General features: G+C 40.9%; 4 protein-coding genes across 11 annotated transcripts; 3 read left to right on the top strand and 1 right to left on the bottom strand.

Moving 5' to 3' along the window:
- Nucleotides 1–45,423: 45,423 nt before the first annotated feature.
- FAM135A (family with sequence similarity 135 member A) lies at nt 45,424–122,735 on the top strand. Of its 7 annotated transcripts, XM_086461489.1 has the most exons (21): nt 45,424–45,500; nt 69,620–69,699; nt 73,798–73,937; nt 74,054–74,124; nt 74,432–74,605; nt 77,246–77,372; nt 77,731–77,884; nt 80,333–80,410; nt 82,604–82,653; nt 84,407–84,562; nt 90,905–90,978; nt 91,280–91,450; nt 92,250–92,501; nt 93,183–94,001; nt 96,989–97,149; nt 99,485–99,576; nt 101,596–101,693; nt 107,280–107,431; nt 109,738–109,848; nt 121,637–121,750; nt 122,483–122,735. In XM_086461489.1, exons 1-21 carry the CDS (start codon nt 45,424–45,426, stop codon nt 122,686–122,688), a joined length of 3,357 nt encoding a protein of 1,118 aa, XP_086317615.1. In that variant the 3' UTR covers nt 122,689–122,735. The 7 variants fall into 7 exon arrangements, with proteins under 7 accessions (XP_086317615.1, XP_086317616.1, XP_086317610.1 ...); XM_086461490.1 differs by lacking the exon at nt 80,333–80,410; XM_086461484.1 differs by having other exon boundaries at nt 91,280–91,434; nt 91,685–94,001.
- Nucleotides 122,736–126,402: 3,667 nt separating this feature from the next.
- On the top strand, nt 126,403–131,929 carry SDHAF4 (succinate dehydrogenase complex assembly factor 4). The gene is made up of 3 exons (XM_086461483.1): nt 126,403–126,444; nt 128,977–129,129; nt 131,748–131,929. The coding sequence occupies exons 1-3, from the start codon at nt 126,405–126,407 to the stop codon at nt 131,855–131,857; spliced, it is 303 nt and encodes a 100-aa protein (XP_086317609.1). The 5' UTR covers nt 126,403–126,404; the 3' UTR covers nt 131,858–131,929.
- Nucleotides 131,930–160,764: 28,835 nt separating this feature from the next.
- Nucleotides 160,765–258,506, top strand: SMAP1 (small ArfGAP 1). Of its 2 annotated transcripts, XM_086461481.1 has the most exons (11): nt 160,765–160,882; nt 187,210–187,343; nt 188,030–188,115; nt 192,081–192,156; nt 207,101–207,178; nt 210,947–211,027; nt 232,058–232,142; nt 243,109–243,236; nt 254,834–255,002; nt 255,646–255,974; nt 258,343–258,506. In XM_086461481.1, exons 1-11 carry the CDS (start codon nt 160,765–160,767, stop codon nt 258,475–258,477), a joined length of 1,419 nt encoding a protein of 472 aa, XP_086317607.1. In that variant the 3' UTR covers nt 258,478–258,506. The 2 variants fall into 2 exon arrangements, with proteins under 2 accessions (XP_086317607.1, XP_086317608.1); XM_086461482.1 differs by lacking the exon at nt 207,101–207,178.
- Nucleotides 258,507–259,840: 1,334 nt separating this feature from the next.
- Nucleotides 259,841–279,232, bottom strand: B3GAT2 (beta-1,3-glucuronyltransferase 2). The gene is made up of 4 exons (XM_086461480.1): nt 278,684–279,232; nt 266,885–267,029; nt 260,007–260,155; nt 259,841–259,927 (listed from the first exon to the last, which is right to left on the bottom strand). The coding sequence occupies exons 1-4, from the start codon at nt 279,230–279,232 to the stop codon at nt 259,841–259,843; spliced, it is 930 nt and encodes a 309-aa protein (XP_086317606.1).
- Nucleotides 279,233–288,358: the final 9,126 nt, after the last annotated feature.

Here is a 288,358-nt window from a genome sequence, read left to right as displayed (position 1 = left end):
AAAAATCCTGAAGAAGGTTACAGAAAAAAAAAAAATTGAAATTGCGAAGAATTTACTTACAAGTGTTGGAAAAATCCTTAGAGACCAAATCATACAAATCATGGGATAACACAGAATTATCTTTCAGCTTTGCTATTGTCTGTGTTTATGGCATGAAGGTTATTTACCCTATGAACTGTAAAATTTTTTAACCATGCATTCTGCCTTCCATTATCTCCTCACATCTCACAGACTGAGCAGGAGGAGGATGTGTCACTGTGCAAGCTACCCAAGTAGTATTTAGGTAAGGACAGCAACTGGGAGGATTAATTGTTCGTATGTGATGCATGGTGACTCAGTGCCTCTGGTTGGAAGCACTCCACCTTTGAGATGAGAGAATGACAGAGAAATCGTCTGTCCCATCTGAGTGCCCATGGCATGTAGCTTCATAATCATGGTCAGACTTGCATTCTGCTTTTGGTTCTGCTGTGTCACAGTGGCCCCTAATCCTGACAGTCCTGGAGGAGTAAAGGTAGCTATTTAGCCTAACGACCCTGTTCCCAAGACTGACACCAATTTCTTAATGTCTCATGTGTAATTTCTTTAAAAGGTACTTATGATATGTGGGTTGCAAAGTGTTACAAAACCCAGATACTTTCACAAATTTCATGAATGTTACAAAACCCAGATACTTTAAGCTTGTAGCTGCAAGTCAACTCAATGTGTGAGCAATAGTCAGCCTTTTGAATCCCCTCTACTTACATCAAGGGAGAGTCATTTCCAGTCAGCCTAAAGATGCCTCATTTGGATTCCCATTGCAGGTCTTGAGGCACTAACGTAAACTGTTCAGTAAATGAATATTAGTAGATCCAGTCTTTCACCCCTGGATGTGCTTTGGTAAGGATCAAAGATACATAAAACACAGACAGAAATGGATTCGTATCAGATGTATTAATGGCTGACTTGTTGAAATTAAAATTTTTTAAAAAATAATAAAGAAAATGTGTGTGTTCGTAAGCTGCAGTGAGGATGTGAGACCCACCAGTAAGGACAATATTTTTCATATGCATTCTTAAGAAATTTATGAAAAAAAATATTTCTAGAGTGTTAGTTATGGGTTTGTTATATATTTGTATTTATGATTATAGTTGAATCACTCTGAAATGTATTCACATATTTTCCAGATCATACACCAGAAAATCGTATATATTAGGATAAACCCTGATAAGAAAACAGACAAAATTATTGAGGCCACCAAAAGTGTAGGCTATGTTCACTCACATCTTCACTGTACTTGCTCACAGTGATGCACCCCAGATCTCATCACCCACTATGCACACAGCTAGGGTACATTGGCTGAAGCTGTGGATTCTCCTGGACTAGTCAAGGACCTGAAGGTTCAATGTTACAATTACTTCCCAGAAATCATGATCCTAAACAGTGCCAAAGTGCATGTATTCCTTTTGGGAGCAGAAGGCAGATCTGTATTCATGTCATGAAATCTCAGAGGGAATATGTATATATATACGTTCCAGCAGTAAGGTGGATTTCTTGAAGATACATGAGGTAAAAGTAAGGCAGAGTTCAAGCCAGGCTCCTCCTTGTAGGATGAATACTGTATTTTTTCTTCCAAATACAGAAGTAGGATAAAATGTTGATAAAATTGATAAAAACTTGAGCCCTTTAGCAGTAACTTCAGAGGGTTTGATCTGCAGAGCTTACTCTGGTGTAGTTCATTGCAGGTTGACAATGCGACATTGGCACCTTGTCTGTGTCACCTGAGAAGGAGCTGGTGCAGACGGGGAGCAGCTGCCAAGGTGGCACGTGGAGCCCAAATGCATGGAGCCTCAACCTGCACCAGCACATGCTGGGCATTTGGTCCTGGTACTACTCTGCAACGGGACAATCCTAGCTTCCTAAAATTGGCATCTGATTTCCACCCTGGACTCAGTGGTGCTCCACATTGCTCAGAGCACCTGACGCTTCCACAGAAAGCTGATCCTGCTGTGTCTGTGCAGGACCAAGAACATGCATGAACAGTAAAGCTGCTGATCCCAGAAAGCGCCAGAATGACGACATGTGCACAATTGCTTGTCTGGCTGAAAGAGTGATGATAGTGTGAAGCGTTTTGGGTGGGATGGTGCTGTGCCCTGTGGCAGCAGGGCCAGGGGCCAAGTTTACCCTGCAGACTGACTTGCACAGTGGCTGAATACCCCCAGGGACATAATCTTGATGCCTATCAAGTACTCATCAGGAAATACATTTAGAAAGAATTCCATAATTCTCTCAATTCTGATACTAACTTAGTTTTAAGGGTAAGTCCTGTGAAAATAAAAATACTTCATTGTAGAAACAGAGAAGATAGAAAGTTGCTGATATGGTTCCATAATTTTCTAGAACTATCATCGCTTTTGGTCTCTCCTATGAACAAGTCCCTCTTTAAATTGTTCATATGCTTATACTCACCTCCAATGCTCCCTGTGCTTATTTCATGCTTGTGGTGGTCGTTTCCATCTATGCCATACTTTCAGAGATTACTGGGGTTTGACTTGCTGTTCAGATATGGTTAATGATAACAAACAGCATGTGGTAACCTCCAAAAAATACCTTGGTGCCTGAGAAGAATACCTTAGATTTTTCTGGGTGTCCTCAGAAATTCTATGTATTTCTTCCATTAGGCAATGACAGTCTTCATGTCAAATGCAGATACTTCTTTGATGGGTGTTATATGCACTCTTTTAAAAGAAATTGAATACATAATTTCCAAGAGGAGAAATAAACTGAACAATTCATCTTTCGTAATCAGAATGCATCTTTTAAGCTGACAAATTAAAAAAAAAACAAGGCACAAGTGATCTTGAAAATTGCACCTGAAACATTTTTACACATCATTGTTATAACTACTATGCAGGATTTCTGACAGTGAACAAGATGAGAGAAAGATGGCCCTTGTTTTTTGCATTTACTTCGTGCTGTTGTCAGTATTTAGCTGACTGCTTTTCCCTAGAGAGGCCAGATCAAGCAGATACTTGCTTAATTTTACAGACATGAGTAACTAACTTCACTTGTTTCAGCACCCCCCGGCATTACAAAACCAGGGTTCTCACCAGCTCATGGATCACTTTTGCAGCAGGTCATGAATCACAGTGTAAAATCGGAGAACTGCTTAAGCAGACAGCATGTATTTTTTACACGAGTTTAAGTGACCATCAGCCACAGCTGCTCAGAGCTTTCCTCCCAGCCCACGGACCCTCCACTGCACTGGCAACCCCTCATTGGACATGGGCAGCTTGTATAAAGAACCAGTAGAAAACTATTTGCTTTCTATTTTTAGTAAGAGCCGTTCTCTGATCATTTATTTCCTGGGACGAGCTGCCCATGGAAGCAGGAGGAGCCAACACTTGGGATGATGTGGGGTGAGGGGTGTTTATGGCTTTGCGACAGAAGAATTTGAATGTAACAGCAACACCTGAGGCCAGTTTAAGTCACTATATTACCACACCTGATAGGCAAAAATATTAACTGAAATTATTTTCAAATATTAATTAAACTTTATTAACTTTCATACTGGCAGCTTCTCTGAAATACCAACTGACCTCTTTCTTTTTTCCCTGTCTATATAAATGGTTCTGAGATGTTAATACGATGAAACCAAACATGCTGAGGGGAACACTAATGGGCTCATGAATACAACAAAAACCCTCCTCATTTAAAAGCTCCGGGCTGTTCTAGTGGTAGTGCATAAGTGGTTTGGGTTTCGGTTTGTTGCTTTTTCAAGGCAGACTACAATATTAAAATAAGCAAATCCATCAGGGGACATGTGTCATAATGTATCTCTGGGGTTTAAAGCATGCAAACAAGTAAAGCAGTTGCTTGACCTAACAGTGTTCTTTCAATTTTATACCAACTTTGATTTATAAGAACCAGCTGTTTTGGCTTCAAGGCACTGCTAGAAATTATTAAGCCATTTAGCAAAACTTGAAATGACTACATGCAACACAAAGCAGTAAAGGATCAGCATTTTGGATCTGAAACCTGAAAGGTTTTGATTTAGGCATCTGAAACCTGAAAGGGTTTCAGTTGCCTAAATCAAAACTCAGTCAACAGTACCCTCCAACCCCCCACTTTGCTTCAGTGTGTTTCCTGCCCAAAAGAGTATTTATTCTACTAGAATCCATGAGTGCCTAAATTTCTGTCCTAAAGACCTTCGTACAACCCCCTGTGCTCCGCCACACTAAAAACTCAGTATTAAGGCTCACAAAATAGGCTGTCCTCTCTCTGTCCTAGTGCATGACCCATCTGAAAGCCACTCTCAAAGCAGTGTCAGTGGGTTTTCTAAGTCTTAGTACTTGCGCTGCCTAGCCTGGATGATCTCTTTCTTCTCTTGCTGGGTTCTTTCATCCTGTTTTTAGGATCTACATAAGCACCTACAGGCTGAAAGTGGGGCTAATGCAGAATTTGGAGACCTAGAGTCAAGGAGTAGGTAAACCCCACCAATCTTTTTATTTGTCCAGAGGTCTTTGGGCATGTCTGTTTTCAGCAGAACAGTTCCTGAGGCACGTATAGTTGTTACTTTTGTGGACTAAAGTGGGCTTCTCACTACCTAAAACTGTTTGGATCCAACTGCTAGCAGTCTTTCCATCTAAGTCCCAGTCCAGTAGGCAGGTGCAGAAGATGTTTTCTAGAATCACTTCAAACGTTATTAAAAGTTGCATGATGAAAAGTCCTTCTGTGACTCTGGCCTCTGATCTCTCAGACATCAGTAGTTTTCTTTTCCAGACTAGGTGTTGGGTTTTTTAAATGTTACAACGTGTGGTTTTGTCATGGTCTTAGTCTTGGTTTTCCTGAATCATTTGCCTTTCAGAGAACAACTGGCAACTAGAAGACAGTGCTTTCAGTACAAATATTTCTGATAAAATTATGTCCTTTCTTCATTGTTTATTTCCCTTTTACACCCTTCAGGTACATTATTTTCCCCCTTCTTGATTTTCCTTTAAATGCATCTTCCTTAAAACGTGGCAATACTGCCAAGAGTCAGGGTTCCCTTGCTTTCCTTCACACTGCATTGTACCTACGATTTTAGGTGTTCTCATAAAACAGATTATTTGTGCTGAAGCATAAAGACTGACAGAAACATGGACATCAGAACTGGGAACAGAAATATCATGAGGAATAAATTCTTCCTTTAAATGCTTTCGGAATGAGGTACAAGACAGTAAATGAGGGGGACAATACTTGTTGTCTAACCATGCTGTAGGCTTTCATGAAGGTTTTAATAAGCCTTTTCTTGCCTCGAAATCCAAGCTATTTCAGTTCAGCTTTCAAAACCAAATATGGTTTCTCATGTATTTATGTGACTTTGCAGTGCTTGGTTTAGTTCTCAGCTACAAGCAGATTAGCAATTCTAACGCTACAAGGACAAAAAACACATATGCAGGCAGAGAAGGTTAAAATTAGACAGGTTATTTGTTACTTGTCACATGATGTTGTAGATTGCATCAGCTCCATGCATGTTATACTATAAAAAGATTAATCAAAACCGATGAAAGGAAAATAATGAAATTTTAATACACTGGAAAGGAAAAAGAAAAATAACTGTGTACCATTAACAGCCCAAGCCTTACCCTGCAGCACAAATCTGTGTATATTTTTATAAATAGATAAAGTTATAGCATGTCTTTAGAGAAAACAACTAGTTTACAAGACTACAGCACTTAATCATATGCCAAAAAAGAAAAAAATAAGTAAATATAGTAGAGCAAAATGTTCCATGGAAAGGATAAATGGTTAAAATGAGTACACACGATCATCCAGGAAAACCTATGTTTGAATCACAGATTCTATTAATAAAAGAGATGTGTACAACAAGACCAAAACATCATGACTTATGATTACATTAAACAATACAGTACATCTTTCACAGCAGCTGTAGTTTATAATGCTCGGGAGAAGTGGCCTTTTTAGTAAAGACTTTTCAGAGGATAACTCCATCTTTCTCTGTTTCCCTTTCTATAGCCGGTGAGTGAAATGGCAGTGAAAGAATCCTGAAAAGAGCCGTGATTAACTACCAGACCCAGGTTTGCTCAGAGCATTGGCAGTGATTGGGGCAGAATCTTGACTTGGCAGAATTCCGGCTGCTTGATAGGGTTGATTTAGGTAGAAAATAATTCTCAAACATTAGAGAAGATTGTTCACATTCCCACCCTATATGTAAAAAATGCAAAGGGGATTGACATGACAGTATCGTCTAATTTTCTGTCTTTCCTGAATTAAAAATACTGGCATTATATTTTAACTCTTGCAATATAGGGATTTTATTAGCATTTGATCCACACACAAAAAACGAAGAATAATTTCTGTGATTATTGGATATTTCAGAAATCAAGTGTTAAAGTATCTTTGATAGGTAGCTACAAGGTGTTTTTTTCATATCAATAACAATTTTCACTTCAGCAGAAAAAGTGTTGAGCCAAATGTTTTAATGAACATTTCACTTGTCAAAAAAATGAGTTTTGGCCAAAAGAAAAGAGTGTTTTCTAATGTAAAAAATGAATAGTTAACTTCAGAAATACAGAAACACTTTATGAAAACATTTTTAAATTCTTTTGTATCTTGTTACTCTTCATTTCCAAAACCAGTCTTTCTTTAAGAATGTATCAAAATTTACCAACAAAAAAAATTAATAGTGGGAAATGATCCACAACTAAAAGTACCATTTCATATTCAGTCAAAAGATTAATTTTGAAGTGAATTTTAAAAAAAAATTAAGGATTTTTTTTTCAAATCGAAACCAGATAAGTATTTCTGTTTCACTTGACATAAACCAAAAATGTCCAGTTTCTCTGGTTAGTTGAACAAAAAACTACTCAGGAATTTCTACTACGTACTTCGCATTCAACTGTTACAAAAGAAGTTTTCTTAAGTCTTACATTGGTGATTCACTGGTAAGCTTTTAAGAAAAAACATAGACAATATACTATAGCTAAAAACCAAATACAGTTTACCAACATAAGGATTAAGGATGTAAGAACAGTGTAAAAATACAAATGCAATTTTTCTTAGAGTTCTTAGAAAGATATTCATTCATGAGCAAAACAGAAGTTGCAGTGCAGTTGGAATGTGATAAACATAATGGAAATAATTGGAGAAGTCATTGATGACAGTTTGCAGTGTTTGTCAGAATAAAGGCAATAATGTTGCTAAATCATATGTTTATTCATATTATAATAAATTAATTTAAAAATGCAAAAAACCCCCGATATTATTCCAAGGACCAGCAAACACATTCTCTAAAATTTACATTTTATGTTTGTGGTCATATGGATGGGAGTGAAAGCAAGATGGAACTTTCAAATCAAATAATTACCCTTCCAATGCTTGGCAAAAGCATTAGAAAACTCTGTATTTTTCTTTTCACAAGAATGAATCATTTGTTTGCAAAAATATTTTTTGTTACATTTATAAATGGGCTACAAGTAAACTTTATTTGTGCGTTTACCTCTGGCTTTTTCTAATAGGTGGAAATAGGTGGATATTTCTGTCCAAAGTCCACATTTAATCAGAATGTAGAGAAGAAGGGCTCTCTGTGTTCAGTGTAGTGAAAATTCAACTTTGACACTGAAGTTCAGTTTCCGGTGAGTGAACAGATGAATAAACTAGTTTCATGTAAAAACAAAACAAAATTAATAAGGCTGACTGGGCATCCAGAGAAACCCATTTGTCCCATTACAGGCTGCACTTTATAAACCCCTTTATAAAGAGTTTTCCCTGAGTAAAAGTTGTGGGTCTTGCCTAAACAGCTAGAGATTTTAAGGAAAAGACTGAAAAGGATCGATAGTGAGAGGAAGAAATTGGAAAGGGTCAGATTTGTCTTGTTTTGAAGAAAAAGAGGGTTATTTGATTTGCATCATCTGACAGAAGAAATCTGCAATGTCCAGAACAGTGCACGGAAATGATAGAGGATATTACAGATTATTCCCACTGCCCATTTTATACAATATGCAGATAGATCCTTACTCACGTGGACTCTTCCAAGGCTCAGGAGGAAGGTGGGATATAAAGATGAGTAATGATACTTGACATAGACTTCAAATAAACACCTCACGTGCTGACTGGTTACCATCCAAAACCACCACTTACATAGAACAAGAGGGAACAGACTCAAGCTGCACCAGGGTAGGTATAGACTAGACATTGGGAAAAAATTTTTCGCTGAAAGGGTTGTCAGGCATTGGAATAGTCTGCCCAGGGAGATGTTTGAGTCACCTTCCCTTAATGTGTTTAAAGGTTGTTTAGATGTGGTGCTTGGAGATATGGTTTAGGGGTGTACTTGGTAGAGTAGGGTTGATGGTTGGACTTGATGATCTCAAAGGTCTTTTTGAACCTGAATGACTCTATGATTCTATGTTTCTATGTGTAACGAAAATAATGTGATAATATACTTTTCTCCATAAATACACATAGTGATTTTTAAACTGAAAATGGGAAACTGCTACAGGGATTGGATTAATAAAATGAGGAAATCTTGCTGTCCTTTACCAGACTACGGTAAACTCTTCCTAAAGTATCCTGTCTTGAATAGTAAACAGTTTCGGAAGCTTCAAAAATGTCTGAATGAGAAATGGGAAATTTCAGAGATTTAGAAAGGGAAAATAATGGTCAGGAATTAAATACTTATTGATCAAAAAACTGATAACAAAGTCTTCAACTGCATATATCATGTTCCCTATTTCCAATTCCATTATATAATCAAGTCAACAAATCTTAAAATATATGTGCATGGTCAAGATTAGCAGATGGTCATCTTTCTCTGCTTAGAAAATGCCATAAAAAGCTGGTCTCTGAATAGCAGTTGGCAGGAAAAATATGCAGATGGCAGATGTAACTTCAATATACATCCATTACTGATATTAAATTAAATGGGATAGATAATTACACGGCATAATTACTGATGATTAATTGCAAACAACAGACATAAAATGCATATATTTCATATGCTAGCTCTTTAAAGTGGACTGCTGAGGCGGCTAGGCATTGAATAAAAAGATTAAATCACAAATTAGGCAAAACCAAAACTGTTGGCAAAAACAAAATTAAAGAAAAAATCCATAACTAGTCAATCAGCTGCTCAATAAAATAGGCGTCTCTTGCACCATGCCCTGAAGGTCAGTAGTCTGTGTCTCCAATGGCATGTCAAGAAGAGCGATTTGTTTCAGATTAAAAGATGTCTGGATGTCTGTGCTGGTCATGCAGCACTCAAGCTTAGGAACTAGTCAGAAGAGTATCTAAACAAGTCTGAATTGCCTTTTCCAGGGTAAATGTTATCATCCTTGAAACACGGCCAGTCTGCTCTATATTTAGATCCCTTTTTCCTGCAGACAAACAGGAGACAATCTGTATTGTTTACCTTACAGGCACAAGAACTTGATGATCAAGGATATATTAGGGAGCTGAAGTAGCTTTAGGCTACCTTTGTGTCCTTCTCAGCTTGGACTACAGAGGTCCATATCTATACAGATTCCTAACACCATTCAAAATGGACATGGAGGCCACTAAGTTACAAGTTGCATTCTGGGTTGTTCTATCATCTATAGCACATTGTCTGCAGTGCAAAGCAAAGAGACTTCCATCCTTTACCTCAAACTACTGGCCTCCACACCAGTGCTACCTCATGCCAACATCACACACTCCTTTAGGATCCTCAGTGTCCTCCTCCACGCTGCTATTAGCAGTCTCAGAGCTTGTCTGGCCCTCTGGCCCTTTAATGTGATGGAGTTTTTCCCAGGAATACTGGATCTACACATAGATTAAACACAGTGTCAGTATCTAGGTGATGCTTCAGCTAAAATAATTTGCTTTTCTGATGAGAGGCTCCTAAACATAGAGGGATGATAGTTAGAACCCAGGGGTCACATATGCACAAGATGTTAGAAGGGAAAAAGACAGTAAAACTAGAAGTTAAAAAAAAAGAGATAGCCTTGTAAAGAGCGGCCATAACCATTCCTGTGCATTATTGTTAACCAGTTTCCTATAATTTTGGTTAAAAGCATTGAGAACAGAGGCAATAACAGATTCTGTACGATGTATTTTAATCTTTTTATTTATCATCAGTCCTAAGTATTATTGCAATCCCAATTCCATGCCATATTCTCTATACTCTTACTGAAATACATGTTAATAGAGAACAAGGGAAAACATTGGGGGAAAAAACAATGTCTTTCACTAACCTTTTGGTAGAGGAAGGTCCAAAACAACATGCTGAACAATGCTACATTTTCTTTTTCTGTAAGGAAGTTCAGCTTTCCCTTTAATAAGCAAATGTTAACTATATTCATCAAAAAGGGAACTAATGTGTCTTCACTGCTTCATCTATTCTATCAAACGACTTATCTGTGGCACAGTAATTACTGCAGTATCTGAGCACAGGATAAGCACTGGCAGCTTTACCCTAGCATGATGAACACATTGATCAGTGATATGTACCTCAGCCCAAGTCCATTTCAAATGTTTACTCACAGCTTTCTGATCACCAGCCTCAATTACTAGTTCTGTTGTTGTAGCTACAGCAGTTACATATAGCAGTCCCTGAATATTTATCAACAAATATTCCTATCCTGGTCCCATAGGACTCATGAGTCTGAGTTTAGGATTCTTATTTCAAATAAAACTCTAAAAAGGCAGAGGTATGGATGAAGACAGCGCACATGTGAGCTGCCAGCAGAAAAAGATAGTTCAGATGCAAAGAGCCACAGTACTTACCTGTCTGCTGATGATGTATTCTTCCTACGGGAAAATCAGGTTTCAGTCATTGTAACACTAACAATCAAAACTTTCTAAATAGTAATGAAGGCAAAGACATGGTTTTGGTTTTGGTTTTGTTTAATTGTAGTTTCTAGGCCTACTCATTTCGAAACAATGGCTTTCCAAAACATTTTAAATATTTGGGAAACAGTGAAATATCTTGCCTTTCTCAAATTACCATGTCTCATAGCCACTTTGTCTATTATTGTTTTCCATTCCCCGTAAGTCTGCTCAGATTTACGACAAAAAGTTTCCTTGAGAAAATTCACTTGAGAAATATAAGGAAGATTGAATGTATCCAGACTAATCATAGAAGTCATTGAGGAGAATCAGGAGAGTAAGATTAAACCATCTCCATGAGGTTGGCAAGACTCTAGTTTTGAAGGAAGGTACCAGCTCAGAATTTCAAAACCAGCTGGCTGACTGAACAATTTTATTCTGAAACGATGGATTGACAAGTTTAATATGTGATTTCAGTGGATTTCAGCTGGCCAACAGGACTTGTGGTTTATAGCAGTGCTGCCTAAGTGTAATTGTACACAAATTACATATTTTTCTGACGTACTTTTGTAGTATGACAATTTCTTTAACCACCAGATAATAGGAAAATAAAATTGAGGATAGGGAGAGGGGAAACAGAAATGGGTATTGAAATCCCTTGAACTGTATTATCTTTCTGACATTTTAAGACAACATATATCTGTGAAATCTGAATTTCATGAAAGTTCAGCAGCTTTGCAATTTAATTTAATCTTTGTGATTGGTGAGGACAAAGCATGTTACTAAATGTATTTATTTCTCAAACAGTGATTTTTTTTTTTTCCTGACTTCTCAGCATAAAAGAGAGATACAATTTGTGCCTATGGACCTGAAAAAAAAAAGTGTATGTTTGTCTTGAGAATAAAATGTATTTGAGGGTATTCAACATCTAGACTTATTTAACCTGGGTCTGTACATTATCTCTATGACACATTTATATAATTTTGCCTCTGAACTTTCTAATACATACAAATTTCCATTACAAGTTTTATTAATAAGATAGGACAATCTTTGTGTCAGATAACCCGTTTCACTAAAAAGCACTAAAGATTTTCTGCAGAAACAGACAACAGGGATGAAGTGTAATTTTAAAAATTATTAATTAAATCATTATGAGTTAACCTTAGCCATGCAGAATTTTGATTTAAGACTCTATTAGGGAAGTGCATTCATTTAATTGTACTTTTTATACTTTTAATCAAAATGTCAAAGGTACACTCTGAATTGTGTATTATCTGAGGACTTGATTACTAGCTTGTTAATAATTGTATCACTCATCTGGAAGCAAACTCTTCTGACATTTAGCTTTACTCTGTTTGCTTTTTAAAGTAAGACATAATTTAGCTAAGGCAAAGAAAAGTAGGAAACGTATGGAATTAATTATTTATTGTGTAAAACCACATTTACATTAAACTGTCTCAGACCAGATCAGCTGGGGTTTTTAAATGCTTACTGGCTATGGCTGTGGATGACGCCCTTTTTGGATTCATCTGCAGTGGTGGATGAGATTGCTCTGCTCTGCCCTCTGCTCCGCCTGCCCTCTGTGCTTGATCCCACCCTTGCCGATCTGCCAAGAGAGTTCCTCACATTTCACTCAGAAGCACCAGTTCTGAAACTATGGTCATATGACTATGACTGAATAGTTTAAGCTAACAGTTTATGCCCACACAGTGTTTGGACTAATAAAAAGATGCAATGCTAATAATATGTTACTTAAGCTAATACATGTCACTGCAAATGAAATGGATTGAGAAGTCCTCACAAGAGCTATTGCTGCTGAGCATAGCAACTTCTTACGCAGAGAGGTTTTGGAAAGGATACATATCCACAGCTAAGCTTTGATGTAGTTTTGAGGGTTCGGTGTGGATAGGTCATACTCTGGCTAAATCTCATCTTTCAATGATGATGTTCCCATCTAGACAAAAAATGCTTTGATCATACAAACCCTGACAACGTCACGCAAGAGCTGGGTCTGAGCTGGCTCCCAACACCAAGAGCAGAGCACAAATCCTAACATGCTCTGGGTTCCTCTGCACCGGCTGTCTAGCCATGCTGAATGCAGGCTAGTTTCTGCTGCTTTGACCTGCCTAGGCTTGTTCAGCAAATGGAGACTGAATACAGGAGAAACTGGGCTGAAGGCCTGCTGACAGCACAGATAAAATTTCATCACTAGATTTGGTTGCAACACATACTTTGTTTGGGGTAGTATCTTCATCATAATAGAATTCTACTACAGAGTAGACTGTCAGTAGTTATCATTGGGCCTGGATAAACAATTTTCTGAAATAATTCCCTATCAGGTTACAAACAGGCTGTATTCTATTAATTTCACTTTTTATTGGTTAATATTAGCAAATAGTTTCTATTCCCTGGACAATTAGGGGAAAAAAAGTGATCATAACATACAATTTTTCCTGTCACTGTTAAGTTGTCCCTGTATGGACAGACATGATAGATAGGAAATACTGCACTTGTGTCACTTCTAATATTTTATGTAGCAAATTATAAACAATACAAAATTGTCTCAACTAAGTAAATTGAGTGTCTTCCAACCGTTTCAGTCTTGCCTTACTTCCCACAAGAGCTCACTCGATTAAGGATCTTTAAGTTTCATTGTGATGCATGCCGTCCAAGTTTGAGGCGGAGTATGCCTCATGCCTGATTGTAGTGCTGAGCTTCTCATCACAGTGCTGTGCCTCATGGCCTGAGAGGTGCAGAACTAATGACTTGTTTTCCAGCAATGTTTAGACACCTCATAGCAAATTATTGCAATTTAAATATTTCCTATTGTTATGCTGACCACTATGGACGTGCAGAGCGTCAAACAGACAACGGATGTGCTGATTCTCCTGTTCCAAAGTGCTGATACCCACATTCAGCCCTCTCAGCAAGAGGCTAGTGCTGAACTACCACAGTCTATTTGAACACTGACAATAATTTAAGTGCAGTCAGAGCCCAGATAAGATAAGAAAAGGGGCAGAGTCATGTTTCTGGTTGCTGGTTTGCAAATCACAAAGCAGAGTCTGTTGTTCAAAAGGGGGAAAAAACCCCAACACAGCAATGAAAACAAAAAGGAAAAACTAGAACACATATCGCCAGGTCCCAGAATTACTGTGTCTCTCTGAGCTCAAGTGCCAAACTTATTACTTGGATGTGGTCTCAAAGGGGCTGTATGTCACCCAGCAGTTTCTGCACTGCTTCCTCCTGCCACCATTCACCTTCTCCCAAGATCATGTGGGTCAGAAAATCAGGCCCAAGGTTTTACTTAGAGAAATACAGCAGGACATATATTAGAACAGACCAACGACACACGTTGAAATATATTGTTGTGGGTTTTCACCTGTACTCAATGCTTCAAAGCTGTCGTTAAAGAACTCGGACTACACCTCTCCAACTTAGCAATACTATGGCATGGGTGAAATTTGTTCCTGACACTGTGAAATTTGGGGATTTTAAAATATATTCTAGTTGCTGAAAATCTATGCACTTTCTGTATTCACAAAAATAAACTCTTTTCCTGTTAATGAAGATCAACCTCCATAGCAGAAGTAATTCAAAATACACTGCGATTATGAACCCTAAGAAAACAAATACAATAACAAAAATAACCCATAAAGAGTGAGAAGAGGAATTTAGTGGACACAGTAATTTCTGTATGTTTTATATTACGGTTTAATGTACGCTTCCATAAGAAATGACACAAAACATTCAGAGGCTCTTTATCTTATATTAAAAACAAAGTACAAAGCTGGATAATGCCATGTGATGAAAATGATTGCTGGATCTTGGGCATGCTAAGAAAAATGTAATTTATAATGGAAAAGCTTATTATTCCCAATAGTTTGGGTTTATTATTACAAGCTGCCAAACAGAGTAGTCCAGCAGAGGCAAGGCTGCCTCAGCCCCAGGTCCCCGGGGCTGCCAGTAGCAGGACTGAGCACATACACCCAACAGGCTCGTGCCAGCGCACTAATGTGCCTGATTGTCCCTGCTCAGCCCACCCCCCCACCCCCCCGCAGAGTGCCCCCCACCTGCCCATGGCCCAGGACCTTATGACAGCCCACAGAGGTGGACGATGTCCGGGACTGGGGCTGCCCCAGTCCCCCTGGCTGCCCTGCTCCTGGCTGGGGCAGTGGGATGGGCCCTGGCTGCCAGGCCCTGCCCTGCCAGACCCCTGGGACCCCCGCTGCTCCTGAGGAGAGCCCTCATGGGGAGGCCGGGGCAGGAGCTCCATTTCCATGACAAGATTACGGGGACCCCACCCACTGCGGTTCCTCTGTGCTCACTTTGCGAAGATGAGCCTTTAACCTGACACTCGCAGCCAACAAACCCCACAAAGCAGGAGTGGCGCTGGGGAACCGCAGTGAGACGTGACCTGCCATAGACACCTCTGGGGGGGTTTGTTCAGGCAGTGCTGCAACCCCACAAGTATGGTGACAAACCTATTAGGGCTGATAAAAATTCTGTTAATTCCAGGTATTCATGCGTCATTCATATTTTCATAGTACTATTTTGGGGAATATTTGGATTACATCATTTTACCTACAGCACAGTCTTCTTTCCTTTTTCCAGTAAGCATTAAACCTTGAGCCTTCTACAGTTCAAAGGCCAGATTTTTTTGAAAGGCCACTGAAATCCTTGCTGCACGCTGCAGGTGTGCGTGCACGTTTAAACATGATGACACGGCGTCAGAGGTCAAGAATTAAGTAACTGGTACTTGTGCATGTATTTCAGTGTCTTGACTTAGCTAAGTGAAATGCCAAAGTGCTATACCTGGCACTACTGCTGTTGCTCACTCTCACAGGGTTCTTGCAGTACTATTTCTGATCTTTTTAACCTGTCTTACCTGGTGGTTTTGCTCATGACGTCATGGCAATCTCACCTTCTACTTGCAATATATCATGTTTTTGCCTTTTGTGTTACCAACATAAGCTGGAAGAAGCAATTCCTAAAGGTTCAAAACCTGGGTGAAAAGGTTAAAGAGGCACAGGATCCATCAGGCAAATTTTTCATAGGCATAGAACAAACTGTAGTACTTGGTCCATTTGCAAGGACCAAATACCAAAAGATGAATTGAGCAGGAAAGAGGCAGAAGAAAAGAAACACCTTACAGAAGAATGAAATCTCTGCTCCCTGAATGATTGCTGGCCATATATATTTGAGTCTGTGTTCTCCTTTCTTTTGTAAACCTTGTCTTCTCGACCACCTCACGGAAAAGTGAAGAGGACCTTACACAGTAGGACTGAAGGGAGCATCAGCTCTGAAAAGAAAGTAACTGAAAACCTTCTCCCATTCCCTCCCTCCCTTCCTTCCTTCCTCCCTTCCTTCCTCCCTTCCTCCCTCCCTCCCTCCCTCGCTCCCTCCCTCCCTCCCTCCCTTCCTTCCTTCTTCAGAAGACTCTGACAACTGGCCTCTCCCTCAGAGTTCAACTGAAAATGCACGCTAAGAGTCATTTAATACTAATTGCAGATTATTTAAGGCATGGTGGCCTGATCCACTGCGGAAGGATCACATCATTAATGTAAGATCGATATCAGCACTCTGTATCTGCATTTGGCTGTTAACAAGCAATTCATCTAAGAGAGGGCATATTCTCTAATCCGTGATATCATCGTTCATTGCCTTGCTCTAGGTTAACACTTGTGGAGTGCTCTCAGCCAATGTATCATGAGCAAGAAAACATGAAAATAGTGTAAGTCTTGGAAACATGCCCTGGAACAACTCAAGCCGATGTGGCACGGAAGGCACACTGATGCCTGCATTTTTCTCCCTTTCACTCCTTTCTTTCAGAAATATCACAGTGAAAATGGGATACGAGCAGCAGTGGGGTCCTGAAATTTCTGCAATGCTGAAACTTTTGGGGGGTTTAACCATTGTGCCAACCACTGCTCTGAAATGTGTTGCTTACACTCTGGAAGCCTGGCAAAACAGAAAGAAATGAATTGGCCATGAATTGAGTGTTGGCAATTCAATCGTTGGCCCAGCAGTCACAGCTGTTTTCAAGGCAGCTCGTGCTGTGCTGTTCATGAGCATAGTCAAAACCTGAAATATTCCCCAAACAGTTGTCTTTAATTGGGTTTAAATACATGGGTTATGGACTGCATGCATATGTATCACCAGATATGAAACAAGCAAGAGCATTAATAGAAAAAACATTATTCAGAAACCTGGGGACTACTGTTCTGTGTGAATGGATTAACAGGATACAGGATGCCTTCATTATCCAGAGATCTGTTATTATGTGCATGCCAATATCTTGTTCCCTCTTAGCAGCGTCATAAATGATGTGTCCATGCCAACTCTAGTTTTAGGCAACCCAAAGAACCATCTGCTGCCTTGATCGCAGACGCCTTGTCCTGACATGTGCCAGCAGGACAAGTGACAATGTAATGATGCTCAGAGCACCATGGTGGAATGCGATCCTGGCCAACTGACAACAAAAGGGGCTGTTTGCTTTCTTGTTTGGATATTGGGCATGTTTTCCTCTTCACTATATCTTTGTGAACAAAGAAACAGCTTTGCAGCCACCAAATACTTAAGGCTGTCAAAGGTGCATTGTCTATCTCAGCGAAGACGATAAGAAACACCTGTATGTATTTAAATTCTCAGGCTTAAAAGTAACATGTTGAAATCCAGTCAATGAGATTGTAATTCACTGGTGCACTTGGCTTGTATTTAAATTCAGCATTTTTGCATGCATTCAATGTGAGAGAAATAGCTGTCAGACTGTGGTGAAAAATTATGAGAACATTGCATATAACTCTGTCTCATCATGGTTTTCCATTATTTTGACCTCACTCTTCAAAGCATGTTGCACGTGAACCTGATAGAGGAAGATACATTTTGGAAAGGTATAATGTAATTCCCTACTTGCAGTACACAGCCATAACTGAGAAGTAATGACTTTTATCTAAAAAAGAATCCATCGTGCTAGCCAAATCACTAAGACCATAAATTTCTGCATATGGTGAAACTTTAATAGAATTGTTTTACCCAGGAAAGCAACAGGAAAGTTAATTACTAATTATCTGTAAATTATCTTTCAAAAATATAAATTAGTGTAATGGTAGGGCCTAGATCTCAGCAAGAAGAGCAGTAAGTAACAGTTTTAAATCCTTTTCAATATGCTGCAACTTCATAAATACTGAGCTGTTCGGATGTGAGCATGGAGGAAAGATCTTACATAAGAAAAGAAGGCAGGCAAAACCTTCCCATGTCCTGTCATGTAACTAGCTATAGAGTTGCAGCGACAGCAAGACACTTTCTGTATCAAAGAAACTCAGAAATGCATTGGAATTTTTGATGATTCAAGAGCTATTTTATTAATCTCCAGGAATAGGATGAGTAAGAGCAGCAGTTAGGGGATAATGTCTTAACATCTCAAGTATGGAAATGTCTCTAAGGACTGTTACAGTAAGTCATGCTTTGCTGCGGTATGCTCCATGAAGCTTTTGATTTTTGCATTAATGCTTTCCATTAAAAGATACTATTGCATTCAACCACTGTCTGCTGCCAGTTTGCAGGAAGGTTTTTCCCATCACCACTGTAAGCAGAATAATAGCATTAGCAGGAAATAAAGGCCAAGCGGAGCTGGCCTGTAGCATGGGGAAAACATCCTCTGACCATTGCTACAGCAGCAAGAGGTTGCAGGCCAAAACCCATCCACAATTTCATGTTCTTTGCAGAAAACAAATATAGTGAGCCTATCACCCCATGGTGACAATCATTTTCCCTTTCTTTTCTCCCCCAAGCACACTTAACATTCTTCCTTGTCCAAACCAAGGAAAAGATCATTTGGACTGCGAGGGATCAGATCAGCCTTTATGGGGACGGCTGCATGGAAGGAGAGGTTGTAACATATCTTCGCAGACATCCCAGCTCTGAACATGTATCCTTCATTAACTGAGGCCCGTTGCTTACAGCATGGCCAAGCCTGTGTCCAGGTTCAAATTGCTGAGGCTGTATTGGGTTTCTAAAGGTGTATTGACTAGCAGCAGTCCTGAGGGTGACACATTCATGTTAACTCAGTGCACACCCCAGACAATTATTCCCATCAGTGCTAGCTCATAGATCTCACACCACACATCTGTACGTAGTATAGCTGTATCTGTATATTATAACTACTGATCTTCTAATACTTTTCATCCTCTTTACCTAATTCTTGCACTCATGTCTAGTTGCCTCGACACCATTATAAGCCCCTAGGTGAACAGACCTAACACTGGACAATTCAATGTTGCACTTCGGAGAATTAAAACCATGCTTTCTTTCTCCCTTTGGTCCAAAGTTGTATCTTGTGGTCATTTTCCAGATTAGTATTTGCACGGTATTATCCCTGGGTCCCTGTACCAGTGCACAGGATGGATGTACAACAACTTGCAAAAAGGCCACCATTTCGACCTGATTTTAGCAACAGTTAATTTGATTTAGCAGTGGTAATTTTTTTTTTTTAGTGTCTGGCTCCTGTATGCAATGGTAGGGTAGCTTTGCAAGCATTCGGAAAAAGATCTGTTAATGCAGACTATACTGTCCAGAAGACTAACTGCATGATGTCTGCAAAGAAATGAACACATCTAGAAACACCTGGATGTGATGTGCTCTGTGTGTAACCTGCATCTTACGTTGAGGTACTATAATTTGCAGAAACCTTTCCGGTTCATTTATCTCTGTCCACATATTCTCCGAGAGGTTAATGGCAGCCTGCTTTGGATCTGTACCAGCAGTAAAGACAGACACCTGCTGCTGGCTCTGTTGTTCTGGGTAGGATGGGGAGAGCCAAGGTACTGCCCATTTCAGCTCCACCTGCTATGATGAAAACAAAGAAATGCTTAGACCTAATGTCTGGGAAACCACAAACAGGCTGAAAACCAATTACGCTTACTGTCTTGCCTAGACAATAGTAAAAGCCATAATCTTGCCTGGAACTCTTTTGCCTACCTGCAAAAAAAATTTTTTTTTTTTCCATAGCACCACTTCAATCAGCCAAAAGATCTGGCAATTTAAGAAAAATTAAATTAATGGATGAGTTTCATTTGCTTTGTGGCTTTCTCAGCTTTTGGGCCCCATGTTTTCCAGCCTATTTTCATACGTCTAAAAGCAGAGACATTTGGTTTACTGAGAACTGACACTACCTAAGACTGTGAGTCTACATTTGTATTTCTGGGAAATGTAGCATTTAAAATCCCATATAATGTGAGACTTATAATAAAATAATGAGGAAAAAAATATTTTGTAGCAGACATAGTAAAGGACAAGGACCTTTTCTCCTTTTTATTAGTTAGTTGCAAAATTAACTTTGTGTCAGAATTGTCTAAAGCAATACAGTAGTATAAATTTGAACAATAACCTTCAAAACACTTTTTCTTCCATATTTGTAAGTAGCAGTATGTGTACGACTTTTGGTCGTGAGTAGAATATTTGATGTTCTTACTCATCCTTCTTTATAAAATGAGTCTTACAGCTTTCCACTTCAGCAGACACCTGAACCAGCTCATATGTGAGGTAGCTGAAGAGAAAAATGAATAAATGCTCTTCTGTTGGAAGCACAAGGTGGCTCATTCCGACACAGCATCATCTTTTTTCCCAAACCTTATACTCCATTTTCTCCAGGGCAATTAAAACCTAAACCACTTTCAAAGTCACAGTGGAGAGAAGACTTCAACAGTTAGAGAAATTTGGAAGTAGACCATCTGTAGTAATAATGAAAGTATTTGCCCTCAGATGCAACTTCTCTTTCATCTCGTAATGACATTTAATGCTATGCAAAGGCCAGAGACCTTCAGAATATTTTTTGTCACATAGTAATCCTGAAAAAGACAGAAATTTGTTGCAAAACCTCTTTATTTGCACTGAGTCCATTCAAATGCTTGCCCAATATCAGAAAAAAAAAAAAAGATATGTGTCTTTTGACTCAGCTGTTTCAGGACGGCATTTCAGCTATGAATTGCCCTTTTCATACCTTTCAAATTGTTGTGATCACTAGGATCTTAAAACTCCAGCATTTCAGATGTTCCTATTTAGGCAATTGTTTCTCTCTCAATACATGATTTTTTAAAATCCAAAATACAGGTACAGCTGTGGAAGATTTAAATAAGTGACTTGACAGTCCTGAAATTGTGCGACATGATTTAAGTTGTCCAATGATGCATTTCTTTTTTTAACAGTTGAGGTTGTAAACTTTACAGTAGCGTCGCAAAAATCAATGAAAGACCATCAGGATGCCTTAGTGAATTTTATATTCTAACTAAATAGAAAATACAACAATTTAAATAAATTTGCACGGCTATTTGTATACAAAACCTTATATTAACACATTTTAAAATCAACAGTATCATAGATTTGAGATTATCTACAATCTTTCTACTCCCATGCTTTAGAAACTTCATTGTTAAGTTAGACACCAAAAAGGTACACAAAGCTCTTAACACAGTTCAACTCAGAGCTGCATTTTCAGGAAATCAGGTAGCTAACTGAGGCATGTGCTGTACTTTACCTTCAAGTCTCAGTAAAGTCTTTTTTTTCTGTGATTGCAATCACAACGGTGGGGATCTCTTGTACCAGTACTATTACAAACCAGTACGGGACTCAAGTTCTTTAAGCCCTGGCCTCAGGGCATACATGACTGTTTTAAGTCCTTGACAAACACAGAGCAAAGAACTGAGCAAAACATGGTTGAGTCTCAAAAGGTTTTTCTTCTCTTTTTGTCATGCTTGTTACACCATACCTCTCTCTCTCTCTCCTCTTTTCAAGCTTATTGTAAGAGCTGGGAGCTCATTTCACCCATCAATCACATGCTGTAGAATAAATCCATATGGATTTATTGTATTGCTGGGCTCCCCAGCTCTCAGAAGTATGCACTCTCATTTTAAAAAGAGCAACAGTAAATCATATACTACATAGTCAGACAGAAGTTTGGGAAAGATACTGTACACAGAAGACAATGATAAATAGCAAATAGAAAGGCGGGGAAAAGCATCTACTTCAGTATTTTAACCATTGTTTTTAGGTTTGGTCTTATTTAATGATTCTGATTTGTATTTCAGAAGCAAAATCAAGCAATACATTAATCAATCTTAGAAATTATAGCCAGATTAAGAAAAACAATGAAAGAACAGCACCAGAGAAACCAGGTATACAATTGGCAAAAATAAACTCACACTGAGCTCAGAAAAATGCAAGCAAATACAACAAGAGAGAAAATACTCCAAAATATTGTGGAGTTGGTAATGGACAGAAAATTGTTCATGAGGATCTCATTTGATATTGTCGAAACGCAACACAAAAAGTTGTGTGGCATTTGACTTCCATATGCAGACTGATGCATCAGTAGACACAGTAGTCTCTCTGGCACCAGCAGCCATTCGTACCCCGAATACTGTGTTTTCCTCCATTTGAATACCACAGAAAATTGCCAAGAATTCAGAGACCATCCATTACCGAGTGAAGTCATCTTATCGGAAAAGCTCGTAGTCCTAAACTTGTGCAGCTCAACAAGATAAGCAGTGATTTCTGGTGGGAACATCAGTATTACAGTACTCACTGCACTGTAATAAGAGAACCATTAACGCTAAGTGCAACCTAGAACAAAGCAAAATGTGATTTGAGTATGAGGAAACACTTGGTATTAAGGTGGGACATGCTAGGCTATGGCATATCCTTCCAACAGCCAGCTCAGTAGGCTCCAGGGCAGGAATCATTTGACATGTGACCTGACAAGTGAGAGCTGGGTGTTAGCAGGACCCAGCTCCAGGTGTCACCGAGCCAGAGGGGGAAATTTCAGCATAGTGCAGCCGCAGCCAGAGACACGATAGCCACGTCCCTCCCGCGACAGGGCCAGGGAACAACCTGGCGAACGCTGTTTTCAGAGGCTCCACAGAAGAGTGTACGCATACCCTGCAAACAGGGCACTTACGGTCTCATCACTGGGAGAACTTGCTCTGAAAATACTGCTGTTGCACTCTGGAAGGTGTAATTAGTTCCTATTGCTGCCAATAGCAGCTCCTACTGCTCCAAAAAAGATGAGAAATTAAATTGTTAGATGTCAATATGATTATTAAGTATTAATGCATTGAGATATTTAGGTTTGATACACGATAACTTGCTAAATAGCAGTGACAGTTAATGCAAATCTATTTTCTGTAGCTTCTCTTGGCACTAGAGTAAAAACTCTAGTTTTTACTAGAAAAATCTTCAAGTAGATTACTTTCGTAAGTCCTAGCTAAGAGATTCAGAATTACTTTTTTACATCTCCTTCCCTCATTGGCTTTCATTTGATGAACACTAATACAACATATGCTGTGCCCTTCTTGCAGTTCGTTCTTACCACACTTGTAAAGAAAAGCAAAATGCAGTGTACTCTGTAGAATCCATCTTTGCCAGCATTTCTGACTGACTATAGGTATTTTGCTCCAACATTCAATGGATTATATTTCTTCCATATCCTTGTTTCTCCTGGTTTTGAAGGATAATTAACATGATGTATTTAGAATCTTATTTTTCTGCAAGTCTTGCATTGATGTCTTCTAGTGGTTTTTCTCCTTCCCTTTTCGCTTTTGAATACACTTCCACTTTTGGATTATTTCCTCTCCCTTTCCAACTTCAGCTTCTTATTAGTTGATCTCCTTGCATTAATTCTGTTCCCATCTTTACTTGCACATTTCCAACACCTAACCTGTGTCCATTCGTCTAATGCTGTATCTAGCCACTTTGGCACCTCCTGAAGGTCCCTTATTTAAAGCCAGTGCATCTAAACCTACATGGCTGTTGCCTCCTCTGAAACCTCTGACTATAGCAGTGGTCTGAAGGGTTCTCTGTATCACCATTAGCATGCTGTGTGTTAAAAAAGCAAGTTCCTTATTTTTTGCATCAACCTAAGAGCATGCAAGCTGAAGGCAGCTACAGCACAGAGTTCCCCATTTTGCACAGCCTTTAGAGAGCCTCTAAGGTGGAGGCTGACCCTCTAAATCCTAGCCATATTTTTATATCACTAGTTTGTTCTCTAGACGTGATTTGTGATTCTTCACCCCTTTTGCCCTGCGATTTCCAAATGACCAAAACCCTCCTGTTATTTGTCATATAAGGAAACAATCACAATTGTTAAAAAGTAGCTTTTAAGCAATGCTCTGTGAATCCTATAAATATCTATTGCATCTATTTATGTTATAAAGTTTAAAAGCTAATTTTAGTACTGATCAAATTCTTCACAGTAAAAAATAAACGCTGCAATTGTAATGTTTTCTATTTTAGTAGCATACTTGTTTAATTATGATTTTGTAATTATATATTCTAATGAGAACTTTGCAATCCCTTGCCATACACAAAAGTATCTCTTCATTCACTGTTTTCAATACACAGTTATCAAAATGTTCTCAAGATGTAATTAGTTTCTATGTTTTCTTACGATTAAAGCCATTGCAGAGGATGTTTCACACAAATCTGTTATCCGAAAATGAACGTGCTCAGTGCTGTGTATCCTATATCTGGATATTCATTTGGGGCACACAGCCAAATCTGGCAGTTGTCTAGAATTTTATTTTCATTGAGCAATCAGTTGAACGTTCATTCAGCATTTCTCCATGTTTTGACAGCAAAGAAGCACAATCAACAGCTGCTTCTCTGACAGGAATCATCCCTCCACTCATACCCCATTTTAAATCCTGGACACAGTAACACATGAACCATCCCTGCGCTATAACGTTGACTCAAAATCTGGCAATCTTTATCATCCTATTCTACGTCCAATTTTTTCTTCTTTGGCAATTTTTCTCAGATTCAAGCTTTCTTTTTGTCTACCTGTACAGATTTCTCAGAAAAACTCGTTTCCCTCAGTTGATTTACTCCAGACTCTTCTTGAATGGCCTTCTGATACACCAACCACTTGTGCACGCTGTTACCAAGCTTCTTGCCAGAATATCCATTCCTGTTCTGCCAGGAATCAAGATTATGCTTCATCCAATTTTCCAAGACTTATGTGGCTCCTCTCTGCCTCACTGGCCCTTTACCACATTATCTTCTCCCACAGCGTGCTCACTATACTAAACATTGGAGCAGCATGGGGAGGTCCGCAGGTTATCGCTGGTCAGAGCTGCTCTGAAACTGGAGGCAGTGCGCTTGCTTTCCTCTGATATCACATCTGGGTTCCCAGTCCTGCTTCTCAGTTCAGCTGCTGGTGGCTACACGGCTTTTGTTCCCTAGTCTGCACAAGTTTGGCGCCAGCCGGAGGATGCAGACCAACGTCAGTGCTGTATTGAGCCATGCAGACATACCTGTAACTCAGTGAACTATTCTTTTAACAAAATCCTGGAGAAGTAAAAATGCTCAGCAATATGAGCTAAGGATTTAACTTCCCACAGGAAAGACACCTTCAGCAGAACTCAAATTGCAGAGGTGGGCTTCTAGGGTCTCCTGCATCACACCTAAGCAACGAATTACGTCTAGGCCTCTCTTTGCTAGTTATTAGTGAGGATAATCCAAAACTTTCCAATAGGCACATCTCTAAACTGTAATGCTTACCAGTGTATCCAGTCTTGAACAGGGTACCCATTTTGTGGCAGTTTTTATGTACAGCACCCAAACTTTAAAAATCTCCTGGAAACAAGGGCAGCTTTGGATAGACTGAGTGAGCTGCTGTTTCAGAAGGTTATCTTCATTCAGAGGGGCTGTCAGACCACCCGTCTTTACATGAAACAGGGAGGCTCTGGGAAGACATGGAGAGGGGTCAATGTACCCCATCCCATAAGACAGCATGCAAAAGAAGGGCATGGTCAGCAGCTGGGCTGATTGATGATAGGTCTTCACAAGTGGATTTTGGTGAGGGAGCAAATTAGATTTCTCTAATGGGAGCTCTGCCATTTATGGGAACAAGCTGCCAGTTTTCTGCTCATGTCAGGGGAAAAGACTGTTGCCAAGAAATGCTTCCTCCATTTAATGGGAAAGAAGCCTGCAAGAGAACAGTAGAAGTCCAGGAAAGGTTCGGGAGAGCTAAAAAAACAAAAATAACAAGCCATATAAGTATTTATCTGTGCAAAAACGTAAAGCCCATCCAAACTGTCAGCCTGGCCTTTGGATTATTCAGAAACCGGAATATCTTCAACAAAATCTGGCTCTTGAGAGCCACAGTCACAATCTGGTGCTGAGCACCTTTTAGTACAAAACTGCTGCATTTCTGAGACAAGATTGAGGTGTGTTGTGTTTAGGCCTGGTGGGTCCTTTTGTCAGCCATGCACACACTGCTCCAGTATTTTTTGGGTATGTCAGAACTGAACCTGAGGGACCATGAAGCAGTTACTCAAGCCTATCCTGAAATAACCAAGGGTAAAAAAGTGAAACAGCAGCCATGTGGTTTCAGGTCCAAGGATCAATACCAATGCTTCAAAAGTGCCTTTTTAAAAAGCCTTGAGACGCTCGCATGGTCATGACAAATCAGATGCAAATTTCATTTAAATCATTAATCTCCCATGAACTGAGATTTCCTTTACGAAAATTAAATTCCCAGATAGCCATCAGTTCAGCCTGCAGAATGTTTCTGCTGGCAATGATCAGTACAATCTCAATCAGATTTTACAGAAACAGGCACTGAGAACTCACAAGGATGTCTCACAACGCTGGCCTTGGCGATCAGCTTCTAATCCGTCATTTACCCAAACCCAGCATCACTCAGGCTTCCTGCTTTCACACAATTTTCTGTCTGCATTTTTGGTTGCTAAATCAATCAGTGACAAAATTACTGAAAGAATCCTATCCAGAGACTAACAGATCAAATTTAACATTGCTGGCCACCTGACTGGCCTGAAAGACTCCCTAAGGTAAAAGCAAATCTACTGCTTTGTAACTCCTCTTTCTGCAAAACAGCTGCAGGCTTGGGTTTGGCTTTCAGATGGGAAGCCCACGTTTGAGTCTGAAAAACTATATTCAAGTTTTCTTCACATCCAAGATTTCTTTTTTTCAGATGAAGGCAAGCAGATAGAAGTGGATGAATAGGATTTTTTTTTTTTTTGCTAGACAGCTGATCTTTTTGTTTTCAGCGGTTCTCTGAATCAACTAATTTCTGAGCTACACATCGCACTTGTTAATGAGGATAATGTATCCAGCATCGCTCCTCCTCAAAGACTTACCAGCTTTATTAGTGCCTCTTACACCCAATTTACTTGTATTTTGCTATCACTTACTTCAGAAATGAGAACGTTTTCACCGTAAGGGCTTCAAAGCAGCTCATTACCTCCAGTCCAGCTACCGGGCAGGTGCCTCACAGCTCGCCCCACCCGCGCTGCGCCCCCACGCCGGCCCCGCGGTGCCTTTCCCCCGCGGGCTGCTCCCTGCACCGGCCTGCGGAGCCAAGACCCGGCGGCTGCTCGGGGACTCCGTGCCCCGGCCAGGACAGAGGGTGCCGGGAGGGCACCGCTGGCTGCCGCGGGGCGCCCAGGGCCGCCGGCAGGAGGGAGGCCTGCCTCCGCCTTCTAGCGTGCGCCATGAGGGGGGCTCTGGGGGCACAGGACCGCGGGTGTAACACAGCCAGAGGCAAGCCCGGGGTGGCTGACGTACCTCCCTCCCTCCCGCGGGCCGGCTCGGCCTGCCCTGTCCTGTCTTGCCCTACCCGCCGCCCCCGGGGGGGCTGCCGGCCCTTCCCCTGCGCCGCCGCCCGCCCGGGGCCGCCCCAGCCCGGCCCCGCGGAGCTGCAGGAGGAGCCCGAGTCGCGGCCCGGCCCGGCCCGGCGGGGCAGCAGGGGGAGCCCGAGCCCGAGCCGGGCGCAGCAGGAGCCGGGACTCAGCTGCCAGCAGCCGCCGCAGCCGCTGCGCGGGCGACTCCTCAGAGCCGGAGGCGGCGCGGAGAGCCCGACGCAGAAGGCGAGGATGCCGCCGCCGGCCTCTGCTTAGCCGCGGGCGCAGCCCCCCCGGCAGCAGCTGCGAGGCTGCGGCAGCTGCCAGGCTCCGGCACCCGCCGCCCCTCGGCGCCGGGGAGCAGGAAGCAGCGCTCGGCCGGCGCGGTCGGCTCCCAGCGCCCCCCCCCCCAGCCCCTCCCCGCCCAGCGCAGAGCGGGCGCCGGCGGCACGGGCCGCCGCGGGAGCAGCAGGCGCTGGCGTCGGATGCCTGCGCTACGCCATCCCGGTGCTGCCGCGGCCTGGACTCCGCGGGGAGCGCGGGCGAGGAGGCGGCGGGTGATCAGCGGGCAGCAGCGGCCGCTCCTTTGTGTCCCAGGTCGGTGCGACGGGAGCGGCGAAAGGGCGCGGGGCGGTGGAGGAGAGAGCAGCGGGGCGGGCCGGGGCGTCCGGCGGGAACGCGTCCCGGCCCCTCCCGCAGGACTGGGGCCGAACGCGCCCCTCCGTCCCCGGCCTGTGCCCACCGCGGGCATGGCGGGCGGGCGCCTTGTTTGTGTCGGGCTGACACCCGCCTCCCCGCCGCCCCCCCGCCGCGCCACCGCAGGAAAACTCCGGGAGCCTCTCCGCAGCCCGGCCTGGGGGGCTGTGAGGTGGGGCGGGGGGTTGGCGGCCGCCCCGGGGGGCTCGTCCGCCGCCCCGGGGGGCTCGTCCGCCTCCGTCGCGGGGCAGAGGACCCCGCCCCCGGCCCCTGGCCTGCCGTTGCTTCCCCCCCGCCGGGGGGCGGCTTGTGGCGGGGGGAAGTTTGTGCCCGGGCAGCCTTTCGCCGCCGCTGTTGATTGTTTATCGCTCTGAGGCGGCGCCGAAAATAGGTCAGGAATAATGTCCCCCTCGTCCCCTCCGTGAAGTTCCCGAGTACCGGCCGCGGTGCTGGGGCAGTCGGGGACGTTGCTGCCTTCCCGAGCGGTACTGGCTTCTCCCACGATTTGAAACGGTGTTTGAGGGGTTTCATTTATTTATTTTTTTTTTTAGTATCGTTTCTTCGTGCGGCGTGGAAAATTGCTGGCGAAGCGTTAGGAACAGCTCCCGGCTATTTCCTGGTGCGGGGAGGGCGGCAGTGGCGGCTGCTGCCCGGCGGGGCCGGCCGGGCTCCGCTCGCCCCGTCCGGGCGGGGAGCGGCTGCCCTGCTCCCGAGGAGCGCCGGCGGTGCCGGGCGGTGTGTGCGGCCGGGCCTTGCCGTTACCCGGTGCGTGCGCCGGGCTGCTGCCCTGCCGTCCGTTGGGGATCTGCTGGGGTGGATTAACCTTGGGACGCGAACGGCAGTGATCAGTAAGCACTCCCGTGGAAATCGTCTTTCCTCTCTGTCTTGCGATATTTTAAGCAAAATCTTCAATAGAAGATACTTGAAAACTTTATTTAGTGATTATATGTTGCAGACATAGCACTTTGGAGAAAAGTTACGTCGCATAACTGATTTTTAAAAATTACAATTGGGGGATTTACGGTCATGTTGATACTGTAATTAGAGGTGTTCATGCTGAAATGTTTAAGCCCACTTCCCCTTTCTCCTGGTTGCAGTGGATTTTTCTGATTGAAAGTACATAAACTTCTGTTTGAAGTCTTAACATTTTATCAAGTCAGTGGGCATAAATGTTTGATTTTACTGGGTTTTGCTTTTTTTTTGTTTTTTAAGGAATTCAGTCCACTAGCTTAATGTTGTCTGACACATGGGCAAAGCCTGAGCTAAAATCCACACGCATCGCTTTTTAGTTTGCTGGACTGATAACAAGTAGAGAATGCTACTGGTGTGATCTTTGTTATTCTGGAAGGGAATGTATGACATTTTCATCCATAGAATATCTCTTACTTAGCATTTTGATTGTGAAGAAAGATCTACTTGGCCCTTGCTAAAGGATAACTGCCACAGGCCAAACCTGGTTCAGTAAAGCTGTGCTTTGGTGGAACGTTACGGCTTTTGTAGGGTGAAAGAATTCTGGGTTTGTGGAGGAGAAAATTAAAAATTAAGTCCTTCAGCATAGTTTTTTGTTGTTCCATTCAACAATTCATTGCCTGTTAGAACTGAAAATACTGTTTTATAGGAAGTGAACAATAATCCAGGCTCTGTATCTTTGCAAATACCTTGAATGAATGAAACACGCAATCGTCATCTTGCTCTGTTTCTTTCACATGGTTGTGCCAGTAGTCACAGTCTGAGTACCTGCATTTGGTATGTCAGAGCACAGCTATAAATCTGTCTGCATTTTCCTTGGATGGAACAATGTTTTCCTTTTCTTGCGTCTCACTTTTTCCTCTGTAAGTAGCATAAGTCAATTCTTTGACTTTCCTTCAGTAATCAATACAAATCACAGAATGTTAATCTGAGCTTATTCTTTGGAGTGGTTTAAATTTCCTTTATGTGAAATACAGTCCTGCAAAACTGGTAAGATTTGACTGATACAATATGTGAAAATACTAGTTTTGTTCTTAAATTTACAGTTGGTTTTTTTTTTTTAAAAAAAGATAAATTACAGTCAGTACAACTGGCCTAGGTAATGTTTGGTGTGAGTAGTGATCAGTAATAGTAAGTGCACACAGCAACTGAAGTCTGTCTTCAAAACTGTGATTTTCAAATCCATTACGTTTGTTGATTCAGTTTAATTCCATTGCTATAGCATTTAGTTCTGAGTTCAGCAAAACCTCAAAAATAACATCTTGGGTTCTGTTCAAGTTTCAGAAGAACTAAACCCTGCCGTCTCTCCTGAAGCCCTGGTGATGGATGTGAAACTGCTACCTGGCACTGTGGTTTTAAACGTTTCCCTTGGAAGTACCTGGGTTCCAAAGCTCGATTCTAGGATTGCCTCTTGCATTTTTATCCCATGTAGAAGAAAGTGAATACAGTTCCCAAGCAGGGAGAGATGTGAAAATTGAGATCCATCGAGCTCTCTGGCGTTCCCTGTTGACTTCGCTAGTCAGTTTGCCACTGAGGAAGACCCCTGACAGGTTCTGGTGGACTCGATTGTTGTGGTTTTAAGATGTGAACACCCTGTGACAGGATGTCAGTATCATTCTCATCAGGTTATGATCCGGTGTTTTGCTACAAGCTTCTCTTTGAGGGCGCTGGAAGTTACTAGAATGAGGTATGTATGCCACAGCCGCCTGGCTGGCTGCGGAGATGGATAGGAAAGCAAATTCTGGCGGCAGGGTGAGGCAGATTACTGTGAGTGGCAAGGTTTCGAACTACTGCAGGTAAAGATAATGGGAGCCCTGCCTGAGCTCCAGCTCTTGTACTGTTTTTATTTCTTCGAAGAGAATCTAGCTGTCTGCACCAACCTAGGAGGCAGGTATCCTGATGTTTGTTAATGTAATGCTGAGCCTGTTGGTGCCAGTGTTTGACTCTTGGCCTGGGTGCTGACCTGAACAAATGTGAAAGTTAAACTGGTACCAAAGATGGACCTCAGTGTGAGAATTATAATAAATGGTTGTGAATTGTTGTTACTGTTGAGCTTGCTTCAGTGTTTTGAAGTTGTTATTGATACAGACCAGTGGTTCTCATCCTTGCTTGGTAAATGATTCATCTTATGCTTTGTGTCTTCTGTCTTGAAATCCTTGTGTTCTTTTTCAGCCCCCAATCCATACAGTCTACAGGATAGGCTTGGCAGAATATATCCTCTTGTTAACCAAGGTGGAAGAGTTGCATTTTTGTTGTGTGGGGTTTTCCTCCTCCTCTTTGCCTCCACATGGAAAAATACAGTCTCACTAGTGTTTTAATTGTTTTCATGGCAGGATAGAAAAGTAGCATCTGCGTATTGATGAGCAGTTGTTTGTTATGGATGTTTATTTTGCCAGCGTGCTGTTGTTCATCAGGTACCTCTGACAGGCCATCAGCTCGGAGAACTTGTAGCCAAAACAAGTATTCCTGTGAAGTACCAGCACATTCAATTTCTGTTTTGGTTAAACTGTGAGCATAGTTTAGAGTTTCTTGAATTATTGTTTAGTCTTGCATTCATTTTCCCTACTAGTGAAAAAGCTTGGAAAGTGTAGTGGGGTTTTTTTTATATTTATTTTTTGCTACAAAAAGTTTATGTAGCGGCCTTCAAATGCTTTAGATGTAGGGTATAGGATCCTATACAGGAACCTTCAAGTCACAGTCTTGCTGTTTATAGGAGCGAGAGACTGGGTTTGACTGCTTAAATCTGCTCAAAAGCTGCTTTTTCTTGCTCATGTGAGCTTGCACGATTGGACTGTTTCTGAATAAATGCTACTTCTGTGTTCTTCTGCTACAGCTGGGCAAAACAGTAAAGTATGTCCTTACATTCTGTCGATGTTCATGCACCGTGTGTTTTCTGTGTGGCAAGACACGTGCTTCTGTGTTTGTTACACATCTGCTGATTTTGGCCTGCTGTAGCATTTTACTAGGCACCTTTTGATCACATTCATTCATCGGATACGTCTCATGAAGTACTGTGTATAGAAAACTACATCACTGCAGCAGTATGAACATAGCAGTTAAATATTTATGCATTCATTTCTAGCAAAAGCAGTTCGTGTGTTGTTAATGCGGTGTCACTGGTATTTGTAGAAGTCTGTCATACAGATTGTCTTCCTCAAAGAACAATACATGGAACATCTGTGGTAATGAGAGTATACAACAAAGCGTGTACAAGAAAAAAAAGTCTGAAAGGGAGGAAATAAGTTTGCCATAGTTTGGGGTCAGGGAGAAGTCAGGTGAGCAAATTGTGTTTATTTCAAGCAGGAAATGGGTGACAGTACTATTCTTGGAAAGAGCAGGCAGAGAAATAAGGAACAGAACGAAACCTCGCAGAGTTCAACTTACAAACAGAACAAAAGTTGAAAACGCTAAAGCAGATTGAAATGATATCAGTTCTATTTTTCATTAGTGCTATGTTCTTTTTTTAAATGGATTTTCTTTAGAGGTTTTGGAATTGGGAACGTTTTCAGTGCTAAGAATCTCGAACTTCGTGTTTTGCAAGCAATTTTGTTGGAAATTATATGAAGTCTCCCTTATCACTATTTCTTACTAAAAATGAATTTAAAATTTCTTCATTTCTGAATTGCATGGCTTGTATCAGGAAAATTGAAAACATAGACTTTTTGCTGGTTTTAATTTTCAAGTAAGAAGTTATAAATTTGTTACCTCTAATACTATATAATCACAAAGCTGCACACACCACACCCCCAAATTCTTAGAATTAAGAAGAAGAAAAAATCCTCAGCATTCATCAGTTGTACAGAAAGCCTTATGCTTGACTTCTGACATTTTGAAATAATAAACTGGCTTGTTTTTCAGATCTGGCTCTGCTTACTATAATCACAACCTTGTTCACGTGTTGTAACCTCATGAATCTATCCGTGTTACTGATCATGACATAGATCATTCATTACCTGTTGCGTACAGGATGTCAAGCTAGATAAGCTTACCATGCTTTCTAGCTATAAAATCAACTGAATTATCTTTATGCTTTAGATGATTTTCTAAAATTAATAAACAAAGTTTCCCTTAAATCAGAATGGCTTGCAGTATATCTCTTATCTTCTTTCTGTTTAAACTTACAAGAGAAATGTAATAGTCTTTGCTCTTCTGCAGGTTTAAGAAGTATTATTCAAAGAATCTGTACTTTCTTCCCAGGCTGTCAGTTCAGTTGTCACTTGATGAGTTTTCTGCAAGAAATTATATCTAAATAGTGTAATTAATGATGCTGTCTTTTAGTAGTAGAGGTAATTGCATATCTAGTACTCTTAAACTACAGTATAAATTGCTTGCCTGCCTATTTATGTGTAGCTTTCTATAAATGCATATATATATATATATATATATATATAAAAGATATTCTGAATTTTCTGGGTAAACTCTGAGATTATACCAGCTATCAGATAATTCTAGGGCCTATGGTTTCATGCACATCTGACCTTAAACCCCTCACCTCAGTGAAATAATTCAGATCAAAATGTGCCAAGGTATCGAGGATATTTGAGGCGCCAAAACAATGACACATAGATAGTAGAAAACATACATTTTACTGCTCTGCATGTAAAACAGCGTAGAGAAAAAAAAACCTTGTAAGAGTTGAAGTCAATACTAGACCTAAAGGTGGAAGTCAAGACTTACATCTCCAAGTTTGTGGCCATTCTGTCAGGTTGGACTTGTTTTTCTAATGAAAGCCTTTGCTGCTGGGACAGAAGCTCTGAGCCATTGGGTTTTACCTGCTGCTAATTTTACTTCACATATTCTTAAAATACTAACTCTTTGTGTACAAAGTACATTGTATGGCTCTGAAGTTAATTTGAATGCCAGCTAATGATGCAAACGTTTGAGCTGAGTTTGGGTTGGTGACTAGAAACTCTAACAGATGTGTCCCTGCATTCTGACTTGTGAAAGGTGTAAAAGCTGACAGGGTTTAGATAGAAAGATGAATTTTCATGGCCGGTCAGTATGGTCAGCTGTTGGTTTGTACTTCTTCGGCAGGACAGGAAGGAACAAGGACCTGTTTGAAAACAAACCAGCTATGCTATAGGCAGGCTAGGAGAAGCCTCTGATGACTTTGGTTCCTGGTTGTTGGGCCTTTTTCCCATGGATGTGTTATGTTGTATTTAATAGCTATTTTTGCTTGTTCTAGTTGTAGCAAATTTGAAAGCAGCCTATAAGGGATTTAATGATTACGAAACGATAGTACAAGAATTTCTGACTAAATATGACAAGTAAATGGTAGGAGTGAACAAAAAATGTTCCATATAAAGCATTGTCAAAAATTGTTTAAATAGCTTTGGTGACAGTTCAAGCTAAATCAAAAATCAGTTTACTGCTTTGTTTTGATGTAACCCTTCAAGTCTATGCATTGAAGCTACTGAAGGTGATCATTAGACTTGTTTTATTTTGAATGTGTTATTTCGGAAGCAGAGCTATGTCATTTTAGGTTCGTGTCAGTTTTTATAGCGGCTTCTCACATGTCAGCGTTGTTCTGTCAGTTAAATGCCACACGGGGACAGGGAGGTAAGAGGGCCATGAAGCCTTCAAGCCAGGAAATAAACAAAAGCAAAACTTGAATTTCATAAGGCTGCTACATTTGTCTGTTGAATAAGGACTCTGTAAGTACTTTTATTTTGGCACTGTGGTGATGGGGGAAGCAATGCCAGCGCTGTCAGGGTTGCAGCCCGTGGAGCTTGAGTGGGCGCAGGGGTGTAGCAGGCTGTGGTGACCAGGGTGGCCCTGTCTACTTTCTCTGTGACGAGGAGTAGAAGAGTCCTTCAGCAAAAATTTTTCCTGTCCCCTGACGCGAGATCTGTTGGTCGGTAACTCTGCAAGCAGAGCGTGTTGCTGGGCCTGTTGGGTCAAAGAGCTGCTGGAAACGGCTTGGCTTTCCAGCCTCCTGTCCTCTTTCAGCTTTGGAAGTGAATATTGGGAAGGAGTGGAGGGAATTTTACCTCGGGAATGGCTGTGAGAAGGGGCAGTTTCTCTCACCCTGCCACTTAAATTGCTTTGCTTTGCAGCACTGGGGCTGTGGCTTACAGACGGGCATGCTGAGGGGACAGCTAGCCAGAGGAACCGCTATGTCAGGCTGCCGCTCACCGTGCCTTCCCCATTGCTGCACTGGCACTGCTATTTGTGGAGCTGTGCTTTGAAACAGGATAAGGAAGTGATCTGATCAAGCCCTGCAAAAATAGATTATTCCAAAATGGTAACTAATTCATTTTAAAATGCTGTCCCACGAGCACTGTGTTGGCAGTGTTGCGGGGGCGATGTACTGATGCTGTGAAGATGAGTATGAGCACCTGGGGCAGAAACTTCTGAAGCTGTTGCTGGTGTGGAAAACTTTGTGTAGTTTCACGGGCAAAGTTGGCTTAAATTCTTGCCGTGTCCTTGGTCACTTCTTCAGGGTTAGATGTTAATATTGGCGTACTCTTTCAGATGTATCAGTGCAGCTGTTTGTGGAGCCGTGCTGTATTTAAATCAGAGAAAATGTTGCAGTTCAAATTAAAAAACAGAACAAGACAAAAAACTTAGAGTAACCTTCAAAATACCTATAAACTTTTGTTTTGGTGGTGGTGGGTTTTCTGCCCCTCACAACTGCCAGTGCAATTGCAGAGATGGCTGTTTGTAGGGTGGGTCGGAGCCAGTCTCCGAGGGTAGCAGAGGGAAATCCGTTAAAGACTTTGCTGTTGGTAATATATAATGTGCTATTTTCTCATGGTGCTTACTGACATCCATTCTTCCCAGAGCGTGTATACTGAACTCTGCTCAGTTTATTCAAGCTGCCGTCAAAGTTGTCCACCACTGCTGATCAGTGTCTTTACCTGACACTTGTTTCTTCTGAAACTTCTTTTGCTGAGTATTTGTCAATCAAAAAGCACACACAGTACTCTGCTTAATGTGTTTTGTCCCTTCTCTTCTAAAGCAGATACAGAAAAGCAGGGAATGATTTAATTTTATTCTGGGTTTTTATGGGGTATTGTTTGTTTGTTTGTTTGTTTGTTTGTTTGTTTTCCTGCTAGTAGCTGTTGGGTCAAGATCTGGTTTGCTCCTGGCTTCAACGGTAGGAAAGAAAGTGGCGGACATCAAAGATAGAGCATTAAAATCTGGTGCTTAGCTGGTTTTGGTAATAGCTAAGTAAACTTACAAGGTTAGATTGTTTCAACTTGGTGCTCTTAGATTTGGAGGCAAGCAGGAAATAATTTTCTGTGAGGTTGCAGAGAAAAGTGTGGCTCTTCCTCACCTGCTCAGTATGAAGATAAGCAAGCAGCCAGAGCTTGAAGTCTTATGCCAAACTGACATGTAGATGTTTGCTTGCTACAGTACATTTTTTAAAAGCTTTAATGCACCTTCTGAAATACTTTCCCATGGCCACATTAGGTTGTTGCTTCAATGGCAGTCTGCTTAATTTTCCTTCAACTTTGCATGTGTATCGTACAACCATAACTCAATTGCACTTTGTACTAAAATAATATGAATTTGACTGCAAAATTAATGCATGTTTTTTGTAACAGCAGAGTTGCAGGGAAGGTCTTAGAAGACTTGTGGTCAGAAAATCATTAACAAAGGAAGAATAAAATAAGAACCTATGACGTTTGTCTGGCAGATATTTAATAAAGGCAGTGGACAGAAATTATGAGAAGATGAAAACAATGTTTTGTATTTCCAGAGTTTTTAGATTTTTTTTTTTTTTGCACTGAAAATCAAAGAATCAAACTTCTAGCCTAAATTTATGCGCTATAATGATTGTCTCTATTTGTTTTGTTAAAATGGTAGGAAACCAAAAGCCAAAACACAAGGAAAAAAAGTTAAATCAAGGATTATGTTTTTAAAGATTAGTACAGTAAAGACAGCCCCAGATCAGCTGACTTTATATTAGGTTATTAACATTAGGTGTTGAAAAATAAAATAGGCTTTGATACGGTATTCCCATGGGTTTCTGAAATAACTTGTATCTGTATGAAAGTGCTAGTGGAGTCACTGTTTTTCCATGTTGGCCCATGCAGCCTATCGCCGCAGATGATACTGGTGTAGGAACTACCAAGGAGGTGGCTTAGTGACCACTGATCCTGGATCAGATTTACTATCAGATTATCTCCTAATGTAATTTTGATCAGGCAGGCAAACTATCACATTTCTTAATTAATAAGAGAACACAATATCATTTGTGCTGACTTAATGCCTACTGTGGGAGGAAGGAGAGTAACCATTTGGCATAAAGCCTTCCAATACAAAATCAACCTGTCAGATCTACACTGTATTTACTGTCTTGTCAAACTATGACCTCAGAGCAGATATTGGAACAATGACTCAACTCTGTAAATTGTTCTCTGTTTTGTTTACAAAGGACAATAATATGGAATTATTACCTATTAAAAATAGTTTATTGAGCATGAGTTAGGTTTAATTTTAGTTTCTCTTGAAATGGAAGCTTTTTTTTTTTTTACAATAAGTTTGCTTGGGGTGGGAGAGAAATTGCAACAACTTTCTTTTGGACACTGTTCTGATTCATAAAACATGGTAGAATAATGACATTAACAGTCACTGCAGACATTTTAATATCAAATTCATCCATCCATGTGAGAGTTATTTTTCATTTAATGGCATTGCTTGGGACATGGAATTCAAAGAGATACCGCTTTCTTCCTTTGTATAAGTAGGAAAATTAAATATGTTTAAGTACACCAAATTAGACCCTTAATATTTTATGAAGACTATTTGGTTGGTCAGGATGAAATTATTTTAGTAAGCTTCCATCTCCTACTTTCTTAATTCTTACCTAGTGCATCCCTTATAAATTTTTGAGATTATGAGGTGAATGTATCAAGCTATGCAGTTTGTTCTTTAAGCCAAAATGCTACAGCTTGCAATTTACATTCTTTTTTAGTTTACTATAAGATGATTATATGATTTTTATGTAAAGTTCCAGAAGATTTTAAATTAAATTGTAGAGTAAGCACTTCATTTTTCTTTTTTCCCTGTATTGCTCTTCTGAACACATTATTAGGAAAAGATATATTGATTACATTAATTGAAAATTATAACCAAAATAAGTAATTAATTGATTTACAGTTGTATTTCTAGATACATTACTTCTGCTTTAGTTAGAGGTATTTATCTTTATTTTCATCACTGTAGTTAAGGTAGCTTGATGGTGGATGGACAGCTTAACTGCTGATTTACACTGTCCACTCTCCTTGGCTCTTAGCATGAGAGTGTAGTAGTATTTGGTTCATTTTTCTCACTCAACTAGTATGTGGGACCAAAGTGGGACAAAGGGCTGGCTTAATGTGGTAGCACATTGAACTGCCACTGCTTTTCATCAAAATGCTGCATTTTGCTGGTTTTGACTCAAAGGCAGTCACATTTGTGCCAGTTATTTCATACCCTTTTAATAATAACTTCTAAAATGTGGGTTTTCTTTTTAGGGGAAGTCTTTGTAAAAGGCAAATAAAACTCTCAGTTTGGTTTGCTCGTGTTCTGTTTCCTCTTTCTTTGCAAATTACTGTTGAAACTGTTGCTCAATTCAGCCTAATGTGGAAGAGGAGAAGGGATCTCGGAGATGATGAAGTTTTTGTTTAGTGTAAAGTGGCAGCTGAAGAGAGAAGACACTGAAGTTAGTGCCCATATTGGGAGGAAAACCACAGAAGTCAGCTAGCATGGTGTGCATTCTGCAGCAGCTGGCCAGTTGCTGTGGATATAACTTCATCATACCTGGAGGATGTGCAATCTTTTGCCTAGTCAAGCAGCCCTAAAAGGTAGGGGGTTATTGTGGAGGGAGAAGGGCATATCAGTAGGAAAGCAAGCTTTTAACTCTGCTTCTCACAGAACTTTTCATGTTAAACTCTTTAATGAGGAAGCTTAGAAATAACATGTCATTTCTCAGACAGACAAAGACCAGTGCTAGGATAGAAGGGAATAAGCCTAATAAATGTTCAGAATGAATTATTGTATCACATACACGATCTATTAATAGGGGGGCAGAAAAATAAATGCCACATATTAATGACTTCCATCCTCAGTGGGAATTATCAAGTTGTCAGCTCAAAGTAGTGAGTATGTTGTTTTTATCAATGTGCTGCATAGGGGACCAGATATTGCTAAATTTAAAGCAAAAAGTAGGAAAATTTGAATTTTAATGCTTGATGAAGCTGGTTGTTTAGCTGGCCCATTAAAATGTCATAGATATCTTTCATTAGCTTTGTTAGAAATGGTGAATCAAACCTTATAATGGTTGTCTGGGAAGTAATCTATGCTTGGAGAACCAGGCAAGAAGAAAATGGGAATAGTTGAGTTTTGCCCTGAGCCCATGAAATTAGGTCATTGTTTAACTATGTTTAAGTAACTGGGGCTATTTACATTCATATAAATATTTATTACTGTTAACATTTAAAAAGAATTTAGTGAATAAATCCTGATATAAAGCAGCCTATTCTGTTGCCTTTTTCTGAGTGGTGGTCAGGCTGCCTTTTTAAAATTGAGAGAACGAATTGGTTAAGGTATCTCCACTTAAGGGATTTGTTCGACAACATGATGATTATGCAATCCAAAATTCAATTAGCATTTTTTTTCCATACCCTCACCTTTTTAATTGTGGAGAACCAGGCTTATTTGTAGTACTAGGAAGCTCTAGTCTTCAACTAGAACACTATGATCCTGGGTGCTGCACAGCTGTGAAAGGATTTCAAAGGAGGACAAGAGGGTTATGCTTGATGCAGTAGTCCAGACTCTCTGCAGGGGATGCAGAGAGAAAGGTGAAATGATCAAAATAACAGGCTGGTTCTTTGCAGCACCATGCTGAACTAATACATAGACTGAATTACGCTTTTTCAGCCTTAGAGTAATTAAAACAAAAGAGGATATTAGCTTGGATAAGTTTTGGCTGTATGGATAGATGGGACATATTTCTAATCACATGCAGAAAAATTTGGCAGATATTGTGCATAGTCTTGCCAAAGTCTATGAGAACCCAGAGAAAACTAAATGAAAAATACTGTCTAGGTTTACAGTCAGGTTGTGCTATTGTGCACGCTCAGAAAATAGGTATTAGGAATAGCCTTGCAGGTCAGGTCAAGAGCTCTGTTTTCACCACATTGAGTTTCAGCTGAAGGCTGTGCCCAAGAAACAGCTAAAATTGGAACTGAAGGCAGTTCTCAGGTGGGGGGACAAACCTGTGAGTCATCAGTGCAGAGATAGATGGTGGCTGAATTTGTGTTGGCAGGTGCTGGATCTCTGAGCATAAAGGAGAAGAGGACAGGGAAAAAAAAGGTCAGGGATGGAGGGGTACAAAGCTCCTACAGAAACTTAGAAGAAAAAATTTATCTGAAGATTGTGTTAAATGAGCAGCTGGAAGAAAACTGGAGAAAAAGAAACATTTTGTTGTATTTTCATTTGTAGGATTCTGTATGTTTGCTTTTGACTTCCACTGAATGCAAAACATTACATCTAAGGATAGAACAGGTTCAGCTACTCAGAATTGTGTGTGTTTTTTCTCTCTCTCTCTCTCTCTTTTAAGAAATAACTTAGTCCTCTTTAAAAGAGAACTGGTATGACACAGGCTGTATTGCATTTTTAAACAAATGGAATAAATGTCAGTGCCATTTTGGTGTGGCATTATGGTATCAGGATTTTACCAGGGCATTATCGATAATTCATGGTGTCAGAGATATAGTATCACACATGACAGGCACAAGTGATTTCTATTTTTAAAAATCACAGATAATGGGGTTTTTTCTGCTCCACTTTCCCTGTTTTCTCCTCTCTGAAGCTAAGGCAAAACCAGTTTAGATTCATGGCTTGCCTGCACAAGCTATGATAGATTTTGTGTTTGTATTTCTCTGAAACATACGTACAGAAGGGACACAAAGTTCCTCTAAGGGATAACTAAGCATTCTCTTTTGTTGGTGTCCAAAATCTAAAGGTCATCAAATAAAAGGAAGAAGTTGGTATTTTTTTAAAGACTCTAATGGTTTAAGAATATGGGGAAGATAGACTGATTCTTAACAGTTTCAAGGTAGTAGTTCAGCAGGAGCTTCAAGGAGAGTTTCAGAATGTTAGGTGGCGTTGAGCCTACCTGTGACGTTTGCTTTAAGAAAATGAGTTCTGAGTCTTAGGGCTCTCCCCCTTGTCCCCTGAATTTTGTCTCCTGAGGAGAAGGGACATGAGATATACCAGGAGAATTTCATTTGACCTATTCTTGTAAGTTGTCTCCTCCCTGGTAGCTATGTAGGACTGTGTGGGGGCATGAGCTGTATTTGGTGACTCAGGCCAGAATGTCCTCCTACCTCCTCATCGCTACGTTGCTGGTGGTGAGCTGAGAGTCTCTCTGGAGATCGGGGAGGCTGTGGGGCAGCTGGGGGCGTACCAGCATCCTCTGGGAGCTGGATTTGAGTTCCGTGGTGAAGGCAGGGATAGTTTGGCTGAACATAACATCGGCTTTGCCAGACCATGGGCTTCGTGAAAAGTTGGGTTTTTTTTTACTTTATTTTGGGAAAATAGGTATCAGACTGCTACACTTACAGAAGCCAAAAACTGCAGTGCAGGAACCAAGGGCAGATTGGAGAACGCTGGTAGGCAGTACATGGTATGATTGTTGGAGAGGACATGATAGGGGCTGTTATTAGAACACAGGAACAAAAGAGTTATGAACCATGAGTACTGAAAAGTTCTAGATATTGCTCTTAGTAAAACATTTTTTTGTTTGTTTGTTTTTGTAGTTCAAGCAGTATGTTTTTGACAGCAAGAGCGAAGAACTGGAAGACTGGTTGATTAACATACTAAAATGGGGTGTTTATCAGTGGAGGTAAGACATTCTTTGAACATACTGCTGTTTTGTTTCTTAGCATTATCTTGCAGTTCCCAGTACAAGTAGCTAGATTAATTGCACTGTTACATAAGCATTTCTCTGAGAACAAAGCTGGTTTAGGAGGTTTCTGTACACCTCCATCTGTCTTTTCATTGCACTCAGGTGCTCTGATGCGCTGCTGTAAAGTGTCACTAAGTTTAGAAGAAAATGGTCTTTTAAAATCTGAAATCCTGTAATCCATTTTGTATTGTGGCCTCAGAAAAGGTAAGTTTGGGTAACAAAAGAAACTGTAAGCTAATGTGGGAACAGCATGGACTGGCCAAGATACATAGAAGGTTTTCCAACTTGAGAAAATAAGTAAACCCCGAGAAGTGTGAAGGAAAGCAAAGTTTTGGCCCACAGTGTAGGATCAAGTGGCTTTTAGACTACTGGAGATGTTCAGTCTCAGTGCTTAAATATTTTTGAATATTGAAATGCTGTTTTGATTGTAAGTGTTAAGTTATGAAACCCTCTGTTTGTTTTAACCTGTGTATTAGGGTATTCTTCTCATTTATTATCAGATCTGATACATGTTTATATGCTGCATTAACCTCTATTGCTCATACATACAGAGCTCCTACTGAAGGATTCTTCTGCTTCTTACAGGCAGACAGAACAAATGTGTAGTTCAGTAAGTCTTAAAATTAGTTGTGGACATTTAATGTCACTTGAAGTTAGTGAAGTTTAGCAGTAAATTTGAATACTTCTGAATAAATACTTTTACATGAGTTTAACTTTTTTGTTGATTCTTGTGTGATTAGCATACAAAGATTAAAGACATTGTCCAAGTTTGAGGGTCTCCTTTAAAATATTTAGTCACTGTGTAACACTTTCTATTATACAGTTCAAAGAATGCTCTTTTCCTTTGCACTGATATGAAAGACTTTGACAGAAAAGTAGTGATTTTGTTTATGTCAGCCCAGGGCAGTGAATGTTCCCCTTCACCCAGGTTAAGGTGCATGTGGAACAAGCTGATGCTTGGCAAAGAAAAAGCCATCCTCGAAGGTCAGCTGATAGACTGCAGTCCTGGCTACCTGCAGTGGCATGCAGCATTGCTTTCTGGATGCAGTTTTGTGAACTGTGGCTCCATGTTTCTTACTGGTTTTGCAGTTGATACAGGAGCAAGGCATGGGTGCCACTTTTCCAAATACTGTTGGTAGTTGAGCAAGGGCTGTGTTACTGGGTTAAAACACATGGTGCTGTGTTGTGCAGGCCTGTGTTTGCTGGACCCTGTGTTTGGTCTGCAGGGATTGCCTGCCCAGGCGATTCTTAGCTGGCTGGCTGGGGATGCTGAGTCAGCTTGACAGAGGAGGGAGGGAGTGGCCCCAGCTAGAGCTGCGTTAGACACAATAGAAATACCACAAGTCCACTGGACAGCCCTTTTGGCAGTAAAGCAAGATGTGGCTCTCCTGGCTTTTTTTTTTTTGAATTAACTCATTCATAAAATGGACCTTCAAACTTGTCTAATTGCAGTTTTCCTGCTGGAGAGTTGAGGGACCCTGACGCATTTGGGTGTGACTGCTTGGCCCAACAACTCCTGCAGGGAAGTTTTCCCTTCTCTTAGTGGAGGCAAACAGTTCAGGGACACAGACAGTGCCACTCATTGTGCTGGCTAATCAGAGGTGTGTGATGTCTTCCTCCCTTGAAAATGTAGTTTCGTCAAAATGCAAGCTGGATGAGACTGCCCCATGCCATCCCTTCTCTGTTTAAGTCCTTTCGCTTTTTTCTGAGTGTTTTGAAGGCGGCTGCTTTCTGAGGTATTGGACAGTTTCATCACAGATTTTATGCACAGCCCACAAGGTTTGTTGCCCAGTGACCAAGGGTCACAGCGGGTCTAGGATCTCTTGATCTCTGCTCAGTGGCAGGTCAGGTTTCATTTGAAGAAGATACGCTTGCATTTTGGTAGGCGATGCACATGTAATAATGCAGTATGGCAACCCCAGAGAATTAAGAGTGCAAAACTTTAAGCTTTAAAGACCACTGCATACATCCCTACACAGTCCTATGGACAAAGCAGTGGAAGAGAGTATTATTGCAAAACCCAGTAGATTATCAGTGGCAGTCCTAACATTGAATGCTGTAGCAAAACTTGTGGCATCATTCAATCTGTTGAAGTCCCTCAATTGAAATTTGAATGACCACAGGATTTTTAGACAAGCTGGCTTAACAGTGTCATCTGGATACTGTAGTTTTGATCTTGCAGTAAGGGCCCTTCATCTGAGTTCTTCATATTGTCATAACTCAGCTTCAGAAGCAAAATTCCTCTTACCCTGTCCCCTGTGACTTCAGTAACATACTGCTTCTGTGTTTTTGTAAAGTGCATGCAGAGTCCTTGTATTGGCTGTTAAACCAAGGTCACTTGGTTTAACTCACTCTAGAGTGAGTACAGAAAGGTAAGTCTTATCTTGAGTCATATGCCAAGATAATTTAGTCGGTAGGCTAGAGGTAGTCCCTAAAGGTAACTACTTTCAGGTAACTGGTACTTGCTGTGGCGGTGACTTTTTTGACAGCTACTCTGTTTCAGTCTCAGTAGTACTGCCTGCTGCTTCACAAACACCCAAATGCATGTTCAAAATTTTCAAAACAAAAAAACCCTCCATAATCCAGTCAAGCTCCAGCCAGGCTGGCTTTTTTACGTTCACTGCTTCTGCATTAGGCCCAGAAGATAGACTAATGTGAAGGATAGTCTCATTTAGGTTTTTTGGTTTGCTTATTCCTCAAACTAGACAGTGCTTGCAGGAACTGGGAAGTTGTTGAAGGAAAAACATCCGAACTCGGTAAAGTTTGTAGGATTTTAATTTAAGTATCAGCAGGCAGTTGTAAATTAGCAGGAAGGTGCCAGTCTGTGGCTGTGAAGACGATGACGATGATGAGAATTAACACTTTACTGCTAACAAAGATTGACTAAAAATGGGCATGTTGCCCTCCTTAACTCCTGCCTTCCCTCTAGAATCTCTCTATCTAAATCCTTACATGACCCGGTCAAGCACTTTCTCTGCACTGTTTGGCCACACAGTAATTCAGCTGTCCCTGTCCTCATGTCAGAGTTGAGGCACTGCTGCCTGGACAGTCATTTTGCTCCAACAAAGGCTGGAAGCAGACCATGCTCTTTTTCTCCTTGTCAGCAGTATTTTTTCCCTCCAGCCAAGTACCAGAGCAGAGCTGCAGTGTGTAGGTATCAATAAGTGCCAGGATTGTCTTATGCTGATGCTGTGTTGTGATACTTCTCTGATAACATTTGATTCCTTCACAACAAGTTATTGTGGGCAGGATTTGGTACATCCTATATACTTGTTTACCCCAGGGCCTATATATTTAGGGAAGCTGTGCAAAATTGTGTTTAGCGTTGTCCTTTTTAAGGACCAGATAGGCATTATCCCCAGCTTCTGTTCTAAAAAGTTTGTTTTCTCTTTGTTTTCAGTAACTAAGGTGCTGGCAAGTTTTGACTTCTTCATCCTCATAAACATGAGTGAAGTTCAGGCTATGGTAGAATTCTCCGTGGAGCTCCACAAATTCTTCAATGTGGATTTGTTTCAAAGAGGGTAGGTAGTGCGTTCTTTCAAAATTTACTGTGGTTGATGGCTCATATTGGAAAGACCTTAATGGGTACTGTCATGTAGCCTTGCTTCACATATTATTGACTGTTTTTATAGTGATTTGAAAAATTTTTATTCCCTATTGGAAAGGCATATACTTTCTTGGAATTAAAATTAAGTACTGAAATAATTTGGCCTAAGAATTAAGTTGTAATGAAATGTCTTTTGACTAATTGGAGAATAGGGAAGCTCTGTAGATTTGGAGGGTAGATTATATTCTTATCCAGGCCTTTACCCTTTCATATCTTAATGTCTTGTTTGAAATATGATAGGTATTTCTCTTGAATCTTTTAAAAATGTTGCTGCCCTAGTTAACTTATTCATTTATCAGTTTGGCAGTGGAGAACTTCACTGGCTTCTCTGCTTCTCACACTGTGCTGTGCCTCCACAGTTATAGAAGACTCCATACTGCCTCATTAGACTCTTCTGACCTCCTCTATTCCACCTGGTCTTTGTAGAAGCCTTTTTCACATTCCTTTCATTTGATTTTTATATGATTGTACCCAGATTACTTTCTAAGGTCCTCCTTTGGATTTATGGGATTTTATTTTTGGGTTTATGAAAGGCAGGTCCTGCTTAATGAACCTGATCTCCTTCTGTGACAAGATGACCTGCCTGATGGATGAGGGAAAGGCTGTGGATGTTGTTTACCTCGATCTCTGTAAAGCCTTCGACACTGTTTCCCATGGAAATCTAGTAAAGAAACTGGCTGCTCATGGCTTGGCTGAGCACACGCTCTGCTGGGTAAAACACTGGCTGGGCGGCCGGGCCCAGAGAGTGGTGATCAGTGGAGTGAAATCCAGCTGGTGACTGGTCACAAGTGGTGTTCCACAGGGGTCAGTACTAGGGCCACTTCTGTTTAACATACTCATCAGTGATCTTGATGAAGGGATAAAATGCACCTTAGTAAGTTTGCAGACGACACCAAGTTAAGTGGGAGTGTTGATCTGCTTGTAGATAGGGAGGCTCTACAAGAGGGACTTGGGCAGGCTGGATCAATGGGCCAAGGCCAACTGTATGAGCTTCAACAAAGCCAAGTGCCAGGTCCTGCACTTGGGCCACAGCAACCCCATGCAGCACTACAGGCTTGGAGGACGAGTGGCTGGAAAGCTGCCAGGCTGTAGAGGACCTGGGGGTGCTGATTGACAGGCGTCTGAATATGAGCCAGCAGTGTGCCCAGGTGGACAAAAAAGCCAACGGCGTCCTGGCTTGTTTTAGGAATAGTGTGGCCAGCAGGAATAGGGAGGTGATCATCCCCTTCTACTCGACATTGGTCAGGCCACCCCTCAAGTACTGTGTTCAGTTTTGGGCACCTCAATACAAGAAGGACATTGAGGTGCTGGAGAGAGTGCAGAGAGGGGCAACAAAGCTGGTGAAAGGCCTAGAGAGTAAGTCTTATGAAGGGCATCTGAGGGAACTGAGGCTATTTAGTCTTAAGAAAAGGAGGCTGAGGGGAGACCTTATTGCTCTCTACAACGACTTGAGAGGACACTGTAGAGAAGTAGGTGCTGGTCTCTTCTCACAGGTAATTAGTGATAGAACAAGAGGGAACGGACTCGAGCTGCACCAGGGTAGGTATAGACTAGACATTGGGAAATTTTTTTTCACTGAAAGGGTTGTCAGGCATTGGAATAGGCTGCCCAGGGAGGTGTTTGAGTCACCTTCCCTTAATGTGTTTAAAGGTCATTTCGATGTTGTGCTTGGAGATATGGTTTAGGGGTGTACTTGGTAGAGCAGGGTTGATGGTTGGACTCGATGATCTTAAAGGTCTTTTCCAACCTGAATAATTCTATATCCTATTCTATTCTTTCCTATGGCTGCATAGGAATTAATCCTTTGTAGCTTATTTTCGAGTATTAAAGTTTATTGGTCACCTAGTGTTGTGGTACATTGCCCTGCTGTCAGTCTCTAACAGGCTACAGTAAAAATGCATGGCAGTGTTGTAGTTCTTATGATGTTTGTTTTAGATAAATCTGGTGGAGGCTGTGTCCGTGTGTACAGACAGGGAATAGTACATATCAGTGTTGATTTATGATAGCTCCTTTTTCCAAAACATTGTAGAATAACTTTCCTTAGAAACATTTTAGTAGTAAGAAACACATTCTTGTTTTTAACCTTTTCATAATTCAAGGCAGATGGCAGGGGTTATTGGTTTTGGTGGGGTGGGAAGTTTTTTGTTTGGTTGGGTTTTTGGGGCTTTTTTTGACAGCATGAGTTGATGGAGGTAAAGTAACAGGAAAATTTCATTGCTTTGGGATGCATATAATTCTTCCACCTTGTATTAACCCTCTGAGGTGCATATTTTGGGTAACAGTGATAAAAAAAAAAAGATAGGATTGGGGAGGAGCTGAGGAGAAAGAGTCATAAAATACTGTAATAAAACATATCTTGGCTACCTAGCCTCTCTCTTTGCCATGTTACTGTTAGTTTTCATCTATATTTTATTAAAGATAGCTTTTCTTTAAATTTGACCTGAAGCTGTTACTGACAGAGGTGATTACCCATTATGCTTGCTACCATTTGCAGTCAAAGTATATGCAACAAACTGTCTATGTCCCCTTTTTAGGGAAAATTGTAATTTCACTCTTCATTGGAAGAGGAGAATTAAGGAAGGCTTAAGAGGTCTGGGAAAACACTGAGAATACTCTTAATTACTTCAACAAAAAAGCACAGTCTGTTGAACTGTAGCCTTTTTTAATCTCTGAAATTGGTGGCGAAGGAGAGGGTAGAATATGGTGGCATGTTAACTCTAATAGAGAAGAGCCTGAAAAGAAGAAAGTCTTTTGGTTGTCTTAACCTTACAATTCAAATGATTCCTCAGAAAGGTAGTTGAGAAGCAAAGCACAGCAGTATAATTACCAGTGCTCTACTTGGCATGTTTGTTTTTAGCTTACCTTTTAAAAAGCAGTAAATTCACAGGGCAAGTTCAGAGAGGTGGAATGCTGACATAATGAGAAAAGTGACATGAGTAGATACCACCTCTCTGGTTTCAAGCTGAAACTTTAACTCTGGGCACGTTCCCTTCAAAAGCAGTGTCGGGAAGGAGCAGAAGCTTCCAGAGTAATTCGAAAGACTGAGTAATGTGACTATTGTAATAATTTCTGTCAGTTTGGGTAAGTTCTAGTATTTTTTCTAGGGAACTGTCTTTGTATTTATTGGAGACAGGATGTAATATTTACAGTGCCAGAGGAGCTCTTGGGTGATGGATTGAATTAGCAGAAAAGGAGATCCTTAGTTTCATTGTTAACCTCCTGTTTTTGAGCTACTGCTGTATTTAGCATGGTTTCTCTCACCAAAAGTCAGGTATAGAATTGATTGTATTCTGGGTTTGTTTGGGATTGTGTGCATTCAAGCCTACCCAGCTTAGCATGCCTGTCTCATGGCGTTAGAAGCATAGTGACCTTCTGAATTACGTATAATAAAATGTTGGCTATTGCAAGTAATCACATCAAGCTAATCAAGCTCCTTCTTAAAACCTAGCATATTTTTATCCGAACTGTTTGCTTGGAGACTGAGTCCAGATTCTCACTCTTTTGATTATTGGAGATGTCATAATTTCCAGCCTAGATTTCCTTCTGGTCAGTTTTCAGTTGTTTTTATTAACAGCATTGTCTTATGCTTTGAATGACTTTATGACTCTTTGAACTCAAGTGTTCATCCTGATCTATTTTTAGATGTCAGTCTTTTGTCTCTTTATTAAACTTGAACTGAATCGGTTTGGTCTTTTGAATTTGTGGCACATTCCCTACCCCTTTTCCCCTTTCTGTAGAGTCCACATATGCCAATATCCAGTTAAAACCATTATTATCTCTTCCTGGTTTTACAACTGTTTGAAGAAATCTGCCAACTATCTCATCCAACTGTACCACTTTTTCTTGGATACGTATCTGTAGTGACAATATTGCCAGAAGCATTTATGTCTGTGTTTACACTTAACAATTAATTTGGTACTTTAGGAAGTAACTGCTAGAAGCACTGTTGACATCCCTGTATCTATGTAGTTCCAGGGTTACTTCAGACTAGATCTAATCTTGTCTTCTGGACCAGATGTTTTGCATCTTGAGTATATTTAGAAGTTGTTCATACTTGTAATTGGTTCAGACCTTTTTTGTCCCCCTGGGGGCTGAAGTGCATTTTGTGACATGTAGATCAGAGCCTGTGGTTTAGCTTTCTCCAGGAGACACCTAGGTTATATATGTGGAAAGCTCTCGGTGAACTAAAGAAGCATGCAGCAAACTGGGATCATTGGGGAAAGTGACTCAAAACCACTCTGCTGATCTAAACCAATCAGCAGTGCAGACTCAGCCAATATAGTATTTCACTCAGGACTGAATTTACCTGGAGGGTCCTCTAACGGACTTGCTATTATGACCATGTTATTCTCCTAACTGACCCTTTAAAGCAGACTCTTTATTTTCCTTACTTTTAGATAACTGTTATTACTCTAAGTGGAGGAGAAATACACAGAGCATTCTAATACATGAGTTATCTGTATGCATGCCGCCCTGCTTCTCATCTAGCTCAAGAAAGTTTGTTCTTATGTCTGTGGTGATTCTGGTGGTTAGCTGCTTCTGAAAGTCATGCTGTAGCTGTAAGTCACAGATGTAGTATGGTTAAATAATAGTTAAGTAGTATCCTTATCTGATACAGCTATTTCATTATATTTTCTTTATAAGTCTGTGCCGCTTGCTTAAAACCCAACTTGCTCCAGGTAGCTCTGTTGGTTTATTTTAATCTGTTGTTACATTTAAATAAGGCTTCACATAATTTTTCTTCCTGAACTAGCGGGGTGTGATGATGGGAATTTTTGCCCAAACGGTGGTTGATATGTGACTATTGTGTGAGAAAATGAATAAAAGAAGTGTAATTGTTTGGGACCTGTGAGAATGATGGTCTGAGACAGTGAGGCTTCAGGTTATTTTGCCACCTTAGCTCATAAAAGCTCCAGTTAGATTTGGGCTCTGTAGTGCTGACCTTTTATAAATACAAAGGGAAACCTAACATAGCCTGGGTGAGATGTGGACTGCGGAAGTGGAGAGCGAGTTGAGGGGAACACTGGTTGGATGATTGGGCTCAAAGAGTTGCTGTCAGTGGTGCAAAGTCCAGCTTGCAGCTGATGACTAATGGCACCCCTCATGGATTGATACTGGGTCAGCAGTTTAGTGTTTTGATCAACAACCTAGACAGAGTGCCTTCTCAGAGTGCCTTCTCAGCAAGCTTTTTAATCATAACAGCTTGCAGGGAATGGTTAGGTATCCTGGAGAACAGAGCTGCTCTTTGGAGGGATGTAGCCAAACTGGAGAAATGGTCTGATAGGAATCTCATCAAGTTAAGGGCAAATGCAAAGTCCTCCAGATGTGGTTGAATAACCCCGTATGTTGGTTCAGGCTGGGGGCCAGCTGGCTAGAAAGCACCTTTGCAAACAAAGCACCTGGGGATCCTGTTGGACAGTGGGTTAAACATGAGCCAGCAGGATGTTGTGCGGAAGAAGGCTAATTTCATACTGAGGAGCTGTAATAGCAAGACACTAGCAGCAAGCATAGTTTGGAAAAGCAAGGGCTCCGTCCTTCCTGGCTTATGCTACCTGACTCCTACCAGCAGCTTAGCAGTGCTGTCAGGCTGTGTTTCCCACTTACTCAGTTTTCAAACCAGGATACTTGTCTTTCCATTGATTTTCCTCTTTGAAAAATCTGCAAAATAGATGCTCAATACATTTATATTTATGTAAAAATATTGTCTCATACACTTGAGAACTATTAGAGATACTGGGTTTCTCTGTCATGAGAGTTACTGACCAGAGTCTGGGATTTCTTGACGTGTATGATCAGTTTAGTATTAGTTTCTGTGCTGGAGATAGGGAAAAGTTTGTGGTTGGATTTTTTTTGGTTGTTGTTTGGCCAATATCTTTGGACAAAAGCTGTTTCCTGAAATCATTTTTTGCCACGCTGACAAATAATGTGTCTGTGTCACTGTGCTTCCCTATCTATATTTCCATTCACATGCTGTCTCTTATTTCTATAAGTCCTTTAGCATAAGGACTCTTCTCTGCTTGCCTACAGACAGCTAGTTAATTTATTAGGCTTATTACTGAAAGGCCTATTCTGCCTAATTACAATAATCATTAACAATAAACTTTTAATACTTTGTCAACAAGCTTGTTCCAGGGAACTGAAATGAAAATCAGTTTTGGATGTAGAACAGATGACAATATTCTCTTGAAACATTTTCATATGCATTTAGAGCACTGCATGCTTGTTTTTTCTAGTGGCGATGTTATCAGCTCTAGATGGACAGTTAGAATATATGATGGTAATGTGATTTTGACTTATCTTTTCCCAAGAAGTTTCAAAGTTTCTGCGGGTAGGAGGTTGGGAGCCACCAGTGGCAATTTTAGCGCTGTTTGTAACAGCCGTTTGGGAAGTTTACTTATAACGCTTTCTGCTCTACCTCCTGCCACTGCCTCCTGATGATTATGAATGTTATTTACAATGCTGTTCCTTAAAGACGTTGTTAGTGTAAAAGCAAGTTGTCTCTTACTCATTTTTCTACTGTGGATGCTTACCCTCCGCATATACATAGATGTTTTGTGTGTGTCACACACATTGCTGCAAGATCTGCTTTGAAAATAGCTTTAGTCTACGTTTTCCCTATCTCTGTGCATTCTTAAAATCCCAAAGTAAATTCTTAATTTGCTGCTAATAGTTTTTTTATTTTGTGAGTAATATGCATGCACACACAACTGGCCAAAGCTGGATTTAGACTTTTAAATAGTAATATCTCTATGTATGTGCTTTGTCCTTTTTTTTGTAGCAGTTTTCTTTGTGAAGTAGAATATCTGCTGTTTCATTGTGGATTTCATAAACAGAACTTGGTAATGGTTATTTCAGCTAAGTGTAAATTTTTTGTTAACCCAAGTGGACTATGAATGCTGCAAGTGAAATGAAGTATTGACAGTGGCTCTTTTTTATAGCTGCAGGTTTATGTTTATGTTCAGTGTGTCTAGTTATCTGTTACTTGACTTTGTTTTGGGTTAAAAGACTCTTGCAAAAGCACATCAAGAGTTTACATTAGTAATGCAAGTCTGCCACACTTTTTGAAGTGTTTTTGCTTTATAAATACAGGTTAACAGATGGAAGAAGAATATTAAATACCTTCCACAGAAGAGACTTTAGAGGATTCTGACATAAAACATTTTTGGAGATGTATCATGTCTGAAATTAGGTTATTAGTAAGATTTCAGTAGCACTAAGTTGCTTGTGAACCTAAGTCCTGTTGAAAGTGAAAGGGATTTAAGCTTCAGAAACTGCTGGAAATTTGGCATTATGGTATTCTTCTCTTCCATAGATCAACGTTTTTTCCATGTGCAGATACTTACTGATGTGTCTGAACAGCATTGACATTGCTGTTCAGATACATGCTTCTGTGTGTGATTGTGTAATGTAGCGTAAAAGAAAATACACTGAATCAGAGTATGAATTTGTATGGATCTTACTATGATTATACACTAATTTCATGAGAAATAATGCAGTATATGAACAGTTGTATTTTTTTCTGGATCCAGTGAGTTGTTTACATTAGTTTTATAATTTGTTAACAGGAAATTAAAATTTGAAGAGTACACTTTTAGTAGGACCACTTTTCTTTCTTCTGGCTACATCAGGAATGAAAAGGTTTTGTCCTTCAATAAAGAAGTCGTCTCTGCTAACATTTTGTATTGTTAGCATATGACCAAATAACAAACTCTTAATGGACAAGGAACATCCGTGCTCACCTGTTTGGTTTTCTTTTTAGTGCGTACAGCTCCGTCATACTTTCAAACTACGTTTCTGTATGACGTGGTTTTATGGAAATAAGTGTTGTGAATTGCCTTCTGACATGTAGCTTATCTTCTGAAGTATTGTACTGTGATCTTTACTTAGTGTTATATAGTCTTTACAAAGGGAGAAGAAAGCTGTCAAATTTGTCTAACAGTTGCAAGATGAACCCTGTTCTTCAGCTTATGGTTTTACAGTACTACAAATAGCAGTAATACGGGTTTAAGATTTGGAGGGCTGGGCTGTAAACTCAAGTGAATAATCTGTGTAGGAAAAATAACGAAATACTTTTCTTTGGGTTTTAGTTTTATTTTTTAAAATAAAAAAGTTTCTGATTCTAGTTCAGCAGTGGATGCACACACAGGTCCAACTTGCTCTGAGGCAAGGATGGGTAGGACTGGGAATGAGCGGTGGGAACGTCCTATTTTAAGTTGGTATTACTTCAGAAGATTAAAAGTTTGTATCATGCAGTATCCCATTAGGCCTTCTGATGCAGGATGTCGGACAGACCAATGACATGGTCTAGTCCCAAAGAGCAATAACAGTTTGAAGTACCATATGATGGTACTTCAGAACCTTGTCTTTTAAAATAAAAAGCCTTGTATTTGTTGAGAATAGGAGTTGGAAAAGTAAGTGGAAAATGGAGCACTGTTTCCTTTGAGTTAGCTGAGAAATTAAGGCTTTTGAAGTATATTCTGCCTTAGCTATGTGAGTGGAACTGAAGACCTGAGGAGATTGTAATGCTTCAAGTATCTGAGTACAATGCTTGTATTAGGAGACTTCTAGCCACACAGGGAAGCTTATCTAGGGGTAACCTAGAGCCACTGTACATTGGGCTTCTACTCTGAAGCCTAAAGAATCCCCTCCTCCTGTATTAATTCCTAAACGAGCCTCCAACTTAAGAAACTAAGTCAGATCCTGAAGCTACCTGTTTTAGCTATGTATTCTGATGTGTAAAGATGATGATTCAGGTGAATACTTCTTCAGTCATTGTTGATAGAGGTGTAGCTATCAGTTCGTAATTGTAGTTGTCCTGGAGGTGTGTTTTATAAAAGCCTAGGTGTTGTATTTGGTTTGCATGGCAAGGTTTTGGTAGTAGTGGAGCTACAGAGGTGGCTTCTGTGAGAAGCTGCTAGAAGATTCCCCCGTGTCCCATAGAAGCAATGCCAGCCGGCTCCAAGACAGACCCACCGCTGGCCAAGGCTGAGCCCATCAGTGACGGTGGCAGCGCCTCTGGGACAACATATGTGAGAAAGGGAAAAAGTTGCTGCACAACTGCAATTGCAGCGAGAGAGAGGAGTGAGAGTATGTGAGAGAAACAGCTCTGCAGACACCAAGGGCAGTGAAGAAGGAGGGGGAGGAGGTGCGCCAGGTGCTGGAGCAGCGATTCCCCTGCAGCCCCTGGTGAAGCCCATGATGAGGCAGGCCGTCCCCCTGCAGCCCATGGAGGTTAATGGTGGAGCAGATATCCACCTGCAGCCCTTGGAGGACGCCACATTGGGGGCAGGTGGATGCCTGAAGGAAGCCGTGACCCTGTGGGAAGCCCGTGCTGGAGCAGGCTCCTGACAGGAGTTGTGGACCATGGAGACAGAGGAGTCTGTGCTGGAGCAGGTTTGCTGGCAGGGTTTGTGACCAATGGGAGGACCCAAGCTGGAGCAGTCTGTTCCTGAAGGACTGCACCCCGTGGGAGGGACCACGCTGGAGCAGTGCATGAAGGACTGTAGCCCGTTGGGAAGGACTCATGTTGGAGAAAGTCATGGAGGACTGTCTGCCGTGGGAGGGAACCCACGTTGGAGCAGGGGAAGAGTGTGGGGGGCCCTCCCCCTGAGGAGGAAGGAGTGGCAGAGACAATGTGTGATGAACTGACCCCAACCCCCATTCCCTGTCCCCCTGTGCTGCTCAGGGGGAGGAGGTAGAAAAATTGGGAGCAGTTAAGCACAGGAAGAAGGAAGGGATGGGAGGAAGGTGTCTTTAAGATTTGGTTTTATTTCTCACTACCTTTCTCTGATTTGATTTGTAATAAATTAAATTAATTCCTCCAAGTCGAGTCTATTTTGCCCATGACGGTAATTGGTGACTGATCTCCCTGCCCTTATCTTGACCTATGAGCCTTTCATTATATTTTCTCTCCGCTGTCCAGCTGAGAAGGGGGAGTGACAGAATGGCTTTGGTGGGAACCTGGCATCCAGCCAGGGTCAACCCGCCACAGGTGTGTTGGGTTTTTTCCTGCATCCTCTGCATACTGGTTCAAAAAATAACCATAAATTTGGTCAGGTGTTGATGGGTACTCATCGCACATTGTAGACTTCTCAGATATTGGGTACAAACTTCAAATTGCCTGAATTTTGTTCAGATTTTAGCTCTTAGACCCATGTAGTACTTTTGAAAAATTTAAACATCATAACTTTTGCAATTGAAATTGTGATTTTGCAATTGAAAATATTTTGTCAACTTAGAATTAAAGCTGTTCAATGGCATCACATATCCTCCAGGCAATGAATTTGGCAAAATTCCATTATTAAGAACAAAAAAATAAAGAGCTCAGCTGTGTACTTAATGCCATCTTAATGTCTTCCTGGAGCTGACAGCACTGTGCTATCACATTGCAGCTATTTTGTGTGACAGCAAGGTTATATGTAATTGTGATACGGCTTATGTCATTTGTCCTCCTTTGAGGACTGTGTTTGGAGCAGTCTATGTAATTCCTTCTTTCTTTAGGCGATCAAAGAAAGATGCGTCCTGTGTATGTAAGACCAGGTACCATTTCACATTGCAAAGTAAAGGTTGTGTGTCAGCATGTCTTGCCATGAAGACTGTCAGCAGAAACATTATCAGTGAGTTTAGTTTAGCAAGGGAATAAATAACAGTGTAAGACAGTATTGGAGTATAAAAGGATTTTCTCTGGAGAAGGCCCATTTTTTTTAATCTGTAGAACAATATAGCTAGCTTCTGTGTGTAGTGTGAAGGTAGAATGGGAGTAGGTGTTAGTTGAAGACAAAAGAATAATGGTTTCTTGAGTATGTACTTTCTCTTTCTAAATCTGAGTTTTATTGAGTTCAGTATTCTGGAATGACATGTGACAGCAGTAGCCATCTTATCTTTGCATGAAATGCCTGTTTAGTCATTAAAATTGCTAATTTTTAGGCTCTTTCATGAGTTAGCCCTCTTTTGTGCAGAAGCATGTAGCTTCTGCATAGGCTTACTGTTCAGACCTGTCCCTGTGTGATGGCAGCAAAAACCAGAGAAAAAGTCCATCATTTGTAAGTGTTCTGTACTATTTATGTGTGCTTGGTTAATACACGTAATAGTTACAGCAGAAAGGTGATTATGTTGGTCCTTTAAGTTAGTTTGCCATCTGCGGCTATCTGAAGGAAGGGGGAGAGAGGGAGAAAGAGAGATGCTCATTCTGTTTTCCAGAGTCCTCACTGCCTCATGATAGGACAGAAGTTCCTGGTGTGGTGTCTTTTTGTGTCTCTTTTGCTGCACATACATCTAATCATACTTTTATGTATACCTGTACCTGTAATCACAAACAGCAGTTTACTGGCTCATCACATACTTCAGCAAGCTCAGACTTACTGCCTCCGCTTCAGTCAGGTGCTCTATCCAAAACATGTTCCTCTTTCACTCCTTAAACTTCCTGCCAATTACTGTGCTCCATATAAAGTAACTTCATAGATTTTGGGGGTTTTTTTAACCTTATTTCATGCCCCTCCACTTGTTCTCCCTTTCCCAGATTCTGACTCATGTTGGCAGTAAGCAAAGAAGCTCAAGACACCTCCAAAGACTTAGAGACCCTCCATACTGGATCATTATGTTTGTGCTTATCCATAAATAACTTCATTTATTTCTTTGTAAACTTTTATAATTGCTGTAAAAATGTGTCCTGTTTCTCCAAAAAGTTGACAAATACCGTACAGTGAATGATCAAGACCTCTGCTGCTACTCCTGTGTGTTTTCATGTGTTTTTAATGCAAGAAGTAACTTCCAGGCTATTGGAGGTGATCAGATGGAGGAGGAAAAAAAAAGCGTCTTTTTCACCTGTGCCTGTTTTTTTTATATGGATGGTTGTGTAACTGCCTGAGCACTGGTTTTGGTAGAGGGAGAAGGTGAGAAAGTGCACCCAGCATGGCCCGCTGTTAGCACCATGAACCTGAATCTTCTGTGAAACAGCACTGTCATCTATGGATTTGTAGTTGGCTCGAGCCAGTACAACTGCATGTTTCTGTCAAAAGGTGTGATGTACATGGTCTTAGAATGATAGAGTCATAGAATCTCAAGTTGGAAGGGACCCATAAGGATGACCAAGTCCAAGTCCCTGCTCCTTGCAGGACTACTTCAAACTAAACCGTGTGACTAAGAACGCCTCCCAGATGCTTCTTGAACTCTGACAGGCTTGGTGCCATGATCGCTTTCCTTGAGACCCTCTCCTGTTTTGTTTGCTCTTGCAGCCATGAGGTTCTGTGGTCCATAAGACAGACTGCTTTTGGCAGCAGTGTAGTCAGAGAGTGGGTTAAGCTGGCAGGAACACTGGGCTAAGGGTGTAGATGTTACAGGTAGGGAGAGTAGCAGCTGCCTGAACAGAATGGTGCTGCTTCTGGTGCTCCCTGCGTGCCTGCAGTAATGCTTTTGTACCTTATGGTTGGTCAGTTTAAAATGGTAGGCCAGCAGAAGAATCACAACACAGAATGTGGTTCTGGTTTTGACATTTTATCTCCCTGGCCCACATCAGAATCAGCTATTCTGTCAGTGCTGGTGCAGAAGGAGTATAAAATACACAGGAGGAATGGGATCCCTACTTCTGTCACCAACTAGCTTTTGGGTTGGTTTAACTGTAATGCTGGACCACATCCTGACAGAAATCTTGGTGAAAGTTCCAACCTCCATGTCAGGAAGATGTCTGTTGAACAGGAGAGGCCATTATGTCAGTATGATCTGCTGAGTGAGAGCATCCCAGAGATTAGTACGTTTTGAAATAAAACCTCTGTTTGAACTTCTACGTTCATCTCAGTTGGCATCCCTGCCCTCAGGATACAGAGTTATGACAGACGTCAGGTATGTCAATTCAAATTTCCCTAAGCTCTCACATAAGATACAGAGCTTGCCTGGCAATGCCAGTTTGCAGAGTTTCCACCTTCCTTGCTGCTGGCTGCTTCATGCCACCGCAGTGCACTGCCGTATCGATTGTGCTGGCTGAGCTCCTGAATCCTCCATTTTGCAGAATTGCTCTGCAAGTATCGCGCTGGTGTAATTGAGGGAGGTGGCAATGTATTGCAGTAGAGGGGCAAGAGCGAGTGCCTGGGAGGACAGGGCAGAGGAAGAGGGGAAAACAGAACTCCTTAAGCTTGATTTCTTGCAAAAGTCCTTGTGTTGTAAAAGTGTAGTCTCATTTTCAAGGCATTATTCTTGGTATTTCCTTATTATGAGAAAGGGTAGGATTTCCCAGATGCCAGCTTGTATGAGTGACAAAGAGAAGGACTTGCACAACTGCGGAAGACAGAGGGACCCACCCCTGATACTCGCTGAGGAAATGGCCCTAATCACCCCCAGAATGCCAAGTCCCTTTCTGTAGGTCGGCTCTGAAAAGAGGAGGGAGGAGATCGTAGAAAGGCAAGTTTGAAAACATCCAGAGCAGCAGAGGCCCCCCGTGTCCAACTTCCCAAGGAGAGCCTGGGTTATTCTTCAGTGGGTTTTGCAGATCCCAGCTTCCAGGGAGCAGTGGTGGGAGGTCAGCCTCATAAGGGCAACACAACGATTCAGATACCGATGCCCATGGCAAGATTGAGGCTTCTCAGTTTACGTATACAGTAAATCATGCTGTCACCTTGATGATCATCTCTATGCTTGAATCTTTTACTATGGTTGGTGCTTCTTCTGTGGACTTTTTCCCTTTTCCCCATCATACTGTTCTGCCCTTCTCAATTTTCATGTCCGTAGTATTTTTGCATGCCTTGCCTTCAGCAGTTTGTTTCATACCTTTCCTGACCACATTCCTACATACAATTTATTTCAAATTATTTTGGATACCATCTGAAGTTTTCTGCAATGCTCATTAGTGTTCTCAAAACAAAAGCCTTTGACATTAGAAAAAGAATGTGTTTTGTTTTGTTTGCTAGTTTAATTTTTTAGACTTGTGGAACAGGTTCAGTGGGCACTGTCTGTGTTTGGGGTATCCAGCTTGTGGAACCTGGCAGGAGAAAAAGGAGTTTGGCTGCTTAGTCTGTTTGTGCCCGTGTAATTGTTTAGTTTATTTAAACTGGCATCAGAAGGCTTGTGAGTTTGGATTTTTAACTTTGTTCTTCTAAGGGTGTATTTGCTGCTGTGTACTAGATGGGGTAGGTGTTAGGAGACTGAAGATATTTTTGCTGTAGGAAGTGGCTCTAATGTGGCAAAAATAAACAGTCTATTCAAGAACAGCAACTTTTTACTTTTCATGAAGGGATAAGAAGTGGAGTGTTTGGGAGTCTTTTGCTTTCAAGTCTTGAATGCTCACCTTAGTCTGACATTCAGGAGCTTTTAGGATCATCTTAATAAGAATGTGAATTTTGGAATTTGGAGAAGCAGATCTTGACTTCTGCTGCTAACTTTTCATAGCTTGTTTGTAACATTGTTCCGGTAGTATTCTCTGAGATTATTCCTTAAGAATTATGTCAGTAATGGTTGCATAAATACAGTACACAGCAGATCTGCTTCTCACAGTCTTTTTTAGAGTTGAAACTCTTGAAGTTGAGGAAAAAAATAATTTACAGGAAGTGGCAGTACAGTTTCACATTATTTCTGAGCATGGAGTCCCACCAGTAGCTCAACCTGACCTAAGCCCACGTCATGTCACATCACTGAAGGGAACGGTCCCTCTTTTTCCCCTATCTGTGAGGTCCAGCCTTCCGTGATAGCCCCTACTGGATTCTTTTTTTCCCTTTCCAGGTGAATGAGCATTTTGGTCTGATTTACCATACAGTTGCAGAAACATCAAAACTTGTTTGAAGAGGGGCAAAAACATGTAAAAGGGGTTTTGGACTACAAATGGCTCCTACTGGTAGCAACACTGTCATAAGCTGACTTACATAAATCACGAAACTGAACCTGGCTTGAAGGAAAAAAGATAGATGCTTCTGATTCTGAATGACTATTTTTCTTTCTTGGTGTCCTAATGGCATCTCAGAACAGTATGTTATATTTGAAACTATAGTGATTCAGTTTAAAAAATTGAACTAGAGGAGCTAATGTGTCTTCCTTGAATGATGTAGATTTCTACAGGGGAAAAGATGAAGATGTTGGTAAGGGATAAGAGCGATGACCTTTACTTGATGTATCTTACATAAGACGCAACAGTTCACATGGGCTTTTTTGTCGTGATTTTTTGCAGCAGTTTTCCTTGCGGTACCTGAATTTCCATCTCCGGTTAAATAATGATGTATTTGCTATTAAAACAGAGATTGTCTTTCATTAAAATAAGCTGCAAAGTGAATTGTAAGGCTTCTGTACTTGATTACTGACAGATGAGAGGAACAGAATTGCACAGCTGCAAAATGTAAAAAATTTGAAAGACCAGTAAATTCCAGAAAATGAGTTGTCAAACTTGTATTCTGGTCTCCCATCTGTTGTGTTTGCTAAACCTTGATTTCAGAATTAACGTGTTATGATGTATGTGAGTAAAAAGTGCTGCCTGTTTGCAAGGGGTGCAACTGAAAAATTGTGACCCTGGTTACGAGGAAAACCCAACGTCCCATACCTTTGTCCCAGAAAACCAAAACATGCAAGCCATTCAGTGGTTAAACACTTGTCATGCATCATTTGCTGAATGAAAAAGTCAAATGAAAAATACTTTCAAGCTGAATAGGGTTTAAAAGTTGTCATATAAGAGAATATGGGAAATCATTAACCTTGAAGATCAGCTTCACGAAACTGTCATAATTTAAAGATGCAAGGTAATTTAGTATGATTTCTTTCTTGTTCCCCTCAGTAATAATAGGAAATAAAAGAGGAACTAAAATTATAAACATAGATCAATATAAGATATATTTAATTAAATAAGAGCTGATCTAGTATTGTATGTTTATATGGCTCTCTAAAAAAAGCAATACTTATTTGAGAGTATTCCCCTTTCAAGTTTTAAAACAAATGTTCGTAACCACTAGGGAATTCTGCTTGAGTGTGCCTGTGGTAAGAACATGGAGAAAAGGCTTTTGTAATAATAAAGCAAAATCCCCAGCTGCATTTACTTTCCCCTCTCTCCTGTCTTACGTACTTAATCCTGTTTCATAACAAGCTGCTGTGACTTATTTGAGGTCTCTGAAATAATTCTCATCAAACTTTTGGTCCAATAACTGCTTTGTTTATATATATATATATCATATATATAATCTCTTTAATTGTCAGAAGTAATGTGTGCAGAGGACATGTGAGGTACTTTTAAAAAGTAATTACCTTTCAAGGAAACTTGCTTTCAAATAAATGGGAACCTTTTATCTATTTCCTGCAAGTTTGCCCTTTGTTTTATTTATCTTAATATAAATATGTTAGCCAGCTGGGAAATACCTGGATTTTTCGAAGAAGGGATTGATAAAAGATTTTAAACAAAGTATTTCGGGCACAATAATTTTCCTGCCGCTCAAGTATCTGAATTAGAATTTGTTAAATGAGATAAAGCCCATAATTATAGCAGAGTGTAATCTCCTGTTGGTCCATATTAGAAGTACTTCCTACACAGTGATTGCAAGAATCTTTTTGTGTGTTCTATACCTGTATTAAATACGTCCCTCTCTAGCGAAGCCCTGTAACTATTTTGGTGGCCATTTGGTAGTCTGTGCGCCCCAGACAGGCTTGGTAGGATTAAATGTTTATAGATGACTGTGCATTTCTGGTGGGGAAAATTAAGGAACAAGTCTAACCAATTCTCTTCTCTTTTATACATTTGTCACTTCAAAATCAGCATTTCATTGCTAGTACTTTATTCTGTGCCTTTTTGTATTCTCTTATTTTTGTTCCCTTATGCCTTGTTTTACTCCCTTTCTGATTTTCCTCTTTGCCCCTTGTTCCTGCGCCTTTTGCCTGGATTGCCTTTTTGCAGAATACTTATGAGGTTACCAGAAAATACTGCTGAGTTTGTGGTACCGTTTAAAATAGAGTTTTTGTGCTCTACGACCATTTGAAATGCTTTAAACATCAAAAGCATGCTCAGATTGCCTTGAAAAGTGCATGTGTCCTGGCATTTGTTGGTACAGGCTTGTGTTGTGTGAAATGCTAAATATCTTTACTGCTTTTGAGATGGATTTTTATAAATCCATGAATGAATTAGTACTGTAGGGTCTCTGCAGTAGCAAGGGGCTTAGCTTGTAGGACAGAGGGATGTTGAATAGAAATAAAAGAACGTTTTCTCTTGTTAGATTCTTTCAATGTTTTGCTGACTCAACCTCTCACCGCAGCAGGAGTTTCTGTTAGCATAGGTTTGCTTCTGTGGGAAGAGGTGTGATCTGTAGAAGACACAGCTCTGCCAGGGTCAGCCTGACAGAGCCATTATAACAGCATCACTGCCTCCAGAGCTGCCTGTTCCTCAGGAGACTCACTTCTCTGTCCATTTTTCTCACAGTTTCTCATTTCATTGCCACATTCCATATATACAAAACAGTGCTGCATCCCCAGCTCCCTTTCCCCGTGCGCCAAATGAAGCCTGCTTGCCTGAGCCACTGCTCACCTCGGAAAAAGGAGAGAAGTCTCAGTGGTGGTCTGCAGCAGAGGGTGTGTTTTCAAGGGGGCCTTGCATTCAAGGGGGCCTTGCATTCAGTAGATCCCAAGAGCTCTTGTGAGGTTTGGCGTATGCAGGGTCACAGCTGTCCCTTCACGTGGTGAACTGACAAATTCAGAAGCTGCCCTGCAGGTGACCCAATGTGCATGTGAATCTTGCAGTCCACAATGTTCAATGCTTGCTCTTGTTACTGTGACTGAGCGCATTGAAGCGTGCAGTGAATGCACTGGGATTCAGGGAAGAGGAAAGGCTGTACTCTGCCGTGTGCGCTTCTGCCTGGTGAGAGGAACTGCAAAAAAGTTTCACCTCAGTGCTGAATTGTATTATAAAGCGTACATTTCCCTTGGAATGTACTTTAGCTGGCAAAGTAAGTGGTTTTTCAAGTAAATGCTCGTGCAGCTATCTCTGTAAAAGCACATATGCTTTTTTAATGCATGATTATTATTTTTTTTAGTAATGGTTGACCTTTATGACTACATTTGCACACATTACTGCCTGTGGTTCTGTGTGAGAGCATTAAAAAGTCAAATAACCATTACTTCCTACATTTCCTTTTTTGTTGGTAGCAAAATACATTCTGGTTACTGATAAACCTACTTCTTGCTCGGATTATGTTTTTTGGTAAATGTACTGAAAAAAACTTACTTATGCCCATCTAAATGATGATCCCAGTGAAAAAAGAAACATGTCAAATTTCCTGTGTGGGAAAGCACATGTGAGATTTTGAATCTTCAAGATTTTAATGCAGCTTGATGGAAAAGATTTAATGCTTCGTACAGGATGGACAGTAGAGGCCTCCTCTGCCTACAGGAGAGCAGTCATTCTAACTACCTTTTTCAGAAGACCTTTTCCTATAAGGTCTGTAGTAACGACACTAAGCTCCAGGTATCCTTGAACCTTTTAACAGTCTGGTTATGGATTTGCATCTCATTATATTGACGACCAAATGAGATAAATGGACATCAGCAAGTGCCCGTCTTTATTTACTGAAGAAAGAGTGCATAGACTAGATTGGCAGAAATCTCCTGGATATTTATAAGCTCTCCACTGGTGAGTTTGGCTTTGCTTGTGTATGCTGTCTCAGTAAACATCTCGAATATTTAGGCTATCTCACACATTGTAAAGCAAATGCAGAGGTACCTTTTGAGGGATGGATGTGGAACTGTTTCAGGACAAAGCTTTTAAGCAGTGCAACCAGAGCAAGAGATCTGGTGTTCATCCTCAACCTCACGTCTATGGCTAGGATAAGTAGAGGTAAATGCTGGAAGCATTTAGAGAAGGAGAGGTTGGCAAATTTTCAGAGGTGGTGTTGCAGATTGTCTTTCTTTTTTCCTCAAGTCTATGACATTGGAAATTTAATAGGAACTGAAAGATGCTGCCTTTCAGAGAAATAAGCAAATAAGCTGTTGAGAAGCATCTTGCCTGTGTACCCACAGGAATGTGTTCCTGAGTTTAGACTTAGGAAAGCCAGGAGCTGCAATATGCTTTGTTCACAGATGTGTCTCCAACTTGTTTTGTGTACCAGCTCTCAACCATACACACTTCTTGCTATGTTGCCTTTCTCTCATCATGTTGTAAATTGCTGAACCCTGTTGTATAGGTTTCCTTTAACCTCTGGAATCATAGACTGATTCAGGGTGAAAGGGATAGTAGGATGTCATACAGTCCACCCTCATGCTGAGAGCAGGGTCAGCACTCGATCCAAACCACGTTGCTTGGAGCTCTGTCCCTTCAAGTCTGGAAAGCGTCCATGGATGGAGATTCCACAGCTTATCTGGACAACCTGTTGCAGTGCTGAAATATCCTTAAGGCTGTTTCAAGTCCCAGTTTACTCAGTCTCCCTTTGGAGACTGTCCTTCAAATCACTCCTACATCAGCAACATGAGGGTCAAGCAGTTGCAACCTGCTCATTGTCTTGACAAAGTGATGCTAAAGACTCACTCAGAATTTGTGGGATGTCAGACCTTCATCCTGCTGTCAGTCTGCTGTTCATTCCAGATCTGTTTCCTGCACTGCCTGTACTGCAGTGACTCATGTTAAGATTCTAATTCATTAGCTGCCATTGTAGCCTAGGCTTTTAAAATGCCAAACTATAGTTGTGTCATCAAAGATGATCCAAATGCATCCAAATTGCTGAATTATCAGGTGATGATTCTAAACATCACAGTGTAATCTATCAGGATAATGTAGCAACTACTGCATGTCAGGTTCTTGTTTCTGATTCATTTTTTAGTGCATTTTTTCATCATATTGCAAATTACAGTTCTTGATATTTCTGTTGGTTTAGTCTCTGTTTAGTGAAATACTCAGCTATCCTGCTTCAGCTACTGAAGCAAAAGCTGGCAAATGGTCCTTACGCTGATGGATGCTGCTGTTTTCACGGATGATTAATGTGTGTTCTTACAATTCTTACCACCTTTCTCAATACCGTTAATTCTTTTCTTCAAAACAGGCAGAGTAGCTTTAAAATATCTTATTGATATTATGAAAATATTTCTGACTTCTTTGTTCTCTGAAAATTGCAGCCCTTAATAATCTGAAAATGCTGGTTTCGTCATTTCATGCATTCAAAGGAGAGATTAAGGGACAGGTTATAACACAGATTTTTTCAAATTACTCTTCAAAAATCTTCACAAAAAAATCACGACTAGTCTAAGCTTTAAGAACAGCAGCACTTTTCTGGAATCTTAATGCTAATTGCAAAGCTTGACCTGTTTTCTTTTTTTAATATTTCTGTTCTGGAAAACAGTTCTACATAAATCTCAAAATGACCATACAGCCCCTGTCTCCATTATCAGTAAGGCATTTTTCCAGGTTGCCATCAGAGTCAGGACTTGAGAAGGAACCAGACTGGTGCAGGGTCAGTTCTAGTATTCCTCTGTCACATGTCTGGGACTTACAGGTGTGTGTCAGAGAAAATGTGCCATACCAAGGTTGGACGTATGAATCTTACTGACTTTGCTTTAGTACAGGCTGTGCCACTGAAATGTTTGTACTGTCTTCTCCATTCCTGTGGGCTTCAGGAACACATTTTAGTATAGACACACTGAGGACCCAAACTGTTACACCCTCTGAAAAGCTGTAGTACTAAGCCTGTGACTGCCTGATTAGGTCTGCACATACCATATCTTGGAGGATGCTGAAGTGGGATTTGAAAGCCTTGGTAGACCCAAGCTACTTCATGTATTTGGGCACATTTGCTGTACTGTTGGTGGCATGTTCTGTGGCATTGTTATTGTGTGGGATTTTCCGCTACCCAGCATACCTTCATTCTCTCGTTACATAAGATAATGGATAGTTCAGATCTTATGTATGGAATACTTAAAGGATATTTGGGCTAATTGTGACTGGTGAGTAACAAGTCCTTGATGCTGAATTGTTACATGGAGGCCCAAGCAGATACGATAGAATAAATGAGGTTTATGTATATGAGAACTAAACTGTGTTTAGGGTATAGCTGGGAAATAGTTGAAAGTGACTTGGTTTTGTTTAGGGGTTTTTTTAGTGGAAAGAGAAGCATTGTGACACAAATTGATTAATGAGTTGAACCAGAGATGGAAGGAAGATGGGGAAGGCAGTGCATGGGGGAAAGACAGTGACAAGGCTTGATGCCTTTTTTTTTTTTTAATTTACATTTCTTTTAAAATTTGCTGTTAAATGAGGAATGTGTATCTTAACTTTAGAAAGCATTTCTTTAAATTATGTGTTAGAAATGTAATTCCTTTGTAAATAAATTACCCTGTTTCAGTATCATAGCTCTTCATTTGCAGATAGATCTTTAATATATACAGCTTTTAAAGATGAGTGACTGAATAATTTGGGTAAATACTGTAAATAGGAGGTTGTTTTTCTTATTTAAGTATCTTGATGCAGTTAAATAATTGTTTCAAAGATCTAGGCAGAAGATTTTGAATTAATGGTTACATATTTGCCCCGAGCTGAACTCCTACAGGATTTTATTCAGATTAACAGGTGAACGTTTTGTGTTATAAACTGCTTAAAGTATAAATCTGCTGAAAATCAAAGCCACCTGTCTCAAACAAGCCAACAATACACCTTCATCTCCCCATTAACCCAAATCAAAATATATTGGGCAGGTAAAGAGTTTACTGGATAAGGAGTAGAATAGTCTGCTTTCGATCAATTGCTAGCAAGAAATAATAGGAAAACAAAGGACTTCTTAGCAGCATTTTGGTTTCACAAATTACATTCTAAGCATGAACAATTCTATTGATGAGGCCCAGATTGTAAACAGTTACTTAACAGCATCTTTGGGGCAAACGAGTCTTACTGCATTAAGTAATAGATGTATCACATTGCACCTTTTATCTGTTTGGTGCTCAGTTTTTATTTTGCCTTTGTCTTTCATTTTACGTTCTTACAGTCCTAATTTATTCTCTTTCCACATTTGGCAAAATTGTTAAGCCTTAGTTAAATTTATGGTCTGTAGAGCTGTCACGTGGTTCTAAATATGAACTGAGAATGATGCAGATTTTGGATATTTTAAAGTCTAATAAAGTGACTCTATTTGGTAGGTTAGAGTGAGATGAAGTAAAATATCTGGCATGTCTCTGAACTACGGAGACATAATATTTAATACAAATCATACCAATGGTTTTGCATTTGTTTCTTAATACCTGAAATAACAAGCAGTATACTCTGCCATGACAGGGTAATCATTTGGATCATGGGAAGATGCAGCCTGTAGTGATAGGGTGTCAGGCTCTTGAAAAATGTTTGCTGCGGATCCAGAAATGACACCATAAAGCTGGGGCTGGTAGGAAGTATCTCCTTGCTGAGGCTGTTATACATTATAATGTATCATGTGTCCTCAGTATAGGTGGGATGGGTAACTGAGTGATGGAAGTCGTATCTGACCCAGAGAAAAGGGGTACATCAGTGTACTAGATTGCATCCTCCTGGATTAAGATTGAGAAGGCTCTCTTAATCTCCTCAATTCCTTATACTCTTGGAGAAGATGACAGTGAAAGCTTAATGTTAATAAGTTTTTATGGAATCATGTTTGACCTGTGGGTTTCTAAAAACAAAGTGTATAATTATTAGTTTGCAATAGGTTAAGTTTTATTCAATTTTTAAAAGATATTTTGCTGTCATCTCTTATCTCTAGCATCTCACTGGTCCATTGAGTATCTTCTATTATAAAGCGTTCTTTGATACATGGATTTGACCAGACTAAAGTTGACCTTTTAATTGTGTGGAAGGATTAAATTAAGATTTTTTTTTTTTTTTTATTGGTTGATTGTTTGGCTAATACACAGTTGCATCAGTTGTTAGTGAAGTCCTGGATGGTCAGCTTGAGTTGAAGTGTTAGAAGCCAAAATCAGAACAACACAATAGATTAGAGTAGACTGAACTTGGATAGTGGGGATGATGAAAATGAACCATAAGACTGTGAGTGTGTGAAGTGGAATATAAAGGGTAAATTGCATACTCATAAGGGCATTTAGGACTATGCTTCTGCCTAAAAGGGCGTTTTTGCCTTCCTACTCACTCCTTGTGAATGTTCTTCCTCCCTCCCTTTCATTGATGTTAGTGTTTGTGGAGCTGTGTGGTAGGTCACCTCAGCTTACTGAGGAGCTGAAGCTAACCCCTTCAAACCAAAGTAAATGATCTGAAACAGGGTGAGGTAGATAGAACATGTCATCTAAGTGTATTTATGGGTGCTTGTGTTATGAAAAGATATCCATAAAATTAGTATGGGTGACAATTTGGGATTTCATAGATTAAAATCAAAATTGGAAACAGCGTGGAGCTGAGCATGATTAAAAACTGTTCAAAGATGGGGGCAGAGACCCAAAAGACTTTTGTGTTGTGGTTTTTTGTATGTTTGTTTTAGGCTTTCAGCTTGTGGTTCCTGCCTTTGATAAGCATAAAGGCAACAGTACTATGTCTTAACACAGCACGTACTGTCATATTTTGCCTAGTGTGACCCTTTACATACACTTTTCAATATCTAGTAGCCACAAGCAATGTAGAGGGTGTCTGGTAAGCAGTGTGTTTTCTGGGGATCCGGGCACGGGACAGGATGTGGCGGGGCAGCATGTTGCAGTTTCACAAATAGCTCCTTCAGTGACAGAACTGGCTATAGCAGCCCTGTGTAGATGTGCTACATGGTAGATTGTTCTGAGATGGTTGTAGTGTAGCTGACAATCCTGATTTTTCATTCATATCAGGTCTCCAGTGTAGTTTACCGTGTATGTCCATAAATATTTGCCCCAACACTGTGAGGTGCAGAAAGACTAGCTCTGTGTTGAGGCTTACTTCTTTTATTCATGTGTTTGGCTGCTGCTCTGTTCAATGATGAAGGAAAAAACCCAACAGGATGAAGAGTCAAAATAAGACAGTTTTAAGCTTCGTAGACTTCCTTGCCCTTTTCCTGCTTCCAGCTCTCCATTCCTGCCTTTATCATTGTACATATCTGTATATGGTAAATGAGATGTACTGTATGTACCACATGCGTTGCAAACCACTGTCTTTTGCTTTAGCTTTTACCAGATTCGTGCATCTATGAAAATTCCTCCAAGAATTCCACACAAGTTAGAAGCTAGCTTGTTACATGCAACTGGTAAGTGCAAAAACTTTTAGTAGATGAGGTCATTATCTTGCCCTGTTAATTAAGGGAGCATGCTTTATGTCTTGTATTGTTATAACTAATACAAAAGTGTTTTTAATTTTGTTATTAAAACAATAGAAATACAAGTTGTTTCATGATAACCTGCTTAAAAACTAGTTTGTTCATAGCAATGAGACTTAAAAGTTGATTACAGAATGTGTTACTGTTTTCCCTCTTGTTAGTTCCCTTTGCTGGTAGCAAAACAAGGTGATTCCTTTATATTCATGTCTTCTGTTTTTTCCAATGATCTGATCAGTCTTTTCCGTGTTTCAGGCTAAGGTGACTAAGGGCAGATCTCATTTAAGTAGATACCTCAGAGCAGTGAACTTCAGATACAGGCTCTTATACAGATTGCTAAGCCTGTTTTTTTGCAAAAAGAAGACTCTGTAAGGATCCAGTCTTGCTGTTTTCAAACTTGCTCTCTTGCTGTCTGGTGGCAAAGTTGAAAATGGGTTTAACCTCCTGGACAGAATTGCCCACTGCCTCATCTTTTTTGTTTTTTTTTTTTTTTAACCTGGCATTCACTTTTGGTGTCTTTGTCCAGGCAAACTGAACCCAGAGAAACCTGTTACTGCACTGTGAAGCACACACCTCAGCATGCTGTAAAAATGTGAAAAGCAAAAAGTGAATTAATTTTTCAAATGTCAGGTGGAATTCTTGGAATTGCAAGAAAGAAAAACCTACTAGTCTGAGAAAATGTAATATGAGATTACTGAAACCTGAATTTTTGAGGCTATTTTAGAAGTAACTCTGAGTAGAGCAACAATGTAGATGCTGAATTTTAGTCAGGCTTCCCAAATATTTCTTGGATTTATGTTAAATAAATAAAAAGTTCTTAAGAACCAATGTTACTCCACTTCAAAGGTAAAGTTAGTGTGGTTTAGGGAATTTAGCTCTGCTAAACTGATCCTTCAGTAAAACATAGTTTTTTAGTAGTGTTACACAAGGATATGCTTAATATTGCTGAAAAAAAAATTTTCCATTTGATGGTGTATTGTAGAGTGATCTTCAGTTATTTTTTCAGAAAGCTGCAATCTTGTTAGTAAACTGTGACATATGTGTTAGCTCTTTTGTCTCTTGTTACTAGGCATAAAGGATGTAAACATTAAGACTGCAATTTGACATGAGTTTAGATCAGCAGTGCTGTCAAAAAAAAAAAAATCAGCCCTTGATTCCCCCTGGCCACTCCTCCTTTCCTTCACATTGCTCTGTGCTCTGTTGATACAAGTGTCTGATTTGGCACAGGAACTCAACTGGGGAACTCAGTCAGTGACGAAACCATTTTACAAAAAGCTGAACCCTTCCAAACCCAAAAAACTAGGTTTGTTTTTAGATCAGCCTCTCAGTTTGGTTTATCAGGTAGTTAAGTGATACTGCTTGTGCCACCACAAAGCAGAGAGAAGGGTGCAAGCTGCTCAGTGAAGGGACATTAGCTTGTCCTTGTGGATATGACAGTGCTTGGTCTTGCAGAGGACTTCTGCCTTCTGTTTGTTTCAGCTGCTTGGGTAATTTAGCAGAGCTGGACGCTGTAGCTCTAACTCACAGCTGTCCTGCTCAAGGTGGTGGAATAGCTGATGCCAGTTACTGAGACTGCTGTTATTTGTAGAAAATAGCTGCTATTAGGCTACATGTGGGCGAGCACTAAGAGGTTTGACCCACTGTCTGAAAGTGACCGTTGCTTGTTGAGCATAGAGGAGGCTGGACAGGAGCCCACAACTCTGTCTTGAGAATGATGTCCTGTGTTGTCAGGTTCTTCTTCCTATACTTTTCTGCCTCTCTTCTGTCTTCCTCACACTTATCTGTTCTACATCCTATTCCTTTTGGCTGTGTCACGGTTTTCCTACTCCAGTCGAAGTCATTTGGCCTACTACTAGCTTTCCCTGGCCTCTGCACAAGTCACCTGCAGTTTCTTTACCTTAGCTGTGTGTTTTCCTCTCTCCCACAGACTGTGTGTTTGAGCTCTCTCTTCTTTTTATTCCCCAAGTCAAATGCACAGTCTGTTTTTCCCTTCTTCCTGGTCCTTTGCGTCTCCTTTCACCCTTTGCCCAGCCCTTCCCAGCTCTTCATGATGTCCTGTGACAATTTAAATCCAGTTTTCTTCCATTTCTCTTTCCCACATCCTTTAGGAGTTCATTAGAAATGCTTGGGACCCAGAACAAGTGTCATTACAGATGTAATAGGACAAGTCACTTGCTTTAGCTCCAGCCTTGTGAAGGTCTCCTGGTGTTCTTGTAATTTGAAGGGACATGTGGTCATGCTCTAGAAAGTTAAAAGAAAACCGTATGTAATTCTAGCCTGTATGAGGTTGTTTCAGATTTGAGGCTGTTCTGGATTCCTTCTTCTATCAGAAACTTGTGGCTGGTTTTCAGAAAAAAAAAAAAAAAAAGTATCCAGTTTTAAGATGCAAGAATAAATTAATTCCCCACTATTTTTTCCCCTCCATTGCTGAGATGGCTTTTTGTGTGGATGGAAGACTATTTCTAGTCTTGACCAGTCAGTGCATACTTGACTTAAAAAATAGTAGTTCTGCCTTGTTGACTTCACATTTGTGATACCTTGCTTCCCACATAGATGTGGCTCAGCCTATTTCTGGCATCAGCTTTTCCTCTTTGGCTCCTCTCTCTCACTTCTGAGGGTGCTGTTTCATGTTACACTGAAGTCAGCAGAACTGAGGGCTGTAACTCGGAGTTGGACGCTGCATAGGAAGTGGGACCTCGGCCACGTGTCTCCGTTACTTCTTTTGTATCAGACTGGAGTGGGAGATCCCTTTTCCTGATGCTGTGCTGTTATATCAGATTGCATGTCATGTGAAAGCATACCCACTCTGCCCTTCACCTGTAACAGATGACACAGATGGATATAAGCTGCAAGTGGCATTGTATGTAGGGAATTAGACTTTAATGATTCAGCCTTTGTAAGCATTTTGTCCAGGACGCATGAATCGATGATGTGTATGAAAGCACTTCGGCAAAACCCAGTGTATTTACTTGTTTCTAGTTTCTGAAGGGAAGTTGAACTAAGATGTTATGAAGATTATAGAGTAGAAATGTTTGCCAGATGCAGTGATTTTCTATCAGAGGCCTGTAGACCCCCAAATCTATAAAGCATAAACTTTGCAGATTTTTTTTTTTTTCCTTTTGTGGATTCCTTTGAAGTAATCTATTAAGAAGAATCAAAAGAATTCTAAAAAATGTTTTGCACCCCCATTTATATGATTTCTAAGACTTGGTCTTCTGGAAGAGGCTAATTGTTAGAGCCTGCTTGTAGAGGAGCGATAAGAAAGTGTTGGTATTTCTGCTACTTCTGTTCTTCCAAGTTCCATCTTCTTTTATGTGTTGTTTGACAGGATAGTGCTCGTCATGGTATCGCCTGTGTGATAACCCCTTGCTATTATGCTAAATACTTCCTCGTAACTGTTTTAAACCATTCCCTTTCTCATTTCTTGTACAAGTCTTTTAACCTTCTTTTGGCAAAGGATTCCCCAACCATTTATTACACTTTTCTGAACAGCCTCTGGACTGAAAGCAGAAGTGTCATGGTGAATGAGAAATGTAAGGTTCAGGTGATACACTTGGAACTGGTTGGGCCAGAGTAGCATGCAAAGATCTGGAAGGACCTCTGTTTTTGATTGAGTGGTGTACGTCATTTAACATCTTTGCCTCATCTGTAGGTAATTACGAGTTCTCAGTGTAGTTAAACCTTGCAAATAAACAGGAATGCTGGATGAAACAAGACAGATTTCAGGATTTTTATTAGAATTGTTAATGCTTAGAATGTCTTACTCCAATTTGGAAGAAAGCAAAAATTCTTCAGTCCAGAACTTATATTAAAAGCAAATTACATTAAAAATATTGATACAGTATTTCTTTGAAACAAAATGCACTCCTTCGAACTCAGCTGTTGCTGACTGAAATGGAAGCTGCTGATACTGTTGGTGTTACAGTTTTAATAGCAGTCATGAAACTGATAGGAATGATACTTCCACTTATTAGCTGCTCTGGGGTTTGCAGATTCTAGACCAATGAAATTAATACTTGTTTTTCTTTTCAGGTGCAGATCTTGCATTTCCTGCTTCAATCCATGACAATATAGTTTGCAGTAAAACGTTTCAGATTCTTTACAAAAATGAGGAAGTTTCTGTGAACGATGTGATGATTTTCAAAGTAAAAATGCTGTTAGATGAGAGGAAGGTAATCTGCCATTTAGCTTTACTAGTTTAAGATAATTAAGTCTTTGTTATGTGCAATTTGGATTAGTATAAATAAAAGACCTGAAAAGATTTCACTCTTCTACGTTTTCTTTTTAGATTGAGGAGTCTCTTAATGAAATGAATTTTCTGCTAACGTTAGATCTACATTTCACTGATACAGACTATTCGTAAGTTTAAATGTAGAACATTTTATTAACATAACAATATATGTTAACTTTTAAACTGATTAAATCTGTATTATTTATAGATGTAGTGTGTTCATATTGGATATATACGAGGGTGAAAAAGAAATCCAGTGCTGAAGTCTGTTAAGATTTCATAACTGGTTTGTCTCATTCTGATTTTTTTTTTATTTTTTTTTTCCTGGGAGTGATACCATTGCCCTATGCTAAACTGCTATCTGTGTCAGTTATTAACTTGCACTTTAAATACGGTTGTTCTAATTCTATGTTGTTTTCTTTTGATTTCTTTTAGACCAGATGACCTGAGCACACTACAGCCAATTAGTAGCCGAACTTTAAAGTTGCACTTTAACTTACACCGGGGCCTTCATCATTACGTCAATGTTATGTTTGATTACTTCCACCTTTCTGTCATATCGGTTATAGTCCATGCTTCTTTGGTTGCTCTGCATCAGCCATTGATAAGGTAATCTCTTGTTAATAAAATGCGAATAAATTACTGAGTGTCCTAATGGAGATGTTATAAAAATGGAATACTTAGGAAGGAGTTAAATGTATGGCAAATATAGTTTTCTTTATGATTATTTTGGAATTCGGGGCCCAGGGGGATGAGAAACTTTTTGTTTTCAAAGTTACCTGGAACAAATTTTGACTCTGTTTTTGTTAGAAATAGGAGTATGTAGTGTAGAAGAGAGATAATACCAAAGAACAGAGAAGAAGAGGAATGTTTAAATACCTGTATTTAGATGTGCATTTTTATATGTATAAATATTTATACGTTTTCTTAATAGGAAAGATCTGCTGCTTGCTCTAGTTAGTGACTGAAGTAGGTGCCATTAATACAAATAGGGTGTCTTCTGTTAGCTATCTTCACAGTTTTCAGTTACTACTGTAATGGCAATGATTGCTGCAAATGATGCATTTACTATTTTCTAAAGTAAATGGAACTGGAGAATTTAATTTTCTATTTAAAAAAGCTTTTTTCCTAATTTTTACTGAAGCCTTTTTACTTCCTTGACTTGAGTCACCTGTTGCAATCTCTATTTACCTCACTTCTCTCTCTCAGAGGCTAAGTGTGAAAAAGGGCCATGCAGTGAGTCACACATATGAAGTGTTCTTTGCACATCTTTTTCTTTAGCATATCTCTCTTTTCCTTCCTTCATGGTCTTCAAATACCCCATGCTACTTCCTCCAAGTTTCTTCATATTCAAATTCAGTAAATATCCAAAACTTTAGCTTAAGGTATTCCCACTGCTTGTCCCTGTCTTCACATCATGGAAAGCTATGTCTCTGTGTATGTTAGACAGCTGTTCTGTGCGGTAGGACTGTGGTGGTTTGGAGGATTCAAATGGCTCTTTTTCTTTTTTTGTCTTTTTTTTCCCTTCCAAGTTGGATTGTTTTGGTGATGTGTTTTAGGCGTGGTTATATAGTAACTGAACCGGCACATCTGAAGGGATGGCGCAGCATTATTTGGGAGAGGAACAAGTACTGAGGAGGTGGGAATTATCTTAAGCTAGTATTGTTGTTGAAGACTTCATCTGATAAAATAATGCACTTAAAGTAGCAGCATGTATGTGAAGTGTAAGTTGTCACACTTGTACCACAAGTGAAATTCAGGTGTTTCACCTGTATGCATCCCGTAGCTGTAGGGTTGAACTTCACTTCATTGTCAGAAAATGAGAAACAGGGTTTGTTACTGCTTTTCAGTCAGAAATGTATTTGTCCCTGCTGACTTTTTGAAAAGGTTGCAGAAAATCTGAGGGGTTTCATGCATTTTTTTCCTCTGTTTCAGGCTTTTCAAGTGATGATACAATAATGCCGTTTAATTTTAAACCTCAACTTGATACAGCTTGTGTAAGGAGGTACTGAAACAAAACAGCAACCTCCATGCCGCTTCCAGTGTCTTTAGGGTAGAATGTGACTGGTGTCCACAAAATTATTTTAAGGATCCCAGTTGTCCTTTGAATCAGTTTGGGGTAGGAAGAGGAAGAAACCTTCGAATTCACATTGTTTTATTTCAGCTGGGCTACCCTTGTTGAAATATTTAGCAAATAACTTTATAGTTGCTGTATCCATATTCAGCTTCCTCTTTTGGAGCACCTCTTTCTGAGAAACCTGAACATTGCAGACTTCACTCCCCTTCATCCTTTTGGCTTTCCTGGGTGACAGTTTGCTCCTCTGTTTGCGTCACGCTTACTTTATTGGCACCTGTTCCTTTCCTAGGGGATCACTTTTTGAGTGTGTTTGTTTTCAGGGTTGCATCCAGGTTCGCCTTCTCTTGGGAACAACCAGTTTTAACACTTCCCTTGAAAGAGAGGAGATAATTCCACTTGATTTGCAGCCTAGAGTCCTGTACAATCTACTCTTTTTATTAACCTGTCATTACTTATTTCTGCCATTATCTAAAAGTCCTCACTTTCTGTGTTTGTTCATCTTTCATTCAATTTTCCTAGTTCTCTGTTCTTACAAGGCTACCTTTGCAGGATGCTCTGTTCTCCCAAGGGTTCAGGATTGGCTCTCCTCCTCAGTAGGCAGAGGTCAGGCATCCCTTCGTAAAACAGCAATGGCAATTCGCGTGATAGCTTTCCAGCTGCTTGTTACTGCTTCACTTTTAGGAGGTAAAGTCCCCACAGCAAAGTTGGCAGCGAATGAATGCTTTTTCCCTGTTACGGTTCAGAATTTATCTCCATGGGTTACGCTTTCAGGAATATTGTTTAACTTAGTTGAGATTTTCGTTGGAAATAATGAGGTACAAGCTTCCACAATCTCCTGGCGCAGAGTCTGCTGATCTTCATGGTGAAAGGTGGCAACAGAACAGTTGAGGGTAATGATTTCTTTAATTTGCCCAACTAGCTGGAGATGTGCTTTGAAGAGAACTTCTTTAGAAGCACTGCTCCCCTAGCACAGCACCAGAGACTTAACTAAGGTATCTGAGCCATCCTGAGGGGTTTTAAAAGGGCAGCCCACCCTGCTAGGAACTTGCAGATTTTTACTGAGGGTCCTTGTTTCCACTACTTTTCAAGAATAATCAAGACTTTGTTTTAACTATGATAATTTTGTGACACGGAGTATGTTCAAATTATCAGTTAATTTGTGCTTTTTGCAGTTTTCCTCGCCCAGTGAAGAGTACGTGGTTGAACAGGAATGCACCAGCACAAAACAGGGACTCTGTGATTCCTTCTCTTGAAAGTGTGGTCTTTGGCAATAACTACACAAAACAGTTATCAGCAGATGTAAGAATATATCAGTTTAGTATTTTATTTGTATTTTGTTGAGCAGTGTGAATTTTATCTTTTCTGCAACAACATGATAAAGAATGAACTTTGTTCCTTTGGTGTGCCACATGCTATAGGAAATGAGAAAAGTTGTTCCAAAAGGCTGTGTTACATGCTTCAGGAACAGGTGGATGGAAAGCTTATATTATTAAGTGTTTAACCTTCTTTTAATATATTCAATCCATTGAAAATAGCAAAAATATCTGAGATTTGTGAAAAGTGGCAATTTGCTTATCTGTCTTTTTAGTTATTCTGTCCCACACTTCATTTATTGTGCAAAAGTAGTATGTGCCTCATGCTTTTTCCTTTTTTTTAGGGTTGCAGTTTTGTTGTTTCCGAGTCTTTCCTCAGCCATGCCTATAATTTCCACTATACGCTTTGTGCCAGTTTGCTGCTTGCTTTCAAAGGGTTACATAGCTATTTCATTATGATAACAAAGGAGCTCCCATCTTCTCATCGAATTGAACTGGGTATGTTGAATTTAATAAAATGCATCACTTCCCTGTTGATGTTTATTAAGAAAACCCTTCTAGACTAAGCTAGCATTAATTTCATACATCATATATATCTAAAATCCTTTTGCTTGAACTGAGCTGGAATTTAATAACTCAAGAAAAAAATAAAAAAGAAACAAGTACTGTCACGTTACTAATAAAATGAGCAGATAACAGCCCGAATTTATGCAAATACATTTTTTCTTGTTGGTCTTGATTTCAGATTTTCAAATCACTGTGTTTAGTGGTGAGAAAATTAGAGAAAGTCTCAATCGAAGTAGCATGCTGCGCTTGTTTGTTTGTTGTGAGGAACATGGTGTATTTGTATAAAAATTGGAACTCTGTAAGCTTTCATTTGAGGAGAATATTACAATGGAACCTTACCTGAAAAAAGACCTACAAGAAGAAATTCCTGCTGGCTCAGATTGTAGTGTAACTTTTTTAAAAGTTACCTAAGAATTAGGAAAAGATCTGAATAGACAGGAACTGTTTCTATAGACGTGAGTGGTTAAAATATGCTTTCAGAGAAGCTGTTTCTTTAATAAAGTGAAAATTAAACTCTTACAGGACAGATTTCTAGAAAGAAATTTAAGTTCTTTAGCAATGAAGACTTCCAGTAACTACACTGCAAAAATATTACGTGAAATGTGATGTATGAAAATGTACGTTACGTTTCTGTAGAATGCAGGTGTATTAGAGAGGTGAGCCTCAACTTGTGGACTAGGAGAGTGGTGGAAGTAAAGAAGGAAACCACGTTGACTTGATAAATGATTTAGACTTTTTCCTCAACAAGCATATACCTTTTTAGTCATGTAAAGTTCTATTTAAATCTGAAAAATAGATCTTTTGGAATTTACATTGGTTGTGGACAGCATTTATTGATTTTTGTATTGTTTAATTTTACCAATGTCAAAACTAAGCATTATGAAAGAATAAGGTTGGAAATTGAGGTATGAAAGCTATTTTAGAAATGTGATGTGGTGAATTAGTGATTCGAACAAAGAGTGTTTCGCTTGTATATTACAAAATACAAAGCTATTTATTGAAAATTCTTATTTTTGAGGGAGAGAGTGCGTTACAAATCTGTGCATATAAAAATACCAGAATCTGAGGCTTTTTCTTCGTAGAAGCAAAAATAATGCTACAGTTATGGTACAAAGAATATTTCTGTGTCAGTTATCTTAATCTTGATATGTAGGGGAACACCCTATTAAAGGAATGACTCAACTCTTAGTCTTCCTTTTAAGGACAGAATGTGCTTTTTCCCAAACAGAATCTGTTGTTACTATTGTTGTTGTAAGAATAGGCTTAGACTAAATCTTGATACTTGAATGTTTCAGATAGGACCTCCAATTCTCCTAAAACATTCCTACGAAATATATGTGTAATAGAAAAAAGCCAGCCACGGAGTTGCCTAGTTGGGTTGTATCTTTCAAACCTCACTGAAGTCACCAAAAACATTTTCATAAGCTTCGGTGGAACTTGAGTCAGACCTTTTGTCATTTCTGTTGGGTAATTTAACTTACCTTTCAGAATGCAAGCCTGAACAGAATTGCTAAAAATGAATATATAAAGAGAAAATTACTGCTTATATTTAACATTCATTGTACATATTCTGCTGATGGTTTTCCTGTGGGGGTTTCTTTTTTGTTTTCTAAGTCTCTGCTACTATTACTTTGTTTTCTTATTTGTAAATCTTGTTTTCATTTATTTCAGTTATTTTGTATATACATTGGTTGGGACAATTAATATAACAAAAAGAACTAATAATATAAATATAATTTATGCTACTGTTACTCACCTTTTGCTCATGAAAAATAACTAATGCCTACCATTAACGCTGATTTCTAAAATGCATCAACAATTTAAAAACAAAACAAAACAAAAACCAGCCGTGTTTCTGTGATATCTATAAAGAAATTGAAGCGCTCTGGACTTCACAAAGTACACAATTGTCATTTGCACTTATTTTTAATTTATAGTGGAGATTTTATGTGTGAAGTTTAAATGGGCATTGCAGAAGAGAATCTCAAGTCCTGTTTAAATCCCAGAATCATCACTTTTTTGTTTTAAATTAAATTAATTTTGATTCTTCTGTTTGCTTTGCTATTGCTCTGTCATATAATTTTAACACAAGACAGTGATTTTGCAGAAGCATGTGCAGACAACTGCTGGACTCAATAAGTGTAATTGAGCATTTAAGTATTACTGGTTTTAGGAAATAAATAATGCTAGCTTTATGTATATCACAAATGATATCTAATCTAGAAACTACACTAAAATTATATGCTTTCATGTACTGATCTAACTGCACTAATTGCTAGGCTAGCAATAAGCTTTTTTACTAACTGTAAGGCAAATAATAAATCACAGATGAAAAAAGGAGTGTAGTAACTAGTCGTGTGTGTGCAATCCCTAAACTAGCCAAGGCCAGCATGCAGGTCCTTTATGAACGCCTTCTCAGAAGAAAATATCCACGAACCCAGAGAGACGCCTACCTAGGTATGTTTTCAAAGCAGGTGATATAACCCCTCAGATTTTCATTAATAATATAAAATATTATATTCTTATTAATAATATAAAATATTACATTCATTTGTAAGCAGGAACACTGTTTCACTCTTCAGCCATAGTGAACGTATGTTGAACTCTAATGAAGTCTACAGAATTGAGCTACATATTTCTAGGCTGAACATAGATAATAAAATGAGAAATTATTACTGGTTTTTTGTTTAGTGTTGTTCTAATTTACTAAACAATAATGATTGAAGAGTTCAGTCAGTTGTCACCATATAAATAAAATATCTAAAAATCATAGTTTCGTTTAATGCATTGCAGACTCAGTTTTTTAGATAATTAAAGACTAATAGCTTTTCTTCCTGAGAAATTTTTCTGTTTGCTTCTGGTATCTCAAGGCTTGATTCTTCCAGACACTAAGCAAGACATTCTCAAAGCTTAAGGTGCATTTGTCCATATCTAAATGGCCAGTTCTCCCTTTGGAGAGTATCAGTGTTGGCCTGATGCTGGACAAAAGACAACAGTGCTGTTTAAGCACAAGGAAGCTTGTGATGGGAAAAAAATAAAATGGTAGTTCAGTAGGTCACCAGCTTAATCATCTATAACTGTGTTTAGGTTTTGTTTTAAAAAGAAAACAAAACTTTCTTAACAAAGCCAGCAAAATTGCATCAGATGTTTGCTGGGTGAACATTACTGCCGTAGAATGTTAGTATTCAATTTCCTTTTGTCTGTATTGTGTCTGGTTTGTCTTTTTTTTTTTTTTTTTTTTTTTTTTTTTAATACAACGTTGTCGTTCAGGATTTTCCACAGTAATTTTAGACTTCAGAGTTTTAAATGTTGTTCAAAGCCTATTCTCAATTGCAGTGTGACAAACAAGATAAATAATCAGTATTTTGTCTCATAAGTAAATCATCCATTTAATTTTGTCACTAATGACAAAACTTGTATGGCCACAAACACCAAAAGTAGTATCATATCTTAAACTGTTTTCATAAATTTTCAGAGTAATCATCATCAAGTACTGTTTAATATAGGTGTATGTAGTTTCTTTCAATAACATTTCTAAACTCATTTCTGAGAACTTCATGCATTTCTGCAATTTGCATATACTTTCAGAACTTAAGTTCAAACCTAAGTGTAATGGATGCAATTAGTTGAAAATCAGTACATGCTTACCGAATCTAGGTGGTATCGTTCAAGGACAAATTGATTGAATTTTTGCTGTTCTGTAAACCTAGTTCATTATCCATATCCTGAAGTTACTATTGTGGGTTTCAAGGCATGTTTTGTTGGTGTATATTTTCAAGAAACATTGAATATTTTTTCCTTAATACTGTATTTCAAAAATGAGTTTAAATATAATTATTTGTTAGAGACAATTTTAGGGTTTAGAAATTGTTCTCTTGTTACTGATACCTCAGAAGTAGACAAAAATCAAAACATAGTACTAAATTTTTATTTAATTGATCAGATTCCCTTAAGTAGACTAGGAATGATTAACAAGGAGAAATACGTGAAGGAATAAATCTGTTTTCTTTGTAAGTCATTCATTCAAGGTTCAGATCCAGTTTAAGCTGCCATCCTATGGAAGATTGATTTGGTCTTAACATTGAGCTATTGAGAGAAAGTTCAATTAAAGAACAGATTTATTTGACTAAAATATAGTTCCTCAGACAACTGAAGATGTAGCTTGCAAATCAGGTAAATAATATACCTGTAGAAAAATGGTATTGAAATAAGGTGTCTCTGGAAAATCTGAGGTAGAAGAGGAATTGTATTACCTTGGTTGTGAACGATGACATTGCTGCTGAATAGCTAAGTGTCCTTCAATGGATAATCTGCAAACTGTATCATATAAATTACAATATTTTCAAGTATAATTTTGAATGGAAAATTGGTATCCTTGACAAGGTATCATGATAAGTGATCATGACACTCAGTTGCACACCTTTTTTTTAATTAATCGTGATCTGTCCTCAATCTCAGAAATTACTAAGAAATTACTTTAATGGGAGTTTATAATTTATTTGCTTTAAAGTTGACTGTGCACTTAATAGGGCTTCAGGTTTTATTTGATGGGTTCTTTTTCGTGTTTTAAAATTGTTTTGAGAGATAATTGGTTTTACTCTGCAACTTGGAAAGTACATTTTTCATGGATATATCCTCTCATCTTTCCAGAAAACATAGATGTAGAAGTTCGTCTTACAGAGTTGTGTGAAGAAGTAAAGGTACAATTTTTTTTTCATGTATTAAATAAGTGAAATAATTATAAAAGTAGAGTATGCTGATTTCCTATGCTGCTTGGGAGTAAACTGTTTGTTTCAGTGATAACAACCTGTATGGTTTTTACCAACACTCATTTCGACTCTTCATTCAAAGAGAAATTACTCAACTGACTCCAAAACTTAAGTATTGATCTGGTGGCTTGTCATGTCAATAGTAGCCATTGTAACTGTTGTATATCGTGAAACTGAAGATTATAGAAATGTGGATTACTTGTATTAAAATCATATTTTAATTTTCTGCATCTATAATTTGAATTCTTTGTTTTTGATGGTGTCAAATAACAGCGTTAGAAGATCAAGCAATGGTAGTAGGTTGTACAAAAGCAGATTGTCCAAGTCATCCACCTATCTGGAAGGACTTGTCCTGATACTGTCTCCTTCTGCATTCTCAAGGGGACACTGTCTACTTCAGATTAGTTAGGTTTGTTTCCCCAACTCTCTCCTTAGTCAGAACTAGCCTCGTCTGAATAGCTGATTTCCTTGTCGCAGTGAAGTTTAAAGCACAGGTTTTAAAACATTTTTGAAAGATTGTCCCTGCTTTGCTGCTGAGTGGGCCATCTGCCCAGCTTTTGAAGAACCTTTTGTTACTCTAGTAGTGATATAACTGCAAGGAAATGTCATACTGGCTTTAAAAGGGTTTCGTTTGTATAACTGGAGACAAAGCCAGCACAGTTAGCTCTCTATGGACAACTAATGATCTTATTTATGTGTTAAAAGGTCTTTTTACATTTGCGTAGCTTCTATAAATTCTTTCAGTACCTGTGACATTTTGATTTGTTAGTTTCTCCCTTGGTTCAATAAAGTATGTTTGTATTTTTCCCTTTTTCTCCTTTCTGTTCTTTTGTGCAGTTCTCTTCAAAAGTTCTTCCTCCTCTTACTTCCACTCTCACCTACTAAGCTGGTGTTCCAGTATTTGCAATGTTTTTTTCTACTTGCTCTTTATATTGCTGGAGTTGGGTCTTTAGTGTCTTTACTTTTTAAACACTTTGCCTCAGTGCCTTATGTGCCTGCAATGAGTTTCTGAAAAACTCTATGGTTTTTACTAAAACAGCAGGAATAAGCCTAGTAGTCTACAAGTGACTGGTGTGGGACTGTATCACATGATTACAGTACATTGTTATGAAAGAAAATCGTGTTTTATGCTGAATTTGTCTTGGTATGATCCGGTTCTAGGAAGCTTGTACTGTAGCACTTGTTCCTGAGCGTGTTTAAAGTGTATGTAGATATATAGCACAGTGTAAATGTTATTGTGAGTTGTGACTATTCTGGAATGGAGATGTCTTTATTAAATTTTTACAGTTTTATCAAATTTGGACTAACAGCAGGTATTGATTTTCTGTTTTCTGATTGCCCGTTCTTCTTCCTTTCAGGCCCACTGTATTTTTGCATGTTAGAAAATACAACAGTTACAACTCACTTATGATTCCCATAAATGGAATTGTTGCTTTAATTTAAGATCAGGAATCCTAATTCTAAAAGACAACTGGATGATATTTAAAGCAACATAAAATAGTCTGATAGTGTTCAATTCTGATACTTAGATGAAACAGGTGTCATTTGGAAGTTGCTTTTTAAATTAAAATCCTCACTAAGATAAAGTAGTACACTTTTTTGGATTCTTGTCTGTATATTATGGTCTCATCTGTACATTATGGTCTCATCTGTTAATCATGTAAATATGTTTTCCTAATTTCAGAAAATGGAAAATCCTGATGAACTGGCAGAACTTATAAATATGAATCTTGCTCAGCTTTGCTCGCTTCTAATGGCTCTCTGGGGGCAATTTCTGGAGGTCATTACCTTACAAGAGGAGGTCACAGCATTGTTAGCACAGGAGCATCACACATTAAGAGTAAGTATTGACTCTGGCTTTAGGAACTCTTGACATATTCATACTCTTCCTGGGACACATTGTTATAGAAAGGTGTATTGAAATGAGAGTCCAGATTCTAATTTTTCTAGTTTTATTTGGGAAAGTTAGTTGGAATCGTAATAGGAGCTGTTGTATTGTATTTGTTACGTTGTGTATCATGTTGTTAGAGCCTGTTCTTGAAATATAATACATAAAATACATTATTTATGTTTACGAACCAACTAATTCATTGATCTTTTGAATAAGATATGAAGTTCAGAAGGCAAATTGCAGTCTGTGGAATAAGATGTATTTGTGGGGGATGATGTAGTATTCTGCAGAAGCCATGCCTAGTGCCCACCCTGCGTTTTACTTCCCTGCTACATTTATGCTGCCTGCTTACCTCATGAAACAGAGTGACTTTCCTTAAGAATTACAAATTTATAATGTTCATAAGCTTTGAAAATCCTCTTAAGTGGGATTTTTAAAAAAATAGATGTATCAGAGATGGTCTGGCATGTGAGTTGTGTATGTATGTATAAAAATATACGTAGTGAGTACCTACACGCACAGTTGATCTGTATATGTGTATATGCAGATGCTGTGGGCCTTCTTTAGGCAAAACCACAGTCATCCTTGTTCCAATAGTGAAATATTTTCAAGTATGAACTAAAGCATTACCCTCACTTTCTAATTTTCCCTCACATCTTTTGTGGCTATGGATTTGAAGAAACCTAATGTTTTAAACTTCTCAGAGATTTAAGATTCGTTAAAAGAAAAACAAGTAAACGATGACACCCATCACCCCTACTCGGCAAAGACACAGCTTGATCTTGAGCTGGCCTGGCAGCTGTGCTGTCTGACATCACAATCTATGCATTTGTCTCACACACATTATAGAACAGGTCATTTTAAGAGATTATATGGAGGTGCTTCTTGTACAGCCATTTGCAGAGAGCTTCTTAGAAGTTCTGGTTAATGAGAATACACGTGTTATCAGTGCTTTGTAATAGCCACAATCCAAAACAAAGTCTATTTTAGGGCTTTATATCTCAGAGATTTGATTTGTCTCACCAGTGTTTCTGTCACGTGCATCAGAACCCTTCCTGATTTGGTTCTGGAGGGGAAACTGATTTTTAAGGGTACTTGGGACTCTCGTCTTATGTACAGACTTGATAAATCACGTTGTTTAATGAGGGAATCATGGTTGTGGAAATGGCCTGTTCTGGAGAATAAATGGAATCTTTCAGAAAGAGTGAAAGGCTTATTCGTTAGATGCGCTAGCTGTAGGAAGGTGTGATTATTTTACTGGCTATCTGTGAACCTTACTTACCTTTCTGTGCTTGTCGTACAAATTCTGGAATCCTTCAAGTTAACTAGTGGAAGATAGGAGACGAGAATACTGTTTCACTTAATGATGAATGCACTTGCATTCAACTGCTGGTATGTTAATGTTTGTATAAAAATATGTTTAATAAAACCAAAAGAAGTATTAATTTATTTTTTTTAACTGCTTCAGCATTTTAGAAGAAAGATACTACTGATGATTATATATTTAGCTTTTTTAATGTGTTTTTTTTAATGAATCTCTGATGTAAGTCGTTCTCTCTTGCTCTCAAATACCTTAATTATTGAATTTTTCTGCAGTTATTTTAGGGTATATAAATCATAGTAGTTAATTATACTCTGCAAATTGAGATACTATGCATATTAAAGGCAGTTCGGTGATGCTTTCCAGTTTTCACAAAATTTGAATAGGAGTTCCTTTCCTCTCTTTTTTTTTTTTTTTTAAATAACATTTGATTTTACACCAATCTTTCCAGCTGCTGTTAAGCCTACTTGTTTTATTATCTGTCACTACATATAAATAAACTTGTTTCAAGCACCAGATCATATTTAATTTTTGCGCTTTTTTAATAAGAAAAAGGCAAATTGTTCTTTAATAAAGGCTGTAGAAATATTCTTTCTGCAGGTGTGAATCCACATTCCAGCGTAGTGGTGTGGGGATGAAGAGGCTTACATAGTGCTCACTGTAGCTTGCTAGTGAGGGACACCCAGTCTCTGAAACTTAGAAGCTTTCTTAGTTGAGCTCAGAGGTGATCCTGGTTATAACTGAAAAAGGTTGAGCTTATTTTATTATTTTAAAGAAGCGGCTGATTGCTATTTCTTACTGAGTTTCTCAGTTACCGAGTACTACATTATCTACCCAAATATCAAAGACTGAAAAAGAAATGCAGAACACTGGTAAACTTAAACTTATGTTTTTATTTAGAGCCTGAGAGCAAAGAGCAAGCAGGCTGACTCTCAAATTTGAATAATACGGCATCAAGAAGGAAATTCTACCTGAGCAAATTTACAGAGATCCAGCAGTGTGTTGTTACTTAATTTTACACATGCTAATTTGCAAATGTGACACTTGTTTTCTGTACTCCAAGATGTGAAGACCTTGTGTGAATACTTGCAAATATAGGTGATTAAAATATATATAAAAAGAAGTAACTCCACTGGGAGTCCTTTGTGGTAGTAGAGCAGGAGCCAGCAATCCATAAGTGCAGTAAACCTTTAAATTAAAGAGAGATGGTAAATGTAAGCCTTGACATGTTTAAGAACGTGTTTGGTTGTTGATTTTGGATCCTGTTTTGCAGTGCTTAGTATAATAATTTGTAATTTGTATTAATAATGTCTTGAGAGTTTATATTCTGAGGGTTTGTATAAAACTTCTTTTGAGAAGTCTGCAATGATCATGTTTCACTAGAGACATTATCTGCACATGTCAATTGATGCAGGCTTTCTGGTCAGTGAATTTAGTTGAGATTAGAGATGACCTTCTAGTTCTTCTCTTGAGAGAATAGCTGTCCTTTCTGGAACAAGGTTTTTTTACTGTACAAAATTCTATCCTTCTAAATAATCCCTTTTATTTTGGAAATCATTACTTTCTTGTGTTCTCTACTGAATGCTAAACCTCTTTTAATTTTACCTTTTCTTCTTGCAATATTTACAGACTATACCCTCCACAGGAAATTTCTCCCTAGGAAAGTTTAGTTTTGAGCTAAGATGAATGAACCCTTTTAGGGAATCATTCACCTGACTGGTTTAGATATTTGTATTAAAATACACCCTAGAAATGCCTGTCATTTGTACTTGGTCAAATGACTTCCACCCTGTCTGTATAGATGCTTATGAAACAGATACTTCTGTTCTGAAGTGTTGTTAGAAAATAAGATTCTAATTAAATAATGTATTTTAAGTATTTACAATTGTTATATTAATTATTTTACTTAAGTATTTAAATACTTAACTATTTTCAAATACTTTGAATATTAAATGCTACATAAAAAAATCAGGAACACTTTAGGTATACTAGAACATCCATCAGTTACCTTATCACACTGATAAGGTTTATAACTGCCTTTTATTTGGAATACAACTGCTTAGAGTATGTTATTTAATATTACAAAAAGTTTGCACACTAACCTAGTTTACCTGTTTGTTCCATAGTGACATCTTCTGGTAGGTCTGAATATGCTCTTCCAAAATTATTTCTTTCCATTTCATTAGTCCTAAAATGATGAGAACTAAGAGCTCAGACTGCTGCTCATAAATGTCCAGGGACTCAGTAGATCTTCCACAGCAGTTTTTCTGTCTGATTTTTCCTCCTTTACATGGGGAGAACCACAGAAAAAGTACTTTTGGGAAGGCTGTAGGGGCTAGGAGTAGCAGATAGAACTTCCTTCTGCAAAGTCGTTGTGTAGTCAGCCCAAGTCAGTAGTGCCTGAGTCACCAGCACCAGCTGGTAGTTGTTCTGGTGCTGCAGAGCCTGTTTAACAGCATCCTAGCAAATTCCTTGGTCCTTCCATAAGTAGAGCCCTGATTAAACATTAATAAACTACTGTTGGTTTGGGGTTTTTTCTCTCCTTAGTATTTTATTTATGTGGGCTTTCAGAGCTTGCTTTCAACTAGTTTTGTACTGTTGCTGTTGTATTAAGAGCTGTCAGGAGCTGGTAATCAGATTTTCTTCAAAAGCACTGGAATTACTCAAACAATTACAAATGGGATTTATTGCAAACAAAAAAGCCTTTGTTTTCTATTAGAGAGAGTTGCAGAATTCTGAAGATCTGGTCTCCATATAACTCAAATTACTTTATGTGGTAAAGCAATTGCTCACATCTAAAGTCAAAACCACCTTGAGTGCCTCCTGGGAAACAGCTTTATACTCTTCTTGGCTTGAACCACAGACACCAACTAATTGGGCAATATTCCTGTTACTATTTTATTTCCTGTTACCTGCTTGTTTAGGATCTTTAATTAATTTTTAATTGTTTAGTATAGAACGCTAATCAGCCTGCTCTTCATGATCGGTTGTTCTAAAATCTAGTTTTTAACCTAGAAAATTGTCTTTAAGTCTATCGTATAACAGTCTTCTCCCTTTCTGGGGGGAAGGTTGGGAATTAGCTCTGAGAAAATCATGAGTTTGAAAGGTAGATGTCTGTTTATAAAAAACAGCTGGGAAAACGCAGAGGAGTGCTTAGGAACACTGATTCTAATCCTACATGTGTATGCATAAACTCCTAACAATTTCTGAAGGAAAGCAGATACGTCTTTTGTATGTGTCTGGTCACTGCTGGGAGTGGAAGTTGCACTTACAAGAAAGTATCGAATTTAGTGTTTTCACTTTACTTCAAAAGATTTTCCATTAGTATTCACAAATGATGTTATGACTGAGATTCATTTCATATAATACAATACATTGACTTCTGGGAGATTGGGACAGGGCTTTCAGCTTCTAGTGCAGGTTGGAGATTAGGAGTTTAATGTTTGTGGTTTGGGGTTTTGTGGGTTTTTTTAAGCACCTTGGAGCAATTTTTTTCCAGTTTTTGCTTTATTAAAAGAAAAAAAGAGGAAAAAGTGGAAGCTACAGAACATAAAACTACATCCAAACAGTGCTCTCTAGAAGTATACTGGGCAATCTGTCAGGAGGGAAAACTAACTCCCCTGCAAATGCTTACCTCTTAACAAAAGTTAATCTGGTCCTGAAAGTCTGGTGTTTGCCAGTTAATGCACAGGATTTTCCTAGTGCCATGCCTGTGCTCAGGGTGGATGGGGATGCTGGCAGCAGCTCTGAGGGAACTGAACTAGGTCTGGTGCCTGCTGCACCAGATACACGGCAAACTCTCGTGGTCTGTTTGGGAGATTAAGTAATTTAAGAAGACGACCCAGAATATGCTGAAGAAATAAAGGAGTAGGGGGCCAGGAAGTGGCTGGTAAATAAATGGTTGATTAAGTAGCCGAGCTACGTGTGTGGTTCTCTAAGTGGGATAGAAATTTCGTTTTAATTGATACAACCAAATTGATGTTTATGCCCAAGTTAATGCACAAACAGTTGCCAACAGGCACTGTACAGCACATTCTCTTTCTTTGTAAGTCTTTTACAGCAAAACAGGTACTGTCATACTGCACTGAATTGCGTTTGTTTTTTTTTTTTTTTTTAATGCAAGTGATGAGGCACTTGCAAAAATAAAGGTTCTAGAAAATGCATCTAGATTGAATTAATATTTTTATGTAATGTTGGAAATGTGAGAAATCTCATCTTGCAAAACTTTATGTCTGGGATTTCTAGATACACATTTTCAATATGTTGATTATGTTTTTATTTGTAGTAAATTGCTGTATAATTCACGCTATTTCCACACTATCTATTTGGTAATAGAAAAATATGCTCCCTTATGTTACAAAATAGCATTTTAGTTTATTGACTTCAGGCGTGCAATTAAGTCATGAATACAGTGCTTGTAATTAGCATACATTTTGTTATTGTCTTTGTCATTTGCGGCTGAAATCTTCACAAATGAGATTTTTTCGCACAATAGTTTACTGTGGACTAGAGGGTATTCATGGAAAGTTTGAAACACATACTCCTGTATTTTGAGACTGCAGAATATCTAATGGGTTTATACTTCTGAAGGTGATCCTCAAGCACATTCAGAAGTGTCCATCAAACAGTCGTTTCCTTTCTTCCCACTGAAATTTCTCATAATATTTTTGTGTGTTATTGTTTCAGGTGAGCCTGGTTTGCATGATTGATTTCTTGGTAATCAAGTTTTCAGCAAGCAGTTGAATCTAATTCCTCTCAGTCATCCAGTACACAAATCAAAATTCTCATTTCAGTTGCTAGTCTTGTCTGTGGCATCCTCTTCCCTCCCACTCAGACTGAATGTTTAGAATGAAGTAACTGTCTATATAATAACATACAAGTTAATAACATTGCTGTGTAGGAATGCTGGTGTATTTTCAAAAATTGTATGTAAATATAAGATAAGCTCTAATTTTATTTGAATCTTGCAGGTGCGCAGATTTGCAGAAGCTTTCTTTTGTCTTGAGCATCCTAGGCAAGCTGCCCTTGCCTATCAGGAACTACAGTGAGTAGCCTTTTGAAGTGGACAGTATGTAGCATGTAGTACTATTATTCTGTAGCTTATGTTGTGTAGGAATAGTTTCACAAAAATACTTACATAACAAGTGCAAGAGAAACTTATGTTCCAAGTATAGATTTGAAGTTTTTTAGTGAAAGTTATATAAGAAGTATTAAATAACTATTAAAGCTATTAAATAACTAATTAGTAGAAAAGCTTCTATGGAAGTGAACTACTGCTAATTTCTGTTAATGTAAACATAAATAGTTCTGGTTTTTTCACGTAAGACTGCTTCCTTTTTTTTCAGTGCTCAAAGTCATCTACAGATGTGTGCAGCTATCAAAAACACTTCCTTCTGCAGTTCTCTTCCACCCCTCCCTATTGAATGCAGTGAACTAGATGGAGATATGAACTCCTTGCCTATAATCTTTGAAGACCGTTATTTAGATTCCATTACTGAAGGTAAACACACCTCACAGTGCAGTTTTCTTCTTTGAAGAAATGAGCAAAAATTATGTAAAACCTGAGTATTTTTCTTTACATGTCTTGCTAGTTTTAAAGGAGTTACAGTTATTTGATAGGAAATATTTCTTTAGTTTGATTTTTGTGGCTGTGTAAAGTTCTATAATTACCAGTGGTTTATAGCTTCAGTTACCTGTTGTAAACAATCCTTTTTCTTACTTCTTTTTCCCCTCGCTTTTTTTGGTGAAAGATCTCGATGTACCCTGGTTGGTAGTTCAGAGTCTTCCAAGGTCAGAGTCCAATAAACTGGATAAATTTGAAGCTGAAGAAGGTTTTGTAGCTGGTTTTACTAGCCCAGAACTGAAAATAAGACCTGCAGGTGCCTCCAACCTTTGGCATTCAGAAAGTGAAAAGATGCTAACAAAAACTTTGAAAGGGAAAAATGAAGATGCAAATAAATCCAAAGTTAAGGTTACTAAGCTTATGAAAACAATGAAACCTGAAAACACGAAAAAAGTCGTGAAACAGAACTCTAAGGACTCTGTGGTCTTAGTAGGCTACAAATGTTTGAAAAGTGCAGCACTGGAAGATGCCTCTAGAAGCTCAGAAGGCAGGCCTTCGTACAATGCTAACGAAGGCCTGGACCCTACATTGGGTGGATTTCCTTGTGATACGAAGACCTGCACCAGGCAAATAAGTCAAAGAGAACTTCCATTTTTGCCATCTGGAACTGAGGAAAAGATTGCCAAGATTGAAGGTGTCCAGCCAGGTCTGGGTAGCCCCGTGCACTGTGAAAATGTGGCTATTTTTGGTAGACTTTCTATCTCCCAGACGGGTTCTGGAACTATACAAGCAGATAGTGCTCTGCAACCCAGAGGTACACTTGAAGGTTGTCATGGAGGTCAACCAATTTCCTCAGGAGTCAGGACAATTGAGGTCAAACCAAGTAACAACAATCCCTATGAAGGGGAGAAAGTAACTGTTCACATTGGATCATGGACTGAGTTTCCGCAGGATGGAGTGCAAGGAGAGAATTTACAGACACCCAATATTCAGTCTTCAGAATCTGGAAATAAATTGAATTCAGGAGGACAGGAACTAGTGCTTGAAAAGGAAGATGTCCACGAAAGAAACTTCCAACATACCAGTGACATCTTGACAAAACTGAAAGGTAATCAGCCTACTCTTTCTACAAAAGAAAATCAACTTTCTGCAAGTGGAGACGTGACTAAATTACCAGACGTTAGCGTGACGTGTGCCTCTTCTAGATTTTCAGATTCAGGTGTAGAAAGCGAACCAAGTTCTTTTGCAACTCACCCCAACCCTGATCAGGTTTTTGAAAATGTTCAAGGGCAAAGTGCGTACGCTGGTGAGAGAGTGTTTCCTCAGCTTTTACTAAAACCAGACTGTGCTGTAAAAAACACAATAGAAAGCCATTGCACTGAGAGTACCAGCGCTGTAAGTGAAATACAGTCATCCCTGACATCCATAAATTCTCTGCCTTCAGATGACGATGAGCTGTCACCTGATGAGAATTCAAAGATATCTGTTGTACCCGAGTGCCAGCTAAGTGACAGTAAAACAGTATTGGATCTTGGAGCAATTGACTTGCCAAAACGTGATGACGGTAACAAATCAAACACCAATTTGCAGCAACAGTGTGTTGTATTTTCAGGGCACTCGGATAACAAAACTCTGTCTATACATTCCTCGCTCTCAGGAACTAAAGATCTTTTACACTTAGTTGTTTCGGATGAGGATGCGTCTCCTGATGTGAAAAGTTACAGCCCACAGGCAGACCTTGGCAGAACCTGCAGGGACTCTCAGGACCTTGAAAGGCATCTTAGCGCTGCAGAAGAAACAGTTAAATTGCATTTGGAAACTGCTTGTATAGGTGAGCCATCTCTTGTTTCAGGTTCTTCATCTGTAAATGCAGTGTATGAGGTTGAAAAAACAAATGAAGGAAAACATAATGAGCCTTTAGAACTAAAGGAGACAACTGAAGAACTGTCAGTAGGTAAAAGTGAAACTGGCACGGATAATCCTTCTCCAACCAGTAGTACTGACCTGGTAAAGCAAGGACTTGTCGAAAACTATTTTGGTTCTCGAAGCAGCACAGATATTTCAGATATTTGGCCTACGGACAACAGCAATCCTGTTAGCCCTCAAAAGGAACCATATGAAAAACAAGTTATTTGCTCTTCCCAACAAGATGAAGAAGAAGAGGAGGATCAAGAAATGATTGAAAACGGGTATTACGAAGAAGCAGACTATAGTATATTAGATGGAGCTTCCAGCACTGACCAGGATCATGGCTTAGCGGAAGAGAGAGCCCTGAGATCTGAAAGGATTGATAGTGGGCATCTGCGAGACGGAATGACTGTGCCTCCTGTCTGTACTCCTGGTTGTCTGTCTTTTCCTTCTTCTCTGAGAGACTCTCCTTGCAATGTTATCTGTTCTTCAAGGAATAAATCTGATGCAATTACACAACAGCCAGGGAGCACATCCTACAGCTCATCTTCATCTGTTTCCTGGTATGAAAGCTCCCCAAAACCTCAAATGTTAGCGTAAGTGATTGTTTTAAAACAAAGTTTTTTATTTTTAGAAATTATGTTAATGTAGTATAGAGGGAGAAATGAAGTGTGATTAGGCTCTAAAATGCCCCCAGGACTGTGGCTTGTGGATTCTGCACACTCAAGTAACATCACATTTTAGATGTTCAGATAGAAAGTGTTAGCACTGAATTCCTTCTATCAGTTATCTTGTAATTTCATGTGGTTTGACAAACTTCAAGCAAAACATTAAAATTGCAAGCATAGAAATATATGCTTTGAGTTTAAAAACATTCTGTAACTGGTTGTCCATCTAATTAGTTAAGTGAAGCAAATGTGCAGTGCAAGCCAAAATGACAGCCTTATTTTTCGATCTTTGAGTTCAGATATCCAAAATGGAACACCTCAGAGACTGCAGTGCTCTAAATTAAACTGCAATTTGGATACCAGAAAAGCCAAATTTAGAGGAACATCAGGGATCTGAGGTTGTACCTCGTCTTGCTGTAAACACAGGAGTTTCCCTGATAACACCCTGTTGCTAACTGAACATGGGAATCAGAATGGTAGGAGTTGGAAGTGACCTCTGGAGATCACCTAGTCCAACCCCTCTGCCAAAGCAGGTTCACCTAGAGCAGGTCACACAGGACTGCATCCAGGTGAGTTTTGAATATTTCCGGAGTAGGAGACTCCACAACCTCCCTGGGCAGCCTGTTCCAGTGCTCTGTCACCCTTAATGTGAAGAAGTTCCTCCTCATGTTGAGACAGAACTTCCTGTGCTCCAGTTTGTGCCCATTGCCCCTTGTGCTGTCGCTGAGCACCACTGAAAAGAGCCTGGCCCCATCCTCTTGACACCCACCCTTTAGATAAGTGTTGATAAGGTCCCCTCTCAGTCTTCTCCAGGCTAAAGAGCCCCAGGTCTCTCAGCTTTTCCTCATAGGAGAGATGCTCCAGTCCCCTAACCATCTTCATTGCCCTCCACTGGACTCCCTCCAGTAGTTCCCTGTCCCTCTTGAACTGAGGAGCCCAAAACTGGAGCCCAGTACTCCAGATGTGGCCTTACTAGGGCAGACCAGAGGGGGAAGATCACCTCCCTTGACCTGCTGGCCACACTCTTCTTAATGCAGCCCAGGATGCCATTGGCCTTCTTGGCCACAAGGGCCCATTGCCGGCTCATGGTCAACGTGCTGTCCACCAGGACTCCCAGGTCCTTCTCTGCAGAGCTGCTTTCCAGCAGGTTGACACCCAGCCTGTACTGGTGTGTGGGGTTATTCCTCCCCAGGTGCAGGACCCTACACTTGCCCTTGTTGAACCTCATCAGGTTCCTCTCTGCCCTGCTCTCCAGCCTGTCCAGGTCTCACTGAATGGCAGCACAGCCTTCTGGCCTGTCAGCCACTCCTCCCAGTTTTGTGTCATCAGCAAACTTGCTGAGGGTGCACTCTGTCCCTTCATCCAGGTCATTGATGAATATGTTGAATAAGACTGGACCCAGTACTGACCCCTGGGGAACACCACTAGCCACAGGCCTCCAGCTGGACTTAGCACCACTGATCACAACCCTCTGAGCTCTGTCCTTCAGCCAGTTGTCAGTCCACCTTGCTGTCCGTTCATCTATCCCACACTTACATGTGTGTCCCTTAATGTATTGTATTGGAAGTAAAACATTGCCAGGAGAAAGAGGAAAGCTTAGGAGAGACGTAGAACCAAGGAGAATACTAAGCAGGCAGAAGAAACAAAACACCAGGTAGTTTGTGCTAAGCAGCTAAGAACAGGAGGAAGGATTGAGCAGTGGTGGAGGAAAACAACTTAGAAGTGGACAAAAAAAGTAGCTTCTGAAATACTAAGGAATGGATAGTGGCATGGGATGGGACGGATGAAAAGCAGAGACTATTTAGGGTGCTCTGTAATAGTACACGAAAGAGGGAACTTGGATTAAAATCAAGGACTTGGCCTTGGGGAAAGCAGTCTCCCGGAGTGTGGGATAACAGATTCCAGGGGGCACGATCTGCTCAGTAGAGAACCAACCTTGGTACGTTCAGTTCAGAAAACATGCCTTGAGAACAAACTAAGTAACTTCTGCTGCAGAGTGATAAGACCAGCTGCCTGCAGTGGTTTCTGTTTAGGCTGACTTCATTGAGGCTTGCTCTTGCCAGTTGGTGAGGAATGAGCTGAAGATAAAGGTGGGAAAACAGAGAACAAAAAGTAGAATGAGAGGAAAACAGTGAGCCGGCAGAAGACGTGATACAGCGTGAGGCTGTGAGGGATGATGCAGAAAAGACAGATTAAGGAGGGAAAGAACATAAGGAAGCATGAAGCTTGAACTGCTGCAGGGAAACCGGTATGCAATTAATTAGTTAGGAAGGTCATACACTAAAAAACTACGGGAAGGGGCAGAAAGGGAGGAATGCAAGGAACTCATAGCATGTGGGAAGCTCAGCTATTAGAAACCGTATAACGTATGCCTTCATATAATATGTAAAAGATCTGGCTTCTTCTGAAGCAAGTATCAGTTATTCTGCCTACCAGAGGGACTTTCTGGTGAGCAACGACAGCACTGGCTCCAGCTCTCTGCTGACGTAGGAAATAGGTTTTAAGTTTGGCAAGAATTATCAAAAGTCAGTGTAAATCTTTACCTTGACTTCTGATTGGTTATAATTCCTGTAATTATGTTGTTGCATTTAAACAAAGTTGTTGCTTGCTCAAGACCAGAACTAACCCGGAATCTTCAGTGGTTTCAGAAATTCTTCAGAGTTCACAGAGGTGTTTGCAGGACGGATGAGAGTAGAGCTTGGGATATGGAAAAGGGGCTCTAGGAAGGTGCAATAAAAAATATTTTGAGGAACTGGCTTGTTTTGTGAAGACAGTAATTTGATAAATATATTTTCCTCCGTATCAATTACATAGAAGACAAAGTAAAAAGGCAGTAGAAAACTGTATCCTAGGAGACCCTGCATTTGTCTGGCAATAGTAAATGTTGTTTTATCATAAATATGGTTTTGTTCCAGTTTCCTACAGGCTAAAGAAGAATTGAAGCAACTTAAACTTCCTGGATTTATGTATAGTGATGTTTTCAAACTGGCTTCTTCAATACCTTATTTCAGTATGGAAGAGGATGACTGTTCAGAAGAAGGAATACATCTTATAGTCTGCGTCCATGGCCTAGATGGTATGCTGGGAAATGTGATACTGAATGAGATGGCAGTTCAGGTTTAGCTTTTGTCGTTTGGACTCTGAATTGAATGCTTCTGAAATAGGTTCACTGGAGGGAAATGGGAATCTGACATTGTACTGCTACATTTGACAATGTGTTCCACGGGATTGTTTAAATTAAGAATTTCATGTATGTTGTGGTTTAACCCCAGCTAGCAACTAAGGCCCACACATCCGCTCGCTCATTTCCACACAGTGGAATGGGGGAGAGAATCAGCAGGGTAAAAGTGAGAAAACTCGTGGTTGAGAAAGGCAGTTTAATAGGCAAAGCAAAAGCTACGCGCTCAAGCAAAGCAAAGAGAGGAATTCATTCACCACTTCCCATCGGCAGGCTGGTGTTCAGCCATCTCCAGGAAAGCAGGGCTCCATCACATATAGCGGTGACTTGGGAGGGCAAATGCCGTCACTCTAAACATCCCCCTGCCTCCTCCTTCTTCCTCCACCTTTAGATGCTGAGTATGATGCCATATGGTGTGGAATATCCCTTTGGTCGGTTTGGGTCAGCTGTCCCAGCTCTGTCACCTCCCAATCTCTCGTGCTGCACCCCAAACCTACTCACTGGTGGGGTGGTGTGAGAAGCAGAAAAGGCCTTGACTCTGTGTGAGCACTGCTTGCTGAGCAGCAAGGAAGTCATCTCTGCATTAGCAACACTGTTTTCAGCACAAATCCAAAACAGCCTCGTTCAAACTACTATGAAGAAAATTAACTCTATCCCTGCCAAAACCAGCACAGTGTAACATTTGTCTTTAGTAAAATTCATGCACATAAACCCGTTTTATGCCGTAGTTCACATTAGATACATCTCCCAGGTTTTTATGTCCTATAGGTATTTGTCTGTATCATGGTAATAGAGTGGAGTTATTAACAGAACAGTTTTTTTAGAATTTGTGATTTTACGTTGTCAAGGAAAATAAAATATGTTTATCTTGTTGGGAAGAAAATAGTATATGTAAAATGCAGTCAAGTGTTCATAAGGTTTTAAAAGGTTAGATTACTGAATCGCGGAATGGTTGAGGTTGGAAGGAATCTTCAGAGATTGCCTAGTCCAACTCACCTGCTCAGAGCAGGGTCACCTGCAGTAGGTTGCCCAGGACCCAGCCCAGTTGGGTTTGTCATTATTTCCGAGGACAGAGATGCTACTGTATAGAAATGAGAAAATCTCTTGTAAATCGAAAGGATTGGAAAGTTTGAATATCTTGCATATTTTCACCTGCTTTTAGTTCAAAGCACATGTGCGTTGTAAGAAATAATATCCCCTCTACTTAAGCTACTCGTAGCTTTCTGCCATCAACATTTTTGTCTTTTTTTTTGGAGAAGCTTCTTAAATTAACAATATAAGGAAACACAACAAGGCAGTAGGATAGAATATTGGACTGGACTGACACTGCACAGCTGCCTTGTTCATTTTTCAAATTCCTAAGTTAAAAAAAAAAAAAAAAAGTTAAAATAATAGAATAGCTTTTCTTTCTTCCTCTGGGCAGAAAGCAGCCTTTGATAAGTGCTTTTAAAACAGAACTCAGAAGTTTTCCTTCTTACTAGTGTAGATGTTCAAGTGCTACTGCGTGCCTAGAATCGATGCAAAAGTTAACTTGGCCAAAAAAACTGTTACTAAAAAAGGTCTTTGAAGCCTTAGAAAAAGCCGTATAGTTAAAATTTTCTTATGAAATGGGCAGTTCATACAAGTTCTTCCCTATTAATAACAGATTTAATTAAAAATCTTGTTCTCTAATTGAGGCAGAAAGGGTACTCTTTCTTCAAAAGCATACGTGATTATTGGTGTAGAGAAATCTTCAGGATGCTAGTTAAACTAGTGTTTGTTGTCTTGGCTACCAGTCTAAATGTATCTTTATCTCCTGACAGTCCGCTCTGCCTTTTTATTCTGTGAAAATGTTTACAATTTACCCTTATTCCTTGCTCCTTCATTGAATTCTTTAAGCAAGCTCTGAGTTCTTTAATTGACTTTTATCAAAATTAATTAGGTTTCCAAGAATGTAGTGTTCACAGTGGTATATATCTGTCAGATGCGAAGACAAAATCGAACATGACTTCCTAATTCCTTGCTTTATTTAAAACTATGTCTGCATTGAATGTCATTTTTATAGACCATTTTGTCACTGCATTTGGCATTGGATTTTATCTTCCCGAGTTTTACTGAACTTTAATGAGGGCTGAGAATATCATTAGCTATATTTAAATGTAAAGTTGTGCTGCAGGTTCATTTCAGTATTGTAAGTGCTTTTATTGCACGTTAACGTCACAGTATCTAACTCTTGATTGTTTTTCCTTTTAAGGTAACAGCGCAGATTTAAGATTAGTGAAGACTTACATTGAGCTAGGGCTGCCTGGAGGGAGAGTAGATTTTCTTATGTCCGAAAGGAATCAGGTATTTGCCAACAAAAAAAGGATTTTTGTAAAGCAATAAACTGTGTATGTCTTCAGACATGTTTATTTAATGGCACTATCGTTTACCACATTCTGTATATTTTTATTGTATTCTCATGGAATCCATGATTTGATTTGTAGCTTGCATTAAAGTAATTACAAAATCTAGTATGACGTTGAAGGTAAATATATAAGGGGTTCGTTGGTTGCTGCCATTTTGTTGTGTGTACTAATGTCTCCTAAGTTCTCAGCATAATCAGTTAGGATTGTAAGTAAAATACCCTCAGTATTGATGGTAAGAGTGAGAACTGGTGTGGCAAGAAAGGAGATGTGTTATTTCACAGGATCTGAGAAATACAAAATACCTGTCTCGTGTTCTTTTGTCAGTGCACTGTGAGATCCGCATCATGACGCTGAACCAGTCTTGTGTTTAATAAGTTTTATTATTTTCAGATGAAGTAAACTTGACAAAGCACAGAAAACCATTTTTTACTTTTGTGTGTCTGTGTGTTACATATTTTATTAGACATACTTCAGGGATGAATTAGAGCAAAGAGTCTCTTCAGTGGCTCAAACAAAAAAGGTTCATTTGGTGCAGTAGCGTTTTTCTGGTGATAGCTGCTGGGATGCTTTGCGAAACAGGCTGGACAGGCACCAAGCCATGCTTTCTCTTCTCTAGCCCTATGGTGTGTAGCAGTCAGCAGTTCTGACTTGGAAAGTCCACTGAGACCGTTGAGCCTAATCACTACTGACGGACTTTTCTCCTTGGATCTCGGCTGAATCTTTTTGAGTGTCTTTACTTCCAGTTTCCATAGAATGCAGCCGAGATTAATTCCATGGTTCATATACATTACTAATTAGGTTGCAAAAAGGAAATTTAAACAAAACCCCCTACAGCTTGTTTTGGGAAAAAAATAGCCAATAATCATTCCCCATTTTCTGACTCAGTCAATTAAGTATTTTGTAAACAAATACGGTTTCTCCCTCAGGAGGCAACTGAAGAGACTTAGTCCATTCTGTGTTTCTCAGGATGACGCGTGAAACAGTTTCTGGTCATCCATGATATCCTTCCCTGCCCACTTTCAAACATCTCATCATTTAAAATGGAATGATCAGAACTAGACAGGGCATTTAAGATGCTTGTGCACTATGGACTTAGAAAATGCTATATTGATATTTTCTGTTCTTTCTTTGCTTTCCTGATATAGGGGATTATAGAGAATGCAGATGTGTAGATTATTGCTTGCATGTATGTTTAGGGCTGGTTTTCCCCTATGTTACATTGTTTTGCGTTTCTTGCATTTTATCACTCGGGCATGCAATACTATAAGATTCTTCTGAAATTCTGTTCGGTTCAATATTTGACTATTCTGGATATTTGATTTTGTCTACAAACTCTGACATTTCAGCTCCTTCTTCCCTTTCCCAGATCATTCACATCAGTATGTTGAACGATACAGATTTTAGCACAGATCCTTTGGAACTTGTATTGAAAAGTTTTAGGCAGCCTTTGCTTACTGTTTTTATATTTCTTACTGCTAATCATTGTAGAGAATCAGATATGAACTGGGAATAAGGCTTTAAGGACTTGTTTTATTTTGAATAAACAGTGCTAATGTAGACTCTTTTCTGCTATTGCGGCAATTGTCTCATTTCTATTTCATGGGCAGTGTGATTTAGTTCTGAATATGTGGTTTGGTCTTCTGTTTCACTACAGATAAGATTATGAATAGGGCAAGGCTTAGAAGTAAGGCTGGCTGTGTAACGTTCAGATTTGTTTTGGTGTATTAGAAGAAAGTAGTCTTGCAGCAAAATGTGTATCACTTTATTCTGTGTTACAAGAAAAAAAACCTTGAAAAATTATAATAACTAGCTGTAGAGTTTGTACTCAAAGTTAATATGGATGGGTTTTTGTGTGCTGTTGATCAAAACACTGGGGAATAAGAATTCAGACTGAATGCAGAATGTGTATTGCTGCATTAGAAAATAGTTATTATTTTTTATTTCTTTTATTTTACAGAATGATACCTTTGCTGATTTTGATTCCATGACAGATCGCCTTTTAGATGAAATTATACAGTATATACAAATTTATAATCTAACCCTTTCAAAAATCAGGTAATATCTGTTCTATACTATTTATAGAAATAAACTTAAAACTAGAGCCCTTTGTTGTTCTGAACTGTGATGCTCAGGAGCAAGCCAAAAGAGAGATGGGAAGGAGAAATTCAAGGAGGGGGAGGAGTAGGGGAAAGAAGGACAAAGGTGAGAGAGGGAATTCCCAGCAGAAAGAAGACTGAACAGTGTTGTAAGCTCACCTAGTCCTGTTGGTGGTTTTAGGGCAGAGTTAAGCATTACGTTTAAGGAGTTACTGTCCTGTGCTTCCTCAGATCCCACATGGTAGGGTTCTGTAGAAAAACAGATCATATTTTGAGAAAACCAAAGGAAACTATAATAGCACTATGTCAAGACAAAGTTAGCTTTCTTCTGATTTTTACAGTCTCTTCACCAAGTATGACATAGCAGACTGTCTCTCTTGTCATTCCTACAGGAAAATTCCATCTTATCCGTGACGCTGAAGGACAGGTGCATGAAAAAAATATTTCATCATTTTGATGTTCTCTGATCGTTTCCTCTGCTAAAAAGCATGTTTTACATCTTAACAGAAGGCTCACCACATCTATGCATTCCTGTTTCCTTTTTCAGTTACTTCCAGGGACTACCTGTTCCATTTATTTTCTGAAAGTAGGGTAAACCATTTGGGCAGACGACCTTACTAACTCAGCTGTGTTGCTGGAATTAGCTCATCAATAGATAAAAGGAGGAAATTCAAGCCTGACTTCATCCATTTGTTTAGGCTTCCTCAAATTGTACATCTGGAAGGTTTTTTGACTTGCTAGTCACATGCATCTCCTACAAGTTTCTGCATACTCATGTGTTTGGTAGGCCTTATTCAACTAGAGAAAACATCTAACAGGTGTAGACACAATCTCACTTCTTAAACAAATTCTTTCTGTTTTGAGATAGGCAAGATTTGACATGGTTAATTGTGTCTAAATTGATGATTTTAAAAAGGAAAAACAAAAAGCACTGTGTGGTCGTATTTGTGTTACGCAGAATGCATGTTAGCAGCCTTGATGTGGGAGAGTTCTGTAACCCACCAGCACACGCTGGTATCTTCTCTACCATGCTCTGAAGGCTATAATGAGCAAACCCACCCAGCTACCTTCTCATTGTTCATACCTGAGAATTGAATTCTCGTTTGCTTCTCTCATAAGGCTTTCAATTTGTAAATATTTTTTCACTTTTATTCGTTACTTGTCACTTGAAAGAAAATAGAAATTATCGGTTTTCTTTTAGTTTCCTTTTCGAAGTGTGTACTTGTCTTTGGCCTTGCCGAATCAGAAGTCTCCCTCTCTCAACTTTAGCTTTTCTCATGAGCAAGTTGAACATATGAAGTCCTGCAGCTGTTTCCTGGTAGCTACATGAGAGAGCTTTCAGGAAGAGATGTGCTTATGTACAAGTCCTTGAAGGGATGACCCAGAAAGCCCAGGAAAGTACTTTTGAGAAATCCTCCGTTCAAATAGCCGATGGGTTCCTACCTCATTTTGGCTGTCACACTGTAAAGAAAGCAGACTTTCTGCTAGTTAGCCATGCTCTCCTGAACAATGCTAGTTTTTCCTCATAAAATCTCCCTGTCTACTAAAGGAAGTGTTCTCTGTACAAGCGCTGCTCAGTCACGCTGCTCAATAGCTGAGTCAAATTAGAAATCAGTCTCCAGATTTTGTATGGCAAAAGAGCAGACAGCATTGTGTGTCAAAAATACCTGTTCAGTCCCTCTTTACACTCAAAGTCTTTTTACAGGCAAAAGGGAACACACTTCATAAGCAGAGCTAAGAATTTAATGTTAATCCAATTAGTGTTTCAATAATCTCATTAAAAAATGCAGGAAAAAAAGACTATTGGTCTAGGTACAGTACTACTAAAATTCATAGTTCATATTAATGCAGAAAAGTCCCATTACTAATATGGCTGAAGTTGTTACACAGGAACTTTCTAGTACCTTTTCTCAGGCAGTAGGGTCCCCTCCCAGCAGCTGTCTGAGTCCCAAGATTGGTGCTTTCTGTCTTCCATAAGCAGTGAGACATCAGCATGCTGGGGCTTCAGCGTAAGGAGAATGATGTTCGCGGTGGGGATTTCTGCCTCTTTGGCCTTGGGTCCGCCTGGATTTATTTTCATTCTTTCACATTTTCAGTCTGTCCACACACTCTTTCTTTTGTTTCCCATTTACTCATTTTTTTTTCCGTTCACTGTTATCCCTAGCACTGTCTTTTTTTCCTGACTTGTAAGATTGTGCTTCTGCAGTGACCATTATTAATAGACCATTGGGGACCTCTGGCATATGATGCCTGCATCTGTACCCTTCCACACCACACTTTATTCTAGTGGTACACAGTTCAAGCCCCACAGAGTAACTTATTAATAGAAACTATAGTGAAACTAAAGCAACTTTAGGCCTGACTTGTTACTTCACTGCCAGACGATTGTTGTCACAGCTAAAACAAACTAAAATCGGCTCAGGTGAAGGCAAGTCAAGAGAAGTTCTGAGATTCTGCACTGCCGGGTCAATGCAAAGCCTCGTGCCTTCACGTAATGGCAAAATCCTATTTATTATGCTACATTCTTGTACTGAGGTAAGAAGAGACACTCCCCGTACCGTCAGAACCCAGAGCCGTACTATAGTGTCAGCTTCAGTGAACCAACATTTTTGGTACTGCCAAAGCTGATACCAGTTATTGCACCAGTACGCTACCCGACACGTGCATTGATCTCCTCTGAACAAAGTCTTTGTGCTTACTGCAAGTGCGTAGCAAGCATGAACTGGGAGCTTTATTCAAACCAATGCAATTTGTCTGACAAAAAAACTGTTTGATAAAGAATCACAGAATGCTTTAGGTTGAGGGGACCTCTAGAGGTCATCTGGACCAGTTACTCACTGATACCAGTGCCACCTTCAAAGTTAATACAGCTTTGAAGCAAGTCAAATTGCTCAGTCATACCTGCTCAAGTTTTGAGTGTCAGTGAGGATGGAAACCTTTCCAGGTCATCGCGTAGCTAGGAGATAAAACACATGCTGTTACAGTGTTGTTTCAGAAACTCTTTCCCTCATGTCAGGTCTTACATAAATTTCTGATGACCTGTTTTAGGCTTTAACCTCAATTGGATTATTCAGCTTGTCATCCTCTTCCTGAGGTAAAATTGGCTCACAAAAAAAAGAAAGCCATTTTTGATGCTATGCATATATTAAAACATCTGTTCATTGTTTCAACACCTTTTTGATTATGGCTTTTGATGGAATTTTTTTTCTTCCATGAAGTTTTATAGTTGGACAGGACCTTTTGTTTGTTAGCACAGAAAAATGAGGTTTTACTGTGTCTTAATTTTCCAGTATGATCTGAATTGGTAGGCTTGTGCCAGAAAGCGCATATAAATACTGCAGTATAATTCTGTTACTTCAGTGTGTTAATGATATCTTATATTCAGAAGATGGGAGTATTGCCACCTGCTGTTCAGAAATACATGGGATTTGCAGAGCATCCCACAGTTGCAGGTATCTGAAAAAATGAGTAGGATGGGTTATGTTTTTATCTTAGGCTTTCAAAACCCTTTTTGAAGGGTTTTCCTTTTCCTCCCCTTTTTAGCTTGAGCAAATCCTTAAACCTTTCTTTATTAGAAAATAATACTAAAGGCTTATGTGTTCACCTAAACATCTGAATTTGAACACAAAATATTATTGTAACTGTTGTTATTTTTCAAAGTCTTTCCAAGTTAAGAACAAGGGTTTAATCTTGGAGGTACATTCACATAGCTAATTGTGAGCACCTTTTTTTTTCCTCAAATGGATCTTGCATGTTGCTGGAGTTTTGGTTCACATATGCTCATATTCTTGGGGATGATAGGCTTCATTGATGGATCACTGTTTTTTTCCAGTGATTAAGTTGTCCTTTGTTGTAGTACAATATAAGAGGTTCTCATCTCTTTATGACATTCAGCAAATACTGGATGAACTGTCAGAGAACTGTCAAGAGAATATCTCTGCTAGTGTTCAGATCTTCTTTAGAAAATAATCTCTTTTACTCAAGAGCAATTATCATGCAGATCATCTTCAGGATAAACTCACTCAATTTCTGTGGACAATTTATTGTTCCTAAAAAATGTACAGTTTTGTTTTTCTTGTGTGGACTTTTATGATGTACTCTGAGAGAAGGGTTGTACATTTTAGTGTTTGAGACAGTCAGCTCAGTATTTTGTTTTGCAAATGCACTGCTGTCGTGCTGACAGCGCAGAGGATACATACATTTCATTTCTAAATTAGTTAGGCAAGCATAGCAAGCTGTGGCAAAGAATTTCTGATATTGCAGCAATTTTGAAAATCTAGTAGTAAAAGTGAACAGGAAGAGTATACATATATGCTTGAACTGTGTATTGGTAAGGAGCAAATAGCTTGTTCTGTCATAGAAATGTATAATTATTTCAAAGTTTAGGAGTTCAGGGGTGGCCCTGCCATTCTATAATCTGATGTTTGTTGGTTGGGTTTTTTTATTATTATTGCTGGTAGCTTTGTTTTAGCTGGTTTTGTTGATGAATGTAGTGATACAGAACAAATGGGAAGGATGTTCTTATAGGTATAATATTGTGGCACATATATGATCCGGCCACAATAGTTCTACTATATGTTTTTGGATGGTTATCTGTTGTCTCTGTGTCCCGAGATTACATTTGTAAAACGGGAAGGCACATTTTCCTTCTGATTTTGTGAGTTCTGTCTCTACCATATCCTCTTTAAGCCAGTGCCTAGGATGGTGTGGTCCTTACCTCAGCAGGGATCTATAAGCATAACTACATAGTAACTAGAATTGCTTTATTTTGTGGTGTCCCTATTAAAGAAATGCTTTATACAGGCTTGTGGATATGGCAGTAAGCACCTCAGATTAAGTAGTAATTATTCTTCATTACATGAAGCTAAAGAGTCCTGCCCATCTTTCCCCTAACTTGCTTAACTAGGGAAACAACTAAACGTAATATTCTCCTGGCAGACAGATACTCCTCAGTTGCCTCGCTCAGGCTGATAATCCTTGGTCAACTGGTCCAACTGCTAAGCAGATTTGAGATGTTGCTTCTATTTTAAAACGATCAGATTCAGTTAGGTAATGGTGTTCTCCTTACGGGAGTACTTTGGGAATCCTTCTCCGCTAGGCTGTTTCAGTAACTCTCACACATTTATCATACTGAATGCCATCACGTGCCAAAGTAGTGATGTGTTCAGTCTTGCACAGCTCATAAAGTATTTTCTGAATACTTGGTGCTAAGGGACGTACACCCAGAAATAATCTTGGGTTTGGGTGGGAGATGCTGGTGGAAGGATAGTTTGGTTTTGGTAGCTTTTCAAAAACAATGTACAAAATAATTCTCCTGGAGGAGCTTGGAACATGTTTATAGTGAGTTTGTGCAGCTTGGGAGATAAGGACAAGCAATGTTTTCTGTGTGCCCTAAAATACAGGCTTCTGAATGGAAACTTGTCATTAATTTTTTTCCTATATTCTTTCAGCATTTTATTACACCAGTTTTATTTTTGTCTGTTTTAAAAAAAAAAAAAAAATTGCAATCAAATTCTGTGTTATACTGTTTTTTCTTTTTAAACAGCTTTATTGGACACTCACTGGGTAATTTAATAATCCGTTCAGTGCTCACAAGACCTCGATTTAAATATTACCTCAACAAACTTCATACCTTCCTGTCCCTGTCTGGACCACATCTTGGTACCCTCTACAACAGCAGTGCTCTTGTTAATACAGGTAAAGTAGTATTTTCAGTAGTATGAGTTTAGGGGACATTTTATCTTTGAAATGCATGTAGCAGTTTCATCTGGGGTGCACATTTCTGCATTACTTTGAGATGAGAAAGTGCATATTTCACTGTCAGAAGAAGAGAGAAGGGTTATAAAAATAAAAGTATCAATAGAAGGTTGTGCAAGAGAGGGTTGACTTAAGTGCTTTCCAGTATGTTTTAAATTCTCTATTACACCAGAAATGAACTCCAGTTTCATGTGTTGAGCTCAATTTATTATAAACTGAATTTTAATATTCTTAAGCTGCGAAACAAGTAGATAAATGCATTAAATTAATTCTGAACTACTAGTAGTGTCTCTTCTCGCTCAGAAATGTCTTACAGCCTTACATCCTGCAGCGTGTTTCTGCAGATGTGTTTGTACCTTATGAATATCTGTTTTTCTAAAGATTAAATGTAGCTCTAGGAGAACTTGTAGAAACTGATGGCTTTTGAAATGTTAGAAAATACTTCCAGGTAGCATCAAATTTTTAGATGAAAACTTGTTTCTGAGATTACCACCTACCTTGGAGAGCCCAAACCCAAAATGAGTAACATTTTCACTGAACAGAAACATGGTTGTTCAACTCAATGAATAACTTTGTTTAGTGACAGTTAGTTTATTGATTGCTTTCAAACAAAAATGTGGAGGAATAAAATTAACTCAACATGTATTCGTAGAATTGTAGAACAGTTTGGGCTGGAAGGGACCTTTGAAGGCCATGCAGTCCAACCCCACTGCAGTGAGCAGGGACACCTTTAGCTGGGTCAGGCTGCTCAGAGCCCCGTCCAACCTGACCTGGAATGTTCCCAGGGATGGGGCTTCTGCCACCTCTCTGGGAACCCTGGGCCAGTGTTTGACCACCCTTATTGTGAAAAATTTCTTCCTCATATCTAGTCTAAATCTGCCCTCTTTTGGTTTAAAGCCATTACACCTTGTTCTATCGCAGCAGGTCCTGCTAAAAAGATTGCCCCCATCTTTCTTGTAGGCCCCCTTGAAGTAATGAGAGGCCACGGTAAGGTCTCCCTGGAGACCATAGGAGTTGAGCTTAAGAGAAGTGGACAGGAATTGGTGGCTAACTGGAGTTACTGTTGGAATATGTAGAAGCAGGGGGAATGTGAGAGCTCTTTGAATTTGGTTGAAACTGTACCATTTATAGCCCTTAATACACTACCAGTGAGATTTGCTTCAAGATTCAGACATCTGCATTATAATTCATTATGAGCACCTACTGGGCATTTAATCTACTCTATCTGTGGACAGTGTCTTTCAAGTATTTTAATCTGTAACTTGAATCTCACTCAAATCACCCAAAAGTGTTAGCATTACTTTGCTTTTAGAATTGCAGTTTTCCAGGATACAAAGAGGCAGGGCTGTTTGCTTGTTTGTATAATCACCAGCAAATGCCTTTCAGTTAACTTAAGGTTAAAGCTGTCAAAGTATAATCCAGAGTGTTTTCACTGAAAAAAATAAAGATTTCTGGAATATTTAATCTCTTTCACAGTTGAAGACTGTACAAAATGTCCCTTTCATATGATAGTCTTGCTCTACATTTCAGACTCTCTAAGATTTTGGAAAATATCAAGATAATAATGACTATATGTATCCATTAATAACTGCCAATAAATTGCTATTTAAAGGACAACTTATTTTTTTGAGAGTTGAATCAACACATAAGACATTCTTGAGGCTATAAGGGCTTGGTTGCCTACTTTTGTTTTGCTTGGCGAGGGAAGTAAGATTTTCTGAAAAGCCAGTTAGCCAGCTGGCTCATTGACTAATAAAGAGGGTACAGCGTCACAGAAAATGTAGCAAGGTATTCCTCTGAAAAAATTCTGCTTCTTTTTTTCGAGTTATATTTAATGAATTTGGTAGTTCTATGAAGTTATTTTTAGAAGTCTGAGAGGTAATGCTTGTTTTTTAGTGCTACATATTTGAAAATCTAAATGTTCTAATATTCTGAAAATTATTAAAATAGAGTTTATATGTTACCTTATGGCTAACATAGTCATGTATTTTCACTTTTTACAAGTACGGTTATTTTTTGTAGACAGGCATGTACATTAGTGGAAATAACAGCCTTTGCACTTTATTATAGACAGGAAAGAATAATGAACAAAAATTCAAAATATTTCTAGGCTTGACAATGCTGATATGAAAAACAAAATTAGCATCTGAGAGGCTAAATATATGGACTTTACATATTATGCTTACGTTTAATTATTTTTCATATTTTATTGTGGCTCTATACTCATGTTGTACCTAACAATGCAGGACTGTGGTTTATGCAGAAATGGAAGAAGTCTGGTTCTTTATTGCAATTGACATGTCGAGACCATTCGGATCCACGACAAACGTTCTTATACAAACTTAGTAAAAAAGCAGGTAAGCTCTGTTAATGCTTATTATCTGTTAAAGGCCACTATGTAAATGTGAATAGGAAACCTAAAAAAAAAATTGTTTCAAACAAGCTCCTGTTTCAGTTTATTTGAGAGTTTACTTTGGCTTTAGTACTGTATTCTTCAAGTAAAGTAAACGGTAAACCATTTTTGTTGCAGAGGTGGACCATTACTTCCTAACTAACGAGCAGAAGTTCTGAGTGCAGCCATTATGCTTCTGTATTTTTATATATATGTGTGTGTGTGTGTGTATATATATATTCACTTCCTCCTGAGTGACTGAAGCTAGTGATTTCAGTATGATGAGTCAAGTACATATACATTCATTTAGGATTACCTCTTTCTGTATCTGTCTTTCTTATCTAGTCTATAAATGTAAAATTCTGCTTTAAATTTTTCGCTAACTAGTCTTTTATTACCCCATTAAGGTGGTCTGGGAAAACAAAAACTCATTTTGATAAAGGAATGAGAAGTTATACTGAGCATGATAGCTAAAAAACAGATTAGAATATTCATACGATAACATTCATACAATTTTCTCTGGTTTAAATATTCTTATTTCAGCTGTTGGCTGAGACCCAGTTTTGCCAGCGCATAACATACCGGTTAGGGGGTAGTTTCCATTAAGCATTATAAAGTTACTGAGGATTCATCTGAAGGTATTTCTAAATGTATGTCAGCCAAGCAGTTGTGGAGCCAGAGATGCTCGTGGTATTTTGTGAAAAATCCGGGCGCGTTTCTGTATATGTAATATTTGTAGGTTGTCACAGATGAAATTTTGTTGAGAGCAAAGCAATACAAAAGTATGGGCAGGAAAAGACTGACATCTAGCTCTCGAGATGTTTATAAAATGCATGGGACTTGAAAGAAGCAGAAAATAGTAAGGCGCAAGAAGAAAAATCATGGATAAGATATAACTGTTGATCAAAACCTGATTTTAGAAAATCTTGGGATTTTTTTCCCCTTCTGTTCAAAATCTGCTGTCACAAAGTGGTTTTGTTGGTGATAAGGTAATATTTAAGGCTGAACTGGTATTTAAAGGTGAACTGCGAAGTTAAAAATTATTGGAACAACTGGACCACCGTCAGCTAAAGTGCTCTCAATCTAGCTTTGCAGTCTTTTGAAAATTCATATTTGATCCTAAAGAGAAGTTGGGAGCTTCTGAGAAGTTACATAGTGGATGCTGGGTAAGACTGTGGGACCTGTATTACAGAGATAATAAGATAAATTAATCAGTTGACTTTAAAGAATTGGGAATTCCTTGGTTTTATTTGTGTCTAGCTCAACGTGACCGGAGACACTGTTCAAATTTGAGTAGTGTTGTCTGTTCTAGAAATACAACATACTTTCTTATGGCAGACCTCTCTCTATATGACAGGCTTTTTGAAAGACTTGATAGCATTATCTTTAGAGTCATGACGTGTGCTTCAGACTTAGTTCCCATAAACTGTAGAAGGAGCCTGAAAGCCTTAGGGCTCAGTTTCCTCTTTCTACCTTCTTACTGAAGAAATGGAAAAAGCTGTATCTTGGGCCACAGCCTCATACACCGTCTTGTTTCCAGGTTCTTCAATGAGCTTTGTGTGAGGGAGAAGGAAAGTTTGGGGGAGGAGGAGAGAGAGAGGTGAAAGTTTGGTGGTTTTATTTGAGGAGAAAAGCAAGCAAGGTTTGTGCTTCCCTAAAAGAGAAGGAAGAATGTTTTTCCTTTGAGGGGGGAGTTAATATACCGTATGTACACCGTAGGTGTTGGTGTCTTTAACTCTTGCTATCTGTACAAGGCATGCTTCTGTCCTGCCATCTCTTCGTTCGTTCAGTGGGCATAGAGTATGGGCTGTGCTCATCTCTCAGACGCCAGATGAGAAGAGTTTGGGATTCCCCTAACGGTACAGTTTTCTGTTTTCAGGTTTTCGATCCAGAGAATTTGCATACTGTTCTCTGTAAGGGATTCTAAACATAGGTGTTTCCAGAAATCACTTTACCCCAGGCTACATGCAGGAGGTTGACAACATTGTTGAGAAGTATAGCCCTGATGTTGCAACTTCCGTTGATTTTTGTAATCCTGTAGGTTAGAAGGAGTCTAAGATGCAGAAACATCTGTTGCTGCTTAATGTGGTGTCTTCTTCAGATGTTGGCTTTGCAGCTGGGAAGATCGCTAAGGTAGCAAAATTTGCTGCTGTTTCAACTCTTCTGAGGTCTAGTTGATTTCCAGATCATCCCTAAAACTCGCTATGGATCTAGCAGGTGATGTTTTGAGGGTCTGTGTCTCAGCTGCATTGTTGTCTGGTGGTTTGTGGCGCTAGTTCTTAGATTTGCCAGAGAACATGCCTGTTAAACACTTCATCTTGTTGCTTAACCCCAAAATGGATGAAGTTCCTGCTTTCTGTAGATCGTTGTAGGTGGAAGTACAGTGGAGCATCTCGTCTTCCGCACTTTAGAAGAAGCTCCAGTAAGTACTGATGCTGAGCGCCATTCAGAAATGAGATTTTTGGTCAGTAGTCTTGTTCTCTGTTCAGAATCCTGGAGCAGTACCAGTTATCTTTTTTTATTAACACCAGAAATTTTGCAGTCATGATCACATTTCTGGTAACTCCTTTTCAGTGCTGCTTCTATCACAACAACACGTCTAGGAGGATCTATGACAAACATTTTTACCAGTCTTGCTTTTTCCTTGAAGTTTGGGGCCAAGTTGGGCTTCATGGCTGGACATCACCTCAGGCTCTTAGATCTCATAGTCAGAAGCAGCACCAGTAAGCTTCTCTGCCACTCCCAAAATTTTTTGAGTCCTTCTCTTCCCAGAGATCTCTCTTAAAAGAATCTGTTCTGGAAGGAGTTTCAATGCCTTGACGCTGAGGGCTTACAAAATACTCTTATCAGGAGAAGCAGGTTTTGTGTGTGACACTGCAAAAAGAAGAATTTTCAGTCTTCTGAGCCTGTGCAAATTTCTCACCTAACAGTAGTTTAAGACTTCCAAAGAACCTTTGCAACTGAAAAATGAAACCAAAAAATTATATCAAGAATAAATCCCTCCCATCTATATCATGCAACTCTTCCTTTGTACAGTATAAGTCAGTCTGTCATTGCTTGCTGAAAGAACAATTACCCAGAACCTGCTCTTTTCAGTTTCTTTAAGTTCTCTACCTCCGTTTTCCTTTACTGTAAAAATCTTCTGATAGGATTTCTTTTAAAGCAGATGTTAAGAAACAAACAGGTTTTCCTAACAGTTAACAGTTGTTACAGTGCTGCTCTTTGTGTGCTGTAGTTAATCCTTTGATACGAGTGAATGATAATTATCCAGTTCTGAGATAAAAGCTGAAATAGTGACGTGAACATGGTTTGTACTCAAGCAGTAGATGCTTTTTATCATTAGCTGTGATCTGGATATTGTTTGTTTGTTTGTTTTAAAAATAGCCGGTACCAGCTAGAGTTTGTTTTTTGCCAGAAAACTTGTTGTAAATTAGTTAACGAGTTGTGTTGTATCTGGTAAATACAACTATATGCTGGGATAGTGATTCATCTGGATGGCAAAACTTGCATTACAAAGTTGTTGCTGTTGTCATTAATGTTGTTAGTATCGTTAAATTAACAGGGAGTGCGTTCACTGCAACATAGGCATCTCTGATTTAGAATGTGTTCAGTGGCTTGTTTCAGGAGTATAGAGGTTTGTTTGCAGATTTTCCTCAGATCTGGTGCTGGAGATACAGTCAGCTCTCATTTAGCAAGTGAACTCCTGAACATTTCAGTGCCGTTTTCAATTAATTTGTCAAGGCAGAATGACAGATAATTTATTGTAACAATTCTCTTTATCTGTTTCTGGTGTATAAATAGGAATTGATTCTTAAAATTGTAAGTGCCTTTTGAAATTATTGATAAATTACAGCAAATCACAAGTGATGATGATGGTTAACTGTCTGCATTTCCAAGTCTCTGTTTTTCTACAGCATTGTTACGTACTTTGTCTGTCAACTAGTATTGCTTTTGTGCACTTAACGGGGTGTTACAATTGTAGAATATTTTTAAAAGTCAAGTACAAGTCTTTTATTGTCCTGCTATCAAGTTTGTTAAAGCAGAAAGAGGGACCTTGAAAAGTTAACTTGTTAAAGCAACCTTAAAAATCCCACTTATATATTGTCTTCAAGTTTAAAAATTAGGAAAACAAAATAATTTTTCAGGCCGTGTAATAGGTTACCCTGTGAAAGTAAATCTTTTATTTCAGAGAATAACAGCAGTAGTGGAAAGAAATTGAGACTTAAATATTTGCCATTTCTGATTGGATTGTTGTTTAAAAAAAAAAAAAACTGGGTGTTTTCTGGACTTGACCGTTCCAAATTCTAGTAAGTCAGAGCTATTTTCTGTCTTACAATTATTGTCATTGCTAATTGCTGATAAGGAGCAAAACCTGACCTTATTTGTTTATAAGGAGCAAAAGATAATAGGATTGTTTATTCAAAATGAAGACAGTTAAAGTTTATGCTGTTTCTTGAATTTTAAATTACTTTAAGCACTGGTCACTCTTATGTTGGAAGTTGAGGTATTTATACTGTGTTTAGCCCAATGGAAAGTTTAGTTTTCTGGTGCTGCTTCTTCATAATCTTTAGAATTATGTTCTTTTACAATAATCTCCTTGAAATCTGCTTGTTGTGTCTTCAGCAGCTGCAATCTGTCTGGTAATTTCTGGGGGTCTTGGAAATGATTGTTAATTTCATACCGTGACAAGAAATTACACCAGGTTGCCAGCTGTGGGACATGTGTTCAATACAAATACTGTTGTAGTTGCACGGGTGAAAGAATACATTAAAATGTCTGTGTTATGTGTAAATAGTGTTTCATGTAGTGTTATGGATTCAACAAAAAATAAGAGCTTAATGTTTTCAAATTTACTTGATAAGAAGAAGGTTTTTAGACAGAAAAACAAAAACCTCCATTTTTTAATTGATTGGCTTTTAGACATTAGTATGGTCTAGCCACTTAGTGGAAATGAGTACTTTTTGTAACTGAACAGTTGACATTTGCCATAAAACTTACAAAATGTTAATCATGCAGACTTGTCCTTAAAGGGATAACAGGGAATGAGTTAAGTATTATTTGAAAGCACTGCATTGTGCAGCACAGCACCATGGAGGGATTCAGTGACAAGTTCTGGAATTTGCACGGCTCCTGATTTATGTTTCCACTTAATCTGTTGGTTATGCTTAAATATTTTCTACAAGCAATAACTGCACCTTCTACATAAAATGCAGAAATCAGCTAGCTCATGAAATGCCAACTGATTTTTTGGCACATCACCAAAATAATAATAACAATAGTAATCAGAAGGTTTTTTTCCTTGTAAGAGATGAAGGAAGGCTATGCATTTGATCAGTGTATTCAAATACGTAATTGATTCCAGTTGGAGCACACTGGAATTTTTGTCTGTGGAAGCGGGAAGGCAGTAGCTCCAGTGAAACTGAAGATGCTTTCAGGTATAACTTGAACACTGTTCCAAGCACTTCTCCCAGCTTCTCTAATTCACTTTGTTTTGTGCAAGATAGACAAGAGCAGTTCTGCTCTTCTTTTTTTTTTATTTCTTTTAAATTGGAATATCTTGGTTCTTACCTTATTTACATTTTATCAGCTAGTTAAATTTTTTGTAAAAATTAACAAATTCCAGGGAGTCCAGGAAAATTAAATTGTAAATTCTTGATTGGTATCCATTGCTACCCAGTTTCACTGACATGTAGGCTGGTTTTGATGTTCTAATTGTCTAAGAAAAATCGGTGACATGTGACATTTGGCTTTAATTTGGTTTTGTGATGGACTGGAGCTGGGCTGGCCACTAACAAGTGGCAGATGCTCGCTGTTAACCCCTCTCCCCTCCAGAAGGGGAAGGCAGAGAGAACAAGGGAGAGAGACTGACAGCTTGGAAAAGAAAACTAAAACAGCTTTAATGAAACAGTAACAATAAAAAAAAAATAATGATACTAGTAAGAAAATTATAAAATATATACAAAAATACTCAAAACCAATACTGAATCCAACCACCCACACCGCTCCCCCCACCCTGATGACGATACGATACGTCACCACCACACTGCAGAGCTGGCACTGGGGCAGTCCCAGGCTGGACGCAGCAGCAGACAGGGACAGGATGCAGGAGCTGGACTCAGGCACTGGATTCAGGGATGCACGGATCGGGATCACAGACAGAAGAACAGACAGACTCCTCCTCAGATGTCAGCCATCAAAGAAGAGAGATTGTGATCCCTCAGCTTTATACTGAATATGACGTCCGTGGGATGGAATTGGTCAGTATATTGGTCAGTCTGGGTCACCTGTCCGGCTCGCTCCTCCCTGCAGGTGCGACCTTTTACGTCGTTACAACCCCTTTCGCTTACAGCACCCCAACATGGGGTACAGGATTTAGCAGTGACCTTGGTTGCTAGAGGAGCAAGTGTAAGTCAGAGCCTCTCTGCACACCACTCCTTGGTATTAACTATAAACGCCAAGCACTATCACTACTAGAGGCAGACATTGTCTGGAAAAACATGCTGTTGATTTCAGAAAGTGCAGTTACTTAGAAGAGGCTTAACTGAAAAGTAAAATCGCTGAACAGATTTAGTTCTGGTTTAGCTCAAACCAGGGCAGGTTTCAGACGAGACTTTTGTGTGTAAATACCTTGTTTGGAATGCCAGTACACTGGTCAGTACAAGTATTAAAACCGGAGTCCAGTTCCATCAGTTGCTCTTTGCCTGCAGAAACTTGAGCTTGTCAGTCACCTGAAAAAATGTTAACTGAAGACTCTGGAGGTAGATCCCAATTTGATATAAATTGTGATTGATCATTTGCAATTAAGGACCTGGTAACTAGACTGACTCTAAAACTTTGGATAGATCTTGTTCTCCTATAATGAATAATGTCGTGTGTCAGAAGCATGGCTTGCTGAGCCTGGCTTCCATAAAGCAAACCTCAAAATGCTGTTTTCTGTCCCAGTAATGAATTGTTCGCTCACTGGCAGCAGTGCTTCCTGCAACAAACTTTGGACCTGCAAGTTTTTCTGCCTCAGCTTTAGTTCTGAACCATAAGTTCCCTTTCTCAGCTGTAGAGTATGCCCGCGTTAGCACCCAGGAATGCATTCAGAAGCAAATCTCTTCATGATCCCTGTTTACTTCAGAAAGCAATGAATTAGCTTTAGCAGCCAGTGCACGTTGCATCCAACAAACCAGCTGGTCCAAAGTAAACTGTCCTGAAATTGGGCATTAGGAGGGGTTTGCTCTACAGTTCTGTTCGTCTTGTGCCCCAGAGTTCACCAATGTGACTGTATAGCCGTAATCTCTTCCAGGATGTTTTTGCACTTGCAGAGGTAGGCTTAGAGTCATATGTCTTAGTATTTCCACAGGTCTTGGTTAGCAGAATTCTGATGTGCTTGTTTATTGCCTTATCTCCCTGCTTTAAAAATGTGCATTTTCCTTATCTCTGGAAGGAGGAAAAGAAGTTTGTTCTGGTTTTCGGTTACATCCATGTTAACACAGATCAGCAGTGAATAGTCATGGTTGACACATTTTCTTCTTTTGAGGCGTCTGTTATGTACAGGATGTCAGCCTAGCTCACTTGGTGCTACTTGGCTTTGTGGAGGGAAAAAGCATTTCATCTCTTGACCTGAGGAACTGCCTCAAGTTGTCATGAGGATGAGACTAGAATTGAAATAGCATCCCTATTGACAACACGGCATGGAGAGTAACCTAATCATTTCTGCTCAGAGGGAGGACCTCCCAGTGCGCAGTAGCTCTGTTGCAACAATGTTGGAAGAAGCTGGTAGGTTCTATAGCATCTGGAGCCAAGTTCTTTCAAGTCAAATCTTCGAGGCAGAGTTTGAGCTGACACGAAACTCTTGAGTTGATGTAACTCTGGCTCCCTAATCAGTCTTCTTTTGGGGCTGCAGCTGAAAGTCTGAGCTTCCTTGCATCCATAACTGTGGCATCTTAATCTGAGACCTCAGTTGGCTCAGGATCTGAATGCTTGAATTTTGGGGGCACAATTCTAGCTTTGTGTGTGATGTGTTAACTTCACAAAGCAGTGTGGAAGACCAGCTGCAGGAGATGACTACCTTCCAGGGCATAATTTTGAAGTCCTTATTCCCAGACTGCAGTTTTGGCAAAGCTTCCAGATTCCTATTTCCAAACAAGTGTGTAAATGGACAGAATTGTAGAAAACGTTGGGAGTATTGTACCTTGACAAAACCGAGGTGTTGCCTTCAAGTCAAAGCAACCAGGTATGACCCTGAGCTACCTGATCTAACATCAACGTTGGCCTTGCTTTGAGCAGGTGGGTAGGATCAGATGACCTCCAAAGGTCCCTTCCAACAGAAATGACTCTGTTCTAGGATTCTGTGATCAATATGTTCCTAAGGAAAATGGCAGCTTACTTAATGGAATCAGGTTGTTGTACTTTTGTTTTCTTATTTTTTTCTTTTTTTTTAAGCTTATCATAAGTAATTTTGATTTGATTATGCTCAAGAACTCTGTGGTATCCACAGTGAATATTACCCATTGCAAATACTTGAAGCCTCGTTTTGAATTAAAGGACAGTGGTATGGAATTTTGTCATGCTTTTTGTTACACAAGTCTTGGAGAGTATCAGCAGCCTGTTGTTCCAGTGGTTCCATCTCCCATTCCCTACTTGGATGTTGGCTGTAGCTAGAGAGCAGACTTAACATCTGATTCTGGTACCTGAGCATATATAAAAAATGATTCCTCTGTGATTTCAGTTAGTTGTGGATTATCATGTCTCTATACCTGCTGTTCCAGACAGATTCCTCCACTTGACATATTATTGGGAAAAATTGTCCATGAATTTATAGGTATCATTACTTCAATAATGACTAATTCACTGACGGAGAATGGTACATTGGTTAAATGATGGAAATTGTGTTCTCTGCGTATGCTTAAATTCACTTGGACTGAGGTTGAAGTTCCATTAGGTGATAAGGATCATCATAAAAATTTGCAAAGCCCATTAAAGGTTCATACTACAGGAAGGAACATTCTGTTACATGGGACAAAGCTTGTTATTTCAGCAGTGATCTTTCACTTGGACTGTTCTTTTCCAAGCTATCTCAAATCTTGCTGAAAAATTCAGTCAATACTTTCTAATTAATGACAACCTCAGTGCTTTTTATAGTACTCTGCAAAAATGTGTGATCTATTCAGTAGATGATGGGATGTGATGAGTTCAAATGTATTTTGTTCTGATAGAATTAGGTTTTAATCTTCCAGTGTTTTTGCCTAACTACAGCAATCTGGAAATGTTGGCCTAATTAGATTTTGGGGTTGGTTTCTTAATTCAGCAGCTGAAAATTTTGCTGCACAAGAAAAAATGGTACATTAATTGCTTAGAATAAGTTATGGGATTTTTTTTAATACTTATATGTGCGTGACATTGTATTATGTGTGGTGTGGGAAAATAAAGATGTGGATCATAGGAATTAACTGAGCTGTATTCTTGTTCACAATTTATTCCTGAATTTTTAATTCAATTAAAGGTAGAATATATTTAAAGTCTAGGAAATAAGTGGAAGAACACCATGTAAAGATGACTGGTGGGACCGTTTTTACTGCTACATAAGTGAAAGGTTGTGATAAGTTGCTTCTTCGTCCACAAATACACTTAATTTAGGTACAGTTTAGCACTGCACTCTTCCGTGTTAGAGATCATTCTGTGCCTATGTCCTGAGTGGTCCCATAGCCTGTCTGGAGAGCAGAGGGGGATGCTGTTGAACACTGTGCAATTCCTTCTCGTTGACAAACGGTGTGAGTTATCTCATGTTTTAGAAATCCAAGGGGTTTAGGGGTTTAGGCCCTGTACATTTACATACTCCACTTTGACTCCTCTCTTTCCCATCCATATAGTCATGTGCCATCTACAGATAGCGCATGAACCATGTCAGAATAAACAACTTCAAGATATAAGACTGGGACTTTTTTCTTCAAAACAGGCACAAAGAGCCGTCCAAGAAAAAACACCCAAGAATAATTAAACAATAAAACTCATGCTTCTGAAATGCCCTAGATGCCTTCTTTGCTCCTACTGAAAGTTCCCTCAAACACTTTTTTGTAATGAAAGATTCCAGATACTTGACATGCCCAAAATAAAGGGAAGTCCAAGACATTATTTTTATGAACCAGAACATAAGGCATAAAAATGAGTTACTGTGACCAAAAGAGGATGCCTAATTTATTTGACTGTAACGTCCTAAGCGTGTTTTGGGGGTTATTTTTTTGTTTGTATTATATTGCAATTGAGGATGAAGAGAGTCTATTTAAATGTTGGTTTTTGTAGACTGATGTTCCTCTAAAGATTCCCCAAGATACCTCTTCCTTCTTGAAGTTGATTAAAAGATCTAGGCAGTCCGCTTCTTTGTACCTTTTACATGGGGAGATTTCTCTAGAGACAGCACATATCAAAAAAACTTAATACAAGATAGATAGGCTCCCAAGGAATTTACAAAGCTATTACAGATTAGCCTGCAGAAAATTCCTATCCTTGATTTATTCCAACTGCATTCTTTTCAACTCAGTACAAGGTTTTGGAACTGGCATCTGCATCTTCGTGTAAGATTTGCTGCAGTCATTTTTCATCAGATGTTAAATAAAAGACTCCAGTGATTTAGCTGATCTTTGGAGACAGTGTTGTTTTTCAGTGGGCACAGGCAAAACAAACCAAACAAACAAAAACCCAAACATTTTCTATTTGAAGAGGGCTGGAACTAGGATCTGGTTTGGATGCATCTTTCTGTATGTTTTTATAGAAATACAGAAATATTATTTATTTCAATTTTCTGTGGAATCTGGGAGGATACATTTACTTTTTCATATGCTAAAGTTGTTCAGCATTGTTTCTGTAACTGACTTGGTTTGGAGATGTAGTCTTCATGACATGGAGTGTACAAAACACTGGAAATTAGGAAAATTAGGAAAAATTACCTCTGAAAAAAAGGAAAGATTTTTCACTTTGGGCTCCATTGACAGCTTTAGAAACAGATATGTTTTAATGCTTAGTATATATTCAGTCTGAACTAAACAGGGAAACTCGAATCCAGAACTTCATCCTGGCAGTATAACTTCTGAAAAGCAGATAGCTAATTTATTTTTCCTGCACAATCAGATCTCCCTTTTTAATGAAAGAAAAGTTTGGTTTGTGCAGGTTGACACAGAAAATGTTTGCCACAGATTCCAAGAAGCACCTTTGAAGAATGGCTTTATTTGCAGTATTTCTGTGTTGGGTGCACCCTGCACATGTGTTTGACCTGGCCGGACCTTACAGTCGGCCAAAACTGACAGTGCCTGATAGAGGCACCTCCAGTCGGTGGGCTACGCGGTGTACGTGGTGATGCTGGGCCTTAGTCCTGATGCAGCTACACTATTGACTGAAACGTCAGTGAAGACAAGGCACCATCCATCTTCAGGTTTCTTTAAGCAATGCAGAGGCTTTACTCCCTTCTGTCAGCCAGGAACTGACCACTTTATTCCTAAGCAGCAAGGCGAAAGTTTGAACCATGCTCTGTTTAAAATGGGAAAAAGCACAACTGGGTCACGCCTGTGTGTATTAAAATGCGTACAGAGGAAAAGCCGGTAGCCAACATCTCGATATTCTGTAGCTCTACCTATTGTAATTGATATTTCTGCCTTTTTGTGCAAGATCTTGTAATAAATTGGTGCCAAATGTCAGTTGTAAAATGTTTAATTATTCTGTAGTAAATGTCAAGGGGTTTGTTTTAACAGATACCTTTTCGTCGTTTCCTGTAGGTCTCCATTACTTCAAAAACATCGTGTTAGTAGGATCTCTGCAGGATCGTTATGTTCCTTATCACTCCGCTCGCATTGAGATGTGTAAGACGGCATTAAAGGATAAACAGTCAGGTAATAAATATCCTGCAAAATAAACAGACCACTTGGGTTAAACCTCATCGGGCTCAGATTCGTCCCATTTAATTTTGCCTGCATAACTGAGGCACCTCTGTTATGTGTTTAGACATTCTGGGCTGACTTTGTAATGAGAAAATCTATGCGGGAGCTGAATTGCTTTCTAGATGTGTCCAGTTGTATTATACGCAGAAGGAGATGAGACTGAATAAATCTCTCGCTTACAGACTTTGCTGAAAGTTGGGTGGAATGAACACAGCCTCTGATGTTTTACTCCATGAATAGGGAGGACAAACAGCTTTGATTTTTGAGGACATTAAGTTGTAGCGTCAAGCATGTGGGCTGTGCTTAGTTGAGGCTTAGTATTAGCACGGAAAGAAAAGGTAGTTTTCCTTTTTTCGGTGATGGTTGTTGTATTTGCTGTTGAGACATCCTAGCACAACTGCATTCTAGCATTATGTATTGACCAGTAAATACCTTTAGTGTAATAAATACTGATGAGCACATTCTCACTGTAAATGTACAAATACTAAAAAGCATAGCTTAAAATTGTATTTCCAACATTTCTGGGGAAAGTAAACTTCCTGTATGTTCTGTCTTAACAGAACAACAGCATAACACGTATCATGACCTCTGTTACTCTGGAATGTGTTCATTTGGAGTTCATGGTCAAAGAACTGTACTCGTTTCTGGTGATTCACACAGTACAACTTTTCTTTTCCTCTACAGGACCAATTTATGCTGAAATGATCCAGAACCTGCTTCTGCCAGTTCTTCAAAATAAGGAATGTAATTTGGTTCGTTATAATGTAATTAATGCATTACCCAACACAGCAGATTCTCTCATAGGGAGAGCTGCACACATCGCTGTTCTTGATTCAGAAATATTTTTGGAAAAATTCTTTCTTGTTGCTGCCCTAAAATATTTTCAGTAGGAAAAAGCATTATAAGAGACTTGGTTATTACCTCATTAACAGATGAATCAAATATTGTGTGGTATTAAAGTATAGCTGCAGCTGTATTTTAAGAGATATTTATACTTTTTATATGGAAGATAATTTATATCATCCACACTTAGGGCTTTTTAACATCAACTTTACTTTCTAGGTAATGTGGCTGTGCAATATTTTTTTATTTTGTTCTTTTTACTTTTCTATTATTTTTTCTTAATTTTGGGTACCTAATTATTTGGCGATTAAAGCACAGTGTGTACTTTCGGTTGGTTTATTATTGGCTCTTAGACTACAAAAGTCAATGTTACTTGGCTACATTTTACAAGAGGCTCTAGATGCCAAAATAAATTGAATTTTAAAATTCTAGTGAGGTCTTACGCATTCAGTTGTCGTATTTTAGCATTGTAGGACGTTTTAACTGGAAACACAATGAGCTGCTAAAATACTGGATATTTGAAAATTACAGCATCTGTGGGTCTTGCAAAGACCGTTACTGAGTTGTCTGTTCATATATCACTACAGCGTAACACTTTTCTATAAAATCATTATCATCAATGTTAAGTATGTTATGCGTGTGGGAATATTTTTTCTACTGATCTCAAAAACATGTTAGTTTACATACTCAATTTTATTACTGGAACTTTAGTTTTCAGAAGCAAACGGCAACTAAGGATTTTTGAATGTTTAATGATAGCTGCCTTCAAATAATTGGGGTTTTGCAAACTGTATTAAAATTGCTCCTTTGTCATTTCTTCAGATCAACATGGACAGTTTTACACAGACTTCCTTGTATGTACGTAAAATAAGTAAATGTTATAAATTTCTGCAATACTTTTATGAATTTAAGCAATTTTTAAATATTGTTAAAATGTTTTATTGACTACAAAGTATTGTAAATATAAATCAATACAGCTTCAAATGGGACAATATTGTAAACTTTACCTGTTTAGTGATACAGATAAAATGTTTTTGATATACAGGAATGTTAAAGGTCTATTGACTTTCTACTGGTGCTGAGCAGCATTAAGTTTGGTTTCTCCTTCCTTCCCTTTTCTCTGTTTCAAACAATAAGTCACTAAACATGGGGGGAAAGTTACATGTGCATTCACTAATTGTAATGAACATTTTTTGAGAAATACAAATTTGTTGTATAATGCATGTTTATTTTTAGCATTGTGTTATTGCATCTGGTGTTAATAAAATGAACAAATGACTCTAATAGAAGCAATTAAAGAAACTGAAATGTTCTGCTAATTACCAAAATTATGGGGAGGCTTTTTTGTATATAATTAATACTGTTGTATTATTTGAAATGAATATAGCAATAATAGTTTATAATGAAGCGATTTTGCATTTGATATGGTTTGTTGTATAATACAGTCTCTGTAATGTAATCTTTTTCTCTAGAGCTTACGAGATGCTCAAATGAGCATCGACAGTTTGGCAATGTATACACTTAAAATAGGGTTGTGTTAGGCAAGTCCCTATGACACAAAGGTATCTTAAATACATTCCAGCTCTAACAACGTCTGCTTTTAGTGATAATCCTTTATTACGATGGTGCTACCATGTTCTAAGTATTTAAATCATGTTCTGACATCTCAACTGCCTTTTATTTAACAGTATTGTGGTAGTTGGCTAGTGGCTAAATTTTAAACGTCCATTTAGGGACATCTACAAAAATCTAGTTGATTCACAATGAGGAAGTTAAACTGCTCTTAGTACATAAGTATTTAGATGTTTCTGTTACTACTGAAAAATGTCTGCCTTGCTGCATCTCTCTGGAAATCCGGAGGTGTAAAGCATGCTTTTGTGATTAGCAAAGCAGAAATATCCTGGCACAAATAGGCACTTACGTATTTTATATATATATATAAAAAATTATATATATGTATTAGATCCCATAAGGAAACTTGAATTTGGTTTGTTCTTTGAGGGAAACTGGTGGTGCAGGAAATCCTATGATATTTGCATGTAAGTATATCAAGGAACAGGGTAAATTAAGAGAACCTTAAACTCATTTTCTCTCCCCTGATTTGTATTGCCCAGTGCAGTCCATATGCAGCCCTCTCAGTACGGTCGCTTTTGTGAGGGGTGTTGGACATCTCGAAGTCCCCAAGGATTGTGCCGTAGGACAGCCATGAGTGGCATGGTGACCCCAACATGTCCTTGAAGCGTGTGAAGTTCCTATTTGCACTCATGGACCATATGGTACACTGGCAGTTGCTCTCTGAACACCACATGCAATCTTGAATGTTTGGGACAACTGTGCATGTGTGCACGGCAGACTCCCCCTACTCCCCTGTATTTCTGCCTTCTGTTCACTAGATAGAAATTCGGACTCTTACATACATAGTTCAGTGTCATCTGATGCAGTGGCAGCTATGAAGTGCTCCATCTCACTCCTTTTCAGTTTGAGTCAGGGCTTCGTCTTCCTGTAGCGACAGTGACCCTGGCAGTGACAGGCCCAGCATCTTGCTGTTAGAATAAAGAAAAGGGTATCCCATTATTTTCAGTTTCTAATGTCCAATTAACCATGTTATAAAAAGCTGATTGAGAAAATGTCACGTGTAAGGCAGTCAGTTAAATTTAATCACTTTCAGTGTGTAGGCATTGGCAGGTGTAGTGCAATAAACAGGGCATTGCTGCTGTTAATTTACCAAGAAGATTTAACCTCTTCAGATGTGAACACAAAATGCTATTTTAGACTCCCATCTCCAAGAATAGCTGAGTGAAAGTTACCTTCTACAGCTTAATATCTGTAGACAGTGTTCTGTTTTATGGAAGAACAAGGTTAGCTGGAGAGAAGTTTGAAGAGTGACAACAAAAAGCAGATGTTGCCATATTCAAAACATTAACTGGAGCTCCACCCATGATATTTACCCCAGGGTTAGGTTTATACCGGGAGAGATACAAGGATCTTCACTGGGTAAACAGGGGAACGGAAAAGATGTGGTCTGAAGTCCTCTGGTTCAGCACTTGGGGTTGGTTGCTCAGTTTCTTGCTGCTTTCTTCCTAGGAGGGGAATAATGCGTGTTTGAGTGCAGAAAGGGCACCAGCAGCGGTATAGGATGGAGGGAGATAAAGTTTATTATTAAAGTAATAGAATAATGATGATAGTTAAGTAATTTTCTGGTAACTGTGAAGTTAGCCTGTAGTTTGCAAGGACAGACACGGGGTCTGTACATCACTATAGTATCAGCCTCAATTCTTTCATGTCCTAAGTAGCCTTTGTGTATTATTTCAATAATTTAATTATTTTCATTAGTAAAAAAAAAAAACAACAAAAAAGCTAGGAGAGCTGCATTACACATCGAAGGGGAAAAACGGGTCCAGGAGCAAACTCTTCATTGCACAGCACAAAATGAGACGCCTTTGCTCCAGGTTGGAGGGGGAGGGGGGAAAGAGGAGAGTTACATTTTATTTCTCGACCGCCTCTAAGAGCCCGGAGGTACCTTCGTCAAGAACTTGGCTCCCAAGGCGCCGTTCGCCTGCGTCCATCGGGGGAACGGGGTTGGTTTTAGGGCCGGTGGAAGCGGCGCCGCCCTGACTTGGGACCGCGTTTCCCGCCTCTCCCCTTCAGGCAGGCGAGCGGGGGCGGGGCTCGCGCGGCGTCACGCCGCCCGAGCCCAGCCCCCGCTCGCCCGCCGGTTGCGCATGCGCCGCGCCTCCCTCATGCGTCCCGGCTCGTCGCGGGCATGGCTCTGCGGCTGCTGAGCGGCGCGCCGAGGGCAGCGAGTAAGAGGCGGGCGGAGGGCGAGAGGGGCCTGGTTTTACCTCTGAGGGGCTCCTCAGCCTTTTCTCCTCTTCCTCACGCAGGGGGGTAACGAGAGAGGAGCGGTTACCGGCCGGAACTGTCGGTACTGGGGTTGCTGAAGGGTGCCCAAGATGGCGGCGGGTGATGGGGGCCGTGCGCGACCCGCAGTGTGACCCCCGCCTCTTCATCCCGCTGCATCTGTTAGGGGCAGTGGGGTGCCACAGCTTCTGTCGTCGTCGTTCCCCCTCCATTTCCTACAGGTTTCCTGCCTTTTTTTTCCCTTACAGATATTCGTATTCTCTCCCCTGTACTGCAAACCTACTGCTATCAGGGCTCACTGTCGGTTCCGGAGGTTTTTTTTCTCTGTCATTGCTGTGAACTTTTAAACTGTAGTAAAATATTAAGCCGTGGTTTAATATTTTTAGAATAGTTAGAGGAAACTTACCGTGGCCTTGGAAGTTATTGGTGTGTGCCCTTTATATGAGGAAATTCAGCTGATTTGTGTATGGAGAAATAGAGGCTGGAGGACAAGTAAAGTAGCCTGCATAACAGTGTCTGTTCCACAGGCACGCTCAGCTTAGACTGTTCTGTAGGGCTGCATGTCAGACCACTTCTCCTTCAAAAGCTGAGATTTCTGGCAATATTCCTGAAACAGACTGATACAGTGTATGTTAATAAGGGAGGTGGGGGAAAAAATGTTAGATGTTTGTGGCTCGTCCTAGGCTATATTTGGCCATTAGGTTCATGGCAAGATTTGGCTGATGCTGTCCCCCCCACATCCCAATGAGTGCTCAGCTCCCACTGCATGAATGGGTCTGTGGGACAATTGAAAAGCCTGGATATTGCTGATGTTGGCTGTGCAGCAACTTTAGAGACTTGAGATTTTCAGATTTAGTTATATAATTAATAAACTGGATGGCTTTGTGACTGTCCATAAAGGATGAGGGAGTCAAAGTTCAGTTTGGAGAATGTGGTTTACTGACAGAGTTGATTGTTCATCTCATCTTTTCCAGAGGTACTTAATGTTGAACTTCTGTCACCTCTGTGTCCAGAAGAATTTATTTTGGTCCACAGCATCAAGTGTTGCAAAGACGAAAATGGATTTTGCCCCTTTTCTGCTGACTGAGATAATCAATTTCATATCAGTGCCTTAATCTGACTTTTATTTGAACTGGGGCTGGAATATCAGCTTTGATTTAATTTTCTAGCTAGCTTCTTTTTCAGCTTGCTGAAGAATGACAAGACCCCTGGCAGGAGTAGAAAGATCCAATGTTTGCAGAAGGATTAGGTTCTTCACTGTTGATAGTCCATTATGTCATGCTTGAAGCCAAAAAAAAAAAAAAAACCAAATTACTCCTTTGGGGCATTGGCAGCAGTTGGCAGGCATAATCCAGTTTGTGACTGTGGGGTTTAATCTTAAGGCTGTGGTATTTTAAGATGAATGAATATGCTGATTCTGGGAGTACAGGTGGATTGTTGGTTGGTGTATACATGAGTCAAATCCACGCTGCTTGAGAAGGTTTCCTGATACCGGTCTCTTCAGCAAGGTAGAATAATAATTTTTCTGAGTGCCTTGCACCCAGGCTGGTACAAAGAGGATCTTCTGTTTGAATCTTCCTTCTTAAGTCAGAGCTGCTTTAGGCACGTGTCCATAGCCAAAACGTTTTTGGAGGATGGTATATGCTCACTGTGGATATTTGGCTTTTTAACCAAATGTAGAAATCTCAGTCATTTTGAAAGATCCTCATAGGAATTTTTCACATGTTTATGACTCTTGAATGATTTATGTTTTATGGTATTTGTGTACCTCCATTTTTATACTATTTGAAAGATAGAAAAGATAAGAAAATGTTAGTAGGACTTAAAAGGAAAAAAGTTTATGTTTTTAATTAAAGCGTTTGTATGCAGTTATATAATTGCACTTAAACATGCTCACGGTTTGTCCTGCTGTTGACTACCAGCTGAATTACTGTACTGTCATAAGGGAAGCCCAAATATTCTCTACCAACATTCTGGAAAACTTGTTACTAAGGAAATAACATTTTCTTATTTAAAACTTTCCTTTGGGAAAGCAGAAGCTTTTTCTGAGTCAAAAGCTACTGGAAATGAACCAAGACCTGGAAATCGACAGGCTTCTTGGAGGAGGTTAGGACTTCTCCAGGAAAACAGAATGTACTGGTCTGTGCTAGCAGAATTACTATTTAAAGTCTAAAATACAAGAAGATAACAGTGAAGATAAGTTCAAGCAGTTTAAAATACACTGTTTATGTGAACTGAGTTATACAACTAACACAGTTTTGCCTGCATATGTTTCTGGGGCCAAAAATAATTATCTGTGCTGATTTCGTAGGTGTTCATGAGTTGACTGTTAAATTAGTATTTGGAGTTTGTTTTTCTGTCCTCTGCTTCCTAGTTTCTGAAGTGAGGGTTTTTCAGAGGTGCTCTGAACAGTTCTAGAGCTGCTCGGTGTTAAACTCTCACATTTATGCTACACATGTCCGTTTGTTTGATAGAGTCATCGCTGCTTTACAGCTCTCTGAGGAGCACCAGCTGTAAGACGGGAGGAAGATCTGAACCTGCTAAGCAGTCACTTAAGAAACCGAAGTTACCAGTAGGTCGATTTGATGAACCAGAGGAGTCCAGTGTAGAGAGGGAACCCCTGGAAAGTAAGTCGTGTTTTACAACATTGAAAGCCGTCTTCTAAAGGCAAGACCCTGCGATGCAGGACTGATGTCGGTTGGAGAGGAGGGGCAGGCATTCAGCACGCTTCAGAATCGCATCCTAAGCTTGATGGTTCTGAAAAAGACAGGCAGGGCAGTGGGCATGAGTTGCTGCAAATGATGCATGAGGGAAGATGTCTTTAGAACCAGAGTGATCAAACATTGTAACAAGTCATCCGTGACCCCTCTCCTCTGGGAGGTGCTCAGAATTTGCCCGGGTGTCCTGGCCCAATACCAGCCTTGCTTTGAGCAGGGCTGGGGCCAGATGTCTGCCAAAGGTGCCTTCCACCATAAACCATAGCGTGATTCTGAGAACTAACTGGTGCTGCTCTGTTACAGTGCAGCTATAAATGGTGGTAGTAAAGTCATGAGGGCACCACCTACTTTTGTTATCCAGAAAGCCTGTTCTATTTCTTAGTCCACAAGATTTCTGAGTCACGCTGTATTTCATGGTCAGTCTTTCTGTTAGTCTTGCAGGTAGCATTTTGAAAAGCGACCACAGGTAGTGAGTGTACTGAGCCACTCGGTGGGGTGCAGGGAGACCTGCCGAACTGTGAGTCATGTTGCGTTCCAGTGACCTTAGTGGTTGCATTTAGAGAACCTGGCACGGTAGAGGCACAGATACATCGCTGCTGAAGTCACTAGAAACATACATTTTTTTATCAAGACAGGAGAAAGATAGAACCTCTTTCTTCCTGCTTTTTAATTAGCCATCTTCCCTTAACTAAAAGTGCTAGTCATGCCTTATCTTACCACAGTGTGATGTTCTGCTGCTGTTTACAGTAGTGACAACCCATGTTTATCTATTTTGAGGTCTCTAGGACAAGCTTTTTTAATAGATCAATAGATTACTATGAATATCCAGGTGACAAAATGACTGAAAAATTGTAGTATCATCTCTGAAATGGTTGCACGCAATTTCAGATTGTGACTCACTTAGAACTGACTCAGAGTTGGAGTTAAATAGTAAGCAGCTATGTCAGTCTTGTCCTTTTATTCCCAAGAAAATAAATGGCATCACTGCTTCATTTAAAACAAATGCATAATTATTATCTTTTGCTTTTTGCTTAGGTCTTCTAGGTTTAGAGTAAGACTAGAGATTTCTTTTGGCTTTAAATTTAGTTGTACCTCTCTAGTTTGTACATGTAACACCAGCAGTAGTTTGTTAGAATGCTGACTGCCCATTGCGTTATTAGGAAAAAACCCAAGAGTTTAGGCTGGCTGGCCGAACTCCCACTGCTGTGTAGCTGCCATGGAGAAATCTTCTAAGCTTCTGCATCCACTGTCAGCACATCAGTAGTGCTTGGATATTGGGATGGTGACATCCACAAAACGATAATAGATGCATTTGTGCTCATTGTCCTGCCAGAGGTGCTCAGATACCGACATCTCCTGTCCTAGTCTGCAGGAATTTTTGAACAGGCATCCCAGTACCCTTCTGTGTAGCCTGTAGTTGCGTGAGGCTCCCTCCATCACTGTCCTTTTTCTCTGCTCTCTGGGGTTTCTGTTGCTGTCTTCCTCATTCTCAGCCCTCTTTTTCATTACTTGTGCACACCAGGGCTGAGTTAGGGATAGGGCTGAGGGAGCCCTGAGCCACGTGTGCATACGGGAGGCTCTGGAGAATCTGCGTGGGGTACAGTGAGCTTCAGGGAGCCCTGCAGCCTAGTGCAGGGTGAGAAAACACTCGGCCTAGGGTAGTGCGAGGCCACAGAGTGCTTTGTGGCTTGGCTGCGCCTAGTGGGATGGCCCCTGTGCAGCGTGGGTGGCCTGCGTTGCTGCTCTCGCGAGGGCCCCGAGTAAGGGAGTACGGAGTAGCGTAAGGATGTTGACTGCGAGGTGCGCAGAGCTCCGTGGTGCTGGAGTAGGTGGCACGAGCTAGTAGGGTGCCGGGAGAACTACTAATGTGTGAGCTTAGCACTCGCTTACCAGAGAGGTCTGAAAGTCCCGACCATGCCCCAGTTATGAAGGGTCTCCCTCTCCTGAAAGGGCACCACAGTGACTTAGCAAGCTTGGGTTAAGTTTTGGAAGGTAAAGGTCTAATTTTAGCTATTTAGGATTGCACGGTACCTCCCGTGACTGTGGTGTCTAGTCTGGTGTTGATGAATATCAACACGGTATTTCCTGAAAGACACACCAGCATCCATGACCACGTGGTGTTTTAAATACAAGAATAATAGAATCTTGACTAAAATTCAAGCTAAAATTAAAACCTGAGTGCTTAAAATTAGAGACCTCAATAAACGCAGAAAGCGACCTGGTGTCTTAGATCTAGCGAACGTAGGTACAGCGTACCTGAGCGGCGCAAGGCCTCGCTATGAATTCATGACAGACTGGTGCTGTAGTGCCTTGGGACATGGAGTCGCTTTTTTATTTGCGTAACTGAGTATGATCATACATACTGCCTCTGAAATTACTTTGATATGGCTGGGAAATGTTCAGCTCAAGGTTGCCTTTAAAAATGAAAGAGAATTGATTTTGTATTTGGAAAAGAACTGAAGGTAGATGGTGACATCTTTATATTTGTCAACATTATAGGTATTTTAATGAACTTTCTGTCATTTTAGAATTCCCTGATGGAATCAATCCTGCTACAAAAGAAAGGGGTGGACCTAAAGGCCCCGAACCTACCCGTTTCGGAGACTGGGAGAGAAAAGGACGTTGTATAGATTTTTAATGTATAAATGTGTCTGTATTGCTAATAAAATATTTCTGGTTGTTGAAAAATACCATGTACAGAAAAATCTCACCTGGATTTGTTGTGAAGCTTCTTGTTTCTGTCATGCTTGTGATGAATTTTCTGAGAAGTGCTATGTAAATAAACATGATGCTGCAACTCGCGTTTCAGAGCTGTGACTTGCTCAGCGTACCCCTGATCTGTAATGCTGTTCCCACTCTGCAAGTATAAATGCAGTTACAGCGATGTGAAGTCGTTAGTCAGGATCTTACTGAGGTGGGTAAGGGCTTGGATTTCTTTATGTATGTAAACATGTATGTGGTGCCTTAGAAGCGCAGAAGGAGCTTTGCAGTCTGTGAACCTGGACCCCGTTCATCAGAGGTGCAGCCGCCTCCGAGGAGGTCGGTGCTTGGCTGGGCTTGGCGCTTAGCGCTGTGTTCACTGGCAGAACCCCGCGCCACCGGGAGCCGTCCCCTCTGTCTCCGTTAGAGCAGGCCGGGGTTCCTTCCCTGATCGTGGAGCAGGGATGGAAGCTCCTTTTGATCTCATCCCGGACCGGGGGCTGTAACTGGCGTGGTGGAAATGGAGGCTGAATTCGGAGAGGGCCAGCAGCGCGGGGGTGCTCTGGGTGCGGGTTTTGGCAGGCCGTGCTTTAGACCCGAGCTTACCCCGTGCTGTTGGTGCTCTCTTCTTCTAGATAAATGGAGGTGCCTGTTTGAAAACTGGCTAAATGCTGCTTGGGGGAAAACAACATTACTTTCTGGCACCTTGTGGTCGAAGGGCACTAATTACATTAGATGACCTGATATCACAAGTGTTAAAACTAAGTTACCTGGCATTGAACCGAGTATCTCTCGATCAGACTGAGCTCAGTTCTGCGTTCAGGAATTTGCCTCATTGTAAATACTGTAGTGGAGTGCAAGCCTACCACTTGTGTGGGTACTAATTAATAAGAATAAGCCATCATTATTAAAATGTGTGAACATGTGCTGTTTATTTCTGTGCAAGTTCTTTTTGATAGCCTAAACAAGTGGATCTTCTCTAGTCTTCAACTGTAAATGTTTTCTTCATCCCTGTGTGATTCCTTCCTGGTGTTTTGCTGATTTTTCAACCTCTTTTGATTTACTCTACATGCTCCAGTTTATATATTCACAATTCCTATTAGCTGCTTTTGCCCCAGCACCACAGTGGGCATTAAAATGGAATAAATGTTTCTTGGAGGGCCTGAGACAGTGTCACCCTTTATGGGCTACGTTTCTTTTTCCTATATGGACGTTTTTGCCTTTTGCTATGCCAAAGCAAGCTGTACCTGACTGAAAGTCAGCTGCACTTAGGCCCTTCTCTTGTTTTGCATTGCTCTGGCTGTGTATGAGCGTGCAGCTTTGCCCAGCTTTGCCTTTTGCAGGATTTTGTTAGAGCGCTGGAGGGTGTTAGTCCTGTCACAAGTCTGTGCAACCTCCCTAGAATTTGCCCGACTTGCAGCCTGTGGGGGAGCTCCTTGTTGAAATCTGCCCGTTTGTATGCCCAGCGTGTGTTCTGTTGGCAGTATCATGCTGGTTGTGCGCGAAGGTGTTTGACTCGCCATAACAGTGCCCTGCAAAAGTATTGACTGTTCCGTTTGTCAACTAAATACCTCGCTGAAGAGCAAAATGAGGTTTCCCGAAGCCTGTTTTTCATAAAAGATGTTAACTAGGGGTAATTACAATTTGAACCTTTAATTTATAAATTCTACAGCATGGTTTGGGTATTGAAAAATGGGTCTGTATTTTGGCCTGATTCCTTCTGGTTGCCCTTCTGCAGTGCAACAGTTATGTTTTCCCAAAATCTGCTGATGTTTTCAGTCACCCAAAGATACGCTGCATCAGCTATCTTCAAACTTTAATATGTGCTGTTTATTAAAATACTTATTTCTAGTAATGCTTTGCCTCTTCAGTTGCTAATGGGTTGGGAAATACTTCATCCCACAATACATCACATTTTCAAGAAGGAAGCAGAAGTTTTAACTGGAAACTTCTGTGTTTTCTCTATCATTATTAATAGGCTTAATGTCTTCATTAGCGAAGAGGCACTAACACTGCCACAGTTATTTGAATTTTGCATTCTAAATCTTATTCTCCATATCCATGGGTTGCTGCATGAGTTCATTATCTTCTCTTCCCAGGTTTTGTCCTTCCCAGCATGCGCTCCGTGAATGTTTACTTAGTTCCACTTCTTGGCATTCCTGATTTTCAGTTCTAACGGCTGCCTTCAGCACAGACTGCAGCTGCAGTCCTCCCCGGCTGCAGCATTGCGCCTTTTGGGTTTAGCGCCTAAGAACTGGTCTCGCTTCTCCGTGGTTTTCCTTCTGTTTCGGTTCCCTTCAGTCTCCCCCTGCTTTGCAATTAAGGGCTGACCCGAGGGCTGGCCAGGCCCCTGCGATGGTGCCGCTGCCGGAGCTCAGGCGGGTCCTAGGCGCTCCCTGCCCGCATCCGTGGAGCACCTGGATTTGGAAAATAGTGCTGAGAGCACCGTCAGTCCGGACAAGACAGAGTGCCTCACAAAGGCAGGGGTTTCGCTTTCTTTCCAAAAGTGAAAAGGCTCTTGCTAACCAGTGTTGTAAATAGCTGTCAAGGGGCCAGCACTCAGGAGATAGAGAGTACCACTGCAGTCCTGAGGAGCTTCAGGCCCTTTTTGCCACGTTCCAGGCCGGTGCCAGTAACTACCAAGCATTTGCTTCATTTGGTTAGGGAGTGTGTCAATAAGAGAGAAGAAACTGAACATTTGGGCAAAATAACACCCAACAGCCAAAGAGTGAATGCCAGGGGAGCTCTCTGCGTGGCCTGGCAATCTGGCGTTTGCTGAAGAAAGGAGCCCAAGGCTCCGGTAATCACTAAGTTCAAATAACATCCTGTGGGGCTGCAAGATAACTTGTGACTCCTGTCAAAACCCATCACGGTTTGAATGCAACATCCTCCCTCTCTACTCTGCCCTGGTGAGACCACATCTGGAATATTGTGTCCAGTTCTGGGCCCCTCAGTTCAAGAAGGACAGGGAACTGCTGGAGAGACTCCAGCGCAGAGCCACAAAGATGATTAAGGGAGTGGAACATCTCTCTTATGATGAAAGGCTGAGGGAGCTGGGTCTCTTTAGCTTGGAGAAGAGGAGACTGAGGGCTGACCTCATCAATGTTTATAAATACATAAAGGGCAAGTGTCAGGAGGATGGAGCCGGGCTCGGTGATGGCCAATGACAGGACAAGGGGCAATGGGTGCAAGCTGGAGCACAGAAGGTTCCACATTAACATAAGGGAAAACTTTTTCACTGTGAGGGTGACAGAGCGCTGGAACAGGCTGCCCAGAGGTTGTGGAGTCTCCTCTGGAGACACTCAAAACCCGCCTGGACACGTTCCGGTGTGACCTGCTCTGGTTGGTCCTGCTCTGGCAGGGGAGTTGGACTAGATGATCTTTCGAGGTCCCTTCCAACCCCTAATGTTCTGTGTTGTAGGGCATAAACAGCCGTTTCTGCTTTGTTTTCTTGCAGTGCCTGCAGTTAGGAAAGAAGCACTTGAGCCCTTTCTCAGTGTGTCTTCCTGCTCCTCCCAGGCGATTAGCATTAGCAGTTCACTGGGATAGAGCATTAGAGTAAAGCGATGGCTTGTGGCATTAGCCATCAGGTGAGCCACAGGTATGTTTTTATCATAAATACTGATATAATCTATTTTTTAGCTCTTTTTGTTCATGTAACAGTGTAAAGCAGCAGGGGTTGTATCCATTCTCTGTCCAATTTCTGGGAGACAAAATTGTTCTGCCTGTGTAAGGAAATTCTTGTAGGACCGAAGGATGCTTGCTGCTGCATTTTGTTTTCTTTACTACAAAGCTGTCTGTTGCATTTCTGCAGTAGGTGTTCTCTTTTAAAGCTAAACTTGTTTCTGCTAGTTTGCATAGATACATTTGGTACATTATTAAAATGATAAAGCCTTTATTGTTTGAAGGAGTTGCTCTGCAATTATGCTATTATGAAATACATGAAGTGGCACTTTACAGTTAAAGAAAATGTTTGCTCTGTATTGCCTTGTTTGGAAAGTATGTATTTCAGTAAGGATTTTAGTAGGTTAAAACGCAAGGTTTATTATATAGTTGAATCAGAGTAAAATTACCCGTTATGGTAGCAGGTGTTTGTAAAGGACCATAGAATGTTGTTATAAAACTTTACTCCTTTTTCAGTTGACTGCAATAAACAACCACAGTGATCTGTAGTGACAGGTATGTTACGTGACTTTCTATGACACTTATTTTGGTATTGTTGTTTAAAAAGGACCACAACACTCTGTTTTGAAGTGTCGGGAAAATAGCAAACCTGTGTGTTCATCTATAAGCAAAGAGGATTTGGAAGTTCTGTGGGTTTTGTGATTGTTCATCAGTCACCAACATCGCATCAAGCATATCAAAGCCTAAGGAAATGATCCGAAATGCGTTTCTGTGTGCTCGTGGTGATCAAAACCATAAAAATTTATGGTCACTTTGATGCTTTTGTAACATGCCATGTGAAAACACCTTTGCCTAGCTGGTGGTTGGTGTTCTGGCAGACCAGCTGAGATGCGCAGTTTCCATGCTCCTGTCAGGTGGGGCTGTGCTCCCTCTTGTCTCTCCATAACTGATGGTAGGGGGCAGTCACGTGTATCTTCCCAAGGACTTTTGTGGCAGAAAGGGTGCCACGGCAGAAATGGAATCATAATTACAAAATCTGGTTTTGGCAAGTCCTGAGAAAAGAGCTGTATTTAAAACAAGTGCTGTGAAGAGCAGAACTAATGAAGTCTTGTTTCCTGGGAATGTCTTACACTTCCTGTAGATCTAGCATCTTTCTCCATGTTCCCTTGTTGATTGACAAAATCTCCATCAGGCCAGAGACAGGGCAGCTTTCTGCCCATCTTTTCCCCCCTGGGGGCATGGTTTGGACCTCTTTCCCAGCCAATGATTTTCACAGAGCTTGCAGGAAGTTAATTACCTTGGAAACCCTCGTCTCCTTGACACCTTTGCAGAATAGGTTGAAGCTGCTCACTGACTTCTAAAGTCATGGGGCAGCACAGATATTAGCCTCCCATCCTTTGGTAACCAAGCTGATGAATAACTTTGACCATATATATTTTCTTCAGAAATATTCGGCATCTCTCTGCATTTTTCTGCTGTGAGAACGGATTATTTTTTTTCCCTCCAAGAACATCAGAAGTGCCAATTAAAGCTTAGAGCAGTAGGACTTCGACATGGATTTTCCAGGCATTAAGTCTCCCAGTCAGCTATAGTCTTGGGCCTGTAAAAAATCACATATTTTACTGTTGCTATTTTTAGGCTGAGAATGCTCAAAGAAGCTCTTTAAGGTCCTTACTTAAAAAATTAGTTTATAGTAAAGCTGACATACCTGGCCATCAACACATAGTCGTAATTCTCAAATGTTAGTCTCCGAGAAGATTAAGTGAGCTATGAAATGAGCTCGTGGTCAGGTTAGTTTTAGGAGCCAGATACTGAACTATTACTTACTCTGGGACTCTCATAGTCAGCTGCTTTAAAATGAAGCCGCTTACCCCGCCATCTGTGCCTGTGTCATATTAATTGCCATGGAGGGAGGTGCCTCTAAAAAGTAGCGCTGCTTAGTACAGGGAGAGGAGTTCTTCATTGCAGATGGTGAATGGGAGGAAGTTTTAAGTGTGTCCTCTCCGTTACCTTCAAAGGCTGCAGAAATAGCTGTCCTAAGCGAGATACCCGTAGACAGACGTCAGCTTTGTGGTGCTGACAGCGGAGCAGCCAGGGTGTCGGTGAACACAGGAGGTGAACCACTCGCTTCCTTCTCGGAGGGCGGGTTGTGTTGCAATGAGGCAATGGGACCTGCAGCGCTTTTGGTGCCTGTGCCCTTCCCAGTTGCTGCTAGCAGGGACGGGGACGTTCAGGGCCAGCTCTCTGGCACCTGTAAACGGGAGTTTGCTTCCTTTAAAATGAGAGGAAGGCGGCTGAAGGTAAGACTTTCGATTCCTTCTGCCTGCCCACCTCACAAACAAAGGCCTAAAGCAGCATCTAGCCAAGAGGGTAACACAGGATGTATTTGTATGCCGGTGACAGCAAGTATCTCAAACCTAGGAATTTGCGGGAGTTTCTCCGCTAACAAGGAAAGGGTGAAATGCGTCAAACTAACAACTAAGCTGTTTTCATCCAATGTGCTGCTGAAAGAGAGAGCCAATATCAAGATAAAACTGCCCGGCTGGAAAAAAAATATATATATATTTGCTCAGCAAACCTTTGGTCTGTGTGACTTCCTCATGAGAGGTTAAAGAACAAAGGATGGTGTGTTTCCAGTTTCCATTTGAAAGCTGGGAAAATTTCACCGTCTCCTAGAAGATATGTGAACAAATGTTGCTTAGCTCAGGGAACATCCTGCTTTCAGCCTATTTTTTTTCCCCAGGGCTTTCACTTGCAGGTTCCACAGTATGTATGTGTGATCTTTAGAGAGATTTTTTCCCAAATGTTTTTCTTGAAATAGGACTGCAGTATAATGACAGGTAACTGTTTGGTCTGGCAGGCATGTTGCTTCATCCTCTCTGTATATGGTGATGTCATTTTTTCTGCCTGGTAATGACAGCTACAGCTCTTATTTTTAAATTGCATGTTATTTAATCTTGCTTTTAATTTTTGCTTAATCCTTGAAGACATTTTTTGATAGATACCTTTAGTTCCTTTAGAGTAGTAACAGGATACTTCACAAAATTCGTCACAAATTGCAGATGTTTCTCCCTCTCTCCTCTTTCTCTGAAGGTAAAATTTGGATAATTTATGTTTTGTATGTGAAGATCTTGTTGACAGTCAAATAAAACAGGTAATCCCCATGGACTGGAACTCCTCCATCCCTGAGTTGCATCTGACTCTCACATTCAGGTTCATTGTTCTAGTAAAATGTAGCTCTTGTGGGAAGTCAAGGATGCAAAGAGGGAGAAAGAGATGCCTCTACAAGTAGCACCCATCTCCTTGAAAGTTTTACACATAAACCCAAACTCACTTTACGGAGTCCTTTAATTGGGCATTGATGAAGGTGGCTTAAACTGTTACAGTGACCTTATTAAAGATTTTTCAGAGCACGTGGCTGTGCCCCAGTCTGTCCAGTACGGACAGGTGACTGTGTCAGGGCAGTCCCAAAACAAGTCACTCAGGCGAGTTTTACCAGTTGATGGCTTAGCTTGCACAGAGAAACCCAGAGCTAAGGTAGTACAGATCTGGCTGGCAGGTACATTGTTGGCTCACCTGTGAGTGACTGTGGGTAGAAACATGTCTTAAATGGCACAGAACTTTGGGTAAATGGGCTTCCCAGAACATAGTGACATCATCAGTGATGCTCATGGCTGCTACACGTGATGTCAGCTCAGATGCTGGACCTGACCTTTCCATTTGAGCACTGATGCAGTTGCTCGTAACAGCATGACGTCGATCTCTGAGCCGGGCAGTTACCTTCTGGTCTGATAACGTCGCCTCCATTTTGAAGCTAAGCTGGGATTTATTCCTCCTTAAGAACAGAAATCTCAGAGGCGTCTGTACCCGCCACTGTTTCGCGAGATGTGCTGCGTCCTCTTGTCCCCTCGCTCAGGAAGGCCTCTGATGGGAGAGCACCTGGCAGGGAGCGGCTCAGTTACCCACTGAACAGGTGCAGGAGGGCAGGCGAATGCGCATTTGGGCAGCTGACGACCAGATGGTCCTTCCTGCAAAACCATTTGTGGTAAAGTGTGGATAACAGCGTCCGTGTCACAGAGGCCTGCTGTGCTCTGCGAACCCTGCGCGAGGAGAAAAAATGGAATACTCTGAGCAGGATTCACGCAATGATTGCGGTGCTTTGCAGGAAGCCAGAAAGCACAACAGTACAGGGATGCAAGGGAGAGAAAAGTATTTCATTTCCCCGTATCAGTGAAAATAAGGGGGGAGAAGGAAATATCTGGAGCATTATGGTAGCGTGCTGTGTCACTATACCTATCTGAGGCAACCCTCTGTGTGTGTATGACTAACCAGTTGCTATATATATTGCAGTACTTGAGTCTTAAAATGCCTCATTTTGCCTGTTTTCTGGCCCGCAGCCTCATATACTTCAGGGCTGAAGAGAAAAAGAATTTTTTTGATTGTTTCCACCAGTGACAGCTTAGTTGGGCCGGGGCAGACAAGCACCCGAGCAGGGAGAGGCCTGGGAAGGGGTCACAAGTGTTCACCGAAGGAGTGTTGTGGGAGCCCCTCTGCTGCCTGCCCTGGCTGCACAGTGCAGAGGCCCACCAGCGCCTTCAGCAGCGAATGGGCTAACCTTTGCCAGCGGATGCTGGCTGTGGGTGTGGAAGGGAGGGGAGGCAGCAGTAGGCTTCCCCTCCTGAACTGGCACCAGGCCTGGGCTAAATGGCTGCAGGGGCTGGACCCTGAATCCCAGGAAACAGGTCTCTTTCTGGAGTCCTTCCTTCCATTCCTGAATGGCAAGGCCACTGTAACATCTAACTGACTGTTCCTCCTAGCCTCTTCCTTGTTGCAGCAAGTCCCGCAGTTCACAAAAACCCCAGCTGACCAAGGAAGTCCCTCAGCTTGTCCACCAGCAGGTCCCTCCTCATGCACCTCCTTTAGCCTGAACTGTTCTGAGCCCTTGAACTGGCAACACGTGGAGCTGAGTGGTTGTCCTTCACTAAGCAGAATGGTCCTGACCAACAGTGCTGCATACCTTTCAAGTCTGGTCATCAGAAGAAAACGGAAAAGTTACTCATTTACTTTATACCAAAATAAAAGTTTCAATTCTTATCTCTATTTTGTGCTCTTCCATCTCTGCTTTGACATGAGCCCAGGATTTTCCCTGTCACAGCAGTGCATGTGTTTTTTCTTTCAGTTTATGGGAACAAAAAAAGGGTTATGGCCTTTCAGATTTGTTGAAACAGGGGACTAATGGCAGAGCAGCATTAATTAATGATGGTGCTGGCATTATTTTAGACCACAGTAGCACTGGAAAACATGATGTTGGTTTGTTATCCCTGAGCAGATGAAAGAACAATTGCTCCTAGTCTTTGGGAGAAAATTAATGCATGGAGCTTGCTTCGTCATCTGCTGATTGCTGGGTAAGGTATGGAATGAGATGATGAGTGGTGATGGGTATATTTGGCAAGAAATCCCTCTAACATTTTGGGCTGCCTCGTCTGTAGGGAATTCTCATACAGCCTAATTTGGGAATAGCAGCTCAAATTTCACTTTGCAGTCCACAGAACCCTTTCCATCTGCTGTATTTCAGCAGCCAGACACATATTCATAAAACTTCAGAAGTGGTCTGCGTGTCATACTGTTCCTGGACACACAACAAAGCCAGTGTTGTTGTTGGATTTTTTTTTATTTTTTTTTTTTAAGTTAGGCTGGTTTCAAGGAAGTTGCCTTATCAGAGCCAGTTTTAGCATGGATATGCTGCTTTGCCAGACTCAAGGACAAGAGGCCTGGGAAGGGTTCAGGGTACTTGAGACAGGTCACTGATGCCTTGGTAATTTATTGACTGATTGGCACACAGGGGTTGTTTTCACTTAGTACGTGAGCAGCAGAACACACTACAGTGTGTCACTGGTGGCACACATCGAGCCCAAGTTCTGTGGGAAGCCAGTCAGCGTAGTTCCCTGTGACCAGTAAGAAATGTACAGTCCAATCCAGCATGTCACTAGATGTCACAGCCCCCTCTCGCACATCCTCTATGCTGCATCCAATCCCAAATTCATCATCCTTTCCTATCACCTCGCTCCCAATACCTCCAGCTCTTCTCCCCCGTCCCTTGGCTACGGGCTGGGCAAACCCAAGCAGCTGCAGAATGTATGAGTCACTGCGCTTTCCCGCTACCCCATGGAGATGCAGGATAACTCGCAGCCTTGCCAAGCATCCCCACATCGTCCTCTCCGGGAGCAGATAGGCGCTGTCGGCTGCTAAGCCCAGACGGGCTCTCAGCTGCCGCACAGGTACCGGTCTGGACTCCCAGCAGTTCCTGCCAAGTACCAGACAGGCGGCTCTCCTCTCTGGTCCTCTTCGGCAAGACAAAATGTGTCTGTTGTTCCTCTCCATGGAAGGAAATTATTTCAATAACAGCCTCCCACGCAGAGCTGAAACTGAAAATTGTAACCGTTTCTAGAACATGGATATCTACATACATTTGCATATCCTTACTCACTTTTATATATATATATATATATATATACACCTAATACAGAAACATTTGCAGATTTCATCCCTGTGTGGGAGGCTGGCACTTCATGAAACCATTTCACAATGCATTAAAACTTGATGGATAACAATTATAATAAAATATTTTATGTAGTAAAACTAGACCTGTTTCTTCTGGAGTTTGGTTAGTTTATAAACATTTTCAATCATTTTGAAAAGTGAAAAAGTTACGGGCAAATCAAGACTGGCATAAAAAGCAAATACTAATGTCTCACCTCCACTACTGAGAAGTTGTTTAGCAAGTGCACATATTTTGTGGTCATGAAAGAGGAATCCTGATGGGATACACCAAACTGTTAAAGAACCAATAGTGTCTGCTGGAACTATACCCAAAATCCAGCTAGGCCAGGATCCTTCATCTGACAGAGGTACCACGCAGCAGTCCGCTCGTAGCAGGCACTGTGGAACAATGGTGGGACAATTTTCTGTTTCAGTCTCCCGTTATCTCTTACCATGATCTTACGGTTTTTCTTTTAAGCATATGTAGTTTTTCAGCTCAGTTTTCTTTCAGGCCCCACATTTCTCAAGCAGTCCTATGTCTTGCACACAAAATAAATTGGCAAGAGACAGAACGAATATACAAAGATATAAATAAGCTTTGGAGACAATTTATGGAGCATTTGATCAGCTTCTCCTTTGAAATTGTTTCTTGATTTTTTAATACTTTGATTAGTGAAGAGGACTTACAGTGTTTCCTAAGTGGAAAAGGATAGACAATAAAAAGTTAAATATCATTAAAACAGTAATATAGAGAATAAATTTAAGATACTAGAGGCCTGATCAACTGTAACATTTCTACTGACTTTAATGTATGTGAGACTGAATCCAATGTGAATAAAAATTGCAAATACTCAACTGAAGCCACAGGAAGGTATGTTGGGTATTTCTCATGTGTAGTAACAACGTCATTACTCTTTTAGAGTAATGGGAGAAGAAAATTTGAAATGCTGTCAGATGCAGTTATATTTCTCAGTGGAGAAATCTCTCTGCGTATATCAGTCTTTTGCTTAATTCTGTTTCCAAAGTTTACAGTCATTGGTGAATCCTTACTTTGGGCTATTCATATGGCATTCAGTCCTATTCACGTATGTTATTTTTATGACTTTTATTTCCACCTGGAATTCTAATATGAACAGCCTCTAATTTCCATGATCCGTATCCCGCCCTCTAATTGCATGTGCCAAAACAAGAGGTTGGAGGACTACGTCATTCTGGGTTTCTCCCCAGGTATGCACAGTGTGCTGTATCCCTGACATTAAAAAACAATTCCTGGCCAAAACCAGCCCATATTTCTTACTTACCCAGGTGAGGCTCGTGCAGCTTCTGTAGCTCTTGGTGTTTGCTCTTCTGCTTGTAGGCTGTATTGCTGTTGTGCAGCAGTCACAGAACTGGCACAAAACGCTTCCTTTGCATCATCAGTAAACAATGGGAAGAATTTGGAAAATACATAGAGCCTCATACTTGGTAATCGCTGTTCTCTCACTTTATGATCAACAGTGCTCAGAAGGCTGTGTCATAGGAACTAAACCACATCAGTCGTGGCTGAAGTGTGTTTAAGAACAAGAAAAACAAGGAAGAGCACAAGAACAATGAAGATTGTGTGTGTGAATGGATTTATTATAGTTGGCTGATGGTGGGGAATGCCAGTTACTGCATGGGTCTGCAGAGGACAAGAGTAACTAAAAATTTCTTTGGAAATATACTTGTACATACTTCTTGAGTAAGAATCAACTCAAATGCGATATATTCACATAGTTTACCCCTCTAAAGAAGTGTACAGATATTAATACTCTTGGACATCAATCTGAGATATTTTTAAAGGCAAAGAAACGTGGATACTGTATGCAGTGAGAAAGCATCAGAGCAAAGACAAAGTGCTGAGGTCCCGTTCTGTTCTCCAGGCTGCTGACACTGTTGCTGTGGATTCATTGTTACATTAACACATATCTGTCTTCTCCCTCAAAGAAGAAATAGGTATTGGCAGAATTTTGGAGAAATTATTGATCTAAACCCTTACAGTGAGAAGGAAGGATTATTTTCATTGCACATACAAGACAATGCAAGGTGAAAATTATTTTCATTGCACATACAAGACAATGCAAGCTGCAAACCGTGAAGAGCATCAATGATGAACACAAGCATCCTGGCCAGGACAACACAAAACACTAACAACAGTTTGCACAACTCGAGACAACTGAACAAATTCTGCGATAACACTGTTCAGGCAGGTGAAGGTCAACCTGTTTGTGAAGGAAAGGCGCTGCTTCCCAGACTCCCTAGCGGTCAACACGGGCAGGCGATTTCGTATAGCACAGGGGCACGTGTCAGAAAAAGCCACACAACTGGGCTCCACTAGAGGCCACACAGGAGGAGAGAGAAACTGGGGGAGACCGATAAGCTGCACCTATCAGTTAGGCTGAAGTGAAAACAAACACACACTGTCCTCAGGCAAGTGACCTCTTGGAAACACCACCTAAACCCCAGATTTTTACACACTGAACCACGTGTGTCACATTCAGACTGTGTACACACTTTGTCAGTTCTTACACGTCTTCCTCAGAACAAGTATGTCTGTGTGTGACTGCAATAAAACAGCTTCTCAGAAGGAGCAATCTCATCAGTGCTTGTGCAACACCTTAGTTTCTTTTAACCGCTTTAAAGCAGTTCTTTTCTGTAACATTTTTTTTTTCTCAGTTTGTACCTTTCTGGGAGATTTCTCTTTTTTTGTCAGGGTTTTGTTAACATTAAAATCAGGTTAGTTGAAGGAGGAGAAATCCCATTTCTTCTTAATTTCAATTTGCTACCAAGTTCTTCACTTTTCTAGTAACATCCAGTATTTTTTCATAGTGTTTATGCTAAAAGTACAATTTAAACAAATTTCATCTATGGAAGTTGTTCATCTTTGAAAATTTAAAGGAAAAGAGTAGGACTCCTCACAGTAATCATTCACTAATAACAAAGCTTCAAATTCTATCAATCTTGTAGATTTCATCTGACATTTCTTAAAATGTTTTCCTTCATCCACATTTGTATTAATAAAAGTAAAAATACTTTTTAAAGATTTGTTCTCTAGTTTACTAGAAAGGGGCTTTTCCGTAGCAGAAAATAGGACCTTTTGGTTCTGACCACAGATGGAAGATGGCAGCTTTAGGACTAAAACAAAAGGCTGTACCTCCGCATTTATAAGCCCCACAGCTAAAGCAAGGCATGTAGAGCACCCAGTGCCTGTATTTTCAAGCCCAAGTGGTGCTCACCAACTGGCTACCTCTCAGCTGGAGACCAGCTCTGCAGGCTCTGCCATCTTCACCCTGGTTTTCTCAGGGGCAAGAACTCAAATTGCATGAAATATTGCTAGCTGCAAACTGGCTTGAGCTGTAGCTCAGGGTCTTGGAGCCTCTTGCCAGATATTTACCTCAGAGTGTTGGGGACTCATGAAGTCTCTTGCCGTAGATCCCCTGCCTGAGCTGGCCAAACTGTCCATGCATCATCGGGCTATCAGGCTGTTTTTCTATCATCTGTTGTTTCTCATACTGATGGCTCCTGTAGTATTTCTGACAGACAAAGAAATCTGGAAACAGAGATCAGGCTGTAGTCTGATGCTCCAAATTGGTTTGTGAATTAGGTACATTAAGAGCACTAGTCTTCAACTGAAGAATGGAATCTAAGACACGTGAGGTATTTTAGCCTTAGCCAGAAATGGGATCAGAACTGGGAAAACCTTACCTTCCAATTCTGCTCCCCTGATGCACATTCTTGGGAGATGCAATTCCGGGATGAGTCATGGCAGAAACTCTCCTGTATCTGAGACAGCTTGATGCTGTAAAGGGTCAACAAAGTGAGACAGCTGCTCTCAAGTGCAGGAATCAAGTGTTTCCTTGAACTTCAAAATCCATGCCATCTTCTAAAAATAAATACAAAGCAGATAGGTATTTCAGAAAGAACAAATGAAGCAAATGCCTTCACCTTAATCCAAGCTCCAGGGATGCAGGACTTGATAATAAAATGTTCTTTAGCAGCACTTAGAATCATAGACTCATAAAATCAAAGAATAGTTTGGTTTGGAAGGGACCTTTAGAGACCATCTAGTCCAACCCCCTGCAGTGAGCAGGGACATCTTTAGCTGGACCAGGTTGCCCAGAGCCCCGTCCAACCTGACCTTGAATGTTTCCAGGGATGGGGCTTCTACCACCTCTCTGGGCAGCCTGTTCCAGGGTTTCACCACCTTCAATGTAAAAAATTTCTTCCTTCTATGTAGCCTAAATCTGCCTTCTTTTAGTTTAAAACCATTACCCCTTGTCCTATCGCAGCAGGCCCTGCTAAAAAGATTGCCCCCATCTTTCTTGTAGGCCCCCTTTAAACACTGAAAGGCCACAATGAGATCTCCCCACAGCCTTCTCTTCTCCAGATAGAAGGACCCCAACTATCTCAGCCTGTCCTCATAGGGGAGGTGCTCCAGCCCCCTGATCATCTTCATGGCCCTCCTCTGGACCCGCTCCAGCAGGTCCATGCCTTTCTCGTGTTGAGGGCTCTAGAGCTGGACACAGCACTCCAGGCAGGGTCTCACCAAAGTGGAGCAGAGGGGGAGAATCACCTCCCTTGACCAGCTGCCCACAGTTCTTTTGATGCAGCCCAGGGTACGGTTGGCCTTCTAGGCTGCTGTGAGTGCACACTGCTGGCTCATGTCCAGCTTTTTGTCCACCAGGACCCCCAAGTCCTTCTGGGCAGGGCTGCTCTCAATCCCTTCATCCCCCGGCCTGTATTGATACTGGGGGTTGCCCCAACCCAGGTGCAGGACCTTGCATTTGGCCTTGCTGAACATCATGAGGTTCACATGGTCCCAATTCTCAAGCTTGTCCAAGTCCCTCTGGATGGCCTCCTGACCCTCAGATGTGTCAACTGCACCACTCAGCTTGGTGTTGCAAACTTGCTGAAGGTGCACTCAATCCAATTGTCTGTGTCACTGATGAAGATACCAAATAGCACTGATCCCACTATGGACCCCTGAAGGACACCACTTGTCACTGATCTCCATCCGGACAGAGCTGTTGACCACTACCCTCTGGATGCCACCATTCAACCAATTCCTCACCCACCAAACAGTCCACTTGTCAAATCCATATCTCTCGAATTTAGAGAGAAGGTTGTTGTGGGGGACCGTGTCAAAGGCCTTACAGAAGTCCAGATAGATGACATCTGTAGCTCTTTCCTTGTCCACTGATGTAGTCATTCCATCGCAGAAGGCCACTTGCGTGGTCAGGCAGGACTTGCCCTTGGTGAAGCCATGCTGGCTGTCCCGAATCACCCCGTCCTCCATGTGCTTTAGCATGGCTTCTAGGAGGATCGGTTCCATGATCTTCCCAGGCACAGAGGTAAGAGTGACAGGTCAGTAGTTCCCAGGGTCCTCCTTTCTACCCTTTTTAAAAATGGGTGCAATGTTTCCCTTTTCCCACTCGCCAGGGACTTCACCTGACTGACATGACTTTTCAAATATCATGGTGAGTGGCTTGGCAACTACAATAGCCAGTTCCCCCTGGACTCGGAGATGCATCTTGTCAGATCCCGTGGACTTATGTATGTTCAGGTTCCTCAGGTGATCATGAACCTGATCTTCTCTTACAGTGGGATGGACTTTGCTCTCCCAGTCCCCACCTTGCAACCCATCCACTCAAGAGGTGTGGGAAGAGAGTATGCCAGTGAAGACCAAGGCAAAAAAGGCATTGAGTACCTCAGCCTTCTCCTTGTCCTTTGTTACCAGCTTGCCAGACTTGCTCATCAGGAGGGGTACGCTTTCTTTAACCTTAGTTTTCTGGTTGACATGCCTGTAGAAGCTCTTCTTATTATTCTTTGCATCCCTTGCAAAGTTCTGCTCCAGCTGTGCCTTGACCTTCCTGACCCCATCCCTACACAACCGGGCAGTGTCCCTATACTCTTCCCAGGATATCTGTCCTTGCCTCCACTGTGTGTGCATTTCCATCTTGCTCTTTAGTTTGACCAGCAGGTCTTGACTCAGCCATGCTGGTCTCTTGCCTTCTTTCTTACTAGCGGGAATCGACAGCTCTTGCGCTCTATGGAAAGCGTCCTTAAAGATCTGCCAGCTCTGCTCTGCTCCCTTGTCCCTGAGGGCAGTTTCCCAGGGGGTCCTACTGACTAAGTCCTTGAAGAACTGGAAGTTTGCTTTCCTAAAATTCAGGGTCCTGACTTTACTCTTTGCCTGACCCATATCCTTCAGGACTGCAAACTCCACCAGCACATGATCCCTGCAGCCCAGGCTGCCTCCAATCCTGACATCACCGATTAGTTCACTTGTGTTGGTGACCATCAGGTCCAGTATTGCATCCCCTCTCGTAGGGCTATTACCTGGCTTAGGAATTTTTCCTCAAAGCATTCCAGGAGTCTCCTGGCTTGCCTACAGCTCGCAGTACTACTTTTCCAGCAGATGTCAGGGCAGTTGAAGTCCCCCAGCAGGACAAGAGCCTGCAAGCACGTAACCTCCTGCAGCTGGAGTGAGAAGACTTTGTCGATAGGCTCCTGCGAGTGCAAAGCCTTCTGTACCTGGAGTAAGAAGGCTTCATCAACAGGCTCCACTGATTAATCACTTTAAAAGGAGGCCAGTGCATTATCTTCATCTTATAGATGGGGAAACTAGGTCCTTGGAGGTGGAATGACTTGGCCAAAACCAGACCTGGGTCTGCCTGTATTGGATTAGACCTGTTTCATCCAGGCAAAAATGCTATCTATGACTACAGCCACCAGACACATCACAGGAAAGTACAAGAAAATGCACATTACATGTGTTGACAAATCTGCCTGTTTACAATATTGTACGGTGCAGAAGTGAAGTTGATGCAATTGGTAAGTTAAATTTTCAGCCCAAAGAAAGGCCATAGGAAATTATTTTTTCTTTCCTTTTATATGATACAAATAGGTTATGGAAATGTGTGCTACAAAAAAAGATGAAGAAGCTCAGAATTGTAGTCTTAAATTACACCATCAATGTCATGCAAACCACCCTGAAATTAGCTACTTAAAAAGCTTAGTTAATCTGTCATGTCTCTGAACACAGCAACTCGAAGGACATGAAATCTTGGCTTTAACTATTGAAATGCAAAGAGAGAAAGTCACAGAGAATATAAGGGACTTGTATAAGACTTACATGGATAAATTTTCAAATACCGGTGTGACACTCAGGGAAATTTACTCCTTGGTTATCTGAGGTGCAGGCAGTGAGATTCAGCTGAAACCAGAGGAGGCTGTGAATTGCTTGCAGTGTTTTGACTTGCAGGGGACTTCAGAATCATCAGGGAGACAGAAAAACCCACTGCTGATCTTGAGAGATTTAATGGAAAACAGCCCCAAACTAGAAATGAAATGAAATATTTATTAATATCCAAGTCTAATCAAACCAAAAAACACCCTCTCCTATGGAAACAGCAGAGGAATCACCTGTCCAAGAACCCCTTTCCATCAGATGCAATTTTAATCTATTTTTATTTTGCATTTTCCATTGGTTAAAAGTCGTACTATCACTGTAAGTCTCCCAAGTGAGTTGAAGGGGTTCAGTAGTATTTCTTAGCACGCCGATTAGGATTTCTACTGAATAGTGTGTCAAAAGGATAACATTTTACATAGCTACATGATTATCAGAATTTAAGAACTGTTGCAGTTAGGCAAGATCTAGGATTTGTTAGAACTATAAATCTAAATTAATCAACAGCACTTAAAAGTAGACAATGATTTTATTTTGATCTTAATATTGTTAATTTACTTATTACGAACCTTCTGCTAAGACTGACCACTTGTACTTCATAATAAAGGGAATACCAGAAGTCTTACCTGGCATTAAAGAGCTGTCATGGGCATGACTACTCTACGTGTGGATATTAGGGACAATTCCCATCAGATCATATGATAGTAAGAATACACAGCAATATGTATTGGGTGTGTCATTTAAACTGAAGATTCAGCAATAATCTCACATCGTCAGAATTTTAAGGACAACATTGCTCATTACAAATTATCCTTTAGAGAGCAAGTAATTATGTCCTGCCTAGCACTAGACTGTTGTTAATGTGCTGTATTAACACGACAATGTTTAAATAGAGCTCCAAGTCAAAATTATCCTGACGCACGAAGCATTCAAGCGTTACATTGGACACCTTATTTCAATAATCAGCATGTTCCAGGTCATTCCTGCAACTGGTCCAATTAAGAAAGTCCCCTTCTGCACAGCATCCAAGAACATGAGCAGGATCTAGCAATGTACTAAAGCTGTTGGTGTAAAGCAGCAGTTGTTACAGCACGACAGTTTTTCTTGCCTTTCCTGCAATACGGATGGTACGTGCCACGCCACACGACAGGCTCTGATCTGCACTTTCTGAGGAACAGAAACAGTCAGTTCTACTGCTCCATGTACTTACTCCAGTCTTCACAGTATCAGGTACTGAAAATTTAAAAAAAAACAGTGCTTGTCAAATAATGATCCTCTTTAGTTAGACTCAACATTGCATATAAGATACACTTACATCGTTTTTTGGGGTTTTTTTTAGCCTAGAATCCCTATGCTTTCTTTTTTATTCATTATTTTATAGTACTCAGTAACATACTTCTTATTTTTCAGGAGACAAATCCCTCCTCTAAAGACTTGCAGTGCATACTGGAACTCTGCATGGGAGTAAAGCCTGAAAATAGACCATCTTTCTGCAGTTCAGAGGCCCTCGAATAATCTGGCAGGCAACTGACATTAAAGAACACAAAACGAAGATTCAGAAGTGAGAAGTGAGTTATGGAAAGTAGATCTTAATCTCGATCTTGCAGTCAAACAAATGGACATCGTGAAGATCATTTTTAGAAATGAGGCATAGGACTTGTCTTGGAGTCTCTAACAGCCTTTTTTATTACTACAAACTGTCTTTAAATCTGCCCTGAGATTTTTATATGATCAAGCTTTTCCTTTTTCTCTCTGTAATTTCTGCACCCATTACCTAGCTGGACTTTTTGTTCTATAGCCTTCTCCTTTCACTTCCTAAACAAAAAGGTTATTTCATATTCGTTAAATGAAACACATGGCTTTCAAAGTATGTCTCAGAACAGTACACTTTTCTTCAAGAAAAAGAAATACGGTTTCCAGATAAAACATCAGAATGAAATAAACACAGAAACAATGCGCCTTTGGGGAGTAAGAAAACATTCCAGGGCTGATTATACTTGCCAGAACATTGAACATGGACTCATCGGGTTGATTAAGTCTGTCATAACAGCAAATCATTAAGCCATAAAAGAGAAAATTCAATATACTTTCTAGAGATAGAAGTTTATTTTTAAACAATCAAAATAATATTGCTTTTAAAAAATCCCTGGTGCTTTACTGTACTAGTATTTTGAGCAGGACTTTGATGGCAAAGATGCTGTAGCAATAGAAGCACAGACATCGCCATGTTAATTTTTCTTTTTTATTACATGACATATCTGTCCGGGCCCGTGTCAATAAAGACAAACCTGCCAGGTAGAGGAGTAACCAGGGCCATACAGCCCAACAGGGAAAGGAAACAGCTGAGGGGCAAAGGACGCACGCAGATTCTGTACGGAGAGAAAACCTCTTGTTGAAAAGCCATGCAGTTACAAAGGGGTTTCCACAAAACTCTCCCATTCCATGAAAACCTGATCTGATCTGGAGCGAATTCCAGAATCAGCCTAAAGCGAGGCAGTAAAAGGTTGAAGCGAGCTAGGGAGCTGGAGGGCATCCCAGACAGGCAGATGCCTGTCCAGAAAGATCCCATCCTCTTGCACACACTGTGTAGGGCCACGCAGCTCTTCAAGAGCTGCACATTCTTGGAGTCAGAGCTCATATTCTCCTGAGCAGTAGAACTGCAAGTTTTGTTCACAAAACAAGCAAAACATCACAGCAACCACCCCTGACTTCATGCTTCGAGAGGCAGCCACCTAAAAGTTTTAGCTGCCCAATGTAGCCACTGCTCTGTGAACACATCCAAGTATGTTTCTCCTCAAGTGATCAACCACAGAAGGGCTGAAAAAGGAGATATTATTTTTTTTCTTTTTTACAGCAAATCACTTTTCTCATTTCTTGAGTACCCAGTAGCTGAGGAGAAACATGTTTTCCTGCAGATATGAGCTCAGCTTGTGAGTGCTACGGACATTCTTTTATTGATAAAAGACTCCCTGCTCACTAAAAATATCCAGCTTTTGAAGTAGAAATGATCCTTCTTCAGCATCTCTAGACTTCAGAGAAACTCAGAAGCCAGTATGGTTTGCTATGACCCCACCCCCTCAGACTCCCCCAGTATGAAATTATCTTGAAGGAGAAAAAGTAAAATGAAAGTATTCAAAACATTTCTCCTCAACATTTCCACTTCTCTGAGGAAGATTCTGCTAAGACAAAAATGGATAGCATTGGCAGCACCACTGCAGACTTTCAAACAGGTAAGATCTAACATGGAATTATTAATTGCTCCTCATCATAAGGGGCATTGAAAAGACACACACTGACTTATTTACACTAGTATTTAAACAGTACTGCAGAAAAGAGAAGGAAAAGCATACAGAGGAAAAATCATCTCAAAAGCTACTTATATACGGATTCTCTTTTGTCTGCAACAGGCTGAAGCTTGCAATTCATCAGCTGGTCTTTAACCTGCACTATCTGCAAGTTCATGATTTCATTGAGGTGAAAAAATAGGCTACATAAATCATAGTTTCTGTTGCTGAAGAGCTAAAATTGAGATTTGTTCCATGTGAAGCCAAAATCAAAAACTCCTAGCTTTAGTGCCTATCCTGTCGTTCACTCCGTCACCAAAACAATTTTAAGCTTCAAAGACTATCTTTTGCACAGTAGCACATGAAACAGTAATAACAATGGAGCTCAGCTGTCCCTCTTTGTATTTTCTTTTCACATTTCTCCCTAATCTTTCAAATTTATGATTTTACATGTGATTATTGCTCTTCTTCTTGGCTAGATATCAAGGACTATCGATACCTAAGGCTGGTATTCTTATCCTCCAAGCCTGAGTGAGCCAAAAGCATGACTCACAAACTTCCATCTAACAGTCTCTCTGTTCAAAAAGCCCAATCTTAGAGTGAGATAAATTGAAATGAAAAGACTCGGGCTGAAACATACACATAGCCTTAAATAGCTGAAAATACTCCATGAGCCTGGACAGTACAAAGCATTAAATTTTTTAGATCTTGTCCATAGAATTGTTTAGGTTGGAAAAGACCTTTAAGATCATCAAGTCCAACTGTTAGCTATTAAAACACAAAATATTTCTAGTTTTATGGATGTCATAAATACATCATGTTAGCATTTTAAAGGACAACCAGACTGAATACTGGTATGAGTTTCCATTTCCTTATAATCTGCACCTACACTATCATCCACACTAGAATACAATGGCCAAATACATGCAGTAGGTTAAAGCATAATTGTATATATGCAAATCAGCTCTACAGTATGGTATTTTTTTCTGAGTTTACACAATTACGACTGACAGCAAAGCTCATTGAAATGTATTTAGTCATTTGCACTCATCTGCTTAATTTACAGTTACCTCCCAGGTACTCATTTGTATTTACAATTACAATGCAGATTTACTAGTAACTCTCAAGAAAACAAGATTGTTGGTGAAGTGTCATCATGTGCTGGGATGTCACTAGATGATGTCACTTCACAAAAGATGGAGATCCCTTTCTAGTGTCATGAATTTCTGCCTTAATTTTCAGAAGTGCAAACACATCACAATCTTTTGATTTCAGTGTATTTCAAATGCTCAGCACTTATAGAAATTAGACTGCGTTATCTAGGATGTCACAACGTTGATAGTTCATCTAATACCAGGTGCTCTGTCTCTGTGTAGAAGTAAAGGAAGAACCAAGAAACTGGAAGAAAAATTTGCTACTTCTAATATCTCATCTCTCCAGTCAAGTTGCTGTACAGAAACTAGAAGCCGTCGAAAATGCAGCCTCACCTATAAATCTTGCTCCTTTTATACTTTTCAACCATCTTGGGAGTGATACTGTAACTGTTTGCTTCACGGGCCAGGCAGTAAGCGCTCAGACTGTAAGAACACATGACTCATGCCACTCCTGGGGCAAGCCCACAACGGTTATCGATCAGACTTGCAATTGCAGTGACCCTACAAGGCTGTCAAACATTTACTACCCATTTGGGGGATGACGAGATGTAATCTTGTTACTCCTGTGTACACAGTATTTTCAACTATGGTTTAGACAGTCTTGTCCCTAACAACTTTTGCATTGCATAAGGATTCTTTTTATAGTATCAATACATTCTGTCCTGTATAGTTTAAGTTTTGTAAAGCATAAATTAATCTCAGTATTACGTTCAATTATACATATAGGGTGTATACTAACATTAAAAAGGTTTATCAAAGCAGAATTAAAATTGAGCTTTGAAAACTAAACATTCTGATTTTCAAACACTGGGGCTAGTTTTTTTATAAAAATACTGCATTTTTTAACACTTTGTTGAATATGTTTGTCAGGCTGTATTTTGCTTTTTAAGCAAAGAAGAAAAATATGAGGAAACCCTTGGTATAGTTGTAGATTCCTTGATACCGATGTTATTTCATGTAACATGAAGTTACTATGGCTTCCTCTCTTTTTTTTGATTGAAGATAACAGAACTAGAGCTGGGCAGGACTTTTCCTACACAAAGTACACCGCTGAAAAACTCTCATTAATTAAAAACAACACTGAGAATTCTTTTCTTTAAATGTCTAACTTTTGTACACTTGGGTACGAGATCATCACCCTTTCTACCCTTTATAGTCAAGGAGGAGACACAAATGACGCAGAAAGTGATTCACTTCCTTCTAAGACAGGCCCTCCAGATGGTAACTCAGCTCACCCCAGTCAGACACCTGCCTGAGAACAAGGCAAACCACCTCCAGGAATGTCCGTTTCTCTCCACTGGCTATCAAGGGTAGACGGTGACTGGCTCATAGCTCACGATTTTCTTAAGTCTGTGACAGACATTCTGTCTAAAGTGTTGAAACACAGTGGTCAAGGTTAACTTCTCGGGTTCTGCCATTCTCTGCCAGCCAAGGACTGCAGGCACCACGTTACCTGACCCCATGGGCTGGCCAGAGTCCGCAGCCTGGGAAGCCAACTTTGAAGAGTTGTTTCAGAAACATTATTGAAATGTCCATTTCCTAGGAAGTTATACATCTTTTTCTTTCTTAAGAGCATGAAACCATCTGAAGCACCAAGGTTTCTTATGAATCAGAAATTCTCAAACTCAACAACTCTAACTGGAATGCTGTTTATTTCTGGACTTTGAGGATGAGGCATTAGAAAAACACAGCTATTTTAACACCTGGTTTCAAGCCAGTTAATAACTTTGCACCTGATACATTCTTCCCCATTAAGTCAAATTTATGCTAATACTGTCCTGATTAGCAAATACTATTTAAAGCTGGTTTATGGGATGATTTCTGAATAAGGTAGGTGTCTAGATTCAGTGAATTTCAGTCAGGAAGATTATATTCAGTGAATTTCAGCTATCAGATTATAAGACAACACGAACTTCACAAGTTATCCATAGGTATCCCTGCAGAACAGTGGAATAGCCTACAGGATGACAAGCAGTGACAGCTAGGGAGAGGTCTTTTTCATGCTGGGTAAATCTGTGCTTTTACTGAACACAACACAATCTCTAGCATTGGAAACTGCAGCGCTCCAGTATTTAGGTTACTTTATGGAAAATTCAGTTAACCACATGAAACTCACTCAATTCTAAAGATACAGGTCTTGAAACACATGAGTATGTACTCAAACAAATCCAAAACTGGATTGTATAGGCTGTGCTCTGCAGGGCATAATGAAAGTTCTTCACCTTTACCAAAGGGCGCTAAGCTGACAGGCTCAGCACGACAACTGTGTATCTTCTCCTTCTGAAGGAGCCTTAGGTGGCAACATCTCTGGCCTCTCTGCACTATATTTCACAGCATGGTGTGGGCAGACCTTAACTCATTCTATACATCATACTGTATCCTGAAAGACATCTTTTCTTCCATTTTTTTTTTCTCTCTGAAAAATGCTTCAGGCAGTAACTTCACATCTACAACACTGCTTCTCTTTAGAATCTAGAAAAAGCAGCAAAGGCACAGAAGGAATACAATTTTGTCTTCCTTAGATTCATTTGAGCTCTCAGGGAAATACCTAATAATGCATTTACAACATGCTGTTTTCAAAGCACTATCTATTAAAATATTAATAACCTATTCCTCTCAGCCCCATAGTGAAGCAGGTGACTTCATATTTCTACTACTTTACAGAAGCATGTGTAAGTACCTCAAAAGAAAGGACAGTGTTCAGAGCTGAACACAAGCAGCACATCTTCATGCTCAACAGAAGAGGATATCCCACATCAATCCACCCCAGCACACACACAAGGCAAGAGTTAGACCCAGGAAATATGCAATCAGGACATCTAGTTTTAAGGCACTAAGGGCCAAAGCACACACCGAACAATACACTTACTCCACACTTGTGTAGGTTTTTTTCAAGCACAGGAACTGGATCAATAGCCACTTTTCACGGCAAGTATCACTGTATTTATTTTTAAATCAGATAAACTGATGCACATTAAGTTAAACCGAATGCTCAAAGCTATGTGAAACCTTCTGGTAATATGGTAGAGAGCTTCAGACTGCATGTAATTTACAGGTGTCCTGGTTTGGGCTAAACCAGAACTAATTCTGTTTTAGTGCTTTAATTTTTCAGTTAAGTCACTTCTAACCAACTGCACTTTCTGAAACAGCAGCATGTTTTTCCAGACAGTGACGGCTCCCAGCAGTGGTCAGGCCTGATGTTTATAGTTCGTACCAAGGAATGGGATGCAGAGAGGCCCTTGCTTACACTTGTTCTTATGGCGACCAAGGTCACTGCTAAATCTTGTACTCCGTGTTTGGGTGCCATAAGTGAAAAGGGTCACAAGCACGAAAAAGGTCGCACCTGCAGGGAGGAGCAAACTGGACAGGTGACCCAAACCTGACCAACAGAGTATTCCATCCCACAGATGTCATATTCAGTATAAAGCTGAGGGATCACGAGGGTCAATCTCTCTTCTTCAATGGCCAACATCTGAGGAGGACTCTGTCTGTGATCCCGATCCGTGCATCCCTGAATCCAGTGCCTGAGTCCAGCTCCTGCATCCCGTCCCTGTCTGCTGCTGCGTCCAGCCTGGGACTGCCCCAGTGGTGACATATCGTCATCAGGGTGGGGGGAGCTGGGTTCGGTATTGGTTTTGTATCTATTTGTACATATTGTATATATTTCATTATTATTATCTTTTCTTTTATTGTTATTGTTTCATTAAAGCTGTTTTAGTTTTCTTTTTCCAAATCATAAAGTCTCTCTCCCTTGTTCTCTCTCCCTTTCCCTTTTTGGAGGGGAGAGGGGTTAATAGAGAGTGTCTGTCATTCGTTAGTGGCCGGCCCAGCCTCAAACCGTGACAACAGGTCAAGTCTGTCACAACATACAAAAGCAACTACTATTTTCTTCTAAAATGGTGGTGCTACTGCTTACCTAGTGTATGAGAGGCATGTTCATCTCCTTTTCTCTCTCAGGGAATTCCTACCCACAGCTCTTGCCTTTCTGAAAACCATTCTGCTCCTCAGAGCCCTGGGATGATGGCAAGGAGTAGAGGTATTTGCTGTGCTTCTAGCTGAAGCTGGTTTTCTCTACAAAAGATCCAGTAATCAATACCACTTCGGGCTAGAAGAGGAAAGCATTTGTAAAGTATCTAGCTAGAAGTCAGTCCTGTTTAATGCCGTGTTTAAGCAGCCAGGACTATTGCGCCCCAACCACGGAGTCCCTAGCCAAGTATGGCCAATATCAGGCTACATTAACGTTTGTTTTACACTCCTTCTGGTGCAGTAAGTCTTTGGATACAGGCACTGCGGTAAGGCAGCTGGAGCTCAAGTTTGTTGTGCCATGCTGTATTTTTAGTTTTAACCCTTAATCCCTGCCTCCAAGTAGGATGCTAAACCATCTCTTGGAATTATGTATCAATACCACATCCTCATTTTGCAAGCTCATACTCAGTAACTCACTGGCCAGGACACTCTCCCAGCCTATGGGCAGTCCTTAACTCCCTGCTTTATTTGAGGGAGGTCTAAACACATTCTCCCATGTTAGGTGCTAGCTTAACTACTAATTAACCTGCTGTGCAGTATAATCAGTTCTTTCCGTTGTAACTCTTCCAAACTTAGAGGATAATTAGTTCACCATTGGATCTGAGAAAAAGAAAGATACAGAGAATGATTCAGTAATTTAACAGCTGAGAGAGAAAAGACCTGAATTTCCATCTGCCTCACTTAAGTATTTTATAGGCTATATATAGGCTTCAGCTCTTTCCAGAAGGGTTGGATTAGAAGGAAAAAAAATAAAGGAAGCTAGAATTGAGCTGACAAAAAGGATGTTACTGGTGAACAGCCTCAACAGAGTACTCAGCAAATGGATCTAATACAAAATGGAGAAAGGGGAGACTAGAGACATGGTACTTGAGAGGGGGAAAGTGTAGAAGTGTACAGCTTTGTTGACAGAAAATCAGCCTGGGCTGTGCCTTCTGATTGGCATATGCCTTACTTTGGGTCCAACGCACAGAGCAGCCCTGGGATCCAACTCTGCCTTCCTCAGAGCCTCACACCACCTGAGTGGGAGTGAAAAAGCACCAGTCTCCTCGTTGTAAAGTCTCTGCTGCCCATAATGCTTTTTCACAGACAGAAACACGTACTTGTCAAGAAAATTGAGAGGGCAAATTAATGTTATAGCAGTGCCCATTCAATCAAGAGGCTGTAGCAACTTTTCCTTCCTCCATCACGAGCCTGGAGAGATGCCTGCTCCAAGAACACAGCACTACCTAATACCACTGACACTGGCAGATCACTAGGCTGTGTGTTTTGGGGTACTTATCACCCTTGGGCTGCCACCTGGGGAGGGACAGACTACCAGACACCCCGTAGTCATAGAATCATAGAATCACAGAATAGTTTGGGTTGGAAGTGACCTTTAGAGGCCATCTAGTCCAACCCCCTGCAGTGAGCAGGGACACCTTTAGCTGGACCAGGTTGCTCAGAGCCCCGTCCAACCTGATCTGGAATGTTCCCAGGGATGGGGCTTCTGCCACCTCTCTGGGCAGCCTGTTCCAGGGTTTCACCACCCTCGTTGTGAAAAATTTCGTCCTCATATCTAGTCTAAATCTGCCCTCTTTTAGTTTAAAACCATTACTCCTTGTCCTATCACAGCAGGCCCTGCTAAAAAGATTCCCTCCCCACCTTTCCTGTAGGCCCCCTTGAAGGACTGGAAGGCCACTGTAAGGTCTCCTTGGAGCCTTCTCTTCTCCAGGCTGAACAACCCAGCTCTCTGTCCTCACAGAGGAGGTGCTCCAGCCCCCTGATCATCTTCATGGCCCTCCTTTGGACCTGCTCCAGCAGGTCATGTCTTTCTTACAGTTTTGCTGCAGGCCCCAGAGCTGGACACAGCACTACAGGTGGGGTCTCAACAAAGCAAAGCAGAGGGGCAGAATCACCTCCCTCGACCTGGTGGCCACAGTTCTCTTGGTGCAGCCCAGGATACGGTTGGCCTTTTGGGCTGCTGTGAGCACACATTGCCAGCTCATGTCCAGCTTTTTGTCCACCAGGACCCCCAAGTCCTTCTGGGCGGGGCTGCTCTCAATGCCTTCATTCCCCGGCCTGTATTGACACCGGGGGTTGTCCCGACCCAGGTGCAGGACCTTGCACTAGTCCAAGAGTAAAATAATTGCTCTAAACAGCGGAAGGTGCAGATCCACCTTCCCACAGGCAAAGAGAAGCGCCAAGGCTAGGCCGATCACGCCGAGGGCAGGCGCGCTACTGCCACCGTGTTCTGGGGAGCCCGACCCAAGCAGGGCTTCCCGCCCGCGGTTCCCCAGCGCCGTGAGGTAAGGCGGGCGGGTTTGCGGCCGGCGGGGCCCGAGGACAGCTGCACCGGAGCTGCGAGAAGGGCCCCGACGCCCGAACGGCCGCGCACGGCACAGAGGCAGGGACAAGGTGGCTACCCGGGGAAAAACGTCCCACTGCTCCGGGGCTCGGCGCTGCTCTCAGCGCAGACCCCCCAGCCTCAGAGGCCGCCGCCCGCCGGAGCCGGGGCGGGGCGGGGCGCGCCGTCCCTCAGGCCGCCCTCGGGGCCGCCCCGCCCCGCCCCGCCCGCACAGGTGCTACCGGCGGCTGACCCCAGGCGCTACCTGGAGGGCGGGGTCAGCCGCCGGCGGATGGATATCACCCGCTCTCGGGAGGTGACGCGTGCCCCTGGGAATATGTCTGTGCCCTTCCAAAGCCGCGTCAGGACGCAGCGGATCTCCGTCGCCCTTTGGAGAGTCCTCGCGAGGACGGGCGACATGTCAGCGCGGCATTAGGACCCCGCGGACTATTTTTCACTCGCGGCGCGCAGGGCTGCTGTGGCAGCGGTGGGCGCGCGCGCGCTCGCTCGCTCACTCACAAGAGAGGGCGCGGGCGGCGGATGCGTCCGCGGCCGTAAGTAGTTCCGGTTGAGGAAGTCGGCGCTCGCAGCAGCCGGTTCCGTGGCTGCGCCTGGGCAGGAGCGCCGCGTCCCGAGCGGTGCCGAGCCCGGCCCGGCCCAGCCCCAGCCCCGCCGCCCGCCGCCGCCATGGCCACCCGCTCCTGCCGGGAGAAGGCGCAGAAGCAGAACGAGCAGCACCAGGCCATCCTGGCCAAGCTGCTGCGGGAGGAGGACAACAAGTACTGCGCGGACTGCGAGGCCAAGGGTACGGCGGGGCGGGGGAGGCAGGGGGGCGGGCCGGCCGGCCCAGGTGCGGCGCTGCCGGCGGGGGCCCTGCGTGTGTCCGCCCGCCCCTGCCTCGGTGAGGACCCGGGCTGGGGCGGGGGTCGGCGGCTCGGCAGCGAGGCCCGGGGAGCGGCGCCGCCCCGCCACTCCGCCCCGCTCCACGTCCGCAGGGGCGGCGGGGCGCTGCCGGGGCCGCACTGCTGGCGGTGGCGACCGGCCCCCTCGCCAAACGGGGCGCGGAGGGGCGGCAGCAGGAATCTGCGTGGCTTGGGGAGAGCGGCGATGGAAGCCAGATAACCTTTAATTTCGTTGTGAATCGATTCCCGCCTCTCCATCCAGCTGAGCTGTAGCTACGTTAGCCTAAAGTGAGGAACCCCCCGGCTGAGGCTTTATGCAATGACTGGCCTAGCCCTTTCCTGAAGTTTCACTGCCGCGTCCCCTTCCTGCGCTGCCAGGTATCGATCAGGAGTGGTCTGTGTCAGTGGCCTTCAGGAAGTCGTTTGGCGATGCGGGGGGTAGATGTTGGGCGAGTTGGATGTTGAGTATCCAAAACAATGTCCTTCAGTGTTGACTCAGTCGCGTAAATGCCAAGCTATTAGAGTCTGGGTGACTGTGTCTAGTTAAGTATGTCGCAGATCTAGCTTTGGTGATGAATGGAATTTTAAAGATTATATCGCTGTCAAATCTTACCTCTCTTTAGTCTGATAGTTTTATTCTGCACAAAGTAGGTATATGTTTGCATTTGTATTTGCCTTGGGTTCTGTTGCTTTGAAATGGAAAAATGTAGCACACCCCTCTCTCACCTAGAGCTGTCTCATTGAGATGTTATCCTAAATAAGATGACTGCACAGTAGGTTACTGCTTTAAGTATAATACTTTCCGAATAACAACTAGGTGTTTGCACTGTATGATTAGCTCCAGAACTGCCCTGTTCGGTCCTTCTGCACCTCAGCTGGAGGTTAGGTATGGTGGGCTAGTTTGAGCACCCATGAATGGCACTATGTTTAGAATTTCCCTTTCCACTCTGCGCATGCTACTTCTTTTGCCATGGGCATAAATCATGCAGTGCCTTGCACGATGATGTTGTTTGATACATCAGAAACACAGAAATAAGACTTTATTTTCCTAGTGTATAACCCTAAGAAGTGTATAATGCGGATTGTAGCAAAGCTAATAGGTCTTGCTTTGCAAGTAGCTCTCCTTAATCATTCTCTAGCGCAGCTATTGTTGCCCCCAGGCTTCTGGTTACTATGTAAAAGACTTGTAACCAGTGGTTTTCTAGAAAAATCATGCTTGCATGTTTTGTGCATTATTGGCACTTAAGATTTCCGTGCTGGATGCTGCTCCGAGTTGCTTGCTGATGGAATTCCATATGGGTGTTGTTACATAGCATAGGCCTTAGAGCAGGGTTGCTCAAGATCAGAATCTGGAATTCTCCAACTAATTTTTGTTCCGTCTTCCAAGTTCCCTCTTTCTAACAATCACCTGGTGAAAGGATCGTTTGTGAGTCTCTGTAGTCCTTGGTAACTTTTGCCACTTTGGTTCAGCAAATGCTGACACTTTCAGCTTCCTCCTTTTTGTATATGTGGTATTAAGTATCTTTATTCACTGTTTCTTTCTTTGATACTTTCATACTTCTGTCACAAGAGCTTTCTTTTGTAAGTTCAAGCTTTGATGTATCTTGAGTTTGGGTTTTTTCTGTTCAAGTTCTGGAAGACCTACCAATCTCTTGACCAGGCTGTCTTCTGGCAGTACCTGTAATTCAGTTTCTGTCTTTCTAGTAAATTATTTTACTTAGCTACTGTACTTCTGAAGGCTTTTCTGGTTTCTTTTTTGCTCAACCTCACTTCTCCCTTGCTGTCTGTCTGTATGCCAGAGGCATGGCTTGCTTTCATCCTGTCCCCCAGGAAAGCTGACATGAAAATACCATGTGTGCAATGTGAGCTTACAATATTGAGGGAGTTGTGATGTGTGGGGGTTTTTTATTCTTTCTCCCTTCGAGCTGAATTTGCACTTGCCTCATCCTGTTCTGGCAATTCTTATTTTAAATCTTGCATCCTATTAGCTTCATAATGCCATCTGCCTTTTCCTGTGTACTCCTGTGGTTAAGTGTATGGTTTTCTTATAGTTGGAGGGGAGAGTGTGGAATGATAAACTTATTTTAGTTTCAGCTGTTCCAGAGTTCACTTGGCTGAGAGATGGTCATATATGGACACTGTGTACATTTCTTTCCTTAAGTTTAGAAAGCTTCTTTCTAGGAAGGAAAGCTGCGTGAACCGTGTTGGGATGTCTCTGCTATACCCTGAAGTCTAGACTTCTGTATACTTCCAGAAGACACGTGGCTCAGAAAACACATGATCAGTTGTTTTACTGAAAATTAAGCTTGCCGTGAGCATGTAATGCCACTGTTGAACTCTTCCTTGTTACATCAGTCTTTACTGAAGTTTCTAGTTGACCAAAAGAGGAGCAAAAGTGAAGGATACTTCTTTCAGTTGCAGCCAGCTGTTTTTTTCCTAATACGTTTCACACGTAATCCGCGGTGGTTGAGTGCTCATGACTTGCTGGTGTCTGGCAAAGTTGTAGTTTTGCTAGTCCTAGTATGCAGTGATGTCTGAGGCAGCAATTTTTAATATGGCTCTGTTGGGTAACCAGAGTCTGTGAGCTGTCTGCGTGGCTTTCCCCAAACTGTGACAGTCTCCTTCACCTCTTGCATCACTAACAGCATCCCTTTCATCTCTGGGTGTGTTTGTCATTAGTCTGGAGTTCCATATTGCCAGTTCCACTAGAGATTGTCTTCATCCTGGGTTCTGCGGACACGAACATGAAACTGTTCATGACGAAATATTTGAGACTTCTCTGCTGTCGGTCCAAGTTTAGAACATATTTTTTCCTTTTGTTAATGTAATTGAGTATTTTTTTTCTTTGAAATGCTGTCTGCTTCAGTTTCTGTTACTTTCCTTTTTTGTATGACCTTTGCTCCTTTGTCTGTCATTCTCCTTTCTGTTCTTCAGTACTGTCACCTGAGTTTTGTTTTTTGCTTTCTTCTGTTCACCTAATTGTTCGGTAACATTGTCTTCGTGAGTAACTCTGTGTTAACTGAGTTGCAGCTGTATCTTGGGTCTTACTCTGGCAGTGCTTAAAACCATTGTTTCCATTATGGGCTTTCAGGTAGCTGGTAATTCATCATGGGTTCTTAACCAAAGCTAAGAGGTGATCATTACTAATTCCTTCCTCTCACCATAGGTGTTAGTCTCTGTTAAACCTTAGGTATTATATTTACCCTAGGCTTCTGTTAAGGTAGTCGCATCCAAAGGATGTTGACATCTTGCAGACTGTACTTGTATATCTGTTTTAACTCCTATTCTTTGAGACTGGGAATTCTTAGGCAGCTAGATATTATTTAAAATCTTACAAATATTCTTTTGACCCTAAAAAACTTAATGTGATCCTAGATGCATGTTTATCACTTATTGCTTTGATCGTGTCCACTGTAATGCCACTGTTGAACTCTTCCTTCATATCACTAAGGCTTCTCTGCTGGCTTTTACTTCTTGCATTGGAAAGATTATGATTGGCACTTACTGCTGTCCTACTGCTGATTCACTCCAAAAATGCTGAATTAACTCTCCTTGCTCTCAGTGTATGACCACCATCTGCATTGCTTTTGAGGAAGTTTCAGGCATGTAAATTTTCTACACTATTCCATGTTTGCTCTGTGAAAGAATTAAAAAAGCTAACTCGTGATCTTCCTCAAGATAATCTTGCTGTTGTTAATAGTGGTCTTGTATCAAGAACAAACCCATCCTTTGGTTTCTGGCCTACTTTTTCAAGTATCCACATACCTTTGTTCTGTAAGTCTTTTGGAAAGTGGAGAATACAGCTGAGGACACATCTGCCAGAATAAACATTAAACAATAATTAGGATTGCTGACTCTGGCAACAGTTTCTGGAAGTGCTTTTTAATCCCTTATTTGTCTTTTAGCTATTAAAATAGCTGCTATGGATCTGACTGTCACTGCGAAAATGTGTTGGAAACTACCTGCTTTAGGCACATACTGTAGTTGCCATATGTCACCTTCAAACTGTAAGTCTTACTGCAGCTGAAAAGACTAGATGACACCTCTGTGAGGAAGAAGCCTAAAAATCAAATGTTCTGGAACTGTCTTTGCAATCACTGAGATTTTTGGAAGAGTGATGAGGTTGGAGTGACATCTGAGAAGGCAGTGCTTGTCTGTGTACGGGCTGTTCTTTACATCCCTGTCTGAACAGCCGTCTACATAAGGCAGTAGGTGTCTTCTCTGTGTTAGACTACTGGGAAGTAGTTATACTGCTGTTCCTAATATTTGTAGGAAATAGGCATGTTGGCAGTAACTTAAATCATCCTGAAAAAGATAAGCAACTGAAATTCCTTCGCGTTCCTTTTGTGTATATAACTGGGTAAAGCTAGCAGGAGTTGGAAGGATCCAGGAGAAAGAAATAGCTATAGATCTGTCCATCTGTCTTGTGTGTAGACTATGCTGAAAGCTGTTGTAAAGCATGTGACTTTTTTTTTCCTCTTTCACTGTAGAGGGAGACTAAATGCATTTTTATTGTTGTTCCAGTGTTGATATTTGAATCTCTTAGGCAATAACACCTCTTAGGGATCTGTCAAAAGGAGCCAAAATTAAAAACTGTTAACTTCAGTGAGCACCCTTTTGACTATAGGGGCTATAATTTGCTATTTATATGTGCTTAGCTCCTAGTTATAACATGCTAGAAGTCTCCTAGGCTTCTGCTATTGCTTGGCAGCAAGGCTGGTGTTATTTGGGTGCTGATATTGAACAGTACTGAATCAAGTACTTGGAAGTTGAAGAGTGTGAAGCTCAAAAGGAGATGCTTTTTCTTAGAAGGGGACAGGATATTCAGCAAAGGAGTAGTCATCTAAGCAAAGAGGCCTGTAAAGTAAACTGAAGGCAATTAGTCTTGGTCTAGTATGACTGTCTGCAAACATGGACCATAAGACTGATTGCTGTTCCTAACCATGTTTGAACAAAAGAGGTGCGTTTGAAACCAGTGTAAATGTTCCTAATGTACTTTTTCTGTTTGTTATGCTTGCATTTGGATGTTGGCTTTAGTACAAATGGGTTGACTATTGAAGTCTGCTTGTAAATTTATCTCCTGTCAAGAGGGCAATTACCTGAGTTGTCAACTGCTTTAGAATTTTAACTGTAACAAAGTTAAAATAACATAATTGGAAGCTTGCAGACCTTTGTATAGACAATTACAGATGTCTTGGGCCTTCAGAAAAGGTGAATAAATTTCCATATTGGAGGAGGTGTTTTGTGGTTTTTGTGTGTATTTGTAGTTGTATTTGGTGTTGGTTTTTTTTAGTATTTACTTACTCCATGCCTGATAGTGCTTGAAGCTTGATTAAATGATCTCTTACCAGAATCCTAGTACAGAGTCACATTGGTGCTGTTGCTTGTTCAACCAGATTAAAATTTGTTTACTTTGATTATAATATTAATTAAAATACTTCACAGTATTTATAGTTTTATCGTACAGTCCTTGGATATTTGTATATGACTGAAGACTTGGTCTTTTCTGTCTGATGAGTGTCAGGTACATGCTTTTAGGAGCGTGGGTAGCGACTGAAAAGGAAGGACTGCAGTATTGGAATTTGTGTAGCCAGAACTAATTGTTTCAGTTTTGGCTTCAAGTAAACCAAACTTCAACTTCCCTAACAACTTGCCAATCTCAAACACAAAGTCCCTTAGCAGTGGGGGAGGAAAAAAAAAAAGTTTAAATTTAAATGGGCAAACTAGCTGTCAAAACAAATCTGGAATATTCCAGGTATGTTTGTAGATGTTCAGACTCAGGGTTTTTTGTAAACAATTAAGTCTTGCATGTGATCTCTTCTGTGTTCAGGAGACCAACTTAAATGTGTTTGAACATCAGGTTTTGTGAAGCTGCTTTTGCTGTTTATTTGTTTTGATGCCTGGTCTTCTGACGGTGTTAATCTCTATACTTTAATATATAATGTACTTCTTCCTCAGGAATTAACCTAAAGCAAATGGATAACTTGTAGCCTGCTGCCTTCAGCCTGTGCAAGGCTTCAGCTTTTGCCTCTGTCAGAGTAAGAAAGCTTTGGGGCAGCTCATCAACAGTATTAGCTTGCTCTAGGACAAGGCACTGGCTGCTCTACCTCCTCAGGTGAAGACTTCCCTGACCTCCTCCTGAGGTGGAGAAACACCGAAGTAGGACACTGGGGAAATGGAGCACAGTTGAATTATGTGGGAGGTCAGTTCCACACATCAGCTCAAGTGCAACTTCTATCCCTATGCTGAAGTTCAAACACAGGGTAGTAACCAGCCAGTAGCTGATTACTGCTCTGTGGATATCTTGTACCAATGAATATAGCTGCAAATACCAGATGTGACTTCAGGTTACTTGGATCAAGAAATTGGTAGTGCTTGTCTCTGATTCTGTTGCAAGGTTGGTACTGCTTCTGTGAGACCAGATTGGTAGAGGTCATACAAGCATAACAGACTAGAATATGAATTGACAGATGCAACAACTGGAGGCTTATAGCTGTCCAGTGAAGCTTTGCAATATCCTTCCACAAGGAATAATGAAGGCAAGCCGCTCTGATTCAGGGTGGGTCTGTCTTAAGCTGGAATGATATATCTTGACCTCTAATAATGGTAAGGAACTGTATCACTAGAAATCCTAGTGATCATCTGGTACTTACACTGTTATCTTGCTGGCCTCTTTGTGAAGGATGATGCCTTCAAAGACCTTAAGGGACCAGAAACTCCCTTCAGTCTCTCCTGTCACTATGTCACCAGGATTTTTTTTCCCCGATTCCCTGCTACTAAGTAAAACTACCCCAGTGCTCTGTTCTTGTTCTGTACCCTTTTGTCTGTTGTTGACAGTGGCTGCATGAGACTGAAACTTCATTAGGAATTAGTTGCTGTTGTGGCTCTGAGAGCTGTGATTAATGTCTCGCAAGAAAAGACCTCTTCAGAAAACAGTTGTGTTAGGAGGAGTGTGGCAGCTTTAGCTTAAAACTTGTAAGTGCGTGGGGTGTTGGAATATTGGGTGACTCTAGTGGTGTGTTTTTCTGCCTGTAAGGAAGGGATTTGTTTCCATCTCCTTCCAGGAAAAAGATGCTGCTGCAGGATGCTGTTGATGCCAGCTGTTGATCTTTGCTTTGTTCCTAAATCTCCGTTGTGGAACTGCAGCTGATGCTGTCATGTGAATCTGCCCTCTTTGGACTGAGTGCTATAAAGAAAAAGCAACTGGGCTGCGGCTTTAAGAAGTCCGTGTCAACAATACAGAGGAAGCAATTAGACATATGTATGTGATAAGTGGACTTTTAGGGAGGTACCTTTTCCTGAAGGGGTGACTCCCTCTTTAATCCATCCTTCCTATAGGATTTAAAAGTCAATTATCAGCCATTACTCTGGGAGTAGTCAGCAGTTAATTTAGCTCAGGTGTCACGTTGTCCTGGACAGGCTCACTAAGGTTCATTTGAGCATGATTCAGCTTTACATTAGGAACTTAGATGCTTTGTGTTGTTCTCTTGTGGCCACAACTAAATTCCCTAAGACTTAATGACTTTGCCTTCTGAACAGGTAAAGTTGTTCAGTAATATCGTATTATCACATTGAGGTTCTTGAAGAGTAACACTACTGAACTCATGACTAGTTAAATCCACCTTCACTGTACTGTCCAGCAACAAATTGTTTTCAGATATTGTGGAAGAGTAAAAATGAGTTAAGACTGAGCTATGATTTTATTTGCCTCACGGAGTGGGATATCTCACACAACTGGAGGACTGCAATGGATAGGTACAGGTGCTTTAGGAAGGGCAGGCTGGGATAGTGATAAGGGGCGGTTGTCATTTTCTGTGAGAGCAGCGGGGCTGCATGCAGCTTTGCTTAGAGATGGCTGATGAGCCAGTTGAGAGCTTATGGGTCAGGATTAGAGGGCAGACCATCATGGGTGATGGTATGGGTACCTGCTTCAGACCTGTGAGTCTGAGGCCTTCTTTGGACAACTCAGGCTTAACATTCACAGACTCTGGTTCTCATGGGGGACTCAAACCAGCCTGATACTTACTGGAAGGACAGCACAGCAGGGAACAAGCAATCTAGGAGACTTCTGGTGTGCATTGATGACCACTTATCAACACAAGTGGTTGAGGACAAAGGAAGATGCTCAGAGGACTTACAAACGAGGAAGGACAGGCTGAGGATGTAAAGGTTAGGAGTAGTCTTGGCTGCAGTAACTGTGAGATGGAGCAGTTCGAGATCTGAAGAGGAGGGAACAAAGTGGACTAGTATAATGACCATAATCTTCAGGAGAGGAGACTTTGGTCTTTTCAGGGCTCTGCCTGGAAGAATCGTTTGGGAGATGGCTCTAGAGAATAGAGAGGTCCAGCAGAGCTGATTGGTTATTTTTTCCCCAAGGGTCACTCCTTTAACACAATGGTGAGCAGTAAATTGCACAAAGGCAGCAGAGGACCTGCTTAACTGAACAAAGTACTCCTGACAAAACTCGAACATAAAAAGGAAGGTGGAAGTAGAGGCAGGTGACCTGCAGGGAACATGGAGACACTGTCCAAGCGCATAAGGTTGCATTTAGGCAGGAAAGACAATGTTCACGTGGAGTTGAATCTGACAAGAAATATCCGAATGGCAACAAGAAAGGCTTTTACAGGTAATGGGCAGCAAAAAGAAGACTGGAGAAAATGTGGACTTGCTGCTAAATGGAGCAGGGGACCTGATGATAAGGGCTGTGGAAAAGGCTGAGGAGTTCCATGCCTTCTTCACACTGGTCTTTACTGGTAAGACTTGCCTTCAGGAATTGCAGGTCCCTGAGACCAGTGAGATAGTCTGGAGCAAGGAGGATGTACTCTCAATAGTAGAAGAGGATCGAGTTTGGGAGTGTTTACAGAAACTGGATGTACACAGGTCTGTGGCCTCTGAGATGCACCCGTGAATGCAGAGCTGGCCAATGTAATTTTGAGGCCACTCGCAATAACTGTGAGGTCATGGTGACTAGGGGAAGGTCTTGAAGACTGGAAGAAAGCAAATGTCATTCCTATCTCTGAAAAAGGCAAGAGGGGAACCACAGGCTAGTTGGCTTTCCTCAGTCTATGGGAAAGTGATAGAGAAAATAATCCTCAAAACATATGATGGAAAAGATGACTGGGAATAGTGTGGATTTACAAAGGGGGTATTGTGCCTGACAAACCTGATAGTCATTTGGCTTGGTCACTGTAGAAGGCTGCCTTGGTGGAAGAGAACAATGGATTTTTTTTACCTTACTCTAGTGATGCTTTTGAAACTTTCGTGTAATGTGCTCCCTAACAAATTGCTGAAGTGTAATCTGGATAAACAGATGGTGAGGTGGATTGAAAATGGCTGAAATACCAGGCTCAGAGTTGTGATCAGCAACCTAAAAATTGAGCTGGACGCCAGTCACTAGTGTCATACCTCAGGGGTTGATACTGAGGCCAGCACTGTTTAACATCTTCATTCATGACCTGTGTGATAGGACAGACTGTGCCCTCGGCAAGCTTGAGGTGATACAAAACTGGGAGGAGTGGTTGATACACCAGGTGGATGTTGTGCTGCTCAGAGCAGAAAAATTGACAGGCTGGAGAAGTGGGCCAACAGAAAGTGCATGAAGTTCAATGAAGAGACATGCAAAGCCTTACCCCTCAGGAGGGGGTGCTGGGGGTGCAGGAGAGATGGTGGGGGTCTTGTGGATCACAAACTGTCATGAGCCAGTACCACATCCTTGCCACAAAGGCAGCCAACAACATCTTGGACTAAATTTCTGGAAGAGCATCATCAGTGACTGAAGGGAAGTGATCCTTTTTCTTTCCTCAGCACTGGTGAGACCACATCTGTAGTACTGTGTCCAGTTCTGGGCTCCACAGAACAAGAGAAACATGGGCAGACTGGAGCAAGTGCAGCAAAGGCGCACTGAAATGAAGAGGTTGATGTGCCTAATGTACAAGGAGAGGGTGAGAGAGATTGTTTAGCCTGGGGGAGAGAAGGCTATTGGGGAGATCTTATTAATGTGCATAAATAGATGATCTTTCAAGGTCCCTTCCAACCCCTAACATTCTGTGGTTCTGTGAAATGCCTGCTGACAGGGAGCAAAAATAAGTGATGCAGACTTGTCTGTGGTATCCAGTGATGGGACTAAGAAGCAATGAACACAAATCGAAACACAAAACCATTGAAACATAAGAATAAACTTTTTTACTCTAGGAGAGGTTGAATATTGAAGCAGGGGGGCTGTGGAGTCTCCATCCCTGGAGATACTCAGAACCTGACTGGGAACAGCCCTAAGAAACTTGCTGTAGTTTGCTCTGAGCAGGGGGTTGGGATTAGATGATCTCCAGGGTTTGCTTCTAATCTCAGCTACTTCGGAACCAATTCAGCTGTGGTATCACTTATGAGCTGGTACGAAGTTCTGCTGCAAATACTGTGTAAGTTTTTATTTTTCCAGTGCAAGCATCTGCTTATGTAGATAAAAAGTTGGTTCTTTATTTAAAATTGAGGTCCTTTATGAAAAAGGAAAGTGATTAAACAGCAGTGAATACAGTCTGTAGTACAGTCTTGACTTTTCTTGAAATAGCTGATACAGAAATCTTGCTGTGGTTTGTGCATCCAGAGGTAAAAAGGATCAAATCTGGCCATTTGAAGCAAGTGGGAATTGAGGGGCTACTTAGAAAGGTTACTGATGTCTTTTGACTGAAATGCTGCTTAAATCTAGCTGGGAGAATACTTCCACAACTTAAACTGCTTCCTAGAGCTGGTAGAAGATTGCTTAGAACTGAAGTTCTTGTGTCAGAAGTCTCCCTGTGTCTTAAAACTGTTGGTTAGTGTTCTGTATTGTGACTACAAATGATGTCTGCTGGAAGACTGGGGCAAAACAAGCTGCTGTACAGATTCCTGTTCTCTTCCCATTCTGACCTCTTATCTGATTAATGTTTGCTGAGCTATTGAGCAATATTACTTTTTTTAAATTTTCCTCTTGAATTGCTTCACAAAAAGCCATTTGCACAAAACTTTCACTTTCTTTGTGAAAACTTGGCAAACTTAGGTTTGAATGGATATCTATTTCATATTCATCTTTGTTTCCTGTAGACTCTGATTACATGGTATAATGCTAACCCTTATCTGTCCTCTGCTCTCTTGGTCTCGATCACTTGTTGCTTTCCAGTAGGTGATAAGTGTGTATGTCTCGCTATATACTGTCATGGAGTTCCTGCTTGGTGTTAAGATACTTGACCCATTATGGAGAACCTGAGTACTTGCTTTGTTTCCAGCTTATCCAAAATACTTATGAGTAGATCTGTGTTCCTCTGACCAGAGGAGCTAGATGCTTTTGTATTCTGGGGTGACCATCGGACAAGGAGGAAGAACTTGGAGGTTTGGAGAATATCCTAGTGCTGCAAGTCTGTGGTGGATGTGAGTATAGGCAGCACTAAATCTGTAGCTTACAGAGATGGTGACAGGTTTTATGGGGGAAGTGAAAACTGCACAGGTCCATGTACTGCCTAATTCAATAAACCTAGACTGTCAGTTGCCCGCCCCCCCTCTTGAGGAAAGATGTTTACTTCCAGTAGACCATGGAGGAAAGAGAGGTAGAGATTGTAGCTCAGACCCTGTCAGAGAGTGGAGCTGGGGACAGCAGTGTGTGATACTTGGAGGCAACGTTGCCAAGCAACTAACTTTGCAGTTGTGATTTGGTAAAAGAGCAATTCTGTTTCTCAAAGCTATGCCTGGCTCTGATTTTGTGTAAGAAAATGGGTATATTGACGAGGAGTAGGGATCTGTCCCTCTTGCATGGATGAGAGAAGGAACGTGATAGTCCCCATTTGGCTATCGATTGCCATATTCTTCTTGTGTACTGCCTCCTTTTTAAGGAGGAGGGTACAAGAATCTGTAATGCGATTTTACTGAAGTGCTTGAGTGAAAACGAATAAAGCTTCATAGTACAGGACATCATTAGTAGGATTAAAGGCAGTAATAGTTCTGTAATTATTTCTGCAAAAGAAGATGGAAGTGATTCATTGTGTGTAACATTGTTCTTGAACGTAGCTGAACTTGCAGGTGGACTCAAAACATGGCAATAAGTGGCAACTGGGACTGAGTGATTATTTTAAGTAAGGTCCTTGTAATGTGTGCTTAAGTCATTTGCGTTTCAATCTGTCATGCATAACAATTTCTAGAAACAACCAGTATATCCGTAAGTAATGATGCTTTTAAGTATAGGGACTGATTTTTCCCATTAGGGTTGTACCTATGGAATAGTTGTTCAGTTACCTGTTAGCTGTAGATGATGGCAAAACCATCCCTTTCTTTGAACATGGCAAATGCCATACTTAATGTTCACCCTTTGCATCTTCAGCAGAAAGATGCTTGTGCGTTTGAGCTCCCCTCCTTAGCAGTGGTTAAACCAGAGACATGCCAATAACATGCATAGGTGTTTTGGTCTTTGTTCTCATGGCCAAGTGATACCTAAGTGAGTTACTCAACACTTTAAATGTACCGAGCTGGTGTGTTGGGTCTGGCTGGGATGGAGTTAACTTTAACTTTCCCCATCTTCATAGTGCTGTGCTTTGTATCTGTAGCTAGGAGGGTGTTGATAACACTCCACTGTTTTGATTGTTGCTCAGCAGTGCTCCAGGCATCAAGGCCGTCTCTCCAACCTCTCCACTGAAGGCTGCCAGGCTGGGGGTGGACAAGAGCTCAGTAGCCAGGACAGCAGACCCAAACTGACCAAAGGGATGTTCCATACCATATGAAGACATGCACAGTGATAAAAGCCAAGAGTACGGCGGGCAGAGGGCATTCGTTGTTAAGGTGTTTGTCTTCCAGAGCAACCGCTATGTGCACTGAGGCCCTACGTCCCAGAAAGTGGGGATTGTCTGCTGATACGAACTAAATCTTTGGGTTTTTTTGCTTCTGTGCATGGTCTTTGCTTTTCTTTATTAAACTGCCTTTATCTTGACCCATGAGCTTTTTCATCTTACAAGCCCACCAAGTGGGAGAAAGTGGCAGCCAGCCAAGGTTAACCCACCACAGCTGCTGAGGGTTTCTTGTGTATTCTAAGTAAAAAGTAACTTATTCCCCTTAATAAAGATTATGAAGCCTTGGTTCACTTTTCTGGGTGTTCTGTGGCCTACAGCAAGCAGCCTGTGGAGGAAGTGATGATAAATGCCCCTTCACACTTGTCTTGTTCACTGCAATTTCCATGGAGTTTGGGTGTTCATGGAGTTGCTGTTTAAAAAGGTTACTCCAAAAATATGTTTGTATAGCAAAAAGATTTTGTCAAGTGTTTAATCTTAAATAAGACTCTAAAAGAAATACAACAGATTCAAGATCACAGGCTAAAGGATCCTGCAAAATTTTGGAAGTACGTTTTGAGAATTTATACTTCTCATGCAACCTTAATTCCCCTCTGAACATTTACTCACAATTCTGTGTTCCAGGCTAAATGCAGCTGAGTACTTTGGTATTGTACCTGGCTTGTGAAGAAAACTATACTTTGAGGAAAATATTTTATAGCCACAACTTCTTTTCTTATGACTACAGAAAGTAACAATCACTTTGGAAAAAAAATTTAATAAAAGAAAAGGGAGACCAAGTTTTTTTTGTGTAATGCAAATCTAGTTAAAACAGCTGTGAAGAACACTACTTAAAAGTACATTTATTTCTTCCTTTCCCAGTCATGTGTAGTTTTTATAATGATGTATGGTGTCTGAGTGTTGATGATTGTGTCTCAGGCTGGAATGCTTAACTGTGTTAATTTGAATTATGTTTAATTTAGTATCATCTCATAGAAGACTGCCATAGTTTTAGGAAGCAGTAAGATGCCTTTAGAAAAATGCAAAGCACATACATTTCAGCCTTGTGTGGTATGATGCATTCTGGTTGGATATAAATAAGTTATTTTAGTTTTTTAAAACCATGAAGTGGTCAAATACCGGACCAGTTTTTCCTCGGAGGGGTGGTGGAACAAACCTTAGAGGTGTTCAAGACAAATGAACAAAGCCCTTAGCAGCCTGGTCTAATTGGATCTGACTGGAGTATCAAGCTAGCCTAAATGGCCTCAGGAAGTCCATTCACACCTAAATGATTTTGGTTTTTATTCACTGCCTGAGGAAATACAGTAGCTGTAGCTTTTTAAAGAGCAGGTGTTAAGCATCTCACAGAGCAGCATACCTTGTTTTGTGTATTGGCCCAAACCCAGCTATGAGGATGGGTATTGAAGCACTCTAAGGTCTGAGCTATTTGCTGAGACTTTGGGAGAGTGCAGTGTTGGGGTGTAGCTAGGCTGGCATACAGGCCCTAGGGATTTGTGGGAAGGGTTTGTGTCCATGCCACTGGCATTTAAAGTGGGAGGAAGGCTTGATTCTGTCTGTCCTCTTCAGCCCGTTCTTCCTGTGGTCTTTTGTTACATTAATACCCTGAGGTCTACAGCAAGTGCTGCTCTGAAGGTTGGTAATATTGTTACAGTAAAACATGGGGATCATCGGAAGATGCAGTTGCATTTGCATGGTACGCTGCTCTGTGCCCAAGAACTGCAATGTATTAGTGTTTTGGGTGGGCAGATAGGCCCTCTGTAGGTAAGAGGGCTGAATAGTGCAGCACAGAAATCTGCTTAGTCTGGTCTGCTCAACTCACAGAGGAAGTGAGGGAAGACGGCATGTGGGGGAGGAAAGTGGGTGAAGAAGTCTCTGCAGATCCAAAACACAGATCCAAAATGCAGTGCCGTGTGGGCTGCCATGAAGAAAATAATCTCCATCCCAGCACAAACCAGTGTAACAGAGAAGAGTGGTACAAGAAACTTAACTTTCCAGTCTTCATAGATGGTTTCAGTGTATTTCTACAGTCCAGAGCCTAAAATCTGTCACTCTGCTTCTTGTCTACAGACTTGGATCTCTGGTTTCTCTCTGCATCTCTTTCAGACATAGGCTCGTGTGAGAGAGGTTGTGGAGACTCGTTTACCTGCTTTGTAATACGGAGTGTAGGAGGGAGACCATCTCCAGAGTCACTGCACAGAGGTTGTATAGTTTGGGAAGTGTTTACTTAAACAGTCTCTTCAGTTGTATTTGAGTAAAAATGGTAAAGGGAAGCTGATTAATGCAATTACTAGATAATTTCTGTCTGGTAGAGAAGGGTAATATTTCATTCCTGTTTATGGCAAACAGGCTATGTTATAAACCTGTCTTGCAAATAAATCTTACTTCTGAGGTTTTTGTCCTTGTTAAAGGAAGAACTTCAAGAACTGCTTGAAGACTTGTTTTTTTTTTTTTTGCAGCAGCAGATGCTTGTATAACCTTTATCCTTGTACAACCTGTATCCTTTATCCTTGTATAACCTTTACCCTGTCCTACACAGGAGGGCTCTTGCTAGATCCCACAGGGTAGCATAATTTACCCTTTTTTTTTTGTCAGTGATGCTTTTACTTGATGCTTAGCTATCAACTGATGAAAACATTTTGTGAGAGCTCACCGTTTCCCAATCTTCCTTTTATTTGTGTGTATGTATGAAAGGAATATAAATTGTAAACTTAAACCAGTAAGCCTTCTAGCAGTTCCTTGCTGACAAGGGAAAAACTGCAGTGAAGACTAGCTCCAGAAGCTTCCTACTAATACTATAATATGCTACGTAACCTTGTCTTTTTTAGAAAGTGCAAAATGCTGCTAACAGGAAGTGACAGCTTGCACACCTTATTCTTGCAGCTTGAACTCCGACACAAGCAGTCTTTCTCTTTACGAGTGAACAGGCAGGATAAAATTAGAGCACTACTCCTTAGCCAAACCGAAATTTGATTTCCAAAGCTGTTAGCTTATTGAATGTGCCAGGGTTGGCACCTCTGACATTTCTGATTCTTAGGGCAGTGACTTTACTTTCCAAAGGGTGTGCTGTAGCGGGCTAGTATCCCACAAGGCTGGTAGGAGTGCTGTGGCAGTCCCGTGTACTCTGCATATACGTGTGCCATATACATATACCATATGCTCTCCATATACATGTGCTTTGGGTAACCAAGCGTGAGCATGGCAGGCACGGTTGCCTGCCCAGGGTCAGGAGCTGCTCTCTGACAGTTTGGTAGCTGGTTATGATCCTGCTTGCCTGGGCAGTGTAGGGATGGTTGGAGAAATCTGTGGTGTGAAATACTTACAAGTCAGGAGTAGAAACTTCGGAAAATTGTCTTAAAGTTTCAGTACAAAACACTGAGTTAAACTGATACTTGCATTAAAAATTAGTGTTTCAATGAGAAAGGTGTTCTATTTAAATCCTGTCATCTCAGAAATAATATGAATAAGAGGCCTCGGTGGCGTTTTGGGGAACAAATCCCCAAAAGCTGTTTGTGATCCCCTTTTTCTCTTAATATTACTTTAAATGAAGAGTAATCAACTATGTATTCTATAACTTTACAATGTATTTTATTTGTTTAACAAAGCTTGGTAAAATGACTTTTTGGTAGAATGATTTATTTTTTTAAAAAAAAAAATTACTTGTCTGCTAGCAATCTTACTCAGTCAAGACTCAGATTTTTAGTAACTGGCTGTTTGTTAATAAGGCCAAAAAACTTTAATTCTTTCGGTTTGTCATCTTACAAGATTGCTTGTACCAAATGGCTATTACACAAGAAAAAGGCTGTTCATCTCACGAATAAACTGATATTACCTGTGTATCTCTAACAGCTGTAACCAACCAGTCCTCTGATTTACAAACTGCTTTTTTTTTTCATATTCCTAACTTAATTTCCTGTATAAGGCTTTTGATGTTTGAAATGTTGTTTGACTTTAATATGTTCCAGAATTAAAGTAGTTATCAAGCCACTTAGTTTTATGGCTTAAACATAGAACTGAAAGAATATTCATGTCACTGTCCTTCCTTTCTAGTTAAGGCTTTATACAGCCCTTGAAATCGGAATGCTATCTTAATTTCTTTGCAATGCTTTTAACAATTATTGATGCTATTGAAGCAAACAGATCAGTAAGCTGAAGGAATAATTGAAACTGGTTGATAAGTATTTCTCTCTGGGTTCCAGAGGTGGGACAGGTGGTGCAGGGGAAGAGTTTTGTTTAGAATAGTTCTACACAGCCTCTTTGGAGTTATGAGTAGGACCGAGCTTAATGGATTTGTTGATGACTTTCATGAAAAATGTTTATCCAAATAGAAAAGACAAACTTGGAGGAATTCTGTCCCTGAAACTCTCTATCACTTACCAGACACTAGCTAAAAATAGCCAAGTGATGCTTCTAAGGCTTGTCTTCCTACTGTTCTTGCTTGAACCACACAAATCTAAGCTGTTATCAAGCTGGGCTCTGGAACAGTGTGTTTGGTTGCTTGAATTGTCTACCTTCAGTGCAACTTTAGTCTGCTGAGTTTGATTTTATTTAAAACTACTAAAACAGCCCCTTTTGTTTGAACTCCCCTCACACTTTTTTTTAATGTGGCAGATTTTAAGTTCCTAAATTCTGGCCTTGACTATTGAAACATAGGCATACTAAGCCAGCTATAAGAGACTTCTAAAGACTAGAGGTATGTTTAAGCTATGGCCTTTTGTTGCCTTTGTTGGTATAAAACAGTATTTGCTGCATACTTAAACTTTGATATCTGAAAAGTATGCAGAGACTGTATTTGCATGGTTTTCCTAGTCTTTGGGTATGGAGGTAAAGCAAGGAAGCCTCTTCTACTGTAGAGGAAAAGAAATTAAGCTTAATGTAGGGGAATGGATGTGACATGAGAACGTGCTTCAGGCTATTTGTTCTGCTTAATCGGAAACTAATTCAGTGGATAAAGTGACAGGTAAATAGTCCCATATCAGTGCTCTCAAAAGACTAAATGTTCAAGGATCTTGAAGAACATTTTATTTGAGAATAAAGATTCTTGTACTGTGGTTCTTGCACAGTTTCCTTTGCTTCAAGATCTTTATGCAAGATCTTCAAGATCTTTTATTCCTTCTAAGATTTTTTTTTCTTAAATTCAGAAAGTCTGATTCAATGGACGTGATTAACATTGCAGTTAAGCTTTTTGTGTTGGGGGGTGTATGTATGTTTTCTTATTGGATTGTTTTTCTCTTTTTTTTTTTCTTTTTTCTCTCAGTCCTTGAATCAAAAATATCTGGAGATGGTGGATGGATACCTTTTGGGTAGAGAACTAGGCAGCCTCCAATAAAATTAGTAAGAGATAATCTTTGAAGCAGCAGGATTAGACTGAAAATGGGTGATAGTAATTGTGTTGATTTTGAGCATTTTATTATCACTTTGACTTAATCCCTGTCTCTAGCATGTTATGTTTCAAGGAGGGGAACTGGGAGGAGTCACTATAGTTCTGCCTTGTTCTTTTTGTTTTTCCCTGGGTATCACTGGAGGAGGGGCAGTTTTGTGTTACTTAGCTCTTCTTGTGTTGAATTACAGGAAATACAACTGCTGTTTAATCCTCTTCCTTCTTTTCTCTGTATCCGCTATGTACGAGTGCTTGTTGTTGGTTTGTGATCTTTATCTGTATCTCAGCCTGGAGAAGTTACAGATGTTTCTGGAAAATACTCATCGATAGCCTTGTTGAAATCTTGAGTAGCAGAACACTTGTGCGGTATGAATTATATGGGGGCGTAATGCAGAGTGAGTACTACATGGGTATGCTTGTCCTGATGCAACCACTGAGGCTTTTTGGTAAGTCTTTGGCCAAAAAGTGATAGTTCTTAGGAACCGGCTAGCAACCATCTAGGATGAGTCAGAAGACGTGAGATTTTCTTGCAGTTAATTCTTTATTCCACAAGATGGTGCCAGTTATTTGACAAATAAAGTCTGTCAACCAGCAGCAGAATTTGGAGAAACAGAAGAGAATTAGGTTAACTTCACTGTGCTTTATGATTGAAGGACAAGCAGGGTGCAGTTGAGTGAAAGGAAAAATTGTAGTCTGTCAGAAGTCTTTGGAGATGTTGGCTCAAGCTCAAGTTTGCTCCAGACTATATTGAGATGCAAAGCAGTTAGTGCTCTGTTATATGTAATAATTGGCTTCCTTCCTTGTAGGATTGCTAATTAGTAACTGAAGAACGTAAAGAGAAAATTAACTTTGGTTTTATGTGCCTCTGTAATACAGACCTTATTTAAACTTAGCCTTGACAGGCTTTCTTCACTTAAAACATTGTCTCAAATTTGCTAGTCTCCAGGCTAACTGGTTTTACACATAGTGTAAATGGTTCAGAATAGTTTGAGATGTAAAAGAGTCACCCTTCCCTTTGACAGCAAATACAAAATTGAAAAGCTGTGTGCTTGCTCTTTTAACCCCAGTTCTGACCTCTGTGGAAGTTCTTTAGTAGGAGTGAGCAGCACCTGTGTTGCAGCAAAAGTAGTGTTTCAGTGTTAACCTGCAGTTACAGTAAGCTGAACAGATGGTAGTGGACTGATGGAGGAAACTGAATTATTGTGGTAAGGCAGGCAACCATCATCATTCTACTTATAACCCTTCTCACTGATTTCTTACTGTAGGTAGAAGCTGAGTAGAGGATGGAATATTGACTGAGATGTTTAAAGCAGTTAAAGGATTTTTATTCAGACTAATGAAACGGAGAGCTAAAACAATGTTTCACACTGTATTGACTGCTTGGATTCATACAGTTAGTATATGAAGCTTCCATGGTTTTTGTAATGCAGATGAAAGTAATTTTTCCTCAACATTTTAAAGGAGCAGTATCTTGTAAATGTTTTTTTTATATACATGATACAGGACTATGAATATGCTGATGCAGAATAAAACTCAAGCAGTTTTATTCCAAACTTAAACATTGGACTTCTAAAAACTAATTTGCTTTGTCTTGTGCTTCCTTTGGAAATGCACTATACCAGCTTCAGCAGTACCATTCCTGTAGTATTCTTGCGTGAAGATCTGTTATCAGCTGTACCCACAAAGTTGGTTGTGTCAACTATAATTACAGTAGCAGGGTGTGCCAGCAATGCTGTGAATGTTTATTGCAGCTTATTCAATCAGCTTTCTAATATAATGGAGTACATATGGCCCAAACTGGATGAGTTATGGGGATAGGGAAGAAAGGGATATAAGGAGTATATGCACACATTAAGCATGTGTAAGGTACTAGTCCGGTTTAAATAATATGGAGGAGACACATCTTAAAAAATATTGTCCTAAAAAGGGGCAAGTGAGAGGAAAAAGTGGGAAAATTTTTTAAATATGTTGGGACAAAAGCTTTCACCTCACTGGAGAGTATGTAAAAAAAAAAAAAAAATGCCTTTTTCACAAAACTCACACTTCAAAGTGCATTTGGAAGAAAAGAATGTCATGTGAAGTTGGATAATCTTTCCAGCAATTTAAAAACTGTCTTGAAATTGGCTTGCATGAAGACTTGTATCTAAAATTATGTAAATAAGTTTCAAGCTCTTTGTTGCTTAAGTTTTAAACAACTGAAGTCAGTTTTTGAAATGTTGTCAGGTATGGAAGTCTACTGTAACTGGAAAAACTCTCTTCAGATTATTTCTTAAATTCACACGTTATCTAGCAAGTCTAAAAAGACATACAGGAAATGTTTTCTCTTGTGGCTACGTATTTCTTTCATTCTTAGAGTCTAAATGGCGTTTAATAAAGGAATCCTTAAATATTCTAAATGTGTCACAATTTGTGCTGTTTCTGTGAGTCTAACTGAATTCTAGTTTCCACTCAAAACTTGGTATACAATTCCTGAACGCAAACTAATGTATAGCTGGTGTGGTGGGTTGACCCTGCCAAACAGCCGAACACCCACCCTACCTCTCGTGTGCTGCCTTCTCCTGTGGAATGGGACAAAGAATAGAAGGAAGGTGGAAAAACTTCATGACAGTTTGATAAGGAAAGCAAAAGCTGTGCAAAAGTGAAGCAGGAAGAGAAAGTCATTTACTCTTTCCTATCAGCAGGCAGATGTCTAGCTATGTCCTGGAAAGCAAGGTCTCAGCATGTGCAGCAGCTTTTTGGAAAGACAGATGCCATAACCACAAATGTCCCCCCTTCCTCCTCCTTTCCACCAGCTTTTGCTGCTGAGCACAACGTCATATGGTTTGGGATGTCCCTTTGGTCGGCTGGGGTCTGCTGTCCCTGACTGTCCCCTCCAGCCTCTTGCCCACCCCCTGCCTACTGGGTGGGAATGGGGAAAAGCCTTGACTCTGTGCAAGTGCTGTCCAGCTGGAGCCACAGCATTAGTGTTATCTGCGCTGTTTTAGTCACAACTCCAAAGCACAGCTCCATACAGGCTGCTGTGAAGCCAGTTATCTCCATCCCAGCCAGGCCCAGTGCAGTGGGAAATGGTGCTTGGTGTTCTCCATTTAACATATAGTAGCCAAGGCTCCAAATTAATTTGTGTGAAGCCATATGACAGCTCAAATCTATTTTTCCATTTAGCTCTCAGAAGAAGTTTGCACTTGTCCTTTTTTAAAATTTAAAATCAAAACTTAATCCCTGCTTTTTATGAAGTTAGCTGAATTACAGTTACCAGTAAGACTAAATATGCACAATAAACCTTCTGGGGTTTTGGGATTAGTCATTTTAAAGGTTGTTTGAATTGTTAATGTTGTCAGACCATCCTAAGGAAGGTTGTCAGGTGTTCACAAGAATAACCTAATGCAGTTAAAATCTTGTTTTGATAACTTCTCTGGAAAATAGCACACACCTTTGCAGCTGACCTTACCTACCTACCTATTAAGAACTGAAAAGGAAATTTAAGTCTAATCAGTAGACAAATACAGAAAAGAAAGAAAAGTTTAGATTGAAGAAAAAAAAGTTAGATTCTCATCTTGGAAGCAGTAATCTGTCTTTGGGTTGCTGAAGTTTTTTTCCTTGGTTTGTCTGGGCAGTATTTCAGGGACTTCATAGTATCCTAGTATATAGTCTAGTATAAACATTGGTCACTTTAAGGACAGCACAAGTCCTGCGGCTTTTTTCCTTAAATTAACTTTAGTAAAGGATAAAAGAGGCTGGAAATATTTTTAAGCAGTTAAATTACCTGTATCTTAGATGTCTGAAGAAAATCAGAGTGGTGCAGCAAGCTGCTGAAGTGCAGCTCAGCTCTCGTAGCTGAACACAAAGCTTGTGTTCAAGTGGCTCTCAAAAGAATAAAATTACAATTGTATTAAAACTAATGTCAAATAGTTTTTAATGTTAATATTGACTGATTGGAGTTTCACTAAATAATGCAGTTCTTGATAGATAAGATAGCACAAAAACCTGACTGTGACCCAGCGCTTGGAGCCCAGAAAGCCAATTGCATCCTGGGCTGCATCAGAAGTGTGGCCAGCAGGTCAAGAGAGGTGATTCTCCCCTTCTACTGCACTCTTGTGAGACCCCACCTGGAGTACTGCATCCAGCTCTGGGGCCCCCAGCATAAGAAGGACATGGACCTGCTGGAGCATGTCCAGAGGAAGGCCCTGAAGATGATCAGGGGACTGGAGCACCTCCTTTTTGAGGACAGGCTGAGATAGTTGGGGTTGTTCAGCCTGGAGAAGAGAAGGCTCCGGGGAGACCTTACAGCGGCCTTCTAGTACCTGAAGGGGGCCTACAGGAAAGGTGGGGAGGGACGCTTTATCAGGGACTGTAGTGATAGGATGAGGGGTAACTCTTTCAAACTGAAAGAGGGGAGATTTAGATTTAGATTTAGATATTAAGAAGAAATTCTTTCCTGTGAGAGTGGTGAAACACTGGAAGAGGTTGCCCAGAGAAGCTGTGCCTGTCCCCTCCCTGGCAGTGTTCAAGGCCAGGCTGGATGGGGCTTTGAGTAATTTGATCTAGAGGAAGGTGTCCCTGCCCATGGCAGGGGCATTGGACTAGATGATCTTTGAAGATTCCTTCCAACTCCAACTAGTCTATGATTACTACTGACATATAAAGGTGTTTTAAATAGCATAAAATAGCGGTCATCAGGATTATTAATGTCCAGTCTTTATTTGTGAAGCCAAATGTCTGTCATCTTAATTGGTCTAGCAAAATACATACAGCAGACAAACTAGGTTACTTTTGTGGATTTTGCTGAAGAAAACCAAATGTATCTTTAAGGACCCAGGAAGAAGAAACCTGTGAATATTTCTGTTAAGTGCAAAGTATTTCCTGTGTACAGAAATAAGGATCCTAACTTCATATAGAGTTGAGATAACTGTAAATTGGTTATTGACTTAGTCCACATAACTGTTAAACACTTCTCACGCAGGAAGGTTTGCAGACAAAGCTTTAGCTGACTGTTCAGTTGAGTCAAGCACAGCTGGTTTCATGCCCACACAGAAGACATTATTTTGTAGCTTCTTTTGCCTACTGCTTAACTGTGTCTGTAGTTGATTTGTATTAATGAAAACATTTTTCATTTGAAATGTTTAATATTGCATATTGTCATTAGTCTGAAATAAATTCAGGGATTATATGTGAACATTTTTGTCTGGCCTCAGGTTTGTCTGTTATTCCACTGCTTAATTTGTTACTTTATTGGTTAAATACATTTGATTTCTCTAAGTTTTTCAGAAATAGGTACAAGTTAATGAAATCTGAGCTTCTGGGAAAATACAGAACTCTTCTTTTCCAGGAGAAAACCAACTAATTCACAAGTCATGTTATGATTTTTCTTTTTTTAACAAAATTTTAAAATATTAAACTATGAAGTTAATTATCTCCCTCTTCATTTATTAAGATAGAATTCAGCCATGTCAAGCCCTCATTCTGGTCTTCTCATTAATGTGGAATTTGTCTATCTGGGATCACATAGCTGAGGAAGAACCTGAAGAATAGGAAACTCACGTGAGCTTTTACAGTGGCTGTGTAAACACCCTATGGAATAAAAATATGGACAGCATATAGATACTACAGATAAACGTCTCCCATCCCTATAGTAACTTGCTGAGAACTGGCTTCCCTCTTCAGAAGGCGCATCCCTGGGTTATGGTTTTGGGGAAAAGCTGTGGAAGCTGTTGGGCACACAAGACCTTGCCTTACCTCTTTGTTTCTTAACAATCATGTGTATGTTAAGCAATGGCATAAGCTGAGGTACTTTATCTACAATGGAGTGGCTAAGGAGGTTTTTTAATTCCGTTTCTTCTGGTGTACTACTTCATCTGAAACCTGATTAATCTGTTGAGGCAAATGACCTGCAAAACTCTATCCTGGAGGACTAAAACTTAAAGTAATATAAGTTGTAAGTGGGGTCTTCCTGTACTATAGAGCTACACAGACTGTAAGGACAGGGTGAGTATTTTCTATCTGTAGTGTTTTTTAAAGGCAGGTCAGCAGGTTGTTGTTGGACTATTTAAGACACCCGATACAAACAGCCTGACTGTTCATTCTTGTCTGACAAGTAGTAGTTTTAATGTAGAAGTGCCGTGTGGGAAATGTGTTCGTTTCAGTGAGTAACTGTTAGAGCTCTTGACCCCTGAAACCTGATTTTATGATGGTAGCACTTATTTTGAAACTGCCAGTCATCTTAGTCATTTTGATCTTAAAGGTCAAGCAATGGATATCAGGTGGTCTGACTTTTTGAGATCTTGAACAAGACAAATTCAAAGCAAGGTGGCTACCCAAAATACAGCTGGTATTTCCAGCAGTGAGAGGAAAGCTTCTTGCGGCAAATCCAGGGAGCTGTGAATGTGTCTGGGATTTTCGAATACCAATTCAAAATAACGGATGCTAGCTGAAAGGTTTTCTGCTTCCTTGTTTTGGCTATTGCTGAGCAGTGCTTGCACGCTATCAGGGCGTTTCTTTTTTTCTGTTCTGCCCCCTGCAGATGAGTAGGCAAGGGGTGGGTGGGCAAGAAATTGGGAGGAGACACAGCTGGGACAGCTGCTGAATCTAACCGACCATTCCATACCATATGATGGTACACAACAAATCCTCAAGGAAAGGAGGAGGAAGAAAGGACGTTCTCGGTTATGGTGGTGTCTTCCAAAGCAAGTGGTGTATGTGCTGAGGCCCAGCTTTCTGGGAAGTGGCTGGGCACTTGCCCACCGATAGGAAGTAGTCAAGAAATATTTTTTTTTTCCTTTGCTTGTGTGCAGTCTTTGCTTCACTTATGAAAACTGTTATCTCGGTCTGCAGGTCTTCTCACCTTCCTTCTCTTTTCTCCCTTCCTGGAGGAGAGGAGAATGAGCGAGCAGCTCTGTGGGTGTTTGGCTGTGGTCAACCAACACAGTCATAAGCTAAAGATCAGGGGAAGGAGGCATAAAATTATTTTCTGGGCCGCAGGAAAATGTTTGTACAGTATTTTAATATTGAAATGCAAACTGCTATAGTTGTGTCAGTGGTCTAGATGCGTATCTGTTGCATAAAGGTGGAAAATAATTGCTCAAAATGTTTTCCAGCTCTTCAGTGTGCCTTCTTGCTTTTGATGGTTAATTATTTAGTCTCTGAACTCCTTAGAGCTCAGAACTAGGTGCACTTAAAAGCAGTGCCTTTAACAGTGTGGTGTACAGAGCTGGAATAAAATGATATAAATGTGTTTTATTTGAGACTGTGTAGTAACTTCAAGTCAAACGTCCAAAGTATCACTGTGGGTGTTCAGGCCAGCATACCTTAGGTCTGTCTCAACATGCCAGCACAGCTCAGAAACAATGGTAAAGTTCATAAGTCAACCTGATTCAGTGAGAAAATTAATTGGGCTATAAATGATAACTCATACTGGAGTTTAGGTACTGAATGTATTCAGTTTTCCACCGTTCTTAGTCATGGATATTTTCATCGGTTGGTTTTGCAAATCTGTGTTTAATCATTCCCTAAGAGCTTGCATGCTACTGTTGTAAAGTCAGTGCTTTATGAGGTATTAAAGGATTTGTTGCATTAATATAAGATTGCCCTGCATTTAATTTCAAGTTAAGTACAGGTGCATGTCTTGGGAAGCTTTTAATTGGAGAAAAAGGGGCAACTTCTACTGATTTCTGCTGATGCTTGCATCTGATGCGTAGCCGTAAGGATTACTCAAGATGTATGCAAAATCTTGTTGTTACTAGTGAGCCAACTTTCTAAAATTTGTTTATTGGTCTTTTTTGAGGGACAGGGGGAGGGAGCAGAGTGAAGGACAGTGGACACAACATATGACTTCCTAGCTTAATCTGGCTAACTCAACTTTTATGTGACATCACTTAGAAGTAGATATAAATAAAACTGCTAACAATGGAGATTGTTAGAATAGATATCCTAGAGAAACAGCTGTGAGCCTTTATTCAGACTTGTTTATTCCTGTTGTCAGTTTAGAATTATGCCAAAGAAAATCTTCACAGTATATAGAATTTTGAAAATAACTAATTTATTTCCACATTCCCTTTAGGTCCAAGATGGGCCTCTTGGAACACCGGTGTTTTTATTTGCATCAGATGTGCTGGAATACATCGAAATCTTGGGGTCCATATATCAAGGGTCAAGTCTGTCAACTTGGACCAATGGACACCAGAACAAATACAGGTGAAATATCTTCAAATGTGTTTTCAATTTGGAGGGAATGCCAGGAGTCCTTTTGGAAGGATCTGAGTTTATTATCATGCCCCAACTTAAACATTTTACAATCAAAATAGTTCTTAATGTGTTACATTTCTATGGTAATGAGTTTTAAGTTCTGAAAACTCACTTCAGAAGTTTGTTTAGCTATCTTTTCTGTATCATTTTAGAGGTATTGTACCTTGTCATAGGGACTCTGAAAGCTGCTGCTTTGTTGTATCTGTAGAAAACGTGTGGTAAGCCTTTTCCTTTTCAGTAGGGGACAGTAAGATAGCGTTCATACATCTGTCTGATTCTTGATTACATTATTTTGGTGTACAAAGTCCTGACTTTTCCAGGTATGCTCCAGTTTGAAGCCTCTTTCTGCTGCCAGACAAGTTTTACTTTTGGTCTGAAGGGCCATCCCGAGAGATGAAGGCTTGTCTTTCACTGAATGGGTTAGTTTGCACTGTAAACAGCATGTATGTTGTTAGCTTTTGTCCAGGAAGTTTTGGCAGGCAGCCCTCCTGTGCTGTGGGAGCATCTCCCAAGACATAGGGCAGCAGAGAGGTCTTCAAGTTAAAATCTTACAGTCATTTAAGCACACCAATAGCGTTCCAGGATTTAAAGTATTGATGGACATGAACTAACTGTTTTCTACCACTTTTCTTTAGTGCATGCAGGAAATGGGAAATACTAAAGCAAGACTACTCTATGAAGCTAATCTACCAGAGAACTTCCGAAGACCTCAAACAGATCAGTATCCTTCTTGTTTTAGCTTTCACGTTGAAATTACTTTTAGTGCAATTTAGATGTAAAGACTGTTTCAAGGAACTACTGCATTTGGCAACTCACCTTATTTATTTCATTGATGTATAAGAAATGATAGTGGAAGTTGGGAATGGTTCAGAAAAGGTTTAAATTACTTCAGTTATAGCAAATCTACTTTGTAATGAGATTTGGCAAGCCTCATTTATTTTTGCTTTCAGAAGAGATGGCTTCATAAATTCCCTGTATGTAGGAAGCTTGAGTGATACTAGAGAGCTCTTGAATGTTCTGTCTTTGTCTTGAGTAACTGCCAGCTGAAGTTAGAAGCATTTGATCAGGAAATAATGATCTGAATGGTAAAGTAAAATAAGCCTTTGGATTTTACTCAACTGAAGTATGGATTTCTTCCTCTAGATTAAGTATTCTGTAAATTTTTTGAGTTGGAGTGTATACTTTCTATGAAGTGTGCGAGCCCAGATGACTAGCATGGGAATATGTAAATAAACCAAACATCCCTGACTGCCACCATTTGTGTTGGTGTGTGGTTATGACCATGTACCTGGGAGGGGAGGGTTGGAGGAAAAACTGTCCACCAGCAGTAAATAGCTTTCCTCGAAAAATACCTTTTTCGAATGTACAGAATCGTTAGGATGATGTATAGCAGCATTGATTTAGATTTGTATTAGCTCCTGATTTAGTGAAGTTACTCCACAGGTCAGATTTGCTTCACCTGATCTTACTGGAACTCTTTAACTGTAATGAAATACTAAACACTTACTGTTAAGTGAGCTGAATCTTTCCCCAGTTCTTAGCCTCATGATGATACAGGCTGTGGAAGCTGTTAAACAGACTTAGTCATAACTGGATCTGAATTTTGTTCAGATTTTGGTTCTTCTGTTTATTAGATAATGTGCTCAATATGCACTGTGCAGAAGATTGATTTATTTATTTTATTTTTTTTTTTTTTTTTTTTGGAAGGGTTAGGCTCCTCGTTACAAAATGCACTTGAGCAAAGCAGATACAGTTTTTCATATTCCAGTAGCTTTTAAATTAAACATACATACACATAAGAAAAAAGTAACTGGAACCAGATAGCACTGTAGTATTCCAGCTGTAATATTCTAGAACTTTATTTCAGCTGTAAGACTGAAATACTTTGAGTAAAACTTATTCAAAAGTGGGTCCTGAAGACGTGCATTTTGTTCTTACTGCAGCTAACTTGAATTCGCTGATGCTATTGCAGGAGAAGCAACAATGCTTTACTCTGAGCTTTTCTTGTCAGATCAGACCAAAAGCCTCATTTTTCAACTTTCAAAATAATTATTTGATTGACACTGTATACCTTGAAATAACTAGCTGGCCTTTTGAACAGTTATCAGTTTCTAAATGGCGACTTGGTCAACTGAATATACTTCATTGCATGTGTTTTCTTTGTTAAAAGTACGGTGCCAGGAGATAGGATGCCAACATTTTCTGTTTTATTTCTCAATTTCCCCATGACTTTGGCAGCTACTTACCTACTTGGCATTCATGACAAGCTGTTGTGTTATGGGCTTTGTTTGCCTTTCCTCTTTGTATCACTACAAAAATCATGTCTTATCACTGTTCTGTTTATGAATATTCTCAATATTCTGAATATTCTTTTGGATGAACTATGAAAATGCTTTGCATGTAATGATCACTATTGTATATGTTCTTCCATATTAGTGTTTAACTTCCTGTAGCACTATAATACACATATTTCTATTTTTTAGGTAGTAAATTGGAGACACAGGAGAAATGTCTGTGTGGCATCTGCCTAAAATCTCCTGCTAGAGGTCCCCCATCACTTCTGCTTCTTAGTCACAAGACTGACCTTTCTGGGCATTTTTTTATTCTTCCCTTGTGTTTGGCAGGGATACTCTGGCATAGAAACAAACTTTGAGGATCACCTTGATGGATTTTTGTGTGGCAGCCTTAACTTCTTGTTTGAAAGTGTTTTGTTTTTTTTTTTTTCCCAAGAGTAGAGTGGATCATTTTTTTGTCTCTTCATTTTACTCATTTCTTAAAACAGTTTTGGTGTCCATTTAGGTTACTTTAAATTCTTTTGTTAACAAGAACATGGTGGATTGTTGGTCTAAAGAAACTTTGTTGTGGTCCAAAAATTCGCACATATTGAGGGGGGGTAACTTGAATAAAGTGAATATTTTTCAAAATACACAGTTTAATACCCCAGTGTAATGGCATCCTGAAAAATTAAACACCATGAAATTGAATTACTTACAATTCTGTGTTAATAATTTTCAAATTAAAACTTTCTAATTGTCTGAAATACCAAGTGTACGTTATGGGAAACTGCTAAAATTAGGGAAATATTTATGCAAAAGAACTAAATCTAACACCAAAATATGAGCAACCAAAACTTAGAACCCTTGACAAAATAAATGTGCCATCTGAGAATGTTAATTTTTGCAAATAACTAAGACTTTTTGTTTGAAGAAAGGATAGGTTGTTCTAATGTGTTTTGTAGCAATCAAGTTTTGAATCTTTTCTGTTTACTTCTAAATAATACAGTTAGCCACTTACAGCCCAAAAGCATGGAAAAAATTAAATTCCCTTTATCTCCTCCCTCCACTGAAATTATATAGTGCCGTATTTTTTACTGCAAATTGAAGATAAACTTTCTGTGGCAATCCTGTTTAGTCTTAGCTAAATTTGAAAAATTGTGGGAGTTGCGTATTACCCAACTTTCATTCTTCTGTAATTTGGTAATATACATTGATTTTTTGGCAAAATTACACTCCTTTGGTATGTGTGAAGAGTAATGCAATATTAGTACTAAGATAGTTCTACGTTCAAAGTGCTCAAGATGCCCTTTAGAATGTAGATATATTTGGAAAGAGGTAGAAAAGAATGGGGGTTTTTTTTGCGACTTTTATGAAGCAGTGTCATCAGGTGACGCTTGTGTACAGTTTGAAACTAAAATGTGATTGTTGACAATATAATTTGATGCACAGAATGAAGGAACAGAGTGCTCTGAGCTCAGTGTTAATCTTAAGAGATAGTATGTGGAGCTAAGGTATCTTTCCATCGATTGAGGAAAAATTGCTATGGAAGTTTAAGATGTAATGAGTCTGAGATTCCACAGTTGCTGTTTCGATTTTTGAGTGGATAATCGCGTTGCTGAACAGATTGGTTAACATTTATTCTACAGATACCAGAGAATCAGCTTTACTGAAGTTAAAGTATTCACGCTGCTTTGGATGTGCTGCTTTATGAAGCTGAGAGAATAACTGAGGAAAACAATTAGTTGTCCTTTCTGTGTTTAAGCTAGTGAGTTGTCAGTTCTGGTCTTCTGCATCAGTGTGCTTGCTGCTATTTCCACCTTTACTTCAGTATCTTTTTATCACTAGTATTTTAGCTTTCTTTCCCTTCCACAGAGATGTTTGTTGTAATAGGGGACTCACATGGACAACTTACTGACCTCAGAGAACTGCTCGTGATCAGCTTTTGATGCATGATATAACTTGTGCAAATCAGAGAACAGGTACATACATTTCACCTTTTGTCTGAAGAGAAAGTATTTTTTCCCAAGTTATGATGGTAAACTATAGTTTAATTATTTACTGTTTACGAGTACCTTTGTTCAAGTATTTGCAGTGCTACAGCCCTGTAGCTTATAAATTCCAAGTGGAAATGTCTTAACTGTGGAACACTGAGTTACTTCCATATATGTTTCTTATACTGTTTCATTAAGAGATTAAACTGATTTAACTCTCTGTAGTAAAAAGAAACTCTTTGTGGACACTGCAATAGCAATTGTTCTGTGTAGAGCAGTTTGTTCTGTTGTTTTAAAACTACCAAATGAGATGGAGCAGGAATCTGATGCAATTCTTTAATTTGAATAACCTGTCAGCTTTTTAGGTTAATGTTACTATTTGTCTGAATGCATATTTTCCTTAAGCTAGCTACTTCCAGAGCTGTGGAATTTTTCATCAGGGATAAGTACGAAAAGAAGAAGTATTATGATAAAAATGCAGTTAATGCCTTCAATGTAAGTAAATAGTTTCACCAAGAATTCTGGCACTTTTCTTTTTTGAAAGCTACGTAAGAGAAATATAGAAAACATTACATATGTTAAAATGTCTTTCACAGTCAAAAACTTTCTGCCTGTCTACATTTAGCCCATATCTGGGGTTAAACTCTAACGGTTGCTCTATCACCTGATGACCCTTCACCAGCCAGTATGGGGAAATGGGAAGAGGAGATTGTACCTGTGGGTTGAAGTGAAAACAGATGTAATGAAACAGCGCTAATACCGACGAAGGTACACAAAGTTATACTCAGGCATGTGAATATGCAGCAGTGACAATGGACAGGAGGGCTGTCCTCAGGAGCAGGGAGAAGCCAGAGGAGGAGCAGGAGGAACCCCACAGGAGCTCCCCTTCCTCAGCCAACCTTCCCCCTTTACTATGACCATGACATTATGGTGTGGGCTACCCCTGTGGCTGACTCAGGTTCAGCTGCCCTGGCTGACTCAAAACTGCTAACGGCCTGCCTGGCATGGCTGGGCTGGGATTCTGTCCCAGCCAAACCGGGACACTGAAACAGAGCTAAATGCTTACTTACATATCTCTTGAGAGCTATTTGTAGGTTCTGTAAGTTCAACATACATCATCCATTACATATATAACAGCAAAGCGTTACGATGCAGCAAATAGCTTGCTTCCAACTCTTTCTGTTGTGTTTTTGTCTTTCAGTGATGGGCATTTCTTTAACAGTATACTTTCAGTCCTTTCTGAGTATTTTTTTTCCATGTTACAGTGATAGGATAGGGTGACTCTTTCTGGTGACTTTGTCTTCCCTCATTCTCTGTAATACCTTGATGAGAAGTCCTAGGGTGTTTTGGGCCCCTATTCTGAGGATCTTCCCGCTCTGATGAATTCCAGACTGTTGCTTGCAGCGAGGTGCACTGTAATAGCAAACAGGGGCAGTATGGCAAACCAGCTGTTTAATGCTGTAGCTATGTGTTCACTACACAAAGTTGGTGAGTGCTCTTCCAGAAAAGCAGTTTTGACAATGTCAGCCTTCACTGAAGTTCACAGCCTTGTTTGTTTTTTTGAATATGGCTATTTCTGGGGCACACAATCTGGCATATATTTTTATATATATAGGTGTATTTATGCTTAAACACACACTCCTGTATACCTACATTATTTAAGTATGGCCTAACACGTAACTTGCTACTCCCGTCTTACTAGGCAATGAACTTTAACAGGGAAAGGAGTGCAAGGGTGGGCGTAAAGAGTAGGAGTTTATGCTTCCTTTCCCGTCTGAGAAAATGGGTTTTTGAATGATAGTTTCATTTTAGAAGGAAAAAAAACCCAAACCTGGAAACTAGAGAAGTGTATTTCGTTAAGCATTGTTGAAGTAGGGGGGAAGTTGCTTCACTTAAGAGGTAAAATACAATTGTGATTTGAATTACACTGTCAGTTACCCTTCTTTACTTTTATTCCAAAGTAGAAATTAGGAAGAATTGTTTAAAATTACACTTGTTTAAAAAGTTCAAAAGACTGCCAAGATCTTTCTAAACAAAGAACCTAAGCGTAGTCCACTGCTGTCTTAATATGTTTGAAGGAGTAATCAGATTTTGCTTTATTGTGTTGCAGGCTAATATGAATTGCTTGCCTGTCATAGCAGCAAGGGTAGAATCCAGACAAGCTGAAGAGATGCATATTGCTGCTAGAGTAGGGAATGCCATTTTATTTTTTCCTACTTGGACTTTTCTTTCATTGACTAATGTAAATGGCATCATCTCTGAAATAGGCACAAAATCTGATTAGGAAATATCTTAGCAATAGATGACTCATGCACATTCACCTGCATTTCTTTCAGGCCACCAAACATGAGGTTTGAGGTAGGCAATCTGAAATCACAGTTCTGGCAAAATCCTAAAAGTACATGATACTAAATTAGCCGAACTAGTGTAGCACCTGTAGTCTAGTCTGCTGCGTGTGCTGGGTTACTCTCCTTGGCTCTGGCCCCAGCCCAGCTCACATGCACATGTAGTGTGTTGACTGGTATTCAGTGGGCCTGGGACTGACAAGGAAGAGGAAGAAAAGGTGAAGCTGGGCCTCCACTTGTATGTCTGATACGCTGCTTTTCTGCTCCTGGGTACTGTTGGCAGGGCAGACGGGAAGTTACCCTACACTTCCAGTGCATGGAGGTCTGTGGGGAGTTTGAGAAGAGAAGGGTGAGGAGGGGAGTTCTGCGGGGGTGTGTTTCTGTGCCCCCATGCGGGGTGTGGTGATGGTTTCTAAAGCTTTCCTTTTGCAGTCCTGACGACATCCGAGACACTTTCCCTCTTCCCACCCTGCCAGGAGGTGGCTAAGATTCCCTGGGAAGTGAGGGTGGCTGTGTAGGAAGGAGGAGTTTCCTGCTTGCAGCCTTCAGCCCTCTGCCAAGTGTTTTCGTAGCAGCAAAGCACTTGCTAGCACAATGCTTTCATGAGTAATACTGTTGTGAACTGTTCAGGTGAGGTGCCTGTGCTATGCCATGGCAAGCTGTTTTCTTCTGGAAGATTTCTTTACCCCACTTCTGCAGAGAGCACCCTGTGTCCTATTTTTAATCTAAATCGGAGTTTTGGGGGTGATAGAGCTTTTTAGCACACTTACCTTTGAAATAGCAATGCTTTCTGCTTGGATTAGGACCAGTTTAAGTTGAAGATGCATGTGTATGTTGTCATTTGGTAAAATGACCCCCTTTTGGGTATGAGCGGAAGTCCAGGAATAATACAGGTTTGCTGTGCCCTAAGGGTTGCTTTCCTTAACCAGGTAATTTCACTGAGGTGGCATTTAAAAATTTAGGGGCCTTTCCTGGGTTTCATCTACCACTTCAAGTTGCTTGTGGTAAAAGCTTCCTGTAGCATAAAAACTGTTTTGAATAGATCCGCTTAAAACATGGAGTACAATATTTCCCTTAGCTTAATTTTGACAAGTTCATAAGCTTTGCAAGTTTGTCTAACAGTACAATGTCTGTGTTAATGTATTCTGTCTGTTGGAGCCCAGGAATGTATGTCAGGGTTCAGTTCTTGGTTCTGTGATGCTCAAGATTCATGTCTGTTTCTTTTGTTACAAAATGTTTCTTTATAATTGTTAATTATATGAGGTGTTTTGTTTTCTGACAAGACCTGTTGTATTACTAAATTTGGCTTTTAGAGATATGCACTGTAATAACAAAATCAGCTAGTGCAGAGACCAGTAGTGCCATCAAACGTGAGGTCTAAAAAAAAGGTAGATATGAAAAATAAGTATTTTTTTTTCCCACAGTTCACTGAAAAGCAACGCAGGATAAAGCTATGGGCAAAAATCATCTGCTATTTTATTGGCTAGTTAAATTTTAAATAGAATAATGCATTTAAGTAGAAATCAAATCTACATTTGAAAAATCTAATGCTGACTGAAAGCAGCCTGACTTTAAAAAATATTTAAAATCTATTAAAATGCATAGATCTTGAAGTTCTCTGAGCCATCGTTATTGGGAAATGTGAAGTGCTGGTTCTGTATCACTGCTCAGGACTAAATGAGTGGAACAATTTACTCAGCTCTTTTAAGTGGGTTATCAGTAAACAGTTACTCTCGTTTTCTTGCTCAGAGTCAGCACAGGCTTCTGAATTGTTTATAGAAAGGCCTGAGAAGCTGACACCCTCTAACAGTTTTGTATTTGGTTTTTGGTTTTGTTTTTCTTTTGTTGGTTTGGGGGGGTTTTGTGGTTTTGTTTTGTTTGGTACTAGGAAACATTCTGGTATCGGTTAGGCCTAATTCTTAACCACAATCTTACGCTTTACCCTTGAGAAAAATCTTTTGGAATGTAGCAGGAACAGGAGACCTGGGTAGGCAAACTATGGTGCTCTGTGTCAGGTTAGGAGATGTAGTTAGGGAATTTATCAAAGCAATCACGCTATGCTTGTCCCTTCTTTTTGCAGGTGTACTTTCATATCTTTCACTTCAGGTGAAGCAAAAAGCAGGAGCTCCCATCCACAATCAGCAATGTAGCTGGGTGGGGGGAAGCCTGGGAAAAAATATTAGCAGAAATGAAGTGTTCATTATTTTTTACCAACACTGATAATAAATCTGATATTTTAAGGAATTTGTTAATGTGGATGAGATTTATGGATGCCTTTCAGTTTTTTAGCTCTTACTTGGATCAGAAACTTTTTTCTAATAATTAGATTTTTTTTAACAGTTATGTATGCATTTGCTGCTTCCTAATGTTATAAGATAAGAAGAAAAAGTTTTAGAAAAATGTCTAACAATGGATTTGTAGAAATACTTTTTCCAGAGTGCTGGAATATTGCTGATTTTGAAAATTTTTCCATTTAGCTGCTGTTAAAGTAGCAGTATTTGCTTTTAGGTTTTATTCTGATCAATGTAAAGAAAAGAATTTTGAATAAACTAGCTTACGCAGGAAGGCAAACTGAATTTCTGTTGTGCACCATGGAAGTATCTTCAGATGCATGTCAGCTCTTAGAAAACTCCTGTAGTTGAAACAGTCTGCAAATGCTTAGATACAGTTGTAGGGTTGTGGTGTTATAACTAAAACTGTAAAGACAACTGGATGGTATTTATCATATTTAGGAAAATGTATCCTTATTATCAAACTATATTCCATTTAAGCAGTATAGCCAGTGACATAGTTAGAAGTAGTATTTCTCAAGCCAGTGCCTATCATAATTTGCTCTGAACATTAGTAAGGGTCACACCAGTATAAAAGATCAACACTTTCTTTCTCAGAAAGTAGTTCATAGTCCTGCTGGGGTGAGACCTCAATTTGTTGAGACTTCTCAAGACCAACTGCTTAAGAAACACGCATCACTTGATCTGGACAGCTGCTTACCTGTTTTGCTTTGATATGAGGTAATTTTGAAACATTCAAGACTGTTTTTTTAGGCTTTTTATGTATGCTTAAATTTAAAAAGAGGAATAATACAAGTAAAAACACTTGAAGCTGACAGGGTGTTACTTGGGAATATATATATATTCCCATTTGTTCTGTGAGTAACACATGTGATTTGGTATTGTTAATGGCAGGAACTGTTTTTGCTCTTTGAATAATCAACTTATGAGCAGCAGGAGCTGTTAGCAAGTCTACTTATTTTAAATATCCTCAGCATAATACTGTCCTCCTAGAATTAATTTTCTGCCAAACCCCCTTCTTGATTTTTAGGCATACATAAGCTGTGAATGATGCAAAAGATAGCATAGAGTCCAACAAACTTCACATAGTAGTGAAGCGATTAGGGCATCTTTCTAAACGTGGTACAACTAGGAAACAATAACGTAAGGAGTTTACTGTGCAATATGCTATGCTGTTTGACTTGATTTATCCTTGAAAGCTTGTACCACGCAGTTGAGAGCTTGCATCACTTCTGTAGTTAACTACAGACAGTTACCATAGGTCAAGTGGTGTGAGGCAATTTTCTATGTTAAAACTCTCCTTCGGGTGAGTGCTGACAGGAAACTGTTTAGGAATATCATTCCACTTCAGACTTGCACCTGATTATCACTTTCAAGCAAAGGGAAATCCTTTTTATATTCATCATAGGGGGTTTTTTTGCACACAACAGTCTTAGAACTGAAGGATATCCCATGCAAAGCAGTTTCTCCTCTAACAATCTTAGTCCTGAAGACTGTTGATTATTAAATCTTTTGTTTGCTTTAGGCTCTTATTAAACTTTTTATGCTCGTTTAGTTTACTGTCCCCTGGAGCACTCTTAGAAGAGCACAGCTTACAATTATACAAACACCTTTCCCCAAGAACCTGAACTTGTATGCTTAAATAAATGACTTGAAGGACTTTTTCGGAGTTGTTACAGTAAATATAAGTGGAGCAAATACAAGCGTTGTTGGAGAGACACTTTGGGATGTTTGTTTTTATGAAAGTAGTGTCTGGGCATTCATCTTGACTGATTATCTCTGTATTGAGTCCCAAATACTTGTAATCAAAGCTATGCAACTGGTAAGGTGGAGGGACAGTTGTTAATGAGGCTCATGATCTTAGGTGCAGTGGCCAAGAGAGATAGCAAATGCTGCTTGTTTTAGGGTTTTGGGAGTTAGTAAGAATCTCCCAAAATTACTCGTTAGAGGAAGTAAGCTTTGAAGTAGATGACTACACGGTTTACCAGTAAGCCAAGAGGAAGTGTGTGATTTTTAGAACCAAGGTTCCAGAAAGAATAAAATCTGTCTAAAATATGCTATTAAGTAACAGCTGGTGGGGTGATTCTTTGAGACACAGAACTGCACTGATGAAGGGGTTTCTGGTACCCGACCCAAATAATGTAATTCGATTGTATCTACTACATACTGCTAAGTTAAAAGTGTACTAAAGTTGCACAGAGGTTTAGGAAATCAAGGTTGAAGCAATCATATTTTCCAAATTTTTAAAAAACTTGGCACCTCCTCTTTGATGTAAAATGAAAACTGTAAGAGGACCATCTTTCTTAAACTACTGTTTATTTTTATGTCTGATACAATGACCCTTATGCTGTACAAGCAATGGGGAGAAGTAGTGAGGTCACTGTGTTGAGTGTGGATAAAGATCAGCCATGTGGGTATTATCACTATCTCTGCAGCTTTTAATAAAAATAAGTATATAGGAGAAGAAAGAGCACAACTTCTCAGAATGCACATGGAAATTGCTGTATTCAGGGTGGGTGTTGAATTGACTTAAGCAGAATCCAGATACTTTCAGTGTGAAAAATTAATTCCATTACATGAAGTGAGAATATATTATGTCCTGACAATGTTTAGAGAATAATAAACAAAGTTTCTGTATTTAAGAAAGAGTGTGAATTATGTATGGAGCAGAAGTTTCGTGTAACTCTGAAGTTCACTGAAGGAAGAGAATAGTGGGTCTACATTTTCCTCGCTTTCTTAAGACTTTGTGTATAATTTAAGAAGTATGTACTTAGGCAACTGGATAAAATGTGATGTGAATTTAGAGATTGTGATGGCACATTTTCCAGGAAGTTATCTTAAAGGAGATTAAATCCATAATACATTCACCGCACTAAAATATGTCAAGTAGGCACCTTAAGATGGATAAACTGTGGTATGACAGGGTATGTGAACAGTAAGTTTATAGTAGCTAGCATTCAGAAGCGTTCAGTCATTGGCTTGGAGAGAGGTTACGAGTTACCCGTCCCAATATTGCATGAGCCATAGTGGGTTTTTTAGTGGTCTATGAAGAATTTGTGACTCGGGTGATATGAGTTATTTTTGAAATATGCTAATGAAGGTAGGCATCAATAGGAAGCACTGAAATACCATACAAGAATTATGACTTGTAGGGATGGTGGAAGTGGGATTAATTTTTTTGCAAGATCATGCTATTAGAATGGGTTGAATTATAGAATCGCAGAATAACTCAGGCTAAAAGGGACCCTTGGAAATCATCCTATTCTCCCTGCTTGAAGTGGGGTCAACTAGAACAGGTTGCTTAGTGCCATGTCCAGTTGGCTTTTGAATACCTCCAGGGCTGGAGACTCCACAGCCTCTCTGGGTAACCTGTTCCAGTATCAACCACCACCACAGTATAAAAAAAAAAATATATTAAAAAAAAAAAATATTATTACGTTTCAGTGCTATTTCCTGTGTTTCAACTTGTGTTCAGTGCGTCTTGGTCCTGTGTCTGGATAGCACAGGCAACAGTCTGCCTCAGTCTTAGCTCCCTGCCACCAGGTATTTACACATGTTAATAAGACTTCTTCCCTCAGCCCCCCATTAGCTTTCTCTCCTCCAAGCTAAACAATCTCAATTCAGTAAGCCTCTCCTTGTCTGAAAGGTGCTCCAGTCCTTTAATCATCTTAGTGTCCCTTTGCTGGACTTGCTCCTGTGGGCCCATGTCTCTCCTGTACTTGTGAGCCTGTAACTGACCACGTTTCAAGCTCATGTCCAACTTGTCCATCAGGACTTCCAGGTCCTCTTCTGCAAATCTGCTTTCCAGCCAGTTGATACCCAGCCTGTACTGGTGCATGGGGTTATTCCTCCCCAGGTACAGGACTTGGCACTTCCCTTTGAACTTCGTGTGGTTTATTTTGGTCCATCCTGTCAACGGTGCTCTGAATGGCATTGTCTTTATTTTGTATCGTCTGCAAACTTGCTGATGTTGTACTCTGTCCCATTGCATGGGTCATTAATGAAGAAGTTAAATAGTGTTGGCCCCAGTATCAATGCCTGGGTGTACCGCTAGTGACTGCCCTTGAGCTGCACTTTGCCCAGCAATGGTTAAATGAATGAGTTGGAGAAGCCAGGGTGTGGATTTTCAGTATGCTAGCTGCATTCCCAGTAGCTCCTGCTTGCAGGAGTAGTTCAAGGAGTAGTTCACACAGCTGGACAAGTTACTGTGTGCAAGTAAACAAAACTTCTGCCAAAGCTGAAGTATGTAGTGACTGCATTGCCAGTTTAATGTGGATCATGAAAATGTAAATGAACCTGCATGCAGCAGGGCAAGCCACTTAGGAGCAGAAAAAGTATTGTTCTGAAGTGTTGGGAAGCTCTCACTGAAGACAGTTTTCCCCAGAACAAATACAGAAAACATTGTTTAGATTGGACAAGGGAAATGGAGAGTGCTTCAATAAGAGATTAAAAGCATCTGGATTTTTTTTTTTCTGTGTCAGCCTTTAATCAAGCCATGGTGACTCTCCATAATATCTCAAGAGCTGGTTATCAAAAGGAGAAGCTAAATAATCTAATAAAACCCGTGAGTGACAATAGCTATGGGTGCTCTTTGGTAGAGTTGGAAAAAATATTTTGCACTCAAGTCAAATACTATTAAATATAGCTGTATTTTCCAGCACGTTGAGTAATTGCATCTCTGCTTGATGTAAATTTTGTGAACATCTGTAGCTCTGCACCCATTCAGAACTACAGCTAGCTTGTGCACAAGCTTCACCATGTTCCCGTAACGAGATACGGGCACTCTGAATGGTGGAGGAGAGGTGAGCGTGTTCAGAATACTGATGGAAGAGCAGTACTGGCTTTTTTGAAAAGCCAGTGTTTACTGAAACGTGAGACTCTGAACATGTTAGTAACTTTAAAAAAAGCCTTGCCAGTTAGCCTAAAGAACTTCCGCAGAAATTCATAGATAAGTGTTATTAATAGTACATTAGTATTCTTCTACTCCTTTCAGTATTTCGAGAATAGGCCTCTAGAAAATGGCAAGCAATTGGTTGTGTGTTTATATGCATCTAATAGCAGTCTGTAATTCTGCAGCTTTAAAATAAAATACTAATTATAGTGTTGTCAATATTCGTTAGAGACCTACAGTAATAAAGTAAAAAGTCTGCTGAAATAAGAGAAACATATATATTAGCCAAACTTAAAACCTGTCAAATGAGTGTAGAGCAGTTCGCTTCGTTTAGATTATTTCCCTGTATATTGTGTGCGTATAAAATGGCCACTCGAGGGCACCTTTGTATTTAGTTCAGCTGCTAATTTCCTGAATATATTGACATGGTTTGATAACATACTCATTTTTTTATTCTCTTGAATCTTCTGAGTGATAGCAGCCTAAATTTCATATTTAGACAGAAGGTTAATATAGTTTTCTAAAGCTTTAACTTGAATCCTTTATAATAAAGGCAAAATAATAACATGCATTACATCAAGATCAGGATTTTGGAAAAACTACAAATAAAAGTTGGTCAAAATTTATTTAGTACATTGACCGTAATGACCAATAGTGTGTGTTTGTATGACTGTTGTCTACCATCTGAAACATGTTAGTACAAACTGAACTAAAGTAAAATCATTCTGAGATTTTGTAGGTTATATCCGCTGATAGCTTCTTTTAGTGCTTCTTTTAAGCTTTTTTCACTTGAAGTAGTAGTCTGGTGCAGACTACATCAAAGCCATCAGGCCAAATACTGTTTGTATTAGTGCCTTTACGTGAACTATTAACATAGTGTGTATTTGGATAGTGCCACTACTAAGTAATAACTTAATACTATAGAAGTTTTTAACGGAGAAGATGGGAACAGGTAACACATTACCATGTTAGACGGTCAGGGAACTGGAGTAATATTGTAAACCTGCAGATCCTTTCTTTTCCAGTATTAATGTGTTTTGTGAACCAAAGTCTTTCACAGAGCATAGGTGAAAATGAAATCTTACAGTACTGCTGCATGTGGATGTATTTTCTTGCTCAGCGCTGGATGTACATGATGCTTTAAACACAGTATTGAGTTCCATTATGCAAAATGTTTTTTACTTTATCAGCTTTCTAAAAAGAAGTCCCAAAGCACAAACAATGGAAAGAGATTCAAGAATTGCTAAACTTTAAATAACTACAAGTCTTTTGGTCTGAAATGTGATCAAAATTTTGTTAACATATGAGTGTAAATGTGGAAAACTTAAGGAACAGCTCCTTGCCTTCATTCCCTCTTTTAGGGAATTCTGAATTCACTTCTAAATTGAAAGACCCAACTACTCTTAAGTTAAAAACTAAAATGAAGTATTTGGATGCTAGTTGTCAGTTTGCAATACATTCTTAGTGCACACAAGCATGTCAACTTTATTCTTTTTCTAGCAGCAAGTATGGTTGGTTGCAGGGGCGCTGTCAGTTTTGTCTGGTATTTTAAAGTGCCAATAATCAAGGACATCTTAGTTGACAAATTTCCAGAGAACAGTGCTAACATACATTATCAGAGTAGTTCAGTGTGTGCTTCTTTACTTAAATCTGGAAGATGGCTTTTTGGATTTTGATGTAGATTTTTAGATTAATTTATTGCTTTACACGTGACCAAAAGCAGGAGAGGTTTTGGTCACTTGTCTTTAGTGGCTTTGATGACCAATCTTACTCTTAATACCTTCTTGCTCAAATGTCTTTTTCTGTTGGATCTAAATTAAACAAAGATATTTTCTGCCTTTCTTGCTGTCTGCTCTTCAAACTTCATGATTGCTGTCAGTATTAGCCAGTTTTTCTAGAAGCTGGTTCTTTAGCTTTTTTTCTCTTTGTTTCCACTAGAATATAACAGTTGGATTAAAACTGACAAATTAGAAAATGGTAACAGAAGACAATTATTGTGGTGGAATAGTGGTATTTTGCAAACCAGGTTTTTTTGGCTACACTGAAGAGGGGATGTCCGCTTGTAAACAGCAATATTTTAGGTACTCGGACAAGGACCCAAAAGCGGAGTAGATCTTCCTTTACTGATGCTTCTGATCAAGCTTGTAGAAACAAGTCATTATTAGTAAAGGCTGATAAATACCAAATAGAAAACCCGTATGTTACTTTGTGGGATTACATAGTGCTGCTTTTCAGTGATGTCAGTCTCCTAAAAAACAGTTTTAAAATTATTATTAAAACCTTGCTTGACAATTCTGAGTGGTGATCAGGGTTCTACTATAAATATTTAAAGTGCATTTGTGGCTTTCAAATAATTAAAGGTGATTTCACCAGGACTGAGTGCAGCACTTACTCCATGAGAGCTGGACGCATATACCTGTCATGGGTGAGTGGTCTGATCCTGGGGTTAGTCTAACCTCAGTGCTCCCACTACTGGCCACAAATGCAGAAGTAGGTCACTGAGCAGATGCTTTCTGATTTGCGATTTGTTGGCAAGCTAATGAATCTCTTTCGACTACAAATGGGAAGAGCTCTGTGAGCTGCTTTATCACTGCAGTAGTTTTAAAACCAAAGAGTAACTGGAAATACAAGCATAAAACTTGTTTTCAACCACAGTTCCTTATCAGTGTTTGATCTGTTCAGTAACTAATATCCCCTGTAGCTAATGGTGTGTCTGCACTGCAAACAAGACGTAGAAGGTATTAATGCTAACTTTGAATGGTCTAACCTGAGTTTTGGCAAGGAAGTCATTGGAATAGCATCAAAGTTGTTTAGGATTGACTTACACTAATGAGAAGGATTATTTGTTGCGGTTTTTGCTATACGTTACATCTATAAAGTGTGCTGCAGTTTGAAGACATGAACTTACCACAACCTTTCTAAGTAAGAGTTGGGAGACAGTACAAGGGAAAACAAAGCCTGTGAGGTCTTATGGCTTGATATTCTGACATGCCAGTGTCACGGGTTTGCTAAAATATGGGGTTAGTTTGTGTTAAAAATGAGTGTTTTGAAATCTCCTGAAAACCAAGCACTTGATGACTAAGGTGTTTGGTTTCGCTATATGCTCCAAGAGAGTATTAGCATCCGTGATAATGACTTGGCTATTAGTGAAAATTCAGTGTTCCAACTGAAAAAATCCCAAGATAATGAAATAATGGCCTTATATTGTAGTGTTTTTATAGCTTTTAGTTTTATTTGGTGCTAGTTCTGGTATGTGGACATGACACAATATGACACCGGAGCACAGGCAAGGAGCAGAATGGCTGGCACTGCAGGGACTTGACTAGCTGGAAAGCTCTGCCTCTTGCTAAGGCTGCCCTGCACTCCACATGGGCCAGCCTGGATTGCTCTGAGGTCAGGAGGCAGCTGGTTCAGTGCCAGCTGGGAACCTTCACAGGGTTAACAGGTCGGCTGTCCCTTACGCACCAGTCTGTCCCAATGGGAAGTATTTTTCCAGACTTCCCTGGTACCCCGATCGGCTCTTGATACTCTGATTGCTTAACTGCTCGCCACAATGGACAGCACCAGCCTCTCTTCTAATCCTGTTTTGTGTTTAGCTTTATCCAGCCACTCAGTTTGACTTGATTGGATTTTTTCGTTCAGATTTCCATATCTGTCATAGCATAGTAGACAACAAATTTAACACGATGCCGTGGTGATAAAGCTGTTCAGCAGCCCAAACTCGTGCTGTTGCTTTCGTTATATAAACTCAGTCAGTTCTTTATACATTGTAATGTGTCTTCTCTTCAAGATTAGCTTCAGTCTTAGGTCTTTTGTACTCTTGTTTAGTTGTGTATTTTCATATATGAAGTGTGCCTTCAAGTGCTGTTTTTTAGCCTGAAGTTAGTGTAGTCCTGCTGTTTGTCTTTAAACAGAACGCTTGGGCATTTCTCAACTTGTTCGTCCTGTTCCATGTCCCAGGAGAGACGGCAACTGCTTTTCACTCTGTCTCCTGCTTATAGCTTGCATGATGCTTCTCCATAGATTCTGTGATTCTATGATTCCATTAATTGATTGGCAAAACTGTAATAATTACTTTCAGGCCTTCATAGGATTACCTTATCCTAGGTTGGATAATCCCTTAATTAATGACGATGATATGCAAATTGAGAAGAACTATTATGGGAGGATGGAAATGTGACATAAACATCTATAGTGCTGGTTTCCTCCCAAGCCCCAAATGAAGTTCTGCTTACCTGGTTCTGTGTGGTGAGTTACAGCTGCTCACCGGTGAGAGCTAGCAAGCTTAAATTCTCTTAAAGTCTAATGCATACAGAAGAACGAAAAAAAGCCCCCCAAAACCCCAGACCAAAATCTCACTTTATCTTTAGAAACTTGGAAGTATAGTAATCTAAGGTGTTCCATTATCACAATTTCACACATTTGCATTTAATTGAAATCTTAGTAAGGAACATGGTGTTAGAGCTCATAGTTTAATATATGTAGTTACCGAATAATTTTTCTGACATCTTTATTTGCTTACCATGTCGTGTAATTGGAATAAACAGGATCCCTGTGTTCCTATAGCAACAGAATGTTACGGTTTGAGTAACTGCTCCACTGCAGCGGACGTGTCCATGACTCTTCTAATAACCTGAGGATTTAAAAACAATAAATTGAAAAATGAGGATTCTGTTTCATATTTCTGGCAGTAAAATTTGGCTTATAAATAGCTTTTCTGAAGCTCTACACCACATTGTAGGATAAGCTTAGTTTCTGAGTTTGTAAAAATACTAAATATATATATTCTATGAATGTTCCAGCTATATAAGCTGTGGTATTGGTAGGTTTTTCTGTAAGAAATATGGGGTATTTAGACATGAGGTAGGGGGTTTTTTCAGCTTTCAGTTTTCTTTTAGCACAAGCTGTTTTTTTAAACTAAGTAAAAACATGTCATGTAAATTGGTTATTTTGATCCAACATAATGACCTGCTGTGTAATAGCTTCATTTAATTTTAAATTTTCCTTGTAGATAGTAGAGGTGATGTAAGACAGTGTAGAAGTGTCAGCTTTAGAGCTCTGAAGATCTTCTACATGTTTGGTAAATGTAATTCAGTTGCGTTTTTTCTGGTAAGGGAATAGAAAGATAATGTTTCCATTAAAGTGATCAACTATGCATATAGAAATAGGATAGGAAGATGTATGAAAATGCATTTAGAGAAATCCTGTTTTCTTGAGCAAACTACATCTGTTGCATATATATAACTTATACCTTTTTTGATAATTCTGGAATTCTAATGGTCCTAGTATCAATTTTATGTACTGATTCCTAGAAAAGAAGTATCACCTGTCTGGAAGGTCTGGCATCCTACTGCCAGGATGCAGCTTTATATTAACCCTAAGCTCTTTACTCATTTGGAGTGCTCTTAGAGAAGAGTTAATTAGAAATTTAATTAACGTATAACTTTCAGAGTTATTTTGCATTCCTCTTAATAAAAACATTCTGTTAGAGTGAACAAGAACAAAGGCACTCTCTTCTCTCCCCCTCCTCTGGGACAGTGTGCCTTCATGCTTCAGGACATTAATATTTCAATAGTCACACTGGATAAAATTGAACAAAGGATCAAACCTAATTATTCTTCTTAGGCCTGTGATATGATCTTATCCAGGTTCATTTTCTTATATTCTGTTCTAGTGAATTTCATTATAAGTCACTCATTCCTACCTGACAGATTTCCTTTAAAAATTGTACTGATAGAAAAGATGAAAAAAAGTATTTTGTCTCCTCTTTTTGTTTCTTCTATGTTGTATTTTTACCCCCACCCCCAAAATTATTGGGGAAAAAAAAAAAGTCTCTTAGCTGCCTCTGCTCCCTCCCTTCCTAACTGTTCTTGCTTATTTTCTTTCTCATTTCTTTGTTCTGTTTTGTACAGATATCCTCTTCTGATGCTGCTCAGCCTTTGGCATCCTCTCCTTCTCTGCAAGCTGCTGCTGAGAAGAGCAAAGCAGAGGTATATTGTTTTCGGGTCTAACTCTCATCAGGTTACTGCTTTGCGCGAATGTTTACATTTCTGTAGAGTAATTCCACTGAGCTAACTAGCGGATTTGAATTGCTGGTAATACTTCAGGCATTTAAAATACTTCTCTCCTTGCTTCCTGGACTAGATAAATGAAAAGAACCAGTACAGTGGGACAAAGCACATGTGTGGTTGTTACCTCTGGGTGTTTATGTGTCAAAATTCTGGTTCTGCTCTGATTTAGTGTCACAAAACTGTGGAAGCACCATTTCATTTTCAGCTAATAGGAGTGTGTGACATTGTCCTGTCTCTTCAGGAACAATTTTTGGTACTTTTTTTTATATTTCTTGCTGGTTTCAGAATCTAAATTATCAATACTGTTACAGCCATTTAGTTCAATCTTCTTTGAGATAAATATAGAATTAATTTGGTGACGCTTCTATTAATTCATATTGGTTTTAATATCCCTTCTAGCTGGGATATGTGTGTCTGTGCTGACGTTACATTTACTCTTTAGAAAGCCTTTGAAAAAATTAACACACAAGTAGTAGATGAGGCATCGTTTTTTATGAACTTTCAGTAAATGTCACAATCTGCAACAATGATGAAACACATTTTTTTAGAATGTGAATGCTCAGTGTTAGGGTCTTTTGGATACTTCACTCTAAATTGAGACTGTATGCAGTATATGAAATAACTTATGATCTAAACATAAGTCATGTTTTCTTTTCTAAATATGGAAAATATGGACAGATGTTATAAATTATTTTAGTTTGGCTATATTTAAACAGTAATTAAAATTTAAATGACAGTGGCATGGACTAAACCGCAAGTCTTTGTGAATTTGGCATGTTTTTTGACTTGTACCAGGAATAGCAGCAGCACTTAGAATGAAACTCGCCTTTCCTTTCTTACCCGCCTCTTGTGATGCATTCAGATTTGAAAGTTCCTCTGTGCAACTAGTATGCCATGTTGTTAGAAATGAATCTTTGGGGGTGGGGGGGGATTTTTGCTTTGAATTTAAGATGAGTATAAAGCAGATTTAATTTTATTATCTCATAGTGCTTTTTGACTGCTTTTGCAACTGATGAAACACTTGAGTTGAAGTTCTGGCATGAATACAGCATCTGAGAAATGTTTTATTTAGTCTGAATTAATTTTTATCTAATGGAGCTGAAGCAGAAAGTTTGCATATTGAAATTGTGAAGTGTGAAGATGAAGGACTTAGGAGTGTTCAAGTCCACAGTGAAAATGAAGTGAATGAAAATAAAGTTGCTGGGAATCGAGAAAATTCCTATAGGCTTTGTGAGGTGTGGAGGCAGAAACATTGGTGAACAGCTTATTTTAAGTCTTCATATATTCACTATGAAGCTGTCAGGGATTTGTTAAGGGCAATGAGAGGCATTTATTTATATTTGGTTACCTTTATGTAGTGTTTGCCATATGAAAGTTACTTCCTCAGGCTTGAAGTCCTGGACAATAAAAGTTTCCAGATATTTTTTCCTCTAGAAGTGAGGTTTCTCTAACAAAACGTATTTTAAAAAAATGTTGAAGTCAAACTGTAACTCAGGACATCCTGAAGATGATCATATGCCTTTAACTCTGCTTTCACAAAACATATTAAAGAAACTAAAGGTACTGTGTTTGAAAAGTAAGTGTACCGTTATGACACTGCCAACAACCTTTCCAGGAGGAGAGGGACCAAATCGCACTTGTCTAAGATGTGGAAAAGCTTCCACAGGAGAAGAAATTAAGTTTATTTAAATTATTCAACTTGGGAAGGTTGGAGTGGGGAGTGGGAACAGGGAACGAAAGACTTTTGGAAAAGTTATTGCTCTGACATTTGTTTGCGGCACATGATTACGATCACAGGATTTTGGGAGCCTTTAGAATGCAGCTTGGTGCTAGGATCAGTGACAGTAATGGAAGAAAGGCTAAGCTTTGTTTAAAAGGCATGCAATGCATTTGTAATCTTAGTTCAGTAAGTAAGCCTGCAAGTCTCAGGTTATTATGGTGGTTTCAAAACAAAACACTGCTCTGTAGTTGTCCCAGTCATACAGACTTTTCTTGAACACCTGGCACTGCCACAGGTGAGATGCGGTGTTGGCTGGACCTCAGGTTTGGACTGCTGTGCTCATTTTTGTGTTCCTAATGTTCACTAAAATCTAAGTTGGTCTCTGTTTCTTTTCTTCAAAACAGACATTCCAAATTCCCCTTTACTGCAGTTTCGTGACTGTGGTCATTGCTTTCTGCTCCTTGAGTGACACCCACACTTAAGCAGGTGCTTGGTGTGATAGTCTCACTTTCCAGGACCTGAGTGTTCAGGTTAATGCCTGATTAAATCATTCACAGGGATTAGCTGGGACTGTGTAACCTCAACTTAGTAACCCCAATACCTCTGGTAAATAAGGTGAAAATTTTGAGAATTGATTATTTGAAGTTGTGACCAATGTGTTACTTGGGTCCCCCCCATGGCCCAGTCCCTGCTAAAAAAAACCAACAGAAACACCACCCCCCCGCCGCCCTTCATGTTAGTGTTGGAACTATTTTAACCAAATACTATGTTTTACAGATTTAAAAACTATATATATTGGATGTTAAAAAGAAAAAAAAACCCAATCGTTATTGACAGGAACCTGTAGCCTAGTAAGCCATTTTATTTTTAATGCCGGAGCTGCATGGACAGTTATCTAACCTTGCAGTCTAATCTCTCAACATTCCTCCTAATATTGGGAAACTTGCTAAAAATGAGTGGTTTGTGGAACAACGCTGTTTAGAAACTTTGAACAAAGGATTCCACGTCTAATGACTGAAATAACATTTAGGAGCTACTATTTCATGTCCTTTATTACAGATGGTAAACTCTTGTTCCATCCATTTTAATGTTCAAGTATACTCACTAGTACTGTACAGTAGTTGTACAGTAAGGTAAATGCAGACAGATTACTGGGTCTAAAAAATCACTGCTAACACTGTGTCAAAGCAATTGCTGGCCTAAAAAGTTTCTATCTTCTGTAATTTATGGTGCCTTAACAAATATTTTATGCTTTTCTTCAGACTGGGTCTGTAATATTGCCCCATTTATTAATTCAAAACTAAAATGAAAAAAGTTCTGTAATGTCATTATGAGGCATTCAAAGTAAAGAGATCTCTCATATTTTCTCTTTCTGGAACAACTTAATGTCTTATGACTCAGTGAGTCTGTCATATGGCCCAAGAGAACTCTTTACATTCAGGAGTACTTTTTTAAGACTACTAGATTAGTGTTTAAAAATTAGTTTCTCTGCACAAAGCTGCATGCACAAAGCTGCATGCAAAGTACCTGCCTATAGTTCGTTGGTCAAAGACTGGCATCTGTCCTAACGACAGAGGTTATCAGAGTTAATGGAGCACTTGTAGATAGTCTTTTATTTTCAGATCTGCTTAGCTTTGGAGAAGCAACACTGGTTCTCTTTTCCTTGTGCTTATAAGAAGAAATGCAGGTGAGCAGATGAAATGGTGAATTTCTTGAATTATCAAAGTTACAGTATTTTTAGTAGTACTATATTTGAAAATTTCTTGAATTCTCAGAGTTGCAATATTTTTAGTAGTACTATTTGAGCAAAATGAGTCACTTCTGGAAGCAGAGCAGATAGAAGCATAAGCTCTGAATTGAAAGGGAGTAACTGAAGATCTCTGTTTATATTCTGTATGACTGTGGACATTCAGTATATTTGCAAATGCATTGTTATTGAGTACTAGCAAAATGCCTTTTTTTTTCAGAAGGAAAAAGAAAAAAAGAAAGAAGAAAAAAAGAGAGAGAGAGAATCAGAAAAACCATCAAAACAATTAGCAGTTGAAAAGGTAAGAATAGGGGTTTTTCCAGTTATTTAAAAATTACACATGGTATTAGACATGTACAAAGATTTGAAAAAAATGAAAATGAAGTTTTTAATGTGTGTGTATATATGTATATATATCTCTATGCGTGTGTGTGTGTATGAATAGTAATCCAGATGATCCACATGAATGGTTTACTTGTGCTGTCGCTTGCATACAGAGATTGGTTGACCATATGATGAGGGATGTGTTTGGGGGAAGAGGGAAGTGAGTTAAGATTTGTTAAGATCTAAGCTCAGATAGTTAGTGTTTTTAAGACGTATCATTGCTATTCTTGCACAGAAAGTTATTGAGTACTGTATGGTCACTTACACTGTCTTTTATAAATGAATCCATTTTAAATGTGATTGTATAGTTTATAGAATTGAATTAATAACTCTAGGTAACTTGAAAATATTCCACTAGCTCATGTCACAAAACACAACAGACGAAACAGTTAATGTACTTGTTTTCACAGCTATATTAAAGCATAATGAGCAGCCTTAGCAATGTAGGTACAATTAAATCATGCACACTTCTTTGTAGTGTTAATGTTAAACAAAAATGGAATGGGTAATTTAAGTATTAAATGCAATAATTTCTTCTAAGACAGATGTCGTCTCTCAGATGATGTGAATCCATCAGTGTCTTCTGATCTGCAGTGTAGTCCACAGAATGCATTGGAGTCTCCATCTGTCAGTTTATTCCCCAATAGTGCTGTGTTACAATTATGAAAAATGTTGTGTATTCATTCATTATGATTGCAGATGTATTTCTAGTTCGGTTTTCAAATAGAAGTTGTTTATTTCGCATAATAAAACAAGAATCAAAAATATGTGCACTCTTGGTAGGGAAAAAAGCCCCTCCTCAATGCAAATATCTTTTTTTCTGAAACTGGAAAGCAGTTTTGGAGTAAGTTAGCGCAGAAGCAAACTTTGTTATGACGATTTGCATAGCTTCACTGAGCTAGTGGAAAAGGATGTCCTTATTAGTATGGTAGAAGGCTAAAGCATATTTATGGATGACAATAAAAGTATTAAAATTGGTGATTATTACATTTTTACAAGGGCATCCAGTCAAACTAAATGCTTTATTCTGGTCCATAGAACAATATACTTTAGATATAAACACTAAAAACATTGCTACGATTTGGAAATCTTAACTTTCTAAACCCCAAAGGTGTAGTTTTGGTCTGGGGGAGAGAAAGTTTCCCTTTGCAAGGATGCCTGAACCTTCTCACATGGTTGGGAGTACTCGGTTTGATGAGGAGAAAAGATGACAGTGCATAGTTACAGCTGAGGGACTACCCTAATACTTGAAATAAAACCCAATTCAAATACAACTGATTAGCTTTACATTTGAAATGTCATTAGATTACCAGTTAATGATTAAGCAAGTAAAAAGGACTATTTTGACTTTAAACGCTTATACTACAAAATGTGGCATTTGATAAATACATCTGCATTAGATAACAGTGCTGTTGTAACAGCTGCAAAATGTTTGAAATATAATGCAGCATATTTTATTTCAATGTTTATGTGTCACTGATTGCTCAAATGGAACTCATCTATGTGTTATCTTTTTAATTTAAGAGATTCTTTAAGCTCGGGCTTTTCAAGGCTTTTAAGGATCATTCAAAATAAACTATTTTTAGACACGGCCTGTAAGCTTTGCATATTTTAAAATCACAGTCACTTTGTAGAATGCAAAGGAAAGAGACCACTATGAAATGCTTGTGTTTCCATTGGAAAGTACTGGTGAGATAGAGGACCAAAATGCTTTATGTTTATATATGGAATAATACACTGCTGCTTTTGTGGTGGGATTTTGCTTCAGGGAGCTGATAAATCTTTACATTCTTCTTAGTTTGGCTAATAATGATACACTTTACATCCCATTAGAGACCGTCTATAGGATATCTTAAATATTGCTTGTAGAATCAGTAGGAGGATGCTGGCATCTTGACTGTAGTATCACGTTTTCAGCAACTACATCAAGCAGTAGATGGCTGTTTATCCCAGTTCTCAGCTTTCTGGAGGAGGAAGCAGAATATGAGAATTCTTTGGACACTTCATATGTGAAGTCACTGGTCACCTTTATTGCAGGCATTGTATATCTCCAGTCTAGACATTCCAGGCTTGGGAAGCTAAGGAATTAAAAATATATGACCAAACAATTGGCAGTTCTACCGCAATTTCAAGGCTTCCCTTGATTAAGGTAATTCAAGCAGTGGTTTAGCCATCCTGTAGAGGGATCAGAAAAGTTGGAAAAATTGTCAGGCTTTAAACTAGTAAAAAGTTGAAAATGAAGCTATAGAAAACTCAGATCTCTTTACAAGTATTGTGTACTCGTACAAGTCTGAAGTTCCTAATGTATTCTTTTTTATATCTAATATTGAGTTTTAAGTTTCTTAGCTCTTAAAACAAGAATGTGTATCCTGAAAAATTAAACTGTTCACATTCAGTTCTCATGTTTTGATCTCTGCTTCGTAGAACTGACTAATCGGCTCCTACATCTGTGTTAGAGCCTTTCTCCAGTGACTGACTGATCTTTAGCCTTTAAGAAGCTGAATGTCTAGCTTGATTTCTGTTGCATTTTCAAATATTGCTGAAAGCTTGTGGAATTGATTTAGTAAACTGCATTGTTCCAATATTACATTAATGTGCCAGGAAATTATGGCATAAAAGACACTTTGTTGATTAGCATGCTTGGTTAGGTAAAAAGAACAGAAAACCATCTTTTAACTGTTTAAAAATAGTGGGCTTTCCTACTGAAGTTGCTTTTCAGTAAGAATTATCATGTCCTTAAAGCTTCATGGGAACCATTTTTTATGAACATTCAGATTGGAGACAATGAATTCAGATGTAGAGTAGAATTTCCTCAGGACCAGAACATTCAGTAGGAAGGATACTTCTTTGACTTTTTTTTTTTTTCTGGGCTGTTCCACTTTCTGTGGCAAAATTACTGGATAATTTGTAATATAACAAGGTCTTAGTATGTCAGCTGCAGATTGAGTCTAGTTCAGTGTTTTATTGGAAGCAGCCAACAACGTGATGTTCCACATCGGATTCAGATCTGCAGAATTCTTAATAAAATAAAATAAGTGACATTGCCAAGCTACTGGCAGCTGTAATGTCTTTTTCAGTCTAATTGAAGAAAGTTGGGAAACTTGCATAACTTACCCAGGGCCCTTCCTCCCCTCTCCCTGTGCCATTTCCGCAATTACAGACCTCAAGTTTACTCAGTGCTCATGCTTAAAATAACCTTATCCTTACGGTTACTTTGGAGAAAAAGAAAAAAAAAATTGCAAGAAATCTATTGGAACAATTATACGGTTCTTCATGACATGAAAACTGGGGCCAGGTTATGTGGAGCTGAGATGTCCAGTCAAAGTGCAGCTTGTTTGCGAGCAACAGAAATGCCAATTTTAGCAATACAAAACTGTGTTGAATTGCAAGAATAAATAATCAGAACTAATGGCATGCTTCTTCATGCTTCTTAAGGGCCAAAAGCAAGAATAATAATAGTGCAAGGCAGACTGTCATGCAATGAAAGCAATTTTTAGATGTTCTGTACACACAATTAAGATGAAGAGATTTTAAATTGGCAAAAAAAAAAAATAAAAATCTGATGCTTTAAGAGCTCGTTTCATTAATGGGAAGGGAAGAAAGTTGGTAGTTTGACCGCTGATCTTATGTGTATCTTTGATGGCAACATGAAAATTTTTAATTTGTAGGTGAGAAAAAACATCTAGGCTTTTCATAGTCATGTTTTAAACTTTATCATCCTGCCCACCCTTTCAGCAGCTGCTGAGAACCTTTCCGTTCTTATTAGTTACTCTTTTGCACAGCTGAAGGTGGTGAAATTTACCAAATCAGCCATGATCCCCCCACCACCCCCACCCCGTTTTTTCTGCCTAAGCTGACTGAAAGAGTTCTGCATTCTGGAACAAAGTAGAACACTGAACTGCTTTTTATTTCTAGTATGTCTGCTGAGTAGGATTTTTGTTTGTCCTTGAGTAATTGAATGTGCTCAATTTACAGTCTCTTGGAGGCTTTAAAAAGAATACGCCGCCTACATATTCTACTGGTGTGTGAGGGAGCTGCCAAAGCCTCATAGTAGTTTTCTGAACTAAAATTTAAACTATGTGGTCATTTTAGGTAGAGTTTCTGCTCATAGCACAGAGGAGCCCTTTAGGTGAGCTCCATGCTGCTTCCTCTTGCAGCATGTGGGAGCAGGCTCTGTGTGCACCCCATCCACCTCATACTTGTCTTCCACTGAAAGGAAGCATAGAAGGGAAGGAGATGGGGTGCAGACCAGCCATTCGGGCTGAGGGGTCAGCACAATGAGGGACATGGCCAGTGTGTGAACTAGGGAGGTTGCATGCCCCAAGGATAAATAAGAGCTGCAAAGAATGAACTAAGGAAGACGTGTGTTTGTGAACAATCAAATGGTGTAAGGAATAATACCTTATTTAGTAAAGGCACTTGCATTGCAGTATTTGGAACAGAGAACTTGAATTGAGTTGTATGAATGAATTCTTGAATTTCGTAGCAATTAGGACAATTCTAAATTTTTTCAAGATATACCTTTTTATGTCCATTTGCAGTACAAGTTCAGACAAAAAAGGCGTAAGTAGGTATGATCTCTTAAGGCTTTGGAGTCCTCTCAAAGTAAAGGGGGAGAAAATTCATATGTTTAAACATTCAGGTTTTTGTAGGGTTCATCTTTTTATATAGTTTAATTTTTAAATGAAGAAAACCTGACGTGCATTGGTGCTAGCAATCCACAATTAAGCCAGAAATGATTTGGAAAACTGTCTGTGGAAAACTTGGCAAGTATTTCTGATACCCAAAATTACAAAGTTCAGTTAAGTCCGTAGCACTGAAAGTTTTGGAAGTGTTTGGGTTCAGCTCTGTGTAGCTTTCTGTGGTGGAAACCTCTTTATTTTAGAGGTTTCACATCAGTTGAAGTCTTTGATGAAAATATTGTGATGGTTTCACTGTAAAATACTGCATATTGAGGGCCATAGTTAGTGTGAAACCTCATCTAACTTACTGAAAGTAAGCCCTTTTAAGACAAGATTGTGTTGTATTGTGACAGTAAAGTTAAATGGTTAGGAAGTAACAATTTTTTAATTTTTTTTTCATGAACTACTTGCACTTTTGCAAACTAATATTGACATTCAAAGTTTAGACTTTTTTCATTCTGCTGAACGTACCAGAATGATGAATGTTTCTGAGAGATTGCAGCGGTTAAACTTGATTAACTGAAACATTATTTGACACTGTGAGTTTACTTCGGTTTATTATATTGCATTTTGAGTTTGAAATTGGCTCTTCTTTGAGTACAGAGTTAATTTAAGTGACAGGAATGGGTCAGTTAGAGGTTATTGTTCAATGGCAGTATATCAAATGCTGTTTTTCTTCCCCAAACTGGAGACTAGATTGCCAGGGTAAACTCAGCAGTAACAGTGAGCTGCTTCCTCTCCATCAGCTGGTACCAACCAGCACTAGATGGCCTGCGTTATGGATGTACTGACGTAAGTTTGTTTGCATTGAAAAAGTGCTAGAGAACCCCTCAAATAAAAGTGAGGGCAAATCATGTTAGCAGCTTTTTCCCTTCATAGAGGAAAAACAATATGTCAAATATTCGTTTAACCAAATAGGAAGAATTTAAAACAAATTTGTTTGTTTTCCCTCAAAGACAGCTAAAACTTCTACAAAAATCAACCTGTCTGGGGAAGTGAGACAAGGGGAATTATTATTCCCCATTAATTCTCTAGGGATGTTTTTTACTTTCCCAAAGTTTTCCAAATTATAATAGTTTTGTACAAGGAGAAATGAGTTGGAGCAAATAGTGCTCTAGTGTTCTTCACTTGAAAACAGAGGAGCATTGTGAGAATGCATTTTAAAATGAAAGCCTGCAAAATTTTTGCTATCCAGTTAAACAGCAGTTTGGTGGAAGTGATATATTCAGGTGTTTACATTAAAGTTGTAGGAATAAGTTGACTCACAAGTATTAACCTGAATGATAATTTAAATACAGAATCACATTATAAATAGTCTAAATTTTTATAATTTTGATACCGTTTTGCTGATATATTTACTAAATCACTTGATGAATAGTTGTTAATAATGAAGTCCCTAGACTTCTAAACAAATAGTTGTTAATAATAAATTCCCAAGACTTCTAAACATTATTTGCCTTTCTGAGTGATTTAATTTTTAATTTTTTTCTTTATATTTTTATATGAAATGTAATATAAATTTAGATTGTTATATATAAGCAATCAAGTGTTTGTAACAGGAACAGAAAAATAGAAACGTGTTTTGCCCTCTGGTTGAATACATAGCTTATTTATACTCCTAGTCCTTGTTTTCACAAATTCAGACTAAGTAGATGTGAGTTAAATCTCAGGATTTTGGAGTATGTGGTAAGACATAGGACAACTTGTTTCCCTGCCTCCAGCTCCCACAGAGGGTGACTGGTATTAAGGCTTTGTGTTCTGTTAGTCTGTGTTTTATGGACCTATCCCAGCCTGGTTTTACATTTCTAATCATACCTTTTCAGGCTTATGGAAGAGATCAGATTATTTTGGGTTCTTTGGTTGCTTCTAATGCTAATCTGGGGAAAGGCAAATCAAGTCAGATTCTTCCTGAAACTGTGCAATTCATTCTTTTTGCAGGTAACAAAGGACTCCTTATGTTTGAGGATTGCCTTGAAAAATAGTCTTACTTAATGAAATTAATCTGTCAGGGCTCTTATTACATATTGGGAGTAGACAAAGAAATTAAGAAATAGATATTGCAGGCAGCAGCAGTTGAAAGGAAACCCTTTTTTTTTTTGTCAGGTGGGAAGAAGCGTATTTGTATTTTTAGTGTTGGAAAAGGAGTCAACCTACAGGAGGGGTATCATGTTTTTTTCTTCAGCCCAGTGCATGTTCTCTGTATCAGCTTGATCCTCTCAACTCTGGTCTGCAACAGAACAGCATTTTAATGTGATTTTTTTTTTTTTTTTTTTTTTTTTTTTTTTCCAATTCTGGGGAAATGAAATCTTAAGACTAGGAGAGCAAGCTTGGGTTTGGGCTGCTTTGGTTAAACTGGTCTTTTCTAAACTATTTTTAACAAAAAAGTATTGTTAAAGGTGCTTTGTGTTATATTTTTGCTCCATGCAGGGCCAAAAGCTAAAACTGTCCTGGGTTATCAGTTGATAATACTTACTAAAAGATGACATTTTCAGGTTTCTCTGGCTTGCTTGTGATAACCTTCACCTTTTTTCCTAATAACTGTGAGACAATTAGGAAGGTAACATCTACATACACTTACTTTATATTGAACAAAGAAAAAAGTGGGCACATTCATATAAGCATTAACCAAATCAACCTCATTCATGGATGCATGCTATCTTTAGATAAAAACATCTGTATGACCAAGACTTATTCATTCTGAGACATTTGAAACCACAGGAGCATGCATGATTGAAAGTGCAAGTATACAACCTCATCTAAAAAGTTTTATAAAAATTATAGTACTAGTTAGGAGTTTGTGTAGAATCAATCAAATGTGCAAGAACAAAATACATGACATGTTTACAGAAGTGGTACTGATACATGGAACTGAATGTAAAGAAGGGTAAGAGTCGAATGAGATGAAGTTGATAACAGGAAAAAGACATTTAATTTAAATAATGACAATCAAAATAATAATCTTGTTTTGAATAATAGGCTTCCTTTGTTTTCGTAAAATAATGCGAATATTGGAGCATGAGCAAAACTGTCAAATGTCTCTGTTCTGTTTCATTTTGCTGTGAGCAGTATGCTTGTCTGAGCCCTGCACTTGACAACTCTGAGCTATCCTGTATTCTTGCCAAATTGTATTTGCAACCACGTTGTGTGTGTGAGAGCATTGTCTTTTCTGTGTCTGTGTGTGAACACTAGCGAAGTTCAAGCTGGACTACCGGGCAAGTAGGATAAGAGATTGGTGTCGGCCACTGGAAAGAGACTGCAGGTTTGAGGAACCTAAGGGTCAGCAGCTGCAGAGACCAGTGTCTAAAGCCGACTATTGCAAAGGCAATGTGTCTAAGACCAGCTGCTGGAGACACCCATATTGTGCTCGTGTGTGCAACAGCTAGCAAATTTCACACTGGACTAGCCAGTGAGTGAGGGTATCAGCATCTGGAAAGATCCAAGGTCTGAGCTGGTGACTGGCTAAGGGTGTAGGGTCTTGATATTGGGTGAACTTAAGTTTCATGCAAAAAGAATTTTTCAGAAAAAAGGCACTTTTGTTATAGTTAAGGAAAAGATTGCAAAGCACACCTTCATGAATAGCAGTGCTTGTATTGGATTGGTTTTTCACTATGAGCTCAGTCAGTTGCCATGCCTGAACCAGCTCATTCTTGTCTGGACACGAATGAAGAACCCCTTAGATCTGATGGGCTACACTGATGTTGTATTATGTATGACTCGAAAGGTTTTTAGAAGGAAAGTTATAAAAGAAAACAGTTTAATGAGGAACTGGAACTAATATAGCTGCATTATTGTAATCTTGCCCAGGCTAATGAGCTCAATAGAAATGGCATAGAAATATGTAAGCTGAGTTCATACAGCCATAATATGTGGTTCTAAAACTGAAGATGTGTTTAAAACAGCTTATAAAAAATAAAAACCATGCTTATTGCATTTCACAGCTTGGAAATTGAGATGCATTAAAACACTTTGACCCTAATCCGATTTATAGGTGTCATAATGGGACACTGGATCAGCTACAGCTTTAAGGTGGATCTGTTTAGATTCTCTACTTCATAATGATTTCTTCCAAAGATTTAAAAAACAGGTTTTCTTAGATTAAAAGTAGAATGTTGTTTTTTTGTCATGGAACTTGATTTAGATAAGATAATACAAAATTGGATACAATTGAATACAAAAAAACAGGAAAAGGGTTGATAAACAGCTTTTTCCTCTGCCATTTATGTCCTTGTAAACAGGTTCTTGCTTCTGGGCTCAAATGCAGTCATTTCAAAAATTTAGAGCTGCAGCAAACTCTGCTCACATCCTTGCCCCCAGAATCCCAACAAAACTGTGATACCTCTGCACTCAAGACTGTGCCTGTGCTTCTGTGCAGTCGTGCCATCTCTAGCTCAGCTTCAGGTTCCTATTTCTTGTTGTGACTGTTACCTAGCAATCATCTTGCAATCTTCCAACACTTTTCTTCAAGTGCCGAACTCAGGAGAAAGAGCTTGCCCTCCTTTTTCAGACCGTATTCTGAGCTTGTCAGCTTTAAGAACATAATATATTTGAAAATGAATACATACAACTACTATGTCAAATATGGTAGTTATTGTATAGATTTAATACATGAATATAAGAATTTGAAGAGAAAGATTTAATCTTTGATATTTTGCCATAGTTTCAGCAGTAAGTATAAAAAGAAAGATAACTTCATTTTAGGAAATTATGCTTCTAAGTTGCATACCTTGTTTTGAGCAAGGTAAAAGGGCATCTGAGAATGTCTGATGCAGTAGAAAGGAGCTAAACTGATTCAGCTAAGTACAAGACATGCAAGGTTTTAAGCTTTCTTGGAATACATTGACTGAAGTAAATTAGATCTGAGCTAACGTTTTAAATTCGGTTAAAATAAAATGGTAGTACTGAGTGGTCAATAAGTAATAACAAAGGAACAGTCTTAATCCACTTTCCATAGAAATGATTAGCATATTAGCCTAGACCCAGATAAAATCGCATTAATGGAATAAGATTATGGTGCAGCTGTCTGTTAGTTCTGCTATGAAGTTTTTAATTCAGATGACCAAGGTATAACACACCTTTTACATAATCTTGTACAAATACCTTGCTCTAACTGAAAATCTGATGAAATCCATATACCCAGGTTTTTCAAGTGGAGTTGTAGACCAAGGACCACTCAAAAATGTTTTCCTTCGGGAATGTGTTTCGACTGAATGACCTTCACATGTACAAAATTCTATTTAACAACAACAACAAAAAAAGGCAATTCAGTTTTGTTGGTTTGTTTGCTATAAATGCCTTAAATTAGCTTACCTACATCAGTGTGAGTGCTTCAGTGTCCGAGAGTTAATCATTGGAATAATCGCAACAGACTCTTAAAATAATAAACTTACCTTTTCGCCTTGGGTTAGCTGTTTGAGGTAATTCTAATTTTATAAATAAGAGTGCAGCTTTTGTTGGGTTTTTTTTTTTTGGTTGACATACAGTTTTTTGCTTGATTAGAAATGCATCAGAATTTGCCTGCAGAGTCACTGTAGGCTGTACAATTTTATAATGATACCACTGTAGTATATCTTGTGATTCAATATAATACACTTGTTTTCTGGCTTTTTTGCTAGTTAGGCAAAATAGAAGTTCCTCACTTGCTCTAAAAGTAGCCTAAGTTTTGAAGAGTTAGTCTGATTTCTAATTTTCTTCATGTTTAGTTGCAAGTCTGAAAAAAAAAAGCTATCTTATAGGAGAGTAATAAGAATAACATGTTTCATCTTAATGTGTTTTAAATTCAATGTTATGAAAGGATTAGTTTTTACTTATTTACATGTCAGATACAGAAGCTGTAAAAACATTCTTAAAAAAATTCTAGGAATAATGCTTTAAATTTGATATGGACTCAACTAACTTACATAGTAGAAGTATATGAGCTGTCAGGAAAAATCATGTCTACAAACCTATTGCAAGCTTATAGTAAATTACAAACATTATTTTCTCATATGGGAATTCTCAAGTGTTTATGCTGTCTTGCAAGTTTTATTGTAAGCATGTAATGAAGAGGGAAGGAATCCAATTACTTTATGTGCAAGGCATACGATTCCTGCCTAATAAGAGCAAAGGAAGACTTTTGTTCAGTAACCATAGAAGCATCTATGAGCTCTACAGAGTAAACTGGAAATTGCTTTTAAGTAAGTTAGAAGTGCTTTTCACTAAATTATTTGATGCATCTTCAGCTTCTTGTAAAAAACTTCTTGTAGTTAAGGTAAGGTATAGAAATAAGAAATGCATGGGTGGTCAGATGTGTATGAAACCCTGATTTGTAGATTCATATGAATTTTTCATTGAAGTAGAAAATTGAGGAAAATGTGCAGAGAAGTATTTTCTATGTGTAATATTAAAATATGAAAATAGGAGCAGATAACTGGACTGGACAGCTGATGGATCAGATTTTTGACAGTGACTGATATCTTGCTTCAGAGTAGGAGAGATACTTGTAGTAGTAACTTTTGACTGCTCTAACTGGAGAGTTTTTCTACTTCAGAGCTATTAGTCATGTGGCTTACGTCTTGCACCATGTATGCTACCCTTTCTGATGCTCTCAGGTTTTGTAAATGAGAGTAAGGTCAATGTTAATCCTAAATCCTGGTGTTGAAACCTGCTACATTATTTACATGAATATCTTGTAGTAGTGATTCAGGAAAAGTTCCACTTGTTTTTAAAGTATTTTGGGGAGTTTTCATTTCTATTGCGTGTCTTATAGAGCTGTTAAACCCTTAAAGTTTGTACATATGAAGACAATTGGTGTAAGGTTACAGAAGCAGAAAATGGAAGCATGAATTATCTAACATTATTCTTTTTTCCCCGAAGTCACTCATTTGCAATCAAAAATAACCAGAATATTTTCACTGATTGCTGGCACTTTTGAACCAGGCCTTACCAAAGAAGTTTGTTTCACCATTGTTAATTCCAGTGCAAAATGCCCTCAGCTGCCTCTGTCAGAGGAGGGTAATCTGGTGAACAGGGATGAACAGAAGAGTAAATGCAGAGTTTAGACTGACCATAGTCTCTGGAATGTGTGGTCATATTAAAAATGTTGTGAAAGGATTGCAGTGTCCTTAATCATTTCAGAACTTGGATTATTTTCCTATTTTGCTACAATAGTAATTAAAAAAGAGAACGGGGTTAACTGCAGAGCCATGTAGTTGCTGCAAGATCTGAATGTTCTTATATTTTTCTCCTTCAAAGTCTTAACACTTGTCAGAAGACCTCGCATATGTTGCCTGTTTTACCAACCAAGCAAGCTGGTGTAAAGCTTTCCACTTCTTTCTTGTCTTCCCCTACCCCATCTTCTATACCCAGCAGCCAGACATGCGTATAGGCACAGTGCTGAGGGTTGGAAAAGGACAAGCTGTTGTTTCGCAGAAAGGGTGCATCGGTTACACCAGCAACAGACCTCGTAGTATCCTGTTATGTATGTGAACTTAAAAGGTGTGTGACTGTCAGTCATGGCGGTACTGACCCTCCTTTTTTTCTTGCCCATGAGATAACCATATCCCTTTTAGACAATGGCCTATGTGCTGTACTGTAATCTCTGCACAGAGGAAGGAGGATTGACTTGGCAATGCTTTCGTTATTTTTCTTTTCTCTGAGGCAGAATGAATTACTCATTTAATGGTTATCTCCAAAAATAGCTGGCTGAACAAAATCTGATGAAATGCCTGAGACACTGGACTTCTTACAGTATGTGACTTATGCTTCAGGTGTTACTCATTGTTCTTCACAATCCCATCTCCTGCACACTTGTCTAAGTCTCTGCGAGAATATGTAGCTGCCCATTCCAGGGGGTGGGAGTTTACGTTTGGATGAGTTTACTGCAAAACTGTAATGCTCAGATTAGGGCCTCAGGGCTTCGAGGCTTGTGTACGCTAAGCTTCAATGGAAAAACAGAATTTGGGAATTCACTGTGGTTTGTAGGGTGAGTTCCATATTATAGGTCGATTCACTTGACTAATGTGCTCCTTGTATCTGCTTGGCAAAGTCTATAGAATGCTAGAGAAAGGGAAGAGAACATGGTTATAAAGAAAACTGACGAACAGTGGTGGAGCGTTGCTGGCTGTATGTGTGTATGTATGTGTGTGTGCTTGTACAGTCCTTGAATTTATTAACCGAGGTGCTTAGGGGTTGGCTTGCTTTAATTAGCAAAACAAGAAATATGGTTGTGCAAAACTAAAACAATAAAGTTATCAAAAGTATTACGTCAGTATGGCATGTGTTGATGGGGTGAAGTTCAGAGGGCACAGCATTATGCGGTATTGAATATCCCTTCAGTCAGCTCAGGTCAGCTGTCCCAGCCGTGTCTCCTCCCAAGTTCTTACTCGTCCTCAGCCTACTTGCTGCGGAGGCAGAGTGTGGAAAAAGAAAAAGCTTTGATGCTATGCAAGCACTACTGAGCAATAGCCAGAACACTGGGTTGTTATCTACAGTGGTTTAGCCACAAATCCAAACCATAGCACCATACCAGCTGCTATGAAGAAAGTCAACTCCATCCCAGCCAGACCCATACAAAACTAATTAGCTTGCAAAACATGTGGTATAAAGTAGATACCAATTCTTTTGTCCTTGTCAAAGAAATGTCCTTATTTACTAGATAATTTGCTTTAGAGTAACATACAAGAGAAAGAAACAAGTCTGTAAAATGAACTCTAGAACTTAATGTGTGAATAGAGTAATTAACCATTACTTGCTGATTTATTTGGTTTCATTTAACTCAAGAAAAGTGTTTCACATAAATTAGATTGAACTCGAGTGGTGTTACTAGTGGTATATTGAGAGCAATACATTGTGAGTTCAATAAAAGGTAATATTGGTTTGAATAAAACTGAGCTTTGCTTTTTAAATTGAGACTTAGTAGGGACAAATAATAATTTTTTTTTCTGGCCTAAAAGAGTGTTCTTACCCTTTTTTTCAAATGCAACCTCACAATACTTTTATTGTTGCACGGAATGAGTAAAGAATAAAGGGGGGCTGGGGAGCACAGCAATGCAGCATTAAATGCAGGTTGCTGAATTAAAAGATACTCTTTCATGATGGAATGGAAAACTTTCTCATTTTATGTAAATTGAGAAGATTTCTACAATTATATTCTTTTCATCTTTAAGGATGTAGTCAGGATTTGAGCGAAATAAAACTCAAAACTTGGATACAAATTTTTGTAACTTTTCCACCAAAACTTGGTGGACTGGAAATTACTTTAAAATCTTAGAGATTAAATGGTAGAAAAATGAACAAGATTGATTAAATCATAGACGGTATCTCTGTGAATTACAAGCAGACTCACTGGTGCAGCTTCCCCTAATGAAGGCATCGACTCAATGTGAGTCTAAGAAACTTACATTACATAAAAATATTAAAGCAGGTTTATGCACTTTCTTGCTTAAAATTGTAACAAATTACAGGTGGCTTGATCTGCACAGTTGTCTGCTTTAGGGTTTTGTTTGTGAAATTCTCTTAGAACAAAACACTAAATTTGACCAAGGTGCAATGTGGAGGTATATGCAGATTGCCAGCATATGTACTTCTATCCACTAATTTCAAGCCAGTGAAGGAATAGCATTTGTATTAGTCTTCTATGTATCACACATAGTCTTTTCAGAAGAATAAAAAATGGAAGTTCTGATCAGATAATAGGAGAAAAAGCTACTCTTGACCTTAGTCCATTCTTTCTTGACTCCTGTTAAGTGTTCAGTTTCCCATACTATAAGCATGGCATGTCTCCCAGAGGCTCCTCATAGCAACTATTGCCTCTCCTGCAGTAGTACTTGATTATTTTTCCCAGATGCCTTTTATTAAGTATGGAGTATTAATATTGCATAATATTCTGCAGAAGATACTTGCGCTTAATTGCTGGAGCAATCTAAAGAGCTGCTACTAAAATGGTCTCTGAGAGAGAGCTTCAGGAAGAGGCTATGGTAGATACAGGTGAGACAAAATCCATTAGGAGGATTAAGGAGGAATGATTACTCATAGGGGAAAGGGCTCATTGCTACAAAACCAATCTGGAGCAGTATTTCTATGCATTAGGCATCGCACCAGCCAAGATGGATGAGCCCCTGAGAAATCACAGTATTCCAGAGAAGATTGCTTTAGCCCCTTCCACTGAGAAAATGAAGGTATTGCTAGGGTGCCAGAAAGCGTGAAAGGCCTTCAGCTTTGGCAAAAACGTCTGCCAAGAGAATAAAATAGCTGACAATTGCTGTGTGTTCTGTCACTTGAGAGGATCACAGAATTGTAAAATAGTTGAGGCTGGAAAGGACCTCTGGAGGTCAGCTGGTCAAACTCACTGCTCAAGCAGGGGTCGCCTAGAGCAAGTTGCCCAGGCCCATATCCAGACAGCCTTTGAATATCTCCAAGGGGGGAGACTCCACAACCTCCTTGGACAACCTCTCCAAGCACTCAGTCACCCTCACAGTGCAAAAGTGTTTCCTGATGTTCAGACAGGACCTCCTGTGTTTCAGTTTGTGCCCATTGCTTATGGTCCCAGCACTGGGCACCACTGAAAAGAGCCTGGCTCCAGCTTCTGCACACCCTCCCTACCCATATCTATATACATTGATGCAACCCCCTAAGCCTTCTCTTCTATAGGGTGAACGGTACCAGATCTCAGCCCGTATGAGAGATGCTCCAGTCCCTCCATTATTTTTGCGACCCATCACTGGACTTGCTCCAGTATATCCAAGAGTCTCTTTGCTGCAGAACCCAGAACGGGACACAACACTCCAGGTATAACTTCACTCGTGCTGAGTAGGGGGAAAGGATCACCTCCCTTGACCTGCTGGTGATAAACAATCTTCCTGATGCAGCCCAGAGGGTGCCATTAGGCTTGGCCACAAGGGCAAATTATTGGTTCATGGTCAACTTGGTGTCCACCAGGACCTCCAGATCCTTTTTTTGCAAAGCAGCTTTCCAGCTGGTCGTTTCCCAGCCTGTACTGGTGCCTGGCGTTGCTCCTCCCCAGGTGCAGGACTTTACTTCCCCTTGCTGAACTGCATGACATTCCTCTCAGCCCATTTCTCCAACCTGCTGAGATCTCTCTGGATGGCAGCACAGCCTTCTGGCATATCAGACACTCCTCCCAGTTTTCTGTCACCTGCAAAGTTGCTGAGGGTACACTCTGCCCCATCATCCAGCTCATTAATGATGAACAGGACTGGACCCAGTGTGGACCCCTGGCGTAAACCACTAGTGACTGGCCTCCAGCTAGACTGATCACCACCCTCTGGATCTGGCTGTTCAGTCAGTTTTCGATCCAGCTCACCGTCTGCTCATCTAGCCCATGCTTCGTCAGCTTCTCTGTGAGGATCCTGTGGGAGACAGTGTCAAAAGCCTTACTGAAGTCAAGGCAGACAACATGCACTGCTCTCCCCTTGTCTACCAAGCCAGTCATGACATTGTAGAAAGTTATCGGGTTGGTCAAGCATGACTTCCTCTTTGTGAAGACATGCTGATTCCTCCCAATCACCTTCTTGTCCTTCATGTGCCTGGAAATGGTTTCCAGGATTAGTTGTTCCATGACCTTCCCAGGTATCAAGGTGAGTCTGAGTGGCCAGTAGTTAGTTCCCTGGATCTTCCTTCTTGCCTTTGAAGATAGGAGTGACAGAAAGATATACTTAAGTAAAAGGTTAAAAGGACAGCATTGGAAGAAATCCAAACAAATAAAGGATTAATGTATCCAAGTTACTTGTCATCTATGTGATTGCAAAAATTTATGATGCCCATACTGGATCTGAATAATGAGTGTGTCCCTACTCCTCTACTAAAGAGATGTGCTCTATAGGTGAAAATATATGTAAGAGGTTGCAAGGCTGATTCTTTATTTGCCTCCTTAGGTTGGCAGAAACATCTAATACCTGCTGAACAAGGGATAATTTAAATGGGTTATTGTGGCTCTTTTCAAGATGGGGCTCAGTTTTTCTTAAGGCAGAAAATTCTGAGTCATGCTGGATAATAAGCTGATCATGTGGAGGATGCAAAGGAATTGATTCCCTAGAAGCTTGTTCTGGCCTCAGTGTCTTTCAGTGATATTTGCAAATAAACTGTTTTAGTAATCTCAGAATAATTTAAGGCAGAGGACATTGCTTACTTTCCACAGATAGTCCAACGTGAGAACAACCTTGAAGAGTAACATAATGGCCATTAGTGACAACTGTGAAAAATGGAAATGTAAGGCCTGTGTATCAAAGATGTTTTGATGCTTTGCTGTTTGCGAGGACAGTGTTTCAGAAGAATGTACTAGTACCATAAAGATGATTTTGAATGAGAAGCTGTTAATATACGACCCAAAGTAAATATATCTAGGAATTGCTATAACCACGTACTTAATAAAACCATGTACGTTGCTAAGCCAACCTTGAATGTTGTGAAAAAAATAGTAGTCCCAGTAACCTTGAAGGCTCTACTTGAAAATAAATGCACAAAATTGTGTACCTGTTCCCTTCTACTTGGCTTTTTTATAGCAGATTTTTAATGCTATTTTTAGTTTATTTAATGCTGCTTAGTCTCCTATTTTTATGCAGCCTTTTTCCAAAGGACTCGACAAAGAATAGTTTATCTAGTACTGGTGTCAATACTTAAAAATAATTGCTGTGGGAGTCAAGCAGACTAGTAATAGAAACTGAGATGAATCTTAGTGCAGCAGAGTTCCCAAGCATTTGTCATGCTACATTGCACCTCTACAAAATGTGGTAATTTTTAGATAAAGCACAACACTAAATTAAATGTGGTTTAAGAAATGCCATTGCCTTGTTATGCAGGTTTTTTTCCCTGCTGCACACTTCTCTGCTTATTGTGTGCAATATTTAGCTTTAACATTTCAAACGACTGCTCTCTACATAAAACTTAGTTGTGTATGAGTCCTATGGAGTAAAACTACTACGAAGAAATTAAACATCACATTTCTCTTTAAGGTTTGGAATAAAATTAGCTCCAATGTGACTTCCATTTTTGTTCTTTTCTGAAAGTTTCAATGCCTTGTTTATGCCAAAATTATATAGACTGGACAGGACCTCTGGAGGTCCTCTGCTCCAGACCCAGAAATAAATATGGCGTAATCTCTACTACAGAATGCTTTAGCAAGGCGTTGCTTTTCATTATACCTTCTTCAAGTGTACCACAGTACAGTCAGGTAGCCCCAGATCCATGGGGCCAAAGAGAGAACAAGACTGGCTTAAGAAACAGCGTGGTAAGGGGTGGTTATTTAGGTATTCTTAAATTAAGAATAATTGTACGCATGCAAGTTTCTTGTTCTAACTCATCTCATTAATGCCAACCTTACTTAATTTCTGCCTAAGGGCAGGTGACTTTAGAGAAGTCCCTGTCTGTCTCTGAATCATGGCAGACTGTGAGCACCAAACAAGCATCTTCTGAATTTGCACAAAAGCCCTCAAATATGTCATGAAACATGTTAACCAGAAATAAAGGCATACCAAATTTTAAAATTGTGTGAAATCTCAGACAGGAGGATAGGAGATTCCAGCAACTAGTATTTGTTATGGGGAGAGAATGGGGGGAACAACAGAGTATTGCAGGTAAGATTAAGGGTAAGAGGAAGGGGGTTTTGTTCCAGATAGCTGCTAAATGTCACTTTATGTGACCACTGTTGTACAGATGAAGTGTAGGTAAATTGTTAGGTGATTAATAGCTTTTATTATTTTTTTCAGACTGAAGGTTAGTGTGTTGGTGAAAACTGTGTTGCTGTAAAGGAGCTGACTAGTGCTTTGAGGAGAAAATCACCATCAAGGAAACAAATGCAGTATTAATGTCTAGAAATATTTGCTGTACTAACAAGCTTGAAAATAATTTTGCAGTCTTTCTTAAAATAACTATGAAGTAACCTTAAAGCCTATTAGTTTATGTACTGGTAAAGGAGCAAAATGGGAAAGAAACTGCTGATCAAGAAATACATTAATGATACTGGAAAAGGGGGTCTTATGGGATAAAATTCATATTTTTATGCTTTGTATCTTTGCCTTTCTTATTTAGAGAGTGATGAAACAAATACACATTTAATAATTACTGAAAATGTTCACTTGACAAAGCAGAGGACCTAAGTACATTATTCCTACTATATTTTTAAATTTTTAGTTTCGGTTATGAGATTAATTTGCTACAGTAATAAGTACTGAATAAAACAGAGTGCTATTTGAACTCTATCTGTTCAGTTCTTACTCATGTATGCAAAAGTGGTTCGGTTCCTGTGAAAGCTCTGCTTTCTAAACCAACCCTGTCAAGCTTTAATTTATTGCAAACTTGTCCTTTAGGTAGTTATCATAAATCTAATCTGGAGTAATGAAAATTTGCACATTGAATGTAATTCTAACAGCTTTGCTTTTCAGTTTAAAGACTTTGATGTTATATATTCAGAATTGTTAAACTTTAAGCAAAAAAAGTCAGTTCCATGAAATCAAGCAACATGTCAGAAACACTTTTACAGCTTCTGTGGCCCGCGGTGTTCCTTACAGAGTTGGAGAAGGACCAAATGTGCAAATTTTTATGATAAATTCTGTTCCGATATACTCACTGTAAATTCTGATTGATGTTCATAATAATAATTTAAGTTTTATGGCTTATTTACTGAGGTACGGTCAGTTGCAGAAAACTTTGAGTGGTCACTTTTAAAAAATCCTTGATATCCAAAAATCTGCTTTCAGAAAACATACTTTTTTCTCATGCCAAATGTAAGGGGTTTTTTCTCTGCAATATTGAGTAGTATTTGGAATCAGTGTCCTAATCTTCAGATCCCATACTCGAAGATGAAACTTGTAATACAATATAGAATCAGGGAATTGATGAAATATTTTTCCAGCAGGCGGTTTCCCCAACAATTTTGCTCTTGAATAAGGTATGTGAAGTCAATGTAAGGATTTTTGGCAAAAAGAGGCAAGTGTTTCTTTGAGAGATTAGCAAGGATCAGTTTGAGTGTGAAGATACCTGTTCCTTGTAGCTGCAGAAATGGAGCTAATTGCAGCTCTTTCCTGGAGGTTTCCAGTGGGGCTGTGCTCACGTAAGAGGAGTGTCAGTAGTATGATAGGCTTCTGTTCGCTTGGGCCATCTTTAAATACTCTTGAGTTTCCTCACTGCTCTTTACAACACCAAGCTTGTTACTTTTTATCCCCATGAGAGAAAAGTAAGGGATTACCTAAATGAGGAAACCTTTGTACGAACGTGTTGAACTATAAAGTTCTCCTCCTACTACATAATAAGATTTAGTGACTTCAGCAACCGCAGACGCCTCAGTGACTCTGTCAAAGCCACATTATGAGGGTGATAAAGGTGGGAGTGAGGCAGGTTCTGTTGGTGTCAGCCCAGTGCCCAGCCTGACAGTGCTCTTCTGCTGTTATTTGGTAATCTGTTCTAGTTAAAGGCTGTACTCATTGATCAACCAATCTAATTCATGGTTTTGTGATAAGTGCAGAGTAAATGCATATTAAATGCATGCAAGAGAATGCATTTGTCATGTCACTTCTATAAACCAGTTTGTATTAATTTTAAAAATTGATGTTTTGATGGATTGGGTGATCAGCCTGATGCTGGTATGAGAAGACCTATAAATGAATTAATGAAGTAATTTTCATCATCAAATTTCATGTCAATACCATCTTACTTTTTGAAGTCTCTAGGCAAGAAAAGACTACGAGTTCCCTTTTCAAAAGCAGAAGAATGCTCCTATTTGCCTTCAGGTTTACAAAGGAAAAGATCATGAACACAGATTGTGTCTGTTGCTGCTTAGCATCTATAAAGACTGTATGTTCTGTGGATGCTCTTTTCAGGAAGGCTAAATAATGTCATTAGTCTGCTTCTAATTTTTGAATTTAAGCTTTTAAAAACGTGAAGATTTTTCTCTTTAGTGCTGCAGAACTGTGTAGTTTGGATGCTGAAATTGGTTGATAAATCAAATTATAGATGGCTTTTTGCCTAGTGCATGATGTGCAGTGGTTCAGTTTAAGATTTCAGCTCATTTTTAACCTATCCTGGAACTTAGGTTTATTTAAAAATTGATTATGCAGCAGTGAAGGTATATGGATAATTTTTTACGGTCATGTGCCGTGTCCCTTATGACCGTAACTGCAACTTATTTTGTTACAAATCAAATTCATTATGAGGAGCAAATACAGAAAAGGGCTTTTACTTCTGATACTGGAGCAGCATCTTTAATGAGAATTTTTACAGCACTTGTATCTTTTTCAGAAAGTTTATTTGTGTTTGTTTTTTTTTTTCCTTTAAAGCCACAGAAGAAAGAAGATCAGCAATCAGAAACTAAAGCAAGTCCAAAAAAGTCATCAGAACCCACTATTGACCTTTTAGGACTTGGTAAGCAATACATAATTACCTGGTTTTAAATCAAACACAGATACATTGTTTTATATTTTAATAGACATACTTTTATTTTCTCTGTGTTTAATGATAGTTAGATGAATTTGAAAACCATAAGATTGAGTCTATGAATTTGAAACTATAAAGGAAAATGCCGTAGGGATCTGAGTATGTCAATACTTGTGTTTTGCTAAGAAGCATAATGAGCTCCTGTGGGAAGGGGAAGTTATCAAAGTGATCTTCAAAGGGCTTGTGGATTGTGGTATTTCGATGTTTATGATACAAGTGTAATTTTTAATGAAAATGCTGAGGTCATCTGAATTGTATAACTAAAATGCCTTATATCATAAAATTCCTGTGTTAGTTAAAAGAACAGTAAAGTGTCTGACTGCAGCTGACTAGTATCTTTTGAAACTTAATGCGTCAGGCGTTTCAGTGTTGTGTACTGACTGTGACCGTCGTTCATTTTTATCTAATGCATCTTTTTGTTTTCTGACTGGCAGGTTAACTGTGTATTTGTCTTGTAAATAAACTGTTTTGGACCCAAATAATTTAATTTACACTGTTTGGCTATACTGTTGTGGTGTTAGGCTTTTTGTCTGCTTGTTGAAGGGCCGTATTCATAGAATCTGTCTTTCATTTATCTAGTGTTACTGTAAGTGTGTTTTTTCTGTTTGGTAGAATCTTAAAATGGAACTGGAAGAATGAAATATTACAGTAACTATTTTTATTTCCTTTTGTGGTTCAGTGTTAGGAACTGTTTGAAGAGTTGTGAGTGGATACTAAAAGTATTCAATTTATATCGATATAATGGTTATTCTTAAATTTCTACATTATTTTTACATTATATTGGGGGAGGCTGATAAGTCTTTTTAATGTGATTATTCTAAAAACTTGACGCTGTAGAAAAATGTTTTGTTGTCTTTTAATTTTTGGTTTTAGGGTATGAATAGTGTTGCAACAAAACAATAAACATCATCTCTGTTTTAGAATTCACACTCTCATTCAAAATGCATGTTATTTTCCCTCTGGATATAAAGTAGCTGTAAAATACTATTTTTGTACCAGTTATCTGTGGTCCATATCTCATTCCAAGTAATCTGCTACCGTAGGCAAGCAAATCTTAACTAACGGAGTAGAAGTTGTATTATGGATGTAGAATGAACCTATTAAAAAAAAAAAAAAGTTAATTTAGACTTGATGCAAAGCTGATTCTCCTTTATTTTTCTTTAGCAGACCAACAACCTAATTAAGAACTAAAATTTAATCAATATGTTGTTTTGAGATTGCTAAGCTTCTGTATCCTTTTAGTCATGATTTGAAAAGAATCTTGGTAACACTGTTTTATGATATGATAATGAACTCAGATTACATAGGCTAACTTGAGATGTAATATGCAATAGAAAGAGTATTATAATTGGCGTTCAACAGCTGTGCTTCTTCAGTGAGATACACAAAGGGCAAAGTTTATAATTTGTATGTTAAAACCCCATAATTTTAGAGGAGGGCGTGTTTAAAGATGTTTTAAATAACAGATTGAAAGGCAGTGTGATAAGCTAGTAGCACTTGGAATCCACTGAGCTGCAAATGAGATATGTGTTAATGAGAGCAGACCTGCATATTTCACTTGGAGAGTTGTCTCTTAATTAATGCCTGTAGTAGACTACTTCAGCCAGTATTAAAAGAAAGATCGTTTCAACCCAAATATGTCGTAGAACCATAGAATAGCCCAGGTTGGAAGGGACCTCGAAAGACCACCTGGTCCAACCTGGGGGAAGGAGAGCCTAGATGAGATTGTCTGGCATTCTGTCCTATTACATCTTGAGAACTTCCAGTGATGGGGACTGTACCACATCCCTGGGGAGGCTGTGCCAGTAATTGATCTCACTGTAAAAAATTTCTTTCTTGTGTCGAGATGAAACCTCTCGTGGTGCAACCTGTACCTGTTGCCCCTTGTCTTCTCCATGTGGCTGCTTGTGAAGACAGAGCCTCTGTCTGCGTCTTTCTTGAATTGTGGGAACCAGAACTGGGCACAGACTCCAGGTGCGGCCTGACAAGCGCTGGCTGAGTAGAGTGGGATGATCACGTCTGCATCTCAGCTGGTAGTGCTCCTGTGGATGCAGCCCAGAGTCCCGTTTGCCTTTGTTGCTGCAGCAGCACGCTGCTGATTAAAATGTTAGATATGTCATATCAAACAATATTAAAATGGATATGATTGCATAGCTCATTCTTCTTACTGAGTGGACATGTTCCTAATGAGGATTCATTTTCTTAAGGCTTAATTTCTGCAAATGAAGAACAGTAGTAGCTTTTATGAGGACAGATCAGAATTGCTTGTAAGAGCAGATTTAGGTGGTTTTAATGGATCACAATTCATGCTGTAATAATTTTGGCTTTCAAAACATCCCAGTTTCTTGCAAAGTATTTTCTTGAGTAAGCCTCAGTACTAGCTTTGGGTATGGGGTTAACCTTTAGGTCGTTGCTCCTTTTGTCTTAGTTGGGTTTGTAACAGTGACCTCATCAGAAGATAGACATCCTGTGAGATAGGGCTTACGCAGTGAAAATTGTAGCTAGGCAAGACAGTTTTCTGAAACCAAATTGTTTATTGTTTTTCATTACAAATTGAAAAATTCTCAAGATAATATGCCTAGGTAAATTTTATCTTTAAATCTTGTAATAGCAGAAGAGGCATAGTATCCTCAGTGACTGTGCTATCATGTTTGGGTTTCTTCTGAGCCTTTTTAAATAAATTCATGTGGTTTCCTCGACTCCCTGTTCAGGGGGTTTATTATTGAGATGCTGTTTGGATATTCACTTTTTGATGATCCAACAACATTCATGGCTTTTGGCCTTTTGATTCAGAGTAGATTTTAGGTTGATACTCCACAACAGAAAGGTGGGAAAATGGACATGTTCTAGCTAAATATTCTTATGTTCTCCACAAGCAATACCGCTAGTGTTCTCTCTGTGCAACCCCAAATTCCTTCTCTCTCTTCCCAAGGTGTTAGAAATCACAGCCTGTTTTGTGAGCTAAAACTGAAGCTGCTTTTTTAGTGATCTCTACAATTATTTGGATCTTGTCCACAATGAAAGTGTGCCCTGTTGAAAATGTGGGGACTTAAAATTGATGCTAAAATCAATAATATGGGATTTTACAACAATTCTTAATAGGAGAATTATAGGAAACGTTTTTCAGTTTGAAAGTCATGATGTGTAAACCATAGTTCTTCAGCACTGAAGTCATTGGCAGTGCTGTATTTTCATCTCTCTGATGTTAACCTTGCGCTCTGTGCTTCTTTTTGGGGTTTTGCCGTACAAGGTAGATGTCTCCACTTATGCCAGATTGATGTAAAATCATTTTTAAAAATACTTGTAAAAAATTGTATGATTGCTGTGTACGACAATGGGAATCTTTTGGAATATTACACGCGCAATTTTGGATCACTCTGTCAAAGTATGTCACTTAGAAATTATTTTGACATACAGAAAAAAAAGATAAAAATTAACATTTTAAAACCTTACAGAATTATCATAAAGAAGGAAAATTTACTGTGTTTAGATGTGCCATTGATAAAATAGACAGTTGCACATTCTGGAATAACAGTAAGTTACAACGAATGACCAGAAGAGAAGAGATTTATTATGTTATTGTTACTAACTGAATGTGACATGTGGGGCATTCAGCATTCATGTGGCACAGTTGGAGGTAAAGTACGATATCCTAACAGCTCCTTGTCTGCTTGTGTGTGGGAAATACTGAAGGAATTCTGTGGGGGAAATACTGAAGGAATTCTGTGGAGGTTTGAGAACTTAACCGTGGTATGAAATGTAGCTGAATGTTGCCTAACTGAGAAGCGTACTTTGGTCAGTCCTGTTTGGTAAGTACCAATGCAGTATTGTTGGTCCTAATTGGAAAGCTGCATTTAAGAAATAGTAAAGATACTTTTATAAGTACATAAATATCATATATACATATATAGATCATAGACTCATAGAATAGTTTTGGGCTGGAAGGGACCTTTAGAGGCCATCTAGTCTGGCCCCCTGCAGTGAGCAGGGACATCTTTGGCTGGATCAGGCTGCTCAGAGCCCCATCCAGCCTCACCTTGAATGTTTCCAGGGATGGGGCTTCTGCCACCTCTCTGGGCAGCCTGTGCCAGTGTTTCACCACCCTTATTGTGAAAAATTTCTTCCTTATATCCAGTCTAAATCTGCCCTCTTTTAGTTTAAAACCATTACCCCTTACCTTATCGCAGCAGGCCCTGCTAAAGAGTCCCTCCCCATCTTTCCTGTAGGCCCCCTTGAAGTACTGGAAGGCTGCAATAAAGTTTCCCCAGAGCCTTCTCTTCTTCAGGCTGAACAACCCCAACTCTCTCAGCCTGTCCTCATGGGGGAGGTGCTCCAGCCCCCTGATCATCTTCATGGACCTCCTCTGGACTTGCTCGAGCAGGTCCATGTCTGTCTTATGCTGGTGGCCCAGAGCTGGATGTAGTACTCCAGCAGGTTTCACCAGAGCAGAGTAGAGGGGGAGAATCACCTCCCTCAACCTGCTGGCCACACTTCTTTTGATGCAGCCCAGGATGTGATTGGCTTTCTGGGCTGCTTGCACACATTGCCAGCTCACATCCAGCTTGTCATCCACTAGTATCTCTAAGTCCTTCTGGGCAGAGTTGCTCTCAATGCCTTCATCCCCCAGCCTGTATTGATACTGGAGGTTGCCCTGACCCAGGTGCAGGACCTTGCACTTGGTCTTGTTGAACCTCATGAGGTTCACACAGGCCGAATTCTTGAGCTTGTAAACATGTTAACATTTATATAATGCTGCTGTGTTAAGATTGATGACACCAGGCTGGGTGGAAGTGTCGATCTGCTTGAGGGTAAGGAAGCTCTACAGAGGGATCTGGATAGGCTGGATCGCTGGGCCAAGGCCAGTTCCAGGAGTTTCAATAAGGCCAAGTGCTGGGTCCTGCACTTTGACACAACAACCCCCTGCAGTGCTACAGGCTTGGGGAGGAGTGGCTGGAGAGCTGCCAGGCAGAGAGGGACCTGAGGGTGTTGATTGACAGCTGGCTGAACATGAGCCAGCAGTGTGCCCAGGTGGCCAAGAAGGCCAACAGCATCCTGGCCTGCATCAGAAATGGTGTGGCCAGCAGGAGTAGGGAGGTGATCGTGCCCCTGTACTCGGCACTGGTGAGGCTGCGCCTCGAGTACTGTGCCCCTCTCTACAAGAAGGACACTGAGGTGCTGCAGAGGGTACAGAGGCGGGCTGCCAAGCTAGTGAAGGATTTCTCGTATGAGGAATGGCTGATGGATCTGGGGCTGTTTAATCTGAAAGGAAGTTATAGTGAGGTGGGGGTTGGTCTGTTCTCCCTAGTAACAAGCGATAGAACGAGGGGAAATGGCCTTAAGCTGCACCAGGGGAGGTTCAGGCTGGATATTAGGAAGAATTTCTTTACTGAAAGGGTTGTCAGGCATTGGAACAGCCTGCCCAGGGAGGTGGTGGAGTCACCATCCCTGGACGTGTTTAAGAGATGGGCAGATGTACTTAGCGACATGGTTTAGTGGTGTTGGTAGAGCTAGGACAGAGGTTGGACTCGATCTTGAAGGTCTCTTCCAACTGAAACTGTTCTATGATTCTATGAAGATTACACTTCGGTAAGCAATGTATCTAACCAAAATGAAACCATTTACAACCACTCGAGGCAGACAGCATTGTTAGCTTTCTGGCTTTCCACATTTTATTTTAAGAAGTATTATATAGAAATGGCCTCCCTATGAATGCTTTTTCGCTTCTGCCAAGCTTCTAGCAGTAAGTAAAATTTTACTAATGCAGTAAATAATTCCACAGTCCTTGCTGTCCTTTTGAAGCTCTTCTGCTGGTCATTCTCACTGTTGGTGCAGATAAGTAAACCAAGGATTAATGGTGTATATGAAAGCTTTCATAACAAAAGGCAGCACTGAATTGAAAATTGTCATGTCAGGCATTAATAAAATATCTACAGAAAAGCACTGTAAAGGTAAACTTCACTGGCGCCTTCACTTACTGAATATATCCTGGTAAATAGCTTTTGTTTCTGCTGTCAGATTTAAACAAGACTTCCTAATCTGAAATCAGAAGCAGCATCTACTGTTGGACAGTATGGCAGACAGCAGTTGGATATTGTCTGTCATATTGTCATGAATTGTAAGAAGAGAAATTTTGGGACCACAGCTAGGAGCAACAATGAAAAGGAACATATATTGACTTTCCATGTTACCTTCTCTGACTGAGCATGGAAGCTCTGCCTTGCCTATGCTCTCGTTGCAATGGGTTCTGACACATCTAATACTTCATTCCTAACTACGGATGCATTCAGCAGAAAAGTGAGGGAAGTACTGTTGATTAAAAGTTAGTTGTTTCCAAGTAATTCTGTGATGGTTGAAGCTATGAATTTCTCAAAATATTCAGACAGGCCTATATAACTTAATCTGATTTTTACCCGTTCCCTGGAAGACTACAGCTGTGTTTCCTTCTGTCAAATACATGCCACCTCTTCTAATCAGTTTTTAACGGTAGGCAGCACAAGCTGAATGAAAAATAACATACTTAGAATAATTTAGAACTTAAAATTCCACTGGGTTATCTTTCTTACACTACAGAAATATTTTTAAATGAGGAGGGAAAGGAGGAAGTGCTTCCTAATCCATGACCTGATGCACTGAAGTTGAGAATATCCATACTCTGTATATAAGAAGTATGAACAATTAGTTGAAATACAAGTCTGTGTGTGCCTGCATGCATATATATATATATTTAAATGAAGATACTAATATTTCTAGAAGTAATAAACTGGAGTGAAAACACAGGTTTCTTCTGTATTCTGAAATGTAATCCTTTATGGAATTGTTTAGTTTCATGGGGGAAATGTTTTTGGAGTCACTTTTTAATAGATATAAATATTCCAACTATTTCATTTTTGAGAAATCAGAAGACAGGATCATCTGTTAATACTGTTCATACAGGCTTAAAACCATGTTGCAAACAGTAATTCAAAATGTCTTGTTTCTGCACTGATGCAGACAGGGAAATATTTATTTTTAGTGTAAAATTCAGTAATACATGAAAGGTATGTACATTACCAAATAACACCCTTACAGAAGTGATCTAGCAAAAACCTGGGTTTTCATATTAAATTATAAGCAGCATATTAAATACTTGAAAAATATTATGTTCTTGTGATTGTGTTCTCCAGTGAATGGTATAAATATGCAAAATGCTTGTTTTAGTAAATGATTTCATTTATATTTTCCGTCTTATATGTTAAACGTTTTTTACATTCAGGGAAACTGAACCAGTTTGGAATATGATGAGAGATATCTTTTAAATACATGTGCCTTACTGAGAAAATGAGAACATTAAATTATTAATTCCAGACAATCCTTTTGCATGAAAATTATGCACAGTTCACTCCTAAATTTATCTGAAACAGTGAACCTTTGGGGAGATGTTTTTGGAACTGCTTGTCTGCAGAACGACCTCAAAAGAAGCTTGGTTACTTAACTTGCCAGTATATTTATTTACACACATCTTAAAGCACTGGTGGGGATGGAACGGTGGAGCGGATTGTACATATGGTCATTTTGCTGTCCGCTGACTTCCGTTTGTCAGAGCACAAATAGGGGAGGGGGGAGAGCGTTGCACTAGGATGCAAGTGGCTTTGTCGTAATCATAGGTGAGTTTGTAACTTCACTTTTCCAAAGCGTGGGAATGGCAGTCCTCCCAGCAAAGCCATATCACGACCTGGTAATAAAATTGGCTGAGGCGGCTACTTCACCCCTATGGTCATGGTTCAAGCCGCTCGCTGTTTACTCAGCACAAAAGTATTCCCCTGGAGTTGTTGGGTCGGTCTTCGTTCATGCAGACAGCACAGTTACCCTCACGAGCTTTGCACAGGTTTGGACAATAAATATACTTGCTAAGGTTCGTTTTCCTGTGAATTCCACTCTGTCCGTCTAATGTCCTTCTCATATCCCTGTCTTCAAGGTATTTTGGTCCTTCTTATTGGGTCTGATTGACATTGCTAGCATGCACAATTTGATCTCAATTTCCTATTGACATGAAGTGGATCTTAGAATTAGCAAATACCAAGCTATTAATGTTCATGTTTGATACTAAATCAGAGTATAAAATAACTCGTGTAGCTGAAGTAGTCACAAAAGCAAGCATATAGCTCCCAAAGAATTGCAAACCAACGCCTTTCTGCTTGGTTGTTTCATAACTCCCTGTATGAAAAAAGTACAGTAAGTGCTTAAAAAATATGCTGGGGATTTTACATATACTGAAGTCTGTTCAAAGTTGTGGTTTCTCTAGCAGCTGCAGCTGTGCCACTTTTCCTAGACATACTAAAGCGCAGAGGTTAGCATCTCTACAGTAAGACTGAGTTTAGACATTGTTGGATTTTGACATTCATGACTCCTGTGTCAAGTTTTTAAATAATCAGCAGTGTCAGTCTTTATAATAAATAAATACTTTCATGCAAGGCAGCTGAAGGGGGGACCACCTTCCGTTGGAGCTGGAAGGCAGACAGCAATGAGAAGGCATCACTGAGCGGGGATCTTCTGAACAGATTGTTTCAGAGTGCAGTGCCTTCTCGTATGAGTTAACAGCCAAAAATCTTGTCAGTCTGCTGTGATAGTTTCCTTAGTCAAGTGATTTCCAGGCTGGTGAAGTGACTGGTGCTTCTTAATGTTTCTGCTGTTTTGTTCCAACTTGTCAATGTTGTGGGCTACCGGGAGGGGTAGTCTCCAACTACAGGGAGTTTGCATGTAGCAGAACAAAGTAATGAAAAATTATAATATTTGATGTGCAGGGAAACGAATCTTGCTATAGTCTGCCAGTTATTTGTGTTCTTAAATAAAAAAGTAGAGGAGAGCAAAGCGTCACCTTCTTTCTAAATTATAAATTTACTCTTTTGTTCTATTACACCTTTTTTCTTAGAAAAATAAAATACCAGTTCTTCTCTAATTATTCTTTAGCAGATGGGAAAGAATGTTACAATTATGCAAGAGGTGGCATCGTATTCTTTTAAATAAGTGTTGGAAGCTTCCTATTATTTGGTTTTAATTAAAAACTGCATCTCGACTGTGCTCTTTACTAATCAGACCACTTCTCTATCCACATTAGAGTTCTAGAAACTTCAAAGTGCTGAAAGCTCACATCTGCCTTCAGCCTCACATGTTTCTCTAGGGTAGTAAGATATGTTCCATGTGTTATTGCTAAACTGTTAATGCTGATACTCCAGTGATTGACCTCTGCTCTTGAAATGGATCTTTTCACTCAGGTAGATAGTTGTCATGGTGTGGGGCACTGGAAAATAACTTCTTTCGCTTTAGTAAAAGGAGGAAGCGACCATTTTTCTGAAATACATAGCAACTCTTTTTAATATCCTTGATGCTTTTTGAAGTTTAAAGGTGGTGATCTGTATTCTGTTTGAAATTTGAAATATATTGCTATGTTAGTTTGTAAATGTGTGTCTGAAGTTTCTGGTTGAGATATTTGAAGTTAGCTACCTATGTGTAATTGTGTGTCTTTAAAAACAAGCAAACAAAACAACCCAAATCCTTTAATTAGGATACTAGGTAAGTTAAAATTTGCTTTGCCGAAACTTACTCTGAATAATGAGCACAGTGGATACAACACATGCAGCTAGAAGGAAGTTTGTTCTTTAAACGTGCTAGAGCAGCAAGTACAAATCGGTTTATGTTGTTAGTAGTAGTTTTTTTAGTGTCCTGTAATCTAGGGATTTTAGAATACTGATCCTCCCATGATATATCAACAGCCATGCCAGTTGTCATGGTGGTGTTTTGTTTAGAGAGAAAGTTTTGACTTAATTCAGCTAGTTGCTCTGCCAAAGAAGTATGACTTCTGCAGTGAGTAGTGGATACTTTGAGACTTCACTTCTTATTTTGCCCAAGAAAGCTATCTTAAATTGCTGTTAATGGTCATCATGGTGTTCAGCAGAATCTAGACTCACCTTTGTATTTGTTGAGCTCTATGTAATGGCAACCCACTAATGATATACTTAGGAATAAAATTTATTTGCCAGTTCTTTCCACTTGTTCTCAGACAGCTTAAAATCAAATGAGAAGAGGTTGCTTTATTCCTTAAAAACATTTTGTGGTATTTTTGTTCCTATGTCTTTTGAAGTGTTTTCTTGCAATTCTCCTTAAAGCTAATCCTTTGGCCTTTCTTTTGTCATGCACAAACCCACTGTCACCTAGATCACTACATGTATTCATGTGTTAAAGTGGTTAAAGTGTTAAAGCACCAAGGCTGTAGAAGGTTAACTGTACAGAGCAAGAGCCATAGGTTCTTACCGATAATTGGCCCAGTGCGCCTGGCAGGGATGTTCATGTGGAGCTATAGAATAAAGTCAGTGCAAAGTACTCTTGAAAAAGGGGGAAGGATGGACCTTTTTCCTAATGCAAAGTTTAGTTATGTACCCTTGAGTAAATTCGCGTATCAAGAAGAACTTTATGGATTTTAAATACAAATTTTAATTCAAGAACACAGATCAGTGTATTTTGTCTGATACCTGGCTACCAAGTGTGGGCCTTCTCAGTAAGACACTTCTCACTAAAAATGTTGGTGTGCTTGAAAAAGACACTTGAAAAAAGTGTAATGTGTACTGATAAGTTGGCGTGGCTCTCCGTGGGGAAGTCTCTAAGTGTTTTGTTTTGTTGTGAGTTGTTGGTTTTGGGTTTGTTTTTTTTTTTCTGAAGCACACTAGTATACCATCTTTTTGGGGAAGGAAGTCCTTACAGAATCTGAAGAATATCACAGTCTGAAAAATATCTTCTCTTGGAAATTGAATATATCTTTAATGGGGGCAGGGTAGGAGAGAATGAGCAGCTTTAATTATTCTCATGCTGTTACAAATATTAACAATTTTCACTTTAAATGTGATTCTGTTATCTTTTTAAGATGGTCCAGCTGAAGCATCTGTTACAAATGGAGGCACTGCTGCTGTGACAGCACTGAATGATGACCTGGATATCTTCGGTCCAATGATCTCTAATCCTTTACCAGCAGCTGCTATACCTCCTGCTCAGGTAAAATTTATTTAGTTATATGTGCACGTAAATATGTGCATGCACGTGCGTATTTTCCTTCAGGGAATTGCTCGTTCACCCAGAAGAAATGCGTACTTCTCAACACTCATGGCTGGAAAATCTTTAGCTGTAATGGCTGTATTTTTCTCACCTCTTCAAGCTTCCATACTGCTTGCATATAGCATTAGGAGATAGTGTGGTCTTCCCTTCTGATTCCCCCTGGTTATCCAGCTAAATTGGATTCTGTCACACCTTGGTGGTGATAGTCATGTTTTCTTTTAATTTATATTCTTTTGTCTTGTTCTTTTTTTTTAATAGGTATTGCTGAATATATTTTTACTTTATGTTCTCGGGTTATTGGGCTTTAAGTCCTACTTTTTAAGACCTCTTACTGCTTTGAGATGCTGATAATTAGGAAAGGCTACAGCAGATGCTTCTGTCTTAGAGCTGCTAAAAATTTGGGGTCTCAAGCTTCATACTCAAAATCAAGAATGGATGTCAAGAAAAACTAATATTGCTACCTGGGCTGATCTGTCTTTTGTCTCATCTTGGAACTTGTATGCCTTTCTTTCCCGAAGGAGGGGTAGCATAACCCCTGCACCTGGCCTGCTCCCCCTCTGATAGCTACGATAGTTTGGAAGCAACCCCACTGCCATGCCTGTTGTAGCCAAGAAAGGCAGCTTTGGGACACATAAAGACACTGCTTAAAGCTGCAGCTCTCTTAAAGTAGCCGTTAGCCTCAAAGAACAAGGTGTTGGTGATGGAAGTGGCTGGTGCAGATCAGAACGCACATGTGCAGGCTTCCTTACCCAGACTGGCTTCTGAGAGGGAGGCTTTGGAGGAGCACTCAGCTAACCTCCCATCTGAGGGGCCCTTTTAAGGTAATTTAGAAGCTTATTTTTGCAGAAGGCTTTCTGTCTCACTCAGCAGAACTGAAAAGAACCATACATATTCTTGAATTTATGGTTTGAGACCTGTGATCTGTACTTGTTTCTCTTTATCCAGTAGTTTTCATAATATATGAAATGGAAGGGATGATGGAAAGGAATTCTGATTGAACTGGCATATCGTGATTAACTTTCCAATTGTTCTCTTGATCATTGTGGTCACCTCAAAGCATATCCGTGTTGTTCAGCAGATTTGATTGTAATTTTTATTCTTTATCCCTTACTCTCCCTTCCCCTACTTGTTGCGGAGGGCTGACTTTGTGCAACATGCTAGGTAGCGTTTTAGAGGCTGAAACCACATTTCTTTTTAAACATAAAACTATCGATAGAGCAAGCTTCCAACCATGACTTAAGCCACCCGTAAATAGTGAGGGAAATGAGCTGTATACATGCGTTTAGGTTTGGATGTGTTAGCTAAAATTGCAAAGGAAAGTATTGGTATAGATTTTCTTGTCTCTTATGGAAGTCTCTGTTCAAAGGATGAGGAAGAACAGTGTCTGAGTGCTTGTTGTCTGCTATTCTACCACCTTACATCAAAATTGATCTAGATGAACTTAGCTGTAGAGCTAGATGTGAAAAGCAGTAGCCCATTTCCAGCTTCACTGAGGTTTTTTTATGTATCCAATTTGGGTGTAGATTGAATAAATTCAAATCTAGAATCATGAAGTTTCCACTTGGCTCCAGAATAAATGGGCCAATGGTAGTAACGCACGTAATGGATAGGGTTGGAGTCTGGTTTTCCCCATTTCCTGCCTTTCTGAAGCTGGATGTGACTTCTTCTGTATGTACTTACTGTCTGCTCAGGAGAAAAGAGCAGCCTGAGAAACAAAAGAAAAGCCTTCTCTTGTTTCTATCCATGAACAAGCGACATGACCTGCTGGTTAAACGGGTGATTTAGCTGTAGAATGCAGGAAATCCAAAAGAAGGCAAAATATTTGAAAGTGAGAAAAAGCAAAGTGATGGACCATCCCTGGATGGCGATGATTGGTGATGGGTTAAATAATGGAATGGCTGCTAAAGCATATTGAATTATATGTATTGGCAATTAAAGAACATAGATCATTTAAAGTGCATCTCTATGATAAAGATTTGATGGGGCTTTGAGCAACCTGATCCAGCTAAAGGTGTCCCTGCCCATGGCAGGGGGGTTGGAACTAGATGATCTTTAAGGTCCCTTCCAACCCAAACCATTCTATGATTCTGTGGTTCTGTGATCACTGGACCTTCTGTGAGATAAACGTTTTGAAATGTAGTTTATCTTTTATTGTGCTAGTTTCTAGACCAAGTATGGCACTTACTAAATGGATTAAAAAGTGGTAGAAAGGATAATACTGTGTAAGTATTACATTGTTTATATATTAGGAAACACGAATATATTTACTTGCTGTTAACAAACCTGTCCAGATTTTTAGTGACATTTAGCTTTTTCGAAGTGCCATAATCAGGAGCAGCAAACAGAACTTTTATCAAACACATGGTCCTTATGGCATATTGCAAGATTAAATTCTTGGTTATCTTCCATTTTTAATCAGTAATCTCCAAGAGAATGTTAATATAATCAGATCATTTCCCCAGATAAGAGACAGGAGCATGGGCAGGTAGCAGAAGATACGTTTCTGATGCCAGTTACATAGGTTGCTTGGTAAATTGGGGCAAAGGGAATATTCTGTTTTGCTTTAGGATTAGCAAGGCCTTGCAGGCCTTGCGTTTCAGGACGGTGGTATCTAGTCTGGGAACTGGTGCTGGACAGGAGTTGAGGGTGCCTCTTATTTGGCAGTGGTATGAGTATTTTGTAAGATCCTTCACCTTGTAATATGGATAAAAGTTGTATGGGATTCAGAGAAGAGTCAGGACAGTATTGGAGACTGGGAAGTGTGCTTCATAAAGAGAGATTTTAAGAACTCAGTCTGTTTAATTTCTTGAAGTAAAAAAGTGGTATGATTATTTTGTGTAATTATTTTGTGCAAGACTGCAAATGAGAAAGTGGGCAAAAGCTAGAAGTGAGACCAGCAGTTGAGTAATCCTAACATTCAGTTCCTGTGTTTGGAATTGGAAAATTTAGAATAGAAATCCATGGCCAGTTCTTAAGTTGAGATGAGTAGCAACATCTCCCTTCTGATGAAAGGCTGAGGGAGCTGTGTCTCTTTAGCTTGGAGAAGAGGAGACTGAGGCGTGACCTCATCAATGTTTATAAATACGTAAACGGCGAGTGTCAGGAGGATGGAGCCGGGCTGTTCTCGGTGATGGCCAATGACAGGACAAGGGGCAACGGGTGCAAGCTGGAGCATAGGAGGTTCCACATTAACATAAGGAAAAGCTTTTTCACCGTGAGGGTGACAGAGCACTGTAACAGGCTGCCCAGAGAGGTTGTGGAGTCTCCTTCTCTGGGGACATTCAAAACCCCCCTGGACGCATTCCTATGTGACCTGCTCTGGGTGGTCCTGTGCTGGCAGGGGGGTTGGACTAGATGATCTTTTGAGGTCCCTTCCAAGCCCTAACATTCTGTGATTCTGTGTGATTCTGTGATTTGTTTGAATATCTATTAACAGAATGCATTGAAATTAAAAAATTAAGTAGAAGGGATCAAATGTGGAATAGTGTGGCTTGCTTTCTCACTCGGAGATATTTGCCATGCTGTTCTGCATAGTACGTGCTTCTGAGATACCACAATGGTATTTGTGAGCATCGAAAGAGAAGGGAATTTAATGGTGCTCCTCAAACTAATTTATAAAAGCAATGTATGACTGCTGATTTTTCAGAGGATTTTCAGTTTTCTTTTCCAGCCTAACCAGAAAGGCAGCATTTAGTGCTAAATGCACATGTTTTTATGGCACTGTGGAGCACAGAAATGTCTTTTTGAATGTTTTATTATGAGACTGAAACAACGTGATGTCTGCAAACCTTAGGATTTATGACTGTTGACATAGCCAAGACATGATTTTCGAATGAAAACAAAAGCATTTGGTTTTCCTTTTTCAATCATGATGAGCATTCAGGATCATATTCACTTTTGCTCTGCTTTCAGATATATGTCTTTATTACAGTTTTCAAAAACACTTAGAATATTTCTTCCTACTGTTCGGTGTAGCTGGTTGCTAATAAAAACTGTTTAATTTGTAAAGAATAATATGTGAATGAGTAACTTTTTTCCCTAGAATTTTGACTGTTAGCAAACTCAGGGACATTTAAGAAGAGTTAACTTAACCTACTCCAACTGTAAAGCTAGATAAAAGGCATATGCTGTATATTTGGTTGTACTAGAAAGGTTGACTAGATGACCCTTGAGGTCCCTTCCAACCTGCTATTCTATGATTTACCCATTATGTAGTATTGATGGACAGAAAAAAAGGAAAAAAAAAGACATTTTGTATGTTTAGGTAGGCTTTTTCATGTGAAATGAGCATAGCTAAATTATAGCTATAGGTTTTGTGTTGCCAAACATTGTACAGAAACTGAGCAAAGGTCTGTCATTCTATAGCTATCCCTAAAATGATTTCCAAATTGTTTTAGCCAGATTTTAGTTTCAGACTTTGTATGGGTATGTCTTCCAGCAAAAATGTGCTCTTCATTCTTCGCTGAAAGTTGTAGAGAGGGGGAGAAGGGGCGAACTGTGAGATACTAAGTTTGAAAGTATTAATTTACTGAAACATTTAGTGTAAGTCTTTCTCCAAGCAGGATACTGAAATCCAGTCAACTTAAACTTCTTTGGATATTTTTGGGGGGGTGTTTGCGCCTGATTTGAATTCTATTGTATTGGGAGCTGAGAATTGGTTCAGTGGCTACAAAAATATATTTTTATAGAGATGGTATACGTTCTTCATGAGTCATGTCTGACAAAATTTCATGTAAAGTAGTAGCATGTTTTAGATAACTAGATGTTCTTAAATACTCCTTTTCCCCTGAGGCCTGGTGTGTGTACCTAGCATGGTTGCTATAGATCAGCAGACAAGCTTCAACTTGTTAACAAATTGTGGTGAAGATAATGTGTCAAAGTCCTCAGGTTTTATGTAAAAATTAGTTATTTCAGAAGTTTGCTTTATTTTAAATATTATTTAAGCAGGTCTTACTGGAGAGCTATTTAATCTTATTCTGATATGATCACTTGAATTGTTTGTAGCTTCTGCTTATGTTTATTTTATCCCTCTCTAAATTTCAAGGTATCTGAAAGCTAAAGCTTAATGTCTTCATTTGGGTTGGGGCAATCCCAAGCACAGATACAGGCTGGGTGAGGAGTGGATCGGGAGCAGCCCTGCAGAGAATGACTTGGGGGTGCTGGTGGATGAAAAACTGACCATGACCCAGCAGTGTGCACTCGCAGCCCAGAAAGCCAATCGCATCCTGGGCTGCATCAAGAGGAGCGTGGCCAGCAGGTTGAGGGACGTGATTCTGCCCCTCTGCTCTGGTGAGACCCCACCTGCAGTGCTGTGTCCAGCTGTGGGGACCCCAGCATAAGCAGGCCTTAGATATCGACCTGGTGGAGTATGTCCAGAGGAGGCCACAAAAATGATCAGGGGGCTGGAGCACCTGCCCTGTGAGGACAGGCTGAGAGAGTTGGGGTTGTTCAGCCTGGAGAAGAGAAGGCTCCGGGGAGACCTTACAGCGGCCTTCCAGTTACTTCAAGGGGGCCTACAGGAAAGGTGGGGAGGGACTCTTGATCAGGGAGTGTGATGATAGGACGAGGGGTAGTGGTTTCAAACTGGAAGAGGGTAGATTTAGATTAGATATTAGGAGGAAATTCTTTCCTGTGAGGGTGGTGAGACACTGGAACAGGTTGCCCAGAGAAGCTGTGGCTGCCCCCTCCCTGGAAGTGATCAAGGCCAGGCTGGATGGGCCTTTGAGTAATTTGATCTAGTGGAAGGTGTCCCTGCCCATGGCAGGGGGGTTGGACTAGATGATCTTTGAAGATCTCTTCCAACCCAAACCATTCTATGATTATCCTCTCTTTGGTGCTGGAAATGCCTTAGGTGGAGCACAGTGCAAGGGCAGCCGTCATACTTGAGAACCAGAAGGGCGCAGCTGGACAGAGTCTAGAGGAAAGGAAAAATATTTCAAATTCTAGAGAAGGGAAATCTGAAGAAAGAGTTAGAAATGAGACTACAGGGGAGATAAATGTCTTCAAGCCTAGAAAAGGTTGATTGCAAAGAAAAGGCTATATTGTTTGCTGTGAGTACTGGACATACATCCAAGAAATAAATTTTAATTTTTCGTCTTATTGTAAGGATAATTACGTTCTTGTGTGTCACGTGAGACAGAGATAGAAATCTTCATCTGACTTTTTCAGGTGTTGCTGATAATTCCTTAAAGCAAGAGAGCAGATGAGATTTCATAGTGTTTTTCTTTGATTCTGTGAACTGGATATAGTTGAGTGCTTGTTTCCTCATCAGTTATTACCAGGAAATAACAGTTGATGTTTTTTTAGTAGAACTGTCTAGATGCCTAAAACCAAAATATGCAAAATCAAGAACAGCAAGTCCATTAACAGTGCAAAGATAAAAGGGCTAGGAATTGTACACAGAATTTAAGACCTTGATGTTGTACCGCCTTACTTGCTTACATAAGAATAACGATGTGCTAGGCTGTATTTTTCCTGCTTCCCTGGGATGTGGGAAGCTTTTCCAGTCACCAGGGAGAAACTGAAAATGTTATATGTGGCCATTGTTTATCACCGTATAAATGAGAAACAGTGGAGGCCTGGCTTTTCTATCCCATCCCTGCTTATCTACAAGATACCAGCCATTGCCAGAGACCTGCAGGTACCAGGGAGGTGCACCTGTGCCATGTTCTTTTATGCAGTCCTTCACTCAACTCCATGTGTCCCACCGTCCACTTCCCTCTTTCAGTTCCACTGCTGCCACCTCTCTTTCGATTTGCAGGTGTTGGAGCAGCTGTCCCTGCCAGGGCAGAGGCTTCGACCCAGACAGAGCTTTGGATGATGGGCGCAGCCCTGCGAGTCGCAGGCTGCGGGGAGTGCCTGGGGCCTCTCCCTGAGGCCACGAGAGATGGTCTTCAAGAGCTGTGTCACCAGATGGAGGAGTTATGTCGGGAAATGAGCAGGCTGTGCAGCATCAGAGGGTATGAGAGACAGACATGATCTCAGAGATGAAGCAGCTTCAGGAGCCCCAGACCCCAGCTGCAATGGAGACAGAGGCAGAATCTGCTCCTGGCACAGGGGTAAGTGCAAGCTCTGGGGAAGGCAAAGAATGGAAGCTGGTCACTTCTGGCACTGAGAAAGCGGCTCTAGCTCCACCTGAAGACTTGCAACTACGGAACCAGTTCACGCCCCTCAAAGCTGAAGAGGTGCATTCAGATGAAGCACCTGGGGCAACTGATGCTGAGCCATGCAGGGCCACCAGGATGAAGCAGTGAGTGATAGTAGTGGGCAGCTCCCTGCTGCAGGGGACAGAGGCACCCGTCTGCTGACACGACCTGTTGTCTAGAGAATTTTGCTGCCTGCCAGGGGCTTGGATGTGGGATGTTGTGAAGGGAGTGCTGAAGCTTGTCCAGCCCTCTATTAGCCCTTGCTGTTCTTTCATGTGGGCACTGCCAGGGATAATCTGGAGGGAAGAGCTGACTACACATCTCTGGGAGTGGTTAGTGAGGGGTACAGGGGCCCAGGTGGTGTGTTCCTCCGTCGTGTTGGTGAAGGGAAGGAGCGTAAAGAGGAGAGCACTGATCTTGTTGGGATCACGGAGACGTGGTGAGATGGCTTCCATGACTGGAGTCCTGCAATGGAGGGACACAGGCTCTTTAGGAAGGAGAGGCTGAGAAGACAAGCAGGTGGAGTTTTCTTGATGTGAGAGAACAGCTGGAATGCATGGAGCTCTGCCTGGGAATGGATGATGAACCAGCTGAGAGCTTATGGGTAAAGACTTCAGAGGAGACAGGTGTGAGTGAATTGTAGTGGATGTCTGCTGTAGGCTGCCTGACTGGGAAGAACAAGCAGATGAGGCCTTCTACAGACAGCTACCAATATCTGTTGGAGGGACAGCACAGCAGGACATAAGCAATCCAAGAGAGCATCAATGACAACTTCCTGACCCAAGTGATAGAGGAGCCAATGAAGAGGGGTGCTCTGCTCGACCTCGCACTTGCAAACAAGAAAGGGCTCGTTGGGGATGTGAAGGCCAAAGGCTGCTTTGGCTGCAATGACCATGAGATGGTGGAGTTGAGGATCCTGAGAGAAAGGAGCAGGGCAAAAAGCAGGATCACAACCCTGGACTTCAGGAGAACAAACTTTGGCCTCTTCAGGGACCTGCTTGAAAGAGTCCCATGGGATAAGGCCCTAGAGGGAAGTGGACCCAAGAAAGCTGATTGGTGTTCAAGGATCACCTTCTCCAAGCTCAAGAGTGGCCCATCCCAATGAGCAGGCAAAAGATGCCAGGAGGCCTGCATGGATGAACAGGGAGCTCCTGGACAAACTCAAACACAAAAAGAAAGCCTACAGAGAGTGGAAGCAAGGACAGGTAGCCTGGGAGGAATACAGAGAAATTGTCCAAGCAGCCAGGGATCAGGTTAGAAAAGCCAAAACCCAACTGGAGTGGAATCTGGCGAGGGATGTCAAAGGCAACAGAAGGACTTTGTAAGTATCCAGGTGACAAAAAGAAGAGTAGGGAGAATGTGGGCCTATTGCTGGAAGGGGCAGTCGTCCTGGTGACAACGGGACATGTAAAGGCCGAGGTACTTCTGAATGCTGCCTTTGCCTCAGTCTTTACTAGCAGGACCAGCATTCAGGAATCCCAGGCTCCAGAGACCAGGGGGAAAGGCTGGAGTAAGGAGGACATGCCCTTGCTGGAAGAGGATCAGGTCAGGGAGCACTTAAGCAAACTGGACATAGATGATGCACCCATGAGTGCGGAGGAAGCTGACTGATGTCTTTATGAAGCCACTCTTGATAATGTTTGAATGATTGTGGTGACTGGGGGAGGTGCCTGAGGATTGGAGGAAAGCAAATGTTACTCCTATCTTCAGGAAGGACCAGAAGGAGGAGGGCCCAAGGCACTGCAGGCCAGTCAGCCTCACCTTGATCCCTGGGGTGCTGTGTCCAGATCTGGCCTCCCCAGTATGACAGACACATGGACATACTGGAGAGAGTCTAGCAAAGGGCCACGAAGATGAGTAAGGGACTGGAGCATCTCTCCTATGGTGCAAGGCTGAGAGAGCTGGCACTGTTGAGCCTGGAGGCTCAGGGCGATCTCGTCAATGTGTATAAATACCTGAAGGGAGGGTGCAAAAAGGACGGAGCCAGGCTCTTCCCAGTGGTGCCCAGTGACAGGACCACAGGCAATGGACAAAAGCCATCTGGACTGCTACAACTGTCAGACCAACTTAAAATAGGATATTTATCTGCTGTTATGCAGTCTTTTGGGAATTAAAAGACAAAATGAAAAAACTTAGTTTTAGCCTCGTGCATTAATCTAAACTTCTTGCCAGCCACATGCTATTCGTGGAGTCAGATGGCAAGTGTAAAGTGATGGATTCAGCTACCATATTTGTGGTTGTGACCAGTATTTCACAGTGAAAACTTCCTTTGGGTAAGTATTACCTTTTACGGGTAATACATAAGCTATCGATGACAAAAATCATTTATGTTTAAAGGTGAAGCATATTGGAGATGACTTGCGGTAGTTCTGAAAAGTTCTGTTATGCTAACATCATGGAACTGCTTGGCAGTATGTTCCCTAACACCTGCATTACCTTCCATTTATTTGGCTGATGAACACTTCAGGGAGTGCTTATTCAGTGCTTTGGCTGCTCTCAGAATCTTCCAAAACCAAACTGAATGAAGAGACGTTAAATGAATGTTTAACCAATTCTGGTATTTTCGAAGACTGGTTATGCCGCACTGACAAAGAGTTGTCTCAAATGGGGAGGGCTTCCTACAGCCCGTTAACAAACTTCGATATTGCTTTGCAATCAGAAACTTTTGTCAGTAACGAGCAAGAGGCGGTAGCTTTTATACTATGTACATAAGAATGTTGATAGTTGTACATTGGCAAGTGTACGTTGGCCAGAGAGAAGCTGTCGCAGGAGTTGAACAGTTCCTGGCCTTGTTGTCTCTGCCTTGCCTTTGTAGTGCCGTCACCCTCCCTTCTGTTGCTTACTGAGGTCCAGTGACCGTGGCCCAAATCAGCTGCTGTATAAATGCAGGGCTTCCCGGTACCGCTGAGTTTCCATGGTCTTTTTCTCTTCCACAGCAGTTTTGGAGATTTTTCACCCTCAGCCATGTTAATCTGCACTCCTTTCTCCTGACGGTTTCTGGCCAACTGAGTTGGTACCAGAACTGTTTTGCGGAGGGTTTTTTCCCTCCAATTTATAACACTGAGCTTTTTAGCTTTTTGTGAACTTTTTAGCCCTTCAGGAGTCAGCTGCGTTTCCTGAAGCCGCATATTGAATGTTTGTATTGTGGTGGTTGCACAACTCCGGTGTGACCACAGTGGACACTTCTCAGGGCCTAGGCAGCAGCCTGCCAGCGAACCCAGGAACGGCCTGGAGGTTGTCGCTTTAAGCAACAACAGAGGTGTGTTTCTGTGTCTGCCTACGCTGTGGCGGCTTCTTGGCTGTCTGATAAACTTGGGTATGCGATGATGGCAAACTGACGGTCGTGGCTGCAGATCCGCTCTGTTCATGGTGGTGGCGTAAGGAGGATTTTCCTTCAGGGTGGGAAGGAGCTGTGGGATGGGGCAGGTGCATGCTGAGCAGTTGGGGGTCATTTAGCTGGACTGAAAAAAGGCCATAATTTAGGTATGCGATGCAATCCTGGCTCTTTCTCCATGCGGATATAGTTGATTTGCATTAAGAGTTCCCCCTGGTAACAGGATGAGCTGTGTATTTTAAGAAGTATGAGGAGAACGCAGCGTGTTGCCTGGTTACCTAAGCAAGCCCCGTATGGAACTGGATGTGTATGAGCAGCAAAGTGGCAGCACTGGAAGACACCTGGATGTAATTTGTTGACAACACGTTTCGGTGCAAGAGCAATAAAAAGCCTGACAGCCTGCCTGTGTGTTAGTTTCTCAGGGGTAGACTACAGTAAGTTTTAGGTAATTATGCTTTCTCAATAAATGCAATGTGTGTAAAGAACTCTACGCCAATTATAAACAATGTATTTTAGAAATGCTATTACTTTAAGGAGATCAACGGAAATTTTACTTACGCCTTTTCTCCGCAAGTACTGTTCATCTCAGTAGCAGTATATTCCAAAGCACTTAATCTTTTGTTTTAGCTCTTCTCTGATCTATTCTGCCTGTGAGTGGATTAATGAGATGTGAATTGTAATCTCCTTATTGATTTCCTAATTACTTTTCATAATCTAACTGCAGCTTATGATTTATGCTTCTCCCTGATGAAAAATGTAGGAGCAACAGGAATGAATAGTCTGTGTGTGAGCACCCTGGAGCTGGTTGGGGTTTTAGTTTTGGGTGTTTTGTAACCTCCGTCTGGTCATCTTCCCATATCGTATGTACTGCTGTTTTGTCTTTAGTCACACCACATCCTTCATGTAAATCCTCATTTACTTGGAGTTAATTTCTGTCAATGAACGGGGTTTTATTTGGTTCAAGAGTGAGGATGTGATAATATATACGTGCAGTAGATATTTAATGGAACACCTTTCCCAGTTCCGTTCAGCTGTCTGTCTTGACCTTTATTTCCCAGAGCGCTTCCACTAAACCAGCAGCTGCCAGCTTGTCTGCAGCATCCGGGGATCTTGATCTATTCACTGAGCAAACAACAAAATCCGAAGAGTCGGCAAAGAAACAGCTCTCCAAAGACTCCATCTTATCACTGTATGGCACGGGAACCATGCAGCAGCAAAGTGCTCCAGGTGAATCACGTTGCAAAGGTTCCGATGCAGCCCCGTTTTAAGCTTTACCTAGAGCAGTTATCTCCTGCAAGGGTAAAACGAAGGCTGGGTACCTGCTGCCTCCATTCAAATGAAGAGTTTTAGTTTTACCATTTATAAAAATGAGGAAGTTACTGAAATGTAACACAGAAGGTAAAGAAAAAAAATACTACGGGATTTTAATTCATTTATAGCTGTTGGAATTATCAAGTATACAATTTACTGAAAGATTTGTGAATTCAGCGTTTGCCGTCTGCCTCATCGCTTAAGGTGTGAGCGCCCGCTGTGCAGTCAGCAGGCTGCCAGGATCGGCACAGAGCTGTCCTGTCGCGATCTCAGCTCAGTTTGAATGAAAACAAAGACCTCCAATACAGCAATTAGAAGATTCTGGTCTGCCACAGGGGTTTGCCAGACTTGTTCTGGCAGTTAACCTCTGGTGGTGAGTCCCCTTCCTTTGAGAGCTTTTAAGCAATTTATTACTCTTACCAGAAACTAAATTACCAGCAGTGACGGATGACTGGACAGAGTCACCCTTTAAAATGATTTTGGTGCACTTCTGACTTATGGGGATGGGGGAGAAAAAACACAAATCACTTTTCCTGAAATCTTCCCTTCTCTGGTACAGGTATGTTCATGGGCTCGTCTTCTCTGCCATTTACCACACAACCATCGACTCACTTTCAAGGCTTTCCAGCCATGGGAGTTCCTGTGCCTGCAGCAACTGGGATGATGGGAAACATGATGGGACAGTCAGTGCCAGTCATGGGACAGAGCACAGGCGTGATGGTGGGAATGGGAATGCCCAATGGATTTACTGGTACTGCACAAACTGGTGTGATGGGACTTCCTCAAAATGTCGCTGGACCTCAAGGTGGAATGGTGGGACAGATGGTCACGCCACAAAACAAGTACGGATTGCAGCAAACCCAGCAGGCTCAGTGGAACCTCTCCCAGGTAACGACTCGCGATCCCAGCCCAGCGTGCTTTAGGAGAGGTGCTGCTGGTCAGGCACGCGGTGGTGGGCTGCGGGACAGCTGCGGTGTAGCCCAGTTGCAGGCTGCTGGACTGTCAGCTGCTCAGAGGCACGTGGGAAAGAAAACTGATGACTAAGTCAGTAAAAGCTAACTGATACATAAGCAGAGAATAAATTTTGCCAAGGTAGACCAAACTCGGTTCTTTGCTTCTGTAGCTGCTCTCGTCCCAGCACCTGAAGTAGCCAGGTAAAAAGCTCGCTTAGCTGGCTGTACCACAGCCTACCGAAATGTAAACACAGCCTCAGAACTAGCAGGCTTCGGGTGCGTGGGGATGGCTGTGAACAGTTAACGCTGACCTCAGGGACAGTGTCAGTGGAGCGTGCGGTGCTTTGCACCCCAACATTCTCCCGTAGGTAATTTGCTTGGGCTGATCTGTTATTTATCTGTAGCATTTCTGTGCTGCTTTTCAAAATGCCTTGAAAGGTTCTCTAGAAGCGTAGGTGTACCCTAGTGCTGTAGTTGCACGTTATCCAGTGGAACATCTTGAAATCGGGTATTTGAGAGGTTATGGGGGGATGTGGGCACAAATCTAAATGATTCCCTTGGCGTTCAGTATGGATGAGAGCAACTGTTTTTCTTGGTCATAATCTCTGAATTGTAAGGAGAGTATAATAATGCCATGCTGCTTACTCTAGTGACTCAGGAGGTGAACCTTAGTGACTTACCAGGTTGGGTTATATTAATTTTTCCTGTTCTGCTCAGTGGTGTGGTGTGAACACTGACGCAGGTACGCAGCATTTCTTACGTGGATAAAACAGCCCCTAGTTGAAAATACAGGCTGCCCTTCTGCTTTGAAAAGAAGTTTTTAAAAGGTGAGAATTTCAGTGTGTCAAACCAAATAAAAAATCTGTGGGTTACTGCTAACAGTCTTTTTCTGGGGATCTAACTTTAAAAAGATCCGCATCAGCTTTGAAGTTAGTGTCATGCTTCTCACCCAACACGTACATTAGGAGCTGGCTCGCAGAACAAGCCGTTAGCACGTTGGGTGCTCCGTGCACGCCGGGCGTTAGCAGGGCGCTGCCGTGGCGCAGTCTGTAGGGGAACAGTGACCCAATCTCTGGCTCCAGTGGAGAGGGGGGAGCTTGCTTTGCTCCCGGACAGTCGCTGCCTTCAGAGCTCTGCTCCAGGCGGGACTAACAACAGGGTAGCGCATCTCTGCGTCAGCTTTTCTCATTTCCGTGTGCAGGGAGGGGTTGTTTTGCAGACAGACAGCGAAAGCCTTTCACAGCGCTGAATTTTACCCCAAAATACTAGTTTGCAGTTTACCTAATAATTTTTTTTTCCACCAGCGTTTCAGTTTCATTTTGCAGCCTGGTGTTGTTCGCTCGGGCTCACACGAGCTCCGATTGTTACCTAGTGCTGTCTCTAACTTGGATGGTGCTGGTCCAACACCCCTGTGCACCGTCTCTGATGACCGATTGCTCCAAATGCGCTCTTGCTCTCAAGCTGATGGGCAGGGACCCATTTGCCCTGTCTGTACAGCTGGGGTTTGGCCTGTCAGCTAGTGTTCGTTTTTGAGAAGGCAAGGGAGGGTGCCCTGAGGGTGCCCTTTTTCCATGGCACACTGGAAAATACAGCGACTAGACAATACTCATGGAGAGCAGAAAGACTTTTGCACCATCCCTGAAGGGAACGTGTGGAACTTTGAACTCCTTCCCACCTTTAGCTAGATGCTGTCTCTTTAATTTCACATGAATGATTTCACTCGGTTAGATAGAGATAATTAGATTTAGATAGTAAGTTTATAAATCTGTCCCACTCTTGGTTGATTGCCACCCAAAATGGACAATTTCCGTAAAAAACCGTGTATTCAACATTTTGAGGTCTCCAAAGAAATACTGCTGGAACAAGAACCACCTGGAGTTGCAAATGCTGATGACGAGGCTGTGTTACTTGTGTGGGTGTGTGTTTATCGCGGTTGCCACAGACTTGTGGGTTGGCTGCAGGAGGCTGAAGGCAGGCCCTCACCAGCGGGGACACCCGGGCTTCCCTGGTCACGTGCCCTGCACGCTCACTAGCGGGGGGGTTCGTGCGGACCCGACGCATGCAGCGAGCGCTGCAGCCAGCCAGCCGTCTGTAACCCTGGCTGGGTGGTTCCCGAAAAGCTGCTGTCTTGAAAAACGCTTAGGAACCTGCACCAAGTCAGTATTTTTATTCAGTGAGAAATACTAGTTTTGGGGAAGTGTTTTACTTTAACGGGGTTGTGGTCGGAGGCCCAACAGCCTTTTGGCTAGCGGCGCGCATGCCTCGGCACTGGTGCTAACTGGCCTCCTCTGCCTGCTCCACAGATGAACCAGCAAATGGCCGGGATGAACCTCAGCAGTCCCAGCAGCGCGATGGGCTTTGGCCAGGCCCCCAGCACGGCGGCAGGGTGGACTGGAAGCTCCTCTGGCCAGACTCTCAGCACACAACTGTGGAAATGAAAGCAGCCACAGACGTCTCGCCCAGAACAGCCGCCCAACATTCCTCGTTCAGCTGCATTTACTCCCGCTGTTCCTCCCATGTACATACTCTTTTTCTTTTTCCCCGGCTGTTCAGATTAAGAATCTTAACTGACTGACCGTGCCGTGGCCCGTATTGGTTTAAATTTGATGTAGTAAAGAGCAGATCCAAGAATTCATTTCTGCGTCCTTGGCAGCGGTTTCATACAATGCATATGATTTCATAGACCATACGTTTAAGAAGCTGCTTAACCATGTACTGATTTTTTTCCCTCAAAATTCTAGATCAAATGTTTGCATATAAGGGATGTAGCTATCACGTTAGTTAATATCCAAAAATATGAACCCCAACCCCCCAAATTACCCAGTGGTCCCGTAGAAGGTACTGTACGAACAAATGTTTAATCATATATAAACAGAATGTAAATGTATCACTGAGCAATGTTTTCTAGTGTATCAGACAAATTTTGTTTCATCATACATTTCACTGTGATGTTGTTACGGTGTGCATAACAGGGAATGTGGTTATCGAGAGAAAGATAAACCTGGATGTTACTGTAGTTCTACAAATCAGTAGTTTATTCTTTTAAAAACAAGCATTGGACCCATTTGAGTGTCCCGTGGCGAAGCCCCGGTCTGGCCCGCGAGGCACGCGCACAGTGTTAGTGCCGAGAGCGAGCAGCGCGGTGAGTCACCAGGTAACCCGGCGTGAGCAAGGCTGCTCTGCCTCGCAGAGACACCCAGGTTTATGACAGTGATTGTGTTTACATTTTATGGTGCCTCGTAATGATAAAATGTTATTTCCCTATATTAAAAGGATAAATCCATAAATGGTTGCGGGTTTTTATTTCATCATCGTGTGACCTATTGGACCACTATTTATTTCTTCACAAAGCCTACTTTCAGTGAAGGAGAACACGTTCCGCTTGGAGGACCCATTTATGCAAATATTTAGATCAACAGTTCATGGTTTAAAACCAGTTTATAATTACACCATTAAGCTGGGTAAATACAAAAAGTATATACAGAAATGATGACTTTGAAAATACTCCATTGCAGCCATGTTTCTCCTGATTGTGTTTACTATGTGGAAACAGCCTTAAAACAAAGGTAAGTGTCGGTTTATTGAGACGAGAGTTCAGAAGTGCATGCAGACGGGTCAGAACAAAGCACACCCACTTGATTTGCCTGTTAGGGTATCTGGCAGCTTCCTCTTGTCCCCGCAGAAGCCGTCAGGTGACAATGAAAAGGTCTGGCGCGGAAGCAGACCGCGGTGGCTGGCTGAAGGCCAGCACCTTCGGACACGTCCGTGGCACTGTGCGCCCTGTGCAGCTGTGTCTCCAGGTCATACCTCAATGGTGACGGTGTCCAGGTGGTGTTTTGGCTCGTTAGCTAGATTTACCTTCTCTGTTCGAGTGTGCCACACAAGGACCTGTAGAACGACACCCGCATTAGTACGCTCGTCCACGGGGATGACACGGACGCGTTGTACCACATGTGGAAATCAGTACCTTTGTGCAGTTGTTTGCTTTTGGCTCCAGTTCCTCCACTGTCGTTATCTGTTTCAGGAAATCGGATTCTTGCATTCCTGGCTGAGAGCCACGACGCTTGAATACAGCTTTTGGGTGCGACAGGATCACTTGCAGACTCACAGCAAATCCTTGGGGAGAGGGGAGGGGAAAAAACATTAAGAAAAACCTTTAGGCTTTACGTTTTTGTGCAAGTTACACTTAAGCCTAGAAATCTCCTATGTTCTTTTTAAAAAATGTGCAAATTTGATTATATGGACAGACGATGTTTGGTAGCTTTGCACATCCTACATCGCTTTGTCTTGCCCTGAAGGTGCAATCATTTTTTTTTAATTGCACCATACTTTCAACAATGTTCATCAATTTCCCATCGCGTAGAGAATACAGGCTTTTGTGCCTGGACAGTCAGGTATCGCTAAGATCTGGGACCATCCTTCCTTTCTACTTTTAAGAAATAAAACCTCAATTTTAAGTAAAATAAAATGTGTAATATTTATGCTGTACAAAAACTTCTAGGTTTAAAGGTGAGAGTCAGAGAAAAAGGTTAAACTTTGTTATTTAGCGGTCCTGGGAGATTTTTAGCCTTTGGAGGGTTTTAACAGTATCATCGATGAAAGACAAGTCATAGGAAGGTTCTGCCTTGCGCACTGCGTGGTTGTGGATTTGTGAGTCGTTTCCATCAGCGGCGGCCGGCAAGACCCTCCGCAGCTGATCCGCACGCGGCACGGCGCGGCTGAAGGGGCTCCAGCCGCGCAGGTGCCTCTCTGCCATGCATTCCTTTGGCGGCACGCGTCGCGTCCCTCGGAGGGGGGTGGCAAACTGGGAAATCGCTGCTCTGAACAGTCACCCTCTCCAAAGCAGCTCTCGTGAATCTCCAATTTGCCGTTATTTATAGGACCCTCACTCAGAGTGGTTCAGGCACATGCGTGCCTCAGAACTCGACTGCTACACTTGCCACTCCTCCTGTCTGATTGCCAGGCCTCCTGAAGAAGTCCTTTCTTGTCACTTCAGAGTGGTTCCAGCTGTCCCTTTGTAACAGCAGTAGTAACAGTTTTGACATCTGGTCTGGAAAACTACAAGAACGTTTAATTCTAAAGCCAGTATTAAAACTTTCTCATTTAAAAATGAGTATAACTGTGTCTAATGGAGTAGAAATCTGTCCCTTTTCACTCACATTATCTTGCTGCTGTATTTTCCTGGAAAGAAGCTGTGGCTTTTATGGGAGCCTTTTAAAGAGGCCAATACAAGGAAGCAATTACTACGCGACGTGTGAAGAAAGCTGAAACCGCTTGTGTCGTAACTGATGTGCTCCGTCTTGTAGCAAAGTACAGGGAGACGCCAGAAGGTGATATTTATTTTTCTTTTACATAAGAATTTGGACACTGCAGATGAAGACTAGGGGTTGGAGGTAAACTGAGGTCCCCATTCACTGACAGACACAGTAGAAGAAAACACGTTTTAACTTGATAGGTTACGTCCTGCCTAAGATAAAGAAGAACCGGTGTCCAGAGGGAAGGGGCTTATCCACACCTTGCAGAGCACGCCAGTGCCCACCGGCCTGCCAGGGGCTGCGAGGCTTCGGCTGCAGCCTGTCCCCACGCTGGGCGGTTCGGCTCCGCAGGCACTGCCCGCCAGCAGCAGTGCTGGGGTCCAGCCGGTCGCTGCCGCAGCCGCTGGGTTTCAGCAAACCTTGCCAGGCCGAAGAGCGGCAGTTTGGACTGTTCCTCCCAGGCAGGGGTTCAGCAGGCTCCAGGCCTGTCTTGCTTCCTACGCCCCGCAGCCTGGTGGTCGGCTCCATCCCGGTGCTGGCTGTAGCCAAGCGCAGTCGCTTGTGAAGAGCTGAGGGTGGAGTTCAAACTCCCTCAGCAGGAGACAGCTGCGGTGCATGCAGCTGGCTTTCTGCTCCTTGAAAGATGACTGATTGATGAACAAATTGGCCTGGTTCAGTTCAGTATTTTTAGTTAGGTTTGTGGGGTTTTTCCCTCAATTAGAACAAACTATAAATTTCTGATGCAACTGGGCTTTAGGGTGGTTAATATTTTGGGTCCCCCCCAAAGGTCGCTTTGCAAGGGAAGGCATCGCTGGAGCCCTGATCGGCTGTGGGAGCTGCTGTTTCTTTTTAAAGAGAATTTAAGGTTTAATTTTTAATATTTAAGCTGGTCATCCTTAAAGGAGACAATGAAGTAAACACCAAAATTAATGTAGCGTCCTAGTTTTTAGACTGGAGAAGGAGTCCCATTCTAAGCAGAAGAGACACACAGATGTTCTGCTGCTGATCTGTGCATGTCTCAGCTCGGCTCCCTGGGCCCGATAAGCCCATGCTTACCCATATGTTAATTCCTCCTAGGTTCTCTCGTGGCAAACCTTACTCCTCTGCTGAGAAAACCAGACTCAGTTCTGAGAGTGGATTTCTGCTATGCACAGACCTTCAAATGTGCCACGTCTCCCGCATGTAACACGTGCCCTTGCCACCATTCTATTGCAAACCATCATCTCTAGGTGCTGTCAAAAATTCCCATGTTTTCAGGCACCACATAAAAATCAAATTATTAAACTGAGTGTTGTACGTGGCAAGGACATGGATTACAGGGCGCTGGCTGGCCTGTGGCCTGAGGTTTGTTTCCTTGATCAGTGTCATGCAGCCTTTGTTTCTTAAAAGAATCCAATAAAACAGCAACTTCAAGAGATAAATCAAGACTTATCTCCTGGCTCTCCAGTTCTTCAGCTCTGCTGTGTAACTACTTTAATTTCACGTGTACGACATTTTGTACGTATGTGGATGGACTTGAGGGGAAACCATTTTCTAGTGACAACTTTCGGTTGACTTTTTATCACAGGCAGATCACTTTGGCATCAAAAGGAGAGGAGATGGCTCAGGTTTTGACCAGACAGGCACTAGTTACTTCTCTCAGTAGTAAACGACCCCGTGGTAATAGATGAAAAGACACAGTTGTTTTGAAATCTATCCCCAAATGGGGATTAATCCGGGATTACTGTCCCCAGCATTGTGTAACTGAACAGCACTACACGCATCCAATTCCTCTACCTGATCGTTATTCCTACAAGGTCATAGTGGGCTTAAGTTCACATGAAATGTGACCAGACAATTTCATAGCCAGAGCGTGAAGTGGTGTTTTGGGGTTTTTGTGTTTAATGCAAGGCTGTAAATGAAATCTGATTAGCTGAAGAGCCACCTAGGTAAGAATTAATTGGCTGGAGGAGAAGATACCTGGGAGACACGGCAAAGATTACATCTGTGCTGCTTTCTGCGGAAGCCGCTTCTGTTAATTCACACCTTGACTTGTGTTAGATCAATGGGGTTCTGTTAAAAGGCAGAACCGTTTCTCTTCATCCAGTTAGGCTGAGCCAGTCCTTAAAGATTTTGTTGCCGTGATTAATGCCTTTGCTTCCCAAATGCTCTAGATACAATAGCAGCTGAAGGCAAGCCAGAAACAGAGTGTTTATCATTACCAGAGTGTATAAATGCTGATGCTCAGTGCTGGTGTTGAAATGGTTATACTGGTTTCCACAGAGCTCACAGTACCACCTTTGGCTTGTTGAACACGCCATGGCTTGGGGGCTGCTGCTTTCCAGTTACCTTCTCCCTGTGACCCACCGTTCAGGTTGCAGTAAAGCAGAGATGCTCAACCATGAGGTTTTGTAGTTCAGAACAAAGGCATCTTCTGACACCACGAAAGAGGCTCTCAATTTTAAACTCAGGGTTTAAAATAGTTGTTACCCTTTAGTGGAGGGGTAGTGGGGTTTTGGGGTGGGAGTTTTTTGAGCGTGGTGTCTGCCGTAGCCACTCAAAATCCTTTTGTTTGTACCTATGACTGCCAGCAGTGGCTCCTTTGGATTCAGACGAAATATGCCATGCTTGCAGTGTCGTTAATAGACTAGTTTTTTCTCTTGGGGAACTGTAAGAAAGATGAGCCGTACCAAAGATCTCATCACTATAGCAAAATCCAAAAAAAAAAAAAAAAGGTGGTTGCTCAGGCCTTAGCAGATGAACTTAGAGCACAGTGGATGAACTCTGGACCACAAGTCCAAAATCCACTTGCCCAGTGATTCACAGGCATGGGCTAATCTCTACGACTGGAGTAGCTCCTGGCATGCTAACTTAAAGCATGTGTCTGTTCTTGAACAATCTTGACATTAGGAGAATCACAATCTAACTGTTCTCCTGGGTGGCCAAAAACTCTGGCAGTGGGAACAAGCCAAAAGCACATCACTAGCAGCATCATTTAATACAGGAGACTTTAAAACAGGTATCTAACAAACAACACGGTGCCCACCTCAGAATCACTTTTTGCTTACAACACCCAATTGTCTCTTGCTTTTCTTCCCGGAGGGTAAGGAAGTCTGTGTCAACCTCTAGAACCCACCTACAGCTAAAACCGAGGTGGAACTTAAAAAACACCAGAACTAATTCATGCAGTGTATTGGTTGCCAGACAAGAGGCAACACGGGAAACAGCTACTCTGCTCTCTGAGAGAATAAGTGTCAACACAAACTTCTCAAAAGAGATAACCCATGGTTGCTGAACTGATCGAATGCGATTGCCACGTGTATTTCAAGGAAGAACCTGGGGAAGCTGGCCAGCTGAGGTCTTTGAGCTAAGCCCAATGCAATTGGCAGGACCCATCTCCACTTGCAATAGATTTGAATCCCACCTGGACGCGATCCTGTGCAACCTGCTTGGGGTGAACCTTCTTCAGCAGGGGGGTTGGACTAGGTGATCTCCAGAGGTCCCCTCTAACCCCTGCCATTCTGCAATTCTGTGAATTTGGCCCTATACTTTGAAGTCTAGAAGAAGAAGTTTATGTGCTTAAAAGCAAGGATGCACTTCCTCTGAACAGCCACAAGTTAAACTGGTGGTCCCAGACCTTCTAAGCAGCCATTCTTTTCACACCCAGCCTCACGATCAAATTCTTGTGAAAATCATTACAAAAGATAGCTCTGTAAACCAAAGAGAGCCTCCTTACCAGTGCCTTGGGAATCAACATGGATTATAAACAGCTGGAGGCAGCTGAGCAGTTTAACAGATGCACCTATTCTTTTGTTCACGGTAATAATTTCAGAAGAGATCCTTGATCTTCCTTGATCTTCCTTATGTGCAGTATATGGTATAACCCAAGTTGCTTCTATATTTGGTGCCAGCAGGTGGAGGAATGCCAGTGATGTACTGGTTTAGGTTTGTTAGCAAGTCCTCCAAGTCCCCAGGGATGTGTTGGGGAGTCAGGGCGGGGCAAGGGGGCAGCAACTGAGTGTTAGCACATCATCCTGTAGACTGCACCTCTTCAGGCACCGCTGCGGTTCTGGATTTACTGGTTCTGCTCCGTTTGTCTGTGCCCTTCCACCATGTTATAACTTCCTGTACTCTCAACACTTGTATCTTCGTCTCTATAACCCTCCCTGCCGTGACTTCGGTGGAAGTACGAGCAAGTAGCGCTTCCAATGGAGCTGCTTTTCCCTCAATGCCAGTGCTTCAGCCAGCAACTGCAAAGCATAAACAGCGTAACAACTTTCCATGTATCTCTTCATGTCTGGGCTGGAGTCCCTTGGCCAATGGTGTGTAATGGCTTTTTGCCTGCTGCTAAGGAATTGCGAACCCTGCTATCATCTCTATGATGCCATAAGTAACCACTTCTACAGCACAGTGTCAGTATGTATCTGTACATCCACAGGCAGAGGCTGTTGAAATGCACAGCTGCAGTCAGCTCCGCAGGCTGCGCGGGTTCAGGGATGGGCACACCTGCTTCTCCCCTGAGGAATGTCTCTACCTGGACACTCCCAATATTTATTTTCATGCTGGGTGATACTATTAACTTGAAATGCTTCTACAGTGCAGAAAAAAAATCATCTGTTGACGATTCTGTCTTTGAGGTGTAAACAACTATTTGTTCTCCTTTACACTTTTTAACCAGCTGAACTGTAAATACTGTTCATATTTTTCGTCAAACATTTCAATCCATATAAAAATATTCTGTTGCGATGAGAAAGCACTGTCCTTTTCCCTCTCCCAGAACACAAGGGTATCAGAAAAGAGAAAGTGGCTGGCTATTTCTACCCCGTTCTTGCCCTTGTATTCCTACTTTTCCCTTTCCCTCTCCTTCCTGAATCACTTAAGTGCAAATACCAGATCATTTGCTGGGAAACCAGCTGCTGCTGCTACATCACAAATTGGACTTCTGCACCACGGTGATTCATGTGGCAGTTGTGAATGTATACAAAAGATTGTCTAAGCCTGGACTGACAGCAAGACAAGAGCTATGTGGTGCGCTAACTTCATAGCAGAAGATTGATTAAATCAATTTTGAAGCTTTTCTGCCTTCATCTACTAGGCAATAGCTGTCAGCAATTTTTCCCCTAAGCCCAGTGTTTCAAACTATATCCATCTACCGTTATCACCATCATTCCAAATAACCAATAAAAAATGAATAATTTCATGTTAAAGTAGCATTTTACAACATGAGGTCTAAGAAGGGTCTGCATTTATACTGCCTGGCATAGATTGATGACACAATGAAAGGCAGGGGCCCCTTGCAAAAATTAATTGGGTGAATTAATTTACAATTAACTTGTGTCAGACAATTTATACAACATAAAAGCCAAGTTGCTGCATAAAATTAAAAACAAGTGAAAGCAAGTTCAGACATCACCAAGCAGCAGCTTAATTGGACGAGACGTGCAAGCTAAGACTTCCAGGATATTTAGTGCTGAAGGGCTACGTACAGCAGATGCATGTCGGAAGTTTTAAAAGCTGCTCACACCGAGACATCTGTTTCTGTCCCACTCATAAAAAATGTACAAACAGTTATTATGAGAAACATTCATGACTCACGGAAGTTGGCGCTTACCTGCCATGTCAATAGCAAAGGGCCTGTCAGCTCTCCAGCCGGTGTACCAGCCAACAACTTTGCCGTTTTCCACGACTGGGCGCTCGTACCGTCGTCCTCCGACCAGTCCCACAGGCCACACCGACACTTTGCGGGTTGTACGCATCTGCAAGAGGCAGCGTGGCGTGACTGCAGGCACGTTTCCCTAGAAGGCTTTTTTGGCAAGCGTTGCTGGAAAGCCTACGCATTAATCATCAAGACTAGGTATTTAAAAGCAATTCTAGCTTACAGATTTCAGCCCAACAGAGAAAGCCTTTGAAAGCTGCATGTCCCCACTCATTTTCTGTGAAATCTCCAGCTCGCTAGCCCATAGGCACCTCAATTCTCCTGAGAATATCCTATTCCTATAATTTTTATAAGAAAAAATTTAACAGCCATGAAAAAACAGTATTTGTTTTCTTTTTTGGGTTTTCACTGTCACCCTAGAGCTTTTTTTTTATCTGCAACACTATAGCATTCTTGCAGTGGGCTTATTTCTATAGATTGCTGAGGTATTGTACAAGCCCAGTGAGAGAGAATATTATAATGATGATTAACAAATAAACACTTCATTAAGACAAGTACAGTTAGTTTGAGACTGGTAACAAATACACTGGGAGCAGGAAATAGTGAGCCACAGCTCTTCCCCTACCTGCAACATACCAGATTTGTACAACAGATGTAGCTCAGATCTATTAAAGTCTCATAAAAAAAGATTAAGTTTGGGCTACACCTTTTTAACTTCCACATTTTGTCTTGAAAAGCTCTGCTAGGTTTCTGAGAAGGACAGAAAGTGGGTTGGGCAGGAGGCTTCTGCTAGTTTGCTGTCAGCAATGGGAGTTTTTCCCAATGGTGTAAATGTAACTAAATGCAGTTCTCAAAACTGTCCCTCATCTAACCTAGAGGAATCTACAGATACTAAAAAAAATCACTCCAGCAAAAAGCATGCATGACTGGGAGTCAGTGAGTTCTGTTCTCTGATATGCAGACCATTTTCTTTAGTAAACAGGAACACCATGAACCCTGCCGCGCTGCTCCCCATGGGAAAATCACTGACAGGCTGGTGTGAGAACTTGACAAGTGCACAGACACACCAACTTGCACAATTTAACCACACTGATTCAAAAGCCAAATGGTCCTATTTAAGCAAGTATTAAAACTGTTTCAGCATTAACGTGGGCTTAATTTGATCAATTTTTTAAACAATCTCTTGTCTTCTGTTGTAGTTGAGGCCTATTCCTTAGGGAAGGGTTATCCCTTTATCCTTCCAAGCACTCCTCTGAGCAAAAACAAACAGTTTTGCATATTTGTAACTGCAGTCTCCTATCGATAGATGCTGAAATAAAAGACAACCTTGGTTAAATATTAAACACTTCCCTCTCTTTCTGCCAATGTGAAAGATTTGCCATGCGTATCATCTAGACTCCCAGAAGATGCACCAGAAAAAAACAAAGACATCATGTCACTCTGGTTCACGTTTCTATGCTAGAAATATAAGCAGTTTCCCCCTCACACAGGGAAGGCATAAAATACATATTTAAAAATCCACAAATATGGATGTACAGACAGAAGAGAGGCGTGCACCTGCTCTCCATCCAATTCTTTGTGATTCTTTAAATTTGTTTTTAGCAAAAGTTTCTCACTTCCACCCTAATAACGGCTGCAGTAAGCCAGGCCAGCTCACTCAGCAGCAGCAATCCATACTGCATCACAACAGGGTACGTAAACGATTGGCAATGCAGGGATTTCTTGTGATAAGGATTCTAGACAAACCATTTTTGCCAGTGAGAGGCTGCCATGAATCTCTCTACAGGTTATTGTTAAACATGTTTGTCTGTAACTGTTCTCCCTGTCTAAGACTGTTTTTCCAATCTCTCCCACTCATCCACTTAGGAAATGCAGAGTTAGCAATTGCCTATTTGGATGTGGAAATCAGTCAAACCTCATGAAGATCTTTTCACTCCAGTTTTAATGAAACATCCATTTCGCAAATTTTTCTAAGTTTATTTATATTAACATCCAAACACATCAGGCACGGACACAGGGCCGCATCCTGCTGGGCTTGTCTACACAGGCAAGTTCCCAATAGGTTTCCAAGGGCATGACCAGGCCACGTACACCCAACCGTGCCACGTCAGCGTTAACCACAGGACTAACACAGATCATAGAATCACGGAGTAGTTTGGGCTGGAAAGGAGCTTTAGAGGCCATCTAGTCTGGCCCCCTGCAGTGAGCAGGGACATCTTTGGCTGGATCAGGCTGCTCAGAGCCCCGTCCAACCTGACCTGCAATGTTTCCAGGATGGGGCTTCTACCACCTCTCTGGACAGCCTGGGCCAGTGCTTCACCACCCTCATTGTAAAAAAATTTCTTCCTCATATCTAGTCTGAATCTGTCCTCTTTTAGTTTAAACTCATTACCCCTTGTCCTATCGCAGCAGGCCCTGCTAAAAAGATTGCCCCCACCTTTCCTGTAGGCCCCCTTTAAGTGCTGAAAGGCCACTCTAAGATCTCCCCGGTGCCTTCTCTTCTCCAGGCTGAACAACCCCAGGTCTCTCAGCCTGTCCTCATGGGGGATGTGCTCCAGCCCCCTGGTCATCTTCGTGGCTCTCCGCTGGACCCGCTCCAGCAGGTCCATGTCTTTCTTACGCTGAGGGCCCCAGAGCTGAAAGCAGCACTGCAGGTGGGGTCTCAGGAGAGCAGAGCAGAGGGTGAGAATTACCTCCCTCGACCTGCTGGCCATTAACGCCTTCTGGAGGGTATGGATACCTGAACAAATCACTAGTGCACTGGTTTACAGCACTTTAGCTGCCCTGTGCCAACTGCCCGTACCCACGGCGAACACAGAATGCTGCAGGACAAGGGCAGGCACGCTCTGACGACAAGAGAGTAGCTCATGCGTGGTAAGCCCGTACCCTGCCTTTTCTCCCAGTAGCATTTGGGCAGCTGTACTGCAAAACGAGCCAGATAGCACGGGACTTCTGAATCGGGTCAATAGGGGCCACAGCATTTATGCTAGCAGGACCAGACTGATTTGCATTAATGTGCAGGAAAATCTCGTCAGTGAAAAGTATCTCACTGACCTCATGAAACCAGCAAGAAATGACCCAAGAAGTTGTAATTATTACAGTCTTGGGTCTTCCTCAGTGTCTATGAGTTAAGTCAGTAAAGCCACCACACATCAGAAGGAAGTACGGAACCCTTTCCGGAGCTCTGTATTTTGCCCTTGGGTTACGTTCTTTATTCTCACCGGTTACATTTTTGGAGAATGAAATAAGCAGGTATCAAGAATACAGCAATCCCTTTCAGTACAAACTGAAAGAGCACATCTAGACAGGTATTTATGCTAATTCTGAAATACCTTACAGCCTCAGGATATGCTAGGCAGATGAAAGTAGGAATATTTCTTTTAATCTTCTGAGAATAGCATTACTGCAGTTAACACACTGATACGTTAAGGCTGTATTTATGTATGGTGCAGAGAAAGCTATTATTTGGATTAAAAGGCCAGCTTGCATCTGGAATTTGATGCTGCTAATCACTGGGTCACAAAAAGGTGATTCAAAAACTTATTAATTCTAAATAGCTTTATTGCTGTGGGTTAAACAACTGCCAAAATCCTATAACTTACAAACAGCTTCCTAAATTACTCTTCTATCTGTCATTTCAATGTGCGGTAGCATATGCTGACTTAATACTCAGCATTTTAAGTCCCAGTAGCTTACATGAGTGGTATGCACTTAACTCTGTAAGTCGGGCATCTTGGACCATCCTAGTTAGAGTTCTATAGTTAATGACCAGTGATAGGAACCCACTGATGTGAGTCATCCTGCCTGGCTTGGACAGCTGTCGGAAGGTGGGATAACCTCCCTCCGGAAATGCTTTTGTCCTCTATTTACATTTTGATTATTTGAAAGGGCGTCTTGGGCATAGGAGGAGAGTGATGTACTGGATGTGGAAAGTTGAGAAAAGGACTTTATGAGATGGTAGAACAAACACGAATGAAGCGGGAGGGACACAACTGGGAAGAAGAGGGCAAGGAAATGACAGGAGGGAGCAGTAACAACTGACCAAAGAAATCCCAGTGAGGTGATGGGCATGTAACAGTAAATAAAGTAGCAACAGAGGAACCACTAAAGAAAAATAAGTGAAAATGCAGAAAATGTAGCTGAGCAATAAAAGACAGCGATAAGAGCATTGCCAAAACCAGCATCTCATTAGTCAATCAAGAAAAGCTGCTTGATGGGATGCACCGGACTGAGGGATAGGAAAGATACCAAGCCATTAACAAAACGTAGGGGAAAGAAGGCAAATGACAGACAGAAGGAAACACGGCCACACTTCCTACAGTGAAAAGGCTTCCAGGCTGGAACAACCGCCATAGCGTTGTCGCAGCACGATGTTGATGCGTTTCTGTTTGGGATTCAAAGCTCTCAGCAAACGCAAACCTGGCTGCCACACACAGCAGCTCTTTTTCTCTCCCTGCTCTCTGCCTGTTCAACCCCTGTGTAATTTGTGTTCTGCACTGGTCAGGCTACAGCTTATCATCCAGGCTCGCCCCCACCATCCCAGCAAGACTCAAGCAGATTTCTCTGCAAAATTCCAATTTCTTATTACCAAAGACGGGACCTAGAACTCCTTCACTACAACTGTTCACAGGGGAAAATGTGACGGGTTAAAGCACAAGCACAGCCAGGTTCCCTATCGGTTCTCACACAGGCCTCCTGCATTACTCACATGTTTAAAGCCAAATTCCGCTTCAACGAAACTCACGTGACTGTACTGCAAGTCAGAGGGACAGCTCAGCAGCGGCGATGCCGTGCCCATTTACCGAGGCATCAAATGGAGCTTCTGGCCCTGCTTGCCGTTACTTCAAAAGAGGTACTGAGTGACAGAAAATCTGTACCACCGGGTTTTGTGGTTCAGGGATTGTGATGCTTAGGGGATGGATAGTAACTTCAAAAAGCAAGCTTGTCGGTAAACTTGACTGTAAAGGGTATGTCTCCATGGGAAAACTTGTAGAGAGGGTCTACAAATCAAAAGAAAAATTGTCAACCATTGATCTAGCCTGCTCCGCAACCCTCACAGGTTATCTGATTTAGTGCTTCACCATCCTCACTATCAGAAAGCTTTTATCCAAACATATGCCTTAAAAATCCTCTGCTGATTCATACCCAATCTACACTGCAGAGGGAGGACAGATTAATTCCCCCTTCTCTCAAGCAACATTTTACATATCAGATACAATGATTAATGCTTCTAAATTATACCAGCATCCTTGGGCACAAATGTCAATATTGCTTCCCTACAGGAGAAAATTGTACTAAATTTAACTAAAGCAGTTAGGAGCCAGTTTCTCTGGACTGGGAAGACTTCCAAAACATTTGCTATTCATGTTTCCTTTTGGCCCTTCTACTTATTAAGTCGTTTTCTCATCCTACTTTCTGTTACCCTCCTGGGCTGTGTCACCTCTGAAAAGCTGCTGACCATTCGTAATTACTTCCATAGTAACAGTATCAGTTTCACAGGTAAGACAAAGACTGCTGTCAAAGTGCGGAAGCAGACAGTGACTGGTAACCCAGCGTCCCTCGCTTGGATAACTCTGTTTCAAATAGCTTTTTTTGTCACGGTTTCCTCTCAGTTTTAAACCACTTCATTGTTTCTCTACCAGTCATTTCTAATCCAGCCTCTTTAGCATAGGTATTACATGTCTACGTGCAAGGGGAATGTCAGCACGCATTTAAAATCTGTCATGTATTCTTAAATCATTTATATACTAGAAAGGTATTTAATGCACTGCTAACTCATATTTAGGCCCTTTTTATTATGAAGAAAATCACTAATGGCTGCCAGCTAATATTTAATTCTGTCTAGACTACTGAATGTTGTTTTTAAGACGATAGCAAAAATTCGATTTTTCCAATGAGCTCCAAGAGATTAAAACAAAAGATCCCGTGTTTTCAAAGACAAACAGATTCACTTATACCACTTCAAAATCTTTTGCATAAATATATCCACTAAAAAATACACAGAAGTTAGCTTAATACAGTGTATAAAGATTAGGACAGTTACATAAAAGTTATCAAAGGAGCACTAAACCTTCCCTAGTCAAAGCTGGAATAAACTGTAAATATTCACCTCTTCTGTAATGTCTTTTTGAGTTGCTCTCAAAAAATTTTACAAAGATGATCGTGAGAAAACTGAAGCCTGTATGACATGCAATGCCTGCAAGTATTTCTGCTCTATTTTTAATATCAAGGATTTATTTTGGAGGGGCTACAAACTGCTAAGGGCCATTAGAATATCTGCTACCTTCATACACACCTTTGGGGAGAGGCTGAAGGGCAGGGGCATAAGAAAACGTTTCCAGTCTGAATCGCTCTCACACCTTGCCCTCTGCTATGGAAACTACCGGTTGGACAGCCCTAACCTCCGACGAGAAGGTCACGTCCATTAGCCAAGACAAAATGTTTCCTGTTTTTCCCTCTGTTCTTCAGGAATCTCTGTTCCCATCTGGCTGATGAAGCTGATTCTACCTGGGCAGTTCAGCCCGCTACATAAGCAATACCACACCTTCAAAACATTAGCGAATGTTCGTTTAATTTGATGTTTAAGTTACTCCTGTGAGTAACCAGCTGACTGTGCTCTTCACCGATCATACTCTTACCTTCTCTGTGGCTCCATGAATCTTGAGCTACCTGTAAAGACAACCTGAGCTCCAGGAGAAGGGGTTGAGCTCTCTCTCTCCTCCTACCTCCTTTCCGGCTTCAACTCTACCGTCATAGTCAGGGCATTCTTGTGCAGCTATTAAATATAAGTGGGGGGGGGGGTCCCTGAGAAAGGACAATTAATGCTGTGATTTACTTTGAACTCCATGCTGCAAGGCTGTATTCAGATCACACCTTATGGTGTGGGTTCCTCTAAGGAGACCCACTCTGCAAATCCTCAGCTCGCACTCAGCCAGGGCAGCAGCATATGCCGTCCTTGCATGCCCTATGCACCTCGCCAATCTTGCTACGGCATTTTAGACACCAACGACCAAAGGGCCTGGAGTGGCAGGGAGGGAGATCACAGTTTCAGACATCAGCATTTCAATTTCACATACATCTCCGTTCAGGTGTCTGAGCAAACTACAAGCAAAGGTGACGGATATAACCTAGACAGGAATCTCTAAAGCTCAATGCCTTTCTGAATGCAGCAAGCTCACTTTCTCACACATACTGAAGACCTTTACTCCTGTTCTTTGTACTCCTTAAGCAGCTCACCCCTCACCCTCAAAGCTTTCAGGGGAGTTTGCACCAGCAGCAGCAGACTGGACCTCCAACACGCATACATACCCACACACAGACCAAGGAAGCAGTGGCCTTCGGCCAACTACTCAAAACACGGAAAGGGCGGAGAAATGCCCAAGATGTCAAAACGCATGAACAACGTGAACAGTCAAGGGAAGTGCAACTCAGCTATGTCCATCTTTAGTATCCAACGCTCAGGCTAATCTTGTTTTTAAAATCTCTCTATGAAGGTGGAATGCCAGCTTTATCTAAGGTTTTCTTTCTGGAAGTCTAAAAATATGAAATTGGCAGTTGCTAGGCATCAGCCACAACATTACAATAACTTGCATTCAGGAATAAGATGAAGCACAAATGCAACAAAAACTGTAACAGTCACTCCAAAAAGAACAGCCTATAGTAAAAAATAGAAGTAATGACGATTCATACAGAAACATCTGTAAAGCCTATCAAATACAGTAGTTGGGATTCAGGCCTCTTGGAAGCTTTGTTATAAACGCAGGCTGATGTTCAACTGGTAAAAGATATTTTCAGAAAGCGGATGGTTGTTTTTGATGGAGAGATGCAGATGGACACCTCCAAGTGAACAGATCACACCTGAGCAGAAGAAATATCAATTGTTTTCAAGGTCTGGAACCCAAAATAAGAAATGACAAAATACAATATGCCAGAACCACCAGCATTAAAGTAAAAGCATGATTTTTCAACCGACTGCCATTTCAAGCGGAAAGAGTTGGGAATTACGTAAAGGCCATACCTCCACTCATGGAAATATTTCTTCATCGTTGCTGCAGCCCCACTTGGTACTCTAAAAGAGTTTCACAATCACTGAACAAATTGGCCCTTTCCCTGAAGCCTTTCCAGGGAAGGCGAGCCATTCCTAAAGAAAATGCTCACCTGAGCCAATGCTGAATACACTGCAGTGGCAGAAAACCAAACCAGGCTCTCCACCTCATTCTAGAAACAATCACCAAACCTGCTCTGATCCTGGCCTGTTTGACTTTGAGTCTTGCCATACACCCACACGCCATCATACATCTTAGGAAAAAAAAAGACAATCATAAACAGCACCAGAGGGCTCCAGATTTACTACAGATGGTGACATCTTCCAGCAAAACTCTACTGTAAGCTGGTGGGGAGGGGAGGGGGGGGGGGGGGGGGGAGTTCCTGATTTCCACGAAACACATTTTGCCCAGGTCTACTGGGCCCAGCTCACTCCGTATCAAATACAAGGTACTCATTCCTGTAAGTACCAGACAGAAGCACTTTGGACAGAGATTAGTTTCCTGATCAAAAGCTCTCAGGGGCATCCCATGGCATTTCATGTCAGAGCACACTCCTCTTTGATCATGCCCTTACGGTTTATACACCTCCACTCGCACTACAGCCTTTGCTGATTTTGCTTTGTTAAAAAGGCTCCATCTTCTGTAAGGGCGCGAGGGAAACCCACAGTAAAGGAGCTGCCTTAAATATAATCCTTCGCTGACACGCAGTCCCCTGGCACGTCTTCCACTCTGTCGTGAGGCTTTTTCAGCCTCTGAGCAAAACTCACCCCTAACACGAATGCTCCTCTCATGTTGGTTTTACGGTCCTGACTGGCCTTGGCTCCCACCTCGCCAAGAAGAAAGCCATTACAAAGAAGACAGGCCGACTTTTTTCGTGAGACAGCAAATGTACATAACTGCCTGTGGGCAGACGCTGGCAGACGTTGCTGCTGGCAGTCTGGGACACTCAAGTTCACATGCCTGCGTCAGTGACATGCCGAAGGTCACCACGCCAGCACAGGATGGTGGTAGGACCAGAATTCAGAGCTCCTGTCTTGTCCCTCTACATTTGTGCTACCCTCCCCAGTGAGCAGACTACAGTTTATCAGACCTCCTTTGGGATTATGTGACTGCAGGTCTGGAGAATTGTTCCTGGCAGCGTAACAAACTGAAAAAAAGTCCCTCTCAGGTATCATTACCACCAGTTTCATGACAGGAATTACTACTAGATTTCATCTGCACACAATGTGTACTGAAGCTGTTCTCTTCTTGCTTGGAGAAGATGAGCATGGTTTACCCTCATAAATCAATCAATTCCTGAAGGAGACACTGGGATTTAATACAGAGCTGTCAAGCCAGAATCCATAAAGACAGGTAAGTTTTTTTAACAAGAAAAAAACCCCAACCCTCAACCAGTGCCTCGACTGAAAACAAGACTACTGGCTCTCTCCAAACACAACCTCCCACTTATCGTAAAGGCACATGCCATTGCCAAAGCCTACCACAGGGCTTCTGTTGACTTCACCAGGCCGAGGAGGCATTCCCCGCGTTACTACCAGCGGCGTCCCAGAGACCTTGCATACAGCTCGTTAGCAACCCCAGAAAACAGCCATGGGAACGGGCAGTGGTAACTGAAGCAAAAGCTCCCTCCTCGCTCCTGTAACAGAGCTTACAACCACCACATTTCACAGGGAAATCTCCCTCATGCATGTGTGCTTGCCTGCGAACACAGGGCTCAGGATAAACACCTTTTCCCCAGCAGCTGAACCCTGGGGAAAGAGAAGCCTTAGGACTCTGAAGCTTCGAGCCCGAGGTTACCATTCTTGTTAGGGAAAGGAAACAAGGATTGCCCCTCTGCTTGCAATTTTCAGGGTTAACCCTTCAGACAGATTTAACCCCTTGCTTTCCTGCATTTCCTAGCTGATGGGAGAGGTAATTTGTAGCTTTTTGTTTCACCATTCACAGCAATTAGAAGAGTAACAAAGGAAATGATAAAAGAACAAACCTGACTGGACCCACTTTCAGTAGCTGTGGTATGATCAAGTGATATGCCTGCCAATACTGTTCCTTTAGCTTGTCCCTAACATTGGTACTCCAAAATGAAAAGCAGAGATTCGTCTTCAAATGTCTTTTGTCCCACACTAGTCATTGTGGTGAAGTGTATTTTCTGTATCAATTTACACACTCCCCAAGATTGAATCAGATTAGTTTTATATCCCTGAACAGAGGTGGACACTCCCATCACATCAAAGATGGAATTACTCTGCATTATCATGCACTAAGCACAGCCATGAGATTTTAAGAAAATCAATTACAACAAAGGTTTAGCCTCCAGGCAAAGTTCTTCAAATTAGCAGCCTCAATGTTGAATGCCAAACAGGCAAAGGAAGCAGGGCATCCCTGCTGAACGGGGACCCTGCACCTGCCCACAGACTGGAAATGGAACGGGATGCATTATGAATCTAAACACAAACGAACATAAGCGTTTCTAAAATAACTTGCTCCAGGGAATTTCACGTGCTTCACATTTCTGTGCATCGTGTTCATTTTAACCTACTGACTGTACAGCATGTGAGGAAGCACAATGCTTCCAAACTGCAGAATAGGAGTGTACATCACTAAATGCAGTACTGTCCACCAGCGGAAGACATGGACCGCAGTTTGTCCGAAGTCCTGTACATTCCCTATCTGCCACCCATATATTTTTCTGTTTCCCTCCCTCGTTTCCCTGCCAAGCTTCCTTCCAGCTGTCACAGAAGATGCTCATGATCTTTCTTCTGCTGTTTTATGTCCACTCATTAAACACCCCTCCTTCCTGCCAGAGGGAAACCAGAAAGAAAGCTGGATACCCTCTTTTCCAAGCGCTTGCCAATTCCCACCAAAAAGGAGCAAAGCCCTTCACCAAGGGGCTGCAACAAAGACGCACACAGGTCCCCTCACAAAAGAGACGCCTGAAAGGGTGTTTAGTCATTACACAAACGACTTGCTGCTTTTAAGAGCGAAAGACTTCAAAAAAACTGGGCAACTCCACGTGAAGGAGCCGGCTCTGGATTAATTCATTCGCGCCAAGAAAAAGCTGTGAAGGATGGCGAGTCTTGACGCGAGTTTGCCCTACAGGGAGAGGGATGCAGCCTGGAAAAAAACAAGTAGGAAAGAGCGTTTTTCATCCCAGCTTTAACAAAAACACAGGATCCTTTTTATAAACCCCAAACTCGCCTCCCTCGGCAGGAAAGCGAGAAAACAGTAGCAAAAAGTTGGGGGGGAGCGTGCAGGGGAGGGACAAGAAACTTAAAATCACGAGAGGAGTGGTCACACACACACAAAGGCAGCATTAGGGAGCCCCGGTGAGGGATGTGGCTCTGCATGGTGTCCGCGCCGGACAGCAGGCTTGACTCATCCGTGCCCCGGTTTTGGGTGAGGGGCACCGGGCGCGCCGCAAAGCAGCGATGGGGCGCAGCCCCCCGCAGCGAGGCGGGACGGGCAGCGGGGGCGAAGAGGGGCGGTAGTGGCGGGCGCCTGAGGCGGGGCGAGACCGGCGCCTGAGGGGAGGAGAGGCGGGAAGCGGCGGGCGCCTGAGGGGAGGAGAGGAGAGGCGGGAAGCGGCGGGCACCTGAGGGGAGGCGAGGCGGGCGCCTGAGGGGCGGCAGGGAGAGGCGGGAAGCGGCGGGCGCCTGAGGGGAAGCCGGCGGTGGAGCGTGGCGGCCGCGCGCGCCCCCCGCCCCGCACGCACCTCCTGGAAAAGCTCCAGACTGTAGGTGTTGTCGTCGTCGGCGAAGAAGAGCACCCCGGGCTGGGGGGGCGGCAGGTGCTGGTGCCGCTGCCGCAGCCAGGCCAGGCCGGCGTTGCGCTGCTCGGTGGCGCGGGGCAGCCCCGGCCGCTTGTAGCGGCGCGGCGTGGGGACGTGGAGGTGGGTGCAGGGCAGACCGGCGCCCGCCACGAAGCGGCTCACCAGCTCGCTGCGCGCCGCCGCGTCCTCCACCAGGATCCAGTGGAGCCGCGCCACCTGCCGGAAGGTGTTGGCCAGGCGGGTGAGCTCGGCCTTCTGCACCGGGCGGCTGTACGTGGGCGTGATGGCATAGATGGTGGGCAGCGCCGCCTCGGGCCGCCGCGGGGGGGGCGCCCGCGCCGCCGCCGGCCGGGCCCCCCCGCTACCGCCCCCGCCGCCCCGGGGGGCCAGGGCGGGCAGCGGCGCCCGGCTGCTGTCGATGTCCAGCACGATGATGACGATGAGCACCCAGGGCAGCAGCAGGAGGAAGCGGCTGAAGAGCAGGGACTTCATCCTGCCCCAGGGCGCCCTCCCGCCGCGTCGCCCCCTCAGCGCCGCCCCATGGACGGGCGCGGCGGCGCTCAGCGCATGGCCGCGGGGGGCGGCGGGGCTGCCCCTTCGCCCGCCCGCGCTCCTCCGCGGGGTGGCCGGGCGGCGGCGGCGGTGGCCGGGGAGGGAGGCGCTCCCTCCTGCGGGCGCGGGAGCCCGCTGGCAGGACGGGTTGGGGCGCCCCGCGGTGCCCTGCGGCAGCCCAGCGGGGCAGGTGCTTGTCCCCGCTCGCGCCGCGCCTCTATTCCGCGAGCGGCCGCCCTTCCTCCTCCTCCTCCTCCTTCACCCTCCGCATCGCCGGGCCGGGCCGGGGGGCGCCGCGCCGTCGCGGCCGGAGCTCGGCGGGGGGCTCTGGGGAGACGCTCCTTCTCCTCCGCTTCCCCGGGCGGCTCTGGCGGTGCGCGGGGGCGGGGAGGGGAGGGAGGGCGGGCGGGCAGGGAGGCGGGAGGGAGGGTCCCCGCAGGCGGGGGCCGGGGGGGGCTCCCGCCCCGCCCCGCTCCGGCTGCCGCCCCCGGGCGCCGCGGGGAGGGGGTGGCGGCGGCCCGCAGAGCTCCGCGCCCGGTGCCCTCGGGGGGCGGCGCTGGGGCGCGGCGGCGGCAGCGGGGGGCCGCTTCCCTCCGTGGCGGGCGCCAACTTCGGCCGGCAGCCGGGACGCCCTCTCCGGGACAGCGCCAGCCGCCCGACGGGCCGCGCCGGGCTGGGCTGGGGGGGGGGGGGCGCGAAGGGGTACGTGCCCGAGTACTTCCACCTCGCAGCGGCGGGCAGCCGCTCGCTTCGGTTTTATTTGTTTGTTTGTTGGTTTTTTGTTTTGTTTTGTTTTAACGGCGGAATACTTCTGAGCTCCGCAGAAGTATGAAGCTGTAAATAAGGCGGCCGTTTTGTGCGGTTCCCTCGTTTTTCCTCGATGCCCCTCAGTCGGTGTCGCCCTCCCGGCCGCAGCCCCCCGGCGGAGGCGGCAGGTCCCCCGGTGTGCACGGCGCGGACTGCACCGTGTGCCAGCGCCCGTCGGCACCGCATTTTCCCCGGTTTCCTGCCGTGCTGCTTCCCTATAGATCCGACGGACTTGAGAGCTCCCTTTTGAAAAGCCTTTGTGTATGAGAATTTCGTAATAATTTACCTGTCTTTATTTTGAGAAAAAGGCATGTGTCAGGTGCTGCAACACACACGAAATGCCTAATCTAAAACCTCTTACGAATCCTTTCCTACCAGGGAAGTTTCCAATGCATTTTTCAACATTCCCTGCTGTCGTAACTAAACAGCCTGAATTATGCTTTTAAAACTTTATGTTGCATAAAAAACACAGAGGCACAGCAGTAGTATTTACAAATTACTGAATTCTCTGTCATTCTCTGATTAAAACGTTTACCCTTGTATAGATCAAGTGATGGTCTCACCAACTTGGGACTATTTGAGATCAGAAGTAGGATACATTGACTTACTGATAGGAATAGCGCAGATTAGAGAAATCGGTCATATCTTCTTCACACCAGCCTCCTTGGCTTGAACTATTGTTTTGGTTTCTGTTTGATATGCATCCTTCACATTTGCACGTGTATAACAAATGCAGATAATGCGGACACCATGTATATCTATCATTCATATCTATCTGCAATCAATTTGTTATTCAAAAGGACGTATTAACCCAGAGGGCTCACACACAGAAAGGACACTGAAGGTGATGTAACATAAGCTGAAATCCATGTGAAAGTGACGGTGACACATGACCAGGCACTGAATATCTAAACGAGGAAACATTCGTGTAGCAGAGAGATAATTAGAGCTAGCATATTTAGTGGAGGAGTGGAAGGGTTGTTATGTGATTAATGAAATAATACAGAGGAATGCAGTGAGCATAAATAGTTCAATATATCCAAATCAAAAACATATTGGACATGAAATTACAGTTGCCCATTTTGTGCTGATGCAATTTATCTAGAGGACAATCATCTAAACACCGTCTCTGCCCAGTGACTGAACATACCATTGTTTTCTCATTTACAGTACAATCCTATTTACAGAGATAATTCGTTCAAACAATGCAAACATACGTATCAAAGCAACATACCAAGAAGCTATTGCTTGTTCTCGTTTGAAAGTCCGCGGTCACTTGGAAAAGTTAATCCAAAGCTAGTCACTTCTAGATATTACATGATACAGTGTCAGCACCCTAAAAAGTTGTTGAGGCAGAACGTAGAAACTAAGGGTTACAAATGGATGTGTTTAATTAACACTCTTTATATACAAAATACTATAATATTAAAAAATACTATTTATATTATTTTTCATCCAAAAATATTCTTCAGTGGACTTGCGTGTCATGTTCAGAGCTCAGCCCAGAGAGAATGCTGAATTGTTTATGGCTATAAGACCTTAATAAAGGCAGCAATAAGAAGAGCTAAATGTAATGGCAGCAGTTTAGGAAGGAGCTCCAACACTAACGCAGGGAGGTGTGTATATATGTATATTTATATATATATATATAAAAAATACCAGGGAGGTATCCCGATGAAGTACCTTCTTCCATCCCTGTAACTGTGTTCCTGAAAGCTGGTAGCTACATGTTTCTGTACACTTGCTAACGTAGTATTTACTGCTTCTACCCATACACAAGACCTGTAACATAACGATATAAGACACTCAGCTGTTTGATAACAAATCACAATAACTATATTTTTACCCCAGAACCCATGTAACATATTTTCACGTGCCACAGAACAGACTTGGAGATCATGAGTCAGGTACATCAGGTGTGATATCAAATAACGCAGCAGCATTTTCTGTTAGCTTTAGGTATAGGTTGTCTTAGATGGAAAGGTATAAGATAATGAAGGCGCTACATACAAGCCAACTGTTCATCATTAAACTTTTGTTTCTTGATAAGCAAAGCAAAATGTTCTGCCTTTGGAAACTGGAGGAACCCAGTCAAATAACCACTCCATTTGTGGGGACAAACTGTCTACAGAGATAGCTTTTTCTGCCCTTAGCACTGGTTATTATAAAAATTGTCACATTTGATTTGAGGCCTCAGGTGCAACTCTGAAACAAAGGACGAGTTTCTAACTTTTGATGGATGGTACCAATCATTGTGTGACTCAGGCTGTTCCTATGGTTTCACACACAATATGCAGTACAGTGCATATTCTGGGCTGTATCAGAGTGTGTGGGCAGGCATTGCTCTTTCGGATCTGGTCCAGAATTGTTTGTTTGCAGTAGTTTACGGCTTGGCTCATCTATTATGGTATTGCTGATTGCTGCCCCCGTTCTCCAAAGATTTTTGTCAGAGATATGTCAGGATTTGGCACCCAATTTTTCATTTGTTTTAAAAAACCCTACCTCTACTTCAATTTCTTGTGCTTCTTACCAGGCGAGGATGCCTGCCTCTGGCAGGAGAATGCTTGACACCATGCTAGAAAGCAGTGTGTGTGTGTGTGTGCGTGCAAGTGTGCATATGCACGTACATACAAAAGAAATCTCATCCCTGGGAACATTCTCTACAGGCCCACAGAGGCTTTTTTCAAATTGGAGCACACTGCAGACTCTTCGTCTTGTGCTGGCTGGGCGCAGTTGTAAGGGACTGTAACGCTAGCCAGCAACTGTGTGCCCCAGTTTCTCTCTTCTTCATTGGTTTCTGTCTTTCCAGCGTCTGTAGCAAAGGATAAGCATGGCGGGAGAGTTGCTGTAGCTGTGCCATAGCTGTACTGTTCCACTTTCTCTCAAACAGCTCAGTTCTCTTTGGTTTTCTCCCCCTCACCACTCGGGGTCACCACCCACCCATCAGGCAGCTCCGTCTGGAGGCTTCTGCTGCCACCCAGCCTGCCCACCCAGCCTCTCAGCTGGACATGCCTGGGATGGGGGACGAGCTGGCCAAGCCTTTTGCTTGCTCCATTCGAATTTCCCCTCCGTTTCTGAACACCAGGATTTGCTCAACCTAGGTACAACATTACAGACTGTTCTTTTTCAGGTATTGGAAAGATAGTCAGAGTTATAGATGGCATTTGAAATAAAGCTATTAAAATTTATTGTTTTGTATGTTCTGCAGCTGATAGAACTATTACAGCCCTGTGGGAAGCAGAAGCGAAATCAGTTGGATAAAGATATAAAAATGTGCAATTATTTTTAGCTAGTGGATAAAACACTACAGAGAAATAGTTCCTATTTCACCTGGCTGTAATTGAATAGATTAAACCCAAAGATGGTTCATTTCTTTGGACTGTTTTGTGTTTTTCTTTCAACAGCAGCGACTGGTGATAACTGAAGGTGGGTAATCGGCTCTGGCATGGTGGCTCATCAGCCTAGTTTCTGTGATGGGCAAGACCAGATACCACGTGACTCAAATCGTAGCAGGCAAAAGACTAGCCTGCTTGTCTACCTTGAATATATGCAGTGCAGTTTCTTGTGTTTGAATTTACACCTTTTGGCATCGCTCAGTCAATCAAGATGTGTGATTAGCCAAAAAAAGAGAGCATTGGGGCTGTATCTCATGGGGGTGTCAAAGAACATCCACTGTCCACTGCATGCTCAAGGGCACAAGCCCAAGCTCAGTGGAGTCACTGTGTATCTAGGGATTCAGGTGAGAAAGGTTTATTATACGTTAGTGAAAGCCCAAAAGACCAGTGCTTAAGCCAGGCATCCTACAGAGAAAGTAATGTTCTGCCATCTGACAGGCACAGCCCACCATCCCAAGGGTCTGCATAGAGGTACCTTGGCACCAGCAAGGGGCAGAGAAAGGGGAAAACAAAAGGAAGCAGCAGCACGGGATGCAGCAAAAGCACAAATTCTCTTCTGCTCCTTTAGACTTATTTCAGCATCATTAGATCACCTAACACTTTTTCTAAGAGAGCACATTTTCCTACACTGTCCATTTGTGGAAGCCCCCAAGAAATTTATTCATCCAACTCAGAAGTGAGGGCTGCGCACTTGCTCACAGGTCGCTGTGTGTCAGAAAAGACAGGCAGTGGAGACCGGGCTGGACTTGCTAAAATAATGTATATGGGGTCTGCGCTGTTCCAGAGCCAAGAAACCAGCTGCCTGAGCTGACAATGAAGAATGAGCTTGCACGTTTATGTATGCACATAGGCCGTTTTGAAATAATTTTCTCAGTGCTTTGTTCCTTTTCCTAATAAGCCAGCTTGTTTATCACTATAGCAACCAGCCACTGATTCCTGGAAAGAAGAACTGCGAATGCTCATTTGGACCTCTGTGGTCACAGGCGGTTGGTACGAGCGAGGTGTTGTACCTGCCTCCCAGAGCTCTGAAATGCCATGTGGGGTCAGAGCGGGGTGAGGTAGGCGTGACGTGGTGTGACATAGCATGAGGGGGACACACAGATGGAACAGGGCTATGCATAGCTTGATGGAAGCCATCACAAAAATAAACATTGTTTTAATTGAAAATAAATGCATTATACGTAAGGCAAAATAAGTTTGAAATGCAGAGTTGAATCCTCAGTGCTGAAAAGATTCAATTATCCCTCTGTGCCACAGGCTGCAGTGATGAAGACTGGAAAATGTGGGAAACAGATGTGCAAAGACCTGCTCAGGGGAGGTCCTCCAGGCACGGGTACGGATAGAAACCTACACTCTCACCAAACATCTGGTGCCAGCAAACACCTCTGAAACCTGTGCCGGAGAGTATCCCACTGGCGCTGAGCCGCAGTGCAGTGCCATCTCACAATGACAGCATTCGCTCAAGTGGCAAAGGTGGGTGGGGCAGAGCGAAAGATGTGAGCTCCAGAGATAACCTCCAGGGGTAACACAGTTATACAGAAGGGAAAGTGTTCGTTTGCTTCTTGGCGGAGAAACCCGCATGCACAGACCCCCGATGTTACAAGAATGTTAGCAGAAATGCAAACCCAGGCCTTCGAGGATTGGCAGCACTACAATTAAAATTGCCTGTTGAACCTTAAAGTGGTCTCTTCGAGCACTTGCCTTATGATTCAGCCTTTGCACCTTCGATCTTCTTTTAAATCTACCTTTTTGGATAATATGAAGAGGATCATCCTTACGCTGTTTGGCTGCCCCTCCTCTATATCCATATAACTCACACCAGAAGCCCCTGAGCTCTCCCTAAGCCTCTGGCCAGCGTGCTTATATTTTGAGCAGGCCCTGGGTGTGAAAAAATGAGTTAAAGGCTGTATGGTTGAAAAAGGCTGCTTGACCTTTGGTCCTGACATGAAGAAGGTTGAATGTTTTATTCCATGTTTTGTTTGTAATGTAATGTTATATTAATGAGGTAATGTTGTTGTAGCACCAATGTCCTAGCATATGTCAGGCAAGCTTGTAAGGAGGCATATTTTCTAGTAGACTGCATTATACAGTAAAAAACAAACCAAGCAGGCAAGTGTTCAGGCATACAAGCTTTTCTTTAGGTCTGAAACAGCAACTTACTGAAATACCCTCAAAAGAGAAACAGCTCCAGGTTACCTCTTGGACATATTCCTCATAAAGAAAATGTTTCCTTCAAAATGTTGTGATTTTTGTAAGAGCCTCAAGTTGATGATTTTTTTTTTTTTTGTCCTTGAGAAGTCAAAGGGTCTGCTCCAGTTTCTCTTGCAATCATAAAGACACCTCCCACACCTTTATATTTTGGACATACATGAGGCCTTGTTGACAGAATAAATTGTTTTATCATAACCACATGTGGGCTTAAACCAGCATTGGCAAATGCAAGCACACTTCTCTGCAAGCACGCTTCACCCTACCTGAAGACTAAATCATCCCTGCGTGAATCTATTACCCTCTATCTCACTGGCTAACCCCCCACCTGAGCTGACAGCAGTGACACTGAGACAGCTAGCAATCACCATGGTGAGTGAGTATTGTATGACAAAGCTTGCAACTGTCTTGCAAGGCAGCTGGGTGACACCTCATATTGTGAACCAGCAGACAGGAAAGTTTCTTGATCTTGCTGGGGGACTTGGTTTCATAATACAATATTTAATTCTGGGTTGGCCCTTGCTGTATGGAAATAACTGGCTGATGCTTCTCTGGTTTTTATAAAGATATATTTTGAATACTGGTGTTCAGAGTGCATCTCTGAGGTGATAAGTGGCTTATAGCATCTCTGAGATGATGACTGGTTTATGGCACTGTAGTGCCGGAGCAGTTGGAGACTGGCAGATCACTTCAAAGACCTAAAGCATATACCTGCCTCCCCAAACCTCCAGGGAGTTTGGGGAGCTAGCTGGGCAAATTTGGCTATTTCCTTACCATATACTATTATATGTGTTGTATACAGTAATTGTATAAGATTTTAGGAGACATTAGGCAGGCAACGTGAAAAGGCACGTACGAAGGTATGGTCTCTGTGCAATAACTTACAGACAGTCACAGAACAGCTGAGGATTTACATGGCTAGGGGAGATAGCAGGCACCTTTTCAAACCATCTCCTCCCTAAGCTCACATTTTTCTTCTCAAGACAGCCACAAGACAGATCCAATATCAAAAAGAAAGAGGAGCTTGCCGCATCCTGGTGCAGACTGTGAATGGTGGTACTTGCAAGGCAGTGAAGATGGCATCTTTGTTATGGGTAAGACAGGCAGTGGGAAAAAAAAAGGGTCACGCTGTATCAACACCAACCAGAAACTCCTGCGCTGGGAGTGTTACTTGAAACTCTGCCTCTTTTTTTTTTCCTCGAATAGACTAGACCAGAGAGAGGGACAGCTGGGCTTGGTCAGCACCCAGTTGGCCTGCATGCCTCATCAATATGTCTGTGGATTACTGCTGCCTTTCCATCTGTTCATGGTGTCTCCTCCCACACTGAAATTCTCATTAAACCCTAGCAGTGGTCATGATACCATAAATATACATATTACACAGTACCCTTGTGCTGAGCTTGCAAACTCAGCCTGTGATTAGCTGGGCTCAACACTGAGGAACTGGCTCTACGTTGGTGGTATTTTTAACACTGTCACCGAGCCACAGAGCTAATATATTCCTCCTCCCCTCTTCACTCACCTTCTCAGTATTTCTTCTCTGCCTTGTTCCAGCAGGATGTCCCTGGAGCCTTCCAGCTTGTCAAGTACAGCACACTGCTCTCTGCTCGAAAGCATATGGCCAACAAAACAAAGAGCTTGCAGCTGGAATTAGAAAGTGGCACAAACTGAATTGCTTTAAAAATCAAGGTATGTGCTAGGGAGAAAGAAATTGTAGAAATGCCAGGCACAAAAGGTCATGTAGTCCAACCACTGATCCCAAGCCAGGAGACATTTGTTTAAACTTCCCATGATGATAATCCCAGCATCTCCTGATGTAGTGCCTAACTGTCCTGACAGTAAGAAAGTTCTCCTGATATTTAACATATGCCTTACTCTTACTGTATGTTCACAGGTTACTGTCTCAGTGCAAATGGAGAATAACTGACCACTTTCCCATTTATAGTAACCTTATAGCTAGCACCAATACCTTCCCTTCATCTCTGTTTTTTTACAAAAAGCATTTTTTCCTAGAAATTCTTTTTTGAATTAATCATAAATAAAAGTCTTCTCATTACATCTGTATATTTCTTAAAATGTGGGCTCCAATACAACAAATATTGCTCTGATCAAGATCTTACCAGTGCCACGTGAAAGACGGTATTTACCACCCATACCTTCCATATGATACTTGGAACAGTTAGATTCATTTTGTGATTTATCATAGGTCCATTTTTATGGTACAGTTCCCTAGCCAGGTATTCTGTACATAGTCCTACTACCTCCTTTCTAAAGGTGATACTATGGCTGTCCTTCCTGGGATTTTTCTTGTTCTTTTCTTCTTGTTGTTCTTCAAGATTTTCCCCATTCTCCACAAGCTCACTAAGTGCTCAGTGATTTCTGAGTTTTTTTCCAGAGGAATGGTAATTTGAGTAATTCCAGCTCATCCAAATATTCCTTAAAAGATCGTTTTCCTATTCTATCCTGTTCTCTTGTTATTAATTTTAAGTCAATAGATCATAGTTCATCTTTTTAGGAAAGATTAAGTCATGAGAAAAGACATCGCACCTTTCAGTCTGTTTTAGGCTGTCATTTTTTACAATCTGTCCTTAATATTCATGTTAGTTTAATGGAATTATAAAAGTTTTTTAAAATCCCTTTTTCATTACCTGAAAAC

Source organism: Leptosomus discolor, chromosome 2 (genome assembly GCF_034619465.1).
Source record: "Leptosomus discolor isolate bLepDis1 chromosome 2, bLepDis1.hap2, whole genome shotgun sequence".
NCBI classification, from domain to species: Eukaryota; Metazoa; Chordata; class Aves; order Leptosomiformes; family Leptosomidae; genus Leptosomus; species Leptosomus discolor.
This window is presented reverse-complemented; position numbering and strand designations above follow the sequence as displayed.

What these genes read in the sequence shown, in the direction of transcription:
- B3GAT2 (XM_086461480.1), bottom strand. Translation starts at nt 279,232, where the DNA reads ATGAAGTCCCTGCTCTTCAGCCGCTTCCTCCTGCTGCTGCCCTGGGTG. An exon ending in CTTTGCTATTGACATGGCAG is followed by an intron (nt 260,156 to 266,884) that starts GTAAGCGCCAAC and finishes CCTCTCCCCAAG; the next exon opens with GATTTGCTGTGAGTCTGCAA. An exon ending in AAGCAAACAACTGCACAAAG is followed by an intron (nt 259,928 to 260,006) that starts GTACTGATTTCC and finishes GTCGTTCTACAG; the next exon opens with GTCCTTGTGTGGCACACTCG.
- SMAP1 (XM_086461481.1), top strand. Translation starts at nt 160,765, where the DNA reads ATGGCCACCCGCTCCTGCCGGGAGAAGGCGCAGAAGCAGAACGAGCAG. An exon ending in GGACACCAGAACAAATACAG is followed by an intron (nt 187,344 to 188,029) that starts GTGAAATATCTT and finishes ACTTTTCTTTAG; the next exon opens with TGCATGCAGGAAATGGGAAA. An exon ending in GCAGCAGCAAAGTGCTCCAG is followed by an intron (nt 255,003 to 255,645) that starts GTGAATCACGTT and finishes TCTCTGGTACAG; the next exon opens with GTATGTTCATGGGCTCGTCT.
- FAM135A (XM_086461484.1), top strand. Translation starts at nt 45,424, where the DNA reads ATGAGTGAAGTTCAGGCTATGGTAGAATTCTCCGTGGAGCTCCACAAA. An exon ending in CTTGCCTATCAGGAACTACA is followed by an intron (nt 90,979 to 91,279) that starts GTGAGTAGCCTT and finishes CTTTTTTTTCAG; the next exon opens with TGCTCAAAGTCATCTACAGA. An exon ending in CAAACTTAGTAAAAAAGCAG is followed by an intron (nt 109,849 to 121,636) that starts GTAAGCTCTGTT and finishes CGTTTCCTGTAG; the next exon opens with GTCTCCATTACTTCAAAAAC.
- SDHAF4 (XM_086461483.1), top strand. Translation starts at nt 126,405, where the DNA reads ATGGCTCTGCGGCTGCTGAGCGGCGCGCCGAGGGCAGCGA. An exon ending in CGGCGCGCCGAGGGCAGCGA is followed by an intron (nt 126,445 to 128,976) that starts GTAAGAGGCGGG and finishes TTTGTTTGATAG; the next exon opens with AGTCATCGCTGCTTTACAGC. An exon ending in AGAGAGGGAACCCCTGGAAA is followed by an intron (nt 129,130 to 131,747) that starts GTAAGTCGTGTT and finishes CTGTCATTTTAG; the next exon opens with AATTCCCTGATGGAATCAAT.